The 259,009-nt window shown below is 52.6% G+C and overlaps 75 protein-coding genes and 4 non-coding genes across 79 annotated transcripts in view; 36 read left to right on the top strand and 43 right to left on the bottom strand.

Moving 5' to 3' along the window:
* The window catches only part of BDP55DRAFT_239469 (uncharacterized protein), a 5,193-nt gene extending 2,665 nt beyond the window's left edge, over nucleotides 1-2,528 (bottom strand). Inside the window, exons 1-2 of the mRNA XM_060566204.1 lie at nucleotides 2,469-2,528; nucleotides 1-2,398 (exon numbers count right to left, since the gene is read on the bottom strand). The exon at nucleotides 1-2,398 is cut by the window's left edge and continues 2,665 nt beyond it. Of these exons, the coding sequence (XP_060426807.1) occupies nucleotides 1-2,178 (2,178 nt within the window). The 5' untranslated portion in view covers nucleotides 2,179-2,398; nucleotides 2,469-2,528. The remainder of the gene's footprint in view (nucleotides 2,399-2,468) is intronic.
* Nucleotides 2,331-3,525, bottom strand: BDP55DRAFT_239454 (uncharacterized protein). Its single transcript, XM_060566203.1, has 3 exons — nucleotides 2,891-3,525; nucleotides 2,469-2,513; nucleotides 2,331-2,398 (listed from the first exon to the last, which is right to left on the bottom strand). The coding sequence occupies exons 1-2, from the start codon at nucleotides 3,260-3,262 to the stop codon at nucleotides 2,496-2,498; spliced, it is 390 nt and encodes a 129-aa protein (XP_060426808.1). The 5' UTR covers nucleotides 3,263-3,525; the 3' UTR covers nucleotides 2,331-2,398; nucleotides 2,469-2,495.
* A 10,177-nt stretch (nucleotides 3,526-13,702) lies between these two features.
* Nucleotides 13,703-15,385, top strand: BDP55DRAFT_671843 (Six-hairpin glycosidase-like protein). The gene has a single exon (XM_060575485.1). It carries the CDS (start codon nucleotides 13,819-13,821, stop codon nucleotides 15,154-15,156), a length of 1,338 nt encoding a protein of 445 aa, XP_060426809.1. The 5' UTR covers nucleotides 13,703-13,818; the 3' UTR covers nucleotides 15,157-15,385.
* BDP55DRAFT_t250 lies at nucleotides 15,313-15,394 on the bottom strand. The gene has a single exon. It is a non-coding gene; the product is annotated as a tRNA-Thr (tRNA).
* Nucleotides 15,395-15,878: 484 nt separating this feature from the next.
* Nucleotides 15,879-18,042, bottom strand: BDP55DRAFT_695825 (hsp90-like protein; the record flags this gene model as incomplete). The annotated part of the gene is made up of 2 exons (XM_060577514.1): nucleotides 15,879-17,720; nucleotides 17,779-18,042. 2 exons carry the CDS (start codon nucleotides 18,040-18,042, stop codon nucleotides 15,879-15,881), a joined length of 2,106 nt encoding a protein of 701 aa, XP_060426810.1.
* Nucleotides 18,043-21,390: 3,348 nt separating this feature from the next.
* Nucleotides 21,391-22,733, bottom strand: BDP55DRAFT_587363 (flavin reductase like domain-containing protein). Its single transcript, XM_060570889.1, has 2 exons — nucleotides 22,401-22,733; nucleotides 21,391-22,343 (listed from the first exon to the last, which is right to left on the bottom strand). Exons 1-2 carry the CDS (start codon nucleotides 22,492-22,494, stop codon nucleotides 21,583-21,585), a joined length of 855 nt encoding a protein of 284 aa, XP_060426811.1. The 5' UTR covers nucleotides 22,495-22,733; the 3' UTR covers nucleotides 21,391-21,582.
* Nucleotide 22,734: 1 nt separating this feature from the next.
* BDP55DRAFT_671852 (uncharacterized protein) lies at nucleotides 22,735-23,891 on the top strand. Its single transcript, XM_060575486.1, has one exon. The coding sequence runs from the start codon at nucleotides 23,096-23,098 to the stop codon at nucleotides 23,723-23,725; it is 630 nt and encodes a 209-aa protein (XP_060426812.1). The 5' UTR covers nucleotides 22,735-23,095; the 3' UTR covers nucleotides 23,726-23,891.
* Nucleotides 23,892-26,513, bottom strand: BDP55DRAFT_705921 (Vps5 C terminal like-domain-containing protein). The gene is made up of 4 exons (XM_060578048.1): nucleotides 25,455-26,513; nucleotides 25,000-25,380; nucleotides 24,343-24,945; nucleotides 23,892-24,291 (listed from the first exon to the last, which is right to left on the bottom strand). The coding sequence occupies exons 1-4, from the start codon at nucleotides 26,040-26,042 to the stop codon at nucleotides 24,136-24,138; spliced, it is 1,728 nt and encodes a 575-aa protein (XP_060426813.1). The 5' UTR covers nucleotides 26,043-26,513; the 3' UTR covers nucleotides 23,892-24,135.
* Nucleotides 26,514-26,789: 276 nt separating this feature from the next.
* Nucleotides 26,790-30,073, bottom strand: BDP55DRAFT_695829 (WD domain-containing protein; the record flags this gene model as incomplete). The annotated part of the gene is made up of 4 exons (XM_060577515.1): nucleotides 26,790-27,915; nucleotides 27,965-28,770; nucleotides 28,827-29,012; nucleotides 29,807-30,073. 4 exons carry the CDS (start codon nucleotides 30,071-30,073, stop codon nucleotides 26,790-26,792), a joined length of 2,385 nt encoding a protein of 794 aa, XP_060426814.1.
* Nucleotides 30,074-30,593: 520 nt separating this feature from the next.
* BDP55DRAFT_671856 (mediator complex protein-domain-containing protein) lies at nucleotides 30,594-31,545 on the top strand. The gene has a single exon (XM_060575487.1). It carries the CDS (start codon nucleotides 30,768-30,770, stop codon nucleotides 31,344-31,346), a length of 579 nt encoding a protein of 192 aa, XP_060426815.1. The 5' UTR covers nucleotides 30,594-30,767; the 3' UTR covers nucleotides 31,347-31,545.
* Nucleotides 31,546-32,202: 657 nt separating this feature from the next.
* BDP55DRAFT_731064 (putative zinc metalloprotease) lies at nucleotides 32,203-35,485 on the bottom strand (the record flags this gene model as incomplete). The annotated part of the gene is made up of 4 exons (XM_060579771.1): nucleotides 32,203-33,799; nucleotides 33,856-34,764; nucleotides 34,815-35,093; nucleotides 35,157-35,485. The coding sequence occupies 4 exons, from the start codon at nucleotides 35,483-35,485 to the stop codon at nucleotides 32,203-32,205; spliced, it is 3,114 nt and encodes a 1,037-aa protein (XP_060426816.1).
* A 1,061-nt stretch (nucleotides 35,486-36,546) lies between these two features.
* On the bottom strand, nucleotides 36,547-38,177 carry BDP55DRAFT_239848 (uncharacterized protein). The gene is made up of 2 exons (XM_060566206.1): nucleotides 37,986-38,177; nucleotides 36,547-37,924 (listed from the first exon to the last, which is right to left on the bottom strand). The coding sequence occupies exons 1-2, from the start codon at nucleotides 38,093-38,095 to the stop codon at nucleotides 36,874-36,876; spliced, it is 1,161 nt and encodes a 386-aa protein (XP_060426817.1). The 5' UTR covers nucleotides 38,096-38,177; the 3' UTR covers nucleotides 36,547-36,873.
* BDP55DRAFT_239847 (uncharacterized protein) lies at nucleotides 38,178-39,304 on the bottom strand. The gene is made up of 3 exons (XM_060566205.1): nucleotides 38,950-39,304; nucleotides 38,679-38,889; nucleotides 38,178-38,618 (listed from the first exon to the last, which is right to left on the bottom strand). The coding sequence occupies exons 1-3, from the start codon at nucleotides 39,101-39,103 to the stop codon at nucleotides 38,261-38,263; spliced, it is 723 nt and encodes a 240-aa protein (XP_060426818.1). The 5' UTR covers nucleotides 39,104-39,304; the 3' UTR covers nucleotides 38,178-38,260.
* Nucleotides 39,305-39,574: 270 nt separating this feature from the next.
* On the bottom strand, nucleotides 39,575-39,669 carry BDP55DRAFT_t249. The gene has a single exon. It is a non-coding gene; the product is annotated as a tRNA-Ile (tRNA).
* Nucleotides 39,670-39,804: 135 nt separating this feature from the next.
* BDP55DRAFT_671864 (glutathione S-transferase) lies at nucleotides 39,805-41,046 on the bottom strand. The gene is made up of 5 exons (XM_060575488.1): nucleotides 40,784-41,046; nucleotides 40,511-40,699; nucleotides 40,417-40,454; nucleotides 40,345-40,364; nucleotides 39,805-40,285 (listed from the first exon to the last, which is right to left on the bottom strand). The coding sequence occupies exons 1-5, from the start codon at nucleotides 40,961-40,963 to the stop codon at nucleotides 39,903-39,905; spliced, it is 810 nt and encodes a 269-aa protein (XP_060426819.1). The 5' UTR covers nucleotides 40,964-41,046; the 3' UTR covers nucleotides 39,805-39,902.
* A 983-nt stretch (nucleotides 41,047-42,029) lies between these two features.
* BDP55DRAFT_634575 (uncharacterized protein) lies at nucleotides 42,030-43,121 on the bottom strand (the record flags this gene model as incomplete). Its single annotated transcript, XM_060572678.1, has 2 exons — nucleotides 42,030-42,976; nucleotides 43,070-43,121. 2 exons carry the CDS (start codon nucleotides 43,119-43,121, stop codon nucleotides 42,030-42,032), a joined length of 999 nt encoding a protein of 332 aa, XP_060426820.1.
* Nucleotides 43,122-46,582: 3,461 nt separating this feature from the next.
* Nucleotides 46,583-48,402, bottom strand: BDP55DRAFT_695833 (calcineurin-like phosphoesterase; the record flags this gene model as incomplete). Its single annotated transcript, XM_060577516.1, has 4 exons — nucleotides 46,583-46,850; nucleotides 46,901-47,427; nucleotides 47,483-48,325; nucleotides 48,388-48,402. 4 exons carry the CDS (start codon nucleotides 48,400-48,402, stop codon nucleotides 46,583-46,585), a joined length of 1,653 nt encoding a protein of 550 aa, XP_060426821.1.
* Nucleotides 48,403-50,462: 2,060 nt separating this feature from the next.
* BDP55DRAFT_671874 (uncharacterized protein) lies at nucleotides 50,463-51,953 on the top strand. Its single transcript, XM_060575489.1, has 2 exons — nucleotides 50,463-50,893; nucleotides 50,951-51,953. The coding sequence occupies exons 1-2, from the start codon at nucleotides 50,761-50,763 to the stop codon at nucleotides 51,640-51,642; spliced, it is 825 nt and encodes a 274-aa protein (XP_060426822.1). The 5' UTR covers nucleotides 50,463-50,760; the 3' UTR covers nucleotides 51,643-51,953.
* Nucleotides 51,954-56,287: 4,334 nt separating this feature from the next.
* Nucleotides 56,288-56,743, top strand: BDP55DRAFT_634578 (uncharacterized protein; the record flags this gene model as incomplete). The annotated part of the gene is made up of 1 exon (XM_060572679.1): nucleotides 56,288-56,743. The coding sequence occupies one exon, from the start codon at nucleotides 56,288-56,290 to the stop codon at nucleotides 56,741-56,743; it is 456 nt and encodes a 151-aa protein (XP_060426823.1).
* Nucleotides 56,744-59,472: 2,729 nt separating this feature from the next.
* On the bottom strand, nucleotides 59,473-59,930 carry BDP55DRAFT_731070 (uncharacterized protein; the record flags this gene model as incomplete). The annotated part of the gene is made up of 2 exons (XM_060579772.1): nucleotides 59,473-59,739; nucleotides 59,799-59,930. The coding sequence occupies 2 exons, from the start codon at nucleotides 59,928-59,930 to the stop codon at nucleotides 59,473-59,475; spliced, it is 399 nt and encodes a 132-aa protein (XP_060426824.1).
* Nucleotides 59,931-62,091: 2,161 nt separating this feature from the next.
* On the bottom strand, nucleotides 62,092-63,019 carry BDP55DRAFT_240002 (uncharacterized protein). Its single transcript, XM_060566207.1, has 2 exons — nucleotides 62,897-63,019; nucleotides 62,092-62,834 (listed from the first exon to the last, which is right to left on the bottom strand). The coding sequence occupies exon 2, from the start codon at nucleotides 62,820-62,822 to the stop codon at nucleotides 62,226-62,228; it is 597 nt and encodes a 198-aa protein (XP_060426825.1). The 5' UTR covers nucleotides 62,823-62,834; nucleotides 62,897-63,019; the 3' UTR covers nucleotides 62,092-62,225.
* A 777-nt stretch (nucleotides 63,020-63,796) lies between these two features.
* Nucleotides 63,797-65,518, top strand: BDP55DRAFT_557673 (uncharacterized protein; the record flags this gene model as incomplete). Its single annotated transcript, XM_060569722.1, has 2 exons — nucleotides 63,797-63,825; nucleotides 63,877-65,518. 2 exons carry the CDS (start codon nucleotides 63,797-63,799, stop codon nucleotides 65,516-65,518), a joined length of 1,671 nt encoding a protein of 556 aa, XP_060426826.1.
* Nucleotides 65,519-69,565: 4,047 nt separating this feature from the next.
* On the bottom strand, nucleotides 69,566-70,078 carry BDP55DRAFT_634580 (uncharacterized protein; the record flags this gene model as incomplete). Its single annotated transcript, XM_060572680.1, has 1 exon — nucleotides 69,566-70,078. The coding sequence occupies one exon, from the start codon at nucleotides 70,076-70,078 to the stop codon at nucleotides 69,566-69,568; it is 513 nt and encodes a 170-aa protein (XP_060426827.1).
* Nucleotides 70,079-72,145: 2,067 nt separating this feature from the next.
* Nucleotides 72,146-74,281, top strand: BDP55DRAFT_557532 (kinase-like domain-containing protein; the record flags this gene model as incomplete). Its single annotated transcript, XM_060569706.1, has 2 exons — nucleotides 72,146-73,670; nucleotides 73,722-74,281. The coding sequence occupies 2 exons, from the start codon at nucleotides 72,146-72,148 to the stop codon at nucleotides 74,279-74,281; spliced, it is 2,085 nt and encodes a 694-aa protein (XP_060426828.1).
* Nucleotides 74,282-77,179: 2,898 nt separating this feature from the next.
* Nucleotides 77,180-81,147, bottom strand: BDP55DRAFT_671905 (uncharacterized protein). The gene is made up of 7 exons (XM_060575490.1): nucleotides 80,631-81,147; nucleotides 79,722-80,435; nucleotides 79,210-79,655; nucleotides 78,884-79,143; nucleotides 78,735-78,789; nucleotides 78,225-78,676; nucleotides 77,180-78,158 (listed from the first exon to the last, which is right to left on the bottom strand). The coding sequence occupies exons 1-7, from the start codon at nucleotides 80,801-80,803 to the stop codon at nucleotides 77,529-77,531; spliced, it is 2,730 nt and encodes a 909-aa protein (XP_060426829.1). The 5' UTR covers nucleotides 80,804-81,147; the 3' UTR covers nucleotides 77,180-77,528.
* Nucleotides 80,413-81,147, top strand: BDP55DRAFT_671906 (uncharacterized protein). Its single transcript, XM_060575491.1, has one exon. It carries the CDS (start codon nucleotides 80,802-80,804, stop codon nucleotides 81,015-81,017), a length of 216 nt encoding a protein of 71 aa, XP_060426830.1. The 5' UTR covers nucleotides 80,413-80,801; the 3' UTR covers nucleotides 81,018-81,147.
* A 163-nt stretch (nucleotides 81,148-81,310) lies between these two features.
* Nucleotides 81,311-83,386, bottom strand: BDP55DRAFT_587394 (short chain dehydrogenase). The gene is made up of 7 exons (XM_060570890.1): nucleotides 83,018-83,386; nucleotides 82,857-82,935; nucleotides 82,345-82,739; nucleotides 82,107-82,164; nucleotides 81,967-82,019; nucleotides 81,778-81,900; nucleotides 81,311-81,694 (listed from the first exon to the last, which is right to left on the bottom strand). Exons 1-7 carry the CDS (start codon nucleotides 83,086-83,088, stop codon nucleotides 81,634-81,636), a joined length of 840 nt encoding a protein of 279 aa, XP_060426831.1. The 5' UTR covers nucleotides 83,089-83,386; the 3' UTR covers nucleotides 81,311-81,633.
* A 430-nt stretch (nucleotides 83,387-83,816) lies between these two features.
* On the top strand, nucleotides 83,817-86,277 carry BDP55DRAFT_705929 (general substrate transporter). The gene is made up of 8 exons (XM_060578049.1): nucleotides 83,817-84,270; nucleotides 84,331-84,408; nucleotides 84,479-84,715; nucleotides 84,816-85,238; nucleotides 85,312-85,454; nucleotides 85,524-85,699; nucleotides 85,766-85,841; nucleotides 85,902-86,277. Exons 1-8 carry the CDS (start codon nucleotides 84,168-84,170, stop codon nucleotides 86,133-86,135), a joined length of 1,470 nt encoding a protein of 489 aa, XP_060426832.1. The 5' UTR covers nucleotides 83,817-84,167; the 3' UTR covers nucleotides 86,136-86,277.
* Nucleotides 86,278-86,987: 710 nt separating this feature from the next.
* Nucleotides 86,988-88,055, top strand: BDP55DRAFT_557657 (uncharacterized protein; the record flags this gene model as incomplete). Its single annotated transcript, XM_060569720.1, has 2 exons — nucleotides 86,988-87,673; nucleotides 87,749-88,055. 2 exons carry the CDS (start codon nucleotides 86,988-86,990, stop codon nucleotides 88,053-88,055), a joined length of 993 nt encoding a protein of 330 aa, XP_060426833.1.
* BDP55DRAFT_240249 (Alpha/Beta hydrolase protein) lies at nucleotides 87,921-89,520 on the bottom strand. Its single transcript, XM_060566210.1, has 4 exons — nucleotides 89,366-89,520; nucleotides 88,931-89,289; nucleotides 88,818-88,878; nucleotides 87,921-88,758 (listed from the first exon to the last, which is right to left on the bottom strand). The coding sequence occupies exons 1-4, from the start codon at nucleotides 89,426-89,428 to the stop codon at nucleotides 88,165-88,167; spliced, it is 1,077 nt and encodes a 358-aa protein (XP_060426834.1). The 5' UTR covers nucleotides 89,429-89,520; the 3' UTR covers nucleotides 87,921-88,164.
* A 1,723-nt stretch (nucleotides 89,521-91,243) lies between these two features.
* BDP55DRAFT_634588 (uncharacterized protein) lies at nucleotides 91,244-91,838 on the top strand (the record flags this gene model as incomplete). The annotated part of the gene is made up of 3 exons (XM_060572681.1): nucleotides 91,244-91,270; nucleotides 91,374-91,498; nucleotides 91,592-91,838. 3 exons carry the CDS (start codon nucleotides 91,244-91,246, stop codon nucleotides 91,836-91,838), a joined length of 399 nt encoding a protein of 132 aa, XP_060426835.1.
* Nucleotides 91,839-92,671: 833 nt separating this feature from the next.
* Nucleotides 92,672-93,500, top strand: BDP55DRAFT_695840 (haloacid dehalogenase-like hydrolase; the record flags this gene model as incomplete). Its single annotated transcript, XM_060577517.1, has 2 exons — nucleotides 92,672-92,680; nucleotides 92,760-93,500. 2 exons carry the CDS (start codon nucleotides 92,672-92,674, stop codon nucleotides 93,498-93,500), a joined length of 750 nt encoding a protein of 249 aa, XP_060426836.1.
* A 434-nt stretch (nucleotides 93,501-93,934) lies between these two features.
* Nucleotides 93,935-95,427, bottom strand: BDP55DRAFT_634590 (uncharacterized protein; the record flags this gene model as incomplete). The annotated part of the gene is made up of 5 exons (XM_060572682.1): nucleotides 93,935-94,342; nucleotides 94,521-94,600; nucleotides 94,950-95,019; nucleotides 95,116-95,298; nucleotides 95,395-95,427. The coding sequence occupies 5 exons, from the start codon at nucleotides 95,425-95,427 to the stop codon at nucleotides 93,935-93,937; spliced, it is 774 nt and encodes a 257-aa protein (XP_060426837.1).
* Nucleotides 95,428-95,572: 145 nt separating this feature from the next.
* On the top strand, nucleotides 95,573-97,295 carry BDP55DRAFT_695841 (dienelactone hydrolase; the record flags this gene model as incomplete). The annotated part of the gene is made up of 4 exons (XM_060577518.1): nucleotides 95,573-95,579; nucleotides 96,229-96,831; nucleotides 96,984-97,151; nucleotides 97,225-97,295. The coding sequence occupies 4 exons, from the start codon at nucleotides 95,573-95,575 to the stop codon at nucleotides 97,293-97,295; spliced, it is 849 nt and encodes a 282-aa protein (XP_060426838.1).
* A 1,167-nt stretch (nucleotides 97,296-98,462) lies between these two features.
* BDP55DRAFT_557651 (alkaline serine protease Alp1) lies at nucleotides 98,463-99,682 on the top strand (the record flags this gene model as incomplete). The annotated part of the gene is made up of 2 exons (XM_060569719.1): nucleotides 98,463-99,065; nucleotides 99,119-99,682. The coding sequence occupies 2 exons, from the start codon at nucleotides 98,463-98,465 to the stop codon at nucleotides 99,680-99,682; spliced, it is 1,167 nt and encodes a 388-aa protein (XP_060426839.1).
* Nucleotides 99,683-101,741: 2,059 nt separating this feature from the next.
* On the top strand, nucleotides 101,742-102,454 carry BDP55DRAFT_634593 (uncharacterized protein; the record flags this gene model as incomplete). The annotated part of the gene is made up of 3 exons (XM_060572683.1): nucleotides 101,742-101,936; nucleotides 102,000-102,241; nucleotides 102,301-102,454. The coding sequence occupies 3 exons, from the start codon at nucleotides 101,742-101,744 to the stop codon at nucleotides 102,452-102,454; spliced, it is 591 nt and encodes a 196-aa protein (XP_060426840.1).
* A 982-nt stretch (nucleotides 102,455-103,436) lies between these two features.
* On the bottom strand, nucleotides 103,437-105,221 carry BDP55DRAFT_749733 (pectin lyase fold/virulence factor; the record flags this gene model as incomplete). Its single annotated transcript, XM_060580607.1, has 7 exons — nucleotides 103,437-103,522; nucleotides 103,575-103,880; nucleotides 103,941-104,058; nucleotides 104,203-104,337; nucleotides 104,387-104,594; nucleotides 104,653-104,731; nucleotides 104,783-105,221. 7 exons carry the CDS (start codon nucleotides 105,219-105,221, stop codon nucleotides 103,437-103,439), a joined length of 1,371 nt encoding a protein of 456 aa, XP_060426841.1.
* A 1,096-nt stretch (nucleotides 105,222-106,317) lies between these two features.
* BDP55DRAFT_557622 (alkaline-phosphatase-like protein) lies at nucleotides 106,318-107,796 on the top strand (the record flags this gene model as incomplete). Its single annotated transcript, XM_060569716.1, has 1 exon — nucleotides 106,318-107,796. The coding sequence occupies one exon, from the start codon at nucleotides 106,318-106,320 to the stop codon at nucleotides 107,794-107,796; it is 1,479 nt and encodes a 492-aa protein (XP_060426842.1).
* Nucleotides 107,797-108,797: 1,001 nt separating this feature from the next.
* Nucleotides 108,798-110,543, top strand: BDP55DRAFT_557701 (major facilitator superfamily domain-containing protein; the record flags this gene model as incomplete). The annotated part of the gene is made up of 1 exon (XM_060569723.1): nucleotides 108,798-110,543. One exon carries the CDS (start codon nucleotides 108,798-108,800, stop codon nucleotides 110,541-110,543), a length of 1,746 nt encoding a protein of 581 aa, XP_060426843.1.
* Nucleotides 110,544-110,819: 276 nt separating this feature from the next.
* BDP55DRAFT_557553 (cytochrome P450) lies at nucleotides 110,820-112,473 on the bottom strand (the record flags this gene model as incomplete). The annotated part of the gene is made up of 2 exons (XM_060569710.1): nucleotides 110,820-112,300; nucleotides 112,356-112,473. The coding sequence occupies 2 exons, from the start codon at nucleotides 112,471-112,473 to the stop codon at nucleotides 110,820-110,822; spliced, it is 1,599 nt and encodes a 532-aa protein (XP_060426844.1).
* Nucleotides 112,474-113,774: 1,301 nt separating this feature from the next.
* Nucleotides 113,775-115,972, top strand: BDP55DRAFT_717790 (NADP/FAD dependent oxidoreductase; the record flags this gene model as incomplete). The annotated part of the gene is made up of 2 exons (XM_060578383.1): nucleotides 113,775-114,023; nucleotides 114,083-115,972. The coding sequence occupies 2 exons, from the start codon at nucleotides 113,775-113,777 to the stop codon at nucleotides 115,970-115,972; spliced, it is 2,139 nt and encodes a 712-aa protein (XP_060426845.1).
* A 2,440-nt stretch (nucleotides 115,973-118,412) lies between these two features.
* BDP55DRAFT_240329 (myo-inositol transporter) lies at nucleotides 118,413-120,762 on the top strand. The gene is made up of 6 exons (XM_060566211.1): nucleotides 118,413-118,872; nucleotides 118,959-119,254; nucleotides 119,346-119,781; nucleotides 119,872-119,915; nucleotides 119,973-120,119; nucleotides 120,194-120,762. The coding sequence occupies exons 1-6, from the start codon at nucleotides 118,674-118,676 to the stop codon at nucleotides 120,662-120,664; spliced, it is 1,593 nt and encodes a 530-aa protein (XP_060426846.1). The 5' UTR covers nucleotides 118,413-118,673; the 3' UTR covers nucleotides 120,665-120,762.
* Nucleotides 120,763-120,859: 97 nt separating this feature from the next.
* BDP55DRAFT_557530 (uncharacterized protein) lies at nucleotides 120,860-124,023 on the bottom strand (the record flags this gene model as incomplete). The annotated part of the gene is made up of 6 exons (XM_060569705.1): nucleotides 120,860-122,473; nucleotides 122,527-122,592; nucleotides 122,654-122,808; nucleotides 122,867-123,260; nucleotides 123,314-123,524; nucleotides 123,581-124,023. The coding sequence occupies 6 exons, from the start codon at nucleotides 124,021-124,023 to the stop codon at nucleotides 120,860-120,862; spliced, it is 2,883 nt and encodes a 960-aa protein (XP_060426847.1).
* Nucleotides 124,024-125,037: 1,014 nt separating this feature from the next.
* Nucleotides 125,038-126,937, top strand: BDP55DRAFT_557556 (major facilitator superfamily transporter; the record flags this gene model as incomplete). The annotated part of the gene is made up of 7 exons (XM_060569711.1): nucleotides 125,038-125,322; nucleotides 125,371-125,424; nucleotides 125,492-125,715; nucleotides 125,803-126,101; nucleotides 126,160-126,239; nucleotides 126,295-126,852; nucleotides 126,908-126,937. The coding sequence occupies 7 exons, from the start codon at nucleotides 125,038-125,040 to the stop codon at nucleotides 126,935-126,937; spliced, it is 1,530 nt and encodes a 509-aa protein (XP_060426848.1).
* A 1,048-nt stretch (nucleotides 126,938-127,985) lies between these two features.
* On the top strand, nucleotides 127,986-131,792 carry BDP55DRAFT_770651 (glycosyl hydrolase family 38 domain-containing protein; the record flags this gene model as incomplete). The annotated part of the gene is made up of 7 exons (XM_060581093.1): nucleotides 127,986-128,137; nucleotides 128,202-129,090; nucleotides 129,182-129,510; nucleotides 129,596-129,734; nucleotides 129,828-130,250; nucleotides 130,315-131,078; nucleotides 131,150-131,792. The coding sequence occupies 7 exons, from the start codon at nucleotides 127,986-127,988 to the stop codon at nucleotides 131,790-131,792; spliced, it is 3,339 nt and encodes a 1,112-aa protein (XP_060426849.1).
* A 1,393-nt stretch (nucleotides 131,793-133,185) lies between these two features.
* Nucleotides 133,186-135,599, top strand: BDP55DRAFT_671933 (S-adenosyl-L-methionine-dependent methyltransferase). Its single transcript, XM_060575492.1, has 10 exons — nucleotides 133,186-133,809; nucleotides 133,884-133,986; nucleotides 134,053-134,075; nucleotides 134,172-134,190; nucleotides 134,273-134,395; nucleotides 134,474-134,496; nucleotides 134,608-134,645; nucleotides 134,739-134,876; nucleotides 134,958-135,386; nucleotides 135,452-135,599. Exons 1-10 carry the CDS (start codon nucleotides 133,378-133,380, stop codon nucleotides 135,483-135,485), a joined length of 1,362 nt encoding a protein of 453 aa, XP_060426850.1. The 5' UTR covers nucleotides 133,186-133,377; the 3' UTR covers nucleotides 135,486-135,599.
* A 697-nt stretch (nucleotides 135,600-136,296) lies between these two features.
* On the top strand, nucleotides 136,297-138,898 carry BDP55DRAFT_671945 (methyltransferase domain-containing protein). The gene is made up of 11 exons (XM_060575493.1): nucleotides 136,297-136,633; nucleotides 136,817-136,861; nucleotides 136,988-137,078; nucleotides 137,223-137,245; nucleotides 137,338-137,356; nucleotides 137,445-137,567; nucleotides 137,665-137,687; nucleotides 137,773-137,810; nucleotides 137,914-138,051; nucleotides 138,111-138,530; nucleotides 138,660-138,898. The coding sequence occupies exons 1-11, from the start codon at nucleotides 136,565-136,567 to the stop codon at nucleotides 138,706-138,708; spliced, it is 1,038 nt and encodes a 345-aa protein (XP_060426851.1). The 5' UTR covers nucleotides 136,297-136,564; the 3' UTR covers nucleotides 138,709-138,898.
* Nucleotides 138,899-140,007: 1,109 nt separating this feature from the next.
* Nucleotides 140,008-141,149, bottom strand: BDP55DRAFT_240480 (uncharacterized protein). Its single transcript, XM_060566212.1, has 2 exons — nucleotides 140,710-141,149; nucleotides 140,008-140,652 (listed from the first exon to the last, which is right to left on the bottom strand). The coding sequence occupies exons 1-2, from the start codon at nucleotides 140,945-140,947 to the stop codon at nucleotides 140,075-140,077; spliced, it is 816 nt and encodes a 271-aa protein (XP_060426852.1). The 5' UTR covers nucleotides 140,948-141,149; the 3' UTR covers nucleotides 140,008-140,074.
* Nucleotides 141,150-141,755: 606 nt separating this feature from the next.
* On the bottom strand, nucleotides 141,756-145,281 carry BDP55DRAFT_717798 (uncharacterized protein; the record flags this gene model as incomplete). The annotated part of the gene is made up of 6 exons (XM_060578384.1): nucleotides 141,756-142,360; nucleotides 142,417-142,684; nucleotides 142,736-143,262; nucleotides 143,359-144,885; nucleotides 144,915-145,021; nucleotides 145,057-145,281. 6 exons carry the CDS (start codon nucleotides 145,279-145,281, stop codon nucleotides 142,084-142,086), a joined length of 2,931 nt encoding a protein of 976 aa, XP_060426853.1. The 3' UTR covers nucleotides 141,756-142,083.
* Nucleotides 145,282-146,279: 998 nt separating this feature from the next.
* On the top strand, nucleotides 146,280-147,963 carry BDP55DRAFT_557711 (eukaryotic and archaeal DNA primase; the record flags this gene model as incomplete). Its single annotated transcript, XM_060569724.1, has 4 exons — nucleotides 146,280-146,469; nucleotides 146,527-147,074; nucleotides 147,125-147,732; nucleotides 147,801-147,963. The coding sequence occupies 4 exons, from the start codon at nucleotides 146,280-146,282 to the stop codon at nucleotides 147,961-147,963; spliced, it is 1,509 nt and encodes a 502-aa protein (XP_060426854.1).
* A 1,240-nt stretch (nucleotides 147,964-149,203) lies between these two features.
* BDP55DRAFT_634608 (uncharacterized protein) lies at nucleotides 149,204-149,761 on the bottom strand (the record flags this gene model as incomplete). Its single annotated transcript, XM_060572684.1, has 1 exon — nucleotides 149,204-149,761. The coding sequence occupies one exon, from the start codon at nucleotides 149,759-149,761 to the stop codon at nucleotides 149,204-149,206; it is 558 nt and encodes a 185-aa protein (XP_060426855.1).
* Nucleotides 149,762-160,905: 11,144 nt separating this feature from the next.
* Nucleotides 160,906-161,303, bottom strand: BDP55DRAFT_671972 (uncharacterized protein; the record flags this gene model as incomplete). Its single annotated transcript, XM_060575494.1, has 1 exon — nucleotides 160,906-161,303. A coding segment is annotated over exon 1 (167 nt), but the record flags the coding sequence as incomplete, so codon positions are not given.
* Nucleotides 161,304-162,187: 884 nt separating this feature from the next.
* BDP55DRAFT_695855 (uncharacterized protein) lies at nucleotides 162,188-162,454 on the bottom strand (the record flags this gene model as incomplete). The annotated part of the gene is made up of 1 exon (XM_060577519.1): nucleotides 162,188-162,454. The coding sequence occupies one exon, from the start codon at nucleotides 162,452-162,454 to the stop codon at nucleotides 162,188-162,190; it is 267 nt and encodes an 88-aa protein (XP_060426857.1).
* A 5,224-nt stretch (nucleotides 162,455-167,678) lies between these two features.
* BDP55DRAFT_717800 (uncharacterized protein) lies at nucleotides 167,679-168,645 on the top strand. Its single transcript, XM_060578385.1, has 2 exons — nucleotides 167,679-168,270; nucleotides 168,331-168,645. The coding sequence occupies exons 1-2, from the start codon at nucleotides 167,705-167,707 to the stop codon at nucleotides 168,473-168,475; spliced, it is 711 nt and encodes a 236-aa protein (XP_060426858.1). The 5' UTR covers nucleotides 167,679-167,704; the 3' UTR covers nucleotides 168,476-168,645.
* Nucleotides 168,646-176,165: 7,520 nt separating this feature from the next.
* Nucleotides 176,166-176,909, bottom strand: BDP55DRAFT_695856 (uncharacterized protein; the record flags this gene model as incomplete). Its single annotated transcript, XM_060577520.1, has 1 exon — nucleotides 176,166-176,909. The coding sequence occupies one exon, from the start codon at nucleotides 176,907-176,909 to the stop codon at nucleotides 176,166-176,168; it is 744 nt and encodes a 247-aa protein (XP_060426859.1).
* An 819-nt stretch (nucleotides 176,910-177,728) lies between these two features.
* BDP55DRAFT_671990 (uncharacterized protein) lies at nucleotides 177,729-178,372 on the bottom strand. Its single transcript, XM_060575495.1, has 2 exons — nucleotides 178,265-178,372; nucleotides 177,729-178,197 (listed from the first exon to the last, which is right to left on the bottom strand). Exon 2 carries the CDS (start codon nucleotides 178,167-178,169, stop codon nucleotides 177,918-177,920), a length of 252 nt encoding a protein of 83 aa, XP_060426860.1. The 5' UTR covers nucleotides 178,170-178,197; nucleotides 178,265-178,372; the 3' UTR covers nucleotides 177,729-177,917.
* A 2,460-nt stretch (nucleotides 178,373-180,832) lies between these two features.
* BDP55DRAFT_240828 (uncharacterized protein) lies at nucleotides 180,833-181,899 on the bottom strand. The gene is made up of 4 exons (XM_060566213.1): nucleotides 181,884-181,899; nucleotides 181,721-181,830; nucleotides 181,433-181,653; nucleotides 180,833-181,366 (listed from the first exon to the last, which is right to left on the bottom strand). The coding sequence occupies exons 2-4, from the start codon at nucleotides 181,789-181,791 to the stop codon at nucleotides 180,981-180,983; spliced, it is 678 nt and encodes a 225-aa protein (XP_060426861.1). The 5' UTR covers nucleotides 181,792-181,830; nucleotides 181,884-181,899; the 3' UTR covers nucleotides 180,833-180,980.
* Nucleotides 181,900-182,789: 890 nt separating this feature from the next.
* BDP55DRAFT_634613 (uncharacterized protein) lies at nucleotides 182,790-183,450 on the bottom strand (the record flags this gene model as incomplete). Its single annotated transcript, XM_060572685.1, has 2 exons — nucleotides 182,790-183,370; nucleotides 183,435-183,450. 2 exons carry the CDS (start codon nucleotides 183,448-183,450, stop codon nucleotides 182,790-182,792), a joined length of 597 nt encoding a protein of 198 aa, XP_060426862.1.
* Nucleotides 183,451-184,703: 1,253 nt separating this feature from the next.
* On the bottom strand, nucleotides 184,704-185,191 carry BDP55DRAFT_634614 (hypersensitive response-inducing protein; the record flags this gene model as incomplete). The annotated part of the gene is made up of 2 exons (XM_060572686.1): nucleotides 184,704-185,010; nucleotides 185,067-185,191. The coding sequence occupies 2 exons, from the start codon at nucleotides 185,189-185,191 to the stop codon at nucleotides 184,704-184,706; spliced, it is 432 nt and encodes a 143-aa protein (XP_060426863.1).
* A 3,576-nt stretch (nucleotides 185,192-188,767) lies between these two features.
* BDP55DRAFT_t246 lies at nucleotides 188,768-188,848 on the top strand. The gene has a single exon. It is a non-coding gene; the product is annotated as a tRNA-Gly (tRNA).
* Nucleotides 188,849-191,401: 2,553 nt separating this feature from the next.
* On the top strand, nucleotides 191,402-192,709 carry BDP55DRAFT_557507 (uncharacterized protein; the record flags this gene model as incomplete). The annotated part of the gene is made up of 1 exon (XM_060569703.1): nucleotides 191,402-192,709. One exon carries the CDS (start codon nucleotides 191,402-191,404, stop codon nucleotides 192,707-192,709), a length of 1,308 nt encoding a protein of 435 aa, XP_060426864.1.
* A 1,122-nt stretch (nucleotides 192,710-193,831) lies between these two features.
* On the top strand, nucleotides 193,832-196,421 carry BDP55DRAFT_717807 (uncharacterized protein; the record flags this gene model as incomplete). The annotated part of the gene is made up of 4 exons (XM_060578386.1): nucleotides 193,832-194,059; nucleotides 194,196-194,349; nucleotides 194,503-195,756; nucleotides 196,069-196,421. The coding sequence occupies 4 exons, from the start codon at nucleotides 193,832-193,834 to the stop codon at nucleotides 196,419-196,421; spliced, it is 1,989 nt and encodes a 662-aa protein (XP_060426865.1).
* A 2,528-nt stretch (nucleotides 196,422-198,949) lies between these two features.
* Nucleotides 198,950-200,689, bottom strand: BDP55DRAFT_557506 (uncharacterized protein; the record flags this gene model as incomplete). The annotated part of the gene is made up of 2 exons (XM_060569702.1): nucleotides 198,950-200,488; nucleotides 200,582-200,689. The coding sequence occupies 2 exons, from the start codon at nucleotides 200,687-200,689 to the stop codon at nucleotides 198,950-198,952; spliced, it is 1,647 nt and encodes a 548-aa protein (XP_060426866.1).
* Nucleotides 200,690-200,993: 304 nt separating this feature from the next.
* Nucleotides 200,994-202,154, bottom strand: BDP55DRAFT_240910 (uncharacterized protein). The gene is made up of 2 exons (XM_060566214.1): nucleotides 201,603-202,154; nucleotides 200,994-201,517 (listed from the first exon to the last, which is right to left on the bottom strand). The coding sequence occupies exons 1-2, from the start codon at nucleotides 202,032-202,034 to the stop codon at nucleotides 201,299-201,301; spliced, it is 651 nt and encodes a 216-aa protein (XP_060426867.1). The 5' UTR covers nucleotides 202,035-202,154; the 3' UTR covers nucleotides 200,994-201,298.
* A 56-nt stretch (nucleotides 202,155-202,210) lies between these two features.
* Nucleotides 202,211-202,640, top strand: BDP55DRAFT_672006 (uncharacterized protein). Its single transcript, XM_060575496.1, has one exon. The coding sequence runs from the start codon at nucleotides 202,354-202,356 to the stop codon at nucleotides 202,525-202,527; it is 174 nt and encodes a 57-aa protein (XP_060426868.1). The 5' UTR covers nucleotides 202,211-202,353; the 3' UTR covers nucleotides 202,528-202,640.
* Nucleotides 202,641-204,770: 2,130 nt separating this feature from the next.
* Nucleotides 204,771-205,497, bottom strand: BDP55DRAFT_770665 (uncharacterized protein; the record flags this gene model as incomplete). The annotated part of the gene is made up of 2 exons (XM_060581094.1): nucleotides 205,034-205,497; nucleotides 204,771-204,849 (listed from the first exon to the last, which is right to left on the bottom strand). The coding sequence occupies exons 1-2, from the start codon at nucleotides 205,276-205,278 to the stop codon at nucleotides 204,771-204,773; spliced, it is 324 nt and encodes a 107-aa protein (XP_060426869.1). The 5' UTR covers nucleotides 205,279-205,497.
* A 1,939-nt stretch (nucleotides 205,498-207,436) lies between these two features.
* Nucleotides 207,437-208,911, top strand: BDP55DRAFT_557542 (calcineurin-like phosphoesterase; the record flags this gene model as incomplete). Its single annotated transcript, XM_060569707.1, has 3 exons — nucleotides 207,437-207,556; nucleotides 207,805-207,865; nucleotides 207,968-208,911. 3 exons carry the CDS (start codon nucleotides 207,437-207,439, stop codon nucleotides 208,909-208,911), a joined length of 1,125 nt encoding a protein of 374 aa, XP_060426870.1.
* Nucleotides 208,912-215,889: 6,978 nt separating this feature from the next.
* Nucleotides 215,890-216,929, bottom strand: BDP55DRAFT_241136 (uncharacterized protein). The gene has a single exon (XM_060566215.1). It carries the CDS (start codon nucleotides 216,740-216,742, stop codon nucleotides 216,137-216,139), a length of 606 nt encoding a protein of 201 aa, XP_060426871.1. The 5' UTR covers nucleotides 216,743-216,929; the 3' UTR covers nucleotides 215,890-216,136.
* A 496-nt stretch (nucleotides 216,930-217,425) lies between these two features.
* BDP55DRAFT_672028 (uncharacterized protein) lies at nucleotides 217,426-218,944 on the top strand. The gene has a single exon (XM_060575497.1). The coding sequence runs from the start codon at nucleotides 217,903-217,905 to the stop codon at nucleotides 218,605-218,607; it is 705 nt and encodes a 234-aa protein (XP_060426872.1). The 5' UTR covers nucleotides 217,426-217,902; the 3' UTR covers nucleotides 218,608-218,944.
* Nucleotides 218,945-221,345: 2,401 nt separating this feature from the next.
* BDP55DRAFT_557649 (uncharacterized protein) lies at nucleotides 221,346-223,220 on the top strand (the record flags this gene model as incomplete). Its single annotated transcript, XM_060569718.1, has 2 exons — nucleotides 221,346-221,862; nucleotides 221,938-223,220. 2 exons carry the CDS (start codon nucleotides 221,346-221,348, stop codon nucleotides 223,218-223,220), a joined length of 1,800 nt encoding a protein of 599 aa, XP_060426873.1.
* Nucleotides 223,221-225,572: 2,352 nt separating this feature from the next.
* Nucleotides 225,573-227,205, top strand: BDP55DRAFT_672033 (uncharacterized protein). The gene has a single exon (XM_060575498.1). It carries the CDS (start codon nucleotides 225,807-225,809, stop codon nucleotides 226,860-226,862), a length of 1,056 nt encoding a protein of 351 aa, XP_060426874.1. The 5' UTR covers nucleotides 225,573-225,806; the 3' UTR covers nucleotides 226,863-227,205.
* An 854-nt stretch (nucleotides 227,206-228,059) lies between these two features.
* Nucleotides 228,060-228,650, bottom strand: BDP55DRAFT_731108 (uncharacterized protein; the record flags this gene model as incomplete). The annotated part of the gene is made up of 1 exon (XM_060579773.1): nucleotides 228,060-228,650. One exon carries the CDS (start codon nucleotides 228,648-228,650, stop codon nucleotides 228,060-228,062), a length of 591 nt encoding a protein of 196 aa, XP_060426875.1.
* A 1,370-nt stretch (nucleotides 228,651-230,020) lies between these two features.
* Nucleotides 230,021-233,617, top strand: BDP55DRAFT_705951 (uncharacterized protein; the record flags this gene model as incomplete). The annotated part of the gene is made up of 18 exons (XM_060578050.1): nucleotides 230,021-230,105; nucleotides 230,207-230,426; nucleotides 230,488-230,750; nucleotides 230,784-230,995; nucleotides 231,033-231,341; nucleotides 231,387-231,474; nucleotides 231,499-231,524; nucleotides 231,555-231,559; nucleotides 231,590-231,618; nucleotides 231,658-231,695; nucleotides 231,717-231,909; nucleotides 231,940-232,469; nucleotides 232,508-232,665; nucleotides 232,690-232,710; nucleotides 232,735-232,746; nucleotides 232,774-232,997; nucleotides 233,025-233,215; nucleotides 233,330-233,617. The coding sequence occupies 18 exons, from the start codon at nucleotides 230,021-230,023 to the stop codon at nucleotides 233,615-233,617; spliced, it is 2,892 nt and encodes a 963-aa protein (XP_060426876.1).
* Nucleotides 233,618-233,932: 315 nt separating this feature from the next.
* Nucleotides 233,933-236,342, bottom strand: BDP55DRAFT_241281 (MBOAT family protein). Its single transcript, XM_060566216.1, has 3 exons — nucleotides 235,899-236,342; nucleotides 234,319-235,825; nucleotides 233,933-234,267 (listed from the first exon to the last, which is right to left on the bottom strand). Exons 1-3 carry the CDS (start codon nucleotides 236,069-236,071, stop codon nucleotides 234,241-234,243), a joined length of 1,707 nt encoding a protein of 568 aa, XP_060426877.1. The 5' UTR covers nucleotides 236,072-236,342; the 3' UTR covers nucleotides 233,933-234,240.
* A 2,184-nt stretch (nucleotides 236,343-238,526) lies between these two features.
* BDP55DRAFT_557583 (major facilitator superfamily transporter) lies at nucleotides 238,527-240,443 on the top strand (the record flags this gene model as incomplete). Its single annotated transcript, XM_060569713.1, has 3 exons — nucleotides 238,527-239,140; nucleotides 239,203-240,126; nucleotides 240,197-240,443. 3 exons carry the CDS (start codon nucleotides 238,527-238,529, stop codon nucleotides 240,441-240,443), a joined length of 1,785 nt encoding a protein of 594 aa, XP_060426878.1.
* Nucleotides 240,444-245,343: 4,900 nt separating this feature from the next.
* BDP55DRAFT_241323 (uncharacterized protein) lies at nucleotides 245,344-248,643 on the top strand. Its single transcript, XM_060566217.1, has 3 exons — nucleotides 245,344-246,937; nucleotides 246,988-247,178; nucleotides 247,230-248,643. Exons 1-3 carry the CDS (start codon nucleotides 245,564-245,566, stop codon nucleotides 248,500-248,502), a joined length of 2,838 nt encoding a protein of 945 aa, XP_060426879.1. The 5' UTR covers nucleotides 245,344-245,563; the 3' UTR covers nucleotides 248,503-248,643.
* Nucleotides 248,644-252,757: 4,114 nt separating this feature from the next.
* On the bottom strand, nucleotides 252,758-252,838 carry BDP55DRAFT_t248. Its single transcript has one exon. It is a non-coding gene; the product is annotated as a tRNA-Gly (tRNA).
* An 821-nt stretch (nucleotides 252,839-253,659) lies between these two features.
* On the bottom strand, nucleotides 253,660-256,804 carry BDP55DRAFT_634627 (uncharacterized protein; the record flags this gene model as incomplete). The annotated part of the gene is made up of 5 exons (XM_060572687.1): nucleotides 253,660-254,177; nucleotides 254,236-254,570; nucleotides 254,627-254,952; nucleotides 255,003-256,573; nucleotides 256,636-256,804. 5 exons carry the CDS (start codon nucleotides 256,802-256,804, stop codon nucleotides 253,660-253,662), a joined length of 2,919 nt encoding a protein of 972 aa, XP_060426880.1.
* A 1,720-nt stretch (nucleotides 256,805-258,524) lies between these two features.
* BDP55DRAFT_587471 (uncharacterized protein) overlaps nucleotides 258,525-259,009 on the bottom strand; it is a gene marked incomplete at its 3' end in the record, with an annotated part of 2,096 nt that continues 1,611 nt past the window's right edge. Inside the window, exon 3 of the mRNA XM_060570891.1 lies at nucleotides 258,525-259,009. This exon is cut by the window's right edge and continues 160 nt beyond it. Coding sequence (XP_060426881.1) covers nucleotides 258,525-259,009 — 485 coding nt within the window.

Genomic DNA, 259,009 nt, shown 5'->3' on the forward strand with positions numbered 1-259,009 from the left:
GAGAATGCTTGTATCGTGGCTGTTGATTGACGGCGATGTGATTCCAGTGGTGTTGATGGGTTGAGGTAGCTTCAGCGGACTCTGGTCCGGGGACGAACGCAAACGCTGAACAGATCGCCTGAACGCCAAGGTGGGCTTCATGGTAACGGCCTCGGAGTCACTGCTGTCGGAAGGCCGACGACGACCAAGGGAGGGATGGGGACCACCTCGAGGAATGGCTGATGGGGCTAGGCCTCGCCCAATGCTGGATGTTGTCGACACGTCCGAGGAGTATCCAAGGCTCTGATAGCTCTCTGACCGGACCAAGTCTACACTGTTATTTCTGTTGTCGATGAGTCCTCCTCCGGAAATGATAACGGGGTTCATACGCTCCCGCAAGAAAGGGTCGGTCGGTTGATTGCTGTTGAGGCTGTCTTGAGAAGAACCAGGTCCCAGACTCGGGCGGGCCAAATTTGTTGTTGAGCTTCCGCTTCGTCTTCGGAGACCTCCCAGGCGTCCGTAACCTTCGTGCCCAGTGCCGGCTGCTGGACCCTTACGAGCCGGCTTGTCCTTCTTATCGACCTGGGGAACCTCCGGTGCTGTTTTAGACCGCCGACCAAAGAAGGGGAACCGAGAGAATGTCGATGTACCGGGGCTCGGGGTACGAGTGACGGTCCTGTCATTCTTCTTCTTCGTGTCCACGGCATTCGCCGACCGCGGGGCGGGTGTAGCCTCCCTGCCCACCGGCAAACGAGAGGTTTGTTGCGGGTTTTCAGGATATGATAAGGGAGTCGTCGACCGCGACATCGGCTGCGGCTCCGGCCCACGTCTTTCGCCTAACAGAGAGGACGATGATAGATTGCTATGGATGATGGGCAAGGGACCAAACAGCTGGGATTGCAGGTCCGGAGTGTTGTCTCGGCTGGGACGAGCAGGTGGGGTTGCTCTAGGTGAAGCGGCTGGTGTTCGTCGTGGAGGAGATTGAATAGGCGACGGGGCTGTCAAGACTGGTACGGCCGGCTCTCGGGAGGCCTTTGATGGAGACTCGTCATTGTCTTGATCCTTGGCGAACTTCTGGGACGACTTCCGTGGCGGGGGGCTCGGGGGTAGGGGCGACAATCTCTTCTTCCTCTTGGAATCTTTGCGGTCTCCTTCTCGAACTGTAGAGTTTGACGATGACGAAGTCAGAGACTCACGTACTGCGGCAAGCCCTTGGGGGTCGGCGCTAAACGCCTCCATCTCATTCGGTATGCTGCCGGCTCTTCTCCGGGCGACTGGTGGCCGTGTCACTGCTGGACTCACTTGCCTCACTCGGGGCACAGGCAGTCGCATCGGGACTACCAGCCCTGGCGACTGTGATGACATGGAGGTGGGAGTGGTGTCACGACTGTATGGACCCGGGCTGGTTGATTCGGAGAACCTCGTGGAAGGACTGCCGCTGAAAGCACTCAGCTGGCTGCTGGTGCCGGAAAAAACGGGCGTCGGCGGTGGAAGATCGTGCGTGGCCAGCCTGTGAAGGAAATCAACGCTAGACCCCTCTGAAGACGTAGAGGGTCGCCCATAGATCTCCCTGTATCGATCAAGCTCGGGATAGATTGTAACAGGTTGTGCTTGGGTCTTGGGTAGATCGATAACGTGTGCGATGCGAATTTCGGTTGGGCTCTCGGTCATGCCGCGGTCAAAGTGGTAGGGAGCCGGTTCCATTGAAGACCGGGATCGTGGAGCTGAAGAAGATGAGCTTCCTCGAGTTGAGTCGGTATTCGAATCATGGTGCAGACTAGGTGTCTTCTGGGTGACAGACGACTGCTTTCTCCGCAGTACGTTGCGTTTCGGCTTGGCAACACTCGATTGAGACTGGCCAGATGTCGAAGAGCCAGACATGGTCGGAGCATGGCGAGGTCTTTCGGGAGCTGTGCTATTAGAACTCCATGACTGGGTCTGATGAGTTAAAGGTGGTCGGGTAGAAGGCATCGGGATGGATGGTCGCCGCGTAGAGGCAGTCGATGGTATCAGCGCGGGTTTCGTCTGCACCGGCTGTTGAATGGCGATGCGAATGTTCTCTCCTTCTCTGCGGATCCTCCGAGGCGCGCTCTGCAAATCTTCACTCGGTTCCATATATCCGGCAGCAGCGGTTCTTCTCGCTCGTAACTGTTCATCTGGGCGGCTCGGCAAACCGGATGCCATGCGTCGGGTTGCCATGATATCCCGGGTTCGAGGAATCCTCTGGGCCTGTCCACCATAATCCAGCAACCTTAATATCTCATATCTCTGCCACGATTATGTTTACAATTCTGGATGTATGTCAGCGATGAGGTTCGCAGAGGCAAAGAGGCGGCGGCGAGAGTAACCTGGTGCTTAGACCTCGGTCAAATCTGACGGGTCAATGCCGGTTCGACGTCGTGTTTCCCGAAGGCTTATGCTGTGCGACGGGTTAGAACCTAGATCTCAGGCTAGAGAACGAGTGCTGGTTTTGAGCGCGGCTGACTAACAGAATGGCAGAAATACAGATGATGGTCTCAGGAAGGTTCCTTAATCTAGGATATCAGATCAGGCTCGGCCAAGAACTGTAGGGAAGTGTTATATAGAAAAGATGAATGATCAAGGGCGGCACAGCAGATGTGAAATTATGATTCCCCCAGAACGGTTGTAAACAGGAGTGAGCAGAGAGAAAAAATTGTCAACAAGGAAGGCTGGCGCGGAAGAAGGGGGTTAGATTCCGGGTTGTGATAGTGAGAGTGTGAAGTGGTGGGGTGGTGCGAGGTTGCGAGGTTGCGCGGCTGCCGTGGGAGAGCCGATTCGGTCGGGATGGTTGTAGTGGTGGTGGAGGGGTTCAGAGGGGTCTCGAAGATGGTGGGGGAAAAGGCCGCGCTGAGAATCTAGACAGGCAGATAGAGAGGCAGATAGATAGTACCTTGGCGCCGCTGAGAAAGATGAGCCAGCCTCTTTCTTGTGACAGAGGAATGACGGTGACACGAGAGGTTGCAAGTGATCTGTCGTTCCGCGAGAAGCCAGTCAAGTCAAACTGTTTTGTGCCGGTTCGCTGGGTGGGAGTTGTCGTCGAGATAAGTGTGAGATGCGGAGAAGGATGAGTGAGGATGAGGGTGGGCGGATAGGAATATGGAGATGGGAGACGACGGATAGATAGATCTAGGTAAACGTGAAGCAGCGTGGCAAGAGGGCTTGACAAGGAACAAGGAGCACTGGGATGAGGCAAAATAAGAAAAGAAAGAGAGAAGCTACAGCTACGTAGCAATAGCCAAGTTGAAGCCAAAGAAGGCAACATCGGATTGTATATACCTCGGGGTAGGCCCTCACCACTTCGCCCAGGACGTCTACCTCTTGACAAGTACCTTTATCCAGGTATCTTGCACTTGCTTGTTGCTTCCCAGTCTACTGGAACGACGTGAATGGACAACGGCGGCCGGGTCCAGCGAGCAGGGGTATGACTAGCAGCAAGAGTGCAGACGACGGGACAGGAGCAGTACTTTCTGCACGATGTACCGGGATGGGAATGCGAGGCACACACACACCAAGGGGGGGGGGGGGGGTCTGGGTTGTATTTAAGTACCCAACCAAAGGTACCTTTTTTTGGGGCGTATGTGTACGTACTACGTAGGTAAGGTGCCTAGGCATGCCATCTCTCGCATCGCTGCATCTGCATCTACCTATCTGTGCGAGTAGATGAGATGTCGAATGCTAGTTGCTTCTTCTTCACCTACGTATGGCTTCTGAACCCTTGTCTCTAGAATACCAGGCTGGCTGTGCTCTCGCTACATGTCGAGGTATGCAATACCTACACAGGCCACACTAAGATTCCTCTTAAGCCATGGTCTTGCGGCGGTCAAGAATCGCGCATCATGGGCTCAAGTCAGGTGAGCTGCTGCAACCGCCGAGCACGGCGCTTCGGGATTGGGCAGCCATTAACAGGGAGCGCGCGCGCAGGAGGGAGCAGATCAGACAGCGGTTTGAGCCAATTAATATGTTGACTCATCCTGACAGATAGAGGAAACGCAAAGAGGAACTAGAAGAGCCCCCGGGACGCCTGGAAAAGACGGAAAGGGGGGATTTGGAGGTAGCGGATGCGAGCTGGATGAACATCAATATGCGAACTCCTGTCGCGGTGGAAACTGCCTGAGGAGTGTGCAGATGCGGTGCATAGGGGGGGGCTCCGCTGAGGAGAATTCAAGACACCTAGGAGAAGGACACAGATGAGACTCGAAGAGTGGAAGAGGGGCTAGAGGCATGGACTGGAGCCAAGGCGAGAGGGAAAATGCTGAGAATGGCACGCAAGGCGATGAGAGGCCGATGTGTGCAGGGTACGGAGAGTAGGTGGAGGGGTCAAAAATGGCAAAATGGACGAGAATGAGATACCTAGCTGGGCCGCCTACCTATTACCCGTTAATACCTGATGGGCCAAAAATGACGAGAAATAACGAAGCTGGCTGCTACTGCAACTGTGCCGCCATGCGGGTAGCTTCTTTTTTCGCCCTGGACTCTGCATACACGGCTCGTCCTATGGCAGCAGAAAAGAGCCTTGACAAGGCGACTCGACGTTGCCATTGGGCCGCAAACCCTTGTCGTGCCCTTGTCCGCATTCGGGGTCTTTTGCATCGTCTGGGATTCTGGGTGCTGGTCCTTTGGCCTTTTGGGGGGTTACGGAGTAAAGAAGAATGAAGAGGGGCATCAGGGGGGAAAACAGACTTTTGCCGGCATGTCGAATTCGATGTGGCTGCTTTTTTTGACAATCGAGAGGGATATCATCGTGATGTGCCGTCGTGGGAGGACCCGGAAACAAGCGTGTGACTCAGATTAGACGAGCAACATGGCTGTGCTTACCGCCAGTTGGTATGCGCTACGTCGGTACGTCGTACCCCACGAGCTCACCGACGGCGAGGGCGGTAGTTTCGTTTGGGTTGAAGGGCACGGGACTCGGGGCGGGATTAAGTGTCGAGTCTCGGCGACACTGGACGAGCTTGAGTTGAGAACTTGAGATGGCGGGGAGGCAAACGCCCAAAGCTGGCGGCTGGGAATGCCCTTGAAGCGACCGAGGGCACACGGGGGGGATGGCCCGCCCCGCCACGAACGAGTGAGAAAGATCAGAGGACGAGACCGGACAGTAGTGTATGGACTACCGTAGAAGAGTTAGACCTGGTCGTATGAGTAAGAAGGCAAAAGTAATAAGTTTGCTGTTATCGACGGAGCGAGGCAGGGGTAACGCTGTATGTCATTGTCGAATGAATAGCGGCGTACAGAGAGTTGGTGCAAGAGACAGAGACTGAAGGTGTTTGGCTGACATTTTCAGGTTGCGAATGGGAAACGGCACTGGGGTGGACTTTGACCCGGAATAGACGAGAGAACGGGACAACGGCCGTGAATGGCAAGAGCGCCAAATGATGATACAGGATAGTATACGTGATACCTCACGGGAAAGCCTCAGGGTTGGAGAATGATTGTGGGAAGGAACGGCCGAGGGAATGGAATGGAAGGAGACACCCCGTGACCCGACGACGCTGGCAAGGAAAGAAGAGAACTGGACGAGAAGCATCGATGGCGACGACCGAAGACGAAGGAGCATTGGAGCAGCAGGAAGGACCGGTCGAGAGAGTGGGTCTACACTGCACCTGCCCCAATATGGCTCTAGCGCAACGGCTGTCGATACGTATCTGCGGGTCAAGACGGCTCAGCTGGAACGTGCACCTCAGTCGCCCAGTGGCCCGTGGAGTGAGGCGGGGCCAACGGTCGCCTCTTCCAGCCATGGATGTCTTTTTTTTTTTTTTTTCCTCCACCACGTTTTCTTCCCATGCTTTTTTGTCCTTTCTTGAACCCAAAACGCTCAGACTGCAGAGCAAAGTCCCATTACGAAGTTATCCATACGGTACCAACGCTTCGCAACATCCACTCGATCCCAGCCCTAGGCCCCCGATAGCCTCTCGACACCTAGTCACTTCTAACTTTACGGAACAATACGATCCACTTCGCCCACTCAACAAGTGCCGGATGGGAGCCCTCACATATTCAACCAGGCCTTGCAGTGGCTACGCATCTGCTCCTTGACGCAGTACCTCTATCGTATCCTGTCTTTCAAGTTTCCCCTGCGTCAGTCTTTCCACCGTGTCTAGAGACCACCACCGTCCAACCGCCTGCTACCGAGCAAAGAGACAGGTCAAAACCGCTTGATTCACCAGCGTCGTCAACTGTCGTCAACATGTCATCCATCAATGATCCACTGCATGTCTCACTCTCACGCTGTCCGAGTGGACAGGTTTCTGCATGTCTCGCTCTCGTGCCACCCTCCCTGTTGATCGCCCACGCTACCGCTACGCTTGTCACATATGCCCCACCCTTCCTCCAATGCCCGGCGCTTGTTTGGCGACATCTCCAGATGGCCTCGGCGCTTCATCCTTGATGACCATGAGCTCTCTTCGGCTAGAATTCCCTCGAGCCTCGAGATGGTGTGGACGGCTCGGGCGGGCACAATCGCAAAGAGAACCCAGACCAAGCTCATATTCGAAGAGAGGTTATCATCGATTTCCCATGCCATCTGTCATCTATCAACAAACACGCTCTGCAAGTAATCACAGAGGATGCTACTGAACCGGCTAGATGGGCTCTGCGGCACCTACTTGATTTGCTCTCGATTCTCCGGGCCTACTCCTCGAGAAACCAACAGGGAAACATCGGTTGGAACGCTCAGTCCTAAAAGTAACTCGATCGAGAGACTCGCAGGAGGATCGCCGCAGGACCCCGCGGCGACGTAGTAGCAGACTTCTACTGGACGCCATTACATGGCCATGATAGATGACTGCAGCGAAAAGCCTCAAAGACGCGTCGTCGAACCAACAACCAGGAAGCGCCACCAACAATCAGACGCGCTTTCTCGTCTGTCCGTAAGTCGAATTAGGATTTTCCGAGGGTGTCGTCAAACTTGGTAAACCGGACTCTCAGCCTACTAAGCTAACAGGAGATGGATGGTATGGCACACCCTTGAAGCTTCCGTTGTCCAAGACATCCCCAAAAGATCCGGGCAAGGTGGATCGATGGATTCGAACTATCCTCCCAATTCTTATATTCTCCGGCACAACAGGCAATGATACGCTCACCAGTGGCCCGCCGTCCTTGCAATCTCACCCACGACCCGGTCGTCTGATACGGCCCGTTGCCCGCAGAGTCAGCTTCACAGCCTGCCTATCCGTGGGATGACTTGGGGGTGGGAGTCGGCTCGATACGGCAGTCTAGTGATGGAAGACATTTTGGAAGTGTTCCATTCGCAGACAGTGCAACGCTCCAACCCATCTTCAAGGCTCTTGCTCCAGGGAAAACTAGAGTTTGACATTGTCTCATTGAAAGTCCAGATCCGCTCAAGCAACGACCATCGCCCCCGTCGGCCGCGTACAACATCCAACCACTACTGGAAGAGGAGTGTTGCTATGCTCCCCGTCCAGGGTCTGGTGCATTATCAACTATATGATTGGCCGTTTTCGAAATGGACTTCTGGGCAGGAAGGGGCGCGATCCCTCTCTTCGTCTTTCATTGGCCTCTCAATCGACAATTTGGACCAATCGCTTGGCCGATCCAACACAATCTCCCACCACCAAAGTTTGGTCCCTGAACGTCCATTTCCCCCCTCATGCATGTCTCTCCTTACCCGCATCTCCCGGAAACGGTCCATCTCCAATCGCCTACTTGGCCTCGACGACCGAATTTCTCTTTCAGGATGATTGCGCTGAAAGGAGATGATACTGGCGTCATGAGTCTTAGTCAGAGATGATATCTCATCTCAACTTTTGGGCCGGCCCCGAACGTTTCCTCCGCAACGGGTTGCCAATGTCTCGGAGCCTACGGATGCGCTTGCACTGAAAATGACAGCTCCCGTTGCACACATTGGCGAGTACGGCACGGTCAATGGGCAGCATGAACAACCGCAAAATCCAAAAGAAACGCCAAAAGTGATACTCGACGCACGGGCTTACCACCAGAGTCCGTACATCACCTATCCAGCAATCGGCCTCGGACCAACATGGGTTGTATGATTTGCGGCATGCAGGATACGACGAGAATAGTAACATGGCCTTCTTTCTCGTGGCCTGAAGGCTAGATCGACCCCTCAATCAATAACCAAGCGGCGTGGTATCTGGACGATACAATCAGCCAGCCAAATTGAACGCGGCATAGAAGGGCCTCTGCCAGTACCTACTGGGCGACTGGGATCACGGGACTCGCAGCTCATATAACCATGATCCTTAAGGCAACATGCCTAGTAACAACAAGCGTAAATGGGGACACGGCGGCCATACCAACGCAGCTGAAACCTGCAGCTCGACTGTGGCGACTATTATGCGCTGGCCGCGTCTAAAATGGACTGAACCACTGAACCAAGGCCTGATAAATGGGTTGCGATTGCGGCTGCGTTGTATGTCGCAAGGTCAAGGCCAAGTTGTTGCCGAAGCGAGACGGCGGCCCTGCCAGAAGTGCAGAAGCAATTCCGCAACAGCGTCTTCGGTGGCGCTGAAAGGCACTGTGGTGAGGCAACCAGCCAGCAAACGAGCATACAGAACCTGCAAAACCTGCACTCCGCCACACGCCTCATCCGGATCCCATGCCATTACTGGGTCGTGAGGCTGGTGACGTGGCACTCAAGTTCGGCCAAGCGGGTCTCTGGTGGCTCAGTGCCAACGGAGCCGGCTTCGGTTGCACTCTGTGAGTCTGTGCCACTTCCAGATTACCCTTGCACCGTTTGCTTTCTGTGGCTTGTTCCCGGTCTTGGGGATACGCAGATCTCTGGCTGTTGCTCGGCCGCGGGTCTACATCCATCGCCATGTCACCGGTACTTGCGGCGGTGAAGGCCAGGATCGTCTCGCTGACTCCGAAGACAACGCAACATCTGAATATTCAACGTTTCAACAAGCAAACAAACTCGCCATATCGACTCGAGTATCGAGTCACAAGTCAATGGTCTCCAGGAGCGAGCCTCGAGTAATTGCCAATGATGAAATCATCCAGGGTCTTCTCTCGCTTCCAGGACTCGAACCAACGACGAGCCCACCTGCGGACCCTGTCCCCTCTCCAATCGTAGCCGCCAAAAGATCCCGCGACCAGGGGGGCTATTCAAGTAGACAGGGGTTTCGGCATTTCCATTGGCTTAGGTCCGATGAGACAGCAGGGGTGCGCAGACTGCACTTTGAGTCTAGTGAGTAACGTGATGAAGGCTAGGTGCGAGCGCCCACAGCTTTCACACTCCGTCACATCCGTCACGGCGGTTGTTGGAGGACGGGAGAAGGTCCAGAGATTTCACTCTTTCTTTGGCATCATCCGAATCTGCCGTCGTCGTTTAGACGGCGTTGGCCGCACAGACAAAGGAGCCAAAGTAAAGAAATTGTCCTTCCGCCCGCACCCGTCATCCGCAAGTGGCGCACGGCGCATTTTCCATAGACGCGGGATTAGCGCGATGGCTGGAAGCCAAAGGACCACACCCCATCGTTGGACGGCTGGGCTTTCGTACTAAAAGTCCAAGAGGCCGTTTTGGGGGTTTCGCGGGAAAGGCTAGGCTGTGCTGAGACATGGTGCTAGCTTGACTAACTATCAGCTGCCCCCGAAGCTTGATGCGTTGGCAGTTCGACTACTTGATGAACCGGTTTTCCCCCCAATGGCTTTGACAGAAACTTTACAACAGCGAGGTAAGCCTGTCATGTCAAGACTTGCTCTCACCTTACCCTTCTGCGCACAGGCTCTCTGGAGGCCCCACGGCGAGCAGAGCTTGCTCGGGAACTAACGTCACCAACCAGAACCACTAACTCGGTACGCGCTTGTTGTGTGAGAAGTCTTCTTTGGCCTCCTAGGGAAATTCGGCTGAACTATCCACTGACGGTTGCAATTGGAGCTTTGGATGCGAATGGTTTTGCTAGACTCTTGCTTCGTTGGTCGAGGACGATTTTCGATGCGGTCGAATGATGGGAGGATCCCACGTCAGGAGAGGATTCAGAGCCCCTGCAGCTTTGCGGCGTGGCTTGATTGAGAAGAGCTGATGAGGGACTAGACTGGCTTGTGTTTGTCCTGTTGGATTCTCTGAAGGATTGCGCATCGTTTTCCGTCTCTTGTCTATCGACCCCCCCCCCCCTTTTTTCCATTCGGATCCAACGTCGCAGGATGTGATTCCAATCCAAGTCTGGAATTTTGACATCGACGGCTTACTAGATCCTCGTAGGGCACGGACTACGGAGGATTTCTCTTCGTTGACGTTAGTGAGAGACGGGCGATTAGGCCGTTGATTCGTTTAGCGGCGGGTTTTGGGGGCGCCGTCGTCTGTTGGTTTATACGTGGCTTGACCGTCCTGTTGGGTTGTCGCTTTTGATGAAAGTCGAGACTTTTGATTGCCTTGGGGCTTGCGACGGCGGCGGGAGGTTGGAATACTTGAATCTAAGTGAGTCCTTTATGATGTTCGAAGAGAGTTTGGAGGCGTTTTCGAGAGCTGTTGGCGAAGGCATAGTTGACGGGCGTTGGGTCTTTTCCGAGCTATTTTTCTCCCAGCTTAGTATAGCGGCTCGTGGAAGGCCATTTTAGATGATACGTTCATTGAACTAGATTTTTGCGTAAGCAACATCTCCCCTTAGGAAACAGCGCTCTATGGCATTTGGCCTAGATAGTACTGTGTGAGAACCCCGTGTTTCTGGTAGAGCACCTCTATAAACCTATCTAGAACTACACAACAATTTAGAATTCACAATAAAAGTTCTCTTGGCAGTTCATGGAGGTGAGACTGGTCCCTTCGGCCAGCTTCAACTCGATCTTCTGTCCCTTGGGGTACGTACGTTGGACCTCGATACTCCTGCAGAACGTTCAAGCACCCGAATGATGGTAGATAAAAGAAGGCGTTTCCTTCTCTTTGCCTTTTTTCGTTCTGGTTAACGTATTCGTAGTGTTCTGTATGAAAGACGAGAGACGGAAGGAGGTTCTTGTGTTTTTCAAGTGTAGTCTGGGACTCGAAGGGGATAGAGCGTTTATTCTCGATGTCCACGGCTTACTTTAGCTCGCCGTTCGGTTCTCTGGGATATTCCCTCGGTACCGTGATGGTCGCTACCATAGTTTCTCTACCATCTGTTTCGACGTCGAAATGTCTGGCATGCTTTGAAAGGGTATGAGCAGGTCAGTCGAGTGTTTTATATGACGGGTGCGCAGGGATTTACCTAGGTTCTTATGATAGAACTTTCATCTTAGTAACATGCCTTGTTCGGACGGGCCGTATCATACCCAGACTGTAAGGTCTTAGGTGGCCTTTCACAGCACTATTTGATACGCAGCACCTAAAGAGGGGAGGAAACCGAGAGACCAAGGCTGTATTTTTAGTCACGAGTGGTAAAAGGTTCCCGAAACACCGGAAGATAAAGCTTAGGTCTCGCGGGCATAGCATTAAAGTAAAAAACCTCTTGTGATTTCGTCACCTCATTGTCTCCACGAGACCACAAGCATTCAGTACTTCTTAGCCCTTCAGCCCCCTAAACACAGTAGTCCAAGTATTATTCAAGTGATAACGTTCTATTTAATGATAGGGCGCAGAAAGAGAAGGCGAGGTGAGGACATTGTAGGCTAATGGCTGGTATCATGGACTCGTCTTAGTTGCAACCCCCCGAATGTCATGCCGCATGATCAGTGCCGTGGCTATGAGCCGCCTGTATGCAGTGGCATCACACAAGAGAGAGAAACCTTGAATACTATAGCATGGATGCGAGTTTGTGGCTTTATATACCTTAGGTAGTCGTGTCTTCCGTTGGTACACGGATGTTGGGTGGATGTGTCAGAACCGCGACGGCAGCAAGGCGCCTTCCGCTTTCTAGATTAAGTTGCCCAAAGAGCTGACCTAATATAGAGCAGAGTCGAATCCAGATGACTTTGACTGCAACCTTTTGCTCGGAAGGCCATGATGACGTCGTGTGCAGCGCTCCCATGAGAACATCGTCAAAGTTTGTTGTGCAGTCAAGAGTTGGAGGTCTACGTTTCACTACTGTCTTCTGGAGAGCAGCCATCATTGACCATGGCTGCTGAGAATTTGCGGTAGCTTTCGGCTTTGGGTAGTCCGGTCAAGGGATTTGACCTGTCAGCGCGCAGTTTGTTCCCTTTCATCACTTGTCATTGAATCTGTATATTATCATACTACGACTAGCCAATGAGCCTGACTAACCTAGAAGTCACTGCCTAGTTGGTGATGAGTCTCGTCTCCTTCTAAGAGAGAATACATCTAGTCTCAGCTGTCTTGTCGAATACCAACCACAGTGGCGTATGCCCAGGTTAATATACACGTGGTTTGCGGATGTGGATCAGTGATAGTTACCAAGTGCGCCTTGAGGGATTTCTGATCAATACCAAAAAACCAAGTGTTCAACAAGCTGTTGGAACTCATTTTGCGACGCTTTAATCGAATGGAGATCAGTGGTAAGGACTGTGACATGATGCTTACTATTTGACTGCAGTCGTAGAGACATACCCTGCCGTCAACTGAAAGCATCCTGGCAGGATCGAGTTGTCAACCTGAATCTGAAAGAGATATAGCAATCAAAAGATGGACCGTCCACCACATCGTCTAAGCACCATGTTAATTATCTCAACTTTAAGGCAAAGACACGAAATCCCGAGGGTGAGGCTGACGGGGGTGTTGACATACGGTTGACATATTAAGCACGAGAGATATTCTGCTTGTTTCATTGCCTTCAGACCTTTGGGTAAGGACGTAAGCCAAATAGACGGCACACCAGGAGACAGGCGAGAAACTACTACCGAGAGTGATCTGAGGTTGCGATGATCTCTCTCGCCAACCCCGCCTCCGCACCCCCCGGGCAAAAGCTCGCCGCCTCGCTCCAGATTTACCCCGACATTCACCCCCGTCAATCTCGCTAACATGAACACGCGGGGAAATTCTTCCATATCGCCGACTTACACATATCCGACCTACCAGATCAGGATCGCACGCCAAGAAAAACGTCCACTCCCTGATGATGTCGTTGAAATAAAGAAAACCAGCCAGATCCGCCGTTCAGATAACATCACAATGGCACATCTATCTCAAACCCCCACCCTCTTCCAACCATGGCCCCGATGATACCACGCGTCATCCGCCTCGCCCTCCTCTTCCTCTCCTCACCCGCGCTCCTAGTCTCAACAGCCAGCATCACGGATCCGGACCCAACAAGACCATGGGAGGCATACATTAACAGCCCCTCCACCCGGACCGTTCCCCCTCAACGGATACACGCTGTCTCCGGGCCCGCGGACGTGACGACCTCTGCAGATGACGGGAGCTTCATCTTCACCCTCCAACCGGGAGGCCAAGTCTCCCTCGACTTTGGCTACGTCGGCGGTCTCCTCTCCATGATGGCAGGGTCGCAAGACAACCCCCTTTCGTCTAGTAACTCGTCAGAGCCGCACTTCTCCCTCGCCTTCGCCGAATCCCCCTCCTTCGTCCGCGCAATCTCAGACGACACGGGCGCAACACCCTCCCAAGACTACGACAAGGCCCTCAACGTCACCATCCCCCTCTCATCCTCCACCCCCTACGCCTACACCATGCCAGCAGAACGTTTCCGCGGCGGCTTCAAATACCTGACCCTCCACGCCTTCCGCCCCATCATCATAACCTCCATCCTCTGCCACCTAGCATACTCCCCCTCCCAATCAAACCCCTCCTTCTGGCAAGGCCACTTCCACGCCTCCTCCGACCCCCTCCTAACACGCATCTGGCACGCCGGTGTCTTCACGGCCCAAACTAACATCGCGCCTCCCAACACCTCCCGCTGGCTGCCGCAAGTAAAACCAGGCTGGGCCTACAACGCGACCCTCGGCGTCGAGGGACCCATGCTCCTCGATGGCGCGAAAAGGGATCGCGCGGTGTGGCCTGGCGACTTGGGTATCGCAGGCACGACGGCGTATCTAGGTCTCGGAGATGCTGGACTGGAATCGGTGTACTATGCGCTGGAGACTATGTTTCTCTATCAGAACACTTCGACGGGGCAGTTACCCTTCGCGGGACCGACGACAGGGTCGTGGAGGCGCGGAGCGAAGAGTGATACGTATCATGCATGGACCTTGATTGCGTGCTTCAACTACGCAATCTTCACCCGCGACGAAGCCTGGGTCGCAAACCGTTGGACAAACATCACAGCCGGCGTAGACTACATCCTCCGCGCCCTCGACGCCAGCGGCAGCGTAGGTCTCGCGGAGCAAGTCGAGACAAACGACTGGGCGCGCCTCGGCGGCGGAGGGTATAACAGCGCCCTCAATGCACTAAACTACCACGCCCTCTTCTCCCTCGCAAGCCTAGCCGCCGACACGACGACAGACTCCAACGGCCGCGCAGACCAAGCAGAAACATGGGCCGCCGCGGCAGCGAAGCTGAAGACGTCGTACAACGATGTATTGTGGGACGCCTCTGCCTCGCAGTACCGCGATAACGAGACCGCGGCGGGAGCTCTCCTCTTCCCGCAGGACGGCAACGCGCTGGCTCTGCAGTATAACCTCACTTTATCCCCTACTCAAGCCTCCTCCGTCTCCGCGGCGCTGCTACGGAATTGGCACGCCATCGGACCCGTTACGCCCGAGTTACCGGATACAATTTCTCCCTTCATCTCCTCCATCGAAGTCCTCGCCCACTTCACCGCGCGGAAACCCCGTCGTGGGTTACGACTGATACGCCGAACGTGGGGCTACATGCTCGACTCCCCGCTCATGACGGGAATCACGCTCGTGGAGGGGATGAGCGCCAACGGATCGTTGTACTATCGCTCCCAACGGGGATATAACTACGACGCGGCGTATACTTCGCACTCGCACAGCTGGTCTACGGGGCCGACGCAGGCCCTTAGCTTCAAGGTTGTCGGGCTTGAGGTTGTTGGGTGGGGACGGTGGCGGTTCGAGCCGCAGATGGGGGATCTGAAGAGAGCTGAGACGGGGTGGTGGGATGGGAAGGGGGGTGAATACGGGGCCGTTGTTGTGGTTGAGGGTGGTGATGATGGTGGGCAGGGCAAAGAAGGGGTGCTGGAGGCGGAGATTCTGACGCCTGATGGGACTGAGGGGTCCATTGAGATCCCGTACTGTGAGGTTCTATTTGTAGATGGACAGAGGTGGGATGGTAGTAGGCTTCAAGGAGGGGGACGGACCAAAATCAGGGGCGAGGGATGTCGAGCCAGTTGTTGAAGAGAACTGCGCCGTGAGCAGTAAAAAGGACTCTTCTAATAGTTCAAAATAGACAGATCTCGAGGTCACCGACAACGACAAAACTAGCGAACTGCAGGTGTGTGACATCGTAAATCGAAACAAGGGAGGTGATTCCGACTTGATGTCCAAAAAGGATGCCCCCTCACGGGATTGAACCGTGGACCTTCGCATGTCGAATAAGTACGAGTGCGACGCTCTACCACTGAGCCAAAGGGGCTCGTATACGGTTTCACGCATCACGCATCCATATTCCGCACACAGGCGTGGGCCAGCTCCAAGGCGACGAAGAGAAGGTCGCCGAACTGAAAGTCATGGGCACAGGGTGTGTTGATGAGGCCGTGGAAACGAAAATGACGGGAGGCTTAGGTGACCGTTAGATTTGGGGGGCAGAGGCATTGCAATCACAGTTTAGTCAGGCGTACCTTGCGGCACATTTCAATGTGCAAAGAGTTCGAAAAATTGCAGCAACATCACACAATACATCAATCACACTACCATGAAAATTGTTTGTCTTAACGTTCCAATTCTGAGCGTCTACCTCATCTGTGTCTCATGATCATGACGGGCTAACTAGAATACACCCATACATCTAATATGGGGAGGCAATTATGGAAAATTCCGAAGCCGCAATTAAAACCGAAAACCGTCCAACTCCGATGAACTTTTTCTCTGGTATCCCGTATTTTTCATCCCACAGATCCTTAGTCAACCTCCTCCATGGCGCTGTCACCAGTCTCGACAGCGGACGTGTCGGCGGCGGGGGCCTCGATCTTCTCCTCCTCCTCGTCAATGTTCAGGCCAAGCTGAACGAGCTTGTGAATGCGCTCGGCGAAGCTAGCGGGCTCATCAATGGTGAAGCCAGAAACCAAGAGAGAGGTCTCGAAGAGAAGCTGGACGATAGACTTGACGGTGCGGTCGTTCTCGCCGTCGACTTCGACCTTCTTCTTGAGCTCCTGGATGATGGTGCTCTTGGGAGAGATCTCGAAGGTCTTCTTGGAAGACATGTACGAAGACATGGAGGTGTCACGGAGAGCCTGAGCCTTCATGATACGCTCCATGTTGGCGGACCAACCGAACTGGCCAGTGCGGATGGCGCAGGGGGCACCGGTGAGCATCTGGGAGACGACAACCTTCTCGACCTTGTCGCCGAGAACGTTCTTCAGGCTCTTAGCCAGACCCTCGTACTCCTTCTCCTGGGCCTCACGGGCAGCCTTCTCCTCCTCAGTCTCCTCAAGCTCGAAGTCCTTGGTGATGTCGACGAGCTTCTTGCCCTCGAACTCCTTGAGCTGGGTCATGGCGTACTCATCAATGGGGTCAACAAGGAAGAGAACCTCGAAGTTCTTGTCCTTGAGAGAGTCCAGGAAGGGAGACTTGGTGACAGCCTTGATGGACTCGCCAGTGATGTAGTAGATGTTCTTCTGGACCTCGGGCATGCGAGTGACGTAGTCAGAGAGGGAGGTGAGCTCATCGCCAGACTTGGTGGAGTTGAAGCGGAGGAGCTTGGCGAGGATGTTGCGGTTCTGGGAGTCCTCGTGGATTCCGAGCTTGAGGTTCTTGGAGAAGGCAGAGTAGAACTTGTCGAACTGCTCCTTGTCCTCGGCGATCTCCTGGAAGAGCTCAAGAGCCTTCTTGACAATGTTCTTCTTGATGACCTTCATGATCTTGTTCTGCTGAAGGGTCTCACGAGACAGGTTAAGGGGAAGATCCTCAGAGTCGACAACACCCTTGACGAAGCCGAGCCACTCGGGGATGAGGTCGGTGGCGTCGTCAGTGATGAAGACACGGCGGACGTAGAGCTTGATGTTGTTCTTGGTCTTCTTGGTCTCGAACAGGTCGAAGGGAGCGCGCTTGGGGACGAAGAGGATAGCACGGAACTCGAGCTGACCCTCAACGGAGAAGTGCTTGACGGCAAGGTGGTCCTCCCAGTCGTTGGAGAGGGACTTGTAGAAGGAGGCGTACTCCTCTTGGGAGATGTCCTGGGGGTTGCGAGTCCAGATGGGCTTCTGCTTGTTGAGCTCCTCCTCCTCGATGGAAGTCTCCTTGACCTTCTTGGTCTTGGGCTTCTTCTCCTCCTCATCGTCGTCGACCTCCTCGATCTTGGGCTTCTTGTCGTCGCCCTCCTCCTCGGTGGTCTCAGTGGCATCCTCATCAGGTACTTCCTTCTCGGTCTCCTTGGTGACGTGGAGGTAGATGGGGTAGGAGATGAACTCGGAGTGCTTCTTGATGACCTCCTTGACCTTGGCCTCGTTGAGGTAGTCGGTCTGCTCATCCTTCAGGTGAAGAATGATCTTGGTGCCGCGGCCAAGGGCCTCGCCCTCAGTGTCGGGGGTGATGGAGAAGGTACCACCGGCGGAAGACTCCCAGACGTACTGCTCGTCATCGTTGTGCTTGGAGATGACGGTGACCTTGTCGGCGACAAGGTAGGCAGAGTAGAAACCAACACCGAACTGACCAATCATGGAGATATCGGCACCGGCGGTGAGGGCCTCCATGAACTGCTTGGTTCCGGAGCGGGCAATGGTACCCAGGTTGTTGACGAGGTCCTGTGGAGGTCAGCAACTGATGAGGACTGTTGGGTTCAGAGTATCAGGTGCTACTTACAGCCTTGGTGAAACCGATACCGGTATCACGGATGGTGAGGGTCTTGTTCTCCTTGTCAGGGATGATGTCGATTCTCAGGTCCTTGCCCGAGTCGAGCTTGCTGGGGTCGGAAAGGGACTCATAGCGGATCTTGTCCAAAGCATCGGAGGCGTTGGAGACAAGTTCACGCAGGAAAATCTCCTTGTTTGAGTAGACAGTGTTGATGATGAGCGACAGGAGCTGAGAGATCTCAGCCTGGAACTCGAAGGTCTCCGGGGAAGACATTGTGATGGAGGATGTGGGTATCTAGGGCGTAACGGTCGTAATTCTGTCAAGATTTGTTAGACGTTGTTTGTAGAAGTTGGCTGCGTGGCGGTGAGGCTGCGGTTTGTGGAGGGGTAGGAGAGCGGGGGGGGAGGGGAGCCTTGTCGCCAATTCTGTGCAGGGCAATCTCTGGATCTGCCAAAATTGGATCTCCAAGACAGTTTGTGAAAATGTGATGGACTCTCAATCAATGACAAGTTGACGCTGGAATTGCGAAATGCCAGGTGCAACTTGAAAGAGAAGTGAGGGGTGACGCTGGCGATGACAAAACGGCATACAGACCAGGCCGGGGACGACGGCGGGGTGTGTTTCGGCGAGCTTACCTTGAGAAGAGCTTCTCTACGAATGTAACAGGTCTTTCGCTGCTACGAATCGACAATGGGAATTGATTCTTTTTGGGGTAGGAGAGAAGAGAGAAATTGGGAGAGGAAGAGAGGGAAAAGTTGAGATGCGAGGAAGAAGAAGTCTGAGAGTCAAGACGACGTGTGGAAGAGGAGGAGGCTAAAAAAGAAAAAGGCGTCTGGAGTCTCGGTGGCCGTCTGGACCAAAGCAGAAAGGCAGCGACGCTCACCCCCCCAGCTCAAGAATTCTATGCGATTCCATCACCTCCAGGCCTTCCAGACCCTTCTCTGATTCGCTTGCCCTGCCACCACAGCAACCGTGCGGGGCCTGTGATTGGTTCATATGCGGGGGCCACAGTGTGGGACGAGGGTCCCTTTTTTTTGTGTGCCTTCCTCGTCTGCCTGCCGCCTGCCGCCTGCGCCTGCCTTTGAAGCACCACCTCAGACCAGCATGGAAAAGAAGAGAATCACCATGCATTCTGGGAAGGGACGCCTTACCGCCCTCAAAAGTGCCTGCCTTGTGAAAAGCTTAAAGTGCACTCCGTATCTAAGGTGTCTGCCTTGTGTAAGGTATCTATCTATCTATCTGTACCTTCGGAAAGTAGAGAAAGGCGTCACTTCACCTCAAGTAGCGTCCAGTGGTCACAGCTTCTTGCCTTTGACTCTCCCTTCAATTGCCTCCTTCAATGTGGGGATGAACAGTATTTGTTTGTCCACACTTTAAGTCTTCTTTACTCCATATTTACCGCCTCCGGATGATGGATCCCCCTATCAACATCCTCAAGCAGAAATCGACTCTTCCACTGTTTGCTAGAGTCTTCCGTTTGCTCCATCGTTTAATGGTTCGACGTCAGTCAAGCCTGGGAGCCCGCTCTCTGGCGTTGGAATACCTACCCCTGCTGCAAGTCCCACCCATCAACGAGGCTGAAAATGAGGCGCATCCCTTCGTGAAATCTGCCCCGAAATTGGGTGCTGGGCTGCTGGCTCAAGTCTGCGGCGGCGCCTTACGCAAATGCCAACACATCTCATCTCCCCCGCGTCTGAATCGCCCAGATCATTAGCAACGGCCGGGGGGTCGCTGCACGGTCCATCTCTTTCCACGACGTCTATTCTCGACATCACTTACAACCATTGCTTGAGCTGACCCCGTTTCCCGCCGTTGCAGGGGATCCGCAGGCAGAGATGCTTCTAGAACTTGTTCTGTCCAAAATCTACCAGTACATATCAAGATGAGGCCAATTATCTCCCGTCTATTTACGCTTCTTGGTGCGGACCACACTATCTTCAAACCCAAGTACAATTCGGACCACTGGTACCAACAGCCCTCACCACGCAGTCAACCACCGTCTCAACGTTAGTGACCTCCGGGTAGTGGTCAACGGGATACCGGACAACATCCACAGCCCGTCCCGCTTCCGTCTCCACAACCCCGATGAACCTCTCCTGCAACTTCACCGGCACCATCTGGTCCGCTATCGTCACCATGCAAGTCACAAGAATACTACTGTAGCCAGCATACCGCAATCGCTCCTCAAAAGACCGCACCGATTGCCCCGTGCTCATCGCCCCGGCGTGTTCAAGTGACTGGCAAGCCGGCAAGCTGGAATAGAAGCACGCAGCGAGCTTCTCCTGCTTGTGATACATGAAGCCCCCGACTGCTTCGTCCGGGGGTCCTATTCCCAGCCTACCGTTCACAGCTTCGTTGAAGCTTTGACCTTCCAGTGGCACGATGCCAGCTATCAAAACCATCCTAACCACACCGCCTGGTTGGACCCCCATCAATCCCTCTCTTCCGAGGCCTTTGGCGCATTCCGAGGCTACCAAGGCTCCGTATGAATGCGCAACGACGAGAACGCTCCTCCCGTCCCGGACCAGTCCCTCAACAATCACCCTCGCATTGGCCGCATCGTCGTACAGACCCGCTGGTACCCCGCCTCATTGGCTCCCACAAGTCGCGTTGACGGGTTCTGGACGACTATGATAATATCAGCACCCAGTGCCCGACAACAGGTGACCAGGAGATCGTAATGCCTCGGTCTGCAAAATGCGTCCGGGATGATGACGATGGCGGTGTCGAGTCTTTGTTCATGAAGATGTTGTGATTGTCTTGGCCTGTTCGGGTGGGCCATGTGTCTACTGTTCTTTGGCGACCTTGGTCGCTGATCAATGTATCGCCAGTTCAGCTGTCCCTGTTGATGTAATGTGATGAATTCGGTCTGTCGACAGTGTATCTGTGGATGATGTCACAAACGCTTCCAACTTTGCTCTTCCTCGATGCAAAACTCATGATAGAACTTATGAATCCCAAACCCATCACCGCAGTCGATGCAAACATCGTAGATCGTAGAGGCCTCTCTTCACATTGCCCATCGTCACAACTCACTGGTGCGGCTGGTTCATGCTCACTTCGGCCATCCCGCCTACCTGACTAGGAGCTCGGGACTCTGGCGACAATTCTGCCCTTACAGCAACGTTATTGGAACACGGAAATCTGTATTCAAATCTACACAACTGAGATTTCTACTCTAAGCAGCCCGGAACGAAGTTCAATGGACTCTCCTATCCCTCATACTGCCTGATGCTGGCAAGAGTACCCGAGCCACTCGTCGCGGGCACACCAGCCTTACGGCCCCCAAACCTTCCACGCCAAGCATCATCCGGAGCGCTACACCACCTCCACGGAAGGCCAGCACCGCCAATAGGCTGGTCCATTGAGTCTTAAACTCCGAGTGACTACGTCTCCTCCAGACTTTCCGACCGGGGCATAAGATGCGAGAAAGTCATATTCTGTGGGCGGTGCAATAGGTCATGCCGGGAGGGAGAGAGGGACATACAACAACAAACGCAATAGGTAATATTGCATGCATGGAATAAGTGTATGATGATGTTTCTAGCTCTCGCACATGGCCGAACAGTATCTCCTTTGATATTTCTCATCAGGCGGCCTCTTCATCTGAGATATCTAGCTCTAGGCAAGACTCAATGTCATCCTAAAACAAGGCCTACTTCACCGTCAGCGAACGCATGAGTGCCGATCCTTAGCGATCCCATATCAAACGTCTTGTTTAATTCGATGGGCGAAGTTTCCCTCACATAATATACACTCTATCCGTAATCTCTGTACATGGGGTATGATACACGACACCTAACATCCTTACACTCACCTCTCAATCCTCTTTCTCGATTCCTCCCCCTTGACCAAACACTCGCCCAGCATCCGATACCGTCGATCAGCATAAACAAGCCCAAACCCCTCCCCCTCCCCCTTCACAACCCCCTCGACCTCCCCAACAACAACAACATGATCCCTCACCCTCACCATCCCCTCCCCAAGAGCCCGACACTTGATCACATACAACACCCCCTCGCCCTCAAGCAAAGGCGCCTCCCCATCCTCCTCAACAACCTCCACCCCCCTCGGCAACCCCTCAAACAACCCTTCCCCACCAGCAGCATTCCCCCTCGTAAACCAATCCGCAACCCTCGCCCCCTCTTCGCCTTCAGCCAAAACATGCACGTGAAACCTCCCACCGCCCTCATGGATCGCATCCAGCGTCCGGCTCGGCGTGCGGACGTTGAACGTCACCAGCGGCACGGGCTCCATGCTCAAGCTGACGAAACTCGACATCGTCATGCCTCTAGGCCGTCCCGCGCGGTCTGTAGCCGTGGCGACGACGACTGAGTGCGCTAGCCTTCGCATCACGCCGCAGAGTTGTGCCGGGAGGTCGGCGGTGGGGTCGTGGGTTGTTGTTGGGGGTTGGTGGGGTTCTGCACGCCATGTCGTCGTCGTCGTCGTCGGCTTCGAGGAGGGCAGAGAGGAGAGGTATGGTGGTGTCGTGTGTATTGTCCGGCGGTGCTCGGAGGTCGGTGGGTTTGGGCCGACGGCGGGCCGTTGTAGATGTGCTCGGCAGTTGTGTTGAGCTGAGGTGACGCGTCAGTGACCATGTTCAGATACAGTGAATCGTGACAATTTCTTACAGCTTCCAATCAGAATCCCCTGGACGACGTCTCCTCCAGTCCTTGCCCGGCCGACGCGGCGCAGCGCGGTCCCCAACACACGAGCTCCGGTCATTGTATGCGCCGGAGCTTAGCCCGAAGTCGCCGTTTATAGCTCGCGCGCAATCCCCTCGGTGTCTGGGGAATTACAGCAGATAGGTATCCACGGCAGGTGATTTGTGCGGAGGTACTGTTCGTGGGGTGAGATTTGTCAAAAGTGAAGCAATTGCTTCTCGTCGTAGAGACGAAGAACCGCAGGAACCTAGTTATGGAGGACCCCCCCTTGCAATAGCTCCAGCTCTCGGTGATGTAAACGGCCCCCCAAAAAATCCCAGAAAAATCACTTATCGATAAGAAATCACATTGACGAGTCCCCCGGCCGAGTTCTGGCTGTGGAACCCGCGCGCACGGAACTCCCCGGCCCCGACCAACCGAAATTTTGGTTTCCTCAGGTCGCGCGGTGCGGCAAGGAGTGTCAAGCGAATTGAGCCAGCATCGCCAAAAGCTTCACAAATTCTCCTTCCCACGCGCACTCCCTCCACCCCTCCGCCCGTCGCACCACCACCACCGCCACCACCACCACTCAGACATCGAAGCTCCCTCGCGAATCTCCAGCTCTTCGAACACCGACTCAATTGAAGCTTCCTCCGACAGTCCCTCACCCCAAACCCGCAAAAATGGGCAAGCTCCCAACCCACCTCCCCAGGCCAACAAGCCTCCTCGCCCACCGACCCTCCCTCACATCCTCCTCGAACACGCCGTCGACACCGAGAATAGGCCTCCCGACCCAACAATCCCGCGCAGCAACCTTCATCCCCCGCCCCCGCCGCCCCTACACCTTCACCCAGCTCATCCAGCTCTCCGACGGAAGCACCTACACCGTCCGCACCACCTCCCCCTCGCCCCTCGTCCGCTCCGCAAAGGACTCGCGCAACCACTCCCTCTGGCAGCCCTCCGACAAGTCCCTCAAGAACGTGGAAGTCGACGAGGCCGGTAAACTCGCCGCCTTCCGTGAACGTTTCGGTCGCGGGTTCGATCTGGCGGCCAAGAAGCCGACGGAGGAGGAGCTTGACACTGCTGCTACTGCTGCGGCTGCCGCCTCTCCTACATCAGCTGCCGCTGGAAAGAAGGATGCTACTCCCGCAAAGGAGGCCGCGACGCCTGCCCAGCCCACCCCCGAGGAGGACGACATTTTCGACATGGGTGATTTGATTAGCGGGTACGCCGCGCTGCAGCCGCAGCAGGCTGCCAAGGAGCCTCCGAAGAAGGTAGCGGCACCAGAGAAAGGCAAGAAGGGAAAGAAATAATGAGCGTAATGTGGCAGAACAGAGAGCTGTCACCACAGTCATCAACATCCATGCATTTAGCTGGTGGGAAAGAAGCCTGTACGGAAGCCTGTACGATGGATAGATACGGATCATTGTATAAAAAGGGAGATTCACGGGGATTCGCCGGCAGGGTGAATAAAAGCGTGGTCAGAGGAGGAGGTGGATTACGGGAGCCCCTTATACCCCCATGGGGTTTCTTCTACTGTCAGATATGTACAACAACCATAACAACTACTTCAACCAAGAAAGAGGAAGGCTCCACAATGCACATGTGCCCAAACTTGATTCACTCGTCACTCGTCCCAGTGCGCCGTGGGGTCGAAGAAGAAACCGCTGCTGTGATGCGTAGGTATTATGTAGTGAATCAGCGGACGCCGTGCCTCGGGCTTCTAGTCAGAGTCGTCGTTGATGGTGGCACGAGCCCTGTCAATGGCTGTGTTGCCGGGCGGCTTGCCCGAGGGTTGGATGACGGGTGGCCGGTAAAAGACCGTCTCGTCGTCCTCGGCGTCCAATTGCATGAGGAACGTCTCCCACTTCTCAATCAACTGCCACGTGTTAGTCTCAATCCCACTCGATCAGTGCTGTGGATATCTTACCTCTTTTTGTGCCTCCACCGCGCTCTCCAAGAAGGTCTCAACACCGCTCTTGAAGTCCTCCACCTTTTCCCTCTCAAAGCGGTCCAGCTCCGCCCTCATCAGTCGGCCCATATCCTCAAACAAGAGCCTGGCCTGGTGCACCTTTCTCTCCACGTCGCCGACCTCTGCGCTGACCTGGTTCAGTCTATCCTGCTGGCTCTTGCCTTGCCGCAGGAGCTTGTCCTGAGAGGCCTTCTTCTTCTGCAGTTCCGACTCGGCAGAGTGCCACGAGTGGAACGCCTTTTGCCTCTGGCTGAATGCCTGCTTGACTGATCCAATCAGGCGAATGTACTCCTCAATGATGATGCCAAAGGTCAAGACGTCCTGCTGGGCCTGGCGGTCGTAGACGTCGCGAATCGTCAGCTGCAGCTCAGACAGCGCATCCAACGGACCCGACAGCGAGGGCGAAAGTTCAACCGTAGACAGAGCGTGAAGAGACGCCGAAAAGTCTCCAGCTGCTTCGGCCATCATCTTGCGCTGACCAACCATTGTCTCCATAGCCTTGAGCAATGCCTTGAGCTGGTTCTCGAGCGCATCGAGATAAACCTTGCGGTCGTGGAACCACTATCGTCCTTTGTCAGTAGTGAGCTCTCTCAAGAGTGCCGGCGCAACACCTACATCATCTTGCTCGACAAACTTGCTGCTGCCACCGACATTGATACCTAGACTGCCGAGGACACCCTTGCTCTCGCCGGGGATCGGGTCCCTCCGCTCCTTGTGCTTGATGTCGACGTTGAACGATTCGCTCTCAAGGAACAGCTTCAGGTCCGCATCGTGTTGGAGGGTAGGATGCGCAGCAGTCTTGTTCAGCATCTTCTCCAAAGCGGCGCGACGTCCTTCGACAAAGTTACTCTCGAAGCGACCGACGGCCTGCTTATCCGGCGGGGGCGGCACGACGACACCAGGGTTGTTTCCGTGCAGAGTGTTGTACAGCCACAGGAAGTCGCGGTATCTGCGCTTCACCTCGAACTCGGGCTGCTTGTATGCCTTTGAGGAGGTCTGTCGATTCCACGATGATTAGCCCAAGCTCCCCCTCCCATCTCCACTTCAACAATGGAACAACCTCAACTTACCTTGGTCCTGACCGAGTAGACGATATGCGAGCTGGTCAAATCGCCAACCTTGTGTGGATCTCCCACCGTGATCTGGAAGCTCGGCTTGCTAGCCTGCTCGACGCTGACGCTAGGTTGGGTATGCGTCCGCACCGGGCTAGGATGCGCAGCCTGGACGGGTGGCGGCTGCCTCGGACCAGACGGGCGGTCGTAATCGTCCTCATCGATGTTGTGAGGGTCGGAAGGACCGGCGCGACGGCCCTGCTGGGGGGGCATCGAGGTGCGGATCACCATCTGCTCTTTCTGCGGCGGGACGGGCGGAGCATCCTGACCGGCTTCGGCGCCATTGTCCGCGGCGGCGGGAGCGCCGAGAGGACCCAAAGGACCGAGGGGATCGTCGACGGCTTCGAGGCGGGTAGGCTGGGCGGATACGAGTCGGCGGACAGGTCCCGAGCGTGAAGGACGAGGTGCGGACGCCGTGCTGGGTGCGTCTGACTTGGCCGCGGGCTGCGACGATGTTGACTCTTCACTCTGGGAGGGCTGCTGTTGGGTCGAGGGCTCGGAGGTGGGTTGCGAATCGCCCCATGGCGACTCTTCGAGGGGATCCATCGTTTCGGTTGCTCAATGCGCCAGTGGCCGTAACGATTTCGTGGGACTGGGAAACGAGTTAGATGTCGAGGCCTTGGAGTACCACGGAGAGCGGGCGATGGTTGGTGAGTTGAGGTGAAGTGGGATGTGGTCTGGTGGTGGCAGGTTACCTTACGCAAGACAAGGCAGCACAGTAAGGTACCTTATGGTATGGACACCTCCAAGGCACGGCCGGTTCTGGTTGTGTCTGACTGACAGAGGCTCAATGCGAAAGACAGCTGCTGTGCACCGCCTGATTCGCTGTTGCCCCGGTGGAAGCTTCAGCCACTCCACCCAATTGAGACTTCAGAGCCCATCAAGGCCCCTGTACCTGCCAGGCCTGCCCCAGAGCCACCGCAGTTAGGTAGCGGTTGCAGTCCCGCTAATTGACCGACGTCACTGCTCCCGTCTCGACTGACGCCGGGCAACGGTGCTAATTAATGTACCTTACCTTACGCACTAGGAACAGAGATATCGTTGAAAGGCAAATATTCACAAGCATTTTACGTAGAGCACGGGCAACTTGGCTTCATAGCCTTGCCAATTGACTAGAGGTATCTACTACATTGATGATTTACAAAAACCAGTAACCAGGCGATTTTGGGCGATCTTGCTGTCCCAGACCAGGATTACCTCGCCCAAATCACATTTTGTCGACTACCGCGACCCCAACGCCGAACTCAAGATGAAAACAGTCTGATTCTTTCTCTCCCAAGAATACCGTTCCGTTTAGCGGTCAGGATCGTAGCAGCCACCGGATACAATCAGGTTCATACGCGTGAACTGGACCTTCATAACGGGCGTCTTCTTGGTCGGGAAAGCACTGATCTGGTCAGGCGTAATCATCACCTCCTTGCCCTTTTTCTTTCCGCCGCTAGGAGCATTGGAACCACTGCCAGTCGCCCCCTGGCCGCTTGCGTTCGGGCGCTCCGTCTGTCCACTGGCAGCAACAATGGTGTCGCCTCCCTCTTGAGCAGGCGCCGCTCCTTGCTGCTGCTGAGCGGCCTTGTGACCCTCGGCAGGGAGCTCCACATCCCAGACGCGAACAGTGCCGTCTTGTCCACCAGAGACGAGAACGTTGGACTCAACGCTGAAGCTCATGGACCAAATACCGCCCTTGCCGTGGCCGCGCGAGCGCTTGATGCGAAGACCTTTCTGAATGTCCCAGAAGAAGATGTTACCACTGCAATCAGCCGTGGCCAAGATTCTGCCGTTGGGCGCGACCTCAATGGTGGAGATGTAGTCTGTATGACCGGTGAAGACACGAACGCACTGGCCGGTGATAACAGACCACATGCGGACAGACTTGTCCGTCTCGTCGGAAGCCGAGAACACGTACGTTCCGTTCGGGTGCCATGCGACGGCCGAGATGCTGGAGTCGTGGCCGACAAGGATGCGCTGCGCGGATGCGTGATCCTGCATCCAGACACGAACAGTCTTGTCCCAGCCGCCAGTCAAGAAGTAGTGGCCGAAAGGACCCCACTCGGCTCTCAACACCGGGCCATCGTGGCCCTTGTAGACGCAGACGCAAGCCCAAACATCCAACGACCAGACTCGAACGGTGCCGTCCGCAGAACAGGACAGCAGCAGCTTGGAGCTCGTTTCGATGGGAGACTCACCCTTGCCTTCCTCGCCGAATGGCGCGTGCTCAAGCTTGGCGATGGAGTCAGAGAAGGAGACCGAGTACACCTGGGCCGAGTGACCAATCAGCTTGCGGTTGTTGAACTTGTAGTCCTTCTCGTCGTTGCGCTTCGACTTGAGAGGCTTGCCCTCAAGGTGCCAGACGCGGATGTAGGAGTCCGTAGTGCCAATAGCAACCATTTCGTGATCCTTGGAGAAGTCCATGCATGACACACTAGATATATCTGTTAGTGGGGTTCAGCGGACGAGATGATACTGCTTGCCTTCCTAAAGTGTTGTGGAAAGTGAACATGCACGCGCTAACAGGAACGCCGACACCACCGGTACGTCCGTCAATCTTGAAGCGATCGCGGTTCTCCCTAACCTTCTGCATCTCCATGACAACGTCTCTGGCGCGGGATGGGGGCAGAGGGAGGTCGGCTCTCGTGGGACCATCGGCGCTTTCTTCTCGCTTGATCTTGCGGTCAAACTCGTCGACCAAGGTAGCGCGACCATCGGGCGGGGGGTTGAGTGCATCCTCATCCTGGAGCTCGGCCCTGACATCGTCGCGGAGGTCCTCCTCCATGGGCAGAGCACCCAACTTGAGGGGCACCGTCTTGTCCAACAGGTCCCTGTTGGAGATTCCGGTGAAGACACCAGGAATTCCCTCTTGCAGATCCACCTCGTCGATGTCGAGGTTTTGGGATCGGCGATAGATCGCCTCGAAGCTGAACGGCTCGATAGGGCCACGTGCCGTCGAGTCCAGCTGGCAGAAGGTCGAGAGGATATACAGGATAACAGCGCCGCCATTATCACGCTCGCGCTCGAGGAAGTGGAAAAGGTTGCCGCTGATGTGTTGGTTGAGCGGAACGCGGTACTTGTTCTCTCTGTAGAGCTTTGTAGTAGGATTCTCCTTGGCGTGCAAAGCCAGCGTAATGGTAGAGAAGGTCTTCAGGTCATCGGAATGGACATTCTCAAAGTACGACTTGAGGGTATTGAGAATGATCTTGGCTTCCTCGGAGTAGTTCTGAGTGACGAGCTCAAGCCACGAGTAGACGAAGACAGGCCAAAGAAGCTTATTCAACTCGAACTGCAGGAGGTTAGACTTATTGACACGCCAGAAGCTACGAGCCACTAGAGACTTACCTTGTAGATGTCGAGGTTATTCTCGACCCACTCGCGGAGTAAGTTGAACGCCTTCAGGTACTTCTTCGGTCCCAAATCATCAACCTTATTGTGAATGGGTCTACCGTCAGGACCCAAGTGCGAAGACTCTTGGCGGAATATCGTTTCGGTACGGGTGTATCCCCGCTTGAGGAGATAGTCTGTGACCTAGGAACCGTTAGCGATGCCTAGAGAAGCATTGTCAAGGCAAGTCTGCGCGATCGCACTTTCAATGCCTCCGCAAGCTCCGTGTCGTCTGCCATGGTGCTATTTGCTGTCTCGCGTTGAAGAGAGGTAGGACGCGGATGAGGGAGGAGAGAGGATGGAGGGTTAGAAGTAGAAGAATCATCATCAGGGAGGTGCATAAGTTCTAGAGGGGGTGTAAGAAAAGCCAAATAGGGCGATGGAGGAGAGGTAGACCTATTCCACGAGGTTTCGGAAACCAGTGTGAGATCGGTCACCGCCGGAGAGGGATCGCGAGAGCTGCCGCCGGCTTGACCTACTATTTCCGGCCCAGACATTTTCTCTGCAATGAGACGGGGCATTGTCGTTGACCTCCTAGGCGTTGGTGATGTGTCGACGTGAAAGAATAACAAAGACGAACGGGAAGGTGGGTGAGTTGAATGATGATGAAAGGTGATGGGTGAGGAAATGGCAAGTAGGGCCAGACACAAAGAAGTGACAACTGGCAACTACCCGTGAGGTGCCATTTTTTCTGCAAGCCTCCAGCAGATGAATGAAGCAGTTGCTGTCTGCTTATTCCCTGCCTTCAGAGGAACACACACTTGATCCTCACCCTCCCATCTCGTCTTTCACCTTTCCTACAGCACTTGCCATCACCGCCAACATCCGATCACCAAAGTCACCACACTTGCGGCAACCCGAATACCAACCCAGTCTCCCGAATGATGCACGCATAGAAGCCACAAGAAGACACCAAATTTACAAAAATCCCAACTTACAATCTGATTCAGGTTCTGGTTCGACATCGGCGCAGTAGCCGGCGCCGGCGCAGGCGCAGGCGTAGCCGTCACGGGAGGCGGGATCGGCGTCTGACTAACCGGAACAACAGGAGCAGGAATAGGCGTTACTGTCGCCGGCACCGTCGTCGCGGCTGGTGGCTGCTGAGGCTGTTGTGAAAAGGATCCCGACGCGCCTGCTGCTGCACCGGCGGCACCAGGGGCGCCTGGGGTGGTGTTGGCACCTGGCTGAGCCGGGTTTCCCGACATTTTCTACAAATTTTTGCGATGGATTTCCTTGAATTGGAGGTTGATGTAGATGAAAAATTGGTGTGATGTGGTGATGCCCCCTTCACGTCTCTCGGCGCATTAGTCGTGAATCGTCGGGTGAGACGTGATCGTGAGTCGTCGAGCTAGATCGGGTATCCGTGGCTGACTGAGGCCGCAATCTCTAAAGTCCTAACGAGCGTGTTCCTTCGGCGTCGTTGAATGTCCACAGGGCGGTGTAGATGCAAAGTCTGAGGTTTGATGATAAAATTCGATGAGATGTCGTCGCACGTCGCGTTCAGCCCGATGAAATGAGGCTCGTTCATCCCCTGCAAGGCTGCAAAGGCAAGACGTGAGGTCAGGGTTGGCGGCGGAAAATATCTGGAGAGAGTGGCGCTAAGCCGCCTTAGGTATGGTGCATACCTCTCTGACCTCAGTCATTGGAAGAGAGCTTCGACCTCCCCCGTGGTCGGGCCCACTATTTTACCAAGACGCGCTACCTTTGAAGCTCAACTGGCGCAAGCTTACTCACTGGGCATCTCACTCACCTAACCTCAACCTCTCATCTCACGAAACGAACTCATTCAAAACCAACCACGACACCCTTCATCTTTCCAATTCATTGACCCCGCCAATTTCTAACTTCATCCCCTCTCGAACAACCCAGTGGGAAAAACACATTTCCCTCACAGCAAATATGGCAGACACAACGATGACAACCGATACCCCCACAAACGAACCATTCACACTCCAAGAACGAATCCAACAACTCTGTGAAATAGACACCCAAATAGTCTCCCTAATGTCCCACACCTCATCCGCCCTCTCCGCCCTCGGCGCGCCCCCAAAGACCTCATCAGACCCCTCAAACCCTTCCGCCCAAACACTATCATCCCAAACTCAAACCTTCAAAACCTCAATGGACGCCCTCCTCTCCACCCTCCACACAGTAGACGTCCACATGAAGCGCCAAATCCTCTCTCTAGAAGAAGCATCAATCATCAAGCTCCGCAACGACGCGGACCCAAAAACCCGCCAACCCGTCATGAACGAGGACGCCAAAATTGTCGCGCGCCCGTCCCTCGAGCCCAACGGCGTCGGTACCATTGGTAACCTCGACGTCGGCTGGCTCAACAGCCGCAACAACAAGGTCGAGCGCGAAATGGAGGCTGAGTTGTGGGCCAAGATGAGGGAGTTGCTGGAGCGGTATCACGCGAAGGAGGTGGAGGAGGGGGCTGCTGGCGGTGATGTCAAGGATGAGAGGATGGAGCAGTGATGGAGGAGTCGGCAATTTAGTCTAATGGAGCCCGTGAAAGGACTGAATGGCCCAGTGATGGGAGGCTCACCTTCATACCAAGGTGACTTGAGAACGAGGTGAAGGGCCTTAGCAAAAGGCAAGCTCTTTCCAGCAGACTTGCTTGATAGTCTTGATAGTCCAACACAATTGATACCCGGTTACATAAATTGTTCGATCCATCGGATGCATAGAAAGATATCAAAAGGGGCAGGAGGACAAAAGCTCGGGTGCCCAGTTCGTGAATCGAACTGAACCCCCACGAAATCCTCCATCTTTGACTTCTCGAGATCTCATAAGTTCTGTACTAACGGACTAGGGCGTTATACCGCTCGACCATGGGGATCGATTGGGCTGGGTTGAGGAAGGACCGACCTCAACCTGAATGTTAGGCAAGCACTAGACACATGCTCCGTGTGGGCAGGATTAAACACGTACAGCACTCGAGATGTACGCGCCCATAAACTCCACAACATAGTCAAACAGATTTCGAGAGCGTGAGCTTTAACAACGACGAAGTTTCTCGAATGATACTTTGAGATTGATACCAATTACGCATGCTTTCTTCGTTACCCGTCTGCAGCCTAGCCACCAGTGATTATGCTGTACCCCATGATCGCATGCTAAAGTGAGAAATACCTCTCGAAAACGCCGTCCAATGAACAAAGGTCAAGTCGCCGACTGCAATGAAACAAAACACTATTCCAGCTTCCCACAGGCTGGTGGCTTTTCATTTATGGCCCTAGCCATGGAGTCTCGCGTCCGCTCCTACAAACCCGCCAAGAAATAGTGAGATCAACTTCATCAAAGCCGTCAAGGAAGTATTACGACTGTCCGCTCAGGCCTTGAAGCGCTTATATGCCTTGACCAGGCCGACGTCCTGCTTTGTGACAGCAATCCAGTCGGGGGCGTATTGCAAAGCTTCGTCCAAGGCAGGGATTGTCCCACGAACGTTGGCATCACTCCAAGAGCATGAGATTGTTCCGCTGAAATCCGTAGGCTTTTGAACCCGACGAATCCGAAGTTCCTCGTGTTCCTTGGAAGTTTTCCAAGGAACTGAACCCGTGGATATAGCCAGCGAGGGTTTTGCGGCTGGCTTGACGTCCACCGTCCATGGGATGGACGAGTCTCTCCGCCAGAGCGTGATGCCGTTGATTCCACCTTCAGTAGGCGTACTGAAGAGGGAATCGAGACCGGCGCTTTCCCGGACGCTAAACGTCACGGGGTCGTCGAATTGGAGAATGCATTGCTTTGACTCTGGGGCTTCAATGCAAAGCTGATATTCGTTGGTCGAGTTCGAGTAAGTGACGTTAACAGTTACAAGGTGTGCGTACGGATCCTTCGAAAACGAGAACTCAGAAGAGAGGGCACTCTTGAGCTCTGGCAGTCTGGGCAATACCGCAGATCCATCAAACCGACAATCAGACAGCGAGCCAGAAGATGGTGTGCAGATGACTTCCCGACCTGCTGCAGATGGCAACTCATTGATCATTTTGCGGGCGTACTTCTGCATGCCGAGAATCGAAACCGAAGAGTTCCCGTGATCCAGGTCAAGGCGCTGTATGAACTTGACCTTGTAGCGGTTGTCCGCGGAGAACGGAAAGGCGACCAAGTTGTAGATCAGACTGATGAGGAAAATGAACAACAAGGCCAGCGGCACGTAAGAGCTTGTCCTGTGTATGAATGGGGTAAGAGGTAGAGAAATCATGATACTGAAGACGGCGATCGCGGTATAGAGCAGCAAAGGATCCACGCCATCGGCACCAATGGACTGCATGGCTGAGGTGATGAACAGAGCCACTTGGAGGAAGACGATAATGGTAATCGGGGCAAGCAGAAGGAGTTGGAAAAACCAGGTCCAGGATGGAAGCTTCGCTGACCACGGTTGTTCTTTTTCGTAAGGCTGCTTTTCGTTTGTTTCTTTAATCTCCTCATCGTCGTCTGGGTTAGACATGATGGCCGAGAGCGAGCGTCGGTAGGTTGTTGCAAATGTTGTCCGGATTGTGCCATTGTTTCCACTACCATTTTCGCCACTCCTAAGCGGCGTTGTTTCCGTGGGCTCTTCGGTGGTACCCTCCTCGTGCGGGCTAGGAGAGATCAAAGCGTCAGAGTTCGGAACCTCTGATATGTTATCCCTGGACTGCTGATCATCGTGGGCCGTCTCTGCGTAGGTTTGCTTGCTTGGGAGCGCGAAAAGGTCGCAGAGAGTGATGAGCGTCGCCACAAAGACGGCCGAATGGAAGAATGCAAAGAGATATCCCGAAGCAATTTGGAACCTGTCGGCTGCGGTGGTAACGGCAACGAGAATAGCCCAGCTCATGATGAAGAGCCAAATGTGGGCATAGCCTCGTTGAAGAGCGCTCGGCCTGACAGCATTGGCGCCTCGCGAGATTGTCCAGAAAACCAGGAAGAACACAGACAAGGTCATTGCCCAGCTATTGGTGTACCGTGTCAGTAGGAAGATGCAGGATGGAGTGTGGCTTTCACTTACACTGCGTAGGGACTGCTGGAAACAATCTCAGGGTTGAGTCTCCGAACTAAAAGGGCACATAGAACGGTAATCGCGCCCGAGAAAAGCAGAGCCAAGGGGAAACGGAAGAACCCCTTCCAGCCTCCAAGAGGAACCGACTCGTCTTCGATATCGAGCTTGACCTTCCTCGAAAAGAAGTAGTACTTGTCCTGTCTCGACAGGATGTAGGTGATGAGGACCAAAATCAAGGGAGACACGATGAGCAGGGTCAAGGTCCACGCGAAGAGACCACGAAGCTCAAGAGTCGCGAATCCTTTTCCAAACATATCGAACCACACGCCCTCGGTACCGGAACCGCTCGAAACCTTCTTCTTGTCTCCATCATTGCGTTTACCAGTGAAGGAGCCGGAGGTCTTTTGAAGAGAGTCCACAGCAGCCAAGCCGTTGGAAAGCATGTGCCAAAGGCTGTCTTGCGAGGCATGCCGAGCGTCGTCTTGGTTAGTATGATACCGCGCTCGGGGCCGGTAGAATGCAATGTCGAGGCCACGCTGACCAAAGTTCTCGACCCACACCTTGTAATCCGTTTCGCTCTTGATCGCTCTAAGCTTGAAGCCGTCCGCAGCAACAACTGACCCAAAGGGATGAGGAGCATGTGCATAAGCCTTGGACACCTCCAAATCAGTGGTCCGGAACAGGATGGCTCGACCACCCGCACCTGCACCCTCGAGATTCACGAAAGAGGTGGTGAAGTAGTAGAGAGGACTGTAGTGGTAGGCCCTGGCTCCGTAGAGGCCATCTTCTTCACCGTTGTTGAGCAACAGCACAATTCCACGTTTGGGCTGCTGGCCGGGAGAAGTGAAGTAGTTGAGCATCTGAAGAACGCTCACACACCCCATGCCGTCGTCAGTGGCTCCGTAGCCGGTGGAGACTCTGTTTGGTCTGTCAGTATACTGGTTGGGTACAACAAGTATGCCACTTACGAGTCGTAATGAGCATTGACGAGAACGCCGCCCTGGCCAATGTTGCGAGAATCACGCTTGTTCTTCCACCATTCACCATCCTCATCTTCTGTGCCGCGGATGTATACAAGCTTGTTCGTGCCCTCAAAGTAGGTTGCATGGGCAGAAGATCCAGGCTGACCAAGTGGGCCAGAGGTGCCAGCGTAGGTCACGTTTGAGATTGTGTCGTCGAAGACGGTCACGAGAGGGCCTGTCGAAGCACGCTCAACGGCATCTTTGCGTGGAAGAGCTGGTGTGTCACTGCAATAACCTCCAGTCAGCGCATTTTCTTAGCACGGAAACGAACGCCCCGAATGCACTCACTGTACGTCTTGAGGCCAGACGATGCCGCCAGCATCCGTTTCCTTGGAGTAATCGACTTTGTTGCGTTTCAAGATCTCCTCGATCCGGGTCAAGAGGTATGCGCCCACCTCATCGTTGGCACGGCTGTTGTACGGGTGGTAGTTCTTGGTGATGTGCGTCAAGTCCTGCCAGGCCTCGGTCACGTTGACGCCAGTGTAGGGATTGTGGCTAGAAACAGATGGCACGGTTTCGTGAATCCAGACGAGGGGAATGAGGAAGGCTGCGTAGACGACAATCAGCCAGAAGGTGACTGGGCCCGTCGTGAACCCGAAGGGGTTCTTGGCAGCCATTGCTACCGAATGTTGCTGGGATTGTTCGATGGAGTACTCGGAACCGTGTCGCTTGTAGCTCGCAATGTAGCTGATACGATCTCGAGTTTGGCCAGACGACGCGGAGAGGGTACGAAGCTCCGGGTCTTACAGCTTCGTCCTCGGAGGAAAGGCTGCGGAGATGGCCGGAGCCTGCTCGGTAGAGGGGTTCCGTGAATGAACCCTCGGAAGCTCAGATAAGGCAAGGCGATAGATAATTGCGACTAGTGATACAGTGCCTGGAGGCGCAATGGGAAGATGGACGGGCTTGGAACACTCCAGCGAAACAACGACAGCAGTCGATCAGCGGGGAAGCGAACGGGTCACAAAAGAAGCTGACGAAGAATGGATAAAGACGAACAAAGGCGACGAAGCAAAGTTGTCAGCAGACAGAAGAGAAGTTCTGCAAGTGGGATGAAGGAGGCTGGAGGTGGAAACGCCGCGCTCAGGGTGTGTGGGAAGGCGTCATGCCAGATCTGGGACAGTCTACAGACACTGGACGCACCTTCCTGGCCTGGGATGATGCGCAGTGGGTAAGAGCTGCCTGCTGCTGTTGCTGCATCTCACTCTCTAGGTACCCTATTATTAGGTGCTGCACCAAACCAGAGGTGCAGAGAGGTAGATGGCCCAAGCTCCCATCCTCTGTTCTAGAGCACCAACGGCGGCCTTCATTTGTACCTCAGGTAGCCCACCCATCCACCTCACATGCAAGGTGAATGTCATCGATGCGGGGAACTCATGCAACCTCGCCCAGAAAACTTGCGACTGGCTCTCTTGAATCCTGGCCCGTTGGAACTTGATTGGACTTGAAGTGGTGTTGAAGATTGCTATGTCTTGGAACAACAATACAGAGTTTTGGTGACAGATCGGTGGCTAAGATAAGCTATCTGATGATGGTATCTAACTATCTACCCTTCTTCTTCTTGCCTGTACAGCACTCGGATCCGACTCCGAGACAGCGCTTGGAGCTTTGGAGTGTCAGATGTCACAAACAACTTCTTCACGTGGACAGACTAGGTTTCCTATATTGAGATGAACTTCATATTTTTGCTATGAAAGGAACGCACAAATGCATAAAGAAAAGCCTATGGATTAGTGCCCACTAGAATGCCCCTCCTATCGCTATCGTACAATTTGCTTTCTTGTGTCCGCTGTTTTGTTGATTCTGCTTTTTGTGTTAAGTGCTTGCTGCCCGCACTGGGGTTTTTAGATAGTCAGGTGAAATGAACACGTTCGTGCGTAAGTGGGAACACTTGTCCAACCCTGGAAGTCATGATATGAATCCTTGGTTGTTAGTTGAGCGTTAGTTGTCAACGTGGTCGGTATGCAGATACGATGTTAGGGCCCATGTTAGTCGTCTGATCTTCCACCTAGCTTCCAAAAGCCACTTCAGGCACCAGGGGGAGGTGGGGGAGGTTGGTCGCTGGGAGGCGGAGGAGGAGCATTGTCGGAAGGAGGTGGGGGAGGGGCACCTCCAGCATACTGCTGGATGAGTGCGTTGAGACCACCAGCCAGACCTGGAGGAGCTCCAAGACCAGGAGCACCAGGAGGCGGAGGAGGAACGCCAGATGGGGGCGCAGCCATGCCAGGAGGAGCACCGTATCCCGAGTAGCCCCCATAGCCGCCGTAACCGTTCTGAGTTCCGGGAGGCTGATGCCAGGGAGCAGCACCCGGAGCAGCGCCTGCAGATTGACCGCCGTAGCCACCTTGGCCGCCGCCGTAGTAGTCACCACCGCAGCCGCCGTGGCCACCTCCATGGCCGCCACCATGATCATCACGACGGTTGCGATCGCGGGCCCAGGGAGCAGCACCACCGCCGCCACCACCGCCACCATCACGGTCGCGGTCGCGGTCACCCCGATCACGATCATCGCGCGAGTCGTTGTTGCGGCTACGCCAAGGAGCAGGGCCGCCGGTAGGGCCACGCTGCCAGGGCTTCGCATCACCGCCGCTGGGTCCGTTGTTATTGTAGGAACCAGGGCCAGCTTCGATGCGCGCAGGAGCAGCGCCGCCGGCTGAGCCACCGCCGAGTTCTTGCATAAGTTGCTATTGTCGAAGTCAGCATTGGGTTTGTTCGGGTTTAAGGAATACAGAAAAACGCACCTCGTACTCGCGGTCGACCGCGTCTCCGCCTTCAATGCGGCCAGCCTCGCCACCTCTGCCTGCACCGTCATTGCGCCAGCTGGCACCCTTCTGTCTATCGGGACAGTCTCTGGCCATGTGCCCAGCGTTGCCACAGACGCGGCAAATGATGCTGGCAGTGTAGTTCTGGCGCTCGGGACAGTCGTACTTGCGATGACCGATCTGGCCGCAGTTCTGGCAAGCCTGGTTCTCGTCGTCACGGAGAGTACCGTTGAGGGCAGCAAGCTCACGAAGCTGGTTGCGCTTGAGCTCGTTTTGTCCTTCGGGGATGGACGCGGCCTAGTAGAAGAAAGATGTCAGTATTTGCTGCTCATTGATATGGAAGATGGGGAATGCTTACTGTTTCAATAACGTTGTGAATGAGCTTCTTAGCCTTGTTGACCTTCTCCTCTGTATCGGCCATGATGAGACAGTGGAGGTCCTCCTCCTGGTTGCTGGCGTGAGCTGCATCCGAACGACCTTTGCCCTCCTTGACGGAGCCCTTGCCACGAATAGCAATTTTGGCGCCAGATTCTCCCTCCATCTTCTTTAAAGTGTTGCCACGGGGTCCTATAAGTAAGCCGACTTTACGACGAGAGCTATGCGTTAGCACTTGTGTCAAAAGGGTGAAGCAAGTTATGACGGTCCCATTCTCCAAACAAGGCCAGGTCTGACAAGACACCTGGAGGGTGCATGACAAGCTTGGCCAGAGTCCAGGCAGGGAACAAGGGAAATAAGAATTTTGGTTAGGAGGGTTAGAGGGTTAGCAATCATACTGAAGTTAATCTCTGGGTAATCGTTAACAGGCACGTAGACCTTCTCTTGAGTCTTGGTGGGCCTGCGGTAGTCCTGCGGTGGGTGGTAGTTAGGGATGGTCTTCATGGCCTTTTCGATGAGCTTGTGACGCTCGTCTTCGAGGCGCTTGCGGTATCGGTACTCGCGCGTATTGATACGACGACCATGGTTATCGTACTGGGGCGCAGGAGAGGGTGACCTGTAGAGGGTAGGGGTTAACGAGGTGCCGCGCATTGCTTGATACATTTGGCCAACATACCTGTCTCCATCCGCGGGAACGACGTCGTCGATGCGAAGCTTCTGGCTGATTTCCGTGATACGGAGATGAAGGGTGTAAGCCTCCAGCTGCTCGCCGGTCATGTTCGCCGTGATGGCAGTCGTCAAGCCCATCAACCCGGCAGCCTTATTTTCGGACGCGTCGCCCCAACGGTTTCTCTTCTTTCTGCGGCGAGGGCCATCGGCATCGGTACCTAAATGCGACGTTAGTCTCAGCTCTGGCCAAGATAAGGAACTGCAACGCGAAGACTTACGAGGCTCTGGGCTGCGACCGCGCTTCAGCTCGCCGTTGCCATTGCTGGGGGGAGCTTCCTGGAACTCCTCCTCACCACCATCGTCGCCGCCGAACCGACGCTTCCCCAAGGGGATGTTATTGGAACCCGTGATTCCCTGATTCCTCCACGACATTTTGACTGATGCGCGATGGCAAGCAAGCTGTCAGTAAGGGATAATTGCGTGGTGTGAGGGTGGTTGTGGATTTCGATGGTTGAGAGGAGGGAACTTTTATATGGAACCGCTGCAATTGATAGAACCTTAGCAAGCTGCGGAGGGCCCTGAACAGGAACCTTTCAGCCTGGTGCCTGGTGGCCTCCAGCTAAGGGACGGGAGCCAATTGGCCCGAATTTTGGGCGCCACCCAGCTGGGCCTAATTGGGAAGCTGCACAAGTGCACGTGACAACCAAAGTCCGATTGACACTGGACGGACCCAGAAGTTTGTTAGCGCCAACGGTTGGTCGAACTTTCCTCTCCAAAGCACGATCACAAAATAAGAAAAGGGAATTTCGAAGCTAGCCGCAACGAATTTTGCAAAGCATTCCAGAATAGATCTTAATGATCTGCTAATTGCACCAACAGCAAAGCTTCAAATTGTCAAAAATATGATCAGTGGGAGGCTTGAACTCCCGGCCTTGGCATTACACAACATTTCTGGTGAAATATTAGTACCACGCTCTAACCAACTGAGCTAACCGACCAACATGAACTCATTTGAACTTGGAAGGGAGGGCGGGTTCACACTTCATGAAGGTCAGCGCATGTTCTGAACTCGCCATTTTCCGATGTCATGGATAGACATGCTTCATTATCCGATGGAAGATCATATCAAGGCAGTTTCTAATCCATTCTTTGCTTTTACCTATTTGACTTGTTTGTTCATTAGTCCTTTTCTCGGCCCATTCGTGCGAGCCTCGCCAAACACCTAATTCCCTCACTTCTTAGCCGCATCATCCTTCATACCCTGCTGAATCCACGCGGCGGCTCCCTTGGCCTTCTCGTCAAGCTCCTCATCCGTCATCTTGAAGTGATCCAGTGCCGTGTGCTTGGACGGCACATGGCGACCCTGCTCGAAGCCGGGTCTCTCCACCAGCTTCCACAGCCACGCCTTGAGCGCGGGGAACTCTTCCAGGTCGATGCCCGCCCACTTGCTCGCCGCCACCCAACCCCAGCTGGCAATGTCGGCAATCGTCACGCGGTCACCAACGAGATAGCCGCTAGGGTTGGCTGCAATTGCAGTGTCCATGGTACGGTACAGACGGCGGGTCTCGTTAGTGTAACGGTCGATACCGTACTGGATTTTCTCGGGTGCGTAGCCTGTGCGAGAGTCAGCTCATGATTCAGAGAACGTAGAAGAGATCACGGAAATTTCTCACGCTTAAAGTGGTTGGCTTGTCTGCATATTCGTTAGCTCACTGACACCACATTACTACCGAAGGACAGCTTACCCCTGCATGGGACCTTGGCCACCCATCTGCCAGTGCAACTAAATTTCTTGCATCAGCTTCACAGCTCCGGCGGTCAGGTGTAGGTAGATCATACCCAGTTGTTCACCTCCCAGTACTCGCGCGAGCCGTAGGGATAAGAGACCTTGTGGTCCTTGTCATAGCGGTCGACAAGATACTGAAGAATACTTCCCGACTCGAATAGGCGGATGGTCTTGCCGTCCTCGAACTTGTCTGTCAAGGCCGGGATACGTCCATTGGGGTTGATCTCCAGGAACCAGGGCTCCTGCAACCGTGCATTAGCATGACGGCTTGTAAGGGAAGAAGACCCTCAGTCTACAATACAACTGGACGTCTCTGAGATGCCAACCTTTTGGGTGTTCTTTGAAATATCAATGGGCGTGACCTGGTAGTCCAGGCCAAGCTCCTCCAGGAGAATGGACACCTTGATACCGTTGGGGGTACCAGTGGTGTACAAGTGGATGTCGGTCTTGGTCTTGGCAGCCATGTTGAAGATTTGTCTACTCAACTGTCCTAGCCGAGATGTCATATGCTTACAGTGCAAGGGTTGAACGGAGGTTTTACGTGTTGTCGCGATATGGCAGAGAGTGAGGTTGTGTTTTGGTCTAAATACTGAATACTAATCCACCTACTGTTGAGCTCAATGCTACCTGGGGCATTTATATGAACCCCTCACTGACCGACCAGAGCTAGGTAAGCTGTTAACTTCTTAATAATCCAGGCAGGCGCCCCACCACGGTCCGTGGAAGCTGGGCCACTATCTGACAGCTCTCGTCTGCGAATACCGTGGCACCGTGGCACGATTGCTTCCGTCAGAGTGACCCCTCCATTGCAGCAGCTGCAACAGCGCGGGGCTTTCACTTTTCTTTTGCTTAGAAATCACGGCAGGGACTGTCTGCAGCCCACATGTCGTCACTTTCCCCGCGTCCGGTTAGCGTGCCGAAGTGTGGAGCCTCCGCCTCCTCCCAAATGTCCAACCTCTATGGAATGACTAAGCACATCAACTTCCTTCAAGGTATTGACCAGGTCGCAGCATCTCTCATTCATCAACTTGGACGGACAGGTATGGTCCAAGATCTCCTCCGCAACCCGTGGACTTCGCTCTTTCCCGAGACACCTACCTACCCACGGCGTAATGAAATGAATCTAGCCGCCGGAGCTATTGGTAGACAAGCTCCGTGGTACTCCGAATCCGATAATGCTCGGCGGGACATGTATGGATTTCGAAGCCAAGTGAAACTCATGGATCAAAGAACCTCGATCGCCACAGAAAAATAATTTTGCGAACTACCCTATCATGAGACCCAATATATGGCTAAGTTCTCCGCCTAAACGGCAAACCCAGATATGAAGGGTGTCAAAACTTCAATCTCGCCATTGAGCCTTGGAGGTCAAATCAGTAGATAAAGATGAGGACATCCCCCTCTCACAATTCAACACTTTGCTCCTTTTCAGCGGCTTAGACTGCAAGGTAGTAGATGCAACACTGTCGGGTGGAAAGAAGAAAAACACCAAAACCCGAACCAAGACCCCATACTGGAAACAACGCGAAAGGGGCAACGTTCGATGCAGTATCGCTTATCGCCGTACTGTGTCTAGTCACGACTGCCCATCGGATGCCCATTCTCACGCAATAAGGAAGTATACTGGCCATGTTCAACGCCGTCTTCCGCCATTTGTTCGTCAAAAACCCAATCAAAGGTCATTTCCGGTCGAGGAACCCATGATTCCGGAGCATTAACGGTGGAATGCAGATTACTTGGCACCATACACTGGTTGAAAGCCTGTATTTCTTGCTCTCTCTGCGTGTAGTCGGATTCTTCCATTGCGTCGAACAAGCGGTTGATCTCTTCTGGCCTTATGGCGTCGGTTCCCTGCTGGAGACTCTGTGAGAACCAATCCAGGGAGCTCTCGTAGTCTTCGAGGAGCAACTCGGGCTGCTGTTCTGGTTGCATCTGCTGTTCTGGTTGCATCTGCTGTTCTGGTTGCATCTGCTGCTCTGGCTGCATCTGCTGCTCTGGGTGCTCTTCTGGCTGGTGCTGAGACTGCTGAGACTGCTGAGGCTGCTGCTGCTGCTGCTGCTGCTGCTGCTGGATAACCTTCTTGTTCTGGCGCTTCTCATCATATTTGACCCTCTTCCTCTCCTGGCGCTCCTCCTCTGCAATCACAATATGGTGCTTCATTTGATCCTTGGGTCGCTGATGGAGAAGACTCTGCCCTGGGAGCTTGACCCGTGGCTGAGCCGGCGCAGGGTTTGGCCGGTCAGGTCTGTTGTGTCCTTGCTGTGCGTTCGCAACGAGCTGTTGCGTGGCATGTCGTCGAGAACCAGGAGGATACGTGCCCTTCCAGAACAGCATTTGCCGACCTGAGCACTCGCGGCGACCCTGGAAAGTCACGTTCAGCTCCTTCGAAAGGACCGACGGAGCAAGACTATAGGTGGCATATTGGTACGGGTTCGTATACCCAGCGGCCAACAACCGCTGCCGCGTTGCAGGCGACACCGGCGTGGGCGTCAAGTCTTGAGCCGCAGGATTCGGATTTCCTGTTTAAGAGAGGATTAGCATCCGATCTTTTCTTCTTCTTTCTATTGATAGCAGGCGAAATCATCGAGCCTTGAGCCGCATTGTGAACCTACCTTGTCCCCGAGGAGAAACCTCGTTAGGAGGCGTCGGGGTTGTGCCGTCCATTGTTATACTGTCGACAGCGAGTATAATACACTGTCTCTTTGTGTTACGTATTTATTCACAGACGAATATGGGATAAAATAGGTAAGAGGGTGGTGGGAGGCATTCGTATTGATACAAAAGCTATGTTGTTTGGAGATGGTACTATTTATGAGATGGGTATATAGTTCAAAAAGTTTACTTACCAGGTAACCGACAGAAAGCGAAGCACAAAGCAACGGTGCGATAGACTATACTAGCTATCAAAGCTAATTGAGGTACGTCAGAGATGCTCTTTGTGGATGTGTAGTAGGTATATGGCCGACGAAGCTTACTGAGGTGGTCAGAGACGAAAGCACAAGGTAAAAACCAAGCGAAGGAAGACGATCCGCACGTACAAGTGATGGATCCACGAATAACAGAGAAATGATGGGGAGGGAAAAAGTCGAGGTGCAGAGGCGGATGGGCACACCAGGTTTTATGCGCCGTCTCTGGAGGGGAGGAGTGCGAGGTACGTTCTTCCAAACTCTACTATCTGTTGATCCAACTCAGTGGCTGACAATTGCGATCAGAACCGACACGAGGGCTTCCCCCGATTGCCTCACGAATCTTATCTTGCCTGGAGAAGGGTGATTGTGCGTGCGTAAAGCACCTCTTCGAGCTGCCCCCTTGGTGGGAGTGAGGCCCACGCACAGTGTCGCCGAGTCTAGCGCCGGCGTCATACGCATTATACTTTTCCCACCACGGGTCATTCGTCTTCTTCGATACTTTGCTTCTGAGTACATCGGTTACTCCGTCCTCATGATAAGAGGAGATGGGCAAGTTATGGTGGAGAGCTTCGACGACGGTAGTTACCGGACCGCATATCGTGGTAGGTGCTTGTGGAGAGAGACGGAGATGATCTTCAATACCTTTTGGAGCAAGACGCCTAGGCATCTGAGCTCCGAAAAGACTCACTCGTTCCGGAGATGCTGGAGGATCGGCTGGTAGACGGAGGGCAACTCATTCGCGCGGACTCGTAATTTGAGCTTGAAGAACTGGCCTATTCCATGCTCGAGATCTACGGAAAAACATCCATGGGGAAATCACCATAACAGGGCAAATCGAGACACCACGAACGTGTCAAGTTGAGCAGACCAACCAAGAGGCGCACAGGGTTGCTGAGGGAGTATTGTTAGCGTCAACCCTACTCCCACGTAAAACACCAACTCTACAGCACATTTTGAGGCGTATACATGAGAAGACTACGTACAGAGATATTTGCAAAGAGTAAGCTTTTTCACGCACTTACGTGCCTAGAATCACACAAAGAACCAATACATGAAAAGACGCGACCTCTCACAACCGAAACCCCTCTTATCCCAGCTGAGATGGTACGGCCAGGAGTGCGCCATAGAGGAGAACCACCGCGACTACGAGGGTGGAGGAACCGCACAGCTTGAGTTCAGAGCACCGAAGGAAACGACTAGACAACTTGGGCATTTACCAATTCCATTCTGAACCAAATCGATTTAATAAGTTTCGCCGAGGGTAGCTCCGTCTGACAGCAGGGCCGACTGCAAGTGACCAAAAACGCGGGAGTATCCTCTTATCAGATCGTTATTATACTAGAGCGCAAAATTACCTCCAAGGCCATTGAGGTGACGCTAATGTGACGAGTTGGGCAGATAAACAAGAGACCAAGAGGTTGCGTGACTGTTAAGCGACCCTATCGTCAGTCTACCACCCTCGGCTGACTGGAAACCGGAAAAGATATATGGTTCTTCACACAAACAAAGAAGCCCAACAGATCTAATCGCTTCGCGATCATACACAATATCAAAATATTGAGTAGCAATAAGTTTACAGTCAAGATTTACATCGAAGCGCCGTGCCGATGCCGACCGGGCAAGACCCTGTGTTCCTGAGTCGGTGCCGTACCCGACAATCCCTCAAGAAGTGTGAGTGAAACACAACTTCGAAGCTTTCTCTGACCTATGGACTTCTCCAGGTCGCCTTTTCATAAACCTGTTAGGCCGACCTGGTCATCCACATCGCGATTGGAAGAGAAATGACAAGCTATGGAGAGCCTTTATCCCCCTCTTTTCAACCTTCTCGTCACCCCTACAAGATCACATACTTTGGCGAACGACCTGAGCAGCTTCAAACATGGTGATATCTTGGAAGAACGAAAAAGATGTCCAAATGAAAAAGCCATGCCCTGTGCGAGGCTTCGGGTGAGCATGATGGTGGTCGGCCTGGACCAACATAGTTCAGCCTCATCTCACCTTACCCACCGCGAGATCAAAACTTGGGGTACATGTGACTACGTGCATACACTTCAAGCCACAGCGCGTATCGTAGTCGATTTGAGCTTTCCCGGATCCCGATGTGAGGCTGGCAGGCTCGGTGGCAAAAGCAGCGGATTTGAGTCGCCGCGCACTGGGTGTGTGAAGGAGCCCTCCTCGAGGACGGAATGGAGGTTCTTCCTGGGTAACTGCCTAGGTACGAGAGGATATCCCCCTCCGATGGTCGGTTAGGTCTGATATGAGCTGCCTACACCGGTGGAAGTGTATTACCACGTGAGTCGGAACTTGCTGGTCAAAAGTCTTGACGAAGATCCCTATTCCACCACTAAGATGACGATTATTGCTCCCTCTAGTAGGCAGGTGTGCTACAACGCAATCACTGTATGGCCTACTTCCAGACTGCAATACCTAGACTATAGATCAGGAGGGAGCCTACACGGACCTATCTAATTGTGAGAGACAGACAATCAGCAGACAAGACTCGACTTCGTTCCCACTCCCTTCATCCCCCCCCCGAAACACACACACACACACACACACACACACACACATCCCCCACGTGTCCACGGTCCGACGATGCGTCACCTCCATAGGTTGCCTAAAGTTAATATAGGGCGGAAACAAGCCAATTTGAGCACGTCTTGTGTTGTTCCCAGGCTAAAGGGGCCACTTCGAGTACGAGGGCCTCTCTCGTGCCAGCCACATAAGGCATCGTCTAGCATAGGCCTGCATATTCATTCATATCTAGCCATCTAGGTCTCGGCCGAACACAATATCCCAGGCCACTAGACAACACTCACAAAGACAACCTTCAGAAGGACGAGAACAAGGCGAGGGAAAGAGAGGAAAGTTGGCAGTCATGTCTCCTACAAAGTTACATACATGTACATATTTCATCCTGACGCCCATCCATCACTTCCTTCAATCTGCCGACTTTCTGCTGCCTTTCGTATCGTGCCAGTCCACCAAAGCAATCATGCCTTCAAACACTTGGACAAGTCAAAATAATACATGCTATGAATTTCCCCTTGAGGGTCTTTCTCATTAGAAAGACCTCCTGTTGATGAGCCAGACCCAAACACCGGTTGTTAGTTAACCTGACCCGAAACTCCAACTTTTTTCCAGCATTTCGTTTGGTTTTTTTTTTCTTTGCTTCTTTTTTCCCCATCTTGTTTCGATTCAACCGTAAAAGTTCTGTCATGCCTTCTTTTCTCTGATGCCTATCGGCCCGCCTGCTTCGACAATGATTTGCTCATCGATACGTTTACTGGTGTCGCCCCACTCGACACGCTTCCACGTCGTGATCCGAGCTTCGTTGGTATCGACCTCAAACACACGTATGCGGCGGTGGTATCCTCCATATCCGGCATAGCCGCCAAAGCCGACCCCACCGGCGTAGCACATCCAAAGGGCAGGCTTCTGCTGGCTATCTAGTGAGAGGGAGCAGTAATCGTTGACATGATCACTGGACAAGGTTAGTCTGTGGTTTTGATGAAGGCTAGCGATGAGACTTACTGTCCACAGCTGACCATGACGACGCCCTGCTCGACAAGGGCGTCACGGAAGCCAGAGTTGAAGTTGGGTGCGGTAACACCCTCTTTCCATTCACCCTTGATGGCGAGATCGGCATCCCTGTACTCGGGCAAAGGAATGTGAATGAAGGCGAGGTCCATGTGAACCTTGCTGTACTCCTTGTGCGCCTTCTTGAGGTTGGTAGAAGTCTTCTTGAACCACTCGATCTGGTTCTGCTTAATCCAGTCATAGCCATGGTATTTCTTCTCATCAGGCGAGTACGCATGGGAATCGAGCATGTAAAGTGTGAGTGCTGAGTGGTCCGACTTGCCTCTAGCAAGAACCTCGACATAGTAGTTGCCAACACCATCGATTTCTTCGGGCCCAGCCTTTGCCAGAGAGTATGGCAGCGACTCCAGAATTTGCATCTGGGCAGCGCGAGGGAGCGAACCCTCGTCATCGTGGTTTCCAAAGATTGAAACATAGGGGATCTTCATTTTGATGAGAATCTGAGCGATTTTGAAGATTGCCTAGAAAAGTTAAGTCAGCGTGTGCGTCCAGCCCGACAGAAGCAACGTCACTCACCGACTGCGCATCAGGAGCAGTCTCGCCATTGACCTGATCTCCACTGAGCACGACCAAGTTGGGCTTCTCCTCGGTGAGGATCTTCTGGACGAAATCCAGCGTTCTGGGGTCCGCCTCGCACAAGCCCCCGTTGTAGCCCTCAGGCATGGCATCGCGACATTTCCCGACGCCGGTGCTGAGGTGGAGATCGGCCAGTTGCATGATTTTGAATCTGCCGTTCTCGGGGATTCGCGGCTGTGGCTTGTGAGGCTCCTTCTGGCTTCCTCTCCGCAGAGTGATGTGGGTGACGGGGACTTCTTCGTTGAGAGGAAGCAGTAGGGGCGTTCCGGTAATCTGCCAGCCATCGCGAGCCTCGACCGCATCGTCGCCAAATAACACATCGATGCCCGTGACGGCCTTCTTGGAGTCGCTGTCCTTCTGGTTGGAAGACCGCTTCACCCACAATCCGTATGGTCGGCTCTCCCATCTCTCGTCCTCCTCTCCCTTCTTAGAAGTTGTGGGGTCGAGTCGGCCGACGGAAACGTCCATGACGACCTTGTCCTCTGGTAGCAGCTCCTCTTCTTTCTTGCGTGCGACGTGGACGTATGCGCTGGTTGTCCATGACTTGCCCAGGTACAGGTCCTTTTCGATTCTGTGCCATTTGCTGGTATCGAGGTTACAGGATGTGAAGACGTTTATACTCGAGCATTTCGTTACTGTGATATCCGTGACAATCAAGCCGTGGTGATGCTGTGGCATATAGTGGTGCATCGACTTTGGTAGTACTCGGAAGTTGCGGTCGAGGAAGAAGACGCCGATGAACGTCAGCAGCGTCACCGCGGCGAGCTGGATTATCGTCCGTACCTGGGCAAAGGCATCGTTAGTAAAGCCTTCTACCTTTCGTCAAGCGCAGAAGCAGCACTTACTATACGGCGCGTCATGTTGGGCGACTTTTGCGGTTGTCGCAAAGCGGAGCGAAGGCGTGGCGAGGTGAAGGCCGGCGGCGTCGTGATAAATCGAGGTAGCAGCGGGTGGGCTGAGGGAACACGAACACGAAATAATCGGCTCGAGCGAGCCTAAGTTCAAGCTAATACCCAGGCCATATCATGGCCCGCAGGTCGGCAAAGGTGGAAGAAAGATGGAGAGGAGTAGATACGGTGGGCGCAATAGAGCTTGATGTCGGCTCGAAACTCGAAAGACAGCTTAGCGGACGACAGGGGGGGTTGAGAAAAGGAGCAAGAAAAGGCACGAGGCAATCAACCGAGACTCGGTCGATAAAGGCCCCAATTAGGTGGAGCCAACTGCCACCTCAGAATCCGGGGTAGCAGTGCACTTTTTGGCATTTGGCCATCTGCTAATTGCTGAGAGGCGCCCTGTGATTGCGCCCGGTCAGTGGTCACCACCTCACTCACACACGGCTTACCGGGGTACGTACTCGCGATTAGGTTATCAAGGTTTCATTGGCTTTTCCCCTGACAAGGCCAGGCCGCCCCCCCCGAAACTCCTTTTCAACTTCCTCCAAGACTCCAAATGGTTAGACGAAAATTTCGTGAGGGACGCGGCGCCGCGATCGACCAGGAGAATACGGAGGAGCTGCCGGGGAAACAGCAAGCAGCCGCACGTGGCGTCGACCATCATTGACGCGTCCATGTCTATCAGACCGTTACACTCCTAGCCACTGTAGTACCGTTCTATCGCCTGCCAGACTGGTATGCCATGTACGGATTACTTCGTACGTTGCATAACGCTGCGCGTCACACCACACGGGCCGTGGTGCGACGCAACGGCAGCATGTATGGAAATTGCGCACGTCGTCCACTTTGACTATGGGGGGGTAGAGCCGCTGACGGCGCTGAGCAACAGCTTCTTCCATGTTAACGAACGTCATGCCAGTGGAGCCTCTCGTCCCGTTCCATCTCTATCACCACCCCAAGTACGTAAGCTCGAGACGACGTGGTCTGAAGACAAGAGACGGTCACCTGCAGCGCGCAGACCTGGCAGAGTATCTTACTTATCCCACTTTGTATTGACGCACTCAATACATGACGGCCGCGCGTTAGAAGCTCGAATTGAGTTTCTTAAGCAGCCATGCTCCCAGTTTCTCGCGACTTAGAGGACGGACGAGACGAAAATAATAATTGTCGAGTCTCATCATATCAGGATGACAGAAGCATTGACAAATGATAAAGTTGAAGATCAATCGGGCTCTGCTTACCCGCTGGCGAACAACTTGAGCCTTGACGATTGAGCCAATGTAAACCACGCAAGACAATGTCGTTGGCAGAGACCTTCATCACCCGAACTGACTCCATTACTCGAACTGACATATTGTCTTGGGCTGCCGTCAGTTGCAATCACATGAGTCCAGTGTAGTGGCAAGAGCTGCGTTGCCGCGGGCATGCTGCTCGCTACTTCACTTGAGATGCCAAGCAAACCCTGTAGGTCTCCCACCTCAAACAACTCTCACATTTTCTGGTGGTGAGTTGTGGCTGCTTATCTTATCAATTCCTACAGCGTACGGCCCATGGGATTTCTTCAAGAGACAAAGAGAAGACTCATTCTCTTTGCCTTGGTACTGAAAACATGCTTGTCCAACTATGCGGCAAGATGGCACTTCACTCCCTGACAAAGCTGCATGGGGAGAAGAAATGAGTTTAATGAGACAAGAGCAGAGAAGAAACGCCGTTGAACATCTCTTTGTCACTTCCTTTTGCTTACAGTCTATTTTTGGGAGCTCGAATCTGCCTCATCTCAAAACTTTCAGATCCAATGATGCATTCTTCAACTCAGTTTCAGACGTCTCGCAAATCGCCAGCAACAACGGGCACTCATTCCTGGACGGACAGCTTCAACTTGGCCCAATGCAGGAACAGTGGCCCGTGCTCCCACATCCTCGCTTAAGGCACCGCGGCACCTTACCTTGAGTAGCTGCACAACCTAAGCTTGGTAGCCGAGTACGTACCTTTACCAGTAACCCGCTGATGCGCCGCAGCTTAAGCAACTGGGAAGGTCCCCTTTCTTGTTGAGCCTGGGAGGTACCTGTCTACCTCACCTTCTCAAAGCTGTCGTCCTGTGAACCAAAGCAGCAACGACGCGCCTCAAAAATCGTCATAACCCCCGACGATCCATCAACGACCGCCCCTTCTCTCCGCCTTCCAAGTTCCACCCCCAATTCCATCATCAATTTCTTCTTCGCCCAAGTTGCGCAACCTTTTCAACGCTGTCGCCTTCGCATCAAACGTTCTGACATCATATCGATAAAACTCAACCATTCCGACTATAAACCAATTGTCGCAAAGATGGCTACCGACTACAGCTCGTTGAAGGTCCCGGAGCTCAAGAAGCTCCTCCAGGAAAGAAGCCTTCCCGCAACGGGCAATAAGCTCGACCTGGTCAATCGCCTCAAGGAGAACGACGCGCAATCCGCGCCCGGTACGTCAATCGATCCCGAACACGCGCTTTCTTCCATCGCAACCTAACAATCCCCAGCCGCCGCAGAGGAGGACGAAATCGATTATAGTGACGACGACGAGCCCGCACCTACCAAGGCCGCCGAAGCACCCAAGCCCGCCGCCGAAGCTGCCCCGGCTGCCGAGGAATCTAAGCCTGCCGCTGTTTCTGCTGCAGCTGAGCCTGCCGCCCCCGCCACCGAAGCCGCCCCCGAGGCTGCGCCGGCGGCTGAGACGACCGCGGAAGAGGAGAAGAAGACAGAGGAGACTGCAGAGGCTGCCGAGACTGCGCCAAAGGAAAACTTTGCTCTCAACCTGGATTCGACTGATGCCGCAGCGGAAGCCAAGAAGCGCGCCGACCGCGCCAAGCGATTCGGCATCGACGAGGACGAGGAGGCCAAGAAGAAGGCTGACCGCGCAAAGAAGTTTGGCGTCGAGGTTGGCAGCGTCGCAGGTCTTGACTCTGCGCTCCCCGAGAGACGTCCCAAGCGCGGCCGTCCTGAGCGCTCCGATGAGCAGCCCGGACGCGATGCCAAGCGACAGAGCACCGACGGTCGTGGACCTCGCGGTCGCGGCGGCAGGAACAACAGAAATGGAGGACGCCCTGAAGGCGGCCGCCGCCAAGGTGGTGGTCGCGAGGGCGGCGGCGATCGCGATACCAGGCGTAGCGCAGCTGTCGACCCTGCCGAGAAGGCGAGATTGGAGGCGAGAGCGAAGCGCTTTGCCAACTAAGTACTTGAAGTTGCTGCTCGTTCGAATGGCGAGAGCCCCGGAGGATGGGGCCTGTATACTATGCCCGGGAAGAGGTGGCTGGCGTTTCGGTCTACGACAGATGATTGGGAGACGCAAACCAGGCATGCGATTAAAAACAACGCACGTCTTTGGTCTAGGAAAGGCGGAGACGATTCAAAACGAGATGGCATCGACAGCACGAGTCATCTCAAACAAGATATTTTTGACAGTAATGGAATAGAGCTAAAAGTCTTTTGGTGTTCCCCATATTTCCAGTCCCCCGTGAGCACTACGGACGTCGACTATCTATGCACTTGGTTGTTAGTACTCTTGCCTCCACGGCCTCGCGATCAATCATCTTCCCACAGTCTCTCTAGTGACCTTGGTCATGATCCACCTCTAGCATTGCCAACTCCATTGAACTCCTTATTAATAGTAGGGGGCCTGAAAGAACGCGATCCCGTAACTGACGCCCATTATGGATAACTGGCACTCGTTGATCAAAGGGGCTATAAAGCCGCAACAGACATGTCGAGCTTCACCGGTCGAGCTAGAAGGTTGCTTGAGCCTTGAACCCCCCATAATGGTATCCTTGATTACCCACTTTGGATCTTCTACATGAGTATAAGCAACGCCGCAATTGAGTTGCCTAGCTCCTTCTCTGACAGTCCAGTTTGATAGTTTTTGGGACAACTGGAACTGGTAGTTCGCCATGACGGATCCTTGTAAAGGACAACATCTAAGGCCGAGGCTTAAACGAAAAGATCGTATGTGTTGTCATCAGATTCATCGACACCTAAACGCACTGCAGATAACACTATCACCAGACTAGAGTCGTTCATTATCCGTCAACTCGTTACTATCGACTGACGAATACATAGAAGGCATCGATGGACATGGCCTAGTAAAAGTTAATCTTTAAGAAGATTACTACAGCTATAACACAATATCCACTGGCTCGCTAATAATATAACATAGCGAAAACGTGAGAAGCACCGTTAGTAGATACCGAACAAAGAGCTGATGTAGAAACAAGGGCTCAGCACTGCTTCCTTTACCAAACGTGGTGTGCGAGAAGCTCGCGAGTACTGGATTGTCTGGGAGCGAATGCCAAGCATCAGTAGTACTGCCGTCGGCGTCCATGATGACCTTAACCGGATCAATGGAGCGTTCCGGATGGGCGGTCACATGAATAGGTACAGACAAGGCATTATCGGTCAACATCGCATTCAGAGATCCCAAGACGATCTGAAAGATAAACTTGGAAAACGATGGATTACTCTATGATGATCAAAATCTTGACCACTTTGACATGAAGAAATCTGAGCCTTTGCCAGAAGAAAACTTGCACTCTTGTTGATGTCTGGGGAGGGAGTTGAAGGGAGGGACATAGATTCGCTCCTTGTTGCTCGAGGAGAGGCACGCTTTACATGTGTGGCCATGAGATCACCAGATGTTTCTTCTTTAAGGGTTCAGGCTGCATAGAATTCTCTTTCTCCATGTATACTCAACTCAAGTAGTTTACTGACTCTCCCAGGCGTGTGGTGTCTTTTCTAGGCAACACTTCTAATGTGCCGAGTCATCAACTCAGGGCCACGGTGGAGATAGAGACAAAAGCTAAATAGAATCTTATTAGGGTTTAAAAAGAAGAAGATAACACAGTGTCAAACTAATTATACTTAAACCCCCAGAAGCAAAAAGAAAAAGAAAAAAAAAGTAAGGACACAATGAGGGAGATAACTTATCTAGAACTCACGCCCCTGCCCGGAATCGAACAGCGCGCCCCTCAGTCAACCCGGAATCAACTTCATTGGAGTACTTATTCATTTAACCACTCGACCACCTCACACGCAGCTTGACCTGACCCGCCGACCTAGACGGACGCTGCTGTGCTGGTGACAGGAATTGCGTTGGAGGGACCTAAGTAGCCTAGCCTCGCCTTCTTCGTATAAGGGAGTGCAGGAGGGCAGGAGGGCAGGAAGATGAGAACTTGGGAAGGATTTGCACTCAAACAGGTTCATTTTCGACCAGAAAACCTCAACTCAGTCACAGCTTCGACTTGTCTGCCAATTAAGGTACTCAACGTGAGCAGATCTTGCTCTTAACCAACGTGGTCGGGAATGCCCCTTGCCATCGATAGCTTCCAAACTTGCAAGACTGACTCGATTCCTTACCAGATAAGCCAACAAAGATTGCCTAAAGGAATCCAAATTTCCTGCTCGAAGCTCCTGTTGGAAGATGGATTCAAAGCCCTCTACGACCTTTCCAACTTCAACACCAACAACCCCTGTCACGAAAGATCGGACTATCTAGATCGAAAGACGTTTCGGGTCTACACAAAAGCGACAAACTATGCTCGGCGACGAAAATTAGAGTACCCTCAAAATATCTGATCGCCTCCTCGTCCTCCGCTAGGCCGCCTTCACTGAAGTCACTTCCTCGCAGGCAGCAACCTTTCGCCAGCGTAGCGAGTCGGAACTCATCCAGCGCCGTGACGAGACACGATGTTCCACATGCGCAGAGACAAGTACATGAGACCGTAGATCTCTCAAGGCAGCAGAATTATATCGGCGGGCATGGGAGGTCTCACTGGTATTGCCAAGTGGTTCGAAGAAGCAGGGCATAATATCTCGCTGCCTCGATGGTTTGCCACGCCACGATCCCAGACCCTTAAGTCTTCAAGGGTAAGAATCAACCGCTACCCCTTTTCCAGAAATGCGTTCTACCTATTGGATTTTCTCCGCACAAGTGATTCCCAGCCAAGAAGCCAGGCAGTAGTCTTAAGAACGGAGACGAGGAGTTGGATCTACGGCTTCCCAGTTTAACGCAGTCTTCAGTCTGGGAACTAGCATAGGGACATCATTCTCATATTCTATCGCGTTAACTCATCCAATGAGACTTGGCGAGATCCGCATTATCATGAGGCTTTTCGAAAATTCTTTATATCGGTTGCATTCATTGGCGAGAAGGATATTTTGAGAGAAGTCTCAGGGGCCACGGCATACCAAAGTCCCGAAATCCTGCACCAGAGATGTTAACAACACACCCATAGGCACGCCCGCCAGGTCTCGCCTGCTGCCCATATCCAACCATCATCGTCAACTAGTATGTCAGCCGCCACCCGATCCCATTAAACGCCAACCGCGTGAGACCCGCGCGCTCATGAGCGGGGGAAGACAGGCGAGAGGGGTGGGATGGTGAGACACAGACGATAACGGCGTCCAGACATACCCGCAACTGCGTGGGAAAAAATAAGCTCAAACGCCACGGAAGCAAAGTTCCCATCTACGGAGCCTCCTCCCAGGATTCGGAAATAGAGCGAAGGAGGAGGTGGGCCGCATCGCGGGCCTCGTAGCCGGACGATTTGGTGTTGCCTGGATCCCTCAAGCCACTTGAATCCCGAGATTTAAAATAAAGCCTGGAGGCAGCCGGACGGAGCAACAATGATTGAGCAAAGTCGACAAGCGAACCATGACCATCCCCATGGTGGGAGTCTCTAGACTATCGACCTCTCGGGGTTGTCAACATCCACCTCTAGTCGGTGAACACTCCTTTGCCGATCAACTCTATCCCGACGGACACTGGGGCAATACACAAGGACGAGGTATTCCGATAGGATTGAGGCTGGATCGCAACAACAACGATGGACTGAAGAACAACTCTCCGCAAAGTCTCCGCAAGCGAACCAAACATGAACCCTGCGGCCTATTCGGTAATCTCTCCTCTTAACTCCACGGCCTTAGCACGCTGCAAAGTCCGCGACCCCCGGCATTCAGAGGTTACGCCAGAGTGGGAACATCCGGGGGCTAGTCCCTCGGTAGAGTAAAGAGATGATAACTATGCAGCCATTTAACAGCGAGCCTTGGCCGTCAATCATTGCTTTGCCGCAGACCTTCTTGTGAAGATCCCAAATCCTACAGTCAGAAAAAGAAGCTTGACTGTTTGTCGAAAAACGGCATGTCTCGTTGCCTGATCACCAACCAACCTCCTTCCCATGTACCCTAGCCCTATGAAAGGCATCTATTAATGCTGTGCGCTGGTTGGGGGCCTAAACATAGCAGTTGTCAAGGGAGCAAATAAGTGGTGCGGGGGTACCGAGAGAAGGAAACAAGCTCAAGTCGGGACGAAAGAAACACCAAAGTCCCTTTTACCCATCGCACGCGCGGGGGGGGGGGAGGGGGAGCGGCGTCATTCTCGCAGAAAGCTGCACATGCTCCGAAAAAGAACAAAAAACGCAGAAGCCTAAGATTCTAAGCCTGTGGTGATACCCGCCGCACATTAGGCAGGTGTATTAAGCAAAGCGCTCTTGGTCTTCGCTGATCAGAATATCTCTGTGGAGCGAGAATGTACCATCGTTGACGTCTGAATAGCCTCATGGCATGGGCCAAGGCGACTCAAAGTCCTTCCCATCAACCTTAGTTTAGTGGCCAGTCCCGCAAGTATCTAGACCTCAGAACGAATTGAGTAAATAATCTGAAAAAAAGGGTCCATTTTCTGGAAGGGGGTTCACTCCTCCCCGTGTCCGTGTCCGTGGGTAGTGAGGGATGAGCCCCCTACCCTTCCCGAGTAGGACAGAGAGAGGGAAGAATGGATACTAGAAACCTGTCGTATCGACGATATCCTAGTCACGATTAGAAACTCGGTCATGTCGCCCATGCAAACTGCTACCCGTACCCCATCTTCCGAGAGTGAGAATCGCCGTGATCCCGGCCCCATGGACGGACGTCACCCCTTCCCGCTGGCGGACCCGCCTAGGGCGGGGCTCTCGGACTCCCTTCTGATCGATCCTCGAACAGGAAGAGAAGGGGGTGGGAGGGGGGAACATGGGAAGGCCCGCTGCAGCCCTGGTGACTTTTGTTTTGACGAGACTGGTAAAGTCGATACGACGAGACAAGGGGATGAAGCAAGCCCAGATGTAGTGCTCGTGTACACAACACTCGGCTTGCTTCTTTTTAGATACGTGCGTGCGTGGTACCTACCTTACATGTATTCTTACATGGCGCGCCTGTTCTTGTTCGATGGCATTCGGTATACTGGTGCTTGCTTGAGACGGTTGGTCGATCTGACCAAAAGAGGAATAATTGCGACCCGGCTTGCATAAGAGAGTGTAGGGATTACATCAAAGTAGGACGGCATATGCCGTTTCTTTCTTTCGCGCATGTAAATCGTAGCCTTCCGTCATGATAGTCGGGTCATCTTGTCGTCAACTCCGTTCGGCCCCGAAACACACCTTAGTTCAACTCAGTTAGTACCATGCGGCCCATCGGAATCCCGACAATGACTACTCGATCTGACCGACTGTATTGGAAAACAGCCACGCGAGCGAGAAAGGTTAGAGCCATACGAATTTCAAGACTCGTTGGGCCCCGCGGCACTTGAAACTCTCCCATTCGCCAGCCCGAACGCAGGAATCGAATCCTCGCGCTGCTTGGAAACCCGGAGGAACGTTCCCAGAAGGAAAACCAAAGTCCCACGCGCTTCAATGTATCGATTAGGGAGGGGGAGGTGAAGAGTAGTCTTGACGCAAGAATCCTACACAACGGTTTTTCCCTTCCGCCGTCCTAGGATAGGTTCCCGGGATACCGGACCACGCAAGGAAGGGATGCGGGATAACGAACAGCACACGCTGCAGAGCACAGGGCTGGCCTCACTGTAGGTATCCAATGTAGTCTACGTGAACCAGGGCTGAGTATTTGTCAACTCTACAGCGTGGGCATGAGCACACCCTCTCGTGACTTTGGTACCTCTCTGTCTCGCTCGAACCGCTTACCCTACAGGTACTCGTGTACGAATACTCCCTCCCGGAGCCAAGTCTCCACGACCATAGTTCGTAGCGGCGCCCTGCCCTACGCCCGCCCGCCCGCCGGGCTCCCACGATGACAGTAGACCAGGGCATTGAAAAGCCAGGGGAGGGGGGTAACTTCAACTATCTGTGGTTGATGGAGATGACGCTAAGTCTGGTGATCAAATCAGGACCCGGAAAGTGGTGCCAGGTGATGGGTGAGAAGCGGACGCCGCGCCCGCCCGCGCATGGTGTACCATGGTCCATAGCAGAGAGAAAAAAGCAGGTGTAAGTGATGTGGCTTCGCCGCGTTACCGCATCGCCAGCACCGCCGCATAGCCGCCTCCCGTGATTACGTATCCGTATCGAATGTGCCGGTTGAGTAATAGTAAGCACGTTGTCGGGTTAGACGTATACGAAATTAGTGATTGACCAACCAGAGGAGCAGCTTCGGAGCAAGAGATTGTGGGTTTCCTTTCTCAGAGGTATTCTCTCTAAAAAAAAAAAGAAAAGAAAAGAAAAAAAGGTGCTGCTTGTGACCTGTCCGGGAGATGTCTTCTGCCCGCCCGGACAACGCCGGAACACCCCCGGGCTACCGGGCGGCCGCCCGCCGAACGCCTTCTCTGCCTCAATGCCTGGCCCAATACCCCCGACAAACTTTCAGACTTGCGGCTGGGAGTCCCCTTGAGTGTAGTTTCAACGCTTGTCATCTCGGCTCGCTTCTACCAAGGCAATGAGGATAATCAAAGTTGCAACAAGTGGGTGATCTTGCATCGCTTATCCGTCTCCTCAAGATCCACCCGGCGGCCGACTCTGCGCTATTCCGTTCACGGATGGTCATTCGAGGTCAAGCGATCACACACAACTCGTGGGGTTCAGGGTCATGGCCCATAGGTGTTGTGGACCCCATGTTCGCTTCGCATCTTTCGACTGGGGGCCTTCAGTGCGCCTGAAGGGAAAAAAAAAGAAGAAAAACCCTGCGAACCGCTAGCTGACCTTGTTTCTTTAAGATCGGTGCTAGGCAAGGGGTTCATGCTATTAACTTGTTGTAAATGGCATGTTTGCAAGTTGCGGGCAATCTGCTTACAGGTTTTAGACAAACCTGAAGTTGTCAGGCCAAGAGCGGCGCCGCAAGGATACCCAGTAGCCAGAGGCAACAAGGGGGTTTGAAGGCCCCAGCCTGCTTAACAGGCTGTGATCATTGACGATGACTATTAGAGCCGAAGTGGTTCGGAGCCAATGTTCAACGGGACACCACAAAAGTACTCCGATGCTCGACTCACCGAGCTGCTCTGGCATTCACCGAGAGCACTGATAGGCACACGGGGACGTGGTCTCTAGCGCCGCGACCGCTCGAATGCCGGGCTGCATACCCCTCCATCCTACCCATGTTCTTGGGCGGCCGCTGCCTGCCGCTCTCGACGCGGATGCTATGGCATAGTCCACTCGTCGCAAGGAGCGTGAGACGACTACTCTTCTGCTTTAGAATGCTGATTTTTTTCGTTCGACACACAAATGACATGCAGTGCAGATTCATCGGTAGTGATGAGACATTGTATCAGTGTTGGAGATCTTGACAGAAAACCCGGAATAGATGAAAGAAATGAAATTCAATAAATGCATTGTCCATGTAGAAACCCCATGCCTCAACCCAAACGTCCTCCGACGTCGTGTTACGCCGTCGTAAATGGAAATCTCATCGGCCCCACACAAAGCCCGGAAGACTCTCTGAACCAACTGAGAGCATTTCCAGGCTTCCAGCCTAGCACCCGCCTCTTGCCGCCCAAGTGCTTGTGAGGCATCGAGAACTGGCGAGCCGAGGCCGATTGTTCAGTCTACAATTCATCACGGAACCTGCTTTGCAATTTCGTTGGCCGCTTCCGAGGACTAAAGCCACGACGAGCTCAAGCAGGGTGGGCTGGCAACAGTTTGCACACCACAGTGGCACCGACATTGAATGGTGAGAGAAGGACACTGCGAGAACAGCAATAGCGTCCCCGGTCGACAGTACTTGGTCGTGTATGTCGATTGCTCGAGCCGGGACTTCTTCAACTGTGACTCGGTCCATTAGCAACCGCTTGTTGGCTGTCCGCCGCAGAAACATACTGTTGACTCGAGCCCTTGCTTTCTTTCTTCTTGCCGCTGCTTTTCTTCGACGAGTTCTTGCTCTGTCCTCTGGTCTCTATCCGAGGAAGAAGGCCGTCGAAGATAGCATACTGGTCGTAGCCTTTGCCTTTGTCATCAGGCGAGGTCCCCTTCGAGCTGCTGCCGCCGTTGGAGTCCATGGTGTTGTTCGATGTCCTCAAAGCCGCGATCTAGTTCAGTTCCTCTGTGTCAGTCAAAACCTTCAGTCATCGTTTGAGCTTGGACATACTGTGGTTTCTTGGAGCTTGCGTAGAAGCTCGCTTGTGTCTTGGTCTATATACGATGACTGGGTGGACGATGCTTGATGAGTTGAAGAGTAACTCAATGCGTTTCGAGAGGCTTGCTGGTCTTGCTGGCTCATTCTGAAGGCAGTCCCTCACGAGGTTTATATCTTCGAGAATAGATAGGCAGGAGGGGAAGTTCTTCCCACCACCGGTCGTGAAAGACAAAGCCAGGTCAATGGCGGAGGGACTTTGGAAAGTTGAAGAACCAGCCCTGCGCGGCGAAGTTTCGAAGAGGTGTACAAGAAAACGATAGACTGGAGCTTTCATAGCAACTCTAATGACTTTGGAAAACTTGGCCCTAAGTTAGGCAGAGCCGTCAGTTGATGTCGTTGTTCTCGGTTTCAGCCCACACCCCCCGGTCGACTCAAGGCAGGCAACGGGGACGTGCCGGGCACAGTAGGAAGACTGCCTGGCCGGACCCGTTTCTCAACCAGACCTATGCCACTTCCCAGGAAGGACTTTTGCAGCTACTGACTCTTTCATTTGCAAAACAAACCCATTCTGGGCGGGATACGTGTGGCGAAGTTGCGAAGAAGATGGAAGATTAAAACATCTGGTTGTGCCCGGTGCCCAGCAAACCGTCAACGTTGGAGCTATTGCAATTGAACCAAAGTCCCATCGTGCCAGATCATGTGCCTTGTGGTAACCGGGGGGAGTCGCCAGTAAGCATAGCTGCCAGGATATGCATGCTGACAACTCTGATTCGTTCAACCGCGACAGAACTGCGAGAGTTGACCATTGAAGTTCTAAATGGCCTCAATGCAACATCGTGTAGGCCATGTATCTGGAGCCATAACAAGTCTAAAACCGATAGCTCTGCAGCGCAGAATTGAGTGCATCCAACATCACGATTCATTTTGGAAATTGAACACTGGTTGAGTCAAAGGTACTTCAAGACTTCGTATCCACACACTCTCGTCAACTTGCATCAGCATAGGGCTGAAACTTGACTTGATCCCAAAGTTCTCTCGCGAATCCAGATCATCCGTGAAGGATCGGCTTGGGTTCTCCGTGGACATACGGCATCAGTTTAGATCGGCCGTGAAGATGATCGGGGCCGAGTGTAATTCGATCTATTTGCAAGCAGTGTGACAGCCAGTTGAGGATTAAGTCAGTCATGCGCCATACTCGTCACCTCGAGGCTTCACCTCTCACCGGGTGACACCGACGACAAGGGTTGTCATCCCTGCAGTCTCAATGTTTTCTTTCCAGACTCTTTTAAATTGACCACTTATCGTATAATCGGCAGTCGAGCCATTCCACCGCAAGTCGAGTACGATTGAGTTCTTAAGCGACCCGACGTGTGACTGAACATTGGATTTGAATGGGGGCCAGAATCGCGGAATGTCATTGTAATCAAGGACGGTTAGATCTGGCTATTCGTCGATTAGATACCGAGCGGCACCATGAGCGGCCGCCCGTGCCCCACCACGCCGAATAACAGAGGATTGGTGTATAGCCGCCGATCAAGGTTAGGCTCATCTCGGAGCGTGGGTTATGGGGATGTGAGACTCCAGGCAGCCCCGAATGGTGTTTGCTAGAGGAATTGCACGCGCTCGATAAAATTCTGGAGCCTGAAGATACGTTCCGCCAAACCCGCCATCCGGTGGATTGGTTTCTAGTCGAACAATGGGGGAAACATGTGCAGGCAGCAGTTGAAACCCCAGACCGTGAAAATGAGGTTGCGGGACGTCCGATGTTGTCGGCTGGTGGTTCTGCTTCCCGCGTCTGTGCTGGGCATCATCTCGGATGACATGATCACCTCTGATTCCCTGCCGGACACCCTCTGCCCACGAACCAGGGCGATGGAAACTTGTCACTCTTCTTGGTGGTCCATGCGACGTGTTGAGTAGTGGGATCCACAACAAGTTGCCGGGGTACGATGTTGGCTCCGTATAAGTCTAACCATCATGGGAGGAAATCTCGAAGGAGAAGACGGCTGGCATCCTTCTCTTTCACCATGCCCCTCGGGATGCAGACGGCTTGAGGGATGAGGCTTGGACACCGAGAAGTTGGCCTGCGTAATTGGTGGTTGACGGGATATACGCCTTGTGACAATCAGGGTGGTGATTCGACGGATTTGGGTTGCCATCCATGAATCCATGATCTTGATGAGTACCTTGCTTTGATGTCTCCTTCACCCCTGCTCTCTGTACAGGAGAATGGAGGGAGACAAGACAAGCCCCGTGGCCTACGGGGCCGCCATTGAATATGCCCCAGCCCTCCGGCCACAATACCGTGGGCAGGCCCGGGATAATCGGCGTGTCGACCCGACTGACTGGCTTGAGGAGAAAACCGTAGTGCATCCGTACCGTGGAGGTCTCTCGGTCTCTGGATGGAGCAATAAAGAAGACCCGTTTTTGATGGGACCTTCATGGGGGCTCTGGGCCCTGACACTCTGTGGCGGCCGCGCGACAGATGTTGCAGCTTTTGCTCGCGCCTCTCTCCAATGAGCAATCCGTAACGTCGCCAATCAACTGGTCTACTAGACGAGTTTCCGCGTCGCTCCCTGGACCAGTAGACTCCCAAATTTCATATTCCCGAAGAAGTCTAGTCATTCGTCTCAACGCGACATACTGCAACCTCGAGCAGTCTCTTCGTTCTGGCATCCGTGTCGTTGGAGTGTTGGCCCCCTGGGCTCTAGCCTTGGCCACTGGCCAGGAAGCAATGGCCATATGCTGATGATACCCGACCCGTTCCCCACAAGCTCGGACAAAGCGGGCCATATGCCTCACTCTGTCCAGAGTTTCTCTCTTCTTCATCTCGTCTTGTTTCGACTCTGGATGGGAATTTGCGGTCGGGAGGCAGCGGAATTCTCTTGTCGAGGAATAGCTACAGCGTTGAAGCGGTAATCGTGGTTGAGTACCATGGCGGATCCCCACCCTAGACAGACAGGCATTCGAATTCGGAGCCCCCTCATCTTGTTTCGAGCCCCTATCAGGCAACCGAATACGCTGGGTGGCGCGCATAGAGATGGAAGACTGGAGGGAGGTCAGTTTGTAACTTATTTGGTAGCGGTGATCTCAGTCCTGTCTAAACTTACTCTGAACCGTCGTCCTCCAGATGTGGCTGCCGGAGGCTGTCAGAGGGCGACTCCACCTGATGGTGGCAGTGGCACGACTGGCAGCTCGATGGCCGTCGACTCATCGCGCCGTCGTCGCAATGCTTCTGTCTGACATTGGGTTGCTGGCCCGCCTAATGCTGGCATCTGACCGTTGAGGATAATACTGACTGCTGATCTTCTGCTGCACCTTGCCCTCAGCCCCCTGCGCCTTATCCACTTACACCTCCCCTGTAAGGCGATGGTGAACTTGGCCACTAAATCTCCTTCCTGGCGAGAGACTGGGAGTCGACAGCGGTTCAGCGGGTATCTGTGGCCGTCCAGTTCCGCTCGGGGAAGGTCGATAATAATTGACATCAGATGCAAGCACTCTCGCTGCAGGGGTGTGCAGCCGCCGGGAGGGGTGACATTGGATCCAATGCCACCAGTAGGCCGGTCGTGCTTGTATGGGGGCGGGAAGACAGGGCCTTACCGGGCTTAGCGGTTCGTTTGCTTACCGGTTGAGTCCCCTTTTTTCCTGCTTTCAAATAACATATCCATCCATCTGATTCCCCGCGTTCTTTTGAGGAATTGTCTCATGACGGTAAAAGTCAAGATTCGCCGATACGAAAGCATCTTATATGATCCGACGTTGATACCATACGTTCGTTGTATTTGCCAAGTCGATATTCCGACAAAGCCAGCGCCATGAAAGCCTCCAGTCTAGTCGTCCCGCCGAAGCGGAAAACATCAACTGACTCCGAAGCTGACGAGGTGACAAGCTCTGGGCAGTCAGCAAAGTCGCGTAAGCGCGTGCCCGCCGAGATATGGGAGACGAAGCGACCGATTATCACCCGGCTGTACCAAGAAGAGAAGAAGTCGTTGAAAGAAGTCATGGAAATCATGCAGCGCGACTACCATTTTGCTGCAACGTAAGCCCGTCTTTCCGTATCTTGAGCGTGTCGATTACTAAAGAATAGCAGCGTCAAAATGTACAAGTCGAGAATCTGGAAATGGGGCCTTGACAAGAAACTCAAAGGTGATGAGGTTCTGGCAATCATGCTTCTCAAGCGGGATCGGGACCTCCTGAAGAGACCGACTGAGTTCAGAATCCGCGGACAGCCAGTCGATTTGGAGAATATCAACCGATATCTGAAGCGAAATCCGTCATTGATGGCCAAGTTCAGGGCAGGACAGACGCCCAGCGTGCAAACGGCACTTGAGGTGACTTGCCGAACTCCTTCGCCGCCTCCAAGTCCAGCGATAGCCTTGGCACCGACGATGGAGATGCAAAGTACCGAGCAGGTTCTCTGCCTGTTTCGAGATTATATCGATGGATCCTTTTCGTCTGGAGCTTGGTGGTGCGATTTCGATGTCGACTGCTCCAACACTCGTCTCAACCCCGGAGACCGCAGTAATGACTTATTCGAGAGAGTCATAGCTAGCTTTGCTTTGGTTAACCGATGCATGATCCGAGGAGACCAGATCAATATCAACAGTGTCCTTGGGCCGGCCTTCGAATCACTGAAAGAAATTGTATCTGCCGAAAGTCCAGACTTTGTTGCTCGAACGGTCTGCCTGCTCTGGTATCTGGAGCGCCACCACAAGCATGATCTTCTTCGACTGGTTCTCGATTATTTGGCCGGGCTTATTCCGATTGTGCTTGGGCCCCATCACATCCTCGCCCATATCTGGCGTAGACTGGGCGCGACCGAGTTCTCCGACTATTATGAGCTGTCCATGCGGTTATATGCGTTGCTACTTCCAGACATCGAGCAACGGGTGGGCTCGGCCAACTACTTGACGCACCTACTATACAGCGACTATCTCGATTGTATCTTTGCTCGACAAGATCCCGAGGATTGCGAGGCAATGCTCAGCCGCCATAGGGCTCGAGCTGAGGCTTCAGGGCAAGACCACTCGTGGCTTGGTGATATGGCTCTGTCGCACGCTGGTCTACTCGCAGCTTGCAAAGAAAAGCAGGGCCGACTGGACGAGGCTGTCGAGGTGCTGACAGCTCATATGAACGCGTACAGCATGACAGATGAGCAGGAAGCCGCCGTCAACCTCGAGCTCGGGGTGAAGTACTATCGGATGGGCAGCGTTTCGGCAGCGATTACGTCTTTCAAGTCGGCAGCTCGCATTGCCCTAACGTCGGATGCAGACGAACGGATTTCCATGACGGCATTGGCCAACTTGGAGAAGCTGCTCCAAGAAACAGACAAGACAGCCAAGGCGGACCGAGTACACCAATACCGCATGGATCGCCTAGCAGCATTTGCAGAGAAGTCGGCATCGATATCGAAAGGCTTCACTGACGAGTACGAAGACGACAGCGATGGGACGAACGATCTCGAGGATCTGCCAGAATGGTTATGGAAGTGTGACGACGGCGAAGGAGAAACACCAGGCTGGCTCGAGCTACCTTCCTTTGGGTGGATTGACAAGACGTCCCCTTCATCGTTCGTCGGTATTCCCGCAGGCGCACTGGAATGGACCAATACGTCTCAGTCAGGGTCTCCCACAGTCTTATCGACAGAGTACCCACCGCATCCAGGGGACCATCTGATCGACCCTGAGGTTGAATATCTCTACAGACATGATGGCGGCATTCGGCAGACTTGACCACCTTGTTGAGTGTTGCATGAACCAAACAAAGTGGCCATTGGCGAAGCAGACTCTGTCGGGGCCAACAGCAGGTAACACGCCGCTCAACGAAGCTGGGCGTCACTGTGGCCTTTTGCGAGCATGGGCTACCGTAATACTGCCGACGAATGATTGACACCTTGCGCATGTTTGCTGGAACGTGGTTCTGTGGCAACTAGCGACAAGAGTTGAACCTGTTCATTCTCTGCTTAGGGCGGCTCCGGATTTCGAAACACGTCGACTCTGTAGCCTATCCTCAGATGGTCGGGTGAGATTTTCCCGGTGGATGAGGCAAGCCTTCGTAGGCCGAAGAGGCGTGGTGTCGGAACAAGAGCCACGAAATACGTCGAGTACTTCTGTGGAACACTAGCACACCTATGTTGTGTTCATGATGAGATTCCGCCGCCATCCCCTGGTGGATATGAGAAGCGCCAGAGGGCAAGCAGGAGAGATAATACAGGAGAGAAGGAACCGACTGACTTGCATCATATTGCCTCAAGAGGTACCTTAGGTACTTGGGGCTCGTACCATGGAGCATAATAGGGGGATCCGGCGGGAGGAGGTTGAACATATCAACAAGGAAAGAGCCGATCATTCTCCAATCATACTGGCAGGAGAAGAGTACCACTGGTGAAGCTTGGGAATAATGAAAAGGAGGAAGAAGACACGGGCGGCTTTATCCAAGAAAGCCGCTAACATGGATGTAAGAGGTGTGACGACAATCAGAAGGTTGTCGAGAACTCGAGGTGTTGTGGCGAAAGAAAACCAAGTCGGAAGATACCAATTAGAGGAGCAAGACGCGTTTACGCCCAGGCAATGACATGGAGGGAAATACACGATGCCTAAATTCCACACACGAGGTACACATATCATTCCCTTTTCGTCCATCTTTTCGTGCTATTCCCAATACGCTGCTACTATCTAATGCATGTCTGCCTGCCTTCATGCCCGCCGGCCTTTTTCTCACCACAAATTGCAAGAGTTGGAGTTGAGGATGGTTTGATGGTAGCCGAGCTACTTTCTCATCCTACCTACCTTGCCTGAACTTCTTCTACCTCATCTGATTACCTCTTCATGAGGAGAATCAGGAGGAACACCACAGATCATTCCATTGCACCAGTAACAGGGCTTGGTGTCTCCAGGGAAAGCGCCACTTTGACGGGAAAGGGAAGAAGAAGACATGATGGTGGAGGAGGGCAAGAAGTAGGGGCAGGATGGGTGGTATGTCGGCAGGTACACAAGGCAGGAACTCCAGTCAACAGCGTGTGTGTAAGTAGGCACCTAGGCAGGCACCTTCCCAGGCGCAGTAGATGCGCACCTTCCTTTGTCAAGTTTTACAACGCACAGAGGAAGCAGCAGCGGCGGCTTGCTGCCTTGGACTGCAGTCATCGTCAACCATGACTCTTACGTATTCGAATGACGACAATGCTTACGAAGCCAACACCAAAAACCCCATACTCGCGATAATCCAATAAAGTCCATCTGCCTCTACTCTCCATTGTGCTCCCGGCCGCATTACTGGCGATCCTCTCCGAACATCGGTGCCGGTTCGGACGGAAGATCTCGGGCGGTCCGGTCCATAGACCTCTGCCTCACCGTCCCCTGCGTCACTTTCGACCTCCCTTGATTGATGAACAATGACCCAAGAGACTGCCAGCGAAATGAAACCGGCGCGACTGCTACGCACGTCATCATGCATCTATTCCATACCGGATACTCCTAGAGGCTTTGGACCTCCACCAAATGCTGAGGCGTTGGAGCGATCTAGGTGGGATGCACCAATAGGTTGCACTCCCAGTTCACCGTGGGCAAAAGCGGCCAATCGACGCTGCCCAAGGCGAACGTGCAGCGAAAGCGGAACGGGAAAGGAACCTGGGGGGGAGGGGCGCTTGTGGGCGACTGTGATTCAAGATATGGATATGCGGGTAGTGTTGACGGAGTGTCTGGCTGAACCAAGCGTGAGCATTCTCTTACATTCTAGTCTTGACTGTGCAGTATTGACCTAAGAGTAAGGGCCCGTTTCAAAGACCGATTGGCTTATAGAGCGCCGCCTCCTCTCCGTCGACTATTGTGTCAACGTCGCAAAACGGAGGACGTCACTACGGACCAAGTAATTGATATGCGACGGACTCGACCGGCAAAGATCGCCGAGGGAGAGATAAGATCTCTGACCTGCAGCGACCTGACTCTTTCATATTCGTTATTTGCGCTGGTGAAAGTCAAACACAAGGAAGCATTGACAACAAATATCGGCGACCAGGTGTGAATGACTCGGTGGTGACTAGCGATGAGTTGTCATGTGCACCAGAAGGGACTGCCAGGCATGATACTCTCCTGTGGTTTACGGATACTCTCTAAAATTTGGGTGAATGTCGACTTCATGCAGGAAGCTCTCATGTTAAGGAGCACCTCCATTTTTGGGCCGACAGACTCTGTCACACAGTCTATGCCTGCAGCCGTCTAGAAAACAGTCGAGGGTGGGAGCCGGCAGACCGGCAGACCAGCGCTACCGCCTCGAGACGCTGCCGGCACAGCCTATAAGCATAGTTCAAAGACGACATTATTCATGATATGGTTACCTAGCACGGCCCTAGTGATCGCGATGGTCTCGAGCAACTGACCTTGCACAAGTTGGGTGAACTCAATTCCATTCTACGAGCGGACTTGAGTCAGCCATCAATTAAACATCTCGAACGGAGTCGATAATATCACTCAGTGACCAGTCGAGGACGCGAATTGTCGCGGATTGCCATTATCGCTTGCCGAATGCGCCCTTGGCCGGATTCGCTCATTTCGTCAGACGCCGGTAGCTGCAGGTGCATGGCATATACATGGACATACACACTGCAAGCCGACTGCAGTAGGTGCGTAGCTCATGCGTGTAGCCAAACAGAGGCTGCAAGCAAGGTGTGTTGGTCTCTATCTAGGCATTTCTGGTGGGCGACGGTTTCGTCGCGTCGGTATCCGTATTGCGCTGACTTTGTCAAGTTAATTAGGAGCAAGGCCTGCGAATACGCAATTATCCAAGAGACCAACAAAAGACGGATCCATCGCGGACGGGATACAGGCTAGGAACAGCATACCAGGCCCAACCAGTCAGCCGGTGTAGCATGGCCCGGATAGAGATTTGAAAGTCAATAAACGGGACGCTGGACCCAGTTCCGAGCTAGACGGTGCCACGGTGGGAACCTCTGATGCCCACCGCTATCCCAAAGCAGCTTAAATGGGAGCAGCTCTGGGCGAGGCCAATTTTAAAGTCGTCTGCTCCGATCTCCAACTGGGACCGGTCGCCCTATGAGGTTGTACGCCCTTGTATTTGATGCCATGGACAATGGCCTAGGCGAGCCCCCATACCCTCCCTGCTCTGTTGCCCTTCCACATGGATAGCGGACACTGGCGGTACCTGTCATGGGCTGTAGCCCGTTGTCTCACTGTGTACCTGGAAAAAAGAGGGACATGCACTGTAACGTAATATCCGAGGGGTACATCACTTCCTGGGGGTGCGCACATGGGTGTTTGGAGGACATGAGATTTGAGAAGTCGTTGTATCCGTACGGATACCAACGAACGCGAAGGTGTCGCAGAATTTGGTTTGCTTCTTCGTTTCTGCAAAGATTTTGGCCTGCGGCCAGCTGATTTTCCGAAAGTTGACAGGTTGGACGATCTCAAACGCGAGAGCACTGGGTATGCTACAGGACGAATGGAGTGGATTCTCTGCCATCTTTGGCCTCAAGACCGCAAGTCGACAGCATTTGGCGACAGCGCACCTACACTTATCTCCAGACGCGGACTCGCCCAGCTTTACTTGGCATTGCATGTGTTCGCGGTCTAAGACTCTACGGAGTGCTGTGGCCGTACGGCACTGGCTGACTTATTCTTATATTCATGGCTCATGACTGCATGCTTCTCCGATTGCCAAGGACCGGAGGGTTAAAGGGTTGCAGAATGCCGTATTACCGTCAGACGGACCATTTTGGACTGGACACGGTCATGGGGGCAGCCGGGTGAGTCGAGTGAGAGTCAAATCTATTCGTAGATTTGGACGACAGACTCGACCCATTTGCTCGCGCTGTGCCGCCCATTGTCACCCGTCACCAGTCGCTCTGGCACCAGCCATTCCGCACCTGGGCTGGCTCCGGACAGACGTGACGACGACGGCCACGAGGCACCGAAACCAAAACTCGTGCGCGGAGATGCGTGCTGGCGAGGAATGAGTAGCTTAGTGTCAGACCGGTGAGGCGACGGTTGGTTGGCTGTTTTGGGGCCAGGCCAACGACGGATAGTCGATGAAAGAGGGACGAACGGTTGAGTTGCAGAGGCAACCAACGTTGGAATTTCAGTCTCCTTTGTACGGAAAGGTGCCCCCTCGGTGTAAGGTAAGGTAGTTGAAGCTTGTGTTTGCAAAACTGATTCATCGCCCGACCGGGTAATTGTGGAACCAATGCCGTTCTTTGTTTTCCCCCTTGCTCCTCTGTCGCAGCAAGATAAGGCAGGTACGGATATCCGTACCTTGAGGACATTACCTTGAGATAGGTACATGCAGACTATTGGCCCAATCTGCCAGCCTCCAGGAAATCACGGAATATGTGCGTCTAATCTTGCAGCAAAGGGAGTATGGGCAAGAAGAGTAAAAGCAAGGATGGAGATGGGCCAGGGAATGTGATGAAAAGAGGGTTTCTGGAAATCAATAGAGTCACGAGTGTGATGACTACGATGAGTGAATGAGAGTGGGCGGGATCCGCAGTGGTATTCAATCCGTTATGAATACTAAGGCATCCGTAAACCGTACTTCGTCCTTCGTAGACCTTGGGAGGAGACGAAAGAGGATACCTAGCCCGGCGAATACGGACCGGAGACGGAGGGGAGCCAGACCAGACCGACAGCCGTGCATTGACATACCCATACCGTACCGACGCCCCTGGCTGGACGTCTGCACACTGCACGCGGATACTGCAGCCAAAAACAGGGGTCTGGTACAGGAAGGTCTAGGTAAAGAAAAGCCAAGATGAGGTCGGCACGCAGGGTACTTTTCTCTCTCTCTCTCTCTCTCTCTCTCTCTCTCTCTCGTGCCTCGGGCTATTTCTCATGGCGACAATCAGTTATAGACTTTTGGTGAACACGATGCCCTCTTTTCAGGATTCGAGTTTGGTAAGCCTCGGGGTATTCAACATCAAGAAAGATATGGATCTGACTTTGTAGCTGGCTTAGTCAGACCTCATACTTTGAACTCCCACTCAAGGTGACTCTGCCTCGGGGGTCTAAATGGAACCAATCAAACGTTTGACGTGCGGCCGTGCCCCGTCCTTCCTTCGGCACTAGTCCGTGACTGGCTCCGTTTCGAACGGCTCCCGTGGCATGTCTGACCCTGCCGTCTCCGTTCTTCCTCCACCTTTTTGGCGTCCAGTCCAGTCGCCAGTCCAGTCGCACCTGGACTTTTGCTGGGCACCTGGGCTTTTGGCACCGCATCGCGCCGCACTCTTGGTTCGTTTTCGCCCGCTCGGTTCTCCCTGTCACTGACTGGCATTGATCACTTTGGTCTGCGCGCTGCACCGCATTTTCCCACCCTTTTTTTTCTTCCTTTCCCTTTTTTTCGTTTCTCATGCTCCCTGGACCATTTTCTATCATCCCTTCCCTTCCGACCTCGAATTGGCACTGGCACACACTCACACACACGTACACACTCACATCACACGCATACACGCATTTGCTCTCACACGGCATCCCGGGCCACCTCAACTCGGACTCAACCCTAACATAAGATACCTACCTACTGGGACGTTGCGTTACGTTTGCGCCCCAGACTTGCTTGACGCTTCGCGTTCTGCTTCTGCAACCCCCCCAAAGTGCTTGTCACTGTTGCGCGGCAGTATCCCTTTCTGCTGCTGCTGCTGCTGCTGCACTTCCCTCAGCATAGCCCAACCGAGCCTCCCCCATGTTCTCGTCATAGCCCCCCCTTCCGCCCATCGCTGTTGTTTCTGCCCCTTCTGTTCCCTTCATTTACCCTAACCTCTCTTCTCTCTGCGGCTCCCACTCCCTTTCCCGCTTTCTTGTGTTCTTCCTACTCCCGCCAGTCTTTGCCTGCGGCCATTGCCAAAGGCTCCAATCCCTCGTTTCCCCCCTTCTTCCCTGCCTGTGTATACTACGCAGCGAGGATCCGAGTCAATCGCATCCCAGGAAAAACCGAGTGCTTGAACTGCCAAGGTTTCTCAACTGCATCATAGAGAGCGAGAGAGAGAGACATATATACTGCGTAGAAAGACCGGACTAAAGGGTGAGTTCGTCCCCATTTTCTTCCCAACTCGACTTCTTCTCGAACACCCCCACGGACTGCAATCTACTTCTTTTATTACTCCAAGACCAAACGGAAGACGGAAAGAAAGAAAAGGAAAGGAACGGTGGTGACTGACGTTGGCCCGATTCTGTGGGCGCCGTGTATAGCCAGCTCATCCCGTCCCGTCTACGTCCTACGTCCTACGAATCGCAGACGGTCGCCACCCTCCCATTGATAACCTCGCGCTGGTCCATCTTCCCCGCCAGCAACGCTTCTCTACGATACCGATACGCACGACCGTCCGTACCCACCTCGTCCACACGTTGCATATAATCATGTCAAACGGTCCACCCCAGTCCATGCCTCTACAAACCCAACACCAGAACAAGGTTGATGGGAGTTCCGGTCCCTTCGCCTCAGATACAAACACCCACCATGCAGCAGACTTCAACGACATCTCTTTCCCTTACGTCTCAAACCCTCAAATCCAGTTCCAAACACACACAATAGCACCTTCGCCGCCCTTGTCCGAATCCTCCTTTCAGCAACTGGAGCCTCCCTCGAGTCAGAGACCCGGCCCCAGTCCACTTGCCGCCAGCAATTCACTCCGAATCCAGACGTCAGACTTTCATCCCAACCTCCCCACACGAACCGACATTCACTCAAACGACGCCCTTTCGACCCCGCGCCGCCCAAGCAACGCCCTCCAGCATAGAACCTCGTCCTCAAATCTCAAACCGATATCCCGTACCCCGAGCTTCAAAGCCGCCATCGCCAACAGCCTGGGTCCCGCCTCGGCTACAAGCTCGTGCATGCCCAGTCCGATTCTCTCGGCTATGAGCGACGTCACCCCGCTACCTTCACCTTTGTTATCAGGAGACTCACCCGGCCCTTGGAGACGTCTTGGTGTGCGACCGCCTTCAAGGGATCAAATGCAAAACCCAGCCCCGGATTCTGTCCTGGTTTCGTCTACCGGCGAGTCAATAGCGGCTGCCTTGGCCAACGCCTCAAAACGCAAAGTCTACGCTGGCCTGGTGGCCGAGGGCTCTGACGGCGCGGGTGCAAAGGGGCCAGTGAATGGTAAGGCCGAACACGCGCGGAACCGAAGCATCAGCGAGTACATCCCCGACCCAAACTACGTTCCCAAGCGACACATTACCGTCTCGGGCTCCCACACAAAGCCGACAAACGGACCCGACTCTGGCCTTGAGCCGCACATGCGCCGGGAGGCCAATCTTGCAGAATCAAGAGGCCTGACACCGGCGATTGCACAACCACCAACACCGCCACCTAGCGAATCATCAAGAGACTCAACCGAAATGGCGATCGGCAAACCGAAACCCGCGATACCCGAGTACTTCGAAGCCTACGGCCGCGACCGAAAGAAGAGGAGATGGAGGGCAATCAAGACTCTGGGTCAGGGGACGTTCAGTCGAGTGATGCTGGCAACGAGTCGAATGGACGACGGAAGCGAACTACTACGAACCGACAACAGCCTCACCCCGATATCCAAAATGTCGCCGTCGTTTAGGAAGACTCTTGTTGCAGTCAAGGTCTGCGAACACGGCCCTCGAGGAGGAGCGAGCGAGGAGAGGATTGAAATGTCACTCAAGCGCGAACTCGAGATCATGCAGACCATCAGTCACCCTTCCCTGGTACACCTAAAGGCGTGGAACATTGAGCCAAGCCGGGCCATCTTGGTCCTCAGCCATTGCCCTGGGGGCGATCTGTTCGATGTGGCTACGGGCCATCGCCAACTTCTCAAACCAGCCTTGTTGCGAAGGATGTTTGCTGAGTTGGTGGGCGCTGTGCGGTACCTGCATGAGCGCAGGATCGTCCACAGGGATATCAAGCTCGAGAGTGGGTATCTCTCTTGGTAATGAAGAGCCACGCCTTGCTGACTACTCACAGACGTACTCGTGAACTTGACGGCACCTGAGCTCGCAGACCCTTCGATTGACTGGACGACTTACCCGCACTCAGTCATTACCCTGACCGATCTCGGGCTTTCCCGCCGCATCACCGACGATGAGAAGCTCGAGACGAGATGTGGCTCAGAGGATTATGCCGCCCCCGAGGTTATCATGGGACTTCCCTACGACGGCCGCGCCACTGATGCGTGGTCTCTGGGTGTCTTGCTCTACGCACTGCTCGAGGCTCGCCTGCCATTCGACCCTTACCCCAACACAATGGACGGCCACCGCATGCGCAGCCGCACCAGTCACCGCATAGCACGCGCGGAGTGGCGCTGGATTGACTATGCAGGCCAGGATGGCGACCACGAAGGCGACGAAGCTAAATTCAAGGAGCGCGGTCTACTCGGCGCCATGGAAATCACCGAAGGCCTTTTACAGCGCGCAAGGAGCCGATGGGTACTGGATAAGGTGGCAGATAATGAATGGGTCAAGGGAGCGATCCAGGTCAACGGCGGTGTGCGCTTCCGCGAAGAGGTACTAGGCGCAGAGGTTTAATGATATTGGAGAGGCGTTCTCTCCGTGATACCCCCCCTTTGGCAATAACGACGGGATACAGGGAAAGGAAATGGGTTTGGTTACGGTATTGACATGGTGCCTGGTTGTATGAGTAGGTCGGACAGTCGGACGGTTGGTTACTGGACGGACGGTGGGCATACTCCATAACCTGGCATGCGCATGATGACTTGCTTCTTGGTTGTTGGATACTACCCATTGGTTTCCTCTTTTCTTTATTATGTTCAAGGCGAGCATTTTGCACTCGCAAGTAGGGTTAGGAGGGGGGGCATGAAAGCTTCACCCCCGGCTCGAGGACAGATGACGTCCTGGTTTACTCAGTTACCCTTTAGATTTGAGCTCATGAACTGAACAAAAAAAATCTCTAGAGGCGGATGGCAGTTTCTTTCTTTCTATGGGGATAGCGTCGGTGTTTGTATATATCATGGGGAACCAATTCTTCCTGGACTTCGTATTTTCTTGCTTTCTTCTACGAAGCTTTTTTTTTTCTACTTGTATACCTACTTTGAACAGACTCGGCAGTGTTTTGCACCACAGCCATGCTCAACTTTTGCTTTTGGGACACGATGCTGTCTTTTTCTGATATAGCCTGAGTTTACTTCATACTTCTTTACCTGGCTTGAGGGGGTTGATCCTCGATGTTAGCAATACCAGAAATAACAACTACCCCGTTCGTGGAGACGATGCAAGGAGTTAGCCGCGATGGTATTTGTAAGGCTTGCTTGCTATCCTGGCTGTTCCTGACAAGAAGGTGGCGCTCCCGGACTCTCTGGAGGGGTGTTCTAGAAGGGTGTTCTGGAAGGGTGTCGAGGGTCCCTGTCAAAGGAGAAGCCGTGTTGGACGCGGCGTGAGAAGACGGGTCCAGTCGTGTATGTGGCTGGCAAGTGGGGGGGAATTAGGGAACGATAGGGTCCTCTGACGTGACGTACTTTTACCTTACTTAAGGAGTACACCTGGGGAATCGTTCCTAAAGGCAGGAAACGGGTTCCGAAGGGGAGAGAGACAGCGACACGTGGGAAAACTGGGAAGAGGGGTCCATTTTTTCATTCGTTGCACGTAAATCGGTTGCGATGCCCCGAAGTTTTTCTTTGTTGGGGGGTTTCTTTCACGGGTTTTTTGAGGTGAGGGTTGTCTTTGTGACGCGGCGTAGTGTTTGAAACATGCGGGCGTTGATGAGGTGATTTGGGGGAGTTGAGTTGCTGATCGGGGACACCGGTGTGGCTTGGGGCTAGAAGATGACCGTTTTGACTAAAGGTTTCTATTCTTGTTCTTTTGCGTCTGGTATAGCTGTAGGAAAGTGGAACCGGACGCCTGGGGAACTGTTGTCACTTTGTGAAGGTAGCTCTGCTGCGCGGCGGAGACGGATCGGGGGTTGATGGTGTTTGGTGGCGAGAATCTCGGCGCGGAGGGACCGGGGTGCGATTTTGGTCGGGGCGGGTGGTTGCGGGGTCCGGGGAGGTGGGGCGCGGAGGTGCCGGCGGGATGGTGGCGACAATGCAGGTAGTGGAGATTGTTTAGTTCGTCCATGATATCCGCGTGGGTTTTGAGCAACGGGCACCTTTTCTTCTTCGGTAAGATGAGATATCAGAAGCCCTCTGTATTGGAATGCGGTTGAGTGGATCATGTTTCATGGTACCTAGGCGTCGTGAGAGCCGCTGCGGCTTGCACCTCCGAGGGGCTGGTCCGGTTTCCATGCGGCAAGGTATGTAAGCACCTTGTATAAAGAGCAGGTTTTCGATGGCTTGATGTTTCCGGGAGCACAGCAGTGAGCCAGAAAGTTCGTCTTGACTTACGTTATAGACCTCAGCTAAGGTGAAGTGACAGTGGAGAAACGCAGACTTAGGATGCTACAGGCAAGACGCAACAAACAAGACCCAAGCGCAAGAAGCGAGGTAGTATCATCCCGATATTGAGCAAGGTCTCTCATCTATCTTATATTCACACACAAATATACAATAGACGGGAAAGCGTATATAGTGACGGGTAAAGCTTTGGGATATAGTTTGGAATAGGATGAGGTATGCTACTGGCTAGGAGCCCTAGGTGTTCAGTACCTACGGCTGGCTACCTGGTGGTTTGAGAGAACGATGGCGACCTTGCGATGGCGTCCTTTAACTTGTGGAAGCCTAGACTTAGTTGACCAAAGACGTAAGTGCTATGTCCGTGGGGTTTTATAGAGGCTTGCCGCATTGACGCTCTTTCCAGCTGGGCAGGTTCGGGGTGTGCCTGCCTTCCGACAATTTCTTTTACCCCCGCGTGGAATTCTGAAATTGAGGAAGAGACAGGACAGCTTAAGTTTCAAGATTCTATAAAGATGCGATACCGTGCTCATCAGACTTGGGGCCGGCAGTTGTTCTTGCTGTTGTGATTGTTGTTGTCCATGGTGAGTATGGGTCCAAGTAGGGTGAGAAGAGAAGGAAGATGGCCAGTGATTAGGGAGCCGGAGCAGTCAATCTCTTTAGGAACTCGGGAACGGATGTACGGTAGATACTTCAACATAGAAACCCTCCCCTTATTAAGTAGCCCTCTGCTACGTATTGAGCTCGAATATACAAAGACGCGTGAAAGGTAGTGGTGCAGCGGGGGAATCATGCTTACGTGGCATGATGTTGAATGCCTCTATCCTTTGTACTTTACTTAGAGGTTCCTTTAAAGCTTACCTTCGGACTCCGGTTCTTCTCGCCTCGATCTTGGTCCTTTCTAGAAACGACCGAAGCGTGTGCGTGCTTGTTTATAAAAGTTCCGGGGCCTTTCCTTCAACCCCATCGGTCTCCTGTCATGCCCGATGAAGCACCACTGAAAGCTTAGGGTAGCTTGTCTATGGTTAAGGTTGGTTGCAGAACAATGGCACTCGCAGTAGAACGGTGGGCTGAAGAGTGCACTATGTTACATCCTGAAGAGATGTATAGATTCACTCGTATCTTATCATAGATAAGTACGCAATACTGAGTTGGGATCGAGGACATGAACTTGCATGGTGAAGTTGAATATTCCCCTCTTGCGATCTTTCTCAATTGCTGATACCATCCGCGGCCTCAGGGGACCTAAAGATGATACGTCCGATTACCCCAGGCAAGTACCTTACTTTTGAACGCCGCAAACCTCTTTCTTTTCCATATCCATGTGAGTGCTCTCTTTTAAGCCAAGTACCACATTACTCTGACCCCTTTTCCCACCATCACATGAGGAGTCCATATCCATCGTGACGAAGCTTCAAGTCTGAAGAACGCTAAAATACCACATCGTTCCCTGGCCAGAGAACGTCGTACCCTGCTCCTTCATCCAAGTTGATTGACCCACCCATCACCGCCAAATTAGCGGGATCAGAAAAGTTCATGTCCGCCGGCCCGATGAACTGCCCCAGGTCATCTAGATCTCGCCACGAGAAGCCTCTGACGAGAAGGTCAGGCTGATGCGGGAAGGCAGCCATGTTAGAGTGCGCGTGGCCATGCGACATTCCGAAGCCTTGGTGATGATGCTCAGCGTGTCCGCCGCCAAGACCTCCATAACCATTGTTATTGGCGTTGGTCGAACTCGGTACAGTCGGTACATGCACCGAGACAGACCCAGGACCTGCTCCGTTGTGGAGACCGAACGCTGGACACGGCACGCCACCGTTGGTGGCATCGACTGCGTGGCCGTCTGGACCTGAGATGGTTACGTTGGACTGTAGGGTGGATTGATTCCGTTGCTGTTGTTCCTCTGGCTTGCTGCGCCAAAGAAGGGATAATAGCCGTGCATAGCGCTGGCCTAAGCTGTGTGGACTGAGGGATGAGCGTTGGAGGGCTTCGATCGTGACGTTTATGGAGCGGCGGACGCTTTCTGAGGCTTCGCTGCCTAGGGCACCCGCAAGACGAGCCTGTGTGGGGCAGTTAGCAAGATGTGTGAGGGGTAGAGGGCATGTGGTTGAGTGAGATCGCCGTACCTTGAACAGAAACACGGCCGCGTAAATTACGTAGAGGTAGTATTTGAGCGGCATATACCTCAACCCTGTTGCCGGATCGACAGAAGAGTTGAGGATGTTGAGCAACGAATTTGCGGCGTCCATGGATTCGTATATGAAGCGGGCGTCGGGCGTGCTAGCTAGGTCTGCGAAGAGGGGGCTAATCGTTGCCGTTGGCGGCGGTGGTGGCGGGTGTCTTGCTAGCGCGTGCGAACCTGTCGTTGTCTCGTGTCCGTTGTACTGCTGAGTCTGGTCTTTTGAGAACTTATTCTGTTGGCTCTGTTGGTATTGTTGGTTTTGCTGGATGTGTTGCTGCTGCTGTTGGCGGGCTTTGGTTATTGCGCGGTTGATTGTTGCTTGGAAGGCGAAGGCGTTGATGTAGAGACGAAGGAATTCGTAGGAGAGGTTGAGACCTGCTTTTATCAATGGGGTGACTGGAGATTGAGTGATTAGTTGAGCTTGTCCAAAGGTGCGTTTGCAAGAGAGACTTACAATTGAGACTTCCCCAGACGATCTTCCATTTACGAAGTACTGCGAATGAGTCGTCCTATCGTTGTAAGCCGATGAATGTCAAGAGAGTTGATACCCGAAATAGATGAACTACGACCGAGTGGAAAGACAGACGGAGGCACTCGACTTACTATATACCTCACGTACTCCCCACCGAGGTACAGCTGAGCTCTATGACTTGACGATGAGTATAGTATGTCATGAGCGTTGCTGAAGAGCTGTATCAACTCGAGCTGAGCCTGAAACAGCTGCCCGAGGTTATCAACACCAGCTTCCTGTATCCTCAGGGACGGGAAGTCTGCAGAGCGTGGTATCGTAGACGGACCCGGTCCGCGGGACCAGAAGCCTTTGCCTACGCGGATCGATACTTCTCTATCGCTCATATAGCAGGCTGAGAACCAAAGGCGAAAAACGTTAGTACGAACCGTCCAAGACTTGTCTCCAAGGAAAGACTTACCAGCCCAAACCAACCTCTTCCTCCGAAACGTTTCCGACGACGGGCTGGTCTTATCCGACAGCAACCCCGTCTGCTCCAAACTCTGCAGGTACCCTAACCGTATCGCGACGCCAATCTGCATCCACGCGCCCTCGTCTTCCTCGCCGCGCCCGATTGTCGGCTTCTCCTGGAGTCTCTGCGGCGCCCACTGCGCGAGAATTAGTAGTGCCTCGACGGCGCCGACGGCGGTGGACCCTTTGTAGATGAGCTTGGAGATGAGGGTCTCCATGTAGCGGGAGCAGGCCTCATGGACGCGAGACATGGAGGGCTCGTCTTTAGAGGCTACTGTGAAGATTGCGGTGACGAGGTGGGGTTCCGAGTCGATGAGGGAGGCGACTGTGGCGGGGGTGTGGGTGAGGATGCATTTGTCTGCTACGGGGAAGAAGGGGTGGAAGTGGTCAATGTATCTGGATATGATTAGCCCTACTTCGGAGGTACCTTGGAGGGGATTGTGTGAGTGAGTGGTGACCTACAATGTGAGCAGACGTGAAGCGACAGGTAGACTTAGCACCCCATCTGAGATGGGCGGGTAATGAGTTGCCGCAGGTGTAGATGGCTTGCGTGACCCTTTCCTGGGACTGCATTTATCCCGGCCTGTAGCATCGCTCACAGACAGATGTCGCATATCGTCACGCCGTTCCTCCCCGTCGAGATCAGCAACCTGCGCCAGGAGGTTCAGAGCGTCAGAAGGGTTCAACAAGTCGCTCGAGGTGATGTGGCCCTCGATATCGCCGGAGCTCTTCAGGGACCGGGTCGACTGGCCGCCGGGGCTGTCCGGCTGAGAAGTGGAGCCGGGCCAACTCGCCGGCCTTCCTGCCGGGCCGTCGTCGTCCTCGTCGGGGGAGCACGACCAGTGCTCGTCACCGTCGTTGTGGTGCCGGGAATCCGCCGGACTGGTGGAGCGCTGGTGGTGCATATGCTGGTCTTCTCGGAGGTTCGTCGTCGAGGAAGTGCCGACGTCACCACCTCCGGGTCCCGAGTCATAGACCGCCGGCCCTGTGACGGCATCCGGGTGCTGCTGCTGTTGTTGCTGTTGCAGGAAGGCTGCGGCATCGCCCTCACTCTGTGGTAAGCGGACAAACTTGCGGGGACGTCGACCTCCTCTTCTCGACGTTGCTAAGACGCATTCTTTTTGTTCTCTTACACAGCGACGGCAGGGTGGTATGCCTGGGTTACCACCGTAATCTCTACACAAGGGGGTAACGATGTGGTGTTAGTCAAAGATGAGCTGGGTCTTGGCAGGCGTTTCTCATGAGTTTCCAACCAATCACTCAAGTCTTTAGCCGATTCCCGGTCTGTATGCCGTTGGGTGTTGGTGTACATGTGTGTTCAAGGGTATAACTCATGTGAGAAGGGGTCATCGGTATGAAGAAGGTGCTCACAAGTCACATCTCGTCTTCCTGAGCCGGCAGGAGACGCAAGCTCGCGATACCCGCCTTTCCTTTCCAGTAGCCGTGACCGCGTGAGGCAGGCGGTGGTGCCGCGGGGGACTGACCATCGTCGTGGAAGGCCGGCGGTCGGTGACGGGGCCGACGGCAGCGGTGTCCACAGACATGGTGTTGCGATTATTACGTCGGCGACTCGGTGTGCTCGGTTTCTCTTCGTCGGCCCAAGCGTGTGGGCGTGAGGGGGCGGCGGCGGCAGCGGCAGCGCGCGGTGAATGTCGGGCCAACGCGGCGGTTGGTGATGGACCGATGGTATTTGGACTGAGTGGAGCACAACTGAGGGGGGACTCTGGAGGCGTGAGAGCCCGGATGCAAAGGGGGTAAAGAGAGCATCGGCACGGCAATCCAGGGCTAGTCTTCCGTCATCCACGGAAGTACGGCAATGTGGCTGGCTTGTTTCGGCGATAGTTGGGGGGGTTTTTAATGTTTTTTGTCTAGCGGTGGTATTGTCGGTGTAAAATCGATGCATGACGCACCTTTTGGTGCTGAAGGTTTACGCACTCCCTGTTTTGCGACCACAAAAGACTTCACAATGTATACTTTTTAGGAGTAGGGTATAACTCGCAGGTATTACCGATCGAGAGCTAGCTCGTCCCAAATTCCCCTCTTCCTTTGAAGTTTAAGTTTACGGCGGCGCGACAAGAAAAAAAAACGGTAAGGAGTACTTGACAGCACTCTGTAATCTGTACTATCCGTACTAGTATAGTAGTAGCTGCTTAGGATTTTGGACACTGTTGAACTTTCTACAAGGTTGGTCTCAACATCCATGTCCAATCGCGTGGAGATCACCAAGAATATGAAAGCTCCTGCTCGTCATCTGCGACGAAGCAGAAAAGATTCCATTTTCCTTTCCACACAGTAATATTCCATTCGGCAAAGAATCTCTAATTCACCTTGGTGGGTAGAAAAGGTCTCGGAGTCTCCTCCTCTGATTCGGCACTCATTTCAACCCGCCGGCGAGGACCAGCTCTTGGCCAGTAAAGTAACCAGTCTTGACAAACCTGGGGGCGGACGGCGATCACGGGTCAGCAAATTGTCAAAAAGAGTACCACAATAGTTCCCGCCGGTCAGTTCGGTAACTTACATTACGACAACGTTTGACACTTCCTCTGGAGCCCCTAATCTGTGGACCGGGACGCTGGCGGCAATGGCCAGCCCCGGATCTGTTGACCTCAACTCCTCAAGGTCATCTTTACTATCCCAGGTTCTATAGGGCACTCATGTCAGTTAAAGTCAAGTCGGGACTATACCATGACGGGGTTCTGCTGCTCACGTTGACTTCGGAGTGGCAATCATGCCAGTGGCCCCAATCATGGCGGGCAGAACCTGAAAAGCAACGTCAGCACAGCTCAAACAGCAGACTACACTCCACGAGGCCCTCGACCCGAAAACTAGAGGAATTTTGAGGCTTACAATATTCACGGTAACACCCTCCGGCGCCAAGAACGTGGCCAAATTAAGACCCATTGAGCTGCGGCTTAGAGTTAGACAAGCTTCGGCCCCCAACTCTCGGTCTCGCCGTAAACGAAAACCCCTCCCAAAACCGGGACATCCCGCCGGGAAAGTGATGAAGATAGATATACGAGTATGCCAAGTGCGGATAGACATAGCTCAAAAGGAAGGAAGGAAGAAAAGCACCTAGAAAACTCACCAGAGAGCACCCTTGGTAGCGGCGTAGTGGCACCCGTTGATCCCCCCACCGCGGCTCGCGATGCTGCCCACGAGAACGACACGGCCCCACCCCTGGGAGCGCATGCCGGGCAGGCAGGCCTTTGTCACGACAAACTGGCTGCGGGCGTTGACCTCCATCATCTCGTCCCAGTCATCCTCGCCAATGTCCTCCGGGTCACGGATACGGCGCCCGAGCCCGGCGTTGGCGACGAGCACTGAGACGGCCTTGTGCTTCTGTGCGATCTCGCCGTTGGCGAATATGCTGGGCACTAGATTCCGGGTCGACTCTCTGGAGGAGAGGTCGGCCTGGAAGGGTACGAAGAGCTGCGATGGATACTTATCACGCAGCTCTTGTGCTAAAGCATCTGCTTTGGCCTGTTGTTAAGTGTTAATATACCGAAGAGATTAGGCCCGTGGTTCGAGAGTGGCTCGACGGGCCGCAGCCCCGTACGGTTCCCCGTGCACCCCCATCTGTCATCGGTGATGCCGTACCTGGCTTGATGAATAGTGTAGTGCGACATCGCAGCCCTCTGCGGCAAGAGCATGGGCAACGGATGAGCCTATGCCACCACTGATCGTCCGTGAAGATTATCTGGTCAGCGGGAACATACGATGACAGCCTCACTAGGGGTCCAGGTGGGATGGCCACTTACCTCGCCCCTGTTACTAGAGCTAGGCGGCCTTGGGTGGTGTTGTCCGTGCTTCTAATGCTGTATTGGACCATCTTGACAGTTGGACCCTTGCAGACCTGCGGACGGTTCGTAACTTCGTATGCACCTTGGTGAATGATGATAGGTAGGTAACAAAGCACGGGCTATTCCCGTTTAAAAGGTACTCGTCGGCTCCTGTTTGGACTGGGATATCTGGTGTATTCCCTGGGTACAGAGGTAGATATCCGAAGGTTTAGATGAGTTGGTTCATAAAGTCGATTGAGAGGGCTCTCAGTGAGGGGTTGGGGGAAGGCGGCGGATCGAAGGCCGAGCTTGAATAGCCGAGAAGTTCAATTGCCGCCGCTATCGGTGGCAGTTAACTGGAGCATGAATCGCGGAGACACAACATGGCGCACCATCGTGCGTATTTCTCTCGCGTAAATCGCATGGCAAAGGCGCCCTTTTCTAGTACGGATACGGGACACTATTTGGTGGCTACTGCAAGGTAATTGAGAGCATCGGCAAACGAACATTGAACAGCTGACCTAGATCTCGTGTTGTCAATTGCCGACTCTCAATTCTTTGATCATTGGCGATTGCCGACTTTCAAGTCGTGACGCGGATGATGGGTCAATATGAAGCCATAATGCGTACCCAAAAAGTCCAAACTTTCAGTAGCCGACGCGTCTCAGCAGCAGAAACTCTGCCAGCATCGGGTATCTAGGAATCAAACACCTAATGCTTGCGTGTCAACATCTGAATAGCCGTCCGATGAAGCCAGTTGCCAGAAAAAAGTTTGACGCGATTGGTCTCAAGATGGCTGACGGCTCAGACGGCATTGGACTTCTCCCTCTTCCCGCAGTGAAACCCCAAACCCCCCGCAGATGTGCTTTACCCCGTGTCGTGTGGATTCCCGGGGAAGTGGTTCTAACCACGTCGATCTTGATACTTGGCGTACGATCACGAACTGTCTGATTGTTTTGTCAAATTGTGTCCATGTCTTTATAAACGTTCGCAAAGGACGTTCGGACGACAGCTTTCGTGGGGAAGCAGGCGTCTCTTGTGCTTACCGCACGTTCTTTGTGTAAAAGCAGATTATCTTCTAAGCCACGTATCTTTTCAGACTTCACAACCACCAGATTCCACCCAAAAGATGGGCGAACTTCGAGGGCAGCGGCTAGTGTTGGCCGTCAGTGTTCTCACATCGTTGGGTTTCATGCTCATTGGCTATGACAATGGTCTTATGGGAGGCCTGGGTAGGTCGTCTCTACAACGAGTTGCCAAGAGTTGGATCACTTTCTAACAGTTCTCTTTAGTCAATGCACCGGCATTCAACTCAACGTTCGACACTCCGGATCCGACCATGACAGGCCTCATTGTGGCAATCTACGAAGGCAAGTCGAGTTGATGACGGAACTTGAAGTCTATAATTGTGGTCAGCTGACTCTGGTATCTCTACCTTAGTTGGCTGTTTCTTCGGATGTGTAGCCACGGCGATATTCGGCGAGAAGTATGGCCGCCGAAGAACCATCGGAACTGGTTGCTCTATCATGGTCGTTGGTGCTATCATTCAGGCCGCTTCGTATGGACGTGCCCAGATGATTGTCGGGCGAATTGTCTCGGGTATCGGAATGGGCATCGTCAACTCTACCGTTCCCGTCTTACAGGCGGAGTTCAGCCCCAAGGCAAGCCGAGGCATTTGTAAGTTGGATACCATCGGTGCAATTGAAGTTTCCAAGAGTCTCGACCGATTTTGGGGTCTGGAAATTGCGTAGACCTCCGCTGACGCCAAGAATTACAGACGTCTGCGCACAACTTTCTACCCTGAACTTTGGAATCTTCCTCATTTACTGGATCGACTATGCTTTTTCGTCACACATCGAAAGCTACGCCTGGAGAGTCCCGGTTGCTATGCAGTGCATATGCATCCTGCCAATGTTCATCATCCTGCAGCTCATCCCAGAGACCCCTCGATGGCTCGCATCACACAATCGGCAAGATGAATGCCTGGCCGTCCTGAAGCGCCTCAAGTGTGACGAAGACGAGGAAACAATTTATGCCCTCCACAACTCCATCACGCAGACAGTATCGTACGAGGCCGAGAATAGCGCCAGTTCGTGGCGAGACCTCTTGCTCCAAGATCGTATTCAGAGCCAGAGGAGATTCCTCATTGCGTGTTTCTTGCAAGGCGCACAGCAGCTCGGGGGAATCAATGCTATCATCTGTGAGTTGCATTCATAACCAGAATCGTTGCTTTCTCTTTGTATCAAGGTACCTAACGGGTGTCCCTGCTCAAGACTACAGCGGTACCTTATTTGAGAAGAGTATCGGATTCGATAGTCACATGTCGAGCCTCATGTCTGGCTTCCTGCAGACTTGGTTCTTCGTCGCCTCCTTTATTCCCTGGTTCTTAATCGACCGCGTGGGCAGGCGACCCTTGGTAAATACCCATCCCCTTTCATCTCCCCAAAGCTTGGTGGAAAAAAGTCAAATTAACGAGGTATGCCAGCTCTTGTCCATGATTAGCGTCATGGCAGCCGTCATGGCAGTCCAAGCAGCTCTCATCTACCAGGTCCAAAACTCAACCGCCATTGCCAAATCTGCCGGCATTGGCGCTGCAGCGATGCTGTTCGTGTTCCAAGGCGCCTTCACGATTGGCTTCCAAGCAACTGTCTGGGTTTATCCGTAAGTTTCTTCTGATTCTTCTGCCCTCCGTGTGGAGTCTTTGCGCTAACTGCCGTGCTCGTACAGCTCCGAGATTTTGCCTCTGCGTATTCGGCAGCTGGGCTCGTCTATTTCCAGTGCAACCAACTGGATTTTCAACTACGTGAGTTACCTGCTGGTAAAATGATGTACCTGTGCAGCTACTGATCGTTTCAATTTGTAGATGGTTGTTCAAATCACCCCAATCTCCATCTCGAGTATTGGGTGGCGGACTTACATCATCTTTGCGGTCTTGAACGCCGCATGGGTGCCCGTCATCTACCTCTTCTTCCCTGAGACCAAAGGATTGGAGCTGGAAGATGTTGATCGTCTCTTTGCTGGCGATGACTTTGAGAACACGAACCATGACACAGATAGCAAGCACGAAGTCTGGGATATCGAAGAAGTCAGGGCTTAGTTATGGTTGCTGCTGGGCCAAGACTCAAGGCACAGATTGGAAGCCATTGCGGCAAAAAGGGACATTGAACTTGGGTGTACTGAATGATACTGATTGTAGATTATTCGCGTGAGTATGAGCAGAAAATACAAATCAATAATCTGCGGCATCATACCTCCCTATGTCAGCAGCCCTATGGCAGTTGGACTGGCACGGATAAGACCATCCAATTCTATGAGGCGGACTCAACACCACATCTTTGTTATTCAGCTAGCTAGAAGAACCTCCTGTAGATAAACCTGAAATTTAGCAAGTTCTTCGAGTACTAAGAAATCCAATTGAAATCAAAATTCGTGGATACTCTTCGACTTCACTTCATGAAAGACTCAAACTTCCCACGACTTCGACGCCCAACTTGGTGATGTTGACTAGACTGTAACTAGCGTGGTAATACTCTACAGCAGCCAGACGGTCTCCGGGGGAAATGACATCAAGTTGTCTCACAATTTTTTGAGCTGAAGAACACGATAAAAAGCTGTATCCTCTCATTGCTGTGTGAAAGTCGACCCGTGACTATGCACGTGAGGGAAACGCAGCTCTCGAAGCATTTGCCGAACGTACGCCGAACACTGGCCACAGACCCACGAACTCTATCCTGTGACAGGAACAGGTGCATCGTGCCCGCAATCGTGCCCCGCATCCGTGCGACCTGGAGACACAAAAACGCCCCAACTGATACTCGTCAACCGCCGTGCAACTGTTCAACGTCGACGCCAAGGATTCTCACAGTACTTCTCGAAGAACCTTCTTGGCAAAAAAATACGACTCTGACTGTCTTAATCAGGTAACTGAGCCTCGTTTGTAGCCCTCACAATGGCCAACTTCGTTGTCTACGACGACCGAGTCAAGACGCTGTTCGGCTCCGCACCGTCGCTTGAGCTGTTGCACGAGAACCAGGACTATCCTTTCGCTCACGAGGCAGGCGTCTTCATCGAGCGCAACAACACGCTCTTCATCACTAGCAATCAATACAATGACCATGCGGCCGGCGGTCGCAAAATACAGATTAACCGCGTCACGCTATCGTCCGACGGGAGTTCCAAGACGAAGTGTGAAGAGATCAACCCCGCCATCATAACCATGGCCAACGGAGGCGTCAACTACCTCGACGGAATCGTCTTCTGCGCCCAGGGCACGCACTCCGCGCCTGGAGGCCTGGTTTTTATGGAAGCGGAACCGCCTTACCAGACGCGGATGATGGTCAACTCGTTCCACGGTCGGGAGTTCAACTCTGTCAACGACGTTGTGGGACACAGTGACGGCTCTCTGTGGTTCACTGACCCGATCTATGGCTATGAGCAGGGTATCCGGCCGAAGCCGAAACTTCCCAACCAAGTTTACAGATATGATCCCATCCGTGGCTCTATTAGGGCCATGGCTGATGGCTTTGGCCGGCCGAATGGTATCTGCTTCAGCCCCGATGAGAAGACTGTCTACATCACAGACACCGACTGGATTCATGGCGACGGTTCGACTGATCTTACACGAGCGTCAACAATGTGAGTTCTCATGGCGCGGGTTTACAAGTTTCGTTTCGTCACCTGTATAAGGGTCAGTGAACTGATGATTGGTAGCTACGCATTCGATGTGGTCCCTTATTCAGGGGAACCCTTCCTGACAAATAGACGTCTCTTTGCCATGGCTGACACCGGCATCCCAGATGGAATCAAGTGCGACGTGCGTGGGAACGTTTACAGCGGCTGTGGTGACGGGGTCAATATTTGGTCTGCAGGGGGTGTCTTGCTTGGAAAGATTCTTGTTCAGGGTGGTGCTGCCAACTTCTGCTTCGGCCGCAATGGAGAGATCTTCATCTTGAATGAGAACCGATTGTGGAGAGCCAAGTTGGCGGATGACACCAAGGGGGCATTATTGTGTATCTAAGCATAAGTACATGTAAGCATGAGACTGATTTCTGAGAAGCTGCTCTACGTCGAACGGCATTTGCGAAGTGCTTAACACGACCGTCACTATCAAAAAGTGGTGACCCCTACTACTTCTTCTGTTCTAAAAGCCACTGAACACCCTTAATTGTGTCTTCCACAAACGTCTTGCTTTTATCCAGGAGTGGCCAATTGGTCCAAAAGTAGTGAGGAAGTCCAGTGTAGATATCAAGCTTCGTCTTGACACCAGCTTCTTCTCTCAGCACCCGCTCATAAATGAGGCCCTCGTCTCGAAAGGGGTCCAACCCAGCCAGCTGGAAGTATGCAGGTGGCAATCCCCTGTGACCTTGACCGATCTTTCCATAGTGGAACGGAATGAATAGAGGACTCTCCAGGTCGGGCTGGATAATAGCACGCAGTGCCGCTTCCCCATCGCCGATACTGGTACCAATGACCGGGTCTTTGCACGGCGTGACGGCGGGGTGGCTGAGATACTCGGAACGGTATTGCTCAGGCAAGGATTCGGGGCGCGCGAGGCACATGATGGCTGGGACGCAGAGATATTGCCCCGTGAGCGGCGGGGAGAGACTGTTATCCCGGGCAAGGTGGGCGAGGACGGCTGTGATGTTTCCGCCGGCGGAGCCGCCGCCAATAATGAAGCCTTGGGATGGGTCTGCGCCTAAATCGGTTGCGTTCTTGGCTACCTGATGCATGATACTTGGTCAGTCACGGTCAAATCGCGGAGACGGCACAAGTCAGTCACCCATTGCAAAGCATCCCAGCTGTCGTTGACGCCAGTCGGGAAGGGAAACTCGGGAGCGAGCCTGCTCTACGTCAATGTTGTTACCAAGCCCGAAGCTGGAGTTATCAGCTTACCGATACTCGACGTTGACGCAGACTGCACCGAGGTCCCTACTGAACAGGCGACAGTTGACCTCTTCATCAGAGAGGTCCCCCATGCACCATCCACCCTCATGATACATGACAATGAGCGGGCTGCCTTCAGATGGGGTCTTTTCAGGGCTGTAGATTCGAACGGTGATTGCATGGCCGTCTCTCATGGTGACTTTGCGGTCTTCCTCGCGGACCTGATGTGGGATGGGACCGGGAAGGTAGCGCAGGTGATGGGACTCACGCAAGCGCGCCGCTCGGTGTTCTCTCATAGCTAAGAAGTCATTTCGTCCAAAGTAAGGGTCTCCGCGCTGCGGGTCCCGGAGAGGCCTGGTGGCGAGTTCCTGGCGGAGGAGAGGTGTTGTCAGCGTCTACCTTAGACATGACGGGAGAGGTCAATGAGGTGCGAGGTGAACCTACGGCCTCGATGAGAGGGTCGACAATGCCATAGGCGAGGAGTTCTCCACGAGTTCGCGGTGCCATTTTCTTTAGCCTTGTTGAAGTCAGTTCAAGGCAAGTGGGCTCAATGTGTCTTCAGGTGAACTTTTGTGGTTGTGCGGGGGTGTAAGCTGACGGGGCCTGTTGGAGACGTTGGAAACTTCAACGCTAAGGTTTGGAAGGATCTCAGATTATCTAATCAGTATTCAGATCGAACACGATACAATAACTAATCTGGGGCATTGAATCGAAGTACAGCTGAAAGGATCTTAGTTGATGCAAGTATACCCGGGGGAGTTTATGGCGCTTTACCTGGAATGCGGTCCGATGTCCATGTAGTGTAGTCGGACAGAAGGCGTCTTGGGTGCCTGACCAAGCCTACACCAAGTTGCTTCAGAGACATGAAGCGATGGAGAAAAGTACACTCAGAGGGAAGTATGTGGTATAGAACACATCTTAATCCGGTTTCTTTGAACATGAAATCGATCCAGACTGGAGCAACTAGGGTAGAACCTGGAACCCTTTTGTCTCAACAACCTGGAATCCACGACAATGACTGGCGCATCAAAATATTTACAAAATATTGAAAAGAATAGCGGGCGTCTGTTGGTGTTATGCTTCAGACTCGGGAAGACGTCCAACACTATTGACCATAGCGAATGGGATTGTCATTAAATTCTCGGCCCCCGACGCCTCTGAGCGAGTGTTTAAGAAACAAGGAGCTTGGACTCACCAAGGGAACGGCCAAAGACAACATTGACCGAGCCGACCACACCGATTAATTGGCTGACATGCGACAAGGCGACAGGTTGCCTTGCCAAGCCCTAGATGAAAGAAACTCAGAGTTCACGCGGCGCGCCACCGCGCACGCGTGATGTACTAGATACCCTTACTAGAAGAGTCGGTAGCCTACACACCTGTCCTTTGAAGCCAATAGAAGGAAGAGCCGATAGGGCAGCAGAAGTCTAGCTCTATGCTCTGCTGCACTTTGCCGCCGTGAGGAACGTCATTTCCGATGAACTCAAAAGCTGGGAAAAGGTGGGACATGTGTAAGAGTCTCTAGAAAGCTAGTGTCGAAGGGCTTGTTTTCGTGAAACTCAATTCTCAAGTCAAGAAATTTGAAGCTTGTAGTAGAATTCAATGATTGTTCCGTATACTGGTTGTAGATTCGGAAGTTTTGAACACTGCGTCCGCCAGTGCGGCCGTGATCTCAGTGGCATTTCCTTTCCTCACAAGTCCTAACTCCCCCTGTTACCACTTGGAAATACTGAAATGTAGTAATAGATGACTCACTAGGGGGTCCGTCATATCAGCACGACAAATCTACATGTATTAATGGCGCCTCCGTGAGGTCCGTCGGAAGCATGTTGGGGCTACTGGCTGAAGGGAACCCTGTCCACGATGCGACGTATCCCCTGCATCCTACCACACCTTCACGAAGGCACGGCTAGGCAGAGACTTTGATCGCTCTGCATTGCACGATGCGGTCAAGACGAAAGCTGATTAAATGAAAACAATTCACTCAAGAATCAAAAGAACATACTGTCACTAAGGCTTTGAAAATGCCGATACCAGGGCTTTTGATGTTGTTGTTATCATGAATTACTGAATAGTTTTCGAATCAAAATTTGGAGCCCCAGAGATCCAACCATCTTGTCACGGTTTCGTATGGAATTTTCAGAGTCAACTGAGAAATTAGAAAACAGCGCCTCGCACTCGCTTGTCTTCTGCTCCATGTTTTCTACCCATCTTCATCCTGTGGCTCACGAGTAATTAATAGGATACGCCGACCTCGCGACTTCCACATCTGCAACTCTTCATTGTGCTTCTCAGATCTTTCAACGCGCCCCGTGTAGGTAAATGACATCAAACTCTAGCTTTGCTCAGGTACAGGCGAACTGTGAGTGATCGACTTCGATCAACAACTTTCCACGACCCTAGAACCGAACTCATTTCAAATATTGAGCCGCAAAAGCTAACGGTGAAATAGGCTGTCAATACTTCATCAATGATGAAGCAGTCCCTTCCGGCTCCGGCAGAGGACCCGCGAAACGATGCCGACTTGAGTAGACCCCAACACGAAATGAACCCTCAACCGACTCAAAGGGCAGAGCGGTAAGCCCCATTGCCCTTCCACCTCTAGTGACTTCTTCTTAGCTGAATTTCTCACTTCGGACCCTCCCAATCTGCACCACAACACGCCTCAAGTCCAGTTGCGGCAGAACGAGGCTCGTCACCATCGACGAAAGCCTCGCACGAAGAGAGAAGCACAACCCAAGGAACCGAACAAAACGAAGGCTCGAAAGACTCGAAGGACCTAAAGAAGGAACAAACTCCTGATGATAGTAGCTCTCCCCAGACCCAGGGGCAGTTGTTGACTCAAATCGGCGGCCACTTTGATGAAAATACGAAACCGAGCCAGGATGATTTGGATGTGTCGTTGTCTGCCGAGTAAAGTTTCACGAGAGTGCGACGCCTCAACTTTGCAGGCACTCGTTCAACAGAAAGAAGACACGGTCCAAATACCAGCCATAGAACAAATGCTATCCAGAATCAAAACGGTTTACTATCCACCTCACCGTCGTGGGTCTACCGTTGTCGACGGCTGTCGCGGCTCACGAGTCAGACTGGGATCCATTATGTACCAAATCCACACTTTGATGGAGTCTTTCTGCGGTCTACGTCATCGAATGACATCATGCCGTCGCAGAACCGTTGACCGAAGGTTTTCGGTCCTTTTCGCGGCCTGCCGTTGGTCATCTTGAAGAGAATCAATGGGCGGGCCGATAGAGTGTATCTTTCGAGGTCTGCCCCTCCAACCCCTCCATGTAGGTAATATCGGAAAGAAGCGTAGAGAGGGATGCCATTTCAAAGCCTCATGTTGTAAACACTTGTCCAGTTCCAGATCAAGAGAGAAGATGCCATTGATGCCAGATGATTGAATACAGTTTCGCAGAAGTTATCGGGAACATCCTTGAGGTTTCCTGTCCACGCCTTGCTGTCATTGGCAACGAGGCTTGCGATAAGACACGCTTGACAGGGAACTGATAGCAGTGCCGTATTCCTGAAACCTGTCTGCGCTCTTTTTTTAGGAACCCACTTGCCCCTCCATCCATGATCCGCCCAGGGACCGTCGCGTTGTTCCTGAAGATGAACCCCCACCTTTCACAAGCTCGCCGATCATTGAAAATCTGTCACCAACAGTAACACAGTTTCTTTCTTTTCTCTCTCACTCTATTCTCTCCTTCCATTTTCCTTACCTAGAATTGCCATTCCATACCCTTCAAGATGCCTCAAGTAAGTAAAGATCTTAGCTCCAATGGGTAAACCTCATGAGCGACCTAAAGATTAATCCATCTAACCGCTCTCATTACAGATCAAGTGCCTCCTCTTCGACTGCGATAACACGCTCGTTCTGTCCGAGAACGCAGCGTTTGAGGCCTGCGCTCAGCTCGCCAACCAGATCCTCGAGAAGTTCGGCTTCGAGAAGCGCTACGGCGGCACCGAGCTCATGCACCAGTTCGTCGGTCAAAACTTCCGGAGCATGATGACCGGCCTCTGCGCCCGTCACGGCTTCACCATCCCCGCCGACGAGTTCGACCAATGGGTCGCTAAGGAGCTCGACACCACCATCGCGAACCTCCGCGCAAAGGCCGAGCCTTGCGAGAACGTCATCGAGGTTCTCGAGAAGCTCCAGAAGGACAAGAAGTACCACATGGCCATTGTCTCCTCCTCCGCTATGCCCCGTGTCGTCGCTTCCATCGAGAAGACCAACATGGACCAGTTCTTCGACAAGCCCGACGTCGGCATCTTCTCCGCTGCCAGCAGCATCGACCCCCCCATCTCCAAGCCCAACCCAGCCATCTACCTCCACGCCTGCGAGAAGCTTGGCTACAAGCCCAGCGAGTGCATCGCCATTGAGGACAGCAGAAGTGGTGCCACCGCTGCCAAGAGCGCTGGCATTCCCCTCTTGGGATACGTCGGACCCTACTACGAGGAGGGCCAGGAGAAGCTGGACTCCATGATCAAGCTCTTCAGCGAGGAGCTTGGCGCTTTTGACGTTATGCACAACTGGAAAGACTTTGAGAGCATCTTGGCCAAGTACGAGAGCTCATAGATACCCGCATATTGTTTAGCACTTTGGAAACGAACGGAAGCGCGGTTTAGGCTAGACACCGCGTGAATAGCATTTCACACATATACTCATAGAGCTTGGGAAAATAGACACGAATTGAACGAGATACAATACACATTGCTTCGAAAGGCAATTTCACTGAAGGGTGCTTGTGAAAATGGTCGATTCAAATTTACCGCTTCACAATTTAAGAATAGTAGACACGGATGGCACTAGGCCCCGGTCACGGTGACCGTGGTAGTAATGCTTACCGTGACGATCACTGTCTGAGATGGGTCTATGATTTGAGCTGGCTTAAGAGTCATGCTAGACGCAGATGCCGGAGCCACAGTTGCCACCGTTTGAATATTGGTAAAGGAGTCTACCTCGCGGCAACAACAGACTGCATTGAGCACTTGTTTGTCGTTCTTGTCCTTCTACAGAGCGAAGCCACCCACAATTGCACACATTACACCTGCCAGAGTGGAAATTAAAGCGAGCAAGAGGATGATGACAGTGATAGCCCAGTAAATAGTCCATTCATGGTAACGAAGACTGGCGCGCACAAATTGTCGAAAAGTCCTCGGCAAGTAGTTCTCAAATTCGTATTCCAAAACGACTAATTGAGAGAGCCAGTAGTCGTAAACGAGGGCACGCTTAGAACCAACTGGTAACAAGCGTCCGGCGTTAGGGTCGATCCCCATCAACTCGCGACTTTGTAAACTCCGCTGGAATCTCTCGCGATAGGCCTTAACTATTTGAGGCTCTTTGCGTCGTTGTGTGGGAGCAACAAAGCCAAGGTTCTGATCGTCTCGTCGAACAATTTCGGATCGTTGCAATGACTTCTATGAAAACGACAAAATCGTCAGTATGCTGGTTCTATGCACTCATGTTTTACAAACCTGGCGATGAAGCTGCTAACCCATTCCGTGTCAAGTTCCAATGTCTGAGCATTTTCAGGGCGGAGACATGAAAGAAAACATATAGAGTGAGGCGGTTTTTCCTCTCCTTGTGTCTGCGCACTAGAAGATGTTCAAGGATGTTGTCGGTAGGCTGTATGACAAAATCGCCAAGTTGTTGAAGGTCGCGTAGAGTAAGCATTTCTGAGAAGACCTCATCAAGTTGTGGCGAAGTTCAGTCTTTATGACCAGGAAATATTGCAACGTGGGCATCGGCAACTTTTTCCGTTATACTGTTGGTATCCCTATCACAGGGTAGTTGGTTCGAACCGTGGGTTGACGAAAAGATCAATTGATCTATATTAACTTCTGCGCAAGGGTGTAAAAGGGAGGTTCCAAGCGGAGGTTGGGCAGGCCGCGATTCTCGTAAGTATGGGCTGTAAGTGGTTCCTGCGCGGGCCCTTGCCTCGAGGTCGAATTGGACTTTCAATCCGATACATACATTCCCATTTGTAGCCAGCTTCAACCTCCTCACCTGGTGTTTAGCTCTCACCAGCTGTGTTGAAGCGCCGCAAAAGCCATACTTCGACGGCAAAGTCGACGGAGTTCAACACCTTATCTACCTGTTCATTGAATGAAGTCTTAGCAGAAGTTTTAATTTAGGAGCAGGAACTATGCATATCTAATGAGACTCAGCCCAGAATCAGGTGTCAACATACTGTTTGCGGGACATTGAGGTCGAGTGTTCCCAAATGCCAATCCTCATTACGAAGACGGGCAGCCCGTAGCATAATTGTCTGCCTATCTTCATCACGGTTTCGTTTGATCAAATCGATAATTCCGCGTAGGTGGCGGGGTGTGCGCATGAAGTGCAGCTCCTTAGAAAATACTTTCAGTCTTCTCTATAACGCCAAGACGTAGCTTTCAAGCTCATGATCTGGTCTGATACACAACTTCGAGCTAGCTCTCGAGCGAGATCTGGATTGGTTGCAACATACAGCCCTAGGTGTCTCGAATAATCCACGTCCCATATATCAACTGCTAGATCTTTTACTAAATCATCGGAGATAATAGCACCGCGGAGCCGATGTTGAAGACGCACATCTCGAGTCATCTGATGAGAGTAAGCGCAGGCGATTGGCCAGACGCCTTTGTTTGTTTAAAATACTGGCTCTCATGTCTCGTGCACACCATTCGAATTTCGTCAATTGAGAAAACTTGCGAGAATGTTTACTGGTCCCGCTTTTCAAACAACATGTCTTGAGTCTGTGGTGATATGCGTCAATCTACCGATATAAAATTAAGGGACTTAACCGGATGAGAGCTGCTACTCGTTCCTTTTTCAGGCTCTCCCGCGCAAGATAATATGGAAATAGAGAAGGGGATACTCTCAATCGATATCTTGAACTTCAAGCATACCGTTGCTTAGTCAAAATGCCCTGCATAAAGCTGACCAAATTAGTCAGGTTAGGTCGAGATGATTACAGCAACGCAATTAATACTGAATAATTCTGACGAAAGCTTCATAACGTAAGGTACCTGAGTCGGGGTTCATCCATAGACCACACCAAACTGCTTCTGCCTGAGTGCTTCATAGAGCTGCAGACTCCAGGTTTGAGTGAGAAACGCAGCACGTCATCCTTTCACAAGAACTTCTGGTCTGTGCCGCCGTTTGAAACCCCGCGGGGACGCACTAACTCTATGTGCAGTCGGTACCGATGCGGCATTTCCTTTATCTCCCCGTGCCCACTCCGATTTATTAATCCCAGTCTCATCCACCGATACTCACAATTTGTTCACAAGAGACTCAAGAAATACACTCAAAATGACAGAAAACCCATCGAGTAATCAAGAATATCTCGCCCAACCCCCAGCACCATGTTGTTGGGCAGGCACCCTCCACGAAGGCAACCCCCGCGGTGATGTGGAAGACATCCTCGAAGTGCCCACTTACGTCGTTCGCCCGGCAGACGTGAAGCGCTCACTGCCGCCTAACGGACATGTCATCCTCTACTTCCCGGACGTGTGGGGCCTCTCCGTCAATGCCAAGTGCATCATGGACGGCTTCGCCTCCTCGGGGTACACGGCGCTTGGCATGGATTTCTTCCGCGGCGACCCCATCTCCAAGTATCGCAACGCCAAAACCGATCCGCTGCCGGAGGGGTTCGACATGGCGGCCTGGCGCTCCAAGCACTGGAACTTTGCCACAGAAAATGTTCCTAAGTGGACAGCCGCTGTCAAGGAGAGATTCGGTGCCGAGTTGAAAGTTGAGACGGGCAAGGAAACGAAGTTTGCCTGCGTTGGATACTGCTTCGGTGCGCCTTTTGTGTGCAATTTGCTCGCCGGGGCCGGTGGCGATGGGGAGCCGGTGGTTTCCGCCGGTGCATTTGCGCACCCGACGGCGTTGAAGGAGGAACATTTCACCAGCATCAAGAGTAAGTTTGGTCAGAAGAAGAATGAGTCCTTCTTCGGTCATTCCTCAATCGCGTTCTTCAGGCAGCCAATCTGGAGTGCGTGTCTACGACTGAGCTGTGGCGGGACACTCCTAGCTTTTGAGAACTGAGAAGGCTGACCCGATGTACGATAGAACCTCTGTTGCTCTCGTGCGCTGAGAACGACCAAGCTTTCCCAACCGAAGCAAGAAGAAAAGCAATCGACTTCCTTCAAAGAGAGAAGAAAATCTATCACCTTCAGGTCTTCCAGGGCGTGTCACACGGTTTCGCCGTGAAGGGAGACCCGTCAGACCCTTACCAGCGTGAGTCTTTACTGCCCAGATGTGTTTTACTTAAATTCGGATCATCTCAGCTAACTGGTCTTTTTTTTTCTAGGATGGTGCAAGGAACAGAGTCTTCGTGCCATGGTTGACTGGTTCGATATGTGGCTGGTCCAGAGCGATTGATAAGTTGATCAGATGGGAAAATGGCGAGCTCGCTGACAGTTGCGAAGGTGTCAGGCCAGGCTAATGTTAACTAACCGCCACCAATGGAAACGTCAATTGGAGTAGCTTTCTCTGCACACTCGAGTCGTATCATTGAAGTCTAAACTCGATTTAAGCTTGATATCGCAGGTGGGAAGGATATACAGGCTTGCGTTAATTGGGACATGGATCAGTCACAATATTTGGCGCTGAAGTGAGCTGCTGACTATGGCCTAGTGAGCTACATTCTCGTTTTCGCGATCTGGAAATGTTGCCCGTGGGCTCTGTAGTATTCGACTTTACGATTCGCTGATAGCTATACACGGAATTACGATCCACGGATACCGCGGACAAGACCTCAACGATCCGTACAGGATTAAGAGCCTGAGACTCATGCGACCGCATGGCCAAGAGCTAGGGCTGGATATTGTTGGGGCTCGGCAGTGGCCGATTACGCAGGAATCTTTAAGCTTGGCGGGGAGGGCCGTTAGGAAGAATGGGGAAGGTCGCCATGGCCAGGGTTCCATCGCGACCCATGGCTAATTTCGGGGCTTTGGCTTGGCTGTCCGGATAAGGCGATGCTTCAAGCATCAATACGAGGTTAACAGAGCAGCCATACGATTTTAAGAGTCCTTAACAAGCTTGCGATAACTTCATTCAAGATTCGAGCATGAAGATACAGGCTGAAGAGCAAGACATGACCACCGCAGCCACTTTCCTTAACAGTAAACTAGTCTAAAATTAGACTCAATTGGCAGCTTCGACGAAATGCCGGCTTTTGATTGTTGACAGGAGCCGGCCAGGGTCGGATCTACCCGCGGCAACGGCGCCGTCGAGCTTCCTGAATAGGTTATCGGCCCCGTGTCACGCAATGAGAATCATGGCAGTCGTTCAACAACCCCGGACGACTCGGCCGACTCATGAACAGGAGATTCCGCAATCGCAACGGCAGGATGGCTGCATTAAAAGGGCAATTGGGATCCAGCAATTCTTCTCCTTTCTTTGTGAAGGTCATCATCATCGACTCCTCAGCGTCAATTCGTGTGATCGACCAAGATGAAGGCATCATCCCTCCTCGCCATCCTCGGCGCCGTTGTGCCCGCCCTCGCGGCTCCCAAGGGCATCGATTCCCGTGCCGATACGGACCTCATGTCCGGCAAGTACATCATCCAGCTCAAGCCCGGCACCACCCCCGAAGCCGTCACCGCGCATCACAAGGCGGTTCGCAGCCTTCTCCGTCGCCGTGATGGATCCGCAGGCACTGTGGAGAAGACATTCCAGATTGGCGACTTCAACGCCTACAGCGGAAGCTTCGATGACGCGACCCTCGAGGAAATTGCGGCTCTCGACGAGGTCCTTTCCGTCGAGATCGACCAGGCCATTTTTGTCGACCCCACCGAACAGGAGTCGACGCTCTCGAAGCGCGATCTGACTACCCAGGCGAGCAGCATCTGGAGCTTGGGTGATCTGTCCCATAAGGCTGCTGGCTCTACTGAGTATGTCTACGATAGCACTGCTGGCGAGGGCACGACTGCCTATGTCTTTGACACGGGCATCCGCACTTCGCACTCTGAATTCGAGGGCCGCGCCAGTTTCGGTATCAATGGTGTGACTGGATCGACCGTCTCCCCTGGCTCTAACTCTGACACCGACGGTCACGGCACTCATGTTGCTGCGACTATCGTCGGCAAGACCTACGGCGTCGCCAAGAAGGCCAAGGTCATTGACATCAAGGTGTTTGACGGGTCTACGGTAATTACAACATAACCCCTCGTTTGCCTTACTTCGTGCTGACGATTTCTCAGGGCTCCACCTCGGCTATCCTCACCGGCCTTACATGGGCAGTCAACGACATCGTCAGCAAGGGCGCGCAGGGTAAATCCGTCCTCAACATGTCCTTGAGCGCTAGGAACGTCTCGGCCCTCGACGATGCCGTCCTCGCTGCCTACAACCAGGGCATCCTCACCGTCGTCGCGGCAGGCAACGACAACCAGCCGGCTACCGATACCTCCCCCGCGAGACTTCCCGAGTCTTTCACCGTCGGTATGACGCGCCCCGACCGCGGCCGCGTCAACATCATTGAGGGAATTTACGGCAGCTCCTACGGCCCTGAGCTGGACGTTTTCGCGCCCGGTCAGGATATCATCTCAGCTAGCTACAGCTCTGACACGGGCACGGCGACAAAGACTGGCACCAGTATGGCGGCGCCGCTTGTCGCTGGTCTGGTATGCTACCTTAGAGGCTTGGAAGGCGGCTTCGGAACGCCTAAGGAGGTTACCGATAGGATCTTGGAGCTTGCTATCCCGGATGTTGTTGGTGACCCAAAGGGATCGCCGAATCTGTTGGTTAACAACGGCAGTGGGCAGTGAATGGGGATGCCAAAGAGCTGTAGGTGTGTACTGGCTAGGTTTACAGTAATCGAGACGCTTCATGTACATCGTTCGGATTCTTCATCTATTCACATATTAAGTGTCGTCGACGGTGCCTCGCTTGGACTTGAAGAGTGGTGAAAGACAACACTTGTATGGCTTGTGCTGGCTCTGCTTCAGCTTTCACCCATCTATTTAAAATACGTCGTCTCACGAGCTACAATGTAGGTACCTAAATATTCACACCTATCACTTCACAAATGACATTTCCCCCTTCTACTACTTCACAAAACTCGGTATATATGACAAGAACAGGTCACGTACTTAGCATGATATAAAGGTAACCCATCAAAAGGGGACTTGGCGGCAAGTGTTGCGGAAAATTTTGGCAACGCTAAAGAACAATTCCCTTGTTCAAAATGCGTCTCGTCGACGTCTCGAAATTCATGGGTATTTAGAACTCGAACAGTTTCTTATGTTCACTCAGCTGAATGTCTAGACAATGGACACTATTACCTAATTCCATTTCCCTGCGTGGACTGTGGAGTATTTTTTCGCTACCAGGAGCTATTCGGTATAACATGGTCAGCAACGGATACCGATATGTAATAACATCGTCGGTGTCGTCATGCGTGATTTCAAGCTCTTAAAGTCGCTTCCATTATAGGCAGCTGTCCTCTGGGGACGAATAATAACCTACTATCCTATCAACTACGGAATAGCGTTCGTATAAAGATCTTTGTTTTTCCTTAACTTTTTATTAAGATAATTTTTCTATTTAAGGAGGTGGTAGAAATAAGGCCGGATTAATGTTTTATTTGTTCTTATTTTTGGAAAAAAGTATATCTTCATACTGATGCTATTCCATATTCAATGAGATAGTGGTCAGTTGCTCTATCAAGCAATAGACATATATATAACTTTCACTGACCAAGTTTTGGAAGCTATAGTAGCGTAGAAGGCCTGAGCTGTGCTTCCCTGTCATTTCTCGAACTTGTTTGATATACTCCCGATTCTCTGGCGCCATATCAGTGTCTTGCCAGCCAATGTCATTCTCTTCCGAGAACTGTTTCATTTTTTCAATGTGGTGGGGAGTTTCCTCGTTGAGACTGAAGTACTTGAGAAGAGTGCAAAGATAATGTAGAGCATTGGAATGGCGGGAAAGAAGAGGACTTCGATCCGTGCCCGATAGAAAATGGTATACGACTTGGCGGGTCTGGAACTTTGGAGAGAATCGGGGCGAGATCCCCATTTACCGTCCTGTGCGCTCCAACCAGCGTGAAGAATTCGGGTCTTACGACTTTTGTCTGAAGGGTATCAGCTGACTGAAGTCCGGCTGGAGTTTGGACATCTTCTATACATGATATAGGTCTATCTCGGGGTATCAAGGTTTGAAAAATGACTCCAGAAATCTCGAAAGAAAGCGAAAACCAGCACCTGAACAAAGCATAGAAAATCTGCCCGGGGAGATAATGCGATCTTGGCCTCGTATATCGATCAAAGCTCTATATGAGACCATGTCTTGGCCAACATCCGCAGCCGCGAAGTGGAAGGTTCACTTTACGTCTGAATATGATGAACGTGGTACGTCAGCAGCGGTAGTCTCAACCGTGCCATGGTGCCCATAGTGCCAAGCGTACCGAGATGTTGCGCGCAAGTCGGGATTACCGCTGACGGTTCAATCTGTAACACTCCCGACCGGCAGAAGGCGTTTATCCCATTCGCTGAGAGCGCGGGCGCGCCAAGGTCGAGTCAGTCTGCTAAGCAGAGGCCCAACGTCTTGGGGTACCGCTCCGCCTTGCTGTTGCGGGCACAGATCGCGGCATGTAGTTTATTTTATTAACGCACATATGTTGGGGCCACTGTTGATGACTACTTCGGCTGATGTTTTACGGATGTTACCAAACACAAGACGATACCCATCGGGTCCATGCTCCGGATCTCGCCTGTTCTATATAGAGGAAGCCTGCTGCTGACTTCTGGTCAATTGATGATCATGTTGTTCCCGAGAGCTTGCCCGGTGTCAACTTGCAGAAACTCCTCAAAAGCCATCGAGAACATGTCACTTCAAGCTTTCTTTCGTGGTTCGATGCACATCGTCCGATTCTTCCAGATGGCAACACTCGCATTTACCACGTATACGGTATATTACGCGGTATGGATCCGTAGACAGGAGTACCGTAATGCTAGAGAGTATCATGACATGTCAAATGAGATGCTTCTTGACATGAATGAGGTGGCTATGGTCATAGCAGTCAGTAACTCCTCGGTGCCAGACACCACAAGCAAGGGAGGATCCTAACATCGGCTTTGGTAGTGCGTTGCCCTTGGTATCGAGATATTCATTAACTCGGACTTTAACAAACCGTCGGATTCGCGTTTGTCGACAATGAGTCTTGCTATCTTCTCAGTGGGCCTCATCTTTTACGCCACAGTGCCAGCGGCTAAAGAAGACTTGAAGCAGAATGGTGCATTGATGGATCTCAGTCACGATGTCGACTTTTCGACAATCGAAACGGCACTGTGGCGAACATCAATGACATATGGAGTGATTACTTGGTACGTGCCTTTATCTCGAGCGGACTTTGAAGAAACCATTCCTGACTCTTGCGGTACAGGGCGTCGAGCGTAGTGTTCGTACTGTCTACTATCGTGGACCAGGCAGAAAGAGTCATTCTACAGAAGTCGGGCATCAGTGGTGTAGTGTTGCATGCTGTGGATCAGAAAGTTCCCTCGCATGGTCTCAGGCTGGAAATTCGATCTCCTGTGTGAGCGAAACATGGTTCACTTGGGATTTAGGACACATCGCTTCATTTTTTCTTGAACTCAAGGCTTCTCTCGAGTGCCATCCGCGTCAGCATGTGCTTTCAGTTAGATTACAGATACCCATACCTGCTAGCACATAATCACTGAATTTGCTTTCGATCATACCATCGCCAGAGCAGCTTGAAGATCTTTCTCCGAGACGCTCCAAATTTCTCATATTCCAATCAGTTCCCATGCCTGCTCAACTGCAAAGTGGTTTTGAATCCCTGCCTCAACCGTATTGTGTTTGTGCAAGAAAACGTGCGATAAATCCTTGCTCATCCGAAGTGACCGTCACCGTGATTGCCTAGGAAGACTTTTGAACCTTAATGCGTCAACAATATTAGGAGAGCGTCGCAGATGTGCTGCTTGACCCGAACTTTCCTGCCCAGGCAGAAGAACTTTCGTTGCCGTCTTGGCCCTGATCGACATCGCTCAACGACTGGTGTGCTTTTTGTCGTTATCTTGATTGCAACATGAACCTTAGCTCATCCTCAATTGGATGAGGGGTTTATGTCTGATTACCACTGGTCGGTCAACTTCTTTGATCAGCCCTTCCTAGGATATATTGATCTGTTGCCACATAAGTACCTGTCAGTTTTGTCAAAGTACCATGAGAACAGTTTCCAGACTCTGCCGAAATCGGAAGTGCTAACACAACTAAGAGCACCTGCAAATTGCTGAAGTAATAAGCCATGGCCAGGTAGGGCAGATGCATACGCCTGGTGGCCGAAACTCGAGTGATCACAGTGATTATCTGCTCTTAGATACACAGTTCGAGCCAAGGACGAGATATGTAGCATGGCAATTATACCGATAAACTACCTAGGTCTCAAACCGAACTTCGGCTTCTGGTCGCCCCCGACGCCTGCGAGTCTAGATTGGATTCATAGTCATCAAGTTGCGGCTAAATTAACCTGCGAGAAGAGCCATAGTTCCGTCATGAGGATCAGAAAGATCCCCAATAGTGCTTATCATAGTCGCCCTCAGGCTTCCAGAGCGGCGCCGGGGTATAAACCGGAATGGGAACGTCGGCTACTAGATGTTAGCAAGAGTTCGCCTGCGGTAAATATCAATTTCGACTCACTTCCATATCCGGTATTTGGCACGGCCCAAATTGGTGACGGGGGAGCCGTCCAACCTGTTGGCGATGCCGTGATGGTATATGTACTGGTGTACGGCGCAGGTGACGCCTTAGCTCCGAGCGATTTGATGCCGTTGCCTGTCCCATAGGAATTATCTCCGGTACCAAAAATGTTACTAATTTTATTGACAACGCTGTTGCCAGACTCTGTCCAGAGGCTAAAGTTCTCCACCGTAACATTTGTAGCATACGTCAGGTCATTAGCTGTAAGATACAAGGGTGGCCGTTTGGCACCATCGGCTACCGAGCCTGGGTTCCAATTCTTAGCAAAGATGAATTCAGCATTAGAATTACGATGTGTTGACTCACCTGAGAAGTTACGGAATATGAGATTGCTCAAAGCCACAGCACCAGTGTCAGGCTCAAAAGTATTTTGCCAATATTGGTTGACATCCAATCCATAGAGAGATGCCTTAGAGCGGAAGTTCTCGAAAGTCACGTTTGTGACATACCCAGAGCCTCCGGGGTAGGTTTAATGAACGCGATGTTATTTCCCTGGATGATGCTTATGTTGCGTGCATGCTATTTTACGTCAGTAGGTATGCGTGAATACGATTGACATGATCCTTACGATGTTGGCGATGGAAGCAGAGACGTTGAGACTGCCGATGGAGATTCCGGATCCTGCTTGGTTGCAGACCAAGTTTTCTACCAGAGCATGGTTGGAAGGACTCTTGACAGAAACGCACTCGTCTCTATTGGTGACCTAGAATTAAGTAAGCATCGGCGGTTGACTCGAAATCAGACGTATGTACCTCGATATCGTGGATCCAGTAGTTCGTGCCCACAACATCGACACCATCATACGAGCCAAGGTTGGCGCCTCGGATTGTCAAGTGATAAACCTCAAGGTTGACAGCAAAGTCGAAAACAATGTGGAACTTAGGGCTGTCAACAAGAATGAGATCATGCACGGCAGTGTTGATAGGCGAAATCAGGCGGACCAGTCGGGGACGGAAGGTGCTGCTAGTTGTAAGCGGACGCCCCCAAATCAAATTCCGTATGTCACCGGACACCATACTTTGCGAGATTTCTGTACAAGTAGCCTTGTCCCTGAATGGCACCCTTTCCGTTCTTGGAGTAGAACTCAAAGTCGACGGCTAACAGTGCCAGCTACAATCACGCATGAACGTTGAGAAGAAAAGACGTACGGTTGATAATTGTGATGCCATTCTGCAGAAACTGGCCATCGCCTTCGCCATTGATGGTTGCGTTCAGCGGCTCAACCCCAGCGAAGCCTTGTAAGATTAACTCACGATCAACAGTCCAGTTGCCACCGTATGCCAGGGTGATGAGACCGTCGAGCTGAAAGGCCCAATTGGTTCCATTTGACAAGATAACCGTACGCTTGATCAGGTACTGGCCGTCGGGTACAATGAGCCGGCTTCCGGCGTGAGGTAATACACAAGTTTTGAATGCTTTCTCGATAGCATCTGCCACGTCTGTAGCATTATCATTGACTGCTCCGTAGTTCAAGATGTTGCACTCTGTGGTTTTCTGGCTTAGACTTGTGGTTGGTCCAACGGCACCAGTAAGCTGAGCTGCCACCCGCCATGCCGAGAGGAGACCTAAGACGTAGGCGGCTTTCATTATCATATCTGATTAAGAGAAAATAGTGTTGCTTCATATACTATACAGCTTTTATCATCAGGAGCTCACGAGGTGCAACCATTAAATACAAAAATCATGGTTTCCTGACCCAGTTCATCTACAGGAAGAGCAGAGATTCCCTTACTTCGAATCACGACATATAATGACTCTATTCACAATTTGTGGACTGGTGGACTATATCGGGTGAGTCTGCCGATCAGGATCTTGAAGCCTGAAGAAGAATAAGCAACCGGACATTGACTCGTGAGTGACATTTTCCCTGCCTGTGAAGTTGAACTCATGGTAACATGGAAGATTCGAGGCACCACAATGCCCTGGTCAGCAACTTTTCAGACTTTCGTCTGTTTGTAGATTAGACTGTCTTTAAGAAAATATGCTAGAGCTTCCCAGTCTCAGGTGAATGTCGTTAGGACGTGGCCTTGATGGATCACGGCTGAGGTCAAGTTGAGAAGTGAGAAATGGACACACGGTCATCAAGTGAGGGCATTACGGCCCAGTTGTTCAGGCATCAGATTACCAAAACTCAAGCAATATCAATATGGTGGATAAGAGCGCTGTACTAGCTTCAAAGCGAAGTCTGCAAGAAATTCCCAAAATTGCCAAGCTTGTGTTGCCCCCTGTGATTGCGTGATCAAATCAATTCTCGACCGGCTTATCTCCAAAATTCCGAAGCTATTGCAGAACACGACTCACGGCATTGGTGGAATTTGAGCTGTCACTTGCCGAGATCCGATGGTTTGATTGTTTCTCTGAAGGATTCGAGTGGGATCGTACTTTAAGTTTGTTATGTGGGTGGGTTGTCACAATGCGTGAGAGAAACGACTTGCTGTATGATTTCGCCGGCAAACCGGCATCTGAAGAACTTTTGCTTCGTGTTCTACTAGATAAGAAAGGTAGTGTTCCAATATCTGAAGGCGTCATAATCCTGAACTTCGCATCATTTTATGGACTGACGTCTTACATTGCGATACACAATACGTTGCTTTCTTGTTCAACTCCGAGATGCCAGACCCACGCTACATTCAATGCCCTTGAAAAGTCAAGGCAGAAAGATTTGGTCACTCAGCTCTCAATTATGACGCGAAAAAACGTTCTTCTGCTCGTCGCGGACGACTTGGGGAAACAACTCGGCTGCTACGGCTGTCCCTACATCCAAACACCAAACATTGACAAGCTCGCCGCCGAGGGTACCAGATTCGAAAATGCTTTTGCAAGTACCGCATCCTGCAGTGGAAGTCGCTCAACAATCTACACTGGCCTTCATACTCATCAGAACGGCCAGTATGGACTCAATAGTGGCAAGCACCACTTCATGACGTTCGATCACATCGAGTCTGGTCCTGCTCTGCTCGCCAAGAATGGTGTTCGCACCGGGATCATCGGCAAGATCCACGTCGGGCCCGATGACGTGTATCCTTGGGAGTGGCGGGCCGAGAGCTTGACGCGAGATGTGTGGTGGTCTTCTCAGCGTGCGGCAGAGTTCTTCAATGCTTCCAAGGAAGATGATCGGCCATTTGTGCTCACTGTTGGGTATCATGATCCTCACCGTGACCGTACGCGCGGTGGCTTTGGCAACGATGAACTTGTCGATGATAGGATCAAGAACATCAAGTATAGACCAGCGGATATGGTCATTCCCGAGTTTCTGTCGGATACTCCGGGTGTGCGACAGGAGCTTGCAAGTTACGCAGAAGCCATCAGTCGCCTAGATCAAGGCATTGGCATGATTCTTCACGAGCTGAAAGAGTCTGGATTTGCGGAAGATACCTTAGTCATCTTTATGAGCGACAATGGCCCTCCATTCTTGAACTCCAAGACCACGCTGTATGACGCCGGGATTCGCCTCCCTCTCATCGCTAAACTGCCCGGTGCAGGTTCATCTATCAACCCGAACCTGGTATCTTATGTGGACGTTCTGCCTACAATCTTGGAATGGATCTTGGGCGATGCCTCGGATGGCGCCAAATCTCAACTCGCCGGTCGGTCATTCTTCGATATCATCAACGAGAACCACAAACTCGCTGAGTGGGATCACGTCTTTGGCTCTCACACCTTTCACGAGTCTACTAACTACTGGCCGACACGTTACATCCGGACCAGGCGCTACAAGTATCACCGCAACATTGCTTGGAGGCTTGACTTTCCTTTTGCCAACGATATTTACGGCTCGTTGACTTGGGAAGACATTCGAAACGCGGATCAAAACCCGAAGATGGTTGGCGAAAGACAACTCAAAGATTACTTCTTCCGCCCCGCAGAAGAGCTGTATGACTTGGTGAACGATCCCAACGAAGTCAGAAACTTGGCAAAGGATCCGGATTATCAAGACGTATTAGAGGAGCTGCAAACGAGATTGGAAGACTGGCAGAGGAGAACAAACGACCCGTGGCTGTTTCGAGATGGAATATCGATTCTCTTGAACAAACACCATCTTGACGCTGGTCTCGAAGTGCCTGATAGATGGGACCTTGACATTGAGCACCCCGAGACAAAGGGCGACGAGGTGAAGAAGTACCAGAACCTGCCGTTTGGTGTGACTGGCCCCAGATCCTGATAGCATATAGGTCAATTAATGAAATAATGCTATGAAATATCTACATGCTCAACTTTTTATCTATTGAACTTTTCGTTCGTTGAAACTGACGTGCTGTTTGGAAGCTTACACCGACCCTCGAGAGCCAAACACGTATGTTGCCAACTCACATACGTAGGTACTTGCCACACTCAAGTCTACGGAAATCTGTAAGCAATCATAAGCAAGAAGGGACTTCGAACATAGCGCGCAACACCCCGCTAGCAACTCTCATGTAATTCTTGAGGCCCAGTGCTCGGCAGAGTTGAAGCGCCTCGGCCTGATCCCTGTTTTGGGGGCGTTGAAGGTGACATCGGCGCAAATCTTGTACCATCCAGTTGGTCTCCCAAGAACTAGGATCGTAATTCTCTAGAAGAAAATCTACCATACTATTTACATCTGAAAGCTGGGTCTGGCGCGAAGGATGAGGCACAAACGACAAAGGTCTCGATGCTCGTAAAAATCGAAGAGGTTGTGGTTGGTCTGAGGCTCCCGAACACGCGGTTTGCCAAGATGGAAAGAGACAATCCTCCGAGCCCTGCCAAGCGCTATCCCGCGTGTGGCAGGCAGGGTTGTGTGAAGGATTGGCGGGCTGGCATTGTCCTCATCTTTCCCCATTATGTCGTGATGGCTTTCGGATGATCACTGCCGAAAAACCTACCAAAAGCTTATCTTCACAGTAAACTCTTGGCATGTCAAGGATTCTTGACTGTGAAGGGGAATAGGATGATACGAGCGGTTATTTCCAGTAAGGAAGTAAATGCGAAGAAGGAAATGACGTCGAGTCGATTGTCGATGGTGTGCGATCTCGGTGTTCTTTTTACCGTTCTTCGCAATACGTTTATACAACAAGCCAACACCGTGTATATCAACATGGAATCCTTCCGGAACTCCTGTGGTGTAGATGTGTTTGGAACACCTAGGCTCTAAACTTTTGACCGGCAAATTCTCTGAACAGCTGACTCATGCTCTGAGGTGCAACCATGAGCTCGCAAAAGCCACCAGTTATCGAAGTCTCTTCCGGTAGGGAGAGGGTACCGCCTGGCGTACACGATATTGACACAAAAGCTCCCTCCTTCGAGGTCGACTCGCCCAAAGACGAGATCAGCGACTTGGCCGAGCCCCAGGATACAACCAAAAACGTCGGTTTTTGGGAAGCGCTCACACGCCGCAACACGCCGCGGGATCTCGACGCCATCGCAACGGAGCGAAGTGTCTTTGATGATCCCAGCTTGGCGCCCTTCTATCAGCCCCCACCAGAGTACGAGAACGTGCATCGCTTCGATTCGCAGGAACGATGGACGCACCGCGAAGAACGCTCTGTCCGCCGAAAGACAGACTTCAGGATCTTTGCCTGGATTCTGGTCATGTTCTTCGGTCTCAACATCGACAGAGGCAATCTCGGCAATGCAGCTGCGGATAATCTCTTGAAAGACCTCCATATCAACACCAACGACTACAACAATGCTCAGAACATGTACCGCATTGGGTTTCTGATCGCCGAAGTTCCATCTCAGATGATTGGAAAGCGGCTCGGACCTGATAGATGGATTCCCGTTCAGATTATGCTCTGGAGTCTTGCATCTGGCGGACAGTTCTTCATGCATAACCGGGCTGGCTTCTTTGCCTGCCGATTCTTTATCGGTCTCTTCATGGGTGGCTTCATCCCGGATTCCATCTTGTACTTGTCCTACTTCTACAAAAAGACTGAAATGCCCATCCGTCTGGCCCTCTTCTGGTTCGTCGACTCCATGTCCGGCGTCATTGCATCCTTCATGGCCTATGGCATCTTGCACCTGCGCGGTGTTGCAGGAAAGGAAGGATGGCGATGGCTTTTCCTGATCGAGGCTCTCGTCAGTTTCGTCATTGGCGCCGCCAGCTTTCTCTTCCTAGTTCCTGGCCCGACGCAGACCAAAACGTGGTGGAATCCTAAGGGTTACTTCAACGAGCGTGAGGAGAAGATAATCGTCAACCGGGTCCTTCGTGACGACCCTTCAAAGAGCGACATGCACAACCGAGAATCGTTGTCTCTGGGCATGCTCTGGAAGAGTCTCAAGGATTACGACCTGTGGCCGATCTACCTCATCGGCATCCTCTTTGAGATCCCCACCGCGCCACCGAAGACGTACCTCACGCTGTCCCTCAAGGCTCTCGGCTTCAGCACTTTCAACGTTACGCTGCTTGCCATCCCCGTTACAGTGTTTGCTGCAGTCAACATGCTCTGGGTTACTTTTTTGACGGAAAGATTCCATCAAATCGCCATCATCGGCCTGCTCTCGCAGGTCTGGGTATTGCCGCTTCTCATTGTGGAGTATACTTCCATTGAGAGCCTGTCACCGTGGGCGCAATATGCCGTTACGTTCATGATTCTCGGCCAGCCGTCTACCCATGCGGCACATGTGGGATGGTGCTCCCGACTTTCGAACGCCGTCAGGACGAGAGCCATAAGTGCTGCGCTCTACAACATCACCATTCAGTTGTCTGGAATCGCCTCGTCTAACATCTATCGAGAGGATGATAAGCCTCACTACCACCGCGGAAACAAGAACTTGATTGCAATCACTGTGGCAACAATCTTTGCGTATGCTTTTGCCAAGACCTACTACACCCTTCGCAACAAGTCCAAGAGAGCGAAATGGAACAGCATGTCGGAACAGGAGAAGACGGCGTATCTGGCCAACACTAGCGATGAAGGAAACAAGCGTTTGGATTTCTTCTTCGACAGCTAATCCGAGACGGTCAACTCACTGCCGCATCACAATTGCCGCACAGAACCTGGATGTAACCCTAGAACTTGCAGGAAGATGCATCGAAGGAGTTGATTATTTCACGTCGTTAGTCCTTGGACTTACTGTCAGTCAAATGTAATGCGACAATCCAACCTACGATAGTGTAGATACCTTTCGTCAACATGACTCTGAAAGTCATCAATTTGATTGATATCTATCACGCCAACGCCAAATACACTACCATAAGTCATAAAATCTAAGTCCTCTTTTGGGAATCTAGTGTGCCTCAACCTCCTCCAACTGCCTCCTCCAAACCTTGACGGGCATTTCTCCGAGCAACCAGTTCATCGTCTCCTCACGCGCCATCTCAAAGTCCCGCGGCAGAGCAAACTCGTACCTGTGCACAACCGACGCCAAGAGCACAGCCTGCTCAAGGTAAGAAATGTTGCGACCGATGCACCCTCTCGCGCCGGCGGAGAAGGCCAAGAAGTATGGCTGCAGCTCCTTGCCCTTGTCGCCGAGCCATCTGTCCGGCACGTACTTGTCGGCGTCGGGGAAGACGGTCTCGTCGCGATGGGCGACGACGCCGGACATGCTCACGGTGGTGTTGCCCGGTACCCACTCGCCCATGATGTACATGCCTTCGGGGGGTGTCTTGCGAGGCAGGCCTTGCGGCGTGGGAGGGAACAGGCGGAGGGACTCGTCGAGGCAAGCGCGGAGGTAGGGGAGGTGCTTGACCTTGTCATAGGGGGCGACAATTTCGTCGGCATCGAGGACGCTGTCAACTTCTTCGCGGAGGAGCTGGAGGTATTTGGGGTTCTTAAGAAGCTGGTAGAGGACGTTTGTGACGGCGATCGCTGTAGTCACGCTGCCGGCGTTCATCATGATGTTGATCTCAGCGACGATTTCGCCCCACTCGAGGTTGTTGGCCTCGCCGTTCTTGTTCTCCATCAGGGCTTGGAAGAAGTCATCCAGTTTCTCATCGCCCTTGTTGTAGCGTTGGAGGCGCTTGTGGGAGAGTTCCAGGACGATGCCGTCCCAGCCCTTGGAGGCCTCGGTCATACGGCGGTAGCGGGGGATGATGTTGGAAAGCTTGTCGATGAGCTTGTAGTTGTCGTAGCTCCAGACGAGGAGGGACTGTTTCCTGGCGGTGGGGTAGAGGGAGTCGCGGAGGGGAACTTCCCAGGTTGAACCATCTTTGCGGCGGGCGAGGACTCGGTCGTGGCCGCGATCGAGCAGGCCGAGACATTCGGAGAGACCGATGTCGGCGATGGCGTCGAGGGTGAAGAAGTTGCCCCATTTGCGGTAGTCGACGGTCAAATCCTCTGGCTTGGGGAACATCTGACCCTTGGGGAGGGGGTCGGTGCAGCGCTGGTCGAGTTGCTTGAAAAGTCTCTCGACCTTGTCTGCGACCTTGTGTTCCCATCCCTCGAGGTTCTTCAGGGCATAGGCCGAAGACAAGACCTTGCGCTTCTTCGCGTGGTCATGCTTGTCGACCACATCGGCAAGGTGGTAGTGAGATCCGGCCGTGAGGACGTAGGATTCATCCTTGATGCAGGGGGTTCCGTGGCCATAAATATCCTTGATGGCGCGGACGTCGCTGAAAGAAAGGGTGTTGGGACCGGTGCGGAGGATCGGGCCCTTCTCCCGGTGGAGATTGACGAGATGGGTTGATCGGGCGCCGGTCCGGGCGAGGATCATGAAGGGGATGTTGTAAACGCCGGAGAATGTGCTCAAGTTTTCAAACTTGCGCATGCCTTAGCCTTATGTCAGTAGTTGTAAGTGATGGGCCTAGATCTGAAGAAAGCTCACCTTTTGTGTCCTTGAAGTATACAAATAATGGGTAGACAATAAAGTAAGACAAGGCAACGAAGAGGAAACCCGCGGCGTATGGCGCCTGCGAGAAAGTAGAGAATGTGTCGAGTGCCATTTTGCTAGTTAGATCCCAAAAGATCTTGTCAAATGGAAAAGGCAAACCGTGGGTTGGAAGGGTGAAGAGCTTTGGACTGTGGTCTACTCCATGCTGCTGGAAGAAAGGACGTCTTCTTCAACTAAATAACCATCCGCGTTGTGGAACACTAATCAGCCACAGAGTCACGAGAATGGATAAAATACGCCGTAGACCAATGCCCACTTGGGTTGGTCTGGCTTGCGAGAAAGGAAAATCTCGCCGCGACATCGCATTCGCTCACAGCTCGCAACCTACAGTCCCTCCCTCCACTAGCTACGACATGTTCTCCGCACCTCTGCAGTCACAAACCTCAACCTCCCCCCTTTCGTCTGAGCTGTCAACAAGAATAGCTCATGAGACTTCCAAGAAAATCCCGGATAGGAAAGAGGGGCGCAAAGCTGGGGGCGGCGGGCGGGTTCTGCCCCAGGCTGGGACAGAGGCGGGATTAAGTCGCTCGGACCAAGACAAACAAGGGCCAAGTTCCGCGGGGAAAACGCAGTATGCGATGGACGCATGGCTGATGAGTAAATGATGCACCATTGGGTAGTTCTGCATTGGACTGACAGATCTTGGGGTTATCTCGGGGTCCGTCACACACCCTTCACGGCATCCTTACGCGGGGGAGATGGAGTCTTTCTCCTGGGCTGGACCCGCGATCTGTGGGGCTTTTGTCTTGATCTGGTAATACTCACCGCGGGAGAGACTTGAGAGTCGAAATGCAGTATGTCAAGAGGCTTTCGGTGTTCCAGCCGACGATGGAGAAGGCATCAAGAGGCTGGGGCGAAGTTTGGGGAAATACGGGGACCTCTTCGGTAATCTTGCAGTTTGTTGGATGGACATCTCGATCCCGCGGGTTATGTCGCCTATCTTAGTTTAGACTGCATCACATCTCGCCTTGCCAGCCGCTTCTTCGTGTCTCCTCCCCGCGGGGAAGTGGATTCGTTCCCCAACTTTCTCTGTGCCAAAATCTGAACCCGTCTCAAGTTGGCAATGCTCCCCGCACCTCGTGGGGGCGGCGACTTGCCTCTCAGAGTTGATTTAGGAAAGTCTCAAGCGAAGGGTAGGTTGACGACACTAGCTGTGTTGGTGGCCATAGTTCACATGTTGTACGATTTAGGAAACTTTCACGATACTCACAAGAAGCTTCTGGTCGCATTTAACATCTCGAAACTCGCTGTTCTCATGCCTTGAGCTTTAGAAAGACAAGCCCTCTGATACCAGATTCCACTCGACGCTGGCAGTTTAGTCACTTTCGTTGCGCTTCGTATACTCATCACACCATGTCTCTTCCAGGAGCTCTGCCAGAGAGCACGCTGAAGCTCATCAGCCAGCTCGCACCGGGAACAGTCGCAGACACGGCCGCTCTCGCTGCAGCAGGTCTTTTATCTGCCGCGTATGTCTTGCGCGGATACGCCTGGGATAAGCCTGATCCGTACAACTACATCTGGTACGAGAAGCCTCAACAGGGCACCGCCGGCAACGCCGCAAACAAGAAATCCAAGAACATTGCCGAGAGGTTAGAAGAGCTCGTAAGTCGATTCGGAGGTCATAGTTGTGTTTGACATTTGGCTAACAGTATGTCGTGCAGGGCAAAGATGTCGTTGTCTTCTGGGGCTCGCAGTCTGGCACCGCCGAGGGCTTCGCGAACCGTCTCGCTCGCGAGCTGCACCAGCGTTTCCACCTCAACACCATGTCGGCAGACCTCTCAGACTACGATGCCGACACAATCACGCAGATCCCTCAGACCAAGCTGGCCATTTTCATCATTTCCACCTACGGCGAGGGAGACCCCAGCGACAATGCCAGTCTGTTTTGGGACTGGTTGACCAAGCTCCAAGACAAGCCCCTCGCATCGCTTCGCTATGCGGCGTTCGGTCTGGGCAACAGCAACTACAGATACTACAACAAGGTCGTCGACGTTGTCGACAAGGCTCTTGTAGACTGCGGTGCCTCGCGCTTGGCGCCCGTTGGCCGTGCGGACGATGCGGTTGGAGCTACAGAGGAGGATTTTCTCTCATGGAAGGACGACTTGTACAAGGTCTTCCGTGATGAATTACAACTGAAAGAGCACGAGGTCGTCCACGAGCCATCTCTGGCTGTTGTCGAGGATGAGTCTCTGGAGCCGCAGGATCTTCATATTGGCGAGCCAGTACACTTGATTGAGGGCTCCGGAAAGTCAACGGCCAACTCAGCGATTAAGGCATTGAAGATCAAAAACGCTCGCAGCTTATTCTCCTCCCCTGGTCGCAGCTGCCTTCACCTAGACCTCGATCTAGGAAACAGCTCCCAAATCACATACAAGACGGGCGATCACCTCGCTGTTTGGCCCATCAACCCTGATCAAGAGGTTGAGCGTCTCCTCAACGTCCTTGGTCTCTCCGAGCGCCGGAGTATTCCCATCAGCATCAATGCCCTCGACGCCGCCGTGAAGGTCAGAATTCCTACACCAACAAACGTTGAGACGTTGTTCAGATACTACCTCGAGATCTGCGCCGCCGTTCCCAGAGACGCCGTACGAGGCCTCGCCCAGTTTGCGCCATCTGCCGCATCAAAGGAGATTCTCCTGAACCTTGGCCGCGACAAGGATAACTATGCCGCTTTCCTTGCATCTAACCACCTGACCATCGGCAAGCTTCTAGAATACGCAGCTAAGGCCGACGGCCAGGCGACGTCGTCTGCCTGGTCCGGAATCCCTCTCTCCTATCTCATCGAGACACTGCCTAGATCCCAGCCGCGCTACTACTCCATTTCCTCCTCCAGCGTCGTTTCTCCCAAAGCTCCCAGCATCACCGTTGCTGTTTCTGATACCCCCCTGTCTGCTTCTCCCACAACGGCCATCCCCGGCCTGACGACGAACTATCTCCAATCTCTCTCCAGCTCTCTGCAAGACTCACAGGCAGCACAGCAGGTCGAGGGCCTCAGCTACGCCTTATCAGGTCCTTCAAACGCACTCGAAGGCGGCCTCATTTACGCCCACATTCGTCGCTCCAAGTTCAAGCTCCCCATGCTTTCCTCACACCCGCTCGTCATGGTCGCCGCCGGTACGGGTCTGGCGCCCTTCCGAGCTTTCATTATGGAGCGTCTCCGTCTGCAGTCCGTCGGCAAGGACATCGGGCAGATGATGCTCTTCTTCGGATGCCAACGCCCCGATGATGACTACATTTACAAGGAGGAGCTCGAGCAGATGGAGAAGGATCTTGGTGGAAAGCTCAAGATCGTCACTGCCTTCTCGCGACAAGAAGGCGCGAAAAAGACATACGTTCAAGACAGAGTGCGCGAGTTGGGCGCCGAGGTTTTGGCGCTCTTAGAGGAGAGTGCCATTTTGTACATGTGCGGACGGGCGAGCATGGCTAGGGAGGTTGGCAAAACGTTGGGCGATGTCGTGAGGGCGGATAAGGGTTGGAGTGATGCCCAAGTCAAAGATTGGAGCGAAGGGTTGAAGAGGAATCGCAAGTGGCAAGAAGACGTCTGGGGATAGACGTGACTTGTAATGGGATTGTGGGAATTGGGGGACTGGGAACTGGTATGATTTAGCGTTGCTTGCGAGTATAGATGATATTGATAGATTATATGGGAAATGAACAAATTCTTTCGCTAATCCAGTTGATAACGAGCAAGGCATCGTGAAAAGTGACATTCGTTCGCCTCATTATTTCATGGTCTAGTCTAGTCTATTAGCTGATGTCCGCCTTGTCGGACCGTTGAACCGTCCCGGCGTTCTTCGATGCAGCGCACCTCGAAGGAGTTTTTTGGACTATCATATCCTTGCTATTTGCTATCCAGACAAAGTTCCAAACTCTTCAGGGTTATACTAGTCCTCACCAATGAACATGTCTCGCGTTTTTACTTCCCAATTGGACTTTTCTAGTAACACATGATAGCACGACGTCCAAATCTCTGAAACCCGATTTCAGCCGGCACTTCAGGTGGAACAGCCACGGTGGTGTGAGATCTTCTAGGTTCTTGACTGGCGATCATTTGAAGCGCCAATGCAGTGATACCCTCGCTTTAACACTTGGCGTTGAGCGACGCAGGCCGTCGCGGGACCTGCATGTTCTACTAGTTGGTCGTATTCACAACCTCTTCATGTATGAGAAGTCATGGAAATAGGGTATGTATAGAGGAGGCTGTGGAATCGACCACGCGCGATGCGCGCGATGCGAAGGATGCTCTCAGATATCACATCGGAAAAGTGGCCGTTACTCGGTAAACTGTACCTCCTTTCATCATGAGACTTCCTACGTATCCCGCCATAGCTCCGAGCTTCCATTTTTTGACCACATAACCTGTTGCACGTTACCAAAACTTCGAGAGGGGACGGATCGGGAACATTTCTGCCTGCAAGGGACTATTGCCACGTACGTCAACACGCACCTCAAACTGGGGACGGAAGCCATGATGGTTCCCCATGTTTTCATAATCCGCGGGCGCCAGTTTGGTCCCAAAATCCACATTGACATGCCGGTTTCGAAACATGGCAGGCGGAGATCGGACTGGGCGCTTGAGGCTCCAGTCCCGCGACGTTCATGTCTCGCGTTGGATCCGAGCATGAGAAGTATCTGCTTGTGTCTACAGGTTATCAATACCCCCGCCCTGTTGGTTATCATGCCGGCCGAACTCATGGAGAAACGTGGAACAAGCTTTGGCTAGGTATGCTTGCACACTATTTCCTTCCCGCGGGATATGTTGCCTTTTTGAGGGATTCAATTCCACTCATGCGAGTCCCTGAGTCAGTGGAGACGGCTGCAATTGGCTAGGGTTTCCCTCTCCACATGGGCTACGAGTAACCCTCACTCCACCATCCCTTCTGCTCATCTACCGACGGGCCACGGCTCGAACCCGCGGGCTAAGGCGTCTCTACTCGCTGCGTTACTATCCGCACCAGACACTCTTTGGCCGCGTACACTCCAATCGGATTGTCGAGATTGATAATGATTGTTGTTAGCGGACTTCAACCCGTGGAGACTGGAAACTTGCGTCGACCTGGAAGAATCCGGGGGAGATGAGGAGTACGCCATCCGAACCTGGGGCTCCCCACTCGTCTCCATCAAAAACATGTCAACTTCCAACCCACAAGGTCTTTTGCGTCTTCAGTATCGTTTTATCTGCAATACTCACGATGACATCATTCTTCCAAGAATTGGTCAAGGCCCGCCTGCGGATTTGGGGTAGTAGCAGTAAGCTACATGGCCTTCGTCGATCGGCGGAACTTACAATTCTGTAACCCTCGGAAGAAAGTCCTGGAAACACGAGGGCAGTGAGATGTATACTTCACCTAGGTTTAGAAGTCAATAGAGTCACCAGACGGTACCGTGATTCTGGCACTCCCTTGAACCGGCTGCGACACTAAACATGAGATAACTTACGGAAACAACGCTGACAGAAGCCCATAGTCGGCCGGAAATCAAGACCAAGAGACACTAGTCCTTAAATCCCCCTGTACAGACACATTGGACTGTTACCCGCGGGGCTTTTTTACTACATTGGGGATGGTCGGCTGAGTGACTCCCCGCGTATCCCGCACACGGAGGTACCCCAGACAACCCACCCCCGCATTTATTTCGACGTACGCTGCGGATACACACGCTCGACACTGATCAGGTGTTTGAGTAGAGAATCCCGCGCGATGGGAAATAGGAACTAGTGATCAAATCTGATGTGCTTCTACCATGGACTCGGGAGACGTAGCAAGGTAGTGAGACTACCAATGCTAGCTGAAAGTTCCACGTGGAGAAAATAGACTAAGAGACACTGTGCCGGTTTCCGTCTGATTCATCTGTTCCTCGAGGTTGGGGTTCAAACGTAGGAAAAAAAAGCGCGTGCTTTTGAAGTTTCTCCTCATACCACGACTAATTTGGGCAATTTAAACCCGCGACTCCACCTTGGCGCGTGGTCTACTTGCTTGCAATTCCCTTACAGTTCTTAGTAGCCTCCCGTCGGTAACATAGGGTCGTTGACTCATTTTCTATATAACTACTACGTCTGTTCGCTTTTCCTCGTCTGAAATTCTGCAGCCCAGTCTCTTCTTTGAGTTTCCCCAACCGGCCTCAGCCTCATCCGATTCAACTCTCGTAATCAGCCAAACATCGCTTAGCTTTAGCTCTACCTCTTGCTTGAATTCGAACCGCCATTGCTTATCTTCTTTACTGAAGCCGGCCCGAACTTGCAATTGCTCGACAATGTCGCAAACCACGCCCGACTCCGAGAGCAAGGCCTTATCGAGGGAAGCTTCTCTCGATAAGATGAAGCTCGATGGAACTACATCCCACGTCGAGCAGACGCAGCCCGTTGACTTTGATGATTCTATCGAAGATACTGAGCCTTCTAAGGCAGTATGGCTGATCACCTTCACCGTCGCAATGGGCGGTTTCTTGTTTGGTAAGCCACTTTTCCGCCCGGGCTACAAGGATTCAGTAAACCTCTAGGAAGTGAATGGTTTTACTAATTGAGAGTTCTTTGATTAGGCTACGACACTGGTGTGATTTCGGCCGTTCTCGTCAGTCTCAAAAGTGACCTCGGACACGAATTGGATTCGCACGAGCAGGAACTGATCACGTCCATTACTTCTGGCGGCGCTTTGATCGGTGCCGTAATTGCTGGTCTTCCGGCCGACAAGTACGGGCGAAAACTCGGCATTTATATCGGTTGCCTTCTCTTCCTTATCGGCACAATCATTCAGGCTGCTGCGTTCTCCGTGGCGCAAATGACTGTTGGTCGCTTCATTGTCGGCTTGGGAGTCGGTTCTGCGGCCATGATTATCGTGAGTTGCCATGAAGCTCCCTTCCTAGACAGGAGCTAGTTCCAGGCTGCAGTCATCTATGGGCTTCAATATCTAACCAAATGCACAATAGCCTCTGTACATCGGCGAACTCGCACCCGCGAAACATCGTGGTCGCATGATTGCATTCGACAACATGAGCGTAACCCTCGGACAACTAATCTCCTACGCCCTCGGCGCCGGCTTCACCGAGGTCTCCCACGGATGGCGCTACATGGTTGCTGTCGGCGGTATTCCACCCATTATCCTCGCGTTCCTCCTTCCCATGTGCCCTGAGTCGCCCCGACAGCTCATCTCTCACGGAAAACTCGAGGAGGCTACGCGCGTCATTAGGCGCGTGTACCCGCACGCGACGGAAGAGCAGGTTAACGCCAAGGTTGGACACATGACGTGGTCGGTCGAGGTCGAGGCCCAGGCTACCTCAGCCTCGCTTTGGGATCGCTTCAAGGAGTTGCACGTTGTGCCTGCCAACTTCCGTGCTCTTGTCACCGCGTGCGCTATTATGTCTAGTAAGTATCCCGCGTTTTCCGCCATGTCCCAATTGCAGATGCCATGAGGGAGTAAGATAGGCATCTATACATGTACTGACGCTTTTTCAGTCTCACAGCTTGGCGGTTTTAATACTTTAATGTATTACAGCGGGGTTCGTTAACTGAGTTCTTGGCATAGGTATAAAATTCAATATGCTTACCAAAAATAGGTTCTCTTCGGCCTTGTTGGCTTCGACAAGCCTGTTGCTGTGTCCATCGTCGTTGGCGCCACCAACTTCGTCTTCTCGCTGGTGAACCTCTTCATCATCGACAAGCTCGGCCGGCGCCGCATTCTCCTGGTGACTGTTGCCGGAATGGTATGTTTCACTTTCACCAAGCGCTGGACTTCTCAGCAAGTCGAAACTCCCAGTCTCTAATGTTTTTTCTCCAGTCCGTCAGCATGGCCGTAGCTGCCGTCGCCTTCCACTGGATCCCAGTCTCGCCAGATCTCAAACTTCAAGCCACCTCGGTAAACTGGGCTGGCATCCTCGTCCTCGTGACCATCATCGTTTACGTCGCCTGCTTCGCCGGCGGTGTCGCCACCATCGCTTGGGTCGGCACCGAGCTCCTGCCCCTCGAGGTCCGCGCCCTCGGCACCATGATGAACACGGTCACCTGCTGGGGCTGCAACATCATCATCGCATCTACTTTCTTGTCCATGATGAAGGGCATGACACCCAGCGGCGCGTTCGGGTTCTACGCGGGAATTTGTTTCTTCGGATGGGTCTTTGTTGTCTTCTGTTACCCCGAGGCCAACGGTTTGCCGCTCGAGGAGGTGAGGCAGATCTTCTCTACTGGATTTGGTGTCAAGAAGGCGAATGAGCTACAGAGACTTCGCAAGATGGGTGGTGGCTCGGCTTAGGTCCTTGTTAGGAAGTTGCGGCCTCTTTATTAAGCGTATTACATACAGCCGAGCGACAATTATCTCCATAACGAGGCATGATTAATGGAATCTATCAACAACTAAGATGTCTCGAGTTGTGGCCATTACGTACGTTGAGTGTGCACGACAAAAAGTCAATAACAGCTGCATCTTGCCAGCTCCTGAACACATACCCTAGGAGATATACACACTTGTTGGCGGGCCAATGTAGGTCTCTTGCACGCCGCCAAGGTCAACCACGAGCTTTTCCAATATCAAGTTCGAATGCTTAAGACGAATCCTCAGGTCATGCTCCCCAGCATCGAGACTATTCTCGCCCAGACCATGCCTTCGCAACCAAGCACAATCCTGTACGGCATAGAACCAACCTTCGGGGAGGTCGCTGGTCTTGGGCGACAGTCGGTGGGTCTGGACAGGTCCCTCGTCAACCTGCAAGTCGTAAGACATCGGATCTGCCGGGTCGAGGTCGAGCGTCATGTTGAAGTACAATAACAGAGACGGGTTCGCTGTCTGCGAGAAGGCGTTAAACTTGTACGTGAGCTCCGCGCTCTCCGCCCCCGGGGCAAGTGCAATCGCTCCCTCTGGGGTCCTGCCGCACTCCGGCAGTGCTTTGAGATCTTGTGGAGGACAATGCGCCGCAGGGATGGAGATGTACCCGTCGCTTTCGATAAACCCTCCTTTGAACAATTCGGGAGCGCGTCTGCCAGTGATAGGTAGATGTACCTGCTCAAAGTCGCCCTCTTCGGATCTGATATCGATCAAGACCTTCTGCTCAAAGTCATCTGGCACCTGATCCCAAGCAACTGTGACATCAACTCGTGAATCATCCCCATCAGGATCAAGCGTGCCAGACGACATCGAGAGCTTGACCCAGTCATACGGAACCGCAGCTTTCCAATGCGTAGCCTGAGGTCCCCGGCTGTAAATTTCGAACCACCTCTTCAACGGCCCATACCGACTCATCAGCCCCAACGTCACCCCAGGGACCAAGTCCCGCCGGCTAGGGTGTGTTCGATCAGACTCCTCATTCGTCCTTCCTGGACGAACACCCTCGTGGCCTTCAATAACGATTCCCATTTGGCCCATGACTGGATTCGAACGCTGCCGATGCTGGACGTAGCACAGGCCGCCTATCATGTCGCGGTACGGCGCGTGCCACGTCTCTTCGTAGCCGTAGTGTGTCTGGCTCATGATCTGGTTCCACTTACCGTCCAACAGAGCGTGGAACTCTTCCGAGAGGGCGTAGTCTGCATCAAAGAGGTCCAGAACCTCGCGGGCGAGCTTGTTGGCGACGTTGCGGCGCTGCCGGGCGTAGAGTCTGTTCCGGCCTAAGGTCACTTGGAGTTTAGTAAAGATTGTCGATGCCTTGACTGGGTGAAGGACGGTTTCGTAGATGGCTGCCTTTTGAGCATCTGGAGTTTGTTTATAGATCTCCTCGGCTGATTTAAGGAGTGACTCCCAGCGGTGTACAACGTCTTCTGCCTCGTTGTAGTGGATCAAGGAAAAAGTCGTCGGTTCAATGTGTTCGTGTCTTCTTAGTGCTGAGAGTCGATCGTATCTTTGCCACACCGATGCGATCTGGTCGGATTGGTCCTTCCCAAAGTTTGTCTCTGCCATTGTCTGGTAGAAGTTTGCAAAGTCGTTGGCGCCGATAGAGTTGATGTCCCAGGCCAACGACATTGCAAAAGTGAGCGGTACTTCCATCGGCTTGATGTCACCAACGTTGAAGACCCAGATTTGCTTCGCGTTGCGTTTGTGTGCTTCTTGTAGCTGATGCCAGGTTTTCCCCTATTTCCTCCTGTCAACCATATGAATCTTTGCAGTCATGGGTTGCGACAAACCAGAGAGTTACTGTTGATCCACTTATAGCTTCGTGGAACTCCCACATACTCGAAGTGGTAGTATATCTGCCTCTCTGTCAGCATCGCCTAGAATGGGAAAATGAGCCCGAGAAAGGGTATTTCATACGCCCGCGCCTCCCTTTCTGTCCCTCTCCGCTCCAGATGGAAGGCGTCTGATACTGCCAAAGTTATCGTCGGCGAACAGAAGAGTGACATCATCGGGCACATCAAGATTCCCTTCCTCATACTGCTCCTGCACCTCCTTATATAAGGCCAAGAGCTCTATTTCCCTAGTTAGTCGCCCAAAATTCTCTCTATTCGGGGATATGTTACCACATACGAGGAACAGCATCTTCTCTCCCATGAACCCGTTTGATAAGAGCCCGTTGCGTCTTAATCACATCCCGCACCACAGCAGCCGGATCATCCGTCTTCATCTTCCGGTCATACTCGCCGCGCATGCCAAGGGTAAAGTACGACTCGCGGCCTTTTGCCCTCTTGATGCCCTCATCAAAGAAGTCGGTGATCTTCTCCTTGTTGGTGAGCCAGTTCCAACTGCCGTCCGGGTTGTCTGCGAACCACTCGTTGGACATTCTCTGCATGGGCTCGTGATGGGACGTGGAGACGGCGATGCCATAGTCTTCGGCGAGCTTGGGGTTTAGGGGGTCGTCTGTGAAGAATAAGGCGCCCGGGTTGGGGTAGCCTGGCCACATTGCCGGCCAGAGGAAGTTGGCCTGGTGGAAGAATTCAGCATTCGGAGTTTTGTCAGGTTTCTGTCACGTAGTACCTTGAGTCTTAGTAGTAGTTCAAAGACTTTCTTGTAGAATTCAGAGTTGTAGCCCCCGAAGTTGGTCCTGACCCAGCCCGTGAGGGCAGGAGCTTCATCGTTGATGAAAATGCCGCGGAAGCGAACGCTGGGTTCACCATGACAAGTCGGCTGTAGTATTGCGTAGATAGCTTCATGATGTTTGGGAGGAACATCAGCCCAGTAATACCAACTACGTGTACCTGATGTTAGCAGATAGACGGACCATGAATGGGAAAGGAATCTTACGGAGAGACTCCGATTTGCTCAGAGAGAGTGTAGGCACCGAATATCGCCCCTCGCTTGTCGCTCCCGGCAATTATGAGGGCTTTCTGCACGCCCGGCAAGGGTTGATCGATTACACAGGTGCTGAAGGACTCCCATTTCCCCCGAATCTCCTCAAAGTTGAGCTTCCCTTCTTGTTCCAGCCGCTGGAGGATAGAACTTGACTCGACTGATCCGATGATAATGGCAGCGACAGATCCCAAGGCGGCATCGACTTGGGTCCCTTGAACGACCTGGAGCGTGCTCTGTTCAGACTTGGTGACTCGACCAAAGTCCTGCGCGAGATTCTGCGCTGCGATGTGAATGCCGATCGGATCCGACTCGTCCACCAAGATAGTTGCGCCGACCAAGTCCAAGGGCTCGGCGTCTTTTGGTGACGAAAACGTCACAATGGCTTTTTCAAACATTGTGCTGTATCATGCAAGCCTTTTTTTGCGAGTTTTGCGGAAAACTTTGTTCGAGATGATGTTAAATTTGAGTCTTCTCGAGCTTCTCCTCTCCAAGTATCCACGCACCGGGTGATTGGAGGCCGAGGTCGGCTGCCTCAACAACTGGTTGCCAAGTGATCATCCAGATTTCCGCTGCGAAAAATGCATTCCCACCCCGCTACCGCCTTGGCATCGTAGTATGGTAGTCAAGATAGAGTCTCTACTTCAGACCTGCTTCCATAACTCATCCTCTAGACTATCTGCCATATTCTGCATCCGCATAGCTGTCCTACACACCCAAGTGGACACATCGTGCACCAGACAATTTTCAAGCAACGACAGAACTTAGGTTGAGTCGTCCCTCCCAAAAGATGCCAACACCTTCTCCGCGCAACAGATCGTATCTGGTTAGCCACGCCATCTTGACCCTTGGCCCGGTGTCCGGCCCGGACTCGTTCCCCCGCACGCCACCCCGGTCCTTACCCCCGCCTCCGCAAATCCTTAATGGAGCCCTTTCTCCAGGTTATTATGGAATGATCATCGGCAAACTACGGTATGGGATAGCCGAGGGCGACCAAACATGCGAGGAGCCAAACAAACATAAGAAAAATGTAACGATTATCGCGGCTAACAACCCCTTAAGCGGCATAGCAGCCCGCGAGGTTTTCGGAGCTATGGCTAGATGAGTCGTGCGCATATGCCCAAGGTCGCGTGGTCTCTGTACCTACATGCCCAAAGTACGTACGGGATGTGGATGGGCACCCCGGCCGTACCAAGGCTATGGATTTGCAGGCTGGTGTTGATCCAGGCTTGGGGAGCTCAAGATGGTCTGACCGCCCCCAGATAAAAAGGGCGCACTCTTTCATCCTTCTTACCTCCTTGATAGTCTCTTGGCTGTCGGACGCGCCAAGCAAAGCTTCTCTAGCCTACTTCCGTGCGACACAGAGCCTCGAACTTCAAAAACTCAGCATTGATAAGGGCTGCTTGTTCACGATGGGCAAAGTTGACATCGTCGAGGCGCCCGATGTGGTTGAGGACGTGGCCGACGGCAAGCAGCGGACAAACTACGACAAGGTCGACAATGAGGTTGCCAAGTACGCCGGCGAGACAATTGTCGAAATCGATGCGGCGACCAATAAGAGGCTGAAGAGGATGATTGACAAGCGAGTATTGAGCGTCATGGTCTTTACCTACTTTATGCAATCGCTGGACAAGGGAACAATGTCGTTTGCGTCCATCATGGGCATCATTCCTGATACGGGCCTCGTAGGCCAGCAGGTAGATCACCGTAGCCGTTTAACTTCAAGTATCAAGCTAATTGAACAGTACTCTTGGTTGACGACCATCATTTATCTCGTTATTCTTTGCGTCGAGTACCCGGTAAGACACACTTCCTCTCATCTTTCATTGAAGGTAAACAATGCACTAAACAAACACGCAACGACAGGAAAACTATATTATCCAGAAGATCCCGATTGCGAAGTGGCTCTCCTTCAACATCATCATGTGGGGAGTGACGCTCAGCCTCCACGCCGCATGCCACAACTTTGTCGGTCTGGTCATCGTCCGTGGCTTCCTGGGTGGTTTTGAGGCGGTCTGCCAACCGACTTTCGTCCTGCTCACGTCCATGTGGTACAAGCGTGAGGAACAGGCCTCAACCGCCATCTACTGGTGAGTGAACAGCAACCGCTATCTTCAGAAAAAAAAAAAACCGAGTTACAGGTGTACATGAATGCTGATTCTCCATTCTACGCGCAGGTACATGATGAACGGCCTCCAGCAAATCATCGGCGGCCTCCTGGCCTTTGGCTTCTCCTTAATCCCCGGCTCGTCGCCCATACGATCGTGGCAGGCCCTATTTATGACCTACGGCATCATTACCGTCTTCTGGGGCGCCTTTGTCATGTGGTGGATGCCCGATTCGCCGATGAAAGCGCACTGCTTTAGCGAGGAGGACAAGAAGCTCATGGTGGAGCGCGTGCGGTCCAACCGTACCGGGTTACAGAATCGCAAGTGGCGCAAGGAGCAGGTCTTTGCTGCGTTCAAGGATCCCCAAGGTGAGAGAGTTCTCATTTCGTGCCGCAGGGGATGGTAAAACTGACAGACTTCCCAAAGTGTATGGATTTGCTCTCATTCAGCTCTTGACTACCCTTCCGTCTGGTGGTCTCGGCGCGTTCGCCAACATCATCATCAAGGTAACCATCTGCCAAAGCAGCACAAGTTTAGACAAGCGAAGCTGACACTGCCCAGTCCTTCGGCTTCTCCACTTGGGAAACCCAGCTCCTCCAAAGCGTAACAGGCATCCTCCAAATCATCACCATGCTCACAGCCTCCTGGATCGACAGACGCTTCAAGCAAACCATCCTCGCCATGATGGCCGCCGTCGTCCCCACCATCGCCGGCACCATCGTCCTCCTCACCGTGCCCTTTGAGCACAGCAAAAAGGTAGGCCTGCTCCTCGCCTACTACATCATGATCTCCTTCTGGGCGTGCAGCGGCCTCGCGTTGTCGCTCGTCACGCGCAACGTGGCCGGGCAGACCAAGAAGGGCGTGGTGATTACGAGCAACTTCATCTTTTGGGCCGTGGGCAACTCGATTGGTCCGCAGGTGTTCCGCGCCAAGGATGCGCCGCGGTACTTTCTAGCGTTGGCTATTATTTTGGGGTGTTTTGTGTTGTTGGAGGTTGTGCTTTTTGCGCTGCGGACGTATTATGTGTGGCAGAATAAGTTGAGGGATGAGAAGATTGCGCGGGGTGAGGCTGTTGCTGATGCGACGCATTCTCATGCTTTTGAGGATATGACGGACAAGGTAAGTTTACGTTGTGGTGGTCTCTCTCATGTGATTATTGCTAATATTGTCACAGGAGGATGTCAACTTTAGATACAACTACTAAGTGTCTGATTCAGACATGTAGGTTGTTCAGTTGCTCTTCTATCGAGCGCGGTGTACTCCAGGTCGTAGAAACATGAGATGCTGCCAAGCCAGTATGATGGCACCGATTCACGTTAGAGTCAATCTACTAGGCATTCACTATCGTAACTCAAATCCTCGAAGCAGCAAATGCTTTTCTAAAACTAGTGGCATCAAGATAGAAATCACAATCATCGAATCCTTGGCCACAACTTGGCGAAAGCTTGTGAGAGTGTCATAATCAATCAGCCAACACAAAGTACCCGTACACAAAGACTTGTGAAAGATAAAGGAATGATTGTACACTGTTGTGGACATGTACCAACAGGGATCCTCGCAACGTTGTAGTCTTTCCCCTCATCTTCTCGACCAGGACCCCAGTCTAGCTTAATTATCCCAGGTTTTCTCAGCAAGCCCTCCTCCCCCAGATTCCCACAATACTCCCATCCTTGAACCCCACGCCATCCACTTCATTGGATCCAAACCATGCCAACCTAGGATGCCCAAAGCCAAAAGCCCGTTGTTGGAAGCGGGGCAATTCCGAGTCCCCTGTCGTATGAGCAAACATTGCCAGCAAACAGCCCGAACCGGGTTCAACGCCACAACGGTGCGTACCCGAGAAGGTCGCGTCTTTTCCCCAAGCACTCCAACTATGAGATATCCCGCCGGCAGACCGCAAATCTCCGGTCAAGATTGCCGGTTGTTTTCCCCTATGCCAAGTTGTTCACCGCGTGGGGGCTTCCCTCGGCACCGAAATCCCCAGCCAGTCGGGGAAGGGGACCGGGGCAAAAAGTCAAGTAAACGAGGAAAATCGGCCGGTTGTCGGCCGATGATGCGGAGAAGCTGCCGAGAGATAGAATTCCTTATCCTTTGTAAGAAAGCTGCGTGTCCCATGTTGTGACTAGCTTGTTTCCTCCACGACAGACGCTGGCTTCTGGGCTTTTACACGTGAACGTGAGAGCTTAGAATAGGCGACAAGTGTACATGCATTGAATCAACTCAGAGTCCAGCACAGGGGCAAATTCTCCACGATGTGTGGTCTAGATGGACATGGCGGGAACAGTTCGTGCTCCTACCCGCTGCGGGCACCAGTTCCCGTCGGGAAGAGAGCCAACAAGCTCTACAGAGACCGCACGGCAAACTTCTACTCGCCAGGACAATGGGAGAAGGTCAATCTGCTCTCGTACGTCTCCTCTCTCAACAAGCTATCTCATTCCAGCGGCAGTCACTGACCACACAATACACAGCATGATGCACCTCGCAGTCCGCTCCGACCCCTCAGTCATCTCCCTCACAGTATGGCACAGCCCAAACCTCACCCGCCCAACCTTCCCAGACGCAACAGCCTCAACAAACACCTACACCCCCTCCAAAATCGGCGACTCCTTCGGACCGTCCTGGTCAACCCACTGGTTCAGAGTCCGCGTCACGATCCCAGAGGTCATGCGACAGATGGACCACCTCGAGCTCCACTGGGACTGCAGCAACGAAGCAACAGTCTGGACCGAAACCGGGGAGCCCTTACAGGGTCTCACGGGCCGCGGCGAACGCGTCGAGTGGATTCTGCCCGAGGCGTTCAAAGATGGGGACGAGCATGTTTTTTATCTGGAGATGGCGTGTAACGGGATGTTGACGAACGCGGCGGGCGAGCCGATTTTCAAGAATAACGCCAACGGGGACGCGATTCAGCCTCCTGATCCGAATAAGATCTTCACCTTGACAAAGGCCGAGATTGTAGGCGTGGATTTACAGGCTAGGGCGTTGCACTCCGATATCACTGTGATCCACCAGGCGGCGGAGGAGTTTCCCGAGGACTCGTGGGAGCAGCACGAAGCCCTGAATATCGCGACGCGAATCATCAATGCTTTCCGGGTGGGTGATCGGGCTTCGATTGTGACGGCCCGAAAGATTGCAGAAGAGTATTTGGGGCCGGATGTCAACTCAGCTCAGGTGTTTGATGTCGGCACTGGTGAAAAGGGGGCGAGTGTGTACGCGATTGGGCATTGTCATATTGATACGTGCTGGCTGTGGCCGTGGGAGGAGACGAAGCGCAAGGTGGCGAGGTCGTGGTTGAATCAGTGCGATTTGATGGATCGGTATCCAGAGTTGAATTTTGCTTGTTCGCAGGCTCAGCAGGTTCGTATCTTGTCACTGTTCACTCTCTCATTTCTTCTGTCCCCCTCCTATTCACAATCTTCACATATGATGGTCACTGACGTCCCAAAAGTTCAAATGGCTCAAACAACTCTACCCGCACGCCTGGACCCGCGTCCAGTCCAAAGTAGCCTCCGGCCAATTCCACCCCATCGGCGGCTGCTGGGTCGAGCACGATACCAACATCCCCAGCGGCGAATCCCTGATCCGGCAGTTCCTCTTCGGGCAGCGGTTTTTCGAGAGTAACTTTGGCCGGCGCTCGACGACGTGTTGGCTGCCGGATACATTTGGCCAGTCGAGCCAGATGCCGCAGCTGTGTCGGCAGGCGGGGATGAATCGTTTTCTGGCGCAGAAGATTTGTTTTAATAATATGAATGAGTTTCCTCATACTACGTTCAACTGGTATGTTGCAATACTTTGGGGTTTTGGTATGGAGGTAAGGTTCATGAGAGAAGAGTGTTTGATGCTGATGATTTCTGTCTTTCAGGGTCGCTCTTGATGGGAGTCAGGTTATTTGCCACATGCCGCCTGCAAAGACGTACTGCGCCAACGCGACGTTTGGGGACGTGAAGCGTAGTATGACGCAGCATAAGTCTCTGGATCAAGACCACACCTCTCTCCTAGTCGTAAGTCTCATCTCCCAAAATCTCACCATCCTTCGCAGAATAATTTCTTCCCCTCAGAACCTCTCTACCCGCATGATCTAACCCACCCCAAAGTTCGGCAAAGGCGACGGCGGAGGCGGCCCAACCCGTCCCCAACTAGAATCCCTCCGCCGCCTCCGAGGCCTCGCGGACACCACAGGTCTCCTCCCGCGCGTCCACTCCGGCGGCACCCCAGACGACTTCTTCGACCGTCTCGAGAAGAAGGCACATACCTTTCCCACATGGCACGGCGAGTTGTACTTTGAGCTACACAGGGGTGTATACACCACGCAGGCGCAGACAAAGCTGAATAACAGACGGGCCGAGATTTTACTCCGTGATGTGGAGCTTTTGGCGACGATTGCGTCGGTGGAGGATCGGGGGTATAGGTACCCTAAGAAGGAGGTTGATGAGATGTGGGAGGGGGTGCTGCTTTGTCAGTTTCAGGATTGTCTTCCTGGGACTGCGATTGGGATGTGTTATGATGATTCGGATAAGGTGAGTTGGGTACTCTTGACTGCCAGGGAGGATGTTTGCTAACGAGTGGGTTCTTTACGTCTAGGTCTATGCAAATGTCTTTAGCATCGGGAATATGCTTCTGAAAAGCATCTACAGCGTTCTCAAGATCAACGATATCAGCGGCAACCCCACTGGAACAGAGAAGCTAGTAGCTCTCAACACCCTAGGATGGCCTCGAAAGGAAGTCATTACCACCACGAACGGCAAAGACCTCATCGCCCAGGGAGCCGGAACCATCATCACCACCCGCGAGATAACCCCATCCGAAACAATCAAACCCCTCGTCACAGTCAAAGAAGTCTCCCCGGGCATCTTCGTCCTCGAAAACAGCCACTTCACAGTCACCGTCGAAAACGGCACCATCACCTCCCTCCTCGACCGCCGCGCCGCCAACCGCGAGGTTCTGGCGGCGGGCAGCAGGGCGAACCAGTTGGTCATCTTTGACGATAAGCCGATTTACTGGCAGGCGTGGGACGTGGAGGTCTTTCACCTCGAGACGCGGGAGGAGGTGCGCGGCGGGCGGACGGCTGTGCTGGAGGAGTCGCCGTTGCGGGTGAGTGTTGTTACGGAGACGAGGGTTAGCGAGGTCAGTTCTGTGAGGAGTGTTGTCAGTCTTGCTGCGGTGGTTGATGGGAATGAAGGACAGAAGGGCGGGGCGGGTCTGGGTGTGGAGTGCACTGCTGAAGTTGACTGGCATGAGACGATGAAGTTTCTCAAGGTTGAGTTTCCTGTTGATGTAAGGCATCACGAGGCGTCGTATGATACGCAGTTTGGGGTTATTCGGCGCCCGACGCACTACAACACGTCGTAAGTCGCCTCCCCCTTTCAGAGTCATAAACCTAGTATTGAGATGTGGTAACTAACACGGGGGAATGTAGCTGGGACATGGCCAAGTTCGAGGTATGCTGCCATAAGTACGCAGACCTCTCAGAGTACGGGTACGGCGTGTCAATCCTCAACGATAGCAAATACGGCTTCGCAACCGTCGGAAACACGATGCGGCTGTCCCTCCTGCGATCGTCCAAGGCGCCGGATGATGAGGCGGACATGGGGAAGCACACGATCCGGTGGGCGATTTTGCCTCATCGGGGTCCGTTGGGGCCGGAGACTGTGAGGGCGGCGTATGAGTTTAATAACCCGCTAAAGGTCGTCTCTGCGTCTGGAGATTCTCCGTTGTTGAAGGTGGGAAGAGGTGGAGATGGAGCTGCTGGACGCTTCCCCGTTGCGTTGACGGGGGACGAGAATTTGGTGCTGGATACGATCAAGCGCGGTGAAGATGATGAGGATGTTGGGGATGGCGAGTTGCCTGTTCGTCCTGGACGGTGCGTGGTTGTGCGTGTGTATGAGAGTTTGGGGGGACGTGGACGGGGGAGGGTGGTGACGAGGTGGGAGGTGAAGAGGGTGTACAAGACGAATTTGCTCGAGGACGACGAGGATGAGGTTCGTGTAGAGGACGGCGGGTTCGAAGTTGACCTTGGGCCGTTTCAACTGCAGACGTATCGGCTTGAGTTGGCGGATTAGATGAGCCTTTGATGCGATTATGTCGGTCTTTGGGAGAATAGACTTGGTTTCCTGTGATCTGGGGGCATTCTTTAACCTAAACACATTCAGCAGGACATTTGTCGTACTCATGGCCTCTGCATGGAGGTCTTCAAGGCGAACAGCCTTTCGTTTCATGAGCAAGGCAAGGTCAGTGAGGGATGTCCATAGTGATGCATCTATTTTGGATCAAGATTGATCCAGCGTTGGTGATACATTCGCAGCCCCAATTCCAGCTGGCTGGTACGTCCCCTGACCCGACTCCATGGCAGCGGCGTGGAATAAGAAAGAAACCCCACCTACCTTATCCGTAATGGACGGCCCAAAGAAGCTTACGCCAAGAAGATGTAAGGGGAGCAAACATTCAATACCTACTTGCATATTTGTTGGATACACCGTACGGCGTAGTGTGCCGATGGAGTTGGAATAAGGCGTGGGAGGTGTCGCTGCCGGGTTTGCTTGTCACACGGCTTGTGTCGGGTGCGTGCATGGTGCACCCGGCCCCGGCCCCGGCCCGGACCCGAAGCCATGGACGCGGGTTTATCGTCCGAGGGGCCATGCCGTGTCACGTCCACATTCCCCCTTCCCCCTTCCCCGGGATCGACAGCAGGGCGCGGGCAGGTGCTTGATGAATTCGGTCAAGGGTTGTTTGTGAATTGAGGGACCTGTGATTTCGGATGTGATTTTAGGATTGTGGTATAGGACACTCGTTATCGTCATCGACGCATTGCACTATTGGAAATGCAGTCGTTGACAACTTGAACTGACCAGCTGTAACCAACAGCATAAGATGTGATTTTCAGCACCCCCCAGCAGGTTAGGTGTTTAAGAGTGGAATAGGGCCCGGGGTGGGATGTGATTGGTGCTACGCTGCATGCGTGGGCTCATTCTTGCATTTCTTTTTTCATGGCAGCGGGCGGGTTGGCTCTCTCAGGGGGCAGAGGCCCTCCACTGGGTACTGAGGTGCGAGAATACGGCGAGATTGTAGGTACTCGGTACCCTGCCCTGGTTCCAAACAGAGTTCCAGTAGCAACCAACAGGTGGGGGGGTTTCCTTCGTTTAGTCAGCGGAGAGTTCTTCAGGTCGCTGTTTTTTGTTTTCCCCAGTTTGGCCACGACAAAAGAGAAAAGAAAAAAGAAAAAAAAAAGAGTAAGAGAGATACAGAGAGAAGAGAAAAAGAGAGATACAGAGAGAGAGAGAGAGAGAGAGAGAGAGAGAGAGAGAGAGAGAGAGAGAGAGACAGCACCCGCGCAGAGTCCAGACGAGTCCACTCAACAGATCAGTGGGGGGAAGATGCTGAAGGCTGATGAAAGGGAGAGTGGAGGGGAAGAAGGGGGGACTCCCGGCCGTTTGGAGAGACTGGACGGATTTAGAGAGAGCTCCGGGAACCGCGTGATTAAAAAAGCCAAAGCTTCCCCGACGACATTCTTCACCAATCCAATCATCAACCTTGAGCAAATTCATCGTCATCTCATCATATACCATCGTCGGTGAAGTCGGTACATCTGCCCGCTTTTCTCTTCTCAGTCTTTGCTCGCAGCCAACAGCTCGCGGGAGGGCCCGTACAATGTCCGGTCAGGTGTTTGCGAATGAAGCGATCGCCGCCTCGCCCGCACATGCGTCGGAGGAGCCTCGCAGCAACGACACGACCACAATATACATCGACCCGCAGAGCAGCACCAGTGACCCCGTTCCCGTCCCCATTGACCCTCTTCTGCCTGCCGAGGACGTCGTGGTGGTGGTCGTCGACGATGTTACGGAGCATGCAGAGTCCTCTGACTATGCAGAATCCTTCGCGGACGACCTTGACATGTTTCCAGGCGACGATGACGACGACGACGACGACGACGACGACGCCGACATGGCTGTCTACGCCGCGGCTGACCGGCTTTCCCTCGACACAACTGAGGACGAGGCTACGGGTGCCCAGACGACGAATGATGCTGACAGCCTAATGATGGGTACTGATAATCGATCCATCATCACACTTGACGCTCCCGTATGTACCAAAATCTTGTCCCTCGCTACATGCCGGTCTACTTCCAGACACCCACAACCATTAACACCTCCCAGTCGTCCCCGCGCGATGAACGAGCTCCGTCGACGAGAACTATCATGACGGAGGATCTCCAGCTTTCTTTTCAGAAGCGTTTTGGCCGCACATACCCATCAAGAGGTACGTACATGATCAAAAGAGTGTCTGTCCATGAGAATACCCCCAGTCCTGACACCAGTCTACCAGACTACATCCTGCCCAACGATTGGGTAAGTCCTTCACCTTGAACCTGCATGTGATGTGTCTGCCTCTATGTAGTGCCTTTGGCTTACCACGGCTCTCTTTTCGGGGGGGGCCTTGAACAGGATGAGTGTATCCGTCTAGGTATGTACACGTAGACTCACTCCCATGGCATTGCCGTCCCTCCAAAGAGGTGCCTTGTCCAATAATAGCGCCTCCTCCACAGCTATCCAACATCATCTCTGGCTTTACACGTACAACAAACGCCTTGCCAATTCTCCCAAAAGGGAACGTGCGGCGCGTGTGCTCGACTGTGGAACTGGCACAGGACACTGGGCCTCGGATTTCGGTGAGGACCCCCTCTCTCTATCTGTCTCTCGCTTCAACCCGTGATGGAGTCCTGAAGCCTCGACTAACCAGTTGGCAGCCGACGATCACCCGGAAGCTATTGTAAGGCCTACCTAGCCCACACTACACCACCACCGCCGCCACCACGATCTTCTTCTTGCACAAGTGGCTCGGGTGAGCTTGTTTTGACTGCTTGCTAACAATGAGACTAAGGTCATTGGCGTGGACCTAAGCCCTATACAACTGAATGCGTGAGTCTACACACCTACTTTACCTTGCATAATCTTTTGGCATGGGGGCTCTAGCTCCAGAATGAATGCCTAGCTAAACGTCGTTGTCTTCAGTGTGCCCCCCAACCTCTTTTACGAAATCTACGACCTGGAGCAGCCTTGGCCGTGGAGGGAACCCTTCGACTTCATCTTCTTCCGCCACATGAACACCGCCTTTGCCGACTGGGTTGAAATCTTTGAAAAGGCTCTCGGGTAGGGACTCTCTCTCACAAGCTCATTCACACACATCCCTTCATGACGATGGGGCTGACACTGACTGACACACAAATACAGCCATCTCGAGCCCGGTGGCTACATTGAACTCCAAGACAACTCCTTCCCCATCATGTGCGACGACGACACCATGCCCCCCAACAGCGCCATCGCGCGGTGGTCGACCCTCCTGATGGAGGCCACGGAGCTCATGGGCCGCCCCTGCAACGCCCCCTCGAGCTTCAAGCAGCTGCTCGACCTGGCCGGCTTCGAGGCCATCGTCGAGGAGAAGACGATCTGGCCCATTGGGCCCTGGAACGCCGGCAACAACCACCCCCGCGACAGGGAGATTGGCGTCTGGTGTCGCGAGAACTGCCTCGAGGCGCTCGAAGCGTCGACGATGCATCTCTTTACGCAATTTTTGCACTGGTCCGAGGAGGATACGCGCGACTTTTGCAACGAGGTCGAGAGGGAGATTCGCGGGGGCGGTATTCATGCTTATTTCACCGTGTAAGTGGCCCCTTGTGGCCCTCTGTGCCGTGCTCGCGCGAAACTTGGACTGACGGTTATTGCAGATACTGTGTTTATGGGAGGAAACCCTACGCCTGACACTGGAATGGGGAGAGAACGGCTGGGAGAGGAAGAGGAGGAGGAGGAGGATGTGCAATTTTGTTTTGAATTAGATCTAGTCATGATACCCTTGGGATACGGATTACTGGAGGCTCTTTTGTCTTTTGCGCGGCGCTGGGGGGGGGGGATTGGGAGGTAAAATCTGGTACTAGGAGAGATCAACGGGGACTCGGCAAACTCCACAGCCGCGCCGCAAGCTAAGGTGTATGCGGGCCAGGGGAACGGGACGTTCATCCCTCCGTTCCTTGTCTTTGTGACTCGTGTACATACAGATAAATGTGCCGTTAAAGAAGCTCCAACGCGGGCAAAATTGCCTTGCAACACGAGAGAAAGATGACCACCGAATATCACCTCCCCCATTCGATAGGATCCGATGGAACCAACAGCGCTAAACGGGACGCTAAATCGTCTTTGCACGCTTTGCTGGATGGGATGCTGGTCCCCACCACCTGCGTGTGTGCGGATTCTGTTCTTCTGCAAGCAAAAAAACCGATATCCCCGGCCATGATTGGGCCGTCGCGCGCAGTCGCACGCTGTTCACTGGCGGGGAACCGATGTGCCACGCTTCTTTTGGCCGCAGGGGATTCGACTGGGTGGTGGTGGTGGTGGTGTTGGAGGTGAGCGGAGTCCGCCCTGCCTCCCCCTCCCCCTACCCCCATTGACGATTGAGAGGAGAGGTGGGATTTTGTGTTGGTCCTGTTGGCGCGTAATAAGGTACTAGGGGGCTGTCAAGGGTGCCAAAAGTGAGCCGAGATAGTCACATAGTGGGATTCAAGCAGGGGGGGGAGATGGAGAGAGGGGTGCGATGGGGCGATGCCGCGATGGGATAAGGACAAGGTAGAGACGGAGAGGGGGGGGATGATTTAAACAACGCTGGATCGCATCCTTTCTTCCCCCCTTCCTCGATTCCTTTCTTTACGGATAGTGTGCTTTTACTCCGTACCATTTCTCTAAATACGGACTGAAATCGTTACCGATTTTCGGTTATTTCTATTCTTCAACGCCCTTGAATCTATCATTCCCAGCCCCGCGCGCGCGAGAGATCAACGTTTAGTAGGATGGCTGACGCAAATCAAGCTCCCGCTGCTCAACAGCACGCCGAGCCCGAGCTGCCCGACGAGATCATCGTGAGTTTCTCATTGTTGTTTTCTTTTCCCTTCTTCCTCCCTGCCATACCGCCGACGATCAATAGCTCCTGGTTGGCGAATTATCCCTACAAATCATTGGGTTTTTCTTTCGAAATAAAAACGGGTTTACATTCACAAAGTGGAAAAGAAATCTGACAAACCACCTCGTTCTCTTCTTGACAGGAACCACAAGAACCCGAATCAGATGTATCTTCGACCGGCGGCACAGTAAGTTTCCCATCTCACTTGGAATGAATCTCTGGCACGAAACTCGCATGCAGCCCCTGGTGTGTGTGTTTTATTATCCTCTAGTTTCGCCGACTAACAAATATTTTGCTCTTACTCTTGGTGTAGTCCGTCTCCACTGATACAGACACTCTGAGAACGAGTATCCGTGACTACCGCAGGGAAAACGGCCGCACGTATCACAGTCTCAGCGATGGAAGTGAGTCTTTTCTCTCTCTCTCTCTCTCTCTCTCTCTCTCTCTCTCTCTCTCTCTCTCTCTCTCTCCCTCTCATAATTTTACACATGATTTGTTTTTCCTTCTTGATTTTTTTCGATCAAATTTGGCTGACAAACTTGATGTAGCATACATCCTACCAAACGATGCCGTGAGTTCTCTCTTGAAGTAGAGTCGATTGGCGTGCTCCCCTTTTGCGTTTTGGCAAAAGACTGACTTTTCTTTTGCATTTTCAATCTTTAGAGAGAACAAGACCGTCTGGGTGAGTCAATCCTTTCATCATAGCCTGATCTAGGTTCTCTCGCCAGTTGTGACAACTTGTAGCTAAATGTGTTTTCTGTCGATGAAAGACTTCCAGCACCACTTTTGGACGCTGACGTGGGATGGGAAACTCTGCATGTGTCCCAAGAATGAGGGAGCCAACCGTGTCTTGGACGTTGGAACCGGAACGGGTATCTGGGCTGAGGAATATGGTAAGTACTCCCCCTTTCTTTTCCATTGCTTCTCGAGGCGGCCACAACCCTCCCTCTCCATTTACAGAGCGAGATTTCAACTAACAATGTGTGACAGCGGATAAGCACACAGAAGCAGTGGTAAGACCACCCCTCTCCCGTGCCCCATCGCTGATTTGATGACGAGTATTGGCCTGGTAATAACATCCCATGTCAACCCAAATAGGTCGTTGGCGTCGACTTGAGTCCCATTCAGCCTGAATTGTGAGTAATCCCTGGAGTTAAGCAAAAATTCTCCTGCCCTTTCTGGGCGTGTGGTCTTGTCGGGGGCAACAGCGTTAGCTGATGCATCCCTGTCTTTGTCTAGTGTCCCGCCAAATTGCAAGTTTGAAGTCGACGATGTGGAGAAGGAGTGGACGTGGCAAGAGCCGTTTGACTTCATCTTTGCGAGGCACATGAACGCCTGCTTCGAAAGCTGGGAGCGTTTTCTCCGTCGTGCTTACGAGTAAGTAAACTCCTCCCCCTTCATCTCCTTCTTCTAATGACCAAACCCCCCCTTCCCAGCGCCCTAGAACCAGGCGGCTTCATCGAGCTCCAAGACAACGCCTTTCCCATCCTCTCCCAAGACGGTACCCTCAAGCCCGACGACCCGATGGCGCGCTGGTCGACCCTCATGATGGAGGGCACCGAACTCATCGGCCGCCCCATCACCGTCCCTGCGCGCTTCCGCTCCTTGCTCAACGAGGCCGGCTTCGTCGACGTGGTGGAGCACAAGCGCGTGTGGCCGACGAGCCCCTGGCCCCTGAACCCGGAGCTGCGGGAGCTCGGCGTCTGGGGCCAGGCGTGTAGTCTCGAGGGGATCGAGCCGGGTGCCATGGCGCTGTTTACGCGCGTGCTGGGGTGGACGAGGGAGGAGGTTATTGTGTTTATGTCGGGTGTGAGGGATGATTTTAAGAATACTGGTATTCACGGGTTTTGGAATGTGTGAGTTTTGTTCTCTGCTTCTTCTGTTTTTTTGCTTTTTTGTGGTGGGGGGGGTTCCCCTTTTCTACTCTGCTCAACGCTGGATGTTTGTGTTTGTGGAAGATGATCAGAGCTAATCTTTTATCTTAGGTACTCCGTGTATGGAATGAAGCCTTATGACAAACCTGACCAGGAGTAAAGTAGCTATCTAGACTCTCAGGAGCCAGTGAAATCAGACAAGTTCTTCTTGGTGGTTCGATGTAAAAGTCATCCAGTCTCGTGAAGGAGACTTCCACAGCCTAATTTTTGTACGCGCACACACACATATATGTGATGAATTACTTAGACTGTATATTTACTAGAGTAAATTGAACCAAAAATCTCCAAGACTCTGATAACAAACACGATGGCTGTGAATCTCGTTCTCTCAAGTCAGCGGTTCCTCCCCATAACCTCCCTTTTGCCTTTAACTGAAAGCCATAAACCCATGGAATTCCACTATAATCGAACCCCCGAGGGCCCAACCTCCCGCCAAATCAACTCGCTCGCGGAAGATATCGGAGACCAATGCTGCGAGCCAAGCATTGACCTTCCTCGTCGGATGCCCACACGGAGGAGACCCAAAAGATAGAACCGCGCTAACATTGAATCCATCACCGTTTCTTGGCTTTTGTCACCAATCTCGTTCTTGCAGGTTTTCTGACTTGCCTCCAAGCCTTCATTTTTATAAGAAAATGCATGAGCCATCCAGAGGAAGCCAAGCAAGACAAACATGTCAGCTTCGTCGCGGGAAACTTTGAGAGCCTCTTGGAGTCGTCGACTGTCGAGGCGACAAAAGCAAGCGTGTGATGGATATGACCTGTGTGGACGCCACTTTGTTGCAGCAAGCAAGGCCTCGATATCCATTGTCCGTGAGTCGAACGCCAAGTCAAACAAAGTCGATTGTCCTAGTTAACGGAAGCGTTTGCTTAATTGAGTCTCTTTTGGAGGTCGACTCGGCCTCTTACCCTCTTATGCGACCCCCATCCCTTTGGCGGCAACCCATTGTCGGCCTTGGATGTGTACGTATGATGGTGGATTCTAACAAAAAGGTTCTCTGAATTCAACAATAGAACAGAGGACACCTTTTGAAGAGAACGTTCTATTGATGTATGCAGTATTCACACCTCGTTATCTCGGACAAGACTTTGCTCTTGTAATCCCCCATGGCCAGGTTGGGAACGGGATGTACAGCAGATGATTCAAACCAGGTGGACCAGCCTGTCTTCTTCAAGCTCTGATTTCCTTCTTCTCAATATACGAAGAGTAGAACCGTATTCATTAAGTCGTCGATTTGATAACTTTCAATCTGCGAAGCTCACTACGTCGGCCAAGATGCAACCAAAATTTCGACAAGAAAACGCTCGATCAATCAGCAAGAACCCCAAGTGAATGGGGTTTTCCAGCCTCCATCACCGTCAAAAAATCCTCACCGCCACACCACCACACCGGCCTCCCCGATCACTCACCCATCCAATTTCATACGCACTTCAACCCCCCCTTCTCCATCTCGACACTCCACAGGCTTAGCAGGGCATCTCGTGCCTCGGCTCGCATGCTTCCACCTCGAACCGCTCGCGGCTGTGCGCAGGCAGCTCCAGCTTCCACGCGGCAGCCTCGTCCTTAGCGTGCAGCTGCCGCTCGGCGTAGACGAGGATGTCGCCCTCCGTGTGAACAGCCATGTCCCGCCGCCTCTTGATGCATCTCCGGACCAGCCCCGCGAAGAGGGCGAGGAGGAGTAGGGCGCCGAGCGTCGCGCCGACGGCTATGCCTGCGACTGCGGTGCTTGAGAGTTGGTCCTCGTCGGTGGAGGTAGTTGATGATTGTGCTGGGGATGAGTCTGGAGTTGCTGTTGCTGTTGCTGATGCTAATGAGAGTGATGGGGCTGTTGTAGTGGCTGATGGTGTTGTTGATGATGATGTTGATGTTGATGTTGACGTGCTGTCGGGCTCGGTGATGTTGAAGTAGTGAGATGTCGCGCTGCTGCCCGACTGTCCCGTCTTGAAGAACTGGAGGAAGTAGACCTGGCTCAGGTCCGGGTTCATTGTTGAAGGGAAACCGGCGTAGCCTACGGTCCATACTAGGCTCTTTGCTGTGGAATTGGCTTTGCAATAGTGTCAGGCGCAATCTCTGAGGTGTAATCCTATAGCAGGGAACTTACATGCGAGCTTGGCATAGGGCCCCTTGATATTCCCCGTTGGCTGCTGCTGCCATAAGATCAGGTCGATGTTCTTGAGGTCCATCTCCCACTGCAAATCAATATTATCGCCGAGGGTGTAGACGGGGTTATCCCGGAAGTCTCCCGCCGGACCTGGGCCCGACGGCCGGCGGAAGCGGTTCTCTGAGCGCGCGCATGCCGAGAAGGCGACACCGAAGAGAAGTACCGTGAGTTTGTGCATCACGAACGCCGGGAGTGGTTATCCGATAATATCCTTGTCGTCTATATCCAAGTGAATAGGCTGAACGGAGACTGGGCAATCGAGGAAAGGTGAAGCCATCTCTGTCGTGGGTCGCAACGAAGGGGGCACATTGTGTTTTTGCTCAGTTTGATTGCTTCCATTGCAAAACGGTTGCCCTGCCCCCCACCTCGACTGTGCGCGATGGAGGGATGAGGTTCTCATTTCAAACGTCCTAGCGATGGATCTAGTCAGCGTTGACCTAAACAGTAGTGCCGTTTCGGAGAGTCGAAACGTTGAAGCCTAGGCGCCACTCGATCCGCCTGCTATTTGTGCACTGCTAATACGAGGTCAGTTCTGTTAATAATCCAGAATGATGTTCGAGAAGATGTTATCGGAGACAGATGAATTTGCGTGGCTTGAGTATTAGTCCCGAGACGTACCGAACGGACTGTGGTGTTGCGATGCATCGTTAGACTCACCAGGCCCAGTGCCCATGAACCAAGCCTTTTTGCACCGGAAAAAAGTGTGGATTGAGCGCTTCCGGTCATGATAAACAGAAATATATAACCTGATTAGCAAAAATGCAAAAGCTAACTTCGACGTTCAATGACAAGCAGATATCCTCACCACTAGACTATCGGGGATGGGTGGATGTTAACATCCAGTGATAGTTGGTTGAGAGACCGCCGCAGAAGTGATCCCATATACCTTTGCCAGAGACTAGTGCCCCATCGTCACGCCTTTTCGCGCCCATACCATTTGGATCTCGCAGAGGTCTGTCTATAAGATGAAAACGATTACCAATTCTGTCCTTTCAATAATTTAATTGATTAGGCATTCATCACCACGGGCGAATGGCTCGTTGCTTTGCAATAGGTCGTACTATCCTACCCTTAATACGCCGCCGAACCCTACCACATTCTATCCTATTCTACCTATTAACTACTAAATAGCGTCACTACTTCCATCACTACATCTGTCTCTAGTCTTTCTCTAACTTTGCTCTTTTTCGAGATTATTCATAGGCGAATATAAGGGAAACAAGATCGGATTATTATATCATTTGCTATTCCCTTTATTAAAGTACGTACCTTGTACTGACGCCATCTAGCAGGTGATGGGATAGGCTGCTCCCCTCAATCGCCCCTCCTAAAGCGACATCTCTCCTTCTCATGTGTATCTCGATACCACTTCGTCGTCAAGACCTTCGTACAAGATTCGTTCCTGCACGGATACCTCTGTCTCTTCTCGCGATTGAACGAGCACCCCTCGCGAAGGTGTTTGTTGCGGTTGCTGACGCTCGAGAACGTTTTCGTGCACTGCGGCGTCAGACACTGTAGCCTGTCGCCTCGGTTTCGGTGGTCGCGCGGCGTCGAGCGAGATGTCGACGAACCAGCAGCGCTTCCGATGCTGCTGTAGAGGGGGTGAGCGCGACTCAATTGAGGCACACGGGGTGGACTGCGGCTTACCTGATGCTCGAAGAAGATATGTTTCGCCGAAAGCCGAGTGTGCTGAGGGACGAGAAGCTGCTGGATGGGGTGATGCATGCATCTGATCCGGGCGCTGGTGATGTTACTGTGAATGGCGTGACATAAAGCTGGCCAGCAGCTTGGCTAAGTTGAACCGAGATGCCATGCATCACGAGATACTCTGCGATTAAAGCACAGCAACGAAAGAACCCAGGAAGGGTGGTAGTGAAAGTCTCGATGATCGCGTTCGCCGATCCAGAGTGCAAGCCTAGAGGAATGTTAGCGTGCGAGCCTCGAGCGAGGGCGGCGTTACACTTACCCAATATCAATGCGAGCACTATGGAGAAAGCCACAGAGAAGAGGAGTAGCATCGTGGTAGACGAGATATCGTCCTCCCAGCCTCCATCGAATGATGAAAAAGGGGCCGGCAGTCTGGAGGTAGGTTCTTCAAAGCGTTCCATATGAAGAAAGTCCGCCCATACGAGACCATCGCGTTGGGTCGATGAGCCGGCATAGGAGTTTGGCCCTGACTGTGATCGGCCTGGTATCGTCTGAGCCTGACTGCTTGTCACTCCTACATGGGTTTCTTGGTTCTCGAACGCTCTCTGTATAGCCACAAGCCTACTACCAGGGCTTGATTTTCGGGACGGGATGGACTCCTTGCGCTTCTCCAGTGAGATGAGATTTTGCGCCAGGTCTTGGAAATGCGGCTGGTGTTCTGGGTCAAATTGCAATGGCCCTTGATCTGACGGCGTGTATGCCCACATGCGAAATGCGAGGTCATCGAATAATAGGTGCGATGAGGCGGGTAGAACGGATCGCCACCGGTCGAGGTCATCAACAAACCTAAGTCAATGTTAGCGTTGGCCTGCCTAGATGAAGGACCACATCAGGGTGCCTCTTACAGCCCTTGATGAGCTGAGTTGCGAGGAAATGGCTTACTGTGAAGATAAAGTATCGTTACTTGACAGCAACGTTAGATACGTGGCATTGGCCACGAGCAGTGCGTCAAAAACCTCGACAAGCGACGATGGCGGGCTGTCCTGCATCAGACCACGGAACACACCGAGGCCACGATCCCACACTGTGTTGGGATGGGAATAGTCTCCAGATATATCGCGGAGTTCTTCATGTTCCGACAAGTCACAGGACTGATGAAGCTGAGAGCACAAGGTATGCATAGAAGAGACCAAGTCTTGTCCTAAGAGTCGCCGGCGGTATCGAGAGCATTTGCGCCGAACGCGTTCTCTAGGAGCGTCATCCGCTCGAGCATGTCGCCGGCTAGTAGGCGCGCTGGACTGGTTGGTATCGTGGCTGCTGGCTAGGTTCGGAACTGCGTCCGTATGGCTGCCGGTGCAGTCAAGGCCGGACGAGACCCGAGGTATCGGGGCGGTGGGGATTGGTTCCATGATACTCAGATCAGCGAAACAGTCGAACGTATCATCCGGAGCGTTCGAACTTGTCATATCCATGAGACCAAAGGAGAGCATGATTTCCATAATCTCCGTATTCTCATCCGAAACTGCTATCGCGACTGCCTCTCGCAGCCCCTCGGGTAAGGAGCCTTGTAGCAGCATCGTGCGAACAATCTCGGCCTGCCCCCAAAAGACCGCCGCAGAAAAGGGTGTCAAGACTAGCTGTTCTGTGCCACTACTCATCTCGTTGTCGGTGTAGACGCCCAGGAAATTTGCTCCTTGCTGCAAAAGACTTTCCACTTGCATGATGTGGCCAAGTCGTATCGCGACGTGGAGGGGATCGTTGGTAATGTCTCGTAGGAACGATCCGGACTGTCCTGTGGATTTGTCTCTTGTTCTCGACGCCAAGTCAAGAACATAACGATAGATGTCTAGTCGGCCTCTATCGAGCAACTCGAGGAGTAAGTCAGGATTTGTCTCCCACTCGACTTCACCGGTGCGGACAACGGGTTCGCACAGATCGTGCAAGGCAGTAAGGTCGCCAGTAAGAGCAAGCTGGGTGAACTTGGAAGCTAAGGCTTCGAGGAATACGTCGTCCAATACATCGGGCAGAAGACCTAGTGCAAAACAGGCGTCGAGGTCATCTAGACCGGCATCTACGCTCCGTTGGTGCATGTCGTGAAGCTGGCCGATAGACAGTATGCCATTCGATCGGTACACTTCAGTACCAATCCCGGCAAACAGGGCTCGGTCTAGCAGTAGGTCGCGGACGAGTAGACGAAGCTCGACCGTTGTTGGGTGTGATGGTGATATAGTCTCCAGGTGTTGTAAGTGGGACTTAAGGATTGAATAGTTTTTCAAAAGATCGGGTAGACCAAAAGGCGACGGCATAGCAATGGCAAGCGATTGCAAAAGCGTCAAGCTTTGATATTCGATCTCTATGCTTTTGGAAAGGCGGCTTTTTGAGATGGTAAAAGCCGGCTGAGATGCCGGAGAAGCATAGAGAGGCAGATAGACCCCCGAACCAGGCGAAACTGCTTGGAAGATCTCCCCGCTGTGAGGATGAAGTGGAAGTCAGCCTACCTGCTCTCGGGCGTGCGGAAGACGCACTCCAGATGAATAGTAGCAACAGTGCAGATGAAAATAGGACTTAGTGGTAGGCATCGTTGAACAGAATTTGGTTTTAGGAACTGATGAGAAGAGCAAAGGAAGCAATCCAATTTACAAATGGAACTTCATAATCCAGATCTTGAGACGAAAGCTCGGCGTACCTTTCGAATACTTCCGTGTAAGCGAAACAAGGTGCATCGTCGATGAAGTCATGGCTTATCGACGGCGCATTCGAGGCTAAACTGTTGTTGGGCCATGAGAGAGCGGCCGGGTGGGACTTGAGATTCTCATCAATGTCGGCGAGGCGGAGGTTCAGACCCAGAGATGACAGGGACGCCATCCTGACGGCCTAGGACAGCATTGGCGTCAGGCAGGGTAGGCAGAGGTTCAGGAATGGCGTTAAGCTTCTCACGCCAACTCAATGGGTGAGAAAATATCGCATATTACAACTCGTAGATATGAGGACTGAGATAAGACGTAAGAGTGTCCCGCCGTGAAGCTGGGAGATTTGGTGTTGATGAAGGGATGCCTGGAAGCGGCCCCGCGGTTGAGGCTGACATGGTGCTCCGGGGGGTGTGGTGGGTCCCTTGAATTTAGGAATCGGCGGCAGGTCACGCGCGGGGTGCCGCGGAGGTTGTAACTGGGCACAGGACGCTGATTTGGAGTTGCCGGTATGCGTCGGTATGCGCGTCGAGAAACGTGATGCCGTGCAGATACGCTGCTTCAGGGTGTCGATTGCCTCTCATTTGCTGGAAAGGTAGACTGGTGTTGACGACATTATCTAATGTGCCCTGTCTTGGCTGCCTCCATCGCGACATGTTGACGTTTCCGACACCGACGTTAGGAATTATTGCGCGCTACGATGCATAGCATGCGGCGATGATGCATTCTAGGCAGACTTCTGCGCTATCATGCATAGTGTACAACTCACGGGACGTGTTATTTGGCCAAACAGAAAGCCTGAAATGTTTAAACAGACAACGGCGCATCCAGTCTTGAAGACCTCAGATTATTAATGGAAAGCCAGAGAGCGAAGCTTCATCATTGATTCCACCGACTCGGGACGACGGCGAGGTGGAGACACCAGATCGAAACCCCAGTGCTTACCTAAGCCAGTCACGAAAAAGCTGACATAATCGAAGCACTTTGAGAGCAGACCCCTGTGGCTGATTTGAACTGCCTCTCATTGGCCAACGCCAGGTTAATTGAAAGGTCCCACGACGCGACTCGACGCGTCTCCCCGGCGCCAGAGTGCGCAGCAATATTCAACTTTCGTCTACCCTCAACACCAGGCCCACGCAAGACTTCCAAGAACACACATGCCCACATAACGACAAGATGTTGCGACACGACTTCAACCGGATCGACCCCAAGAGGCGCAATGTTGTCGACCATCGCAAGAAGCAGTTTGCTTCCCCTACCTACAAGGAACTTGAATACCCCCACAGACTCAGCTTTTACACCGACGCGCCAACGGCCGACATTACTCTCGAGCAGTTCGAACAATGGGCCATTGACCGGTTAAGGAGTGCGTCTATCTGTACTGCCTTTTTCTCTCACTACCACTAACAAGATCTTCAACTAGTTCTCGCCGAGTTGGAGGCATGCGCGTTTCGCAACAAATCGCCCCAAGAAGTCGCGAACCACATGAAGCCGCTCCTCGACAAGTACCTCCCGCTCGAATCCAACACCTCGCACTCGCCGAAACTCTTCGCTCAGCGACAAAAAGATCACTACAGCCACTTCATTCTCCGTCTAGCCTTTGCACGAACCGAAGACCTCCGCCGTCGCTTTACTCGCGTGGAGACGATGCTTTTCCGCTTGCGATTCAACAGCGACGACATGAGCGAGCGGGCAGCCTTTGTCGGTAGCCTAGATCTTGATTGGTGGGAAGCAGTGACGGATGACGAGAAGCGCGAGTACTCGTCCGAGCTGGCGGCCATGTCGCGCGGCTGGGGCAAGGGCAACTCTACAGAAGACGATACATGGTTCAAGGTTGACTGGGGCAGGGTGCCGGAACTCGTTGAGCAGCGTAAGGTGTTCTTGAAGGCAGGCAAGGCTTTCGTACCAGGGAGAGAACAGGCTAGCATGGTCAATGGAGAATTCGTCTCACGGTTGGAGAGACAATTAGAGGTAGGCTCTCAAGATGGCTACGTCTCATGATCAATACTGACGTTGAGCAGCTCACGGCACGCGCCCTCCCCCGACTCGATGAAGACGATCGTCTAACCCCGATCCTCGACCACCTCTCCAAGAACTTCATTACACCAGACAGCTCGTACAGCTCAAATACCGCCGCTCCGCCCGGCGCCGAGATCACCGCCCGCAACATCGACAACCTCTCACAACACTTCCCCGCCTGCATGTCGCACCTCCACCGCTCATTGCGCCGAGACGCTCACCTCAAGCATTTTGGCCGCCTGCAATACTCTCTTTTCCTCAAGGGCATCGGCCTGAACCTCGAAGAGTGCCTCGTCTTCTGGAGGCAGAGCTTCCGCAACATCACAGACGACACATTCAACAAGGAGTATCGTTACAACGTGCGCCACGTGTACGGCGACGTCGGCGGCGACTCGAACCGTCGCGGAGGTGGCTACAGCCCGTTCAGCTGTCAGAAGATCTTGACCGAGCACCCGCCCGGCTCGGGCGAGGCCCACGGCTGCCCCTACCGTCACTTCAACTTGGAGAACCTGACGACTCTGATGCAAGGCATGGGTGTGAACGACCGAGCCACATTGCAGGGCGTAAAGGAGGATAAGGAGAAACAAAAGTTCCATATGGCGTGTAATCGGTACGTTCCCCAGCTCCGTTTCATCCCACTACCGTTTTTGGCGACCATTGACTAACATCCCTCCACAGCGTGTTCGAGCACTTGCACAAGCAGGAGCTCCAAAAGGCAAAGGACGAGGGCGTGTTCACGTCTGCACAACTCGAGACAATTGTCCATCCCAACGAGTACTTTAAGCGCAGCTACCTCCTCAAGAACCTCGACAAGGCGACAGATGTCAAGATGGAGGGGTGAGCGTAGCCTGTGGCCTCGCAGTAGGAATAAACACTTGTGACTCGCGACAGAATCGCTCACGGCCAGCCACGGCCAGTGGTTTGAGAGTGCTCTCGAGGGACTTGGCTCAAGCAAGCGCATAGCTAAGCTTTTCTGCCACAAGGCTTGTGTTGATAAGCTCGCCGACGGAACATACCTGGGGGAGGGGCGGGAAGCGGCTGCCTGACTAACGAAGCGTGTGGCTTGATGAAAGAGACGGGTTCTACGGCGGTCTGGACCTTTTCGCCAGCAGAGCAGCAGAAAGCTGGAGGAACGCGGAGAGACGGCGTTGGATAACGGCAGCAAATGTCTCGCGAAATTACCATATGGCGATAAATCGGCGTTTACTTTTATTCTAATTTTATTGATGAAGGATTGCTTGGGCAGGGTTGCGAACGCACGGGCGGGAGGGAAATTTGAGGTTGTGGTTTAGGTTCGTTTCTTGCGGAAAGTGTAGTTCGACGACAGCAAGAAGAAAAAAAGCCATCCGAAGTATTCCTTGTTCTGAGTGAAAGGCTTGACATTTCCCACGTGTCTTGTGTCTCGTTTCATAGTTTGGATAGACGTGAAGCAGAAAGGAAAGAAAGCCCCCCCAAAGGTAGCCAATGTTTCCGCCTTGATCGGAACCGGACACTGTCGAGACTTTTGAAGGAAGCTCCGTCGGGAACACCCATCGGTCTCGTTCCCGTTCCCTCGTTGGGACCAAGCTCCATTTCTTGGCTTTCTCCCTTTCCCCCCATAAAGGGACAATCCTTTCTCTGTCCTCAGCTCACTCGGTGCCACGACGGGAGTTGGGTTTCACGATCATGATCGGACTATACTAAACTGGCGGACCATACCGTGATGGATTGGCTGGGGTGAGAACGGCAGAGAATGACTAGAAAACGGACCGTTGGTGTTTGGGTTCTGCCTTTCAACTCTCTTGAAAATGGACAAAGAAAAGGTTCTGGACCTCGGCGTCGGATTGTGACAGAGAGAGACATACGGAGACCACACCTAGGTCTAGAATCCTGGCCGGCTCCGCGCAGGTTCCCCTTCTACGCTACCTAAACCAGCACTTTGCCTGTCGACCTGCACAGCTGCTTGGGAGGGAGCCAGGGAGAGGAAACAAGCCTTTTGCTGCGGGTTGCGAGTTTAATTGGAATAGGCTTCCTGAAGCTGGGTTAGGGTAAGCGTTGAGAAAGGGGGCGTGCGTGCGGTCTGCTGTCTGCCTGTCCGTCCGTCAGTCTGTCGTAAAGTGCCACCTAATGGAAGCCCCGGATCCCACGGCAACTCGGGCATCACAAGATGCGGACTCGCTCGAGAACCCGTGGCGTCTTGTGACAGATTTATGGTTTCTTTTGCATACGCAGTAGGAGATGTTCGATTGCGCCGAGGGAAGGGGATCACGAATCTCGATGAAGGCTAAGAGGAGTGTCAAAAGGCGCGGCCCGGGTGCTAACATTCTTCTTCGCACATGCGGCAGCGCGCTTGCAGGTCTTACAGTCCGATGTGGACATTTCTCAATTTCCTTCTCGTTGTTCGGAGGCTTCAGGGAGGTGTTTGCGATGATTGTCTCTTGTTTGCGATGGCTGTCTACTAGAACGAGACGTGTGATCACCCGCTTGGACTCTGCTGCCCTTGCCTCGGATCTCCGTCTGGTCAATTGAAAATCGCGAGGCCTCCTCCCTGTAAGTCGGCAAGAAATGAGAGATCTGGTGAGCTCCGGGGGATGAGACCAGACTCGGAGTCCGAGCTGGAGCTGGGCGATAGGGCTGCCACGGCCGACGGGTGGTGACATTCTGTCTGGAGACCATTTGATGAGAATTAGACACCTACGGATACCCTAGGCCATGCTTGACTCTCGGTGACATTCCACTGTAAGTGTCTGGTTACTTGGTGCGACCCCAGACACAAGTCCAACGCAGCATCACAGCATTAAAACAAACTTTCTGCTTTGCATGTGGACCGGTCCAGAACGCCGGCCTGGGCCTCTGGCCCTGGTCTGGGCCGTGGAGCGGTCTAGACCACCAGTCTCTCTGAGAGTCTCCCCCCTCGATCCTCGTCAAACACCCCGGGCTGGCGAACCGTTACACGGGGACAGGAGCTTGTCTGGGGGATGAGCTTGGTTGCTGGCTTTCCTGCCAGGGCTGTTACCTCGCTCCTCCGGGGTCCGCAACGTGAAGAACGCGCTCGGAAACCGGTTACTGATGCATCTTCTGCCTGTCGAGCCAAGGGGCCCCGGGCCTGGAGTGAAAAGCCGGGTTTTGACGGCGAGGGTGAGCATGATGCTCCAGAGAGGTTCATCCGCCCCCCTCTGAAGCCGAAAAGATTCCAGACTCCTCATGTTCGCGATGCCGAGGAGGGGGTCTCGAATCCAAGGTCGGGCTCATCTTTTTTTCTTCTGATCTTCTTTGCCGATTTTCCACCATAACCTCGACGTGGAAATCGAGCTGAAGCGTGCATTAGCGAATCGCAGTTGAGGCCTGCCTGCCTGTCAGCAGACAGAAAAGAAACAGCCCGAAGGCGGCTCTGCTCTCTTGCTGCTCTGTGCCAACGACGACAGGTATTGAGGAGTGGGAAATGCGTCGACCTAGATCTAGACCTGGTGGTGTATATCTAGAAGCTATTCACGATGTCGGGGGGGACGTGTGTTCTTGACGGTGGTGCACTATTTCGTATGCAATAACCCACAACACGCCTGTTCCCCATCCACCATCGTGGGGTGCAGACCAAAAGCATCGTGGCCTTGGTTTCTTTCCCCCCTCTACGGAAATTCGTACCAATCTTTTTCGGACTCCGTTTTCTTGGGACCCTATCTTACCTTGGATGGGACTAGGGCGTGTGCTTTCTAAAGTGCGCCGCGGTGCCGCAACACAAAAAAAAGGGCTGGACTGCATGCACCAGAGCGAAATCAGAAACCAGCACCAGCACAAAAAAACCAGGGAAAACGGAGACCCCCTCCTCGAATTGGGGGAACGGTTCAACTCATGCACAATGAGGTCAGTCGTTCCCTCTCAGTCTCACCCCCCATGGCCAGATCCGTCTCGACCTCTCTCTCACTCACCTCACCCACCCGTCTCCCGGACATGGGGCCATGGAGAGAGGGGCCGTAACGTACGTCGTACCCCCTTCCGGTCGGTCTGGTCTGGCCCTTTTCTTTCCTCCTCGCTGAACCAACTTATTCAGCTTCCGAGGTTGACGTTTGACGGTCGATCAAAACGCTAAAGGGGCTGTACACTATGTAATGGCAAGCTGCGTACAGTAGTCTCGGACGATGAGATGAGGGTATCTGCTCACCACAACCCGGATTTCTTCCCCAGATGGGCTGTACCACACCACGTATGATGACCCCGGAAAAAGAATCAAGGATCTAAGAAAAGCATCAGGGTCCCCTCCCTTCTACATTTTCAAGACGTCTAGACCCCTTGTTTCTCCGGGCGACGATGTAGGGGAGATGGGGGAGTGTAGTGTACTGCGTGCCGATAATCCGTACCATCTCGAGATGCGAGACCATCCTGTTCTGAGCAAAACTACGCGATGCGAAAATGCACACCCCCGCCCACTTCACATAACTCGTTATGCCATCAAGTATATCCTGTGTCGTAAGACCCTTTGGGCCCCGCCGACTCTTCAAACCCCGAATTGCACCAACCTATCCTATCCTACTGTGCCCACGAGCGAAAACGATTGCAAAAGACTAGTGCATCACGGCCTGGACTAAACGGGCGCACAGAAGAAGATGTCTTGGAACAGCAACGCCATTTGCCTATGACGCCAGACCGGGACACCGGGTGACGAAATCCCGCGTTTGTTTGGTGTGTTAGTGTCTCTCCCGTCTCTCTCCGCCAATACCCCCAAGTTTATTTGGTGGTTCCGCACCCTTGTCCTTTCGGATTGGGGCACGTCAGCGTGCCGGTTGGTTGGTTTGGCACTTCGGAAAGGTGGGAGAGAGAGACACAGGAAGTACAGGGATATGGATTCGAGGTTGGGCGTACGCAGCAGTGTAAGAAGCAGAAACAGTTTTGAGAAGTTGGGAATAGTTGCATCTCGCTGGAAGAAAAGATCATCGCACAAACATTTGAACGCACTGCGTAAGTTGTCTCACCCATCTTCTCTGCCATGGCGATATTCAGCGCGGGGTTATGCCCAAGAATGAGTAAGGCATCACGGCTCATTCTTAGGCCTTGGGCTTTTCTTGGGCAAACGTCCACGGCATGGGCTTGCTTGGTAAAAGATGCAATGCAAGATCGACTCTCGAAAAGCAGCCCTCTGAGCCCTTGACAAATCCGTTGCCGTGAACCCGACTGAGTGGGTTGACCTGTCGTCGGGCACGACGCTTGCGCGGCGGCGCCTCCCTAGACACGCACGACTTGCACTTAGTCCCCAGCCCACGCGGCCGATTGAGTGTCCAAAGAGTCGAAACGTCACTCTCCAAGAGAGACACCCGACACCAAAACGTGAAGCTATTCGCGTCGCGAGGTCACCATCTTAGCTCTCCCGTCTCACCCGTCTCATCCGTACTGGCTCGACCACCATGCTGGGTCACGTAGGCACGCTTTGCAAACACCAGAACGCAACTAAACCCCTCGGCCGTCGTCATACGGTGGTCCCCCTGACGCTGTTAGCCGCGAACCCAAGGGTCCTTTTTCCACCCCTACCTGCTCCGTAAAGCACCAGCATTGACGATGACATGAACAAACGGCGTCACGGGATTCCTGAACCTCACGTCCAAAGTCCGGGCTGCGACGCCGAGGCACCGGGTGGCCGAGGCTGTTCCAGATCGGCGGACTACCTAAGCTACATAGCATTAGGTGTGAGGGTTTCGGGGAGCCAAGTGGAGTTAGGAATGCGATCGCGAACACGATGATGTGAATGCCGAGAAAAAAGGATCATGCCACGGACTCGGCCGGCGGTTCTCTCTCGTCGGCGACGGATCGATTGCCGCGTTCGGCAAGTTTAGTCATCACGCCCTGTTGAGAGGCTTTACTCACCTCAGCGAACCTAAGCCATAAGCCTCGGAGTCTCGGAGTTTTCTTGGCAATCGCTTGTACAGACAGCTACTGATACGTGCAATGAACCATACGCCTTGGCTCGAATCCCTGATGATGCTCCAGAAGCCAGCCATCTACTGTGTAGACTGATAAGAAGCGGTCGGGGACAGACCGAGAGAACGGTAGGACCACACTCTAATTCACCGGATGAAAGACGTCTCTTGGCGAGAAGGTGAAGGATGCCATCACCGTTTCTGCGCTTGGGTTTGCGTGATATGGACACCAGCGGATGAGAACCCCGGAGCCGATTATCCCCGTTCCGCGCTATCTTTTTCCCAGGCTACGGATGGACTTGACATCATTCTTGCGGCGTACCTACGAGATGCCCCGCCCGCCGCGCCTAGACTCTAGATCTATGGTGCACCAACGAGACAGAACTGCAACACCTCGTCGTACCGATGATGGGGTGTGTTTTTTCTTTTCTTCCCGTCTTGGTGCACTGTGAATATGGGCTTGGCCAAGGCGTGATTCCACATGGTAAGCAATTGGCATTCGCAAGCGCAGGCGTAGCCAAACATGACAAGACCCCCCTGAAGCGAAGCAGCAAATAAGGAGGGAGAATAAGGATTCCAAGAAATGCACGAGAAAAGTCAAACATCAGGGCAGAACCACGATTCTAGGTAGTATACCATGCATTCCCATGATTCGAGATCTAGTATTTACACCATGATGACATGCTCTCCCCCACTCCCACGACCCATTTCGTTATCATCCGGGCACGGCACGACTTCCCCGTGAACGGTAGCCGATCCCCCCGCCGGTGGGATCAATGATCTGACGGGGGACCACTGGCTACCGTATCCGATGCTATCTGCCGGGGAACGGCAACGGACACGGGGGAAGGAACGGCGAAGCGGTGCCGTGATCTTGACTCGTGCGAGATTTGCAAGACGGTGGGTGCGCGACATTCTGACACTGACAGTGCCGATGGTCCGTGGAGTAAAGACCTTGAAGAATTGCGTGGACAGGTGGAAACCGTGATGTTTTAATTGCGGCAAGTGGAGTCTTTGTGTGGTTCCGAATAGCATCATCGCGGCCAAGGAAAAAAAAAATGCAGACGCACGACTTATCTCCACGACTGAGCAGAAAAACCGTGCCACACCAGCACTGTTCTCTTTGAATCTTACTTTCTTCTCGCTTAATGATTTTGTTGAAACAGGACGTATCCATCATGATCCATCCATCAACCCATCAACCCACACGTCAAAGAGTCGAAAGCCCGCATTCCAACCCCACAATCGACGAGATTGCAGTTCAACGTCTTCTTGAAATCCTGGAGAAAACATCTTACGATGGAAGATGCATGGCCCCAACATCAGACCACCGAGGCACCCGGAGCGGCAGGCACGAGCTGTCAAACGCTGCACGTATGCGGCGCACATTGGAGTTTTCTGGAGATGCTTGGTCTATTCCGTCATGTCCGCTCCGTGGCAGCCGGAGCCGCGGGTTCTCGCGAAGTCGTCTAGGTGCCCTAGACCACTCATGAAGCGGCTCTCCGGGTGTAAAAGACGACCCGTCGGTGATGGTGTTGGTAACGATGATGTATTACATCGGACGATTAAATCGTTTCGAGCACATCGTACCAGAAATCCGGAAACGGAACAGATGGTAAGATGAAGATTCCCTTGCTATCTGCCCAGATGGATGCACAGATACAGATGTGTAGATGCGCAGATGCAAAGCCAAGGAATTATGACATGAAGTTGGAAGCCGTTGTCCGAATTGAGAGGGGCTGCCGTTACGGCTGAATTACGGTTGATAGCATGATATCGAAAACGTGTACGGAGTAGATTCAAAATGTTTCGATTCTCATTATTGCATCTTTTCCCATCTTGAACGGTGTAATGGGTCAATTGAGCCCGTTATTTCGCACAATAAACGGATTAAACTGGCCTGAGCTCCGTCATTGATGCCGTTCATGATATTCTGCTCGTCAGGCTCAAACGTCACACATGAGAGGGGTGTGCAAGGAACGTCAGAGAGGGGCGTGTGAACGTATCCAGTCCCCGTTTTAGCCGCGGGACTTGCGGGACAGAGACGGAGGCTGGTTGGTCAATGGCTGGCAAACTTGGGACGGTTGTCCGAGCCGAATGGTGACAGATTGACTGGCTGACAGCTTGCTTCCCTTCCTGTTACTTTCCGTAGGATGCAATGACGACGACGACGACGACGACGACGACGACGACGACAGCTGGGCCGTATGAGCCGTATGGGATCACTTTTTGCATTGCATTTTGTAGCCAAGGTAGATGCAGAGAGCCCCAACGGACATATCCTCTGCAAGCCACCGTGACAGATGCAAAGCTACGGTGGCTTCCGTCCGGGGGTTCCGTTCTACCTTCACCCGCACCGTTCTTCCGGCCCCCTTCTCCCTGCCGTAAATCTTCCGTCTCAAGGCCACGTCCGAAGCCACGCACAAAAAGGGAACGGCGCAGCACGGCACACGCGAGACCCGGATCTACACTTATGCACCCAGGGGGGGGGTTTGCCCTTGGTGGTGTTTGTTTGGCAGGACACTGCAGGACTTACCGGAACAGCCTCGATTACCTATATGCAGGCTCTTGCGGGAAAAGACGCAGAGAAAAAAGAAAAGAAAAGCCCGCAGTAGTTTGTTTCTTCACACAGCCTCAATGTCTCCCCGCCCAACTGTACGAATACTCCGTACGAATAGCCCTGCGTGTCTTGGACTTTACGTCCAACTCAAAAGAGACGTGGAAAGAGTCGGAGCCCGGGGTGTGGGCATGGGTGGTCTTACCGGCCTCACTTTTGACATGCAGAAGAACCCAATTGTCTCACGCAAGAAAGAAACTCTTACCCAACAAGCTCACAATCGGGCTAGCACCATAGACTGGCCCTAGAGAAGGGCATCACCGCCCTCTGCGGCTTGAGATGCCCCTGTGATACTCGATAACCGCAAACAAGCTCTTTACCGAGCATTTACCCTCGTGCATGCAATCCTCCAATTCAAGCTCAAATGTCCGCAAAAGAGTGCTCAAAAAGTCTCGTTGAGAACAGGGCTGGTACCGTATTCCGTAGGAGAAGCTATCGGTATCTCAGCTGCTCAGCACCCCCGACTCAGCTGTGGTCTATCAAACCAATTTTCTCCACATGATCCGAACACGCCCGTAATCCGTGCTTTTGTGATGATCATTTCCCTCCTCTGCCAGAGTTTGAACGTTATCTTTGGAAATCTCACCCCCAAGGCCCCAAACATTGATCAGGGGGGTTATTCTGTGCAGACCGTCGCCAGCTTGGCACATATTACAACCTCCAAGGTGAGGAAAGAAGATGGGGCGCAGAAGGGAACGTGAGAAGTGAGGCTCCGGCAAGTCGGAACGAATTCAATCTGCACGCCTTGCGAAGCTTCCAAGCAACCCCGTATGGTCCCCTTGGGGATGCACCAAAATTAGCAACACCAAATGCAAGCCATCGTGTGATATCCATACAAAGCTCCTCACACAGCAACCAACAATCCATCCATTTTGGCTTGCTTCGCTGCAGCACAGGCCAGGACCCCGAATAAATCTCGTAAGCTGGGGCCTGCCAGGCTTCGCTCTCTTAGTGTCGATCATTTGTGCCCATTTATCTCAAACCAGCACAGGATCCCCGTCTCCAGAATTTAGAGCCGAGTCAAGAAACTCTACTCTATTACCACTCTCAATGTGGGTGATGGTCGCATTCTATCTTGGGTGTGCTTTTGTCGTATCATGCCCGCGCAGGTACGACTCGCCGAACCGTGCTTTTCGAGCCCTTTCTCATTTCCAAATGTCACTCAACCCCACATCACCGCTCTGTCAGCCCCGATTTCCAATGACACCTTTTTGCCTTGCATTATGAACCGTTGTATCCGTACGGAACTACGGATAATAAGCTGTAACAGTCCCTTGCGCAGCCTTTCCCCGCCTACAAGATTGAAGAGAGCCCTATCTGCAAAGGAACCACGTTGATCGAGGCGGACGGGAGGGGATTTGGGATATGGTGATATTCGTCGTGCGAAACATCACCCCCATATTCTTGATCGACGGAACGTTCTCCTTCTGCCAACTTTCAAGTAATTAGTTCCAGTGATGAGGCCTCTCTCTTTTCAAAAGTTGCCCTCATTTCGTCCGTTTGCGGACTTTCATTTGGCGAACAAAGTAGAAACCCATCTCCATGCTCCCACTTCGCGCGCAACCCTACTCCATGTCAAGCTGAGAAGCGTCCCTACAGTCCCAGAGCTAAAGGCAACCTTATGAGACGGTGATAATCACACCTTACGGAGCTGACCGTCCTGCCATGACCATCATACATGGAGGTCGGTGGTAGGAGCGTCCATTTTTTCCCCACGAAAGCTGCAACCAAGACCCCTTCTTCGGTACTATAGCCGCATACACGTCGTTATGATAAGAGGCTCTCCTTTATCATAGCCGGCGTCTGTTAAGGACCCAGGCGGTTGAGACGAGCGAGAGATACCGCGCTCGCGCGGCTGAAGCTCAAGGGGAGAGGGGGGAGCCACCATCCTGACGCCGGAATTTCGCGAGACGGGCGTGAATGATCTACCCAATGCCAATGCCACGATACAACACCGTGGTAAATCCCCAAAGTCTGAGCTCCCGTGAACAGGACTATCAAACACCCAGCTCTGAATTCCTCGTGAACCTGTCTCGTCGGAGTGCGTCGCAGCTCCCAACCCATGCCCGACATCCGCAGTTCATCCACCAATTATTTTTTTTCACACCTTTTCCAAGCTCCATCCCGGCGCAAAGCACACCCGAAAAGAAGAGGAAAGGCCAGCCCTGCGCTGCGTGGTAGATCTCTCGTGTCATGTCCCAACTGTGATTATCGTCGCCTTTGTGCCGTGTTCCCTGGCCACCCATCCCCTCCCTTTCGCGCCAGCGCCAGCGCGGTTTCTGATACATTTTTACATCCTAAGCGAGGCCGACCTTGATGTCACGGACATGCGCGAGGCCACTCAAGAGAGAGAGAGAGAGGGGCTGAGATGGTTATGATCTGCGTCTGCGCTCATGCGTACGCAGTATGCGAGCGCGGCTGCCACGGCTCCAACAGTTCGAACTTGTCTCGTACCTCTCTATTCGTACATGCTGCAGAAAAAAGTTGATGATTGATGGGTTTTTGGTGTTTCTTGCCTGTCATCCGGTCTCATGCAGAAGGTGGGTGGTGGTCTTTGCAGTTTTTCACAGCCACATTCAACTCTACTGTCCCCCATGCTTATGTAGGTAAGTCTGAAGTGGTGGTAAGCAACATCAACACCCTAAGCAGAATGAACCGTTTGCCGTAACGGGATACCCTCCTGCATCAGTGCACACCATCTTCAGACCCCCGAAAGGCCGTCCCTTCCCAAAGAAGACTCGCAAGGTTCCCGATTCGATGATAATCAGGGACCGAAAATTCTAGAGTCGTCAACTTCCTGTTTTCCGTGCAGATGTGCAGATCGCTTCCCCCCTTCAAGGTGTTGATTCATGAACCAGATACCCAGAGTAGTGGTCGCAAAAGCCGCACACACACGCCAACACGAACCGGACGGTAGGGACCGGACGCGGCTGCACTTCGCCTCTATCCCCCACTCCCCCAGATGCAAGATGCGGGCAATATTTAGAAACACAGACACTACAGAGACTGGAAGGCGGGCCTTGGGGCCTTGAGGTGCAAGTTTTCGTTGTAACGTAACGTGACAGTGAGCTGGAATATTGAATGGCATCGACAGCACAATTGCATCATCGGGGATACGGTTACGCTGTCTTACCAAGACATGCAATGAGACTCACCTTCGCAGGGTGATGCTCCGTTTGACACATTTGCAAAGTAGACACACACGCAACACAGAGCGACAATGATTAGCGAAATGAACTGTTGAGACGGGTGGCCGCGGGTGGTTGATGGCCCGCGGAAGCGAGAGACAAGAACTCCAATCCTCAGACAGGAATCCGAGACCTAGCCAAGAGAAAGACACGGATCTCACGAAACAATTCGTCTCAACTTTTTGTAGTGTCTCTGCCATGCCCCGTCTCCCCATCTGCCTCTGTCTCTCCGTCGCGGGTCAACAATCTCTCCTTGGATCCGGACTCGACTCCGATCGCTGACACTTGACACAGGGCTGTCAGTCAACCCTTCAAGCCCGCTGCCCATCAAGCGCGTGTTTCAGAGGAGACAGAGAGAGGGAGAAATGCTGAATACGGCCGGCAGGCTTCACCCTGATGCTAACTTTTTCTCGCTCATTCTCTACCCTTTTTGCTTTCTTTGGGCCGTTCACCCGTGGAACCGACGAAATGTTGTGGAAAAGCGTAACTTTACGCTTTTTTCCGTAGTTCGCCAAGCTTTTTCGTAAAGCCCTTTCTCCCTCGCAGACTCTCGCATGGACTGATTCCAAAGAGTCCGTCCCACGGGAATGTTCATTCTAAAAGGGACCGCGCCCCGATTTCGTATCGGCCGGCCGGCGGGCAGGCGGGCAGTTCGGTCTCTTCCGCTAGACGCTTGGAAGCCTTGAGGCTTCATAAGTTCCGTTCAACACGGGGCGGGCGAGTTCCGCCAAGATTGCGAGGTTAATCGCGAGAGAGATTAGCAGACTATGGAGTACGCAGTACACTGATCCCGGTCCCCATCAACAACAACAAATCGCCGGAACTTTTCCGATTCTGTTGTTTTTGTTGTGGCATAATCGGGCCAAGGGTCCAGTGCATTAAATCAAAGCATGTCAGAGATTTTGGAGGCTCGGGAATAACAAATCTCAACAGTTAAAGGCCTTATCTCGCCCTGAGATACGGATTTACTTACCATGTTGATTAGACAATGATTATTCACAACGATGAAAATGAGGACCAAGTGTTTGTGAATTGCTTCATTTGATGTTCTTGATTTGTTTCATAAGATTTCTTGTAAAAGAGTCTGGTATCCGCCTGATAGAAATGCAAATCCGTTTTTCTTTTCGCCAAATGATGCTCCAAGGGTATTGTAGTATCCTGTACAGTTTCCTCCTCAATACTTTTTCGTAACAATTCCGCTAGTGATGCTATCCCAATTCCGCGCCATTCCCTAATCACAAAAGCCCACACGCCCAAGCCCCGCAAGGACAGACTGCAGGAAGAAAAAAAAGAAGCGAAGAAAAAAAATAGTAGCAAACAAAATATTGACTTGCTCCCATGCGCGACGACGTCAGAGGCGCCCATCAAGCAGGGACGGAGTCGACTGCGGAGAAGAGTAGTCGTGATTGGGCGGGATGGAAAGTGCGCCATCTCGGTAGCGCAGATTTCGTGTCGTCAAAGGGAAAATGCCCCTCACGAGGACCCCTATGATTCTCCAATGACGTCCGCACCGTCGACTCGTGTTCCCCCTCCTCTGTGGAATGGATTGGTTTGTATGTTCCCCAAACCTCGCAAAGCGCGCTAAGCTGTTGGTTGCATCTGCAGTCGCGGATGGCAGCAACCAAAAACTCTTTTCCAGGGTTTCGGGGTAGAACCATCATCATGCGCGATGATGTCTTTTCCCTTCCCCTTTCCCCCTTTGAAGAGAGAAGGGACCCTGGAGGAGAAACGGTTGATACACCAAGCGCCGGCAATTGAACCAGCGGAGCGAAGCCGAGGGATCGAGGGAGAGAGAAAGCCGTGGCCTTTTCTCACTCTTGCCTTTCGGACCCACATGTCCCTTCCTCGTATACGAGACGAGACGAAAGAGGAGTCCGTGCGGGACATTTTTCGCTCTCAGGCACCGAAAAATAGAGAAGGAAGACATGCCTTCCCGAGGAGATGAAAAGCGGGAGCCGAGGCAGGCGCAGCGGACTGTGCGCTGGCGTTGGGCGAGTGGCCGCAAACAGCGCACAAGAAAGGTACATGAAACTGTTGCCTGTTCGCGCAGCGTTGCCGGGTCTTCTTTTTTTTCCGTGGGTGGATTGTGGGGTCCATGCTCCAATAGCCGGTTGCGGAACTGCCAAGGCCTCAGTGTCAGCCAATCCCGCGCCCCGAAGGGTGGGAGAGTGGAGACATGGGGCTTTGTGCAGCCAATGGGAGAGACCGGGCTGTGAGATGACTAATCCTGAGGCCTTTTGCGGGAAGAAAAGGTGCAGGTGCAACCCATGTGGTCGGAAGAACTGTAGAAGAAAGCCAAGCCAAGACGCGTTGCGTGGAAGAAAGGCGTTCGAAGAAGTTCATGACCGGACTCAGCCACTGGTCGGGCGAGTAGGTATCCATAAACATTGTAGCTGTCATTCGGATCAGATCATGTCAGATCCGGTGGATGATTGACGACTGTTGAGATGTGGGGCAAGTTCCCGGAAGACCCCGTCGGCGCCGACTCGGCTTTGACGACTGCTCCAACTGTGGAAAAATGATGGTGAACGACACACGGCTGAGGAGTGCATGTGCTTGTGCCGTGTTGACATCTTTCTGACGTTGCGTAGCATTGGGTAATGCTGCCGTTGCAGTGTGCCGCCGTTCATGTCCATTGGAGAGCCCGTGTGGGTTGTTTCAACCTCGACGGGGTGACCATGCGACTATGTGGAAGCGAAGTCGAGAAGAATCCAAAGAAGGATCCACTTTTACCGAATTGCACAATGCGTGTGTTTGGCGGCCTTCTTTGCAGTACAATTCTTCTGATTCATCGAGGCGATGTTGATGAATGAGATGATTGCGAAGGAGTGATCCAAGAGACAGCCCGGCTTTGCTGCAGATAACCGCCGTGCAGTGATCGACAGCCCGGGCGCCGTAGATCAGGACGTGGACGGGGAGGAGGACCAAGACGGCCCCGCCGAAAAAGAGTAGAAGAGAAGCAAAAAAAAGTGTTCAGACCGCGGAGTGTATTGAGAAACTCAGACGCAGTTTGAAGAATCGTCGACCTGTGTTGCTGATCCTTGGATCCTTTGGTGGAGGAGGAATGAGGTCTCACTCTCAGGGAGACATGGTCAGACATGACTGTGTCCGTTGATCCCTGGGCGGCTGGAGTAAGATGCTGGTCGTGAACCGAGCAGAGCTGTGCTCGTGCTATGGTGCCTCGCGTGAAGGCGTCCTTCGCATGGTGTGCCTCTGTCACCTCGATGAGGTTGGCCATCGTCGGCTGTTGGAATTGTGTCCATGGAGAGTTGCAAGCTTAGTAGCTGCAGTTGGTTGGAATAAGAAGATGTGCCGGTCCGTCGTATGCTGATCCGTCACCCCAAGTACATCCCGAATGGTGCCCCCGTGGGCCACTCATTTGTAACCGACCATCTTGGCGCAGCGTTCACAGTAGTAGAGGTTGTGAGCGATGCGGACCATTCCTGTTGAGCTGGAGTCGTCGGTAGAGGTAGCCTCGACGGACCTCGCGCAGCGCAGGCAGCGAAGGACCTCGACGGAGGCAACGGGCCTGGAGATGGAATCCATGCTGTGTCTGTAGGATGAGGATGCTGAGGACAGGTCGGAGTCGGAGGATGACGAGGAGCTGTAGTGGATCTTGGAGGGGCGCGAGCTCGAAGGCATGGTGGTGATGTTGGTATTACTGTTCTGTGGTATCGTAGTAGTAGTTGTTGCTGGTCCTGGACTGATAGCGGTGATGTTGATTGTCTTTGGTATATCCAAGTCGTTGTAGGTTGAGGTTGGAGTTGTATTGCAAGTGCAAGAGTTGGTAGGGAGAGTGAGGTCTTGAGATATGGGCGTGGGAAGGCTTGATGATATATAATGAAGAGTAACTGTGGGAGGACGAGCAGTGCGGTGTCCAAGGGGGGTGTGGGCGGCAGGGGTGAGGGGTTAGGAAAAGAAATAAGGAGGGTAAAAGCGAACACCAGGGTGTAATCTGTGAGTCTGGCAGGGGGTGTGTGAAGGCCCCGGGAGAGGGGTGTACGAGAGCTTGTGAGTGTGTGTGGGATCGACGGAGAACGGATGGTGATGGCAGGCCCAGCGTAAATAATGCAAGCTTGGAAATGTGCAAGGCGCGACGGCCTATGGAACTGTCGGCAACAAGCCCAGAGACGGCCAACGGTCGCTCAGTCACACTCCGTTGTCCGACAGAGCCGGGCTTGTGCAGTTTGTGCTTGGAGCAGTGGGTGGTGGGTGATGCGGCCCAGCAGGACAAGGATGTGTGGTGTCCTTCTCGCTCGCTCTCCCAAGAAGTCAGAAGGGCAGGGGGAACTGGTCGTTCGAGGAGAGAGAAGGGGGGGCGTGCAACGTCAGGCACAAGACAAGACTGCTGAGGGTGAAGCCAAGCCCCAGCCAAGCCGAGGGTGAGAGACTGTGAGAGAGGGAAGCGAAGGAGAACGGAGAGAGAGTTGAGAGAGGGCGTGACGGTGTTCTGACAGGTGGGCGCGAGGTGATGTGGGTGGACCGTCAAAGTGACGGTTCGGAGACTGACGAGACGGTCGATGCCGATTTGGAGACGGCGTGGTGATTACGGAGGGTGTGAGTCCCGTAAAAGGCCTTCGTCAGCGTTTGCTTGGTCGAAGAAGACTAGGGGTGTAGAGTTAGTTCCATTCGTTACGGATACGGAAGATGCATATGCAATAATGAAGCAGAAGGAGAGTCTTACAGAAATATTCGTTCCAACGGGGCGCCGTCCGATGGAGGAGGGGCGTGTGCAGCTGAACGGCAAACGCAAACTGGAGTGCTGGCCAGGGTCGTCGTTCGATTGGGCAGATATCGAGACGCGTTGGCTGCAATATCTGAGTCGTAATAGCTTCCCGTCTCTTCCTTTGGGCAGTGCTGAGGCCGAAATGCGCGGTTTGTATTCGACAAGCCTAGGGTAATGTGACTCTTTTCTCGCCCTTTGAGGCCTGCCTGGATGGGATGTATTGGTGGTTTGAGGCCTGCTCGCTTCGCACAGCGTAAGCGCCGGTACTGAACCCTCGGGGATTTTTTGGGCGGTGTTGGTTGAATGTGGGTTTTACGATGACCTGTCAATTTGTTCCTTTTTGTTGATCAGGTAACAATAGGACAACACAGTCGGGACCGGGCGGTATGACTCTTCCAGCCGGTGGATAGAGTTTTAATGGAAATGAACAACGAACCAGTCGAAGGTAAAAGTCTGCATCAAAGACCTTTTTGTGAAAGGGAAGAATAGAGCAAGTGTTTGTTTACCGGTGAAGACAAACATTCAAGGGGTTGCGTCTGCCTTCGCGGCACGGAGATGATGGGGACGCCGGCACTTTTAACACACATCTCGCATGGGTGATAAAGATGGAGCATGAAATTCAGGGTCCAAACCAAAGGAGAATTAAAAACAGAAAAAAGTGATTGATCAAACTTCTAGACCTCCTCTGCTCCATCGTTTCCCGAATGCGCCCTCCCTGAGTGCAACTATTTTCCCATGTTGCGTTGCGCATATCTGGGTCTCGCGTTGGCATGTTTGTGCTTGATCGAAAGAAAGATGAATATCCTACCATTGACGATGCTATTACCCGGGGATCCCTAACTGCCCCTCTCCTTCCTATGCCTCTAAGGCGATACCAGACAGGGCAGGTCATCAGTCCGAGACGCTGGTAAAGAGGTGGCTTTGATTGCGCATCTCGATTACAGGACGGGTTGTGGAGGGAGGGTGTGGCGGAGAAGGGACAAGAAACGGCGGGGGAAGCTATGAACCCGTAGCGTCGAATTGGGGAACGTGGTGTGTGTGTGTGTGTGTGTGTGTGTGTGTGGCCGTTCGTCCTTTGGCTTTTTCCAAGAGGCTGATCCTGACTGTTTGATGGGCGGTCATGAATATGAAGCCGGCTGTATTACGTGGAAATGTAGGCGTCTCATAGGGCGGCCGCGCGGAGCTCGTCGATTCTGCGCGATGGGGTGGGCGATACACACAAACACGCGCATACGGGCACACACTGCCATACTTCCTACCTACACTTTGACGGACTTGGCTTGAAGCACGGGAGGTGGAGGTTGTGAATGGTGGGGGAGAAGGAATAGGAGTTTTTGCTGGAGATTTGGCAAAAGTAGCGCAAGGTTCCATGTTTCGAGATGCCGCCCGTCCAGCCCATGGAGATTCTCAATGTCCTTGAGGGGCGTCTTGATGGAAATTTCCGAGCCACCGATGAATACCACCCATCATCAGGCCACCTCAATGTTCAATGGCCGTTTTCAACATAACTTCAGCTGTGCTGTCCCAGCTGAATATCAGGGGACCTACGATGAAAAGAGCCAAGTCCCAACGACGGGGGCCACCCCGGATCGACAAAACGGAGCCCCGAACCGTGGAGCGGCGTTGGAACACTACCGTCTCGTTCCTTCTGGAGCCTTCAACAATCCTTTGATCAGAAAATAATCCGCAGTTCGTTGCTGACGGGCAGCGGGAAATCCCTCCTCGGTTTGAGATTGATAATTCGCTCGTGGCAGCCGTCGTACTAATGCTGCATGATCCTCACGGGAAGCCGTTGTATTTCTCCTCTCTCTCTTCTCTCCCTTGCGTATGTAATTTACGCCATCTCTGCCGTTTCTAACTAAGTGGAGAAAAGGGACTTCTTCAAGGCTCCTCCATCTCACAACGACACGCCATGGCGCACGGTTTGATGCGTTGCCTTTGCGCCTCTTTTTTTCGTGCTTGGCTTGGCCCTGGTGATAAGATAGGCATGGCATGCTTGCTCTGCTGAGAGCGAGCCCGTCGAAAGCGAAGACAGAGGACAGAAGAGGCATCCACTTGGCGGGAACCTCCTCAAACTTAGAGGGGCCTTGGGACGGACGGAGGGCCCGAACCATGCGATTCCGCGTAAGAAACTGCATGTTGTCGCAAACAAAAGCCCAGCAGAGCGCCCTTTATTCGCTTTACCCCAAGAGTCCTTAAGGCGGCCCTTGCGGCCCTCTCACTCTTAGCTGGTGATCATTATCAGCTGGGTCTATCCCTCCCGAAAAAAATGGCTTTCCGGACATGGCGCTGCCTCTTTTTTTTTGCTGCGGTCCAAAGCAAAAGAGAGGCACACAAAAGTTAGTTAGAGCTGCGGTTACTCTCTCTCTCTCTCTCTCTCTCTCTCTCTTCTCGCATGTGCACTCTCTATCCTCTCTACCTTGCGGCTTCGGATTCATGCTCAACTCCTCCATCCTTGTCAGCCTACAAAGTACCTTACCTCGTGCGCCCCCCTCTTCCCGAAGGCTGTGTATCCGTATGTCAAAAAAGTGTCAGCCTGAAGTTCGGGGTCCTAGTTGCCCGCTCAAATCCATATCCCGGCGTCCCGGGGGCGCAAGGCCACTCGGCGACCAGTCCAACGCTGAACGGCTTACGGCACCAACGGCAACGGCACCACAACGGAGCCAACGGCCACTCCTAATTGGCGTTCTGGCATGTCCGTTTTTGGTCGGCGGGATCCGGGGTCGGGAAGAATTTGTTTGGCTTATAGAGGCTGTAAATGTGAGAATTGGGCCTTCCCGACGGAGGTATGGGCGAACAATGCGTCCTCTGGGAGAACGCGACGCCAAATATAGGCAGTATGGAGAATTTTCAGAGATATTGAAGAGTACTCGTATGCTTCCGTGCCCTGTGAAACGTGATGGGCTGAGTAGTCGTTCCAATCAAATTTGCTTTGCTTTGAGAGCTATTTTCTGCCCATTTTGTTTGTTTCTGTTACTATTCCTAACCTTTGAGTATCATAAGTAAAGCTCGTGCTATTGAAACTGCAATACTTTGCTGGAAGGTTGAAGATTGGAGAATACGAGTCAAAGAGAAACACTTTTCCCGATGATTGTGGAAAAAACTTAACCGCCGCTGCGGGTGCGGGACAAAATATGTGTGTGTGTGTGTGTGTGTGTCGTTGTCGTTGCATGCATTCAATTCCATCGTGGGCAAAAAGCAACGCGGCGGCGGTCTTCTTTCTTTGCGACGGGATGCCTACGGCGCGGGCATTGATGAGATTCCGCCGAGATGGTTTCCGCAGCGTTCGGGGAGATGTTGACCAATAAGCCCGCCCGCGCACCCACGAAACCCAAAATAAGGGAGCATCCCACTGGGCAACTCTATTTTGTTGGCCAAGAAAAGTCCGCAAAAGGGTGTCACGGTGCCTAGAGTCTAGACCTCTCTCTGAGACTCTGTTGACCGGGCAGAACGGACTCACGGAGACAGTGAGAAGGAGGGTGATAGACTCTCTCCATCCGTAGTGTCACTTGACTTGAATAGAGGATGAGCCCTGTCTGTCCTTTTTTTGATATTGTCACACGATCACGGGCTTTTGCAATTTCAGCCTTTTCCCCCTTTGCGCGCAAAAGTGTAGGTATGGCATGTGTGCGTGCTTTTGCCTTCATTCAAACTTCCCGCCATGGCATTTCCAATTTCCAATCCATCCTCCTTCTTCTGCCAAAGCATCGCAGTTCCCACGAGACGCCAAAGTCCATTTACCCCTCTGCAGAGTCACAAATACTCTAAGCAATCAATCCTTACTTCGTCTTCCGCGGGTAGCCATCCGTGTCATTGTCTCTCGCTTTCTCAGACCACTCTTACCTTTCTGTGACAAAAATAATTAATCTTGGCTCTCCAGGACTTCCATCTGTGCGTGTACGGACATAATACTCACTAGATAGCCGCATACAGGTGTACACCACGCAACTTTGAGACGGCAGCTGCCTCCTCCAAGACCTCTGCCAGCCACATGCTACTGGCAGCCGATGATTGGCCAATGCCATCTGTTGTCTTGGCTCCCTCTTTTGCCTCCCTTTCCCCTCATCTTCACACATGCATCCGTTTTGCGTTAAGCCGAGGGGGTGTGTTTTCGGTAGCGTATGGAGAAATGCAGTTTACCCCGTCCAAAAGCTCATCTCCCGTCTATGCAACTAACAGCAATAAGAGACGGAATGCCCCCCTCCTGGCTCCAAATCCCCACGGTCCACAACCGACGAGACGGCAGCACCGACATAACCACATGGGCGTTAGTTACTGAGAGACGAAATTGTACCTCAAAGGGGCTAGACTCTGATGACACGCGCAAACTCTCGATCCCTTGGGCTGTACGCCAAGACAGCACACCCTGTCGATCTCCCAGCCTTTTCTTCGATCCTCAGCTTAGGGGTCCCCGTTTTCTTCAGCTTGGGTCTCACGGTCTATTCTGTTTTGAAGGACCTTTTTGCAGTGGGGAGAGCCAGGAGACCAAGACGGTTCGGTATCACCGTAATTGCTCTGAGCCCATTTTCATCTTTTTTGCCCGCACAGCACGCACGCCGTCCCAACTCCCAGCTCTACCAGGGCCCTTTCCTTTTTGGCTACTGTCACTGCTTCTGTCAAGACCACAAGACTTGGTTTTAACTTCTGTAGGGCAGACGCTAGTTGGAGGTGTAGGGTGTCGAACGTGGAGGGAGGCTTCCAGCGTAAGTTGGTATTCGTATGCGAGTAAAGGGTATCTATCTCGCGTCTTCGCTTCTTCACTTTCGATAGGAACTGACACCCAGGTTCCAAGACAGGCAGTACTTGCCGGAAGCCATCTTCCTCATGCTCGGCGTCTAGCATGGCATCTTCAGAGCAGGGTATTGGCGTTTCCCTTTGCACAACTATGCACTATGCGCGCGACACCGTTGCTAGGGAATGTGTCCACAATGCCTTAACATCGAGAGTTTTTATCCTCATCGGCCGTCTTGCATGGGCATCGTCCGTCAGAAGGGAATACGGTGCTACGCTACCTCCGCGCATTGCCCGTCCCGCTGCTCAACCTAAGCGAAGCCCCCTCTTCTGTATGGAGACGAGAAGGGGGAGGATAGATGGGGAGGAAGAGGAGGTCGGCGTATCGTAGCTCGAAACCCATCGTCTCACTGGATGCTAAATCGTTGCAAAACAGCCAAAATGCCATGCAAGACCACGCAAGCCTCGCGTGTGTGCCAAATCCCATGCCATGCCATGTAACTGCCTCAACCTCACACAATCCCGCACCACCAGAGACGGCACTACGCAAAAGCCCGCATATCCTCACCAATGGAGCGCCCGTGGCTGTGGCTGCAGCAGCCCGCGTGCCCGCCCGTTCGCCCAGGACGAGAGAGAGAAGCGCCTCTTGGAATTGCGCGTACGTTACCCACGTCCGAGGCTGGGTTCGCTTGGCTGCCTGCCCCGAGTCTTGTCCTGGTGCCTGTCAGACCGCGTTTCGATGTGAAGAATGATATGATAAGAGCGTAGGCACTGGAATGGGAACAGGCTGCAGAATCGGCGCACCGCGCAGGCAAAAGGCAGTACAAAATGGCTGATTCGCCAACGGCTCCCGCTAAACGTCAACAACCGAGACTCTTCGAAACAGTTCAGTTCAGTCACACACCGGCAGGCAAAAAGCCACAATACGGCTCCTGGCTGTCAGCGAGGTTTCTGTTGATGACAGGATGGGAGTAAGAAAACACCACGCCCCCGGGAACCCGGCCACTGCATCGGGGATGAGTGGCAACTCAAACCCCATTCTACTTTCCGTTCGGCTGGTCGGTCGTGGTTTAATCAATATGGATGCGTCGGAAGATTGCTGAGGTTATCTCCTGATTACTCTCCCAACGCGCGGGGCCCCCATCTCGCGTCCGGATCCCCAGCGAGTGCGAAATGCCGTCTTCACACCCATCCATATCTCCGCACACGCGGAGAGGGTTTGCTGGTCTGCGCGGCACCGAAAGAGAGCTTCGGCTTCCCTCTCTCGTTCGCATTCAAACTCTGGGCGTATCTTCGGGTCCGCCGGCTATCAAGTGCATAACCCCGCGTGGCTCTACGAATAAGTCAACTTCTTCAGTACATCCGGTCTCAAAGATATCGCTCCTCAAGCTCACACACGCCCCACCTCTTTGGGGAAAGGCTTGAGCCCTTTTTGGGTGTCGTCTCATGCCTAGCTCAATTTGAAGTCAACTTTATCAATCCGGCACCCAATCATCAAAGAAGATCGAGACGGTGTTCGGGAACCAGTTACGCTAAATTTCGGAGTCCTCAATTATCAAGTAAGACCCTTGCTTAGGAATCTCTCGAATTATCAGGTAATCAACTCCCGTGGAAAATGCGAATGAGCGGTGGTTCGGCTTCTGGGCTGCCTGGCATATCTTTCTCTTGTCTAAGCGGCCACGGGGTGCCAAGGTCCCTTGCCGTAGCACCCTCACGCTACTGCGTAGTCATCGTGGTGCGTTCGTAGCGAGAGACGCGTGTGGGTTGGAAGACTCATATCGCCCATCGGGTGCTACGGCAGGTATCGACAATCTTTCCCCATGTCATCGTGATCAGACAAAAAAAAATCCCATTGTGCTTTGCAGGTTGCCAGCGAGGACCCCCTTCTCCCACTGCCCAAGCAAATGAGCATTCAAAAATTCGACTGACCCCTTTCTGCCACAGCGTGGCTGAAAAGACCTTGTCCTGACCTCTCACTCTTTTTCGGTGGGCTTGTGGGTTGTCTTTTTGACGCTTGCTCGGTCTTTTGGACGAGTCTGGCATCGCAAACCCTCAAAACTGCCGAATTTGTGTTTCGCACACCCTCTCGCTTGTCACGAGGCTGCTGTGCAGCTCAAACGCATCGTCGATGTGCGAGAACACATCGCCGATGTAGGGTAAGGGGAATAAAGAGCGGACACAAGCAAACTGGGTTGCTCGATCCTCAAAACATCAACGAATCTACTCGCCACGCCCATCGCCACCTCGGACGCGTCTCCTCCATAGGGAACAATTCCATCAGGTCCCATAAGGGTAATTCATCCAATGGCACAAAGCTGATCGACATTGTGTGTTCAAGCCTTACCCGTCTCTCATCCCCGATCCTTTCGCCTCCCTTCCTCCACTATTGTTCCCATCAGCAAGGTAAGCTTTAGTGTGGAGATTAGTCTTCCAATTGTTCTGCCTTGTGGTCACAGCTCTTGCGCCTCGAGGTAAAGGCCTTCCTCATACTGCAAGTGATCGTCTATTCCATCTGCGGGAACGGATGATCCGCAGATGACTACTGATGGTGAATTACAGCAGCCCGTCGAGAATATCAATAGTAGCAACAAGCACGCACGGCACGGAAGCATCGCATCGGCACATCGGGCAGCACAAACCAGCGCATCAACAGGCAACCATCGGTCCAAAGCGCACCAACAACCGATGATTTGATAGAAGATTGCGAATGCAATAGTCTCAACTCAGGACTCTATTCTATCTGCCTCCCTTGCGTTGCGAAATGGTAGCAGAGTACCGCAAGGACAAGGCCAAGAAAACACCCCGCTCCATGTCCAACATTCACTGATATTGACCTTTCTAAGCTTGATAGTCATCAGCTGCCCGACAAATTCGCAACGCCAAGTCGCCAACCAAAGAAAGACACGTCAAATCCCGTCACTCAGGCTTGTACAGAGTTGTACAGACGTTGGTCAGGGTCTCTAGTATCGAGACAAGCCTCTTGCGGCCGCTTGACGGGAATGCGGGTGTGGCATGCGCAAAATCCATTGCCAGCAACACAACCTTCCCCACGACATGGCATCGGGCAGTTATTAGTCTGATCGGCTCGCACCCGTCGCCCATCGGAAAAACCGCATCCAGAGTGTAAGTAAGACGTGACTGAGAGGTAAGTATTAGCTTCTTCAATAGCGTCTGAAACTTTCTTCATTCTTTTTCCCGTCCTGTTCCCCCGGTGCGCCGGCCTTGCTGCTAGAGGGGGGGAGCAAGTCCTCCGGCCCTCCGCGGTTTTCAACCACATGATTCCGCATCGGTCATCGAAACGAAACCCGATCGAAACGCCAATGGTGTCTTTACGTCCTATTTCGCGTGTGCGCTACTGGCGGATACCCTACCCACGATGACGCTGTGTCGTTCTTCGATCTCGATGACATTCAATGCCAATTTTGCCAGTATTCCACACCTTTTCGATGATGTCGGCATTTTTCGATCGAATTCTTCACATTTTCGCATTGATTTCTGTTCCTCGCTATCCACAGACTACTCTCTTGGTCCCTGGTTTGTTTCTACCCCCAATCTCTTCCCTGCCAGTCACCCTTGCGTTAGGTGCACTTTGACCTAGTTCGAGCGCTTCTGTCGACTTTACTCATTTGAGTATCGTAGAGAGCTGTGACTCCGATACAGCACCTGCCCGTGCCCTTGTCGTCGATCCGGCTGGTCTGCGATCGCGATGAACGTTGCACATCCGTCCCTGGATGCTAGGCATCGTCTAAATATTCTACTTTATTGGCTCGCGGCCACGGCATCGTCATACTATCTTCACCCAATACCTACCGTCAAACGGCTCACCGTTCCAGGTTTTTTCCCGATCGGCCGTCACCCGTCTGCACGCCCGACGTTTCTGCACCCATACCGTATGGTGCATCTTCGATCCATTTCGAGCGATCGAGCTACATTCCTCTCGGCCGTGACTGCTACTGGGCAGTGAGCCACTCTTTTCTTCTTCATCGTCACTGCTGTGCGCGTCTTTCGCCCAGATCGTCTCTGCTATTCGGAGCCGGCACGGCGAAGACCACGCCTGGTTTAGCCGAAGTGCCCATTTTCCAGGTGTTGTCCAACTTAACTCCAGCCCTGGCCCCAGCGCCAAGTTCCTTGGTTCCGGTTCTAGTTCCAGTCAAAAGCAAGTCAAAGTGTCTCGTTTTTGACATCGCCGATTCTGCCCCAATCGACCTGATTCTCTGGGGTCACGGTCTCAGTCAACCAATATCCTTTCCAGCCCGTTCGGCGCAGTATCCATTTAGCAGGGAGAGGGGTGTTCGGGGAGGACACTCTTCTATCGGGGCGACGACACCCATCACTTGACACTGGGGCCACCCGTGCTGATCAACTGCCTGTGACGGCCATTCTGATGGAGAAGATGGATTTCAATACCACCTCGCTGTTCTAGACCATCGTCGAACTCGATACGATGACAGGGAACGCCTGCGAGCAAATTCCCGGCCATTGTGGTTTTCTCTTGAAGTAAGGTGATGCCCCAGAGATTCGCCGCATTTTCTCGTCAAGCAGGGTTTTTGGGATTTTCTCTCTCCCCAGTGCGGCTCTATGGCTTTTCTGCCCATTTGATTCCTCATGCTGCTGGGTGTTGATCTGTCAGCGGAACCAAATAGCACCCAGTCGGTGGTCTGGCGGCACCACTTGTTGGCAGTACGACCCTGTGGTTATGTACGCTTGTCTTGTTTATTGTAATGCTATCTGGCCCCATAGAAGACAAGCCAAGGTTCTTCCTCCCACTGGGGTGAAGTGGTTGGCATGTCTTTCGACGGCATACTCGCCGGCCCGCGTTCATGAACCAGTGTTCATGGTCCTGACAGCGATGCGTGTTTCCGATTCCGATTTTGGCTATGCCCGCGAGCTTCTAGCTCACGATTTCACCCCGTCATCTCATCTTCTTTGCATCGTCCGAAAAGCCCGGTGTCTCCCCATCCCCTTACCCACGGGCTTTCACTAGCCCGGCTCGCGACAGCCCGGCACCCCACGACCCCCGATGACGGGTGCCGATGGAGAGCCGGCACATCGAAAGCCATAAGTGGCCTCATGTCCGTCTCCGGAAGGCAACGATGCCAATATGTGATCCGAGGCCCCTTCTCATGGATACTGGAATGGCATGTTGTCCTTCTTTGGGGCGTGTCGAGAAGGTTATGGGTTCTGGTTCGCATCGCGGCTGATGCGCTAGGCGCGCCGTGTCTTCCTGTCTCGGTAAAGTAATACCGATGCTTCGGGCCCCTTCTGTTCCTCCACTATACACCCCCTTGGCATACACGGAAGGCGCTTCATTACACGACAACTGCAACGAACGTCGTCCCTTCAACCCATGCTGTTGTACAGAAGCCCTCCCGCCGGCATTTCGGACTTGAAATCCCAAATGGGAGGAACGCTAGTGCTTCCCGGCCGAGAGGGTACAGACTATTCACCGAGCAGGGGAGGGGTGCGTTGTAGTGGGATCTTCGGGGTCTAGACGCGCCGTCGACGGGATGACATGCGGCGCCAATGTACAATGATGACAGGTTGTGCATGATTGACCGCCAGGAACTGGAAGGAAGGAAGATGAGGGCCCTATGCCTTCGATCCGTGACCTTGGTCAAATCCCTGTGAATCTGGATTTTGGCTGCGAATCCTCCTTGGAGGCGGGATGACGATTAGGGAGGGAATGAGTATTGGTGTAGGATGAACTAATACGCATCGCCAAGGTAGCTTTTTTCGAGCCTAGACCCTGTGCCTTTAGTTGTTCCCGGTGTGAGGTTACGCGCTGTCGGATTTCGAAGCGATGGGAGGGGCACTACCATTCGACAAATGCCAACGACATTTGCTCCGATGCAAGTGCGCTGTTAGCCTCTCTCTCTCATCGGAATACTAGAGGATATGAGGGCGTCACCGCCGTTGAGGCTATCGCCTAGAGCTCAGCCTCTTGGTAAAAGCTAGGCTGAGACCCTGAGACTAAGGACATAGTCGCAGAACCCTTATGCAGGGTGAAGCAACCTCGCGTAGTACCGGTAGCAAGCGTCGGACCACAGCGACGAGAGGGGAATGGGTGTTCCGTCTTCGAAGACGAAACTACTGGAAGTGCCAAGATGCAGCTTATGGGTGCCAGTCACAACCATAGCCCCCCGTTTGCTTTGTGTCTCGCCCTTTACCTACGATGACGAGGGTCCGAGGTAACGAAGATGGTGATGCCGCGCCCGTCCCGTGCAAGTGCCCCGCCCCGGTCCTACGAGGCCGTGGGGGTGCGGGATGGCTCCCGGAAATTTTGCTCCGGGTGACGAAGATTCCAGCAAACAACGTAATATGTATGCATGGGTACTCTCGCTTCACATTCAATGATTGCGGATAACGCCCATTTGGACTTTGACAGATGGTGGGTCAGACCTAATGAGACCATTGCCTATGGGTTCCCTCGCGAAGACCAAGTCGCAAAGTCATGGAGCCGACTACACCGATTCTACTATCTCAAAACGCATGAGCTCATCTCAAAGAATAGCGCTAGAAGGCATGTTTTTACCAACATGTGCGGCGGATGCTTGTCAATTTAGATATCCGAGGAAGTCTGTTATCTGCGCTATTCTAAGCCGGGGCCGGATGGCCTACACCTTGGCCCAAACGTAGCTCTCTACTTACTCATGCCTTGAATTCCCCATACTCAGTCAAGTGGGTGACACAATGGATTCTCGCCCAATACGTAATATTCCTATCTTTCCCATCATTAACTTTTCCATAACTACCATTATCATTATCACTTTCTATCTTGGAAATATTCAATATAGAATATATCTTAACAAATCAGTCGTCGAAGGCCTTGAGAGCCTTGGGGTCCTGCTCTCGATCCCCTCGAGATAGCAGCTCGGAGACGGACAGGGTTTCGGCCCCTACTGCCTTGGCCATTGCCGCCATACCATCCTCGTCATATCCGTCCTTGTCCGAGTTCATTCGAGCTGGACGGTAGAACTCGTCGGCAAGTATCGCGATATCAATGGATTTTTGGGTACTGAGGGGAGCTTCGACTAAATGTTCCTCCAAACCTTTCAGGTGCATCATGCTCTGGGGGCGTGTGACCTTGAAAGCGTCAAGGAACGCCAAAAGCCCTCCCGTCTCGCAAATGTTGCTTGGGCGTCCGTTAATCACTGTTGGAAAGCATTTGGCGAAATGCTCAAAAGACTGAAAAGGGCTCCCAGGTAAAAACTCGATTAGGCCGTAAATATCGAACCATTTATTGGATAACGGTGTTCCCGTAACGGCGAGGACCTTCCAATATTTCAAGTTAAGGAGGGCGACGTGGGACTGCACGTCGCCGCCGCCTCAGATGCCGCGATTTGCCTCGCTCCACCCACCGTGCCACAAGGATATCACGGTAAAGGGACGATGAAGCGGAGCGCTTTCTTATCGATGGTCAAGGAGGACATCAAGTGCTTGCAGGAGCTGCTCAAGGATTCGGCAATCTCTGTCAATCAATATGCCGCCATAATCTTTAACTACGAACAGACTCCTCGTCTTGTCCCCTTACACGAAGCTCTTCACAAGCTAGCAAACTGCCACGAACTCAACGCTGCTAGAGCCTACATTGAAGCGATTTATCGCAACATTGGCCAGCAATACGAGGATTTGTACGGCGGCGTCGTCTTGAGAGCCGTCAAGACCATGGAGGGCCTCATTGACGAGCCGCAGATAGTCGAGAATGATGATGATGATGATGATGATTTGGCCAGCAGTCTGCTAGCCGCCAGAACTAATATCAGATTAATCCTAGAGCCAAACACCTACTAACAGACGCCTAACGGCGCGTCGAGGAGAAGTAATCTTTTGCATTTGAGACTAAATACCATTCCCTTTTGCTCTATTCCTTACAGTTCTTTCATATGCCTCACCACATCACGGATTCTGCACACTCGGCAGCCGGTACTTCTCTGAGAACATCGGAGCCCACATGCGCTCCATGAAGAACCCAACCTCCGGATTCGTTGAATTCGTCGTCTCGAATTCATCCAGCGCCTTTCGATACGCCTCCTTGGGCAACTTCCGAATCGTCTCTCGCCGTACAGCAAACGTCCCGCCGTGCATCGCCCGAATCGCCGGCGGATGCTCTCCGCCCACCACCATCGTCCAGAACTGCGCCGGCGTGTATGGCGCAAGTTGCAAACTTTTGATCTGACTAGCCGTGATCCACAGCTTCTGCGCCGAGCTGTTCCAGTCGATCCGGCCCCAGTCCGCAACATCGTGGAACAGCGCGTCGTTGAAGGGCGTCACGTCGTCCGCGGGGACGCTCATCGCCTTCTGCACCATCTGTTCCGTCGTGTTTACGACGGGTGCGATGAGGTCGAAGGGGTCCGCCTGCGTGAAAATCATGATGTCGTCGAGCGTGTCGTAGTTGTTTACGATATGGTAGAGGTGAGTGTGGCCTTCTCGTCCGATGTTGCGGAGGGATACGTAAGAGCGGAAGGAGGAGTGCTGCACGGTGTCGTTCGTCTGGGGCACGCCGCCTTTGGAGTAGAGGTATGTGGAAGCGGCGACGGGTGCCCAGGGATCGAGAGATTCTTTGAAGCGCGCGCAGACGATGCCGAGTCGCGACGGGTTCGCTGCGAGGGCTGCTAGGAGCGGGAGGGTGATGGCGACCATTATTGGCGTTCGGTGCACGTATCCGGATGGGTGTTCGTCTTGGCGGTGGAGGTTTGAATGAGCAGAAGACACGAGGGTACCACGCGAGCGAGGTCGTGTTCTCTTGAGCTCTGCCTCCTTTCCATCCCGTCGGTAGGATGGTCTATGCCGTTGAGGCCGGCAATCAAACTCTAATTCATCAAAAGTAGAGTACTCCCAAAGCATCCCACCGGTACCAGGGGAAGAATGAAACTCAAGACGTCGACACGCAATTCTAACGACATTTTTTGTCCGCATGGACTAAGTCCGCCGAGGGGATACCTCAAGCTTAGTACGCTCCTTGAAATTGGACTCTAGTTTAATTGCCTACGTACCCTACTTGGTCAGGCTCTCTAGCTTACGACTTGCTCTCAACTAAGCTTCGCGAATCACTTAACTTTAAAGATGTCAGCCTTATACCAATATGAGCTAAATCCCACGTATGTAGCCGCATTCGTATAGTATACCCGCCATTCCGTGTTCACTTCAAATAGAATTTGGAAGATTCTAGCTCTTGTCCTTTGAGCTTTTCTATTTCCTAGCCAATATTTAGTTCCATTCATACGAAGACTTAGCGACTCAGAGTCATGAGGCCTATAGTTCGTAACAAGTGGGTACAGCTCATATACGAATAAACCAGCCCATCACATGTAGTGTGATTTCCTCTTAGACGGAAGGTGGGAAGCCCTAGATCTCATCTCATGATAATGTAAGATGGTAATCACTCGGCGTACATTCACTTCAGGTGTCTTAAAAAGAGGTCGAGGAGTAGGGTATGCCAAATTATTATTTCCAAGAACCCCTAGGTCTCAATATGAACACTGCACCGGCATCTATACCGCCTTGACACTCATGGAATTGGTCCTAACTTGTTCTCCTGCGCTCGTTCTTGTCACGTTGACGTGGGACGCCGACCCCAGAGTGACATAATGGCTCCTGCCTTCTCCATGAGCAAGTATTTCTAGCGTGACAATCGCCGCCTCAGCACCATTATTTTTTGCACTTTCCGCTCGAGTTGTAGCCACATCCAAGGTGAAATCCACCAGGCTGATCGCAGTTACCTTGCTTATTGTTGGGGTCGTCGGACTTGTAGGCGTTGTGATTACAACTGCACATTGAGCATCGGTGGTCGTCGTACTGGATGTCGCCGCAGTAGCACTTGACGCAGCCACCAAAGCAGTAGTGCTTTGCGGTAACGGCGGTTGCCAGTGACAAAAGACCAAGTACAGTGGCAAACTTCATTTTGCTTTGTGTGATGTGATGACAATGACTGTTGTGTTTCGGGGGTTGGTGGACGCGTTTTTAAGGAGGTAGGATGAAGGAAGGTAAAGGCTTACGGTCTTGTGTGGAGGTATTTCCTGGTCTTAATGACTTCATGAGGAATAATTGAAGTTGAATGTATAGCTTATATACTTACATCGTCACACTTGGTAAAATATCTTAATATTCGTACCTGAATAGGAGAAGCTTTATCACAGCTTGTTTGAGAGACCAAGTTATGTCGACAAAACTTTGTCAATCTCTTGGTGTGGGCATGTAACTTTGCGAATGATAAAGCGAACCACCGTGTGGATGCCGGAGTAGCCGAGAATACGGAAGCTAACATCACCAAACACTCCACGATCGTCGCTCGCGGCCCCACCGATGGTGCTGCCATATTTCTAGCCGCCCTCACATCAATGCGGGAATTTGCGAAGGACAGCGATGATTCCTGTGTGTTTCTTGATGTTCCATTATCAAGAAAATCCCCCATGCTATCCACCCAAACTTCGCAGCCTTTCGGTTTCAATTTTGTTGTTGATCGCCAGGTACCTTAGTTCGAAACTTTTAGGCCTGACTACGAGCCGTGACAGCGCTGTGGTGGATTCATTCTGATATTGGGTTTCTGAAATATAGATGAGCACGGCCAAGTAGGCGATTATATTGGTCAACGAACCATTCAAATAAGAGCTCCGTCATATATCACAGGTATCGTGATTCTATTGATCCTTCCAGGGGATCAGCTCTTGAGGTAGGAGACGGCTTACGCAACTCCATTTTCGCGATGGGGTTGAAGGTTTAGAAGAGAAAACGTTGTCGAGCCGATCCGACTTGGCATTCCTTGACTCGGCTGAGTGATCAATGGAAGGATGGAGCACTCGGTGGGTATAATTCTATAGGCCATATGCTCCCGAACAACGATAGGGAACCGAGCTAACCTCTCCGCTGAACTACTTGACTGGTATATAAGCATTGGATATTTGCGTTAGCAAAAACAGAGGCAGTCGCTGAGAGGTTTCAAGGCGTTGACCGTTATCATTTCGTTGGACTTTAGAAAGAGTAGGTCAAGAGGGCACGACGGTGAATGACGACTCATCAGAACCATGAAACGTAAATCACATTCCACTGCATGTCACATAGGGGAGACCTCGCCCGGTTTCAATGGTATTAAAAAAACTATAAACACCTAGTGACTTGTATTTTGACGCTAGGGCCACTGGCCCGTCGGGTCCGGTGAGGAAATGTAGTCACCGGATTATCGAGCCGTGCTACTAGGTAGTCAATGAGAGGACAATCATGTACGGTCCTTGACGCAAGCCATTATGTGGTGCTGTGCTGTTTGACGACTTAGCTCGTGCGGTACACATCGATAGCAGTGCATCTCGAGCAAGTATCTCGAAAAATATCAATAGCTGATGTGCCCTCATGCGCGAGATACCTAGCTATCGAGTCAAGAATGCAGCCAAACATCCTGCAAGATGTAGCATAAGCAGTGTCACAATTTAGAAACAACAGTCCTCTCGCTTGTCACTATCCGCTTTTCGGAGGCCGGGGATTTAATACCAAATCCGGAAATTACACGTAATCCTCGAAGCCTCGAGGTTTCTTGCTGACATGAAGAAGACTGTGATTTGTTTAGGTTATGACTTTGGGTAGACAAAGCCTAAAAGACTGCCTACGCCGAACTACCTCATTCTAGGTTGACTCCGATTTCTCGGATCGCACAAATATCCTCGGAAACCATCTCTTCTTTAGCTTTCTCGAACTCTCCCATTCGTTTGCGCCAATACAACCAAAAACCCTCAACATCGAGACTCGGCTCGTTCAGTCTGACATTAAACTCTTCCATCAATTGCTCCAGCGTGATGGCCAAATGTTGATCTTCCTCTTGTATTTCTGCTACTTCGTCGGAATCTGTCATCCACACAGGGTCGTAAATGGTTTCGACTTCGACGGACCTTGAAGCCTTATAGTGTTTGTACTCGCAGCAACTATGGCCTATGCCAAGGTCGTCAAAAGTTGCGACGCGTACGAACTATAGCAACGCTTGTCCATGTTCTTGATGTGACAAAGTTACCAGGTTCGTTATGACATCCCACATGCTTTTCAGCATCCGGTCGCCTCGGTTACGGCCGTCTTTCTTTCGCCATGGCTTGGCAAATGTGGAGGGTGGACTGCAGCCTTGCCTGGAGCAATGACAGTTGCAACAATCTCTCGAGGTTTCTGACACGATTCTCGAGAGAACGGAGCTTCCTGTGCAACCACTCAAAGCTTGAAGTGTCTGACACGGCCAGTCACCTCTCGATACACTACCCAACCCGGCTGCCAACCGATGAAGAGTCGTGTGCCCCGAAGAACCTGGAGTAATACTCGCCTTTGAGCCGTGTTTGAAAACGGGTATCGAATGCTTGATATCTACCCCATGGCGCTCGAACCAGGTAATGGAGTCTATGGAATCATCAAAACTTGCCCTAAAGAAAAACCCGGCTATCCTCATGACATCCAGAGGAGTACAGCCATGAACCGCGGAGTTGACGTGGTCGAATCCGGAGCGATATAGAGCCTCTGCTAACTACGCGCTCATCACAGGGGAATGGTAAATAGATCCAGGACGAACTCTGAAAGATTGCGGGAATCTCGATATATCATATCGAGGACCGAAAGTGCCTGAAGAATCTCAAAGGCATTTTCTTGGAGGATAGTTGACTTCGTCATTCCAATTTCGGATAACTTCTTTTCCGTTAAATTTCTGCTGGCGAAAAGCAGCATTTTGCGTCTGCGAGCAGCTAGTTCTTAACTCAGGAGATCGACGACTTCCTGACTCTGAAAGTATCCATCAGAGGCATTGGGATGTCCAAAGAACGTGGCAGTGTTTTCAAGATCGATGGTAGCTCCCCGGCAGAGTAAAACCTGGACGGAGTCTGCTTGGTGCAGGAGTATGGCCGAACAGATTGCCGTTAATCCCGTGGCATCTTCCACATCAATAACTTGAAGACAGGCGTCCTCGGCTAAGTCAAAGAGCAATTCATGGCCTCTGGGCCAGTACACAGCCACGTGAAGGGGGGTTTGACCAAGATAGCCTCGCTCGGCCACTGAATTGGGCGACCCTCCAAGAATACTCTTGATAGCTGATTCTGACTTCTGAAGGAGTGCACAGGATAAAGATCCATAATCAAAACCTTTCGGTGTTAATGGTGAAGCTTTGAGAATAAGGTAGTTTAGTTGAAAATCAGATTTGTACTTACTGTCGACATATTCTGGGAAGTTTTGGTAAATATCAGGTATACTCAGAACGTCCCCAGATACGAAAACCGTGTAATTGATAGCTGGGCCGATGGACAGAGCACCTAGCTCGAGTAAACCTTTTGCAATGCCTATCGAGCCTTCTTCCAGATCTTTTGAGGTATTCCTCATAAGACCAGCTCGTTTACCCCTTTGAAGATGAAGAAACGAATCCAAAGCTGACCTGAAGTCATTGCTCACATTAGAACACTTTGGTGACGACAGAAGATATCAAGAGATTTTACCCTCACCTTCCGGTTTCATTCAAGGGAACGCCCATGACCACTAGCTCTTTCATAAACTGAACCCAAATTTCGGACATGCGATCAGACCACAAGCGGCCCTTCACATTACTGGCGCGCTTTTCAAGTCAGCATAACTAGAACGCAAGATTGTGCCATAGGCTTTTCCTACCTGAAGAAGGGTTTGGTCGCTGGAGTTGAGATCACTTGGCCAAGCTTTACCATCCCTGAATAGACAGCGAAGGTCCTTAAGCGCAGATATTACCGCAGCTTGCAGAATATCTGCTGTGATGTCATGTCGGGTTTTGTCAACGAGCTCATTGACAATGAAGAAAGAAGGTGCGTCGTTTGACACCAATGAACGAGCTGTCATTGCAGGGTGAATTTGCAAGGTTTTTAAACGTATCTGTTTCGAATACTGTAGTTCCAATCTCCAAGAAAACAGGGTGCTGAAGAGTTTGAGCGTCCCTTCAATGGCTCGTCGATGGGGATTCATGAAGGAAAGCTCGCAATGGCTGTCATGGTCTCGTAGACGCTGTGAAGAGCGATGACGTTGTCTGAATAGGGGCTAGCCCTGCAAGAGCATCCAAATTCCTGAGTGATCGCGTAACCTACTGACTGTGTGGAAGCCTAAGCTTCCGCTCGACGTTCCTCGGTAAAAACATGAGACGATTCTATAGATACGACGGTGCATGGGTGATTTCCGTGCGTTTAAGGTCAGTGAGCCTGCAACGCTGCCCTGGGATTCGGCAGAGCAGTGATGTAGTATTGGTACTCTCAGGTTCTCAACTTCATCTATCGGCAATAGTATTGGCGAAATTTCCCCAAGACGACAAGCCGCAGTTGAGAGAAGCTTGAGGCGCTGGTCGAATGATTGTTGGAGCCCAGCTAACTTTGCGTCAACTACTCTTTCTAGAGCAGGCACTAAGGCAGCTATTTGGCTTGCTGTCTTCTTCTTCTCAGACAAGATAAGAAAACCAATTCTGACGGATTCGGAAACTGCAGCTTCTCGCAGCTCAGCACTGAGGTCACTGAAGGCTAAGTTAGAAACACTCACGTAGGGAAATCTTGTTCCAGCTTACTGGTTGATCAAGAGTAGATAATTTGTCATGGCAGCGTAAAAGTCCTGCATTTCTGCCTTCAGCCTGTCGAACTCGGCCTTTTGTAAGGGATACTGCAAGTGTCTCGCTACATCTTTGCCATATTCTTTGATCCCTTTTGGACCTGTCAACCGGGCTTGCTTCTTAGCCAGGCTTTCAAACTCCTGGATGCATCCCCAACAGGCGCCAAAACAGTTCTGCAAAGACGCCGACAGCGCCGAATCAACCTTGTGGCATGCTTGTAAGCGAATTTGGACTAAGTGAAGAAATGAATCTAGCCTGTGCGCATGCTCCTTGAGATTGATGATGTCAAAGTCGCGGGATCCATAATCCTGGCAGAAGGTATTGAGGCCTTTACAGACTGTGATTCCGAGAGATATCAGACCAGCAACGCCACTAGATACAGACAGAGGATCCAGGACATTGAGAAAGTTGCCTTTAGCCTCGATTCTTTCATCGAAGTAGTCTTGGACCTGAAGTAGGGACGCGTCTATGTGAAGAAAAGGGCTCGACGCAAAGTATAGGAAGAGACTCTCGGTAATTGAGAGGGAGTAGAAGCCTGACAGGGGAAGGTATGCATGTGATCAGGCTCCAGACGTAGCCGCCAACAACTAAGTATTGACCTTGCGTAACTATCATTTTGGTGGTGCAGCACAGCCCGTTGATAACGCCACAGCTTTATATAGAACGGCGGGGTCTCACCATGATTGGTTGCCTCATTTTTTGGTTGGATCGCAATGGACGTAACAATAACTTGAGGCCGGCGAGGATGATTATTGGGCGGGCAGGTAACAACCGGGTTAGCTCCACGAGCCTGATCTATACAAGACAAATATATGTTCTGCTTTAGCTGCAAAAACGCTGTGCCGCTTCCCGCCGGCTGAAAAGTGTCATAGGTCATCGCTCTGATTGGGATGCCTCAACATAACTTACAGATTGTGATGTCGTGTGGTCTCAGTGAAGGATGGCCGAGGTACCAAGAAGACTGTTGCGTCTGCCTTGCAGGGTGCTGTAAGACGAAGACTGGCAGCATCTGCATAAGACGACAGCAATGTGTATCCCTATCGTCTACGAGAAATGGATTGATTCGGATTGCGATGTCAACTTTATCATTTACCTTTGTAATGTGATGGTTGCGTCAAGCAAGATCACGGATGTCTGCGTAATCCCGTGTCTGATTCGGGAAGTAGGCGGGAGCGCGGCTGATTGAAGGCTTGTACTCAGCGGCAGTAGGACCCATGAGGTATGAATAATATCGCCGTACATGACTTGGCTCAGCTCTAGTTGTCTGTCGAACTCATTTTCACTCCGACTCCAGGCAGAAACCAAGAAGTTATGTAAGGTTCAACGTCTCCGAAGAGAAACAACCTTGAATCTATCCCAGGCCAAAGCATTCAAGTTAAGTTCAACTGTTATTCATCATTCAGAACCCGATTTTCTGAACCCCCTCCCCCAATTAATCTACAACTACTGCCCATACCCCGAAGCCTTCAGTCAACATAAGCTTCCTCGGAGATATTGTCGATGTCCTCGGCGATGGTAACGAGGCTGCCGACGAGGCTGGCGAGGCCGGTGCCGGAAGCGTTGGTTCAGCCAGCGAAGTCCTTGATAGAATCGACATCGGGGGTGACATTAACAATGTTGCTGAAGGCAGCAAACACAAGCATAACACACGGCGGTCCTGGTGGTTATACTGCAACAGGGCGTTTAACAGTGAGGCTAACAAGTTGTGGATGAGTAACCGGTTGAATTCTATGATGGTATCTTTTCACTCTATCGAAACATGTGTTGTACAATCTTTTGCCATCCTCCCAATGCTACGTGTAAGGCGCACACCCTTTCCCATGGTCGCTAGGGCATATTCTCCGATGAAATCGAACGAGGTAAAACATTTACTCGAGGTCGAAAGAGCGGGCACCAGTGTAGTGCTGGACAACAGCGTTGGGCTGGTTGGAGATCTCGAAGTCGGAGTTGGGGAGAAGGTGGGAGCCAGTCTGGTTGCTGCTGGGGGTAACCGGCTGGGAGACGGTGAGGGTGAGGCCCTCGGCGCTGCGGACGACGTCGAAAGTGCGGGAGGAGAGAGTGCAAGCGCCCTCCTTGACATCGGGAAGAGTGCCGTCAGTGTTACCGGCGACAAGGGCGGTGCAGTTGACACCGGTGGTCTCCATGGTGCCGGGCTGGATGACGGTGAATCCGTAACTGGAAGATGGTTGTTAGTATGTGTTGAATGATAGTGTAGGTTGTTGTAGACTTACGAGCACTGGGTGCTGTGGGGGATGCAGTCGGCACCGAAGTTGGAAACCTTGAAGGTAACGTCACGCTTGCTGATGGCAGCAGCGGCGGCGACGGAGGCGGAAGCGAGAAGAGTGGCGAACTGCATTTTGAAGGTTGTTTTGGTGTTTGGTTGGTGATTAAAGAATAGGTTGTTGTGTGAGTTGATTGTGTGTGATACAGAAAGAAAGACATGTGTACAGCTTGCGAAGTTGTCAACCTTATATATTCTTTTGATTGCAACTGAATCTTGGATAATACGAGGAGTCGGGAGGCTATCCACCGGGGCAATGACGATCGCCAACGGCGATCGGTGGACCCCGGTACTGCCGAACTCGTATTTGACCCGACTCCCGAATTAGTGTTGAGGTGAAACGTCATAGCCTCCAACCCCTATATGACGTCTATTATGCAAAATAAACAACGGAAAAGTCGACTTCCAGTTACTCAACAATAGCCCTATCCAATTTACAGTTTCCTGCCATACACAAAATAGGAATCTTGGGGTGAGTCGCGCATAATGAAACACATCAGCCGCGCCCCCTTACCATACGGAGTACACATGCAGCAGCTTCAATATTTTGATCACCGCCAATGTTGACCATGCAGCATAACATCGAAAAGGGGCTTTCCAACTTCAATTGCGGGAGCACCTAGAATTCCCTCAAAAGACTCCAGCCTAAACTCCCGCGTGCTCACCACAGATCCAGAGAAGCCCCCCCCCATGACGGGCTCAAGGGTTTGGCAGCTCATGTTGTATGATTAGACGAACGCTCGTACGTATTGCCTTTTGATTGGACCACCCCACACCTTTCCCCGCCTTGAGGCACATGATGGGACGATTGTCAACTTTTAATCTATCTATTTTGGGCAACGTGCAGACATAGTCACCCCTGTCGCGCGATCATCATTCCCCAACCTCGGAGAAAACTAGCTCCCCGGAGGCTTCTTTTTCAGCCCAGAAAGTCGAGCGAGCGAGCCTTACGCACGCCAAGCTTCTTCCCACGGCTCAGATGAACCGGGTCAAAGCCGATTTCCTGCGCGCAAAGTGCAGTGGCTGACCCCACTCCCCCTGCCAAGCTTGAAGCGTTGGCATGTCGATGGCAGGGGTCTCCTTCTATGCATGACTTGTTGCTCGGCCGGAATCCTGAGCGTGGACTCCTTTGAGATAATGATTCGTTGTTTCTGTTTGTGTTTACCAACTGACTATTCACAGGGCTTGAAGAGCATTGTAAGCCCAGAGTTCGAGCATTTCCCGTCGACTTAAAATGCAAGAAGCCGCGGGAACCGAAAGCGATGCGACGTCCTGCTACTTGTCAGTTGGACGGAACGGGGACAGCAAGTCATTGTGACTCGAACTCGCTGGGGCGCGATAGAGTTTTTCTTTTGCATTAATAGGTGCTCAGGAGGTTTATCCAGCTCATTCTTCCATGGCGGTGAGACCTTCACCAATCCTCTCCCTCGCCAGTTTACGAATGGTGGACCACTGAGTCTACCTATACGAGACCCACTGCGTGTGTCAAGGGGCCGTGGCAATGGGTTATGAGACATCGCTAACAGCACAGTGACACCATAGAATTCGCCTATATCGGCTTCGCGGCTAATTTCTGTTTCCAAGGGAGAGAAGGTTGCCAACACGTTGAAGCAAATCTCGGTCTTTGAGCGCTAAAAACGAGGTAACGTAACGTTGGTTGAGTTGTCGGCTGAATGAGGACCGACCAACGTCTTTGAAAAGGCTTGTTCATGACGTCGTTATTCACTTCGTATCCGGATCTGGCAAGACTCGGTTCCCTGTTCGGGGCGCCGGGGGATTCGGGGAAAGCTCTAATGCGGCTTTGGTGCGGCCCGCAACGCCACTTCCTCGATTTCAGGGTTCCCATCTAACCGGAGTTAGGATCAAGGCGTGGAGCCGCAAGAAAGTAGCGTGCATTTGGGTCTTCGCTGGTGGAGTGTGAAAGGGAGAGGCGCGAGCTTCTGCGAAAGTGTTTCGATCTGCAAGCCACGAGATATCGGCGGGTGTCCTGGAAGGTAAGAAATTCTAAAAACAAAGAACGTGAAAGAGGTTCAGCTGATAGTTCAAGATGAAGGTCCATCATTTGCTCTCTATAGAAACAGCCAATTTTGAGTTCCCCCGCTGGCAGCGAGGCTTCACCTTGTATCAGGGCCATCTAATGACCACGAGTCACGCTAATCTATGCCACCAAATTTTCTCTCTCTGCTGATAGTGGCAGCTCTGTTCAAGCAATTAATAATGATATCTCCTGGCCTTCTTCTCCAATGCAACGGTTTCAGCGGGCATGTCTTTGAGACAGCTCATCCAAGATGCATCATGCGCCAGCTTCAGGTCGTCCTCAAAATTCACCTTTCAAACAGGCCTTTCTGTTCCAGCTTTGTGGGTTCTGACTACTAGTAAATCCTTCAAAACAATGTTGTACACCACCATTAATTCTGAGAAAGCGTGATGTCAAAACACCTTCTCAGCTAGCTCTAGTCTAAAAGCTGCAAGAGTTAGCTTTAGAGCGCCCTAGGGTGAGTTAAAAGATCCATCAGCTCTCGGCTGAGCGTAGCTTCTTCAGACCTGTTCCAATCAGTCATAAGAAATCGAGCTCTGCCGAACGACTAAATTCCTAAGCTTTGCCTTTATGCATGCGACCGCTGACTTCACGATCATGATATCGCCATCCGTTGTAGAAGTGAGGTAGGTTCTAGCTTCTTCTGAAATAGCAAGTCGCATCTTCAAGTTGGTTAGTCAGGAATCGTTAGTTAGAGGCTCTTGTTAGACCCAGTAAGTCAAATGATACTCGCACCAAATGAGCCAACACAGCTACTGGTCGTCACAATGGGGCGAGCTCAAAACAGCCTTCATATGACCCACGCATCAAGACGAGTTGAATAATAATTCATAGGAGAGGTCTTACAAGGCTTTCGCTCCAACGGGGCCACAGGCGAGTCATCCAGACATCATTGCCAAATGACAAGTTTGAGTCCTGTATATACGATTTGCTGGGCTAGTTGATGACGTTGACCCTATCGATGACCTCAGTCTTGAACTGACTTCGAGCCTCATTGTCTCAAGTCAATCGGCGCACTGCCGAGGCCCAAAAGCCGGTTCAGCCAGCACTGTCACAGAGAACATCAAAAAAAAGTGTCACGAGTTACAACGCAGTACTAGTATCAGAAACCAACATGTCTGTACGCTTTCTGTAGTAGTAAACACCTTCTACAGAGCCGCTAGATGCTAGTCTCGTAGTACGGCACAAAGCACACCGCGTAACCACTGTCGTTGAATTAAGATGTCACTTGTGGTCACTAGCTCACTGCGTGGCTATATCTGATGTGCGCAATGATCTAGATCGAAGTCTCTCCAACCTTAGACGATGTATATATCCGTCCGCTATTGCCTCGGCAGCCGTAACGAAGGAGAAAGATGCTTAGACTACATGAAGTTGATGCACAAGCCTTCCAAAGTTGCTCAAGTTGGTTCCCTCCCATCTTTGAGTGGGGACAGTTTCAATTGAGTCTAATCACGAGAGGAGTGGAACCTGAGTGGACATCGTGAACCCTCAATCCTCCACAATCTCAAACCCATGAACACCCAGAACAGCACCCACACCCGTATCCATCCTTGAAACCAATTGTCGTCACCGACCAGTATCTGAGTTCCAAACGGGATCATCAATATCTAGCGTCGATGGTTTAGTGGTAAAATTCTCCGTTGCCATCAAGCAGCGTCGGGGAGCCGGGGGTTCGATTCCCCCTCGACGCATTCTTTTGCCTTTTGCTGTATTCTGATACCTCTGAGGTGTCCGATTAAGCTGGAACCACGTTTGCGTCTTTCTTCTAGTTGAATGTATGCTGTTGCTTCGCATGTGAAAGTCGGACATAGTGTTCTTATGAGAATAGAAGCTTCAAGTGGGGATACGTTGCTAGCATACTCTGGATGCCAGCTACTTATGCTGCCGGGTTGATCTCTCAACAGATTGCATCCTAGAAAGTTAAATTAACGAATATGTGCTATTCATGTTCTCACTCGATATTGGGTGCTTCGACGCGTGTCTAGCATCCATCAACTATCGTTGTCACCTGCGGGGCGAGTTCAGTCAGGCAGATGTGTAGAGAATAAGAGTAGATCGTAAGGATTATCGGTGCTAAGACTACTGAAGTTGACGTTATTTTGCAGCATAATTTATTCCTTTATTTGAAACGTAGTATTACCCGAAGAATGTTGGGCATATTGAAGTCAAGGGGCTGGGTCCCGGTGTAGCCCGAGCCCCAGCCTCACCCCGAGCCTCTTTCAATCATTCCCCGTACCCAGTCTTTGCGATACGTCCATATCAACTGCGACCACCTACTCATTCATTGAATTGAACGTCACATAGAAGGCCTGACGATGTAGCGGGACTATGAAATGATGGTTGGAAGCCTATCACTGACTTATTTATCGAAGCAAATTAAGGTAGGTTCGAAGAATGCCTTGTACTTTGCAAACAGCAGTAAACAAGTAGAATGTAGATGACTTATTATTTAATCGCCATTGGAAGAAAGAAAAAAAGGTAAAAACAACAAGAGCCAGACGAGGATTGAACGCCGGAATCCTGGAATTCTACGGAGCATAACGCACACAGTCAGCACTTTGCGGCTTTCACCACTCAGGTATCAGGCCCGGTATTTGTTGTTATGATGGGAAGGCATCAGGCTCCCTATGCTGCCTACGATTCCCAACCGTGAATATTCAGTGGTTCACCTGGTGCGTACTCCTGGGGAGTCTGTTGAACGAAAGCAACCGACGGGAAGGAGCACCTGAGCGACACAGCTCTTCCCTCATATGTATGTAGCTTATTCAACTGGTCTTGTGCGCTTGTTGTTTAAGGTACAGTGCCATCAAGGCCTAACTTACAGCAAAATATTATTATACGTACTCACTCAAAATCAGAGGATGCCGTACGGCCGTTGCTCTGATCCGCATTTCATCACGGGAAAACAGTGATTTGCCACACATTCTTCACCGAAATCTCGTCCCGTTGCCCACCGCACAGGACAACTTCGAATAACGTGTGCTACCCTTGACAATTCCACCCCGCCATCGTGTTTCCCGGGTGCGGTAGAACGTTCCGCACCACCGGGCTAAGTGGCAGTCAGCCTAGCAAAGGGTTGAGACACAACCCTGGGCGAAGCCGCAAAACTCTCCGGTTGCAGTGGAGGCGCGAGGCGGTCCGACAGTTTGCATGCCAGAGTTCAAGGCTAGGGGATCTAGACCGTCTCACCCGAGCGGGGGACTCCCACGTTTCCCCTAGGTGCCGTCAGATCAGCACATGGCATGGGAAATATAGCATGTGGATTACTGCTAATCAAATGTGGAGGATTTCAAAGAGCCAGAGACTTTTGGATTCCAGCTGATGAGGGGGAAAAGTGATTGGGGATCCCCACGGAAACGCACATGTGCTAGATTGGAGTAGGCTATAAGATGTACCTGCATGTAAGACTCCTTCGACGTTTCCCGTGACTTGGTCCCCGGTGAATACGAGTATTGTACGACGTTTATTAAGCGTAAGCACGTCCGCTGGTGAATCTGGCTCACAGAACATCAGTCAAGCGAACATTTCTCGTGACAAGAGGAGGAACTTCACAACGATATTTGCAGGGTCTCCCAAATTGCCGATGAGGCTTGGTTGCGGGCTCCAACGTTCCGGAAGCGGACCGGCGCGTGCCCGCCGATACTTCAGCCGCAGCTTCCCAAGGCCTAGAGTGGGACATGAGACACTTGAAAACTCTCCATCGTCTTCTTTGGCATACCTAGGCACGTCGTTCGCAAGGAAGGATCTCTAGTAAACCCATACTGCCCAGAAGGTGGTGTACAGTCCCTGCCGAGCCTCACCATGGAGCGACAGGCTACAGCGTCTCATCTTTGTTTGCCGGAATGAAGGCAGCGAGCGGATTGGAGTGACACACGCCTTACGAAAGAAGGGAAGGGAAGCAGAGAACGCCTCACTGTCAGCTTCGAATGCGGCTGAGGCCTCTGAGATGATAATTTCGAGCTTACGGGCTGTGGCGCTCGACATGTCTCGTTCACACTTCAGCTCTTCAACTGAAGCCATCAACAGGCAGCTCGTATCAGCGCTTGCGGAATTCTGCTTATCTGTGGTGTGTGTAACTCGTGCTTCCATTTACCTTCATTTAGGTTATATCGGTAGTATCAGGATGAATTACTTAAAGACTCCCACCTTCTCATCATCCAACTGATCCTGTATTCTTCTCACATCACAGTTCATCTTCATCCTTAACTCTCAAGAACCAACTACATCAGAGCATCTCTGCAATTATGGGTCTACCAATCACCACCACCGCCTCCATCAGCGTCCCGGAGGCCAACTCCTTCGGAGCCACCGTCCTCCAGCCACAAGGCGACAACTCCAACGGCCGTGGCGGCTGCCCGTTCATCGCCAACACCCACAACAACGGCACTCCGGATACCGCCCATGCCAACATCACTCAACAAGCGACGCCAGCGGAACCAGCCGCGCCGCTGGGCATCTTGAATAAGCTGGAGAATCGCACCTTCACCGGCAGGGGCTTCAACACTATCTTCCGCCCCCACAGTACTAGCTCTCCCACCACGCTGGACGTCAACCCTGTGCTCCCTCAAGGCCTCCTCCCGGACAACATCCTCCAGCTCAACATCACACACGAGACTCAGGTGTTTGCCCCTGGCTTGGGTCACGTGCCCAACCGCGGCTTGATGAAGCAGCAAGATATTGACCTCAACGGTGTCCCCTACACACAAACCATCTACGATATCACCGAGGTCTTGCCCAACACGACCCCTCCCGTAATCCACTTTGAGCCCGGTCTCTGGATGCACGTTCCCACCACCACCATTCCCAACCTCAAGACTTCCCTTGCTCGCATGGCTTCCATCCCTCACGGCACGACTATCAACGCCCAGTGTTTCTCCGACCCATCTTCCAGCGTCGGGGCACCCAACATCCCAAGTGTCGACATCACTCCCTTCCCGGTCGGCAGCCACGACAGATTCCACTTCCCCAGCCAGAACGCCAATGACCCTGCGACCTTCCGCCTCCCCCAGAACCTCGCCCCCTTCACCAAGGCCAATACAATCACCCAAGCCATGATTGACGACCCCAACACCGTCCTCAAGAACGCCAACAAGGGCAAGGACATTGTCGAAAACACCTTCTACACCATTACCACCAAGCCCACGGACACCAACTTCGGCGGCGGCACCTCCAACATCGGCTTCCTCGTCGGCGACGGCCAACAAAACCTCAAACTCCCTAGCCGCGCCAACGCAAACGCCACCAGCATGGAAGCCCAGTACTGGATCTCCACCGTCCGCACAAACATCCAGCTCGAGCCCTGGAAGCCCTCGGCCAACGAGACATGCAAGCACTTCTCCCCTCTGCCCGTTCGCGACGGAGAAGAGGTGCCCGTCTTTGAGGTGCACTTCCCCATTTCGCAGGCAAAGACCGTGGCTGTCACGTATACCCAGCTCCAGTACACCCAAAACGTCACTCTCGACTTTGCTGGGCTTAGCTGGCCGCATGTCACTGTTGGTACACTTGTCCAGACGACCCCGACTGTTCTGGATGCGTCGGTCTTGAACCAGTAGATTTGAGTTCGTGGGAGAGACGAGGCATGAGGCCGAGAATTATTGGGAAAGCGTCTTTCGTTGAAGGCAGTGGTGGTTTATGGAACTAAGCTTGCGTAATACGCCTACTTCAGGCATTTTTTTTTTCATTGAGTTTGCTACAGTAAGAACGAACCAGTACTGGTTTCAATTGGAAACCATAAGGTGTGATATTTTATTAAGATGAAATATCTGATAATTCGATCTGTCGCATAGTTGCTAGTCCCGGCGACCATTAGCGTTTGTCGAGAGTTACAATATAGGGTCCAGATTTTCTAGTTCGTCAAAATTGACTGTGAATTGATACCTGCCTGTTCAAATTACCATACTCTTGCTATATCCTGTAATCGATTAGAGTCTTTTCCGGCTCACCGCCCTTCCAAGAGTCTATTCAAGCTCTTCTTTACCACTGTGATGCAGTTACTGAGATCACAAACCTCGGGTTTGAATACCTGATTAGGTTACGACTCATGAGACAACGTGGCCTATCCCGAATATACTACGTAATTGGCACAATGTCGAGGTTAGAATGAGTGTTTGCCTAGTCATCCTTCCATGACTGCGCACTTCTTGTTCAACGGAACACTCCCTTGGTTGATGAGACATTCACAGTCAGAATAAGCGAGTCAAGTGGTGCGCAATTCTTCGGAGAACAGCATGATATCTATGTAGAGTAGTGACATCTGTTATCTTCGCGACGTAATTATGTCCCACTACCAATGGCCTTGCACTAGAAAGATCTTCCGCCTTTTCTTTGAGGTAGCCCGAGACTGGCGCTACCATAAACCGAGATCAGTGGCACCAGATAGCCGTGTCAGTAGCGTACGAATATAACATCCAAGAAGCCAGACATCTGTCTACTAATACCTATGATGGTTTCATAATTATGGAGATAATCTCGATTCTCCGTAATGACTTGGAGAGCCCTGTATGTTACATCCCACACACCCCTCTGTAGGCTTGAGAGTTGAGCACGCCATAAACATATAACAACCTCATCATCTCACAGGGAAGCTGCCTAGAAACGTTGCTCCACCCACAAGCTGATTCTATCTTCCAACGGAAGCATCATTCAAACTCCTGACCATTGCCTTCTCGTCAGTTATGAAGGCCACCGAAGAGCCATCCCAAGCCATGCTCCTGGATGCTTGTATTCAGAGGAAAGGTCCGATGGTGGCCTCTAATCAGTGCTCTCCGCAGAGCGCAAGTGAGTTGAATCGCTCGGCGTCACCTCGTCCGCAAGCCCCGCCTTCAACATCTCACCCAACTTCCGTCGCCGAAACTCATGGATCGATAATGATAAGTTCCAAAGCCGAGATCATGGCAAGCGAGGTAAGCTCGATCCGGCCTCGATCAATTTGTAGCGTGCTGGATTTTCAACTGGCATCAACATGAAGATTGGTCTATTCTAGACGAGAGAACCCGAAGAAAACCTGCTGGTGCCACCACTTACACTAGTGCTCGACAGACTTCTGAAGGATCTGACGAAAGGCCGCAACCTACGGATGCCAGTGCCGCAAGGCTTGATGAACCCGAGAGAACTTCCGAGACCTCAAAGCCGACTTGGAAAATATGGGCTCTCGAGATATTCTGCATCGTATTGAGTACACTTCTCTTAGCCGGTAAGTAATGTAACGCTCATTGAGCAGTTCCGAATACTGATTTCGAAATATCAAGTTATCATTGTCGTGCTTTTCAAATATGATTCGCAAGAGCAACCGCACTGGCCGCTCGGGGCTACACTAACTCTTTCCTCGCATTATCCACCACCTTAGCGAAGGCTGCCTTCATGGTACCCGTCTGCGCCTGCATCAGCCAGTCGCAATGGGCCTGGTTCAACACAAATGGTGTATCTCGACCTCTCTACGACTTCGAAGTGATAGATCAAGCAAGTCGAGGAGCCTGGGGCTCCTTGGTACTACTCTGGTGGTTTCGATTCCGGCATTTTGTGGTTCTCAGAGCGCTCCTCACCGCCATCAGTGCTCTGACATCGCCAATTACACAGGAATGCATCAAGTACTCATTAGAAGAAGTCCCCGTCGCGAATGAAGCAACAGAAAGCCAAGCTACTACACGAACTGTTCGAGACCTCATGTACCCCAGAGATGCACTCGACTCAGCAGTCCGTTTCGGTAGCTACCAAACTAACCTCCAAGATTATGAGAATTTCCAGAAACCGTTACCGTATGCCGCCATCGACACTAACGCGACATTTTGTTCTACAGGCAACTGCACGTTCAATCGATATCAATCCCTTAGTGTCTGTGTAAAGATTGCGAACATAACGTTTTCTCTGAAAGTTGAGAAGTTCGAGAACGGAACAATGACAGAGGCGCCAATACTACTATCCGACAGGATCCTTCCAAACGGCAGCTTATGGAAACTTTTGCTTCCTGGTGGCTATGAGTTCGGCCATCAAAGCAAAGCAGCATTGTCCACAGACATACTGAACGGCAACCACACATTTGCATTTCAACACGAGAAAGCCCTTCTTCGGGCAAAACTCGCATCATTCTCTCTAATCTACACCACGCCAATACTGACCGAGAGCGACAAGACCTGGTGGGGAGCTAGAGACAAAAGTCCAACCACGACAGCGAAGGAGGCCATTGACCATATCCATAGTACAGAGCATGAGGCTGTCGAAGTTCTCTTCCACCTGTGTGTACAATCTTTTACCACCACAATTCAGCTGGGTGGGGAAAATACTCTGATTGAGGATACGTTTATCGAACCCGTTGGACAAGACGACAAACCATCTCTCGACATAGAATGCCCATTAATAGCCAAAGACAACTTATTTGCATGCAATACTAGGCCGAACCGCTGGAACGAATCTGTTAGCCTCAAAAGTCCGACGCGAAGTGGATTTCTTCCGGTCAAGCAAATTCGAAGTGAAGCTGAATATCTCAGTGCGAGTTATCGTGCGATGGAGACAATATCCCAATTCTTGAGAACTTACTTCACAGGTTTAACATTTCTCAGCTCGTCTCCTGCTCCTAATGGATTTCTTCCACTCCATGCCAGAGGTCAGCCTTTTCCAACTACGCTTCACACCTCAATACTTTTTTCGAAGGACAACATCCCAAACCCTGAGCGTCGGAAACTTTGCCTCGAGAACATTTATAAAAACGCTGCCACATTATTGTCTGCTTCGTAAGTCTAGGCTTGATTGCTTGCGGCTTGTTTGTTCTTTTATGCCACAGCTAATGCGGGGAATAGACGCCGGATGAAACTGCCCCATGATCAATGGACGCTAGGCGTGTTCATTGTTCCTGGGCGGGCAACAACAGTAGCCATATACGTCAAGATAACATGACCTTGGACTATGCTACTCGCAGCCGAGATCGTGGCTGCAGTGATCTTCCTCATCATTACTATCATTTACTACACGGGAGGCTCAGACTCAAAGTTCAGAGACCTCAAAAGCTCGTCGTTAGGCACTCTTGTCGCTCTCGGCCAAGACTGCCGTACTGCAGCGGGTGGGGGTCTTCAGCCTGTGGATGCCTTGCAAAAGCTCGCGAAAGGGGTTCAGGTTCGGCTCAGAGGAAGCCTGATTGTGGTCGCCGAGGATAATACGGATAAGACCCCCTCACAATATACGGCATCTGGCATGTCCGGTATCGGAGAAGGTGCTCCCAGGGAGTTGGATCGTGCTCAGGGGCAGAAGCCCATGGTGGCCAGCATTTTCTAGAGGGAAACGGGAAGCATGACTACACGGAGGCTTGCGGGGAGTTTCACTGTTACGCGGGCGGTTAGCGGTGGCCGGAATGCCTTCTATGATGATTGAGAGTGGTATTTGGGTTGATGGATTCCTGAAGCCAGGTGTAACCCCCGCTTACGCATGACGATTATCGTCAGTATAGGTACGATTTGGAGAACGGAATCAGATGTGACATGATATATGATCAAGGCTGAACTTTCCCCTTTCCTTCTTCAATACACTTTGGGGGCCAACTACATTCCCCTAGAAGGGAGCCATCCTCTACTTGGTTACCAAGCCTTGGAGCACCAGGCGCATTGGGATACGCCAGAAGAATGGCAAGTGTGTTGTCGCGCAAGAACTCGACCCAGCCAGGCAGGTCACTTATATCACTAGTAACTACGCACTACTCATTAGGAAAAGGCCAAGGTGGCCACCATGCCTCGCCGTCCCCTACGTATTCCGCCCTGATCCCACCAACAGGACAGCCTATCTAAACCAAGTCGTAGTACTGTACCATAACTTCTTTCCCCTTTGAGACACTGTCACTTTGCCTTGACGCAAGGAAATCTTCGGCATGCTCGTCATGTCATGAGACCATCTGCGGAACATTCGACGACTAAAGGTCCACGTAGCTTCCTCAAAATGGAAGAAGCTGAAGGTGTCCTGCTCAAGGAACGGAATGTCCTCAAGCAGTCCGGCGTAGGCACCGTCCCTTTCATACGCCACGAGGTTCAGTCAAGGTGTCGAACCCTCGATTCGGCAGTAACTCTTCTCAATCTCGAGGGAGAGTTCCACTCCAGGGTCGATGAGGCATGTACACATAGCATCACGACGAGTCCACCTTCCTGGAACGCATGCAGCAAACCACTCAAAGCCCAGAGCAGGCAGTTCACACCTAGGTAGAGCCTCCTTCTGCCTCGTGTGCCTGCCCTCGGGCTTCCTCACGGCTGCCCTGTCCTGCGTCTTCAGTCTCGCGCCTACCTTATGCTGCCCAAGTACGTTCCTCCCGCCACTCTCGTGCCTTCCTCGTAACCCCCTCCTTCCTCAATCCTACCTACCTCCTTCCCCACCCCCATCAACCGTACCTACCCTGCTCTGTCCAACCTGCAAACCACGAAGAGTATAACCCCCCCCTCTTTCCCACGCCCATTCCCCTCAGCGACACTTCAGGCCGACGGGTTAGGTCAAAACTACTAATATGTATGCACGATGGTAAGGTGGTTCGAAATCAACACCAAATACTCCAATGAAGTCGAAAACTGGACTCGATCAAGGGGCGCGCTGTTCATGATGCAGATACTGGGGACAGACATGGATGATAAAGCCTTGATTTTTAAATACGCTCCCCTTATCTCTTTCCTTCTCACTTCGCACCTCTCTCTCTCTCTCTCTATCCCTTGACCACCATGTCCAGCACCACCAGCTCAACTCATATGAAGTAAATACTCCTCTCACTCTACCCCTCAACCGCGCCTCGGCCATCGGCGGAATGTGGATGGGGTATCAATTATATATAAATCCGCACCGATGCCTAGCTTCCCGTCCCCTCCCTTCACATCACCTTCCCCTCGATCTTCCCCCTCCACCATCACCTCCGTCACTTCCCCGGCGACAACGGGCTTGTCTCTACGCCCGGTATCACCATCCTCTTCACCGACACCCCTACTGTCGTCACATCTTCCTGCTTTCTTCATGGAAATATCTTTAACCTCAACTCAACCAGCGACAAACACAGATGCCCAAACTCCCCATTCTCGAAAAAAAAAAAAAGCAAACGCCAGGCATGGAGAAAATTCAACAATAAAAACGCCTGGCGACATGGAAGAAGAAGCAACCCCATAAACTCAACAACATGACACGCAGAAATTAAAGAATAAAGATGGAGCTCGGCATGAGCAAGTATATGTGGATGTTCAAAAAAGTTGACAATTTTTCTGGGTGTAATCGCTAACGATTATACATTTTGATAACCAGGGGAATAATATTGGGGCAAGTCTTATCGAGGATGGACATACCCTCAACTGCCTTTCGATTTCGAATGTGAACCACGGCTCTGCCGGAATTCATACCAGGAATGTTGGGGTTTCGAATAAACAAGCTCCTCTCCTTTCTGGTTCGCAGCACAGCTTCTAATAAAAACCAGTATCCCTGTCACTCGGCGCGTCGCCACAAGACCTCCATCGCCATCAAGTGACGCATACGTCGGATCGGGGATAAGGTCATCGCTGAGTCGCGAAGCTGCTGGAGGACGCTCGGTAGTGTAACAAAGAAAAACTTGGACCGCGGTGCTACTCTCAAGTGCATTGCCTTCGAGAGACAATGCAGTTGTCTGGTTGGGAATATTTCGATAAATACATCTAATTGATCGGCCGATGCTGTGAATGGAATTAAGAGACTCGTAACGTCGTTGGAGGCTCGCCTCGCGGTTGAAAAGGGGGTATGTTGGCGTGACTCGGACACGGGATATACGGGGTTGAGTTGTAGAGTTGAGAGACAGGGCGCTTGGCGGCGACCGCTCACATGACGAGACAGCAGCCGCAGCCTCCACTCTTCTTCTTCTTTTCGCCGCCCATGGACATGTTGGCCGCAGCAGAAGGCTGCTCGGGTACGCGGACGACAGTCTGAGTCTCGGCGGGCTGCTGGGGCTGCATCGTCGGGCTCAGTGGGCCCCGAGGGCTGGGCAGCGGGCTAGTCTGGGGTTTGTCGGAGATTTTGGGCATGGTCGAGTACGAGTTGGTCTGCTTGATGCTCGGCGACGTAGGGCTCTGCGCCGTAGGACTCTTGGGGGCGTCGCCTCTGAGCGGCCACTCATCTTGCTCCTGCTTCTCCTCTTCGGGGGGTGTAGTGCTCGATCCAGGTTCGGGTGGCTTGAGAAGACCGTCTGCCGTGAGTGGGCGGAACTCTTTGTCGTAGACGCTGCCATATTTGCCCTCCCTTTCCCATTGCTCCTGCTGCAGACGCTTGGCGACGGTCGGGAGTAGTTGCTGGTCAGGCGGCAGACGAGGATCGGGACGGTAGGATCCAACCATCCATGGCGGGTCTCCCTCTGGCTTCTTGACACCGGGAGACAGGTCTCCAGATCGCGTAATCGGCCTGTTCCCAGATATACTGCTCGTAGAATCCTTGCCACCACGTGTCTTTGTCTTTCCACCACCCTTGATCTGAGTCGAGGTCTTTCTGGTCGTGCTCGAGGTACCGCTGCCTTTCCGGGGAGAGATGTCGGTGTTGTTGCGCTTTGCGGGTGCCAAAGTTGACGCCGCACCGAGCGTGTTTGCGCTACCGCTCCTTGGCCGCGGTTTCGGATAGGCTATTGTCTCGAGCTCGCTGCCACCGCTCCGTCTTCGTCCAGAGGGCGCGTTCCTCTCCAAGTAGTACTCGGGGATGGGGGCCGGGCTGGCCTTGGCGACGGGGATTTTGGAGCCGCTCTTGTTCTTGTCACTAATGGAGGTCCAGTAGGCATCATCTCCTTCAACAGCGATTTCCTCAGGCCGTCGAAGATCCCAGGCAGGCAGATCCATGTCTGGCAAAGTCTCTTCCGGCACTCTGCTCTCCGGCGAAATCGAGCTTTTCCTAGATCTCGGCAGAGGTATTTCGTCGTCTGGCGGGGCGGACGTGGTCCTTCTGGAGGTACCGTTGAGCTTCTCCTCACTACGGCCTCTGCGCGGTTTGCTGCTTGCACGCGCCCTCGGCAAGACGATGCCTGCAGCCTGGAGCTCCTGACTCTCAATTTTGGCCAGCTTGTCTCGGTGAATCCACTTGTCGTCGTCGGAGACGGGCACGTCGTTCGTCGATCGCTTCTCGTCAGGCCCAGCTTTCCCCCCGAAAACATCATCAGCAATGTTGCCCGATTTCGACGTGTCATGGTCACGCCGGTTTGTCCTGTCCCATGATCTGGTGCTCTTCGTTAGAGATATGTTGTCATTGGAAGCCTTCTTTCGCGGGGGAGGCAGAGGCTCGAAGCCGTATTCGTAAATGTTCGCCGAGCTGCCGTTTTGCGATAGGGGTGGCCGGCTGTTCTGCTCGGTTCTATCCAGAGACCTTTTGTTTTGAAGGTTCTGCGGGACAATGTCAGCATATACACTCGCAGGCAGCATGGCCGGGGCCAATTGCAAAAGTCTGCCAAGTCGGCGGAACCGCAGCCATCTCACCTCTGTGTCTGCCGTTGTATAATTATTCCATGCACCTCCGTTGCCGTGGCTGCTGCTCGGGGGCGTGATTGTGTTGGCCGTCGCTGACGCGGCGGACATGGCGGCCATCGCGTGGTCTGGAGAGCTGGAGGGCCAGCAAGCTCCAGACTCTTGGAGTATATGGATCGAAAGAAAGTCGTCAAGTCCAGGAGCGAGGCAGGTCTCTTGAGTGCGTGATGAGTGTCGGGCCAAGGACAACGAGATTGAATGGTGGTGCTGCAACAATGGCAGGAAAGAAGTGAAGCTAGAGCTGGTGTTGTTGGACGAGAGCGGGAGATTGAGATTGCGTCGCCGGCTTTGCGTCTAGCGTGGTGGTAGCTCTTCCGGCAAAGCGGATTATTAGGAGGCGCTCACGAAGCGCGACGGTGTGAAAAGGTCTGGGCAGGACGATCAGGGTCAGGGTCGCCTGGTGTGTCGAAACAAAGGAAAGCGAGTAGAGGTAGCGTCAAGGCGGGATAGCGACCGGAGGACGAGGTCGGTAGAAGGGTCAACGAAGGTGGTACGTGGTAAAAGGGCTGTCGAATCGAAATGGGGAATAGTAGAGAAGAGAGGCCTTTCAGCGGGAGGCCATTCGCAGCGACGAGTGCGGTGGTGGGAGGAAGTGGTGGTGGTTTGACGGGGAGCTGTTGTTGCGTATGGCGTCCAGTCTCTCCTCTCTGTCTCTGTTGGTGGCCGCTCTCAGCGTGGATTCCACAGTGCCGGTGCAGAGCAACGCAATAGGAAGAAGAGAGACACAAAAGCAAGACAATGGACAAGGACGGGGAGTGAACGAAGTGGATGGGAGAGGGAGAAGTGGAGGAGGGCCGCACAGTCGCACACACTTAAAGCACAGTGCGCAGGCAGTGTCACTGTTTTGGTGCTGTCTTCCAACAGTACGTAGCTTTCTGGATCTTCACGCTAGATCCTTTGTGGATTAGCCCTCTTGTATTCGAGGAGGTCGGTTGGTCAGACCCCAGCGCAGTCCAGGAGAGAAAAGACCCACATGTGCAAGGCGTGGGATTCCCTCTTTCGGGGAGCCGCGGTCGCTGATAGGAAGAGAAAAAAAAAACAAGACGAGGTTGAAGGCAGCGAATAAGAAAGGGGGAAAGCGTTCTGGCCCAATACAGGCCGTGAGATATTGGAGGGGTTTTTCTGTTAAGAATGAGAAGAGGAGGGAGTGAAAAATGGTATTACGGATAAGATTAAGAAGATATGCTGCCGGGAGTAGAGTTGCATCTGGCAATCTTCGTCCCATCTGCGCATTTGCCTTTTTGTTCCCCAAGTGTTTCTGCAGAGAATGACGGATATGCTCGGACTGAAAGGCTGGCCCGGAAAGTAACAGGTAGTCAGCGAGAAAGATGTCACACTCGTCATTCGATAAACAGTTTGTGAATGAGGGGAAGGAGGGGGACGAGCAGCTGCCTAGGTACCTCATCGGTACATTGCTATGTATTCCGTATACGGAGTACTAGAGCATTAGGCAGCTGGAACGATCCATTGCGCTTGTTAGTTTGCCGCGTCTCATTGGCGAACAACTACAAAGACCAACAACGACCGCTAGATGCGTTTGTTACCGGTGTGTTTCTTCATCCCGATGGACAGACACGCGAATGCAAGACGGCTGCAACAGAAGAGCCAATGACGGGTGCCAGACGTCTTTCCAGAGACGTAGAGAAGTCCCGTGCAACGGCCCACATGCTGTTCGTGTGACACTGACGCTGCATCGCAGACCAGACAAAGAAAGGTTCAATGGCATGGCGTTGATTCAGAGGGAGTCTGGGAGCTGGGAGAGACATGGACGAAGGTCAAACCGCCAATGTGCTACGACACCGACAGGTGAGTGGCAGACAGGCGCATCCAGGTGGAGGGAAGGGATACAGTGCTGTCAGTGCATCAGGTGCGCTCGGACAGCTTACTCTTGCTACTAGATGCTCCTGCAGTTTACTTTGCTCCCTTGGCTTAAGTACCTATCTTGCTGAAGCTATTCCCGTCGTCAGAATCCATACCAACGGCAGGTTCCCACAACGGAGCCGCAAGCGATGCATGAAAAGAAAAGGAGGATAACCCCTCTTCTCCTAATACAGTGAGTTCCTCGTAATTGCGGTGGAGTTGGACCGTTGAAGAACGATGGGTCGAACGGCCGGGAACGGGGGTGTGCTGCACAGCAAATGGAACGTGGGTTTGTCCTTTGGAATGCCAGCCGTGGGCACTTGCTGGACCGGATATGCTTAGCATACGTGATAAGCCAGACATCGTCATCTGTCAATCCAGGCTCATCCCATCCAGATCAGCCAGCTAACCAGGACCCAAATTCAACGTCACCTAAACCCATCAGCGAGATCGGACCTGGTTGAGTTTGTTTATTTATATCCACGTCGTCGTCATTTTCAAGCAAGATTTTGTTCCAAGGTGTTGGTGCCAACTGGAATAGTGTTTGGGGACATATGCGTGAACAAAACCAAAACCTCAGGCGGTCAAAAGTTATCCCCCGGTTCATTGCTTATGTAAGTCAACCTCTCGGCAAGCTGCAGCTGCCGCACTGTGCCGGCACCATTCTAGACCCTCGAGGCCAGAGACCCCCCCGGCACTGGTCATTTGCGCCTCCTGGCGGCCCTGGACCAGGCAATCAATCCCAGAAACCGCCAACCAGGAATCTCAACGGTCTGTGTGCTCAGACTCTCAGCTGTGCCTCTTTCTTCCCAATTTCAAGTTCTCACTCTTTACTCCCTGGGGAGTTGGAACTACGGAGTGAGAACGCAATCTCTCAGCCATCACTCTTTTCTCCGCCGCTGGAATTGGCATTCTGCCGGTGCCACCACCCGCGAGATCCTCAGACAGGTTGAGAGAAAGAGTGGCTGATGCCTTCTCTTCCTTTTCGTATCTGCGCGCTGAGACTGTGACTGCGCATGCGCCCGTGTCCCGCATCACAAAAACCCCCCATTTCGGAAACTTGGCTTTCTTTTTTCTTACCTCGCCTGCAGGCCGTTTTGTCTCTCCATCTGACCATTCGCATGATACCGACTGCTGACCTTTTCTTCTTTTACGGCAGCAAGCCTCTCTGAACTCACGAGTTTCCCACGAAAGTCAACGAACTGGGGATGCGAGTCAACAAGATCCCTTCACCGCCGGTATGGCCAATCGCGGCGCTTCGTTTCTCCTGGGATCTCGCATGACGGAAATGGGAGATACCCAAGTACCTCACTGGCCCCACATTCGATGATTTCCCACGTCTCCAGCCAATTACACATACCCTTTGATGAACAACCATTTGACCCGGCATAGAGCGCGGCCACACCGAACAGACGTTCATCCATTCCACACATTGAAACATCCCCTATTTTTTCCTTCTAGAAGAACCACCAGGCTTATGATCTCATGTTTGTCACTTTCCTCTCTTCAGCTTGGCTTTGAAACTGCAGGGGACCCCGAATTTACAGATCGTCCTTTCCTGATAATTTCCGAACGACTCTGGCCGCTGAGGAACGTTCAGCAGGGGCCGATCGACCGAACTTGGCGAGAGGATCTAGCCTATGTGCCTATGTAATCCGGGGCATTCACAATTAACTCTCACATTAGGTATGCCACTGTTCAAGTGAGCATAAATGTTTGATTCATCGTACCTCGGCATCTGAACATAAACATGACCACCAGAAAACCACAGAGCATCGATTAGACCCTGACTCAAGATACTACTAAGAGCGGGACGTTGCACCATGGCGGAACCTGGGGTGAAAATAAGTAAATCGATCGGGGGGTCCGCCGGTATGAAATCTCAAGCGCCAACGTCAGCCCAGCGGGAGAAAAATCAGGAAACCAAAGGAATCGAAAGCAAGCAATTAAGTGTTGACCTCGCATGCAGGAAGGGGTTCATATAGTATCCACGGTTATACAGCGCTCACTTGTCAAATCCATCAGCCCTGCCATTACTTGCTGGAAGAATGGAACGAGAGTCAAAGTTATCAATGTCGGTATTTTAGGAACTAGCCTCTAGGCATGCTTACTGCGTTGATTGATACAGGCTATACCAGAACATCCTCAACGCAAGCAGACTAGCCTAAATGTACCTTGACTCGACAATCGACCGTGAAGATATCAACGAGTATCTTCAACAGTGTGAAACCAAATGCCCAGGCCTCTATACGCGAATCTAGATTGAGACGTGATTCTAAGTCTACAATACCACTAACTTCACCACAGACCACTTCATGACCGCTGCAATGATGTCGAATACGCCAAGGATACCAACAACCCTAAGAACAACAACAAGCAAGTGATTGTGACCTTCGTAAAGGGCTCCAGATTGGAAGTTGGCAAAAATGGCAGTAACGGCCTGATAATGAAGAATTAGTCATAAACCTTCAATAGACCAGGATCTGGAGAGAAACTTACCGTCGAGTTACATGGCAACCAGTGAGTACCCCCACGGAAGCTTACTTGGGGCAGCCAATGCCCAGACCAGTATCAAAGGTGCAGCAATCGGCACCGCATGTCTTCGCGTGCGATTCGGGGCAGATGGTGCCCTGCGGGAAGTTAATGTAACCGCCTTGTCTGACTCTCGCGTCGTTGTCCCGGTAACAGCAGTTTTCGACTGTCTTCTTGTTCCAGTTGCACCAGGCCGAAGCTTGACCGAAGAAGCCTAGAGCAGCAACGGCGACGGTGAGGATAGATGAGGAATGCATGGCGAGGTTGGAAGATGTACTTTTCAAAAGAAGAGAGGTAAAAGAGTGTTTTTAGTGAGAGGAAACTGAAAGTGAATGGATGGAGTGAACGTTGTTACTGAAGCAGTGAATACTGAAGTGATGGTGAGGAATGCTATCCATGGGAAGTTGGAAATTATTATATACTTGTTGTAGCCGTGACCCTGAGAGAGATGTGAGTTCGGGTTTCGTAAGACAATGAGTTGACTGAATCAGTTGCAATGCCCAGCACATGAAAAGTGAAGGGTGAACTTTGTTATTTTGAGAGATTTTAATCTATGTTGTCGAGGTCCATGGTCGAGTATGGACAATTTGCGACCTGTGTTGAGAACTTGAGCAACGAACGCCCTTTGCTTGCGTCCCACATTCAGTTTTCTAGGCTGATGCCAAGGTTTCATATCGCACGATACTCATAGGATAGATCTACAGAGCACCGGGCAGAAGCTATACATCCTTTGTCAGATATTTTCTACGGAGTACTCCGTACATGACTAAACCCTATCTTTTCCTCCCTCTTCTCCTCTAAACTCCTGGCCTGACCTAGTTGACTTGAACCCTTTACAGTTGTGAAGAAGGGCGCGCATCTGCTGACCCAGCTTATAGCTTTGTATTGCTGCGAAGGACGGGAGATACGCCTGGTTTAACGAATTTGTGCTTCAACCAATGTCTGTCTAAATCCAAAGAGCGGAAAGGAAGCTATCCCACCGGGTACGGCAAGTTCTGCTCACCTCCAAGCCTCCAAGTGGTCGGTGCGGTGTGTTACATGTTACATTGATCAACTAGCGTGTTGGCGTGAAATGGTTGTATCGTTGGCATGGGCAGATCGCATGCTTAACCTTCTGGGCATTCAGCCTGGAACATTGCCAAGATCATTCAGCAGTACCATGTCTGTACGGAGAAGTCCGTACGACTTACGGGCTTTTTCTCGTCGAAAGAAAAGGCAAGCAGCGCTCCAGCGTGATTTGACTAGTATCTAGAGTATCGATCGAGAATGTACCAGGCTTCTGGTAGGCGATTTACTATGATGATGGCTGGAGAATGTGTTGTTTGACTTTTGAGCCTCACCTGCGCGTATTGCTACAACGCTTCTTAGTTCTACCGTTTACGGTTATAGCCTAGTAGCTTTTCTTTCGTTAGCTGTTTGCGCCCTTATAATTTGGTTGATCATTGACTTAGACTGGCAGGAAATTCTGATTCTGTTCTGCTAGTTGATCCAGTGGCATATTGCCTCGTCGAAGATTTAGGTGGACTTTACCAGTCGTTCTTGTCGTTGCTACTACGTATATTCAGCCTCCCCGCAGTGAGAGTGGAGCTCTTGTCACAGGCCTACCAAACCGTAGGCGCCTTTACCTTCTTTTTCCGTAGTCTATTCTTATTTTGAAGAGATTCGCTTTGGTCTCACTGTGATCGAAGGACTTGATGTCGAACGGTGCACGGATTTGGCATGAAGTGTGATGGAAATCACGTCTCCTTGAGCAGAGAAAGTATGAACGGGGTCAAATGGCGGGGTGCATGACAAGATTAAAATGAGTACCAAGAGATAGCCGCAGGGTAAGTCGCCGCACTAATCCTAGGGAACACATAGCGCGTCGCAATTGAACACGATACTACAGGTATGGATTGGGTTTGCGTAAAGACTGCGGGTAGTAAAGCGCACGTGAGGTATTTCAAAAAATATGATGGTGCAGCCACACTACTCAGCCCACCGAGCTCTCGGAGCCACCGAAACTACTGAGACTTGGGGTTGCACCCGTGCTCTGACGTGGACCACAGCGCCTGCCTCTGGAGCAAGCCGTTGCTTAGACGCAGTATCACCAGTCCGTCAGGTAGGCTCCCAGGTCGTACCTAGGGCCTGGCGTCAAGAGAGACGTGAATCACCGGCACGCATAGCCGCGGCACTTGAGACCTAGGGGCAAGGTACGACCACCGCACCCCGTCTATCGAACATCGAACCATATCAACGACACGCGGCCCGAACTCACCATCAACCCCCATCATCTGCCGGCCACCACTCACCTCTCAGAGCCCACTTCGGCACGGCCCTCAGTCCATGGCTGGGCCCTCCAACATCGCCGGGATCATGGACCACACCGGCACCTCTGACCGTCCGCAGCCGCAGCCGCGGACACAACGCCAGCCGATGCTGCGGAGGACCCGGTTCGTCTGCGTCTCCGACACCCACAACACCACCGTCAAGCTGCCAAAGGGCGACGTGCTGATCCACGCGGGCGACTTGACCAATCAAGGCAGCTATTCCGAGGTACGTGCCCCCTATGTGGTCTTTCTGTGAGTGTACGGAGAGAGACAAGAGGGAAGTTCCTAGTTGTCGACTCAGCTACTTACCTGTTCGGGAGCTATGTGGGAGGCGCTCGGGGAGAGATGAGCTTCTGTCTTTCAGTATCTGGGTTCATCGTGGCAACGTAGTGAACAAAACATGGGCTCGCCGAGTTTCGTCCACTTCCTTCTTGGCGTATCCTGTATGGAACAAGTAATTGACGCCATCACCAGTTATCAAAGGCAGTCCAATGGCTCGAAAAAGCAGACTTTGAAACCAAAATCGTCGTCGCAGGTACGCACACTGTCAGCCCCCCCCCCCTCAAAACCTCTTCACCCAGACGATAAAACACACGTTCATCCCTTCATCTCAAAATACTGACCGAATCCCGCCCAGGGAACCATGATATAACCCTAGACCAAGACTTCTACGCCCAACACGGATCCCACTTCCACAACCAAACACTACAATCTCCCCAAGACTGCAAAGCCCTCCTCACAAACTCGCCATCAATAACCTACCTCGCCCACGAAACAGCAGCAATCCGTCTCTCGTCCCCCTCGGGACCACACACCTCCTTCACAATCTTCGGATCACCGTACTCGCCACGCAACGGCCTATGGGCCTTCGGCTACGACGCGCCTCAGCACGGCACCATCGGCGCCGCGGCGAGTGATCTGCCCACACTCTGGGACGATATACCGCCTGAAGCGGACGTCGTGGTGACGCATACCCCGCCACACACTCACTGCGACGAATCCCGCGCCCGGCGCGCAGCGGGATGTGAGGCCCTGAGACGTGCTTTGTGGCGGGTCCGTCCACGCCTCGCTGTCTGCGGACATGTTCATGAGGGACGTGGCGTCGAGAGGGTGCGATGGGATCTTGGGTGCGGTGGCTCGGCGTTCAAAGAGGAAAGCGTTGAGGGCTGGAGTGATCCGGGGCAGGGGAACAAACAGTCCCTCGTGAATCTGTCAATCAAGGGCGGGAACCCTCTCCGCAACGACGGGTCGCATCCGGAGAGTAGTCCATCGGACGCAGATGTGAGAAATACGCCCTCCGGTGCGGCTCCGTCCACCTCCGGACCGAAATCAGAAACCGCCGCAGAGCCGGGTCTAGGCACCCGCGGCCTCGGCGGCGATCCAATCTCCTTCCGTACCGACGTTGCCGCGCTGGCCGGACGCCTTGGCCGGCAGGAGACGTGCGTCGTTAACTGCGCCATCATGGCCAAGAGCTATCCCCACGGCGGCAAGACGGTCAACAAGCCCATTGTCGTGGATCTGGATTTACCGGTGTGGGAGTGGGGTCGCGATGGTATGCCGCGGGTCACGTATGTGGATTGAGGAGAGCCTCAATGGGACAGGGTAGATAGGTAGGCAAATGCCTTGCTCGGGGTTGAGTAGTGAGGCTGTGATATTAGTGTTGCATTGGCGACGAGGCGCCTGCATGGTGTTGCATATCGGTGAAGGCATGCTTTCCCGTTTGACGCGGTTCAAAGTGGCCTGCGTGAACTACTGCCGGAAGAGGAGTTTCATGGGGCAGCAGGCAATCAGAACAGATCGGACCGTTCCATGTCTGCCTTCCCGTCCCAACAGCCTCAACCACAAGGTTTCACTACATGGTGCGGGTATTCGGTGACCTTCGCGCACATCATTCGTGGCATAATACATAACATTTCGGACAGTTACCGAGTTTACACACAGCCTTTCATCGCCCGGCGACAGTCCAAGGATCTGTATCCGTTGGTGCGTCGCTCTTCTCCTTCCTATTTTGATATCTGTGCCGCAGGTTCGCATGTCGGCTGCTTCTTCTCAATACTGTCTTGACATACCTGGGCCTCAAGCTCGTAAGGCGTCCGAGAACTAGATGAGCCGCGTATGGGACTCCTCAATTTCACCAACGCGACAAGGGCATGATTGTGAGAGAAGAAGAGGCTGAGCTTGTTACGGGCTCGTTGCAACTTGAGAAGAGACTTGATTTGTTGCCCATCTCCGGGCCATTTCACGAACCTTCATATAAACCATGAAGATAAGGAAATGAGGCACTGGAAGCTAGCATTCATCACTAATATCAAGAAGAATGTAACCTTACACACCACGGCACGCCATTGCACGATACAGCTGGTGTCAATCGATCTCCACTAGACCGCGTCTTTTCAATCATCTCATAGGCATGTCTGTCGTAGCGCTATATATATAGCCTGCCACGAACTCCTCGAATAACAGTCTGGCCAGCAAGTACTTGTGCAGCTGCGCATTCAAGCAGATCATATTTCTGGACGTGTCGATGATGCTAGTCTCTAGATCAAGGCAACCCTGAGTTATGTAACAAAAGGCTTAACCTAAGAGGTTTCTCAACTCCGAGCACCGTCATGCTCGTATACGAGTTTGAATACACGTCTAGAGCCAAGAAACTCCCTCGTTTCATCACTCTGCAACTGGGTAGCTACCTTGAGCACTCCCTCGTAGTACCATACATCCCCTGTACGCAATGCCTTGATTTATACTCTTTTCTTGACGTCGAGAGTATGGCCACTAGAGGACCCCCACACTTTGAGGTATTTGATATCCACAGACTCGCGGACAGACGGCGGGATTATGTAGGCTGGGAACAGAGGCCAGAAACAGGAAAAGCAAGGACGGCGCAGTCAGAGGAATCAGACTCTACACTTGGGCTGACTCTTCAACTCCATGACTCTATCTATGCCTTACAATTCCGAGTGCTGAGAACCTCAAACATCGTGTTGCCACCTCGTTCGGCGCGTCTTCCCTCTCTCCAGATCTAAGTCGTCTCTCACGACTATCATGCGGCGAACCATAGCCACAAACACGAGAAATAGAGGTCTTCAGACCAAATCAACTAGGCATCAGAAGGATAAAGCTGTCTTTGAGGCCGTTGGCCACCTCCTCAATACATCTCACAAGCTGCCTCAAAGCCTCACTCTCACCTCTTCCCCTCCTCAGACTATGATCCAATGATAGGAACGCAGCCTCACAGGTATAAGCCTCACACAGAGAAGCCTCATCACATAGAAGCGTGCTTCTTCTGCCTCACCTACGCGCATACATCCTTAGCCTGGACGCCTAGGTACCTCTTCAACTTTGCACTTCTCCTATGCTTCTACACTTTCAGACTTTTGCACATTGCTTCACGCGTCGATAAGTGCTACCACGCGCTGATAATCAGGCACAAAAAACACCAAGCCTAAACTCCCCCTCCCTCATCCTCAGCCCCTCAAACGCAGCCAGACATACGGACCCTCCCAACGAGGCGGGACCTGAAAGTGCAAGTTGGGCTGGATGGGCTGGATCAAATCCTAACCCATACACACCATCACGATTCTTGCACATTGCTGCACTTTCTACTAGCACCCATCGAATTAGAGTCGATCGATGCCTGGGAATTTGACGCAGCTTCATCACAAATCCATGGAACGCTGCCTGAGAAACTCATCGTGAGGATACACTAGAACGTCTTATCCACCCCTCTCCAGCTCATGTCGAAAGAGCCGTGAATACACACACGTGATCCGTCTGACGAGAGAGGCACCGGCACATCGGCCAGCCCGAAAAAGGTATTCAACTTGATTACATACCTCACGCCCCCTGCCTAAACACTACCATTCGCAAACACTCGTCGCTGATGTAAGAAAATCACGTCTGTAAACAATACAGTCTATCTATCTGTGCATCTCCGCCTTCCCCCACGACACAGCCCTCGAAACCTAGCTGCAGAGTATCCCCTCCGCCGAGCTGATGTAAGACGGCCCCAGCCTTGCCACCAGACGAGCAGGCAGACAAGACAAGCTGCCTCGACCCCAAGCCCCCAAACTCCTCTCTCCTTACCCTCTCAGGACTCACCAATGCACTTGAGACCATCCCAGGCATCAGAGCCATCAAAATTAACCCCAAACCAGAGAAACAGAATCAGAAACAGAATCAGAAACCAAAGCCTCTCTCTCAGCTTATTTCCCCCATTCGATGCACTCCTCACGGTCCTCACCCACCACACAAACCCCCATCCAATCCCGACGCAATCCGCTCCCCAGCCACCAATCGATACCAATCAACACATCCAAACCTTCCAATTTGGCTCTCCCATTGGACAAGAATTTCAATAATCATGTCTGGATGCCTAACGCAAAGGACAAACAGTGGAGACCAGATAGCCTTTGGGACAGCTCAAGACAACAAGACGGCAGAAGAGGAAGAGGAAGAGGAAGCGGGCTGGCTGGTTGGCCTGGTCGCCCGCGCCTCAGACCTGCATCTCGATTCTGTACTCTGCGGCGCGGGAACCCCCCTTCGCCTCGTGCTTCCCGTCCGTCCTCCCATCTCTCTCCGACCTGCGCGGTGCATCGTGTGCTTACACGTTACAACGGGTTCTTGTTCATCGGATCAGGCTCAGCGGTAGGTGGTCGCGGACGCGGCCCTCCTCAAGAAAGCCGCTGTGTTACCACACAGGCCTACACCATGGCCAATTCCCATCAGCGGCCACGAGAGAGTGACAAAACCCTAGACGGCCCGCCAGTACCATCGACCACTGTCACAACATGAACCCAAGAGGTGAGAGGTGGGAAGCAGATGGAGTCGAGGTCCCCGGGACTTTCATCCTCCTCGCTTGATGGGCCGCCCCGTCTGGCCATCTATCCGGCTCCGGATGCCTGATACCGCATGTCCATCCCGTGCCGCCGACCAATGACCCCGAGTTTAGCGATACAACCTGCCGGATTCCCCACGCACGCATGCCTTTTATCTCTCTCCTGCAAGGCTCCCCTTTGGAAAGGAAAACCTTCGAGTCGTTGGGATAGGACAAAGCTCAGTTATACCCCCGGGCGAAGATCAGCGTACACTTGTACGGATGCTACGCTGAAAAGGACCCTCCTCGGATATGCCTCCTCTGTACTGTCAGCCATACAGCTCGCGGTGAGGAGCCGGTTGGCTGGGGACCATGCCAACCGCCGCGTTCGGATGGGAGAAGGGAGGGGGCATGTCTTTCCAGTCTTTGGTCAATTTCTATTCTGCTTCGCGAAGCAGCATGTCCATCATCCATCCTGAGAACCATTGGAGGGCAGATGCATATGTGGGAAGCAGGCTATAAGGCAACAATAAGGAAAAATAAGGTAGACATTCCGGTCTCCCAGACCGGGGAGACGGGCTCGCGTGCGGGCATGGACATGCAGAACCGGAGAGGGAGTGAAGACGTGCAGCTCGGCGCTTGTTGAACACCCAATAAACGCAGTGGTGGAGACATCGCTCAGACAGGAGGCGCTCACGCACTTTGAAAAGGAGGGGGGACAACGTGAGAGTCGGAAGAGAAGGGGGGTTACGGGCGGGAGAATGTGAGCCCAGTATCAGATGCGGCGGCTGTGCGCAGGTGGGATGATGTGATGTGATGGAATCGGAATCGCGGGGTTCGATTCGCTTGGTGGGGGTTGCTCGCGCCTGAGACCCTCAATCACCCCTCTCAACTCTGTTACGTCTCCTCGAGAAGGTCACCTGGAGGCATGATGGTGTTGCCATCGAGATTTCGAATTGATGAAGTCTGGATGCGTCTGTGGAACTCTGTCACCAGAGAGAGGCTTTCGACTTTCAAGAGTTGCCCAAAATTTCCTCAATTGAACAGCTCATGGCAAGGATGGAAGCTGTAGCAAAGAAAGTAGAGAGCTTTCCAGGCCAAGGTTGTCGAGAGGCACTTCACCGCCACAAAAGGCAGCGATGTCCCAGCAAAAAATAGACCTTGAGCATAGCCCAGGCTCCGCGAGGACCACAAACTAGCAAGCTAGCGATTGACCGGCTCAAGTCCACGCAGGAGCTTTGTCCTATTCCCGCCAAAAATGCCTCTTTTCTCAACGCCGTTTCCTTGGAACGATCGCCGACTGAGCATTGCGAGATGCAGCGACCTTATCCACAGGATGACTGACAAAGTCGTCGACCGCATACAAGTTTCCTGGATTCTGGTACTAGAGATGGGATGGCATCCCATGCCTTGACGAATTGAGGGTGGTAACTGGCGGCTGTCATTGGAGACGTTAATGGGAATCTGTTGGCGCGGTATCCGCTTTGTGGTCAGAAACGGGAAAATTCCCTCCCTCCAAATGACCCGGCAGTCACTTCGCGAATCTTATCGTTGATAGGCTATCGGCCGGGTCCCTGGAGTAAGGTGTCACTGGCACGCAGAATTCGGCTGGGAACTCCCGGCTGTCGTGGCTTAAGTTGAGCGGTTTTCTCCTGAAGATTTTCACGGGAGCGTTGGAGGGCATTCCCTGAAGAGTTTCGGCAATGGCAAAGCGGACGGAATGCTTTCCTGCTGAAGGAGTGGTGACCCAGCGCAGACACGTATCTGTATTTTCCGTGGCTCGAAGCCGTTGGCCGCTCACTTCTCAGTCTCACCACTCACTCAGTGACAGTCTGTCTAACTGCTCATGTTGGCCCGAACAGCGAGCAGGCTGCTGCATCTTTGACGGCCGATCGCTGCCCGCACGAACCCGATCGAGCTACGACTCATCCCAAGGAGGGATGAAGGCGTTGTGATCGACCAAAGGCTGAGGACAGCTTCTTGCTCCCATGCTGGAGATAGAGACTGGCTGCCCAAGAAGCGGATTGCCATGCCGAAGACTCACAAGGAAATGCCTTAGCAGAAGCTGTTAAACTTGGTCGGATATCCACACCAGTGCGGCACCAGCCAGCTGATCATCCGCGGTGGAGAAGACGGACCTAGGCCCGCTCGCGCACGAGACAGGACGAGACGGGACGATTCGGTCCCTCTCGAACCATTGGCCCAGACGGCGCTGACCGCTAAAACGTGAAACCCCTTCACCACCGGCTGGCTGCCAAGGACCAGTGATAAACAGCAAGTGTCAATCTTGGGTGATGTTGCTGAGGGGTAAGAAGCCGCTGACTACTCCTCGTGCCTGGAATATCACTGTAATAATTCCCGAGTACCAAGGCCAAGGTGCTGTTCGAAGCCTTCAAGGTACGTCTGGTCGTCCGTTGACATTCATGCCCTTGGCTAGGATATCTCGGCCAGCATGATTCAAGCACCGTATCTCCCTCAATGCGGCATCTGCTTCAGGAAAATCTCCCGCCCATGGGTTCCTACTCGTCCTTACTTAGCTGCAGATGAGCCTCTGTCTGACTGGTCAAGAGGGCGTTCCAATTTTCGTCTGATTTGTCGTCGCGGGAGACGGTCTTGTTCCTCTTCTTCCTGGGTCTTCTGAACCAATGGAGAGCGGATCCGGACCCCCTCCTCATGTAGTAGAAGCGCAAGTCCAAGGTGTATTTCACGTGAAAAGGGACCGAAGGAAAAAATTGCGTGTCGAGTTTTTGCACATGTCGGTCGCTCTTTTCACTCTCACCCACAAAGTCTCCAGAAGGGGGCGCCTCTGTCTCTAGATTGGGGGCTGTGATGCTCAGAGTTCGTACCTGCTTCCGATCTTCCTGGTGGTCACCGACACGCGACCCCGCGTAGAGACGACGATCTCATCACGAGTGAGAAGGCGTGGGATGCAACGGCGCGGAGGAAAGAAGATGGCATGCTAAGACATATGTCCTGAGAGTCGAATGGTCTGAAAGTCGAACGGTTTGTGATATTGTGTGATTGTAGATGCAGAGAGCCCGACTGGGAACTGTGGATGGTGTCATGCACACACTTTGCAGTGGTCGCCGTTACTGGTCGACTGTGACCCTGATAGCCCGCCAGTCTCTGGCTCAGCCGTAGACATTGGATGACACGACGAGCTAGAGGGCGAATTCGGAGACATTGCAGACATGCCGACCTTGGTAGCAGGCAAAGTACCCAGCGAATTTAATGACTCCACAGCCAGTGTCTAAACTCTGGCGGCCTCCATTGGCGGCCATTGACGAATACTATGCGAAAACTGCGAGTAAGTCGTTAGGATATGAGCTGCCGTACGTTGCCGAAAGATGCAGGGCAGAGGTAATAATGCGTAAACGGCCGTGGATGCACCTGCAAACGAAGCATGGTGGAACAACATCCGGCAGTAAGGCCTGTGAAAGGACTTTCCGAGGTAAGCATTTGAGACAGAGCCGACACCAGTTGCGAGTGGGTGTGTAAGTCTCCCCAGACTTGGAAGATGCTTCGTAGGGCTAGGCATTGCTGACGATGTCCAGGCTAGTTGCGATCTTCCTGTTCTTGAGGATGACGTTGCTACAAGTCGATGGAAGCCAGAGACATGATGGCTGAGAACAAGTTTGCTGCTGCTGTCGTCCCGTCTCGTCTGCCACTTTCTAGGCCCTGCAGCTCGAAGACGAAGCGGGCAAGGTGGGATGGTTGTTGGTTAGGCTGGGGTTCGCAAGATGATCACGACCATGTGGCGCCGTCTGTTCTGCGGCCTGCGGCCTGCCAGTGTCTTTGCGCGTTCCCGGCGGAAAGCTCGAATAATAGCTGATGGGCACGGGCAAAAGTTGGCTAGCCTCGTATGGCATATCGACCCGGGGCACGACGCACCCATGACTTTGCTGGCGACGTCTCTTTGGCTGTGGACGGGTAGGTCTGATATCATGGCGAGGCCAGACCAGGCCACGAAATACGTTTAGTTGGTCATCTGTACTACTTGGTCGCCATCATCGTTGTATCGCCGTTGGGCTTCAATACTTGGCTGTATTTCTCTTCTTTCGTTCCATGGGCTGCTTCTATCCGTAGACTTATGACGGATGAGAGGTTGGGCATCGAATTGGATGAGTGCCGGGAGTAAAAATCGATGGGAAACGGTTTGGGTTGAGAGAGAGTTGGAGGAGGGAGGGGTGGTTGGGCTAGCAGGGAGACGGTACGCTTCTGGTCAGACGGTGACAGCTCAACTTTGCTGCGCTTGTTGTGCTCGCTGCTGGGAGGGTCCTCGCAGGCCCTGGGCATCTCCCGAAGGTACCTGCCTCCATTAGGTAAGCGAACGATGTACGTACTTCTTCTTGGAGGAAACTTGGAAGGAGTCAGAGTCGTGAGTCGACGGAGGAAGGCACGGCACCGGAGGACGGTGCTCCAGTGCCCGAAAGGCCCGCTTTTATCGCAAACGGTGGTCAAACGAGGTGTTTGTTCACCGCCAGATGGCCCCGGGCAATCGCCGCAGTGCGTGTCATCAAGCCGAATGGGCGGTGCTGATGGAGTCAAGCTGCAAGTAGACGAGGTTGGAAGCCCTGCTGGGCAACCGGGCCTGGGCATTACCTCAGCAACGTCTGACAGATGCGTTTGAAATCATGTTTTCTTTGCTGCCAAATATGGCTCGGGTGGCTCTATCAGCTTCCAATCTACGGTAACATGGTCCGAAAGGAAAATAGAACATTCAGAAACCCGCTGGAGGAGGGTCAGACAGTGGTTTGATGCAATACAACTGTCTTTCCGAAAGCCTCCGGCTTGGAGGTTCAAGTTCGCGCTCGCCGAGCAGGCCAGAAAAACACAGCCTGCAGTTCGCAGAACGATGAATTACACTATCAGCCAAGGTCCCTTTAGACTCGGGCAGATGATTGCTTAGCGTGTGTTAAAGAGACGTTTTGTTAAGCACCAACGGGCATCCCCTATGTGCTGATTGACTTTGTCACTTATTGTGCGCTATCCTCGGGAAACGGGACGTTTTGGCGTCTCTCTTACCAAGCACAATCAAGGTTACTGCTTGAAAACGGACGAACGTATCAAAGACCGGCCAGCTGCAGCGTTGGAGGCTGAACGTGTGCCAGGTGCCACCTTGTGTTGGCAGACTGCGCTATTGCCACTCAACCACTAAAGGCAGGAGCAGATGAACGGTGCGCGACAAACGGCGGAGTGAGATACATTGTCGACCAAAGTCCGAAGTACTCTTGTCGACGGTACGTGGATATCGCCCCTCAACCCCTCACGATGCAAAGTACCCACGACTTTACGTACGAGCCACCGCCTGCTTCCAATTGTCCACTGCCACATCCTTCTTGCCTTCCTCCGCTGTTGCTTTGCAGTGCAGTTGCGGTACCTGCTCCTGGATATTGGTGTTGCCGCTGCCCAATCGACAAGGCGAACGAGCGTTTACGGTGCCGTACCATCCCTAATTCATCAATTCCTATCCAACGGCATCCCCAGCTTCTCGCGGGTACAACCACAGCATTACACTCAGCTTTCATGGATCCAGCGAACAAGAGACGAAGTGCGCGAAATCGGCTCTGTCATTCTTTTTGGCCCCTCGTGAAAGAAGAGAATTCGATTTTTCTTCGTCAACGAGAAACTCCCCGTTCTCTCCGAGAGGCGTTGAAGACTAGGATGATTCAAGTTGATTCACACATCGTCATCTTTGCCCCATCCTCTGGTTCCTCCAGCCGAGGCGCAGTCGTCGGCACTTTCGTTGACGATGGGCGATGGCCCCCTTGGATCTTGAAAGATATCCTAGCATGGTACTCCGTACAGCACTTGGCGGACTGAAGTTGTATCTTCTACAACGCAAAGAGCAAGGCGAGGTACATTGTTGCTCCCATCGTTTGGGTTCGATTTTCCTCCCCCAACCACCCCACCACCGGTACTCTCCTTCACCGTATCCAGGGCCGCCGCGAGCGATCGACTTTACGGCGGGAGCCCATGTGCCGTCCCTGTCGCTCATCACCTGGAGGGTTCGGTTCGTGGCCGACCTCTTGCGGTTCCATGCCATACCTGTCACGTCCTGTCAACTAAACAAGTCCCCTCGACAACGCGAGACCTCATTTCAGGAAAAAGACACGAAAGAAACCGAGAAGGCCCATAAGCCACCGGTACGGGCAGGTCCCAGGGGTCCCGCATACGTCAGGCGTTGCGTACCATGGCTCAGCTCCGCCGGGGGTTCAGTCATTTACTATCCATTCCGCCCCTGCGGCCGCCTACCACAGCTGCAGCAAGCCACCGCAAGCTGCTGTACTCTGCCCATTTGGGCGACGGACGACGCGGGTCGGACAGAGAGGGAAGCAGGGCCTGTCCACGGCCGTAGAAGCAGGAAGAAGGACACAGACGAGACATCGGTCGACGCCAGTCTCCAGACAGGCATTGGGACGGACTTCAGCGGCGGGTTGCGCAAAGGAAAACGAGACCGATGACAAGCCGGGTGCGACGGTGCTCCGACTGACAGAGACCTCGGACTTTACCTCTCTGTGCGCTTGTCCGTCTGGGGTTAAGAATAGGTGGTTGAACAGAACAGACTCAAGCTGCGGTCCGTGGGAAGGCAAAAAGACCAAAAGACCAGACGATGTCTGAGGTTCGACGACAACTGCGGTACGGAGTAACAGAGACAGAGTGGTCGTACCGATGGGCGGGCAAGCAATAGAGTCACCGTGGTCATCCATCCACAACAAGCCTTACCCGCTGGGCACGCCGCACATCACACCCACTCCAGCCCCTCCAAAAGCCCAATCCCCCCTCCCGCTCTCGTCAGGGACAGCATCATCAGCCAAGGCCAGAACCGTCTCACCTGGCTACAAGCCCCATCCGCTCGCCCCCGTTTGTGCTGTACCGCATGCGAGGAGCGTATCAGTTGCTGTCTTGTGTGCAATCGTAAATGTACCTGTTCATAGGCTACCGTCTGTGTGCAACAGCCCTGGCACTCTGATCATCACTGGTTGACCACACCTCTAGAAGAGGAAATAACGACTGGATGATAGCCTTAAAACAGTCAACCATCCATCTGACTGGAGGTGACTTGTCAAATCAAGTGGTGACGGCTGCGCTAAAAGGAGGTTTGGGTGTGGAGGTGGTTGGGAGGCATGTACCCTCCGTTCAGATTCTCACGCTGCATCTCCCAAGACAGGAAGACAGAGAGGAGGCCCAGAAGGGAGGTTCCCTGAGGCTCCGTTTCGTGGGATTGAAACGGAGAGCCACAAAACTGAAGCTGGCCCGCACCTCGGTTTGCGCTAGTGTCTGTCAGCCGTTTTTGACTGGTGGACGCTCCGCTACAGATCCTGTCCTTTTCGTCCAACCAGCAATGGCCCAGACCCAGCCATCGACCACCGTCTTGTCCAGTCATCGTCTTCTTTCCCCCTCCTTTTCGCCCAAGAGCCCGTGACCTCATCGTCAATCAAGAGCACCTGCTAATAGGCCGCACCTTCAATACTTGGCCAGCCCCCGTGCTGTCAAGTCACATCCTCAGTCCACCATCCTCGTCTGCCACCTTGGAGAGTACGAATACGTACCTTTGGATGGCTTTCAGCAGTCCCGACTCGCCGAGAATACCGCAGTCAAGGTACAAGAGCCGGACGGGAAACACACACACACCAGACTGCATCTTCGCAGCTCTCGCCCGGTCTGGCCACTTGAAAATCAGAATCAAAAAAAAAATGAGGAGTAACGGGGCATTTGGCTTGGGTATTGGACCCTTTGGGCACCCGATTCCGTCACCGACTCACAGAATCACAGTAAGTATCCTCTTCCTGACCAAGCCGTAATCTGTAAGGTAAGGTGAGGTAAGGCACTTTAACCTATACGTATCTTCTACGCAAGGTACCTAAGTACCTAAAACCCGTACCTTCCAGTGGGAATGACAGTACATGTGCCTTGTACTGAGGTACGTACTGCTGACCCCAGGCTCTGTGACCCACCGTCCACGGACATGTACCCACTCTAATCCACCACGCCTTCCACGTCCCACGCTTGCACCGGCTTGCTCTCGACTGACAGGACGGAAACGCCCTGATGTATCTTTTTCTATGGACCATCGGCCGTCCATTCATCTACCATCCATCATCCATCCACCCACGCATCTGGGAACCCTCTCTTCGCAAGTCGCATGGTGCGCCGAAAGTCACTTCTCTTCCATTTGCCTTTCCAATCCTCAGTCATTCAGCGTCCAAAAGTCTCTCCGCTCTTCCAGTCACCACTCGTCTCGCTTCCCTGCAGAGCATCCCAGTGCCTGGGAAGTCAGTCTACGAAGTACGGGTGTCAAAGTCACTCCGGCCTGCTCCCCATACCCGCCTCCGTTTCCTCCTCCTGGTCTTCTGGAGATCATCCCGTTACCTATTTGGCACGTCTTCCCCCCCCTTCTCCATCTCGCCTTTCGCCTGAGCTGCCCGTCCAACGCAACTTGCGAACATCAACCCACGAAAACAACTCCACTTGCGTACTGGACACTGGTTGCGCTGCTGCACCTCGAGGGGAAAGCCCAGAGATAGGAGCCACGACCCACGATCGACCACTCGTCCGACTCTGGCCCTCGCCCTCGCCCTACGCATCCGGCTGCTTCTCTCGCCCTCTTTTGCCATCCGCATCCGCATCTGCATTGATCTCTTGCCTCTGCTCTCCTCTATTTGCCTCACACACTCTCTCTCACTCGATTCACAATTCCGACCATAACATCACCACCTCACCTTAACGATACCCAACGTTCCGCCTGACCTTATCCTCCTCTTTAGCCTCTTCCCTCATAGTACATCACTTATCGCGACTTCACTTCAGCCTACATACTACCTTACTACTACTTCTCCTATTACCGCATTTGCTTAACCTTTCTGCTCCCTCAACATTCCATCTGGGGAACCCCTTCCAACCTGGATCGATAACGTCGCGCCGGGCACCGCGGTCCCATACACTTGACAACAACTCCGAACAGTCTGCTGCAATTGCAACAGGCAATCCATACAGCCCCGAGTGCCTAGTCATCACCGCCTCAATGCAACAATAGCCTCGTCGTCCGCCCAGAGACCGACACGAACCGGATCGCGAGCAACGCCTTGCAGTCTTTCCACCCTCACCACAGCTTTCGTTTGATCAGTCGCTCTCTGACCGCCGTCGAACTGGATTCACGAGCCCCCAAACCAACATCACAACGCCACCAGACATATCCATCATGTCCGCTTTACCACCCGACCCGTACAAGATTTTAGGCGTTTCCAAAGATGCACAACTCGCAGAAATTCGAAGTGCTCACCGAAAGCTCGTCCTTAAATGCCATCCCGACAAGGTCCAGGACCCAACGCTCAAGGCCCAAAAGCAAGATGAGTTCCAAAAGGTCCAACAGGCCTACGAGATTTTGAGCGACGAAAACGAGCGAGGCAAGTACGATGACAACGTCAAACTGGCCGAACTCCGCAAGGAGATGGCCAAGGGCATGTCCGCCAATACCTCAGCTCCCAGAGCGCCTGCAGCCAGATCTTACGAAGTCCGCACCGCCGAGCCCCGACCGGATACCTACAAGACGACCTATCGTGCCTCGCCCGGCGGCAAACCCATGTACTCTACCGGTTACAATTCTCGATCTTGGGACGAAGAAATTCACAGCAGATCAAACTCCATCTTCGAGGAGCCTCGGGCTCGTCGAGCCGCAAGTTACGAGAAACCGTCCCGCCAAGATGACGAAAGGGATCGTGAGCGGGAACGCAGACGCAGGGAAGATAGGGACAGAGAACGCGAGGAGCTTGCACGTGCCGCAGACCGCAAAGACAGGGAGCGAGACAGGGAGCGTGAAAGAGAACGTGACAAGGAACGGGAACGCGCAGAAAGGAAGGCCTACGAAAAGGCCGCCAAGAAGGCCGTTGAGAAGGCTGCGGCCGAGAAGGAAGAGCGCCGTCAAGAACGCAAACGCCAAGAGAAGGCCGAAAAGGAGAGAGAAAAGGAGCGTAAACGCGAGGCTGAGGACAAATCGCGGAGACACAAACCTGTCTACATCGAAGACGACGAGTCCAGCTATTTCGCCAAATCCGACAAGAAGAAGTCAAGTAGCACCAAGGAGAAGGACAAGCGGTCCCGCTCGATCCCGCGTGACGGCGCTCCTCTCCGGGAAGAGCCCCCTGTGCCGCCTTTGCCTCCTGTCCCGGCTGACGCCAAAGGTTCCAAATACAACGATGCCGTACTGTTCGCAGCGTCTTATATGGAACAATCACGCAAGGCTCACCCGGGTCTGAGCCGTGCCCAGACCTCTTATGAGCCTCGACATGCGCCTCCTGTCGCGGTTCCGACACCCCCGGCTGCGATGCCCTTCCCTCCCCCTCCCCCTCCGCCCATGCCTACTGTTGAGGAGGATACCAGTCGCAGATCAAAGTCGAGGCGCTCCTCTGAGACCAAGACTCGGGACAAGTCGAGCCACAAGAAGTCTTCTCCTACAAAAGAGGCGCCAGTTCCGCCATCGCCCAATGTCGTCGATGCCTCTCCTAGCACTCGCCACATGGCTCAGTTCGCCTCCGCGACGTCCTCGCCTGCGTCCACTTCGCCGCCTAAGCACCTGGGCAGATCGGCCACCTTCACCGATGGGTACAACCGCCCTCCTCCTGGTCCTGTTAGAGCTCAAACCTTTTCTCATGTGCCTGCCGAGTCTGCCGACACCCGGGGCCGTGGCCGTTCAAGGCTGCAGCCGCAGGTTAGCGAGGACTCTGAATCCGAAGAAGAACGCCATTATCAGCAAAGGAGCCATCGACACAGAACTCACTCTCCCGAGGCAATGTCGTATGAGACTGGTCATCGAACTCGATACACCGTCAACGGTGGTAGAACAGTCCCAGTCGCTACTGAGGCCGGTTACGCATCTGCGTACCGCGACGACTCTCCTCCGAGGAAGCCCAGCAAGCACGCCGACTACTACAATGTTCGCCCTCCCATGCCGTCTCGGGAGGCGAGCTACTCGGGTTCGAGCGCGTATTTCGGCAAGGTGAAGACCGCGAGATATGATGATGTTCAGTACTCTAACATTCCACATCGTTACCGCGATGAGTACAATACCGTCTACTAGTACGCTAAGCGGCGAAAGCTTGGCGCAGCTCAACCACCTCTCGATCTCACGATGATCATGCCGCCGTCTTCGCGATGAGAGATAGGTCGCTCTGCTGGAACGCGTCGATGTCCATCCTCCTTGCGACCTGATTTGCGCGGCTGATTTTCATTTTCTATTTCTTGTTAGCTTCCATGTTTCCATCTCTAGGTTCTTTTTCTTTGGTTCGTGCTGGTATGAAGGGGACGATATGAAAGACGAAAAACCATACAGTAACGAGTACCGATCTGTTTTATTTGATATCAATGTGGGAGGGCTGCGATTGACGAGCCCGAAATGGCGCTGGGGGCATTTGAGGGACTGAGGCCGCTTGAGACGGCTACTGATTGGCATTTATGGAGCGAGACGTGCTAGGTGGCGGTGGTTGCCTAGGATGACGGGGTCTGGTCAAAGTGGCGGTCGGGTGGGGATCAAGGAAGCTTCTTGAGTTTTGGCAGGCGCCTCGTGATGAGGCGTTCACGAACAACGAAGCCTTACTTTCTCCCCCCTTTCCCGTGGCCAGACTGAGCCCCGTTTCAGCTCCAGGCAGCCGACGTCGTCGACGCAACGGGGACATTTGGAACGTCCTGGGTTTCTCACAGAAGTTGTTGTACGCTGGAGTCTGACGATACACACATACATGCATTGGGATGGCGACATATATTTTACACATTTACTGGGGTATTCTCCCAGATCTCTAACGAAACTTAAGACATTTTTTTCATCCTTGTCAAATCGTTGTTTTTTGGTCATTCGCTACGAGGAGTTGCAAAGCGGAGGGGATATACCACACTCATTTTTGCACGAGTCGAGGGAAACGAGGAACATAAGAAAGAGGAGGAGTTATTATAACATCATGGCAGGCATATGCCTATCGAGGGAAAGATGATGATCATCATGAAGGGAATTATCATGGGTTCAGTGAGGGCGGCTATAGTTAGATTCTCGTCGAATGGAATGCATTCTTGACCACATCTATCTGGGCTGACTCTCGATTCGGTGATGTTATTTGATGGGGTGGGGGTAATGCAAGTGCGAGTAGAGGCTGGATGACGCTGGATCTAAAGCGAGGTCAAATGATTGATTAGGCATAATGAATGTGGGATGCAGCATGCTCGAGTGATTTCGACATTGTTGGCGAGTTCTTCTGGGGAAAGCTGGGCGGGGAAAGGTGTTTTTCCACTTTCCATATTGCGGCTGTGTTTGTGTAATCAACCTGTTGGTTTTGGAGTCTCGGTGAGGATGCTCTAAGTTATTAAGCTGAGTACTTTTGAGCTCTTCGAAATAAGAATCCGCTTTACGTCTATATGTATAAACTCTATTACTCAATGATTATTTGAGACTAAGGAAAAGATAAATCTTCTTTATAGTGACTAGACTGTTATATTTTGACTTACAATCGATGCATCAATAAGCTTCCTTGTTTTAAATTTAGTACAATAGATAACGTATTTAGAGTATTAGTTATTATTAATATTAATTCTATTTAGTGTCATACTCATATCCTGCTAGTACTTAAATCTCTCCTTTATGAAATTAATTATCGGCTGCCAGCCTACGTAAACAATCATCGCCGGGTGCTGGCGTACCCTATAGGCCATAGGCCATTATAAGACAATGTACGCACTTTCTATACACCCTACATACGTTTGCAGACATGGGCTGCCGCTAAGGTCACGGCTGACCACGGTGTTTTTAAATTCATGTCATGCTGCGGCAGCACGCCACTCGCTCCTCTAAGCATGGTGTAACGTGTGTATATATATAGAAATTGATGGGCTATATGGTCTTATACTAGCCAGCTGTGGAGGTCAGCCAGTCTCAAGCCTAGTCGGGCGAATCACCAGATCTAGCTTAGAACATAAGAGTTGGCCTTCTCATGCATATTGCAGTTATATGTCAGCTTGCCACGCCGCGAATCTACTGATTATGGCTTTCTACTAAAGTGAAACTCGCATGATGTCTCAATACACGCACGAGTGTAGAGTGACTCCATGTCGTTTGCAGCAAATTCTGGAAGTCAAGATAACTATCAGCCTCGTTCAGGATTGCGCTTGGTTTTGCGTCTGACCTTATCCTGCATCATCACCGTACCAGGTACTGGAGGATTTTGAACGCTAGGAGATAGTCGTCAGCAATAGAGTTGCTGTTTTCAGTATCTAAAAGTATGTGCTACACGGGTGGACTCAATGGCCCCAAAGGCGTGTCTGAATTCCATGTTTCAGGTGTATGATTATTAGTGAGTTGGGAGTAAATTGTTCACCACACATAGCTGTCGTGATCCGTTTCCAGCTTTAACCAAAGAGTCTTCATACAGAGGGGCCGCATGTAATGAATGAGAGAGCAGGCGAGACCGGTCAGAGGTGAAGAGCCAGCGTGTGAAACCCCTGCGTAACAAGCTGTCTGGCGCAGGAGCGATATTTCCTGAGAATACAACAGTAGCTCGTTGTTTTATATAAGAGGGTATAGTCTTCATTTTGAATTGAAATCCTGTATCAATTCATCACATCAACACATTACAACATTACAACATTACAATCCATAATCTTACACACTTACTTCGAAGTCATGGCTTCCTCATCTGTTCCCCAACGTCTCGAATGCTACGGCGGTCAGGTTTCGAACCCCGCCGCTGGCAAATACAAGCTTTCATGCTTTCTCTACGATGACGCAGACCATCTCAAATGCTCTCTTGCGCCGAACGACATTCTCGCCAGTCAGAGCTTCACTTTTACCCGTCTTCGTGTTTATCACTCTCCGGTCCATACGTTCTGGTACTTTCCAGAAGCAATCAGAGTCAACCCTGGAGACACGATTGTTTTCAGCCTTACCTTTGGGGCCAAGAAAGCTACCATCTTCCGCGGGGCAGAGGTCTCAACTGTTGTTGAACTCTTGAAGGGCCCATCCCCTGATGCTCTAGGAGAGTATGCCGCGATGATTGGCCATACAGATACCTATTTGGAGAAGTTTTTCGCGCTTGCACACGTTCACGCACTTCTCGGTAGCACTGTCCAGGAGTTTGAAGCGGATTTGGCCAGAAGAGCAATACCCGATGATACCGAGCTTAGCAAGCTCAGTCCAGAGCAGTTCAAGGAGATCAATAATGCCAACGCTACCGTTCGTCTTCAGGGCAACAAGACTTCATTTGATGATCAGGATATATACGACAAGACGGCCTTTCTTGCATGTGTCGTCAATGCCCGTTTAGCTGCCGCTGCGAAGGCACAGCATCCTGAGCAGTATGACATCACAAAGCCTGAGGAGCGGATGGCAATGACCAATGCTGCAGCAAATGGGTTATTCAACAAATACTACAACGGCATGGGCAGCTTCGAGGCTACAAAGTCCATGACCAACTCCAGCGTCAAAAAGAGGTACTCTTCAGCTTCGGTAAAGTTGGACGCTATCCGAGATATCTTCTCATCTCTTGCACTGCCGGATTCGGCCTTGTCAATGCTTCTCGACGCTGTACAATCTTTCCTCAATACCGCCAAAGAGTTGGCAATTGAAAGCAAGAAAAAGGATCTCCATAATGCAAAGTTGATCAATTTCATCAGCATCCAACCGCCGCTAGGCAACCCTGAGCTCCGGCATGTCCCAAAGATGCGAATGATTTACGTTTAATTCAGCGAGACGACCAGCGAATGGACGAGCAATTGTGGCAAGGGCGAGACCTACGACCTGGACGTTTCGGTCTATGCTTTTGACACCGAGCTTAGTAGAGAGGTGGTGGAGCTTACGCATGGCAAATGCGTGGATCTTTTGACTGCGGCAGCTAATGTCGACCTCGAGGCACTTGGACCGAGTGGCTCGCCGTCTGCTACAAGTAAACCAGTCTCGGTCAACAGGCCCAATCCTGTTGGCCCCCCACCTATCCCACCTCCGTAGATGTTAGCATATCTTCATACACATTTCCTACTGCAGAGGCAACAATAAATAGAACCTTGATTGAATATTTGACTAAGACGCTGATGAAGTACCTGCTACTGACGGTGGTGAAAAATAATAGAAACCGCTAACTATAATGAGGCCAGGGCTAGACCTAGAATAGAAAGGGAAGGGTGTGAGGGATGAATTTAGTGAACTATACTGGACCTCTCCGAAACTGCCAATAGTCAATATTAATGAGGAGGGCAATATTCAGGCCTTCTCATATTAGGTTGCAAAGTCTTTTTATTATAAGAGAGAAAACAGACTTATTAGAATGGCTTCATCGGCTTATATAAGAGCATCGAAGGGAAAGATTTAACTATTGAATACTGGGTTTCGTAAATTATATACATAGCTTGTTTAGGAATCAAGTTTGACTAAGGTTACCTTGCCTAGGTTTTAAAATAGTTTTTAATAGAATCTTGAAAGTAGTTTTATACTTGCTTTCTAGCTGTACTATCACAACTACGTGCCTAAGCAACACGCAATTTGTTATTCTACTTTTTTACAGCGGCCCCTTATTGTACGTAATTTATTCAATTTTCCAAGTACCTATCTCGAGAGCTTTCCGCTCAGGTCACAAGAAAGAGTCATTTGGAGCTCATGATGTGTATAATGTTCAAGTCAAACAGAAATAAAGACAACGGACATACAGGGAAGCCTCGCGCTCATCCTTAGCTTTTGTACGAACTTTGGTGTTACGGCCTTTGCAGGCCTTGCCGCATTTCTTATGGGTTGACGGCTTCTGACGTGCGGCAGACAGGTATACAGACGCACCTCGGTGACACCCTTTCTGCCTACATCAGGCCTCCCGTCTTATTCTCAGCCCATGTGTAATGAGCTGGGGCGAGACTTGGAGGCGGTGGCAAATACGAGATTAGAGGGAACGTTTCATTCCTCTTCCTCTTCCTCATCGTCATCTTCTTCTTCTTCGTCGTTCTCAAAGCCGGCAGACGCATCCCGCGCCTTTGCGCGCCGTATGCTCGCCTGAATATTCCTCACATCGCTCTCCCTCACAAACGCCCCTGTCTCCTCTGAAATCTTCTCGGCAATCACGCGCGCCGTCAACTTCCCCATCGGCAGGTCCCCCCTCGACAACGTATCCACCCGATGCCGGATCCCCTGCACGCCGCCCTCAGCCGCCTCCCAGCTCAGCTGGCGAAAGGACCGGCTCGCGGCAAAGGACTCGGTCAGCGGCGGGTGGTTGTGTTCCATGTTGTGCGGTATACAGACCCAGCAGTCTGCCTGGAGGGTCAGATGGGCGCGCCACATGCAGCCTGTCTTGTTGGACTTTGTGGTGCGGACTGTGGCGACGGAGGCTTTTGGACGGCCGCCGCGATCGCAGCTTAGGTCTTGGCGGTATATTTCCTTAGTGCCTGCGGATCGCTTGGAGCGGGTTTTTATGACGCCGTAACCTTCTTTGCGTTGAAATTCTCGGACTTTGGCGACGAGGCCGTCGAGGGTGGAGTCCGTGATGTACATTTAGATTGTTCGTCGTGGTGGTGGTGGTGGTGGTTGTGCGAAGAAGGTTGAGTGAGGAAACAGGGGTTGATTGGGCGTGAGCGGTTTGGGAGTAAGTTGGGGGGCAATTAAGGAGCGGAGCGACGCGTTGCGCACCTTTAAGAACGCTACACGGCCATCAGGAGCTTGGGTAAAGTTTAAGCGGCGGCCGATTAGTGGATAGGGGGCGCCGTATATGGATCATCCTTCCTCCATCGCCCGCAACGACCACTCACCATCCAACTGCGGCGTTCGTTCGGAATAAGTTCCCGACCATACATTTTACCTCAGGTCAGTCAAAAGTAATTACTTCTCACTTCAATCTTTACTTCAATTCATGATTCTACCTTGTACAAACACTTTAGTCAAGAAGGTACTGTGCATGGTAGCCACCCTCCTCCGCGTTGCAACTTGAAGGAGGCGGGGACTCCGGGGAGGTAGACGGCTGTTTGCATACTGTCAAATACTCAGCGCAAGGCAATCTAAGCCGTTCTCTTATCAGTTACGTCTGAAAGATTTGAATTCGTCGCCTTGTACTGCTTCTGTACGCCAAATTCAACTGAGATGGGAATCTCCTAAGATCCTTTCCGTTTGTATTACGACGACATGCCTCAGGTCAGGCTGAACCAGCACACACGAAAGAAAGACACACAGTCAGGGGGCATATGAGAACAAAATGTAGCCGCAATTGTCACGCGAACGGGAACAGAGGCCTGCTGCCGGGGTTGTGTCTCTATACCTCACGTATGCATCCATATTTGTCGAGACATATCAAAGACCCATTTGCGTGATCTTCGGGCACATGAATTCCTCGTCGTCAAATTCTCAAAGGGCAAGATCAGTAGGAAGCTTTTTGCGGCCTATGGGCACCGGATTACCGCAACGGAAACATGTCGAGCAGCCCTCTTTGTGGCCATTCTGGCCAAGAGAGAGTAGTCGCCAGTGATCAAGTGCCATGCGAGTCCTATTCGCCCATAGCCTACCCCGACAACGATGCCGAAAGTTTCACCGAGAGCCAGGAAACTTCTTGCAGCACTGCATTCAGTCTTGATAGAGATGCTGAGCCAGAGACAGCCTGTTCCGCTCCGGTAGTGCCTGCCAACGATCAAGGGCCCTGCGAGCTATGTCTGTCTACAGCACGCCTCGATCGGAATGATGAAATAGCTTCTATAGCTCTCAACGCCCACAGCGATACCGCCGGAAACGATGATCTTAGCCCCGACGAAGACATTGATCATGAGCACCAACCTTGGTCAGATGATGCGAGAACCTGGTGTCCCACTTGACTCCAACCCAATGTCCTCCTTGCCTTCTCTGCCTTTTTTCTTGCCGCTTCTATCAGCCTTTATACCATGTCTTACGTATCTTCGAAGAATAACGGCTTTGTGGAAACAAGAGAGAGTCTCGTCTACCTTTGGCGTTTCGGGCCAACAGCAGGTAATAAACTACGAAAACGCAGTGCCCCCATTTTTAGGATATCGATTTACCGTCATCATGGTACGAGGTTATGTGAGTAAACTAATATTTGCTTTGAATAGTTCTTACTCTCGTTTCCACTTTTTGGTCAAGGGTAGAGACTCAAGCTTTGAGGTTCATGCCGTGGATAGCCAACCGTCACGATGACTCGCCCTATCAGAAACTCGACGTCTACGAACTCGACTATAAAACGATGATACTGCCAAACGTGCTGATTCAGTCCCTCAGAAGAAAGCACTTTTTCGCCTTCATTATCTCTTTAATATCTATTCATATCCGAATGTAAGTCGTTGCTGCTCCTGGCTTGTATACTACCGGCATAGTCAACACTGCCGCCTGCGAGACCAGCCGACATCGAGATACTTGACTCGTTTGACACGGCTATATCGACCACGTCAAATGTTGATAGCAGACCATTCTACATGGCACAAGCTGTCAACAATTTCGACGTGGCATTCCCCTTCGGCGTTAATGAGAATATATCCTACCAGACATTCAAAGGCAGAGATAGCTCTAGGGGCACAATCGATGCGTCTATTGAGGCCACTGTCAACGGCTATTCCACAGACACACAATGTCTGAAGCTAAGAAATTACTCTGACCCAGGTCTAGCAAAAAGCAAAGATTTTATCTCTTCAGTTCAAGCTTTGATGTTGCGTTTCGATGGTTGCGAGCGGCAATTGTCGATACCCCAAGATCTCAGCTACGGCAACGAAAGCTCAGCCCCTGCAGGATATTGGATGGAAACGGATCGGACAGTCTCCCATCTTTACTTCGGAGGCCGCTCAACTTTGGAGGAACCAATATCTTGTGCAGGATTACCCAGAGAGAATAACCATTCCATAATTTGGGTGACTCATTTCAGGAGTCTTCAAAGACATCTCCCAGACTGTGCTCCTCAATTTTACGGCAGTACTTTGTCATTTCGATTCTTGGGTTTCGAGAGTAAGAGTTATCGACAATGGCTCAATCCCCCGCGTTGTGCCACTGGAAGGCGAAGTCAAACATCCGGTCACTGCAGACCTTTGGAGCCTTATCGGGACCTCAACCCCTCGTCGCAGCGAGGAAAAGTCGTTGGGCAGTGTTGAGACAATGGTTCCAATGAAGACTGACTTCAATTTCTTCGGGAATCTCCAGGATGATGAACGGTGGGCAATGAATGCTTCACTTTACACAAACGTGGTGTTTTATCAATCGGTCATGAACATGTCTCGTATCCTTGGGACATGGATCGGACACTAGCGTCTCCGGCAAAACAGAACGCAATCAATGTACATGACTGGAAACAGATACACCAATGTCAGCAAGCTAGTGGTAAACAAATTGACATGTTTGTCGATGGCAACTGTCATAGGGCCGGTCGTGGTCATGCTGGCCTTGGTAATTCACTGCCTCGGCAGTACCACGAAGATTTGGTACATAGACCCAACAACAATCGTCGGAAGTCTGATTTTCCTCCGATACCAGAGGAAATGTGTGGAGAGAGCGTCAAAACTCGCCATTGAAATCGAAGATTCAACAGCGTGGAGCAACTGCAGTTTCACTCCCTTGGTTTTAAAGGCATGGATCCAGGCAACCTTCATTGCCTTGGTTGTTGCGATTGCAACGGGACTCTATTATTCCCTGAGCATATCGACGACGAGACATGGCATCGCAACAGTCCATGACGAGCACGGCTATGCATATCTGCTCTGGACTACTATCCCTGCTCTTGCAATGCTTCTCGTAGCCTTGTATGTCAGCTCTAGCGACTCAGCATACCGAGGTTTAGCCGCATTTTCCACGCTGTTCAAAGAATCTCGCATGGCTAGAGAGCTCGATGTATCATTATCGGACATGCTTGGGCTACAGGTAATCGGCCACTCGCTCCGAGGACATGCCAGGATTGTTACCTTAGCGCAGTGTCTTTCCATCACTTGCGGATTCTTAACAACCCTTGTTTCGGTCATCTTCACCGTCCAGACAATACCAGAGTTGAGCCCGATCCTTCTACAACAAAAGACCTGGTTTGGTTCCAGCAAGATAGAGAACTCAGATGTCATTAGTCATGTGAGGCAAGTTTTGGGTGGCCTTGTTCTTCGACAAGGCGAAGGAGTTTTGGAATACCCCAAAAACACATTTGATACCTTTCTCTTCCCGGCTTTCGATAACATCGACCAAGCTAACGCGTTGCCAAACATTTCAGTCAGGACTAATGTCTCAGTGGCTTATCTACAGCCTACTTGTTGGAAAGTTCCGGCTACCGATTACAACCTCTCATTCCCGGAATCGATACAGGGTCCTCGTGCTGTCGATGGTTTCCATTATTTGCCTAGCCCAAAGATCGTTCAAATTTTCACATGCCCTAACAAAGCCGAGCACAGCTCACACAGCGTGTGGGCACTATCGACTTTTCGGATTGGCGGAAAATTGACTATACATACTATGCCACCCGGCTACTGTCCCCGGAAAACCCATACGACATAAATTCTATCTGCGAATTGAATCTTCAAGAGTCCGACCTCAAGTTCGCATCGACTAGGTATCAAACATACGCTATGGGAAGATTCGTCGCCGATATGCACAGGTTTGCACATCTTTCGTTAACAAGATGCAAGTATACGTGGGTTGAGGTACCGACTGAAATAAGATTTATCTTTCGTCATGGGGTGTTCACCATAGGCCAAAAAAGTCCACCACGCGCCGATATGTCCAAGATTCGACCATGGAAGATACCCTTTGACATCCCACATATAGACTCACAATTCGAAGCATCTGGAAAATATGGCTCGGGGGCACTGCCAAGATCAATGATGGGCTATAACCCTGCAATGAATTTAGATGAGTGGTTTTATACGCTACTCCGGCCACTCGGTAAATTTCCTTTGGAGGCTTTCGGAGATCCGAACTCAGAAGAGGAGATTCTCAAAGACATCCACCATCTATATGGCTTCCTCGCGGCTCAAATCGCGAATTTCGAATGCCGCCTTGATATTACTGAGGATTCCAGAGACGGACCACCGCCATCTCTTCCAAGTCTGGACGTAACTATGACCGACCTTTATCGCCACCGCCTCGTGCAGGACTCAATAGTAACCTAAGTCATCATCGGCATACTGACTCTCACAGCGATTTCACAAATCCTGGTGCTAGCTTCTAGTTTCCTGAGTTCCATCCGGGGGAAATGAAGGCTACTACACATGAAGGTGGAGGGCCTAGCTCCAGATGGATACAGCAGCATGGTCGCCACAAAGGCTCTACTGCAAGACTCAAACGCAATGAACCGTCTACCCGAAGGCGCCGAACTAATGTCCAAGGAGAACCTCCACCACCAACTATCCGGTCTGCGATTTCGAATGGGTTGGTTCTGGCGCGAGAGTACGCAGACGCGGCACCACACCATTGGCATCCTGGATGACGAGAACTTTGAGTTTTTGGGGAACAAGGATGAGATTGCGAGAGAGGATGCGTTGTTGAGACACCCTCCTGACTGAAGGACATGGCATGTGTAGAGAGAGTGATGGACGTCGTTGGTGGTGTGCCGGGCCAAGAGGATGGAGGGTAATTTGGTGGGACGCGTCTGTGGCTTGTGTGGCGCTCTGGGGGATCAATTTGAAACGTTGTTTGAAAGACGATCGTTGGTTGAATTTGACACGTATGTGGCGGGTTTCTGCTACAAAAGAAGGGAACGATTACGTCTGTAAGCTATCAATATTCCTACCCCGGGACTAAGGCTCATATGAGCTCATCGGTAAGCCAGCCTCAAGACCGCAAACTCCGTGCGGCCTTCACAATGTTCAACATCGACTTGAGGCTTGACTGCCATATTGGCAGTCCGGAACATAATGTAATCTTTGCCCGTTGGGCATGTAAATAAGGGGGTATAAGACCTATCTAGAAAAACGCCAGGAAAATAATTGTGTCTGTCTGTCTTGGGGAACGCCGCCCCGCGGGTGATGCGGGATAATGATACAGATGTGCTTTGATAATAATACAGTGAGCTTCAGTCAGACTCATCCAATCCATCTCTTCGGCAATGCGACATATGGGAGATGAGGTGGTCATACGTGACTCGAAAATAAAAACCCGTGGTGCGGATCGCGACGGCCCAAGTGCCTTAGACCAAGACGTAGAGAGCACAAATCTGCCAAAGGTTAGCTACTTTCACACATCAAGAAGAAGTCAAACAACTCACCATGCTCAGCCCCATAACCATGGAACACCAAAAGCACACATTGTTCAGCGTCTCCTTGCCTCGCACCCACTTCGTGCGTTGCAAAACCACGATAGGCAGCTGCAGCATTTGGCAAATGAAGCCGTAGCCGCGAAGCTTCTTCGTGATGCATGCCATGACAATTTCATGCCCCATGGCAGAGATCAAAAAGGTGATGACGGTGGCCGGGAGGCGGCCGACATATGGACGACTGGCGCTATACACATGGCGGCGCAGGAAGCTATAGACGGGGATGTTCCACTCGCGGGAGAACTCCATCCAGTCGGTTGAATTCCACCAGTCAGAGTAAAAGTGGCGATCGGCAAAGTGCGTGATCTCGGCGAAGGCGCCGAGAGCGTACTCGAAGATAACGAGGAAGACCAACAAGAAGGTGAGCATGAAGGGGAAGAGCAGCCAGGAAATGCTCTCTGCTAAAATCAGGAGAGCCTCGGAGACTGGGGGAGGCGGGACGGTGTTCAGACGGATGGAGGCATCGCTGAGGATGGGCAAGATAAACTCCTCGGAGATGACGGTCAGGAGGGAGATGCAGCCGAAGACGGCAACGATCTTGGAGATGAGGTTCTGCCAGTCGATGCGGGCTGTCCGGGGATATTCGAGCTCGTAGCACAGCGTGGGGCATAGGAGGTAGTCAAAGTAGTTTGACCACGTCAGGTTGCGAGGGTATGCGAGGTTTCCCATGGGAGAGGTAAGCTCCTGGGCCAGGTCCTCGCGGAGCTGCTCGATCTCGTCCGAGGTCGAATCTGTGTCTGACGTGCCCGTGGCCTCTGACTTGGCCTTGAAGTCGCGGGTCTTGGGGCTGCTCACAGTTCCCATTGGGTTATCGGGTGTTGGGTATAGATAGACTGGGTCCTTTGAGGCGGTCGAGGGGTTGTCAAGGGCGTAAAGGCGTTTCTCCGTTTCGCTGAGGTGGCCGTTGTAAAAGGCCCAGCTGTGTGTCTTCATGAGCAGGACCATGGTGTGCAGCAACAGGAAGACCTGCGCGGTCCACGTCCAGTCGAGCACAAAGGGAATGGCAATCCAAAAGGCAAGCCATAACACTTGGTAGATACTTTGAACAGCCATGCCTCCGTTCTTCCATGTGAGAGCTCCGTTGGCGGGGGCAGAGCGCCACAGCCGGTGGAGGGGTAGTGACACCAACGTGCTCGCCACCATGAGAAAGTCTGCAATGGCCAAATGCCAAATCTTGATTGTAAAGAGAGTCCAGATCTGGACTCGCATGGGGTATCCGGTATCCTTGATATTACGCAGCATGGAGGTGATGGCCATGATGGCGAGGCCGATCCAAAAGAGGTTGAAGAAGCCATGGAAGTCCCGGTAGTCGGAGTTGGGATCGAAGTGAGAAACGCGGCTCGCGAACTCGATCGTGGGGAAAATACGGCGTCGTTGTTCAGCGCGAGCTTGCTTTTTCGCGGAGGACATGCTCTTGACGGAGGGGAGGGCATCGTGAGGGACTGGTGTCGAGCGGCCACTATGACGACATTGACGTTAGCGCTGGTGTCTGCCGAAAGTGACGAGCTTGCGTGAGAAACAAGGTTATCTACCTGGTAGTGCCGCTCGTCTGGCCAGTCTCTGATAGAGGTGTCAGGCCATTCATCTCGCCGACAGAGGTATTGCTCTGTGTCCTCGCCAACTGGGAATGTTGTGGCTTCCTCGGCCTCGGCCGCAAGACATGGTCGTGAGCCCCGCCGTTGGGGGAGGCAGCTGTAGATGCCATGGTCTCGAGAGGTTCGTGAGGATGTAAGGTGTGGCGATGTTGCTTATTGCCAACTGAGCTATCAATCTGTTGATTCAATGGTGCGCATTCAGTGATGGGCGGTGGTATTCGGAGAAGCAATCGCCGCGCGGCGCGGATGGATGTTGCTGCGGGATGCAAGCGGCGACTGTGTTCAACGGGATCGCATCCGGATCAGACGGGGCAGCGAGAAGTTTAAAGGGCGACTCGAAGTGGGATAAGGAGGTGGTATTCAGGGTCGCAGATCAGGGGTCGCCATTTCACAAATCTCGGGTAGTGTCCGCGTATTTAGGATGCGAATTCGGGACTTGGTACGAAGTTACGGAGACGACTGGATGTTTATGGGGTGAGAGGCAACGGGGCCGCGTTTTGAAGCGATGAGCAAGGAGCTCTAGATGGTCCCATGAATCCACGAGTGCGAGTGCCTGTGCCACTCCCTCCACTATGAAATCCAAGGTTGACGCGGGTGGCCGTTGGGGCACCTCACCTCGGTCACTTTAGGAGGTACGTACCCACCAACACAGCTCAATGCGGCGCCGACCTGCCGCTCCTGCCTGCCTCGCTCTGTCTCTTTCCAGGCTGGTTTACTGCAGGTAGCTGCACCTCAGTCAACACTTTCCCCAAGTGCCCACTCGATACGGGCACGGGAAAGTGACACTCACTTCAGGAGGAATTGGGGGCAGTGACTTACGTCAACCCCACGTGACGGATGGGATCACGGGCCGAGGTGGGGTCGAACCTCAATTACTCCAATGACGGCTCGTGATTGTCCCTATCTCTCCAAAAATTGCCGGAGAAAGAGCTCCCCCGGCGGATCTTGGCAAGGGGGTGGAACGCCCAGATTCCCGCCCGTCCGCCGCTTCTTTGCGTCTGCCCCGCGGTTTGCTTTTGACAAGACCCAAGATGGATGCCAACGTCACTTCATGCGACCTCCAGAAGTCCAAATTCTCGACAGACGTGGCCGAGGCCGCGAATGTCGTTACATAGGCTGGCCATCCAGGATCAATTGGCCCCGTTGGGATCTGGAGAAGCCCCGGCTCCGGTGGCCGATCGTCGCCGGAAGTGACCAGTGACTGAGGAAGCTTGATTGGGTTCCCAGCCAGCATTTGACGCCCTATGAGGCTTGGACCTGCACAGCCGAGAAGATGCAATGCAATGTGTCCCCACGAAAATCATATCACCTCGACTTATCTCGTTGCCTCGTCGTGTCACCTCCCTCGTTCAACAGGACATTGCCGATCACCACCTGTAGTGCAGTCGAGTGTGGCTGCAGCTTACGCCACCACAGCCACCCTGGCGCACCGCCACACTTCCCCCAACACCACAACATCACGGCATTCTGGCACATTTCTGGGTAGTATCTGCCGAGTTCAAGGCTGAGGTGTCAGGGTGTGTGCCGTCTCCCGTCATTGAACTACTGTTGGCATGCTAGATGACATATGCGCCAAAGTAGAATGGCTGAGCTAAGCAAGACGTTTGGGCCTGCAGCTATGCTAACGAACCGGCAGATTTAGGTTCAGCTGAGCATAGCACTCTACTTTGACTTACAAACGGTTTTGTTGCTGGACATCAAGCCCGGAGGTCTGCCGCCTGCCGTTTGAAAGCTGACAAGTTTCCTTGCTCGGACATTGGGTACCGGGTGCTTACGGAGAGTGTCAAACAAACCGAAAATAGGCCGAGTCTCTGTGTTAATCGGCGGGATTTGGACAAAGCGGCATATGCCCCGTCTGCTGGGCTTGGCATGCCGAAATTTTCAGCAGCATCGACTCTTGAGCCTGAAAGAGCCTCAAACGGTTTTTGACCACAAGCATTCGGCTCCCAAGTCTGGGTCAATGCCAGACAACCAAATTGCGCCTACCGCCAGAGCCATTACATACTAGCAGGACTAGGAGTAGACCGCGCTGATATGATATATCGGAAATGGGACGGCAACAAAGCCGTTGCGGATGTCGCTACCACATTACAACGTTACGGGTACCTTGCCTTACGGAGTATCCGTACGCGAACATCTCGATGAACCCCCCATCTGATGATTGGGCACCAATTCTAATTGGTTCCAAGGATTATGACGTCCCGTCGGCCCGCCCCATCTCAGGTCAAAACTTGCACTCAGGCGATCTTTTTTGGCTAGAGATAAGAGTTTTATCTGTGTTATTGATTCAGTCTCTCCATCTCTTTTCCAGTGCGACGCGCTCAGAGATCTTTCACCCTTTCCCCCTTTTTCAACTGTTCAAAGACGGAATGCTTCCCTGCTAGCAATAACGACGCTGGAGGCGTCGAACTTCACGAGAAGAAGTGATTTACACACATACCGAATACCCAACCGTTTAAAGGGCTGGCTGAAGTCCCCGCCGCACACGCGACCGAACCGCACACGACCAAAAACTTACAGTTTAGGCGATAAGCAACGTCAGTTGTGTTTGTTCTCAACTGCCCGATGGCCGCTCCACAAACCACAACACCACTGTCCGCACCCGAAAGTATTCCGGGCACGCGACGCCTCTACGATGAGAACGGCAACAATTTACCTGGCGACGCCTCGCTCTTGAAGCACGGCGACATCGTCCTCGTTCCTCAGCCTACTGAGAGCCCCAATGATCCTCTGCGGTGGTCGCTGACCCGCAAGATCTGGCACTCGTGCCTGGTGCTCTATATTGTCGGTCTTACGGCCGCGACCTCCAACAATGCGGGTTCCGGCGCCGATGGTGTCAATGAGGAGTACGATATCAGCTATGACGCCTTCAACACCGGTGCCGGCGTGTTGTTTATTGCCATTGGGTACTGGACCCTGCTGAGCTCGCCTCTGGTTCACTTGTACGGTCGCCGGCTGGGATATCTGATCTCCATGGTTGTCAACATTGGTGGTCTCATCTGGTATGCTCGCATCACCAATGTCGGCGGCGTGGTTTGGTCGCAGCTGTTTGTTGGTGCTGCCGAGTCTGTTGGTGAGGCGACTGTGCAGTTATCGCTTCTCGACATCTGGTTTGAACACCAGACTGGTAGTGTGCTTGGTATTTACACCTTTGCGACTGCCATTGGAACCTACCTCGGGTGAGTTTAACCCCTGGATAGTGAGCACAGTGGAAGGATGCGTGGATACTAAACACAAGCAGGCCTCTTATCGGCGCATACGTATCAAGCGGCCTTGGCTGGCGATGGATCGGCTACGTGGGCGCCATCATCTGCGGCATCAGTCTCATCGTCATCTTCTTTGGCCTTGAGGAGACGGAGTTCAACCGAGACCGCTACCTCACCGGCAACGGCGAGCGCTACCCCGTAGACAATGGTAACCGGACCGCCGCCACCGTGGTGCCAGAGAAGACCTCGGCACAGGCATCGGCCAGGAACTCGGTCAGCATCGAAAGAGACCCAGCCTCGGCCCAGGACGCCTCCGTCACCGAGAAGCAGCAGACGCCCCACCTCGCCGAGACGCCGACGGGCACCGACCACGGATCCATGGTCTCTAGCACCGCGCGCGACCGCATGGCCTTTTCTTACTCCCGGCGCAAGACGTACTGGGACCGCATCCGCATCATCACACCCGCGCCGAACCTCCGCGGTACGGGGTTCAAGCAGTATCTCTTCCGCCTTTGGCACACCCTGCGAGTCTTCACCTTCCCGGCGGTATGGTACGCAGGACTCCAATGGGGTCTGCAGAACATCTGCCTGACGTTCTATTTGACAGTCCAGGAGGACTGGTGGTACGGCCCACCGTGGAATTACTCACCGGCCGCCGTGGGCAACATGAACCTGCCGACGTTGATTGGGAGTCTGATCGGGTGTATCTACGGCGGTTACGGAAGTGACCAGTTCATGTTGTGGATGATCAAGCGGAACAAGGGCGTCATGGAGTCTGAGTTCCGTTTATATCTGATGGCGCTCTGCACGTTGGTATTCCCGACCGGCATGTGGCTCTTTGGCATCGGGAGCGCGCGTGGCTGGGACTGGCCTGTTCCGTATGTTGGGTTGGGCTTCATCGGTTTCGGGTACGGTTGTGCCGGAGACTTGAGCTTGGCGTATCTTGCCGATTCTTTCCCGTAAGTTCTGAGCTCTTCCCAGCTAGGTTTAGAAATATATGGAAGGACATTAGCTAACCACATTTCGCAGTGAGATGGTATTGGAAGGCATGGTCGGCGTAGCAGTCATCAACAACACGATTGCTATGCTCTTCACCTTCGTGGCTAGCTACTGGCTCGATTCAGGCATGGAGAACTGCTTCATCGCCCTCGGGGTCCTCAGCTTCGTCATCATGGGGTTGAGCTTGCCGATGATCATGTTCGGCAAGAGCTCGCGCCGGTGGGCCAAGGACAGATACTTGCGATTCGTTGACATCCGTGATGGCTTTGCCAAGTAAAGAAAAGGGGGACTTGAAAGGTACTATCTACAGGTATCTTTCGATAGCATAGGAACGAGTGTAGATGGTCGCCTTGGGTACCTCGCAGGTTCTGCCAAGGCGTCTGCGTCAATGAGGCTTTTGTTCTGTATACCGTACAATCAGAGATGATAGAAAGCTCCGGCTTCCTGGCTGGGCATGAGTATTCCACGTTCACAAATGATAATAGATGATATCTCAGACTGAATATGAACTACCGAAGACACGAAGTGAAGCAGAGTACACGCCAAGGGCTGATCCATCATGGGCAAGAGTGCCCTTGAGTGAAGCAATATCCACTTATCATTACTTCCTTCCTCTTTCCGCCATTTCATTGTGGAGGCAAGGGACCTTCCGCGAAACATTCCCTTCGTTAGCGCCTTCCCAAGAATAATCGATGGAACGCCATCGAAGGCTACCTGCCTCCCCTTCCACATGTTACCTCAGGTATCATTCTCTCAACGTCCTCGTCGCCATTCAACCCCCATTCTATCGTCAACCCTCCAACCTCTTGGCCCCTATTGAAGTTCATCCAGCATCAGTCACTTTGTCAACGACACGCCGACCCCCACGCCTGCGTGTCCCTCGCCTCTTCCCGGCGTCCTTCCGCCCGACACACCTTGGCTTAGCTTGCAAAGGAATCGATGAGCTGACAGTTTGCGCCAAAACAAGACTCCAAACACCTATCCCCGGAACTTTTGGCCCTGCGCTTACCATGTGCCGCCAGACGACGTTTTGGATGCCTCTTGATGCGTCTCGTTCGTCGATAGCCACGCGTGCCACGCAATCGCGGAGCAATGAACCCAATCTGGAGTCTTCGAGGCTCTCCCGGACCAATGACTGCTTGCCACTGTTGACCACATCACAGCATACCGTCTGTACCCAGACAACAGCCATGCTCTTTTGGTATAGAGATTTACAGACACTGCAAGATTCTGGTCCACCTCACCCAGCGTTGTCAGAAGTAGACGATGATCTCAACTGCAACAAGCTTGGCTTGACCATGCCTGACTAACAACAGACGAGGTTCAACCCTGGGGATCTATAAGCCTTAGCCCAGAATACACAACTACCTCGCTGAATATCTTGGCATCTCTGAGCCATCAAGTCATGTCAAGGGCTTTGCCCTGTTCTTATCTGTGTCAACTGACACCAATATCACGTTGCTCCTCTCTTCGATACATTGGACTAGCAATATCATGCATTAGGCGTCTGCGTCGGCTAGTAAGTGTCACCAAGCTACGGGCTGACCAAACCCCCAGATCCCATGCTTCAGCTGCAGCAGACGGAGAAGATCGACAGTCATATTGACATCCACGTAAACTCTTTGTCTAGAGCGCCGTTCAGGTCCATGCGAACACGGATGCTGTCGTGGTTCGTTGGCGCGGAGTAAGCCTGGGGTTGCTTTGCATCGACCCGTCTCGCGTCTTTCTATTGACTGCTTACATCCGCCCTGCGGCTCGGCTTACTCGTCCACGAAAGCCTGTTCTCCCTCTACCGACGTAGACGCCAAGTTTAGAGTTATCTCAAGGCTCTTCTCTTCAACGGACAGCCCTTCTCGAACTGAATGAAATCTCGCACCAACTTACGTCAATATTGCCGGCAATCTCGGTGAGTGAGGAGTACACAGCAGAAAAGACCGTTCGGCCGGCTAGCATAGGTCTTGAGAACCAACAGCGACGGATACCTGACCGAAGTACCCTGTTCGACCTTCCCAAAGCAAACATGGTGGAACTTTGTCGCTCCTTATCGACCAAACGACCAGGACCCAAGTATTTGGAAAAAAGGTTCGCAGTTCCAAATACCCCGACTTATCATGGCACAGCAGAGCCATCACCTACCCGCCAGCAGTGTGAGCTGAGCTGATTCGATAATATCGAAAGATAACCCAAAAGCTGTTTCGTCGCCTGATGGCTGCCACACCCACATCCTGACAAACGCATTCAAATCGATCCGAAGCGCGTCATCGACAATTCGGGAGACATCTTTATTGTCCCATCCAGGTTTTACGACTGCGTCGCAATCTGATTTTTAGGTACGCTCTTTCGGAAAACAATCGGTCTCTTCCGAGGAGTGGATGACTCCAATGGCGATCACGAATCCTCAGAGCCACTCGGCTCGCGTGCCCCGGGTCATGGACCCAGCCATGAGCGATTCCAGGGTAGATCTTTGCTGGAGCACGACGTTAAGCACGACTTTGGACGCCAGAAGTCGTGCTTTGGCTCGCGTCACTTCACATTAACATTGCCGACTCCTCGGGCCTACTTGATGGAGTGTTCTCATGCGTGGACCCGTCGGTGTCTGTTCGCCTTGCCGTCGGGACCCACGTAAAGAGGGAGCATGCCTCTTAGTGTCAGCTCTTGCCAACTTTCTCTCTCTTGAGCTGCCCGATGAGCGTTATGCTAAACACCACCTTCGACTAGCCCAGGTCCGAGGCCAAGCACATTTCGCTATGGTCAAAGCCGCAGCTTGGACAACAGTCTACTAACTAGTGCGTCTTGACTGACATTTCACGTCAGGTCACATTCATTTTAGGTCAGCTAGGAGCCCGCCGCCGGCTGTTCGTGCTAGTGAGACGCACTGCAGGGATCTCCTTGGCTCCGCGGATATTGGGGTCGAAAATTCGAGAACATTAGCCGGTGCCTATTATCTTTTGCTCTGTTGGAAAATGTTTTTCGGCATCTCGCAACTTGCGGTCCATATCTCGGGGCTGTCAGCCACTTATTGTCCACTTGCCATTTGCTACGCTGCACTTTTCCCGCTGTTTTTGGCGGATTTCCTGTGGCCTGCAGAGAGGCTGAAGACGCCTAACGCTCTGCCCCACGATGGATGAGAACGAGAGCAGCCATCAAAGTCAGCCATTGGCCACGCCTCGGCTTTGACAGGACAGGACGGACGAGCCTGCGGTGCAACCGGCCGAAAGCATGTTGACCGCCGCTCGGCAGTGCCCACAGGAGCCGCCCAATGCCATAGCAATTTCCAACTAAAAGCTGGCACTTGAGTCTGAATTGTGGCGTCCTTAGACAGAGATCTGCTTTGTCTTGCGGCCATTCCGCGGAAACTCGCCCCCAAGCCGGTTCTTGGTCCAGTCCCGACGCCGGCCCATTGAAGGTAGCTGAAATGGAAAACCCGCGATCGCGGCCTTCCAGAGACCAGACGGGTTAGTTTGGAGCGGCGCTGTTCGGATGTGTCTCTGACAGCACCTCGACCATTGGCCGTGCTCAACGAATGGCTTATCGGATGGAACCAGGTTGGCTTGGTGGAAGACCGTTGGAACATGCACCATGCTTCTACGGCGTTGATCCACCGCCCGCGGCAGCTCCCCCAGCTTTTCCCTCACAGGGCGGATGGCTTGGTTGCTTGGCTAACGAGGGCCAAAAGCGAGCAGCAAACCATCCATCCTCCATGATGGTCGACGGCGGACAGCGGCGCTCTTTGAATCTCAGCAGCGATGTGGACCTGGACCGAGGGAACATGTCGGAAGGCTGTCCGGTGGGTGCGAGCGAGGCCCGGTTGGAACCTGATGCTTGGTTGGTGACAATTCGCGACACTGTCACTTTGTCTCTCTCTCACCACGGCCTTTCCGAAAAGGGGGAGGCCTAGTTGATAGGATACTTACAAACAGGCACGATGATTGGTGGTCTGAGTCAGGACTCGGTCGTTGGCGTCTTTTAGGCCGACCAGGACGCTCTTTCACCTTCTTAATCTAGAACAGTGGTGGCACCATTGTGCCTATTCCCCGCCTCCTGGCCACCCTGGAAATTGGAATTAGTCGCCTACCTATCGCGCACTTTCTCACAGGGCCATGGTAGCAATGTCGACATGTCGAACACATTGGACGAATTCCCAGGGCTCTCCTGGACGCGGAGGCTGGAGAAAGAGGCACACACACGCAGTAGGGCGAGCGTGAGGGACGGAGGGAGTGCGCATGTACCCACAGAGTCAACCGTAGGACGAAGGACGAACCGCCTTGCCCCCAGCTTCGATAGCAAAGGCAGGCCCCCCATCCGTCGTCGAGGGTTCCCCCCAACTCGTCTTGCTTCTCTCGGTCGAAATGGTAGCCAGCGCCCGCTCCGACCAGCAAAAGGCGTTGTGAATGGTTCCCCATTCGTTTAGCAGACGCCCGGACTACAAGACCGTCTGAACAGCCATTGGCCATGTAACGCTTCTTTACCCCCCTCCCTTCGCGCAGCTCCACGGACCCAGCTACGGTTCTGGCTGCTGGGAGGCCCTCTTATCACTGAAAAAGAGAGCCCCGAAGGGACGGGATACGGGCTTGTTCTACCCATGTGCCACGCTCGCTTTCCTTGTTGAGGAAATTACGCGAAGGAACTTTTGCCTGCAGCTTTCACCACACGGAGGAACTTGGCGACCGCCGACCAATGCCAGTTCAACACCGGAAAGTGGTCTTCGTCTCTCTCGACCAAGAGAGAAAGAGAGAAAGAGAGAAAGAGAGACAGAGAGAGAGAGAAAGAGAGGAAGCGGGAGAGCCCTACCACTCACTTTACCAGCCCAAATTGAAAGGACGAACTGGCCTGGAGCAACGGCTCCTCCATCCATTGTTCCCCCATCCACCCCCATATCTCTCGCTGCTGCACAAGACAACATTGCTTGTCGTTCCGCCCGTTCAGTTCCAGCTCTGGCTTCCCGTCCTATCCTAATCCGACCTGTCTGTTCCTGACCCGTCCTGACCTCGACCTGTGTCAACTGTCGGGGGGCCCTTCAGTCAGTCTTTAATCTTTTCGAACCCTCTCGTTACCCATACTGGACCATGACGCTTTCTCCTCTGCCGCTCTATTTTTAACTTGGCAGCCAAAGTGACCGAGACCTTCTCTTTTATGTGGCGACGATCATGGGCACTTTTGTCTGGTCTCCTCCCACGCTCTCGTCTTTCATTTGAAGGCCCAGTGGCACCCCCTCCATTTGACGGGCAATTGATGCTTGCCACCAGGGCAGCGTGCTGGGCTTCTTGGATGAATCGCATTCGACGACGACACGAGGCACCTGTCCTACCGAGGAGCTTTGACTCGTCCCGAGTCTTGACATCTTTCTAGCCAGCGGTCCGAACCTCTGCTCCACGGGGGACGCGGGACGCGGCCGAGATGTTCAATCATTCTGGGGACAAACCACCCCGCGGTGTTCCCTCTGGATCAGAATATGGAGGCAGTCAACATGGCCGCCTCGCTCTCAACACATCCGGTCAACCATACTCTAGGTTTGGTGTTCCACTCAACTTTGGCGGTCCCTCGACATGTCCGCCGCCGCAACAAGATACCGTCCGGAGGGACTTCGACTCATCCATGGACTGGACTTCACCAGCCGCGCAGCAGCATGCGCGCTTCGACGTTGGGTCTTCGATGAACAACGCGCCACAGCAAGACGAAGGAATGGAACTCGATGAATTCAGTCCCCCCGCCGGGGTGTCCAACCTGATTGCGCGGTTTGAGGGGATTCGCGCAGCACCACCAAGCAGTAACAGGATCATGAGTCCGGCAAGTTCAGTCGCAAGCCCGTCAATAGCGAGCCCGTCGTCGGCACATTTTGGCAGCATGCACGGCAGCACAGCAAACATGAGCTCCTCAGGAATGAGTAGAATGACAAGTCCAGTCGCTCACAGCCCGGCCACGCCCAATTTCTTCCGTGCTCCGGAATCATATCGTCCCCCAGTGCCCAGACATACGAAGCCAGTGTTGGATCGCGCACCGTCTAACATTCCCATGTTCACGCCGGATTCACGATTTGGAGATGGAAATAGTCGTATGGCTACTGCTGCTGGTCCCTCAAACCCCGCGCCTCCTCCTCAAGTACATCATCAGCCTCAGCAGTATCAACCACAACCACAACAGCACCAACAACACCAACACCAACACCAGCAGCAGCCACAACAGCAACAGCAACAGCAACAGCAACAGCACCAACAACCGCAACAAACTGCCGACTTCAGTCAGTTAGATCCTTTCCTCAACACGTCGAACAAGGGGTTTCAGTCACAAGCCAACGCCTTCAATTTCCCGACGACCAATGACTTCAACAACACCACGAACAAGGGGTTTCAGTCGCAAGCTAATGCCTTTAACTTTTCAACGACAAATGACTTCAACAATACGACGACTAAGCACTTCGCAACCCAAGCAAGCAACTTCAGTCCCCAACCAAACACATTCAGCGCAGTGTCCAAACCTTTCGCTTCCCAACCTAGTGCATTCAGTCAGTCGGCAACAACCTTCGGAGGTGCCAACGCTTTAAGTTCCCCTGCAAACGCCTTCAGCTCTCTATCAACCACGAATACCTTCAGCCCACCCCCGAATGCCAACGCCTTTAGCCCGCCACCTACTGCCTTTAGTCCTGCTCCCACACCCTTCAGCCCAGCGACGTCGACATTCAGCCCAGCGCCGACACCGGCCCCGAGCCACATTCCCGGCACCCCCGGTGGGATGCAAACGCCGTTCGGCCCTCCGCCTAACACATCATTCCCAGTATGTTGTCTTCTAATTTTGGGGAAGTATTCCGTCTAATCATCTTACAGGGTCATGCTCGAGCACCCAGTATCGCCCCCACGCCAAAGCCTGCAACCGGGAGTCGGCCATCGCGGGAGCAGGTTCCTGCTGAGGCATGGGAGTCTTTCAAGGGGACCATCAAGCATCTGTATTTGGAAGAGCGTCGCCCCCTGAAAGAGGTCATGCAGATCATGGCGGACCAGTATGGCTTCCAAGCAACGTAAGTTTCTGTTCTAGATCAACACCCGCTCATCTTATCTCACTGTCATAGGCCGAAGATGTACAAGACCAGATTCTCCCAGTGGGGCTTTGTGAAGAACAACACCGAGGACGAAGTGAAGAGACTACTTTCTATGAAGTTCCAACGCGATGCCGAGGGCAAAGTGTCCGAATTCGTTCGTAATGGCAGGGTCGTCAATCTGGGCACGTATCTCAAGAGGAAAGGAGTGACGGAGTACGATCTTGTCGACTTTGAAACGCCAGCTCAGCTCCCATCATATGTGCGATGTCGTACCCCGACACCGCCGCCCGCTCCGGGCTATCTGCGATCACCAGACCTGCTCCGAGCGCAGGAGACGATTGTTGGGAATATGCGGAAAGCATTTTTGCACTGCCGCCAGTTCGAGGTCGAAATTGACAAGCAGGTTGGATGGACATCGATTATGCTTTGGGGTGCCGGGTCAAGCGACATGTTTGCTGATGCGAATAAGAAATTCGAAATGGGCGAACACGACGCAGGTGGTCATCAACTAATGAAGGCATTCAAACGGTTGGAGATGGATCTCAAACAATTATCACCCCAGGGTATTAAGGAACTTTTGCTGGGAATGGTGCATCGCGATGCGGGCATGATGACTGCCCTTTGCAAATATCTGGCGGCATATTCTTCGACAAACTTTGAGCGCTCGCATCCCCTACGACAGACGTTCTCTACACTATACGAAGTGCAACAAAAGCATGGACCGATCACACTATCGGAGCTTGTCTGGGGCTGTATTCCCACCATCGCCGAGGAACTCGAAGCCATCTACGGACGGCGCCACCCTTACGTAGCCAGGACGTGGATCGACTTGGCCATCTTTTACAACCACGCCAACCCCGAGAGACTCGAGAAACTGCTCTCCGAACTCCAGCCGTTACGGAGGCAGATAGCAGGTCGCCATGGACAGGGCAGTGCAGAGGATTTGGCCTTGCGATACGCTGTTGTTCAGCTGATGCAAGCCGCCTGGCCCAACGCCGACAACACGAGACTGGAAGCTCTGGAGTTATGGACTGCGATGAAGGAGGGCGGCCTCGTTTTTCCGGTGCGGGGCGCAGAGCACAACACATTTTGTTTCCACAGCCCCCTCAAGATCGATCCTTGGGAGAGAAGATGCAGGGAGCGATACGACATTGGGACTCAATTCTTCCAGCAACACTGCGGCATCAAAGTGCTGCCCTATTTCGAGGAGGACATGCATTACACCGAGCATGCCCCCGACTCACATTCGGCCTTGGCAGCAGCCTTGGGCCACATGCCCCAATCCAAGTTCTCGCTCATCTAATTGAGCGGGGGAAGTGTTGCGTGGCAGAGACTTTGATCGACTTGTCAAGTTCTTTGGCGAAACTCATCACCATGGTTGTAATGTTGTATCGACCTAGTTGGCACAGACCGCTTTCGCCATCAGACGAGCCACGGACAAGTGGCATTCCCTACTTTTCTTTAATATTTTCTTATTTACTGATTCGAGAAGAGGACGCTACGATGCGACGGCCGCAGAAAAACAAAATGCACCTTCGGGCAGGCAAACGAAGGCGATTACCCCGGGTTGTCAGGATTGGGATCAATGATACCTCCAAGGCCAAACACAGAGCAGGGATTTTTGGATAATTATTCGGAGTATTTGGGTCAGGGCATAACGCCATGGATGATATGTCATGGCCGGCGTCTGGGAGGGGCTTTCCAATATCAACACACAGCGAGCAGACGTTTTTATGGAATGACACAATTGTACAATAGCATTTGACGCACGGAGAAAGGCGCAGAGGATGAACCCGATACCAATGAGACGCGAGAAGAGGCGGAGATTAGTAGTCCAGCGACGAATGGAAAGACGAAAGATGAAACGATTTCAAAAGCACAATGGAAATCTCCCCGAGAAAGGCGAGGAACGATTTGATGATGATTCCCCCGAATAGGATGACCCGGAGGTGTTTGGTGGTGGGTGTTGATGGACGTGATTGAGGTGAGATGAAGGGACGGAGCAAGTGTGGAGAGATGAGCGGCGCGCCAAACCGAAACGGAGGGGATGAGAAACCAACCAACCGAACCGAGTGCCCTGAACGGGCTGATCTACACGACTTTCAGGCACGGGTACGGAGCCGAGTTCGACGAGGAGGGGGAGCGTTTCCGAAGCCCTGGGGCAGGCGGGCATGACGCGATAAGAGAATTCCCACTTTCGCACATTTGCGCCCATTTGCGGATTCCCATCACCGACGCCCTCATCATTCAGCTGTAGGGGAGTTCCCACACCCGGAGGACATGCAGCTGCATGCAGGAAGCCCGGCCATGGGCTTTGCAGATGAATGGAGTTGAGTGGTGGAGTGGTGTTCCTGTCGAACCTGAATCGAGAGTCGCATGCCCAGCAACAGGTGCGTCTTTCGCCTGGCTCTTGGCCCGCTTGGCTGTCAAGTCGGTTTCGGTATGCTCCGGACGGCAGGCTGCGAAAGACTGAATAGCCGGTTCGGTCGGGAGGCTGATGGGTTTCCGGCACCGTTTGTCCCGTATCAGAACCACTTTGACTCGGACGGATGGTGCCGCATATTATTTGAGCTTTGACTGGAATACTAGGCAAGCTGTTGCTGGTCAGCCTTTCACGAGAGTCATGATAGCTGGCGGCGAAGCAGACATGAACACCAACATTGCCGGTACTGCGGTACTGCAGTGCTGCGGAGACATGATGGCTTTTTTTCCGTTGTTTCTTTGCCAAGCCGGGATTTCCGTCCAATGTTTTCTTCCTCTGTCAACAACCCCCCTGCCCTGAACGGATCTCTCTCCAGCTGTCAGCATCTGCATAACAATAGAGCCCAAGACAGGGGAGCCTTCAGGGCCGATGCTCGAACCCACACCACCATTGCTTCTCCGTGTCGAGGGCTGGGACGAGGGGAGGGGAGGGGTCTAGATTTGGGTAGATAGCCTCCACTAAACAAACAAATAAGGGAAACTCAACCTGTTCAAATCTGACAGTGTGTGTGCGAGAGTTCTGGTTATCCGGATCCGCAGAACGGTAAATAGTATCCGCATAGAGGGGAGAAAAGAGCGAGCAAGCGACGAAGGAGACCGCCGGCCGGCCCCAGATCCCGACCAGGGGGGCTTGGGATTTGGAGCGATTGCCGCGAAATTGACATGTGCTTTTCGCTTCTTGTCTGCTCGTCGCATGTCTATTTGCCTTTTTCGTGCCGGTTGTTTTGTTGGTCCCGTAGGAGATACTTTGGGATGTTTCCTTGTTTCTTCGCTGTTATTTTCGTAGTCTTTTCTTTGTTGGATCTGCCGCGATTAAGCAGTTTATTTGTTGTTTTCTCCAATCTCCGAGGATGAAAGGTGTGTCCCAAGGTCCCAAGTTTGCTTGCCTGCCAGACGGACGGACAGACAGACAGCCCACGGGCCACACCGATTCGCACCTGTCAGTACCTGAGTGTGTATCCGTAGGTAAAAAAGGGTGACCGTTGTTCCCAGTTGGAGAGGCTTGATTTTTACGTTTGGAATACGGCATAAATTGCTTGATTCTGAAGCCAAGACTGCGGATACCGTGCTGGAGAGATACAGGGGCCATCCCGTTGGCGGATAGTGCCTACCTCCATCTCATCTCATCTCATCTCATCCGCTCGAAGTTTAGGGATACCGACCGTGTGGACTGGTTGGCGGTGCATGGGCGTGGGATGACGAGCTTTTTGGTAACTTTGGTGATTTGATGGTTGAAGGTCGCGGGGCGGTCGGTGCTTTGATTTGAAGCTTTCCAATCGTCTCATTTATGATTTAGGGTAGATGGTTTCCCTTCCTTTTACGGATACGATATCGTTGAACCGAGTGAGCCTTGCTTTTTCTGCCCTTTCTTGCCGATTCGATAAGTCTACGTCCGCCACGCGGTAGTCTGGGACTTATCTTTTTGGAGGCCACGAGGAGAGTATAGACGGGGGATTATTTAAGGTACGGATACATCTCGAGCATGGTTTCCTCGTTTCGGTCCGGCGGGGAACTTCAGTTTCCCGGATAAGGCTCCCGAGCGAGTCCTGCCGATGCGATTGAAGCTGGTGGAGAAGGGTGCACGCGTTTGGTACTTCATGTGAGGCTACCAAGCGGTATCTGCGTGATGGTAATTCGTGTCGCCGGGTTAGTGGCACTGGGAGTTGACTGGTAGCCTCCAGCTTGCTATGTCAGCACCGTCTCTTTGACTAGGTACCTGTCTTCCGTCCCTCTCTGATAGCGTGAGCTTTGGTTGGATCGGTGGACGGCTGGCAGGTGTTCCTCTCGGATCTTTCCGATGTTAGCAGGCGCGGCTTGTAAGTTGGTGTCATTGGAGGAGCCGTCATTGGGCGGGTGTGGGGAATGAGGGACGGCAGGGAGCTTGAGGCTGAATCTTGTGGTGAGCTTGGCGTCTGCTAGGGCTGAGAGGGAAATCGGGTTGGGCTCGACTTCAAGTTGGGTTGTGAGATCGGCGGGGAGGGCTTGAGATAGGTACAGCCTCGCGTGAGGGGGACCCGTGGGAGTGGTTTGGGTTTTGGCGATCTTCGTTGTTGATCACGTCTGTGGGTTTAAGACGGGTTGCGTGTGACGCGTGGGGGGGGGGGTGGTTTGGGGGTTTAGTGGATGCTGGGCGAGAGAGTCCTTGATGCCTTGTCTGAGCATCGATGAAGAGATGAGGGCAAGTCTTTTGATTGCTGTGCGTTTTCTAGCTTCTGAGGGAGTTTTGAATGCGCTGGGTTGTCGTTGGTTTGCATGTCATGTCGAGGTGTCGAGTTGACTGCCAAGATTGTTCACGTCCACGATGTGTTTTTGCGCCAGACATGTGATGTAAGTCGCACTCGTAGGGTCTAGCGCTGGGCATCGTATTTGCTGTTCATCCCAGTTTGAGGCCTCATTTGTTCTCTATTCGAGGAGCGAGTACGGAGTATGGTCTTTCCATCTGACTTCGCACTCTTTCATGGTCTGTTGGTCATAGTCAGTCAGCCTTTGCTGTTTTTCCTACTTCGCTCAGCTTTAGTCAACTCTAGTGCCACTGACAGACAAGTGCGTGCCCCACTGAATCTGTGTGACGACTTCACTCCAATGTCTCCAACCATAAGACAGATTTTGATCCGAGAAGGTAGTATGTTGGACTGATGTATGGTTCCATACTGATCACATTTCCAGTCTTCTTTGGAGGTTGCTTGCCGCATCAAACCCGCTGCTTCTCGCACAAAAAAGCACATCCTAGCCTGCGGTCTTCCGTCTCTCTCAATGCCGAGGCGGGCTTTGAACTATTCGGATGCAAGTCACAAGCGTTTCTTGAGTTGTGTTCAGCAGCTGGTACCACAGAGTCTCCAGGATCAGGATCAAGAACCCCTCAGCAGACCAACTCCCTACTTATCTGGACTTGCAACATGCCTCTCAGGATGTGAATTGCGACCTCATCACCACGTCTGAAGTACTCGAACGGGACTAAAAAAAAATAAAAAATAAAAAAAGGTTCATCAGTACTTGCATCAACAGCTACGGTCCCTCCCTCGCGGAGGAGTAGCCACAACCCCACCTTTCCCCCAAAGTAATAAAAGCAAAAACATTGCGTCGAGGGGGAATCGAACCCCCGGCTCCCCGACGCTGCTGGATGGCAACGGAGAATTTTACCACTAAACCATCGACGCTGGATGATCGAGATACATGAGCAACTCTGGTTGGGGAAGGGGCAGGAAGAGAGAATTCTTGTTTGATTGCGCGTGGGGTCCGTTGTGGAGGATGAGGGTTTTCGTGAGGATTTTGAGGTGCGGGGCGGGAAGATGGGCAGAGATGGGGTCGGTAGTGGGGCCAGGGACTTGGGAATGACGAGATTCTGAGAGTTGTCGTATTGTGTTTGACAGCCTCCAGGTCTTTTCTTTGTCTTTCGCTGCTTGCTTTTTGAAGTGCTTGTGAGGAGTTGGCGTTGCCTTGGAGTGGTTGTAGAATGCGGGGACTGTGGTGAGAGGCAGAAGGGCATTGACATGAAGCTTCCTCGGGTTAACTGAACGAGTCCAGCATCTTTGAGGCGCTTGAGGAGCCAAAAACAACTGTCATCGGGTAAGAATATCTGCAGCTTTTTTTTTTTTTTTTTTTTTTTTTTTTGGCAGAATCGTTTGTAGGTGGCCAAAAAGTCCTGCCCGTAGCCCGCAATGGTCATTTCAGAAGTGCGAGCTTTTGCTGATTTTCATGAGTTAAGAACTATCTATGTGTGTGTAAGAAGCAACGCTGCCTCCCATTGAGGGGTCCATAATGATCTTGGTCCTCTCTGTCGCCCTGCCCTAAATCTGCCATTGAAGAGCTTCTGTGGCCTTGCGAGAATGAAGCGAAGTACGGCCTCGATGATCCCATGTAGCGTAATAGGAGATTCGAGGGTGTCGCATCGCAAGTCAAAGCAAGAAAAAAGCAAAATCCCCGTGCAACCATATCCCCGAAACTAAAATCCCGAACCTCCCTTCCAAATCCTGATTCATCAAGCCGGCTCCGTCTTGACGCCGCCGAGGGGAAGCACCCCATTCTCATCCTCCGACTGAGTCAGAATCTCACCGACTTTCAGCTCAAGAGCCTCTTTCTTGGCCATTTCTCGACTCTTATCAGCAGTCTCAGAAGCCTGACCAGCATCCAATTCCTCAAACTCATCAGGGGGGCCCGCGTCAGGAAGGCGTATGAAGACTTTGTGCCATGCAGACCGCCAAGTAACGATGACGCTATGAAGCGTCTGCTTTGTCTCGGCGCTCACACTCGTGGACGGGTTCATCTCGATCTTCTTCACCGAAAGACGCTTCGCGATGCGGTTCAGCTCAGCCTTGATGAGCGTACCACAGCCCCTGTTGGGATGTTTCCAAAGACGCGATATGTCTGAAGAAACGTGATTGATGTCGGCTGCGAGGTCTTTCTCCAAGTTGTTGCGTACCGTCTCGAACATGGTGAAGCCAATGTTGTTTGCATGATTGACTACGTCCTCTACCTGCCTCGCCATCAATCTCGAGCCTGATTCAATGTCAGTAACAATCATTCGTAGTGAGAGTGCCATAGCCATATGACATACCGGTATGCTTGATCGCCGCCTCGAAACCGGGCTTCATCATATTTGCCAGAGACCTCTGCACAGGGTCTCTCTTCGCCCTCGATGATGACTGGAACTGAGTGACGCGCTCGCGCACGTCTGCCAGGTACTTCTCGACAAGGTGATCCAGTTTGAAAGCGTTAGTCTTCACCTGCTCTCGGAAAGAGATTGGTAGCGCATCGTTGTTGCAAAGTTGTCGGACCCATTCAGCAAAGGCCTTGAGACCAGATCCTCGAATTTTCGCTTTCATTGCCGGAATTCGACGAGTAAACTCATAGGCCCATTGATCAAAATGGCCTTGCCAGAAAGCATGGGATCTGTTACTTTATCAGCATACACGGGCCATCGATATTGATATTGAGTAGGGCCTTACACGTCTTCCATCCAGAAGATAGTTGACTTTGGTTGTCCGCTTCTCGCACGACGGGTGAATGGACCGCCATTTCTCCTGACGCAAGCTCGGTATGTAGACCAAAAAGTCTTCTCGTGTCGAGAAGACACAGCGACATTTGCTCTGGGATTCTTTCTTTCCCATCCCTTGACTGCTCGGGTAAATAGGTCAACGGTTCGTTCAAGCTCTGGCTGATCTTTTGAGGTCGACTGTCTGGCAAGATGAGTCCTCTTCAGAGAGAGTTTGCGTAATGGCTGCATGGCTGAAAGGTTCCTCTGAAGGGTAACGCGAACCTTTGCATTGATAGACTTGATACGCCATTAGCATTGAGCTGCAAGTTGATCGGTCATGAACTTACATCATTGAGATTATTGCAGAGAACGATCATGTTTCTGTCCAATTCGACCCTCTGATCACTGGAGAGTCTAGAGTATGCTGTATGATGGTCATTTTGATTCCATCCATCCACAGCGTCAAACAGGACCTGCATATGGTGAATGTCTCCATCTACCCACTCTTCCCGGTACGGGAGAGAAACTTGGTGTAGCCAGCTTTCTAAGTCGGGGATGCCGGTGGATTCTCGGTCGGGGAATCCATCACGGTCGCTTGTGACAGCTCTCAAATTGAAAGCCCGAAACGCTCTACTACTGACAGGGAAGACCGAAGGTTGAGTATCGGCTAACGCCATCGCGAGCGACTTCTTGTTCTTGTTTCGGGTGTACAAGAGGTTCTCCATCACCCTTTGCTTCAACAACTTGTTTCGCTCGACGATGCACTTGTGCTTGCGAAGCGACTTGAGCGATTCCATGCTAAGATGGGCCAGGCCATTCTCTGCCTCACCACTGCCGACTTTTTGTCTCACGGCACTTCGACCCTGTACCTTGTCGTCGCGGGGGCGCTTCCCACCTGTCGAGCAACTCATATTCATAGTACTGCCGTAGATGGTATCGTCTCCGCTCTCTTCAGCGTCATCGTCATCATCTCCATCGCGCATGTTGATCTCGTCGCAGATTGCAAGTATCTCTGGGGTGGGAAACTCGCTTTCCGCGGCTAAGTCATCAATGTCGTCAACCTTGGTTATTGCCACACAGAGGGAATCACCCTTGAGCATGTCATCCATGTCCAAGAACATAGTTTCGCGATCCGTGAGAACGAGGCCGGCAGCCGCTCTATTGTCTGCAGCCCTTGTCGAGGGCGTCACAACAATCCTCTTCTCAAGGCGATACATATAGCTGCGTGCAATCTTGGCGCGAGATTCGAGAGCATCCATCACACCTGGCAGATCAACGAGTTTGATACCTTGCTGAAGTATGCCGGCTCTCAAAAATATCTCGACTTGCTCAACCAGAGGCCAATACCTCGTGGCCGATGGCACCTCTTTCGAGCTGGAGACGTAGGGCTTCAAAATGCTTAAGAAGTCTTGCTTCTTGACGGCTTTGACGAGCTTGAAAGTATTAGCCGCCGGGTCACCTCTTCTGCTTGTGAAAATGTCAGCAAAGGCTGCCGAATTCGCAATGATCTGTGTAGGAGATGATTTTCTGATTGCCTCTAGACTGAGCTTCGACCAGTTGGCGACATTCTTCATCTGCCGGGTTGCTTGGGCACGCCGCTCTTCGAATTCTTGATCTGGGTTCTCTCCCTGGGCTTTGATGGTCTCGTCTAGGTCACTCAACTCGTATTCGAGTGCATCCAGCTCTGCTTCAACTGTCTCGTAAGACTTGAATGTGATACGGGCACGGAAGTTTTTGCCATTCGAGACGTCGTCGTTCCACCCGAAGACACACACAGCTGCAGTGCATGCCTCTGAGCTGCTTGTAGGAACGATATTGCAGCCAAGAAGTGCGTTAATTAGGGAACTCTTTCCCAAGCCGGTTTCTCCAATGACGCCTACTAAAATCTCTCGGGATTTCGGTGCTTCATTCAGGAGATCTGGTGATACGTAAGTAAAACTCATGGGGATCTGGAACTTGGAAATGGTCTGGAATACTTACTCAAGCTAGCAATCCAATCTTGCAGACCCTCTTGGGTCCTTCCGATTGCATCGGCCTGAAGGGCGTGCTTGGCAGTTTCCAACTGTAACTGTCCCAAAGCCCTAACCTCTTCTTTCTTCGCAACTCTTCGACTCATGTCAGAAAGAATTGTTCCTTGTACATTCGCCATGATGAGGAAGACAGTTGGGAGGCTTTGAGGTTGTATAGATGTGAGAAGGAGGTCGCGTCGGAATGGTGGCAGGTGAGTGACTTTGTAGCTGAATACCAAGGAAGTCGAAAAGCACTTGATAGCTTGGTATGATTTGACTTGTGTCGGGATAGTTAAACGAATGGTGTGAATGAGGTAGATGGTTGTCTGAATGGGTGGCCTGTAGTGGTAGTGGATATATGGAAGTGGGGGAGTGTGGAAGTGTGAAAGAGTTGAGGCAGAGAAGGCCAGGAGAAGACTGGCTTTATATATGAGAGAAAAAGGCGAGCTTGGGCGATAGTGAGAGCAGGAACGAATAATTACTAAAGGCAGGTGCTCTGCCTCTGACCTGACTGAGAAGGAGGCGATGAGAAGTGAGGAAGTTGTGAATGTCAAGTGGAAAGATCTAGAGTTCAGTAGAAAAAAGTAGGTCGCCTATTCATGAGGATGTCGGGGAGTTTTGCAGTGATGATAGATTCCGAAGAAGAGAAAATTCATGCAGGGCCTCACGAAGCAGAAGTCTGAGATTTCATGAACCTACCTAGTGGTGGTGGAAGCTAGCAGCTATGATGATTACTCCTATGCCTGGTTAACTCGATCTTGGACCATCCCCAAGATCACTCAATTCAAGTAACACACGGAAAGACCTCTGGGTACCACCTTATTGTCACCTGAATGATGAATATATTTGATCAAATTGCTGATTGGGGTAATTCCTACACTTCGAGACGTCAAGGAAGCGTCTCCCTTCATGGGTATATATATGGCTCCATATCAAGTTCTTCAACTCTCACCGCACCTTCTTACATTGGGACGACGTAGCCATCCCCTTCGCGCCTTCACTGCATACGTACCCTGATGTGACCTTCCGCTCATCCCTTTTGTATCCAAGAGAACCCTCGTTATTAAGTACTTGCCTGGATGGAAAGAAAACGGCACAGGCCTACCAGCGTGGCTTAACTGGCTTCACCTTTGGCTCTGTGGCTCGTGCTTTGGATTCCGCTGTTTCTTGAGCATCGACCTTGGACGTAGGAGCAGCTATGGTGCCGGCATGTTTAAGCGTAGCTTCACCTTCAGCCTTGGTCGAAGGAGGCGAAGCCGAATCGGTCCTGTTGATGGCCTTGGCGGGAGCTATAGGGTTGGCGGCGGAACTGCCCCAAGAGTCAGATCCAGAACCGACTTGAGGTGTCGCCGTGAGCTGGGCGGTGAAGTCGGCTGCGGTCATGGGCGCGGCGGGAGCTTTGGCCGAGCGCTTCGGTGTAAATTCGGCTTTGGCTTTGATCGTGGGCCGTTTGGGGACTTCAGACTTCCTGTCGATCCTGGTCGTACCTATGGGTTTAATAGCGACGCTTCCCCAAGCATTGGGTGCTGAAACTCGTGCTGTCGACATGAATTGGGTGGCGAAGGCACCTCTGGTCGTGACCGCAGCCGAACCTTTTGGCGTAGCTGTGCTGGCGGTCCCAAACTCGGCTTCGAGCTCTACCTCCGCCTCAGGTACCTTGTCCTTGGGCTCGTCGTCCCCGCGCATCTCCCGCGCAAATCTCTCCTGAATCATCCTCGCTCGCTCGGCCTTGGCCCTTAGGTACCCTTCCCTCGCTTCCTCCTCCAGCCTGAATTGCTCCTGGACGAGTTCCTCCTGGCGTTCCTCCTCCCTCCTCTTCCTGGCGAGCCTTCGCTTCTCCGCACTCTCCTCGGCGACCTTCTCTGCGGAGGGATACTCGGCCATGTATGCCTGCAGCTTCCACAGGTAAAGCTGTAGCGGGGTCGACGGCTTCTTCTTGACGACGAAGAGCGACTTTGTGCGGAACAGGGGCATTTTCCTCAGCTTGGCGAGGTAATCTGGCCCCATGAGCCGCCCGATATCGTAGATGGGCAGGCTCTTTTCGTACTTTGCGTCCGGGACGTCGTAGGTCGCAAATGGCTTGATCTGTCCTTCCTTCATCCATTCATCCCACTGACTCTCTTCCGTGGGGACCTTTGCCCTGTCATACCACAGCAAACAGCCCCTCTTCTCCGACTCGTGGACATCTTCCCACCTCTCGAGGGGCTCAATGTACGACCTTTTCTGGTTGTCCATCTCGACGGAGTAAGCAATGTTCTTCATGACATTCTTGCGCAGGTTGTCGAGGACAAAGTCGCCCATGTCTTCGCGCCACACCAGACGCTTGGGAATGTCCGAGTTCATGA

This window comes from Colletotrichum godetiae, assembly GCF_030913485.1.
Source record: "Colletotrichum godetiae strain CBS 193.32 chromosome Unknown BDP55scaffold_35, whole genome shotgun sequence".
NCBI classification, from domain to species: domain Eukaryota; kingdom Fungi; phylum Ascomycota; class Sordariomycetes; order Glomerellales; family Glomerellaceae; genus Colletotrichum; species Colletotrichum godetiae.

Excerpts from the sequence above, each read along its gene's own strand:
- BDP55DRAFT_239454 (XM_060566203.1), bottom strand. The coding sequence starts at position 3,262 with ATGTTGCCTTCTTTGGCTTCAACTTGGCTATTGCTACGTAGCTGTAGC.
- BDP55DRAFT_671843 (XM_060575485.1), top strand. The coding sequence starts at position 13,819 with ATGCTCCTCGATGGCGCGAAAAGGGATCGCGCGGTGTGGCCTGGCGAC.
- BDP55DRAFT_587363 (XM_060570889.1), bottom strand. The coding sequence starts at position 22,494 with ATGACCGGAGCTCGTGTGTTGGGGACCGCGCTGCGCCGCGTCGGCCGG. Across the intron at positions 22,344-22,400 it reads GGGGATTCTGATTGGAAGCT|CTCAACACAACTGCCGAGCA; the intron begins GTAAGAAATTGT and ends GCGTCACCTCAG.
- BDP55DRAFT_671852 (XM_060575486.1), top strand. The coding sequence starts at position 23,096 with ATGGGCAAGCTCCCAACCCACCTCCCCAGGCCAACAAGCCTCCTCGCC.
- BDP55DRAFT_705921 (XM_060578048.1), bottom strand. The coding sequence starts at position 26,042 with ATGGATCCCCTCGAAGAGTCGCCATGGGGCGATTCGCAACCCACCTCC. Across the intron at positions 25,381-25,454 it reads TCTACTCGGTCAGGACCAAG|ACCTCCTCAAAGGCATACAA; the intron begins GTAAGTTGAGGT and ends TGGAATCGACAG. Across the intron at positions 24,946-24,999 it reads AGTTTGTCGAGCAAGATGAT|TGGTTCCACGACCGCAAGGT; the intron begins GTAGGTGTTGCG and ends AAAGGACGATAG.
- BDP55DRAFT_671856 (XM_060575487.1), top strand. The coding sequence starts at position 30,768 with ATGGCAGACACAACGATGACAACCGATACCCCCACAAACGAACCATTC.
- BDP55DRAFT_239848 (XM_060566206.1), bottom strand. The coding sequence starts at position 38,095 with ATGCAGCTCACGCCAGCAACCAGGAGGAGGACCTCCACTGTCTCATCA. Across the intron at positions 37,925-37,985 it reads TTCACAACGTTATTGAAACA|GCCGCGTCCATCCCCGAAGG; the intron begins GTAAGCATTCCC and ends TTCTTCTACTAG.
- BDP55DRAFT_239847 (XM_060566205.1), bottom strand. The coding sequence starts at position 39,103 with ATGTCGTGGAGGAATCAGGGAATCACGGGTTCCAATAACATCCCCTTG. Across the intron at positions 38,890-38,949 it reads CGGTCGCAGCCCAGAGCCTC|GTACCGATGCCGATGGCCCT; the intron begins GTAAGTCTTCGC and ends CGTCGCATTTAG. Across the intron at positions 38,619-38,678 it reads GTTCCCGCGGATGGAGACAG|GTCACCCTCTCCTGCGCCCC; the intron begins GTATGTTGGCCA and ends TACCCTCTACAG.
- BDP55DRAFT_671864 (XM_060575488.1), bottom strand. The coding sequence starts at position 40,963 with ATGACATCTCGGCTAGGACAGTTGAGTAGACAAATCTTCAACATGGCT. Across the intron at positions 40,455-40,510 it reads ACTGGGAGGTGAACAACTGG|TTGCACTGGCAGATGGGTGG; the intron begins GTATGATCTACC and ends CAAGAAATTTAG. Across the intron at positions 40,286-40,344 it reads ACAAGCCAACCACTTTAAGC|GCTACGCACCCGAGAAAATC; the intron begins GTGAGAAATTTC and ends ACTCTCGCACAG.
- BDP55DRAFT_671874 (XM_060575489.1), top strand. The coding sequence starts at position 50,761 with ATGGCTACCGACTACAGCTCGTTGAAGGTCCCGGAGCTCAAGAAGCTC. Across the intron at positions 50,894-50,950 it reads CGACGCGCAATCCGCGCCCG|CCGCCGCAGAGGAGGACGAA; the intron begins GTACGTCAATCG and ends AACAATCCCCAG.
- BDP55DRAFT_240002 (XM_060566207.1), bottom strand. The coding sequence starts at position 62,822 with ATGCGCGCCACCCAGCGTATTCGGTTGCCTGATAGGGGCTCGAAACAA.
- BDP55DRAFT_671906 (XM_060575491.1), top strand. The coding sequence starts at position 80,802 with ATGGTGTTGCGATTATTACGTCGGCGACTCGGTGTGCTCGGTTTCTCT.
- BDP55DRAFT_671905 (XM_060575490.1), bottom strand. The coding sequence starts at position 80,803 with ATGTCTGTGGACACCGCTGCCGTCGGCCCCGTCACCGACCGCCGGCCT. Across the intron at positions 80,436-80,630 it reads AGGAAGACGAGATGTGACTT|AGATTACGGTGGTAACCCAG; the intron begins GTGAGCACCTTC and ends CCCCTTGTGTAG. Across the intron at positions 78,790-78,883 it reads GGGAGTACGTGAGGTATATA|GACGACTCATTCGCAGTACT; the intron begins GTAAGTCGAGTG and ends TTACAACGATAG.
- BDP55DRAFT_587394 (XM_060570890.1), bottom strand. The coding sequence starts at position 83,088 with ATGGTCCAATACAGCATTAGAAGCACGGACAACACCACCCAAGGCCGC. Across the intron at positions 82,936-83,017 it reads GCTCTAGTAACAGGGGCGAG|TGGTGGCATAGGCTCATCCG; the intron begins GTAAGTGGCCAT and ends ACGGACGATCAG. Across the intron at positions 82,020-82,106 it reads AGGGTGTTACCGTGAATATT|GTTCTGCCCGCCATGATTGG; the intron begins GTAAGCCTCAAA and ends GTTGCTTTTCAG.
- BDP55DRAFT_705929 (XM_060578049.1), top strand. The coding sequence starts at position 84,168 with ATGGGCGAACTTCGAGGGCAGCGGCTAGTGTTGGCCGTCAGTGTTCTC. Across the intron at positions 85,700-85,765 it reads GCAACTGTCTGGGTTTATCC|CTCCGAGATTTTGCCTCTGC; the intron begins GTAAGTTTCTTC and ends GTGCTCGTACAG. Across the intron at positions 85,842-85,901 it reads CCAACTGGATTTTCAACTAC|ATGGTTGTTCAAATCACCCC; the intron begins GTGAGTTACCTG and ends TTCAATTTGTAG.
- BDP55DRAFT_240249 (XM_060566210.1), bottom strand. The coding sequence starts at position 89,428 with ATGGCACCGCGAACTCGTGGAGAACTCCTCGCCTATGGCATTGTCGAC. Across the intron at positions 88,879-88,930 it reads TGCGTCAACGTCGAGTATCG|GCTCGCTCCCGAGTTTCCCT; the intron begins GTAAGCTGATAA and ends GACGTAGAGCAG. Across the intron at positions 88,759-88,817 it reads GCTGGGATGCTTTGCAATGG|GTAGCCAAGAACGCAACCGA; the intron begins GTGACTGACTTG and ends ATCATGCATCAG.
- BDP55DRAFT_240329 (XM_060566211.1), top strand. The coding sequence starts at position 118,674 with ATGTCGCAAACCACGCCCGACTCCGAGAGCAAGGCCTTATCGAGGGAA. Across the intron at positions 119,255-119,345 it reads GTTCTGCGGCCATGATTATC|CCTCTGTACATCGGCGAACT; the intron begins GTGAGTTGCCAT and ends AATGCACAATAG. Across the intron at positions 119,782-119,871 it reads CGCGTGCGCTATTATGTCTA|TCTCACAGCTTGGCGGTTTT; the intron begins GTAAGTATCCCG and ends ACGCTTTTTCAG.
- BDP55DRAFT_671933 (XM_060575492.1), top strand. The coding sequence starts at position 133,378 with ATGTCCGGTCAGGTGTTTGCGAATGAAGCGATCGCCGCCTCGCCCGCA. Across the intron at positions 134,396-134,473 it reads ACACTGGGCCTCGGATTTCG|CCGACGATCACCCGGAAGCT; the intron begins GTGAGGACCCCC and ends ACCAGTTGGCAG. Across the intron at positions 134,497-134,607 it reads ACGATCACCCGGAAGCTATT|GTCATTGGCGTGGACCTAAG; the intron begins GTAAGGCCTACC and ends AATGAGACTAAG.
- BDP55DRAFT_671945 (XM_060575493.1), top strand. The coding sequence starts at position 136,565 with ATGGCTGACGCAAATCAAGCTCCCGCTGCTCAACAGCACGCCGAGCCC. Across the intron at positions 137,079-137,222 it reads TCACAGTCTCAGCGATGGAA|CATACATCCTACCAAACGAT; the intron begins GTGAGTCTTTTC and ends AACTTGATGTAG. Across the intron at positions 137,568-137,664 it reads TATCTGGGCTGAGGAATATG|CGGATAAGCACACAGAAGCA; the intron begins GTAAGTACTCCC and ends AATGTGTGACAG.
- BDP55DRAFT_240480 (XM_060566212.1), bottom strand. The coding sequence starts at position 140,947 with ATGCACAAACTCACGGTACTTCTCTTCGGTGTCGCCTTCTCGGCATGC. Across the intron at positions 140,653-140,709 it reads GCCCTATGCCAAGCTCGCAT|CCAATTCCACAGCAAAGAGC; the intron begins GTAAGTTCCCTG and ends ACTATTGCAAAG.
- BDP55DRAFT_717800 (XM_060578385.1), top strand. The coding sequence starts at position 167,705 with ATGCAACTAACAGCAATAAGAGACGGAATGCCCCCCTCCTGGCTCCAA. Across the intron at positions 168,271-168,330 it reads TATTCGTATGCGAGTAAAGG|ACAGGCAGTACTTGCCGGAA; the intron begins GTATCTATCTCG and ends CCAGGTTCCAAG.
- BDP55DRAFT_671990 (XM_060575495.1), bottom strand. The coding sequence starts at position 178,169 with ATGAAGTTTGCCACTGTACTTGGTCTTTTGTCACTGGCAACCGCCGTT.
- BDP55DRAFT_240828 (XM_060566213.1), bottom strand. The coding sequence starts at position 181,791 with ATGTCCGAAATTTGGGTTCAGTTTATGAAAGAGCTAGTGGTCATGGGC. Across the intron at positions 181,654-181,720 it reads CCCTTGAATGAAACCGGAAG|GTCAGCTTTGGATTCGTTTC; the intron begins GTGAGGGTAAAA and ends CAATGACTTCAG. Across the intron at positions 181,367-181,432 it reads CTTCCCAGAATATGTCGACA|GTTTTGATTATGGATCTTTA; the intron begins GTAAGTACAAAT and ends TAACACCGAAAG.
- BDP55DRAFT_240910 (XM_060566214.1), bottom strand. The coding sequence starts at position 202,034 with ATGAGGTACCTAGGCAGCTGCTCGTCCCCCTCCTTCCCCTCATTCACA. Across the intron at positions 201,518-201,602 it reads GAATCCCACGCCTTGCACAT|CGTGAAGATCCAGAAAGCTA; the intron begins GTGGGTCTTTTC and ends CAAAGGATCTAG.
- BDP55DRAFT_672006 (XM_060575496.1), top strand. The coding sequence starts at position 202,354 with ATGGCGTTGATTCAGAGGGAGTCTGGGAGCTGGGAGAGACATGGACGA.
- BDP55DRAFT_241136 (XM_060566215.1), bottom strand. The coding sequence starts at position 216,742 with ATGCCCAGGCCCGGTTGCCCAGCAGGGCTTCCAACCTCGTCTACTTGC.
- BDP55DRAFT_672028 (XM_060575497.1), top strand. The coding sequence starts at position 217,903 with ATGGCCCCCTTGGATCTTGAAAGATATCCTAGCATGGTACTCCGTACA.
- BDP55DRAFT_672033 (XM_060575498.1), top strand. The coding sequence starts at position 225,807 with ATGGCTTCCTCATCTGTTCCCCAACGTCTCGAATGCTACGGCGGTCAG.
- BDP55DRAFT_241281 (XM_060566216.1), bottom strand. The coding sequence starts at position 236,071 with ATGGCATCTACAGCTGCCTCCCCCAACGGCGGGGCTCACGACCATGTC. Across the intron at positions 235,826-235,898 it reads CAGACGAGCGGCACTACCAG|TGGCCGCTCGACACCAGTCC; the intron begins GTAGATAACCTT and ends ATGTCGTCATAG. Across the intron at positions 234,268-234,318 it reads TGGTTATGGGGCTGAGCATG|ATTTGTGCTCTCTACGTCTT; the intron begins GTGAGTTGTTTG and ends AACCTTTGGCAG.
- BDP55DRAFT_241323 (XM_060566217.1), top strand. The coding sequence starts at position 245,564 with ATGTTCAATCATTCTGGGGACAAACCACCCCGCGGTGTTCCCTCTGGA. Across the intron at positions 246,938-246,987 it reads CGCCTAACACATCATTCCCA|GGTCATGCTCGAGCACCCAG; the intron begins GTATGTTGTCTT and ends ATCATCTTACAG. Across the intron at positions 247,179-247,229 it reads CAGTATGGCTTCCAAGCAAC|GCCGAAGATGTACAAGACCA; the intron begins GTAAGTTTCTGT and ends TCACTGTCATAG.